The 288,358-nt window shown below is 39.2% G+C and overlaps 4 protein-coding genes, 1 long non-coding RNA gene and 1 pseudogene across 22 annotated transcripts; 5 read left to right on the plus strand and 1 right to left on the minus strand.

The window, feature by feature from the left end:
* The first annotated feature begins 11,429 nt into the window (after positions 1 to 11,429).
* TOMM20L (translocase of outer mitochondrial membrane 20 like) lies at positions 11,430 to 24,841 on the plus strand. 2 transcript variants are annotated; one of them, XR_009496223.1, is made up of 5 exons: positions 11,430 to 12,531; positions 12,703 to 12,781; positions 20,184 to 20,265; positions 23,606 to 23,748; positions 24,668 to 24,841. XR_009496223.1 is itself a non-coding variant. In XM_015473215.3 (5 exons), the coding sequence occupies exons 1-5, from the start codon at positions 12,258 to 12,260 to the stop codon at positions 24,719 to 24,721; spliced, it is 597 nt and encodes a 198-aa protein (XP_015328701.2). In that variant the 5' UTR covers positions 11,937 to 12,257; the 3' UTR covers positions 24,722 to 24,841. The 2 variants fall into 2 exon arrangements, 1 of the variants encoding a protein (XP_015328701.2); XM_015473215.3 differs by having other exon boundaries at positions 11,937 to 12,531; positions 12,703 to 12,746.
* On the minus strand, positions 24,634 to 41,044 carry TIMM9 (translocase of inner mitochondrial membrane 9). 3 transcript variants are annotated; one of them, XM_010809344.4, is made up of 6 exons: positions 39,532 to 39,661; positions 37,406 to 37,494; positions 37,203 to 37,281; positions 27,900 to 27,963; positions 27,462 to 27,557; positions 24,634 to 25,294 (listed from the first exon to the last, which is right to left on the minus strand). In XM_010809344.4, the coding sequence occupies exons 4-6, from the start codon at positions 27,936 to 27,938 to the stop codon at positions 25,160 to 25,162; spliced, it is 270 nt and encodes an 89-aa protein (XP_010807646.1). In that variant the 5' UTR covers positions 27,939 to 27,963; positions 37,203 to 37,281; positions 37,406 to 37,494; positions 39,532 to 39,661; the 3' UTR covers positions 24,634 to 25,159. The 3 variants fall into 3 exon arrangements, with proteins under 3 accessions (XP_010807646.1, XP_010807645.1, NP_001039719.1); NM_001046254.1 differs by lacking the exon at positions 37,203 to 37,281 and adding an exon at positions 40,923 to 41,044 and having other exon boundaries at positions 24,875 to 25,294; positions 39,532 to 39,727; XM_010809343.4 differs by lacking the exons at positions 37,203 to 37,281; positions 39,532 to 39,661 and adding an exon at positions 38,466 to 39,516.
* On the plus strand, positions 39,690 to 205,832 carry KIAA0586. 14 transcript variants are annotated; one of them, XM_024998070.2, is made up of 32 exons: positions 40,192 to 40,315; positions 40,791 to 41,072; positions 41,995 to 42,065; positions 44,478 to 44,544; positions 45,654 to 45,723; positions 52,139 to 52,313; positions 53,607 to 53,828; positions 56,129 to 56,282; positions 59,285 to 59,452; positions 61,048 to 61,171; positions 66,059 to 66,188; positions 66,778 to 66,992; positions 67,414 to 67,486; positions 69,182 to 69,409; positions 70,336 to 70,510; positions 72,753 to 72,947; positions 75,687 to 75,874; positions 77,638 to 77,748; positions 79,366 to 79,446; positions 85,685 to 85,878; positions 87,228 to 87,346; positions 96,719 to 96,918; positions 104,527 to 104,686; positions 105,098 to 105,317; positions 106,083 to 106,336; positions 107,484 to 107,560; positions 117,997 to 118,131; positions 125,563 to 125,737; positions 135,377 to 135,534; positions 139,262 to 139,370; positions 204,754 to 204,810; positions 205,318 to 205,832. In XM_024998070.2, coding segments are annotated over exons 2-32 (4,563 nt in total). In that variant the 5' UTR covers positions 40,192 to 40,315; positions 40,791 to 40,816; the 3' UTR covers positions 205,320 to 205,832. The 14 variants fall into 14 exon arrangements, with proteins under 14 accessions (XP_059746862.1, XP_024853838.1, XP_005211963.2 ...); XM_005211906.5 differs by lacking the exons at positions 204,754 to 204,810; positions 205,318 to 205,832 and adding exons at positions 166,131 to 166,196; positions 173,468 to 173,808; XM_005211909.5 differs by lacking the exons at positions 204,754 to 204,810; positions 205,318 to 205,832 and adding exons at positions 166,131 to 166,196; positions 173,468 to 173,808 and having other exon boundaries at positions 135,380 to 135,534.
* A 958-nt stretch (positions 205,833 to 206,790) lies between these two features.
* Positions 206,791 to 206,888, plus strand: LOC112448587 (uncharacterized; annotated as a pseudogene).
* A 40,492-nt stretch (positions 206,889 to 247,380) lies between these two features.
* DACT1 (dishevelled binding antagonist of beta catenin 1) lies at positions 247,381 to 258,294 on the plus strand. 2 transcript variants are annotated; one of them, XM_002690960.6, is made up of 4 exons: positions 247,381 to 248,078; positions 250,276 to 250,408; positions 251,497 to 251,652; positions 255,249 to 258,294. In XM_002690960.6, the coding sequence occupies exons 1-4, from the start codon at positions 247,734 to 247,736 to the stop codon at positions 257,138 to 257,140; spliced, it is 2,526 nt and encodes an 841-aa protein (XP_002691006.1). In that variant the 5' UTR covers positions 247,381 to 247,733; the 3' UTR covers positions 257,141 to 258,294. The 2 variants fall into 2 exon arrangements, with proteins under 2 accessions (XP_002691006.1, XP_002691005.1); XM_002690959.6 differs by having other exon boundaries at positions 255,360 to 258,294.
* Positions 258,295 to 265,557: 7,263 nt separating this feature from the next.
* LOC107132870 (uncharacterized) lies at positions 265,558 to 278,222 on the plus strand. The gene is made up of 2 exons (XR_003036881.2): positions 265,558 to 271,066; positions 273,165 to 278,222. It is a non-coding gene; the product is annotated as an uncharacterized lncRNA (long non-coding RNA).
* Positions 278,223 to 288,358: the final 10,136 nt, after the last annotated feature.

A 288,358-nucleotide genomic window follows, 5' to 3' on the forward strand; every position in this document is an offset into this window, starting at 1 on the left:
AAATTTTACTGTTAACAACTTTGAGTAGTCACTCCTGAATTAAGATTTTATGTGATCTTCATTTCTTGTTATTAGAGTTTATACTCTCATCCTGTATAAGTTGCTAGTTTAATAGTCAAAGAATCCTGCCTTATAGTTTTATTACACTTTCTGATTCACTGTGTCTTCAGCTTCCATCTGTTTTCTCCATTGTCTCAAGGTTTCTTCCCTCTACAATGCCAGTCACCTGCCTCACCTCTCTCTAGCCTCATCTTGGAACACACTGTCAAGCATTTAACCTAGCCTCTGGCAGTTTTGCTGAGTTACATATTATTAGTACTAAATGACGTAAGTAAGAGGTAAGGAAATGGGTAATGTCTAAAAGAGAGTAATAATATTAAAAGGGCTTAACATGCACAAATCAGTGTTTTGGTTTTTTTTTTCATTCACTGGTTCATTTAACAAACATCAATAGACTGCTTCCTGTGTACCACGTTTTCTTTGCTGGGGTATGATTTTAGCACAATAGACTCAATTTGCCAGTATTGGACTTCAAAAATGAAGAATTATCTTTAAAACTGATAAGCCTCTAGCCAGGCTGATTAGAAAGGAAATAGAGAAGACAAATCGCCAATATCAGGAGTGAAAAAGTGGCATTGCTGCAGACTGTCTACAGCTATTATAGGGATAATAGAGAAATACTATGAATATCTTTATGCTAATAAATTCAACAACTCAGATGAAATGGAAAAGTTGAAAGACATAAATTACCTAAATTCACTTAATAAATATATAACCAGATTAACACTATTACCAAATGGAATTACTGTTAAAAACCTTCCCACAAAGTAAAACTCAAGATCCAGCTTTACTGTGAATTGTACCAAATATTTAAGGAATACATAATATTAAAACTAAGGAAGACATGAATTCATCAAACTCGAAAAAACTGAAGATGAAAGAATGCTGCCGATTGACTCTATGAGCCCAGCTCTCCTCTAACATCAAAACTAGATAATAAAAGAAAGGAAAACTAAAGACCAATATCCTTGTGAATATATATGCAAAAATGCTAAACAAAATTTTAGCAAATAAAATCCAAAAACATATTAAAAGGAAAATACAATGTGAGTCAGGGTTTATCTCAGAAATGTATGGTTGGTTTATAGTCAAAAATTAATATAATTCAGCTTAGTAACAAATTAAGAAACCATCAGATGCAGAAAAGGCATTTCACAAAACCCAACATCCATTCCTTAACAGACCGAATAGAGGGCAACTTCCTCAACCTGATAAAGGACATCTATCAAAAGTCTACAGATAACATACATAATGATGAAAGAAAAAGAAGTCCTAGGTATTCAAACTGGTGAGTTTAGCAAGAATGCAGGATGCAAGAAAATCAATTGTATTTCTACATTGTTACTGTTGTTTAGCTGCTAAGTCATGACAGACTCTTGTGACCGCAGGGACTGTAGCCCTCCAAGCTCCTCTGTCTATGGTATTTCCCCCGGGGCAAGAATACTAGAGTGGGTTGCCTTTTCGTTCTATAGGGGATCTTCCTGACCCAGGGATCGAATCTGGGTCTCCTGCATCGGCAGGCAGATTCTTTACCACTAAGCCACCAGGGAAGCTCCATTAATATTAGCAGTAAATAATCACAACAGACTGGTTCCAAATAGGAAAAGGAGTACGTCAAGGCTGTATACTGTCACCCTGCTTATTTAACTTATATGCAGAGTACATCATGAGAAACGCTGGGCTGGAGGAAGCACAAGCTGGAATCAAGATTGCCAGGAGAAATATCAATAACCTCAGATATGCAGATGACACCACCCTTATAGCAGAAAGTGAAGAACTAAAGAGCCTTTTGATGAACGTGAAAGAGGAGAGTAAAAAAGTTGGCTTAAAGCTCAACATTCAGAAAACTAAGATCATGGCATCCGGTCCCATCACTTCATGGCAAATAGATGGGGAAACAGTGGCTGACTTTATTTTTTTGGGCTCCAAAATCACTGGAGATGGTGATTGCAGCCATGAAATTAAAAGATGCTTACTCCTTGGAAGGAAAGTTATGACCAACCTAGACAGCGTATTAAAAAGCAGAGACTATTTTGTCAACAAAGGTCTGTCTAGTCAAGGCTATGCTTTTTCCAGTGGTCATGTATGGATGTGAGAGATGGACTGTAAAGAAAACTGAACGCTGAAAAATTGATGCTTTTGAACTGTGGTGTTGGAGAAGACTCTTGAGAGTCCCTTGGACTGCAAGGAGATCCAACCAGTCCATCCTAAAGGAGATCAGTCCTGGATGTTCATTGGAAGGACTGATGTTGAAGCTGAAACTCCAATAATTTGGCCACCTTATGCAAAGAGCCGACTCATTAGAAAAGACCCTGATTCTGGGAAAAACTGAGGGCAGGAGGAAAAGGGGAGGACAGAGGATGAGACGGTTAGATGGCATCACCAACTCCATGGACGTGGGTTTGGATAGACTCCGGCAGTTGGTGATGGACAGGGAGGCCTGGTGTGCTGTGGTTCATGGGGTCGCAAATTGTCAGACACGACTGAGCGACTGAACTGAATCAGAAATTGAAATTGTAAAAATATCATTTACAATAGCATAAAAACATGAAACATGTTACAATAAATCTGACAAAAGATGGGAAAGACTTAAAATGACAAAGAATTGCAGAGATAAAAAGACTAAGTACAGTTTTGTTAAAGAAATGGTGCTGAACTAGGATATCCATATGCAGGAAGAATGAACATATAGAAAAACTCAGAATGGATTACAAAACCTAAAACTAACACTTTTAAAAAGAAATCAGGAGGAAATCTTTGTGACCTTGTACCTATCTGGGTTAGGTAAAGATTTCTTAAATACAACACCAAAAGCACAATCCATAAAGGAATATGTTGATGAATTGGACTTCATTAAATTTAAACTTGTTGGCTCTTTAAAAGACTGAAAGAATAATTCTTTTGTTAAAAGAAATAAAAAGACAAGAAACAAACTGGGAGAAAACATTTGCAAAGCATTTATCCGATAAAGGACTTATATCCAGACTATATAAAGAACTCTAAAAACTCAACAGTCAAAAAGGCAAATAATGCAAGTTAAAAAGAATAAATATTTGAAAACACACTTCTCTAAAGAACACACATGAATATCAAAGAAGCACATATCAATGGTGTTCATCAAGAGAATGAGAAGACAAGCCATAGACTGGAGGAAATATTATGCAAAAGAGATACCTGATAAAAGACTATGTCTTAGTTTGGACTGCTATAACAAAAATAAACTGGGTCACTTATAAACTAACACTTATTTCCTATGGTTCCAGAGGCTGGGGATTCTAAGATCAAGCTGCCAGCAAGGTTCAGTGAAAGCCTCCTGGAATAGAAAGGGATCGGTTGCTCTGTGGGCCTATTAGAAGGGCTCTAAGTCCAATCATGAGAGTACCCATCCTCATGACCTAATCACCTCCCAAAATCCCCACCTCCTAATACCATCATTACCCCTATTAAAATCCTGATCCCTAATGATGGGATCAGGATTTTAACACAAGAATTTTGGTTGGACACAAATATTCAGATCATAGCAGACATATCCAAAATATACAAAGAATTCTTATAACTGAACAATAAGAAAACAGTTTTGAAAATGTGCCAAAGCCCTTAACAGACACAATCACTGAAGAAAATATACAGATGGCAAATAAGCACATAAAAAGATGCTCCACATGACATGTCATCCTGGAAATGCAAATAATACGATAAACCACTACACATGTAATTAGAACGCAAAAATTCAAAACACCAACAATACCCAAATCTGGAACAACAGGAACTCTATTTTTTTTTAATTTATTTGTTTTAATTGGAGGCTAATTACTTTACAATATTGTAGTGGGTTTTGCCATACATTGACATGAATCAGCCATGGGTTTACATGTGTTCCCCATCCTGAACCCCCTCCTACCTCCCTCCCCATCCCATCCCTCTGGGTCATCCCAGTGCACCAGCCCTGAGCACCCTGTCTCATGCATCGAACCGGAACTGGTGATCACAACAGGAACTCTAATTCATTGCTGGTGAGAACGCAAAATGATACAGCCACTCTGGAGACAATTTCACTGTTTCTTAACAAAATTAAACATATTTCTACATATGATACAGCAATCCTACTTCTTAGTATATACTGAAATGGATTGAAAAAATGTCACACAAAAACTGGCCCAGAAAGTAATAGCAGCTTTATTCATAATTGCCAAAACTTGGAAGCAACCAAGATGTCCTTTAATTGGTGAACGAATGAACACATGCAGATGGTGAAGTATCATTCAGCACTAAAAGAAATGAGCTATCAAACCATGAAAAGACATGGCGTAACTTTAAATGCATACCACGCAGTATAAGAAGCCAATCTGAAAAGGCTATGTACTGTACAGCTCAAAGTATATAACTTCCTTTAAAAGGCAAAACTATGGAGAGAGTAAAAAAAAAATTAGTGGTTGCCAGGGGTTGAGGAGAGGGATAAATAGGTGGAGTGCAAAGGATTTCAGGGAAATGAAACTATTCTGCATGATACTATAAGGATGGATATATTTTATAGATTTGTACAATACCAAGAGTGAACTGTAATGTAAACTACAGACTTTGATGTGCATGTAGGTTTATTGATTAAAAGGTGCTATTCTAATGTGGGAGGGAGGACTTTGTGCTTGTGTGGGTTCAGGGGATGTATCAGAACCCTCTGTACTTCCTGTATAGAATCACAATCTTGTGAATCTCAATCTTCTCTAAAAAATATAATCTACTTTTAAAAAGTGATCATTAAAAAGGGGATTAGGGAAATATAAGATAAAACCACAGTGAGAATCCACTACCTGCCTTTTAGAAGATTAAAATTAAAAAATGGTGACTATATACCAAGTGTTGGCCACAAAATGGAGGAACTGGAACTCTCATAACTGGGATAGCCATTTTGGAGAAATATTTGGCAGTTTCTTAAAAAATTAAACAGCCATTTCACCTTTCAGTTCAGTTCAGTTCAGTTCAGGGGCTCAGTCATGTCCAACTCTTTGTGACCCCATGAATTGCAGCACACCAGGCCTCCCTGTCATCACCAACTCCCGGAGTTCACCCAAACTCATGTGCATCGAGTCGGTAATGCCATTCAGCCATCTCATCCTCTGTCGTCCCATTCTCCTCCTGCCCCCAATCCCTCCCAGTATCAGGGTCTTTTCCAATGAGTCAACTCTTCGCATGAGGTGGCCAAAGTATTGGAGTTTCAGCCTCAGCATCAGTCCTTCCAATGAAAACCCAGGACCGGTCTCCTTTAGGATAGACTGGTTGGATCTCCTTGCAGTCTAAGGGACTTGCAAAAGTCTTCTTCAGCGCCACAGTTCAAAAGCATCAATTCTTCGGTGCTCAGCTTTCTTCACAGTCCAACTCTCACATCCATACATGACCACTGGAAAAAACCATAGCCTTGACTAGATGGACCTTTGTTGGCAAAGTAATGTCTCTGCTTTTTAATATGCTGTCTAGGTTGGTCATAACTTTCCTTCCAAGGAGTAAGCATCTTTTAAATTTATGGCTGCAGTCACCATCTGCAGTGATTTTGGAGCCCAAAGAAATTCTGACATTGTTTCCACTATTTCCCCATCTATTTCCCATGAAGTGATGGGACCAGATGCCATGATCCTAGTTTTCTGAATGTTGAGCTTTAAGCCAACTTTTTCACTCTCCTCTTTCACTTTCATCAAGAGGCTTTTTAGTTCCTCTTTACTTTCTGCCATAAGGGTGGTGTCATCTGCATATCTGAGGTTATTGATATTTCTCCTGGAAATATTGATTCTAGCTTGTGCTTCTTCCAGCCCAGCGTTTCTCATAATGTACTCTGCATATAAGTTAAATAAGCAGGGTGACAATATACAGCCTTGACATACTCCTTTTCCTATTTGGAACCAGTCTGTTGTTCCATGTCCAGTTCTAACTGTTGCTTCCTGACCTGCATATAGGTTTCTCAAGAGGCAGGTCAGGTGTTCTGGTATTCCCATCTCTTTCAGAATTTTCCACAGTTTATTGTGATCCACACAGTCAAAGGCTTTGGCATAGTCAATAAAGCAGAAATAGATGTTTTTCTGGAACTCCCTTGCTTTTGTGATGATCCAGCAGATGTTGGCAATTTGATCTCTGATTCCTCTGCCTTTTCTAAAACCAGCTTGAACATCTGGAAGTTCACGGTTCATGTATTGCTGAAGCCTTGGAGAATTGGAGAATTTTGAGCATTACTTTACTAGTGTGTGAGATGATGCAATTGTGAGGTAGTTTTAGGTATTTACTTAAGAGAACAGGAAAGATGTGTCATTTAAAGTACTTTTATACAAATACTTAAGCAGCTTTTTTTTTTAATCCTTTAAATTTTATTTTTGTAAGTTCTAGTCTCTCTCTCTGTCTTTTTTTTTTTTCAAATGGTAATGGAAGTAAAGTCCAATGCTGTAAAGAACAGTATTGCATAGGAACCTGGAATGTCAGGTCCATGAATCAAAGTAATTTAGAAGTGGTCAAACAGGAGATGGCAAGAGTGAATATCAACATTTTGGGAATCAGGGAACTAAAATGGACAGGAATGGGGAAATTTAATTCAGATGACCATTGCATCTACTACTGTGAACAAGAATCCCTTAGAAGAAATGGAGTAGGCCTCATAATCAACAAAGGAGTCTGAAATGCAGTACTTGGGTACAATCTCAAAAACGACAGAGTGATCTCTGTTCGTTTCCAAGGCAAGCCATTCAATATCACAGTAATCCAAGTCTATGCCCCAACCAGTAATGCTGAAGAAGATGAAGTTCAACGGTTCCATGAAGACCTACAAGACCTAGAACTAACACCCCAGAAAGATATCCTTTTCATCATAGGGGACTGGGATGCAAAAATGGCAAGTAAAGAGAAACCTGGAGTAACAGGCCAATTTTCCTTGGAGTACAAAATGAAGCAGGGCAAAGGCTAATAGAGTTTTGCCAAGAGAATGCACTGGTCATAGCAAATGCTCTCTTCCAATAACACAAGAGATGACTCTACACATGGACATCACCAGATGGTCAACACTGAAATCAGATTGATTATATTCTTTTGCAGCCAAAGATGGAGAAGCTCTATACAGTCAGCAAAAAGAAGACCAGGAGCCGACTCTGGCTCAGATCATGAACTCCTTATTGCCAAGTTCAGACTTAAATTGAAGAAAGTAGGGAAAACCACTAGACCATTCAGCTATGACGTAAATCAAATCCCTTATGATTATACAGTGGAAGTGACAAACAGATTAAAGGGATTAGATCTGATAGACAGTGTGCCTGAAGAACTATGGATGGAAGTTTGTGACATTGTATAGGAGGCAGTGATCAAGACCATCCCCAAGAAAAAGAAATACAAAAAGGCAAAATGGGTGTCTGAGGGTGTTACAAATAGCTGAGAAAAGAAGAAAAGCAAAAGGCAAAAGAGAAAAGAAAAGACATACCCATTTGAATGTAGAGTTCCAAAGAATAACAAGGAGAGATAAGAAAGCCTTCCAGTGATCAATGCAAATAAAGAGGGGAAAAGAATAGAATAGGAAAGACTAGAGATCTCTTCAAGAAAATTAGAGATATCAAGGGAACATTTCATGCAAAGATGGGCACAATAAAGAACAGAAATGGTATGGACCTAACAGAAGCAGAAGATATTAAGAAGAGGTGGCAAGAACACACAGAAGTATACACAAAAAGATCTTCATGACCCAGATAACCACGATGGTGTGATCACGCACCCAGAGCAAAACATCTTGGAATGCAAAGTCAAGTGGGTCTTAGGAACCATCGCTATGAACAAAGCTAGTGGAGGTGATGGAATTCCAGTTAAGCTGTTTCAAATCCTACAAGATGATGCTGTGAAAGTGCTGCACTCAATATGCCAGCAAATTTGGAAAACTCAAAAGTGGCCACAGGACAGGAAAAGGTCAGTTTTCATTCCAATCCCAAAGAAAGGCAATGACAAAGAATACTCAAACTACTGCACAATTGCACTCATCTCACACGCTAGCAAAGTAAAGCTCAAAATTCTCCAAGCAAGGCTTCAAGAGTACGTGAACTGTGAACGTCCAGATATTCAAGCTGGATTTAGAAAAGGCAGAGGAACCAGAGATCAAATTGCCAACATCTGCTGGATCACTGAAAAAGCAAGAGAATACCGGAAAAACATCTATTTCTGCTTTATTGATTATGCCAAAGCCTTTGACTGTGTAGATCTCAACAAACTGTGGAAAATTCTTCAAGAGATGGGAATACCAGACGATCTTACCTGCCTCCTGAGAAATCTGTATGCAGGTCAAGAAGCAACAGTTAGAACTGGACATGGAACAACAGACTGGTTTCAAATTGGGAAAGGAGTACGTCAAGGCTGTATATTGTCACCCTGCTTATTTAACTTATATGCAGAGTACATCATGCAAAATGCTGGGCTGGATGAAGCACAAGCTGGAATCAAGATTGCCGGGAGAAATACCAACAACCTCAGATATGCAGATAATACCACTCTAATGGCAGAAAGCAAAGAGGAACTAAAGAGCCTCTTGATGAAGGTAAAAGAGCAAAGTGGAAAAGCTGCTTTAAAACTCACCATTCATAAAACTAAGATCCTGCCATCCGGTCCTATCATTTCATGGCAAATAGATGAGGAAAATGTGGAAACAGTGTCAGACTTTGTTTCTTTTTTTTTTTTTTCAGACTTTGTTTCTTTGGGCTCCAAAATCACTGCAGATGGTGACTGCAGCCATATAATTAAAAGACACTTCTTCGAAGAAAAGCTATGACAAACCTAGAGTGCATATTAAAAAGCAGAGACATTACTTTGCCAACAAAGGTCCATATAGTCATAGTTATGGTTTTTCCAGTAGTCACGTATGGATGTGACAGTTGGACTATCAAGAAAGCTGGGTGCCAAAGAATTGATGCTTTTGTACTGTGGTGTTGGAGAAGACTCCTGAGAGTCCCTTGGACTGCAAGGAGGTCTAACCAGGCCATCCTAAAGGAAATCAGTCCTGAATATTCATTGGAAGGACTGATGCTGAAGCTGAAACTCCCAATACTTTGGCCACCTGATGTGTAGAACTGACTCATTTGAAAAGACCCTGATCCTGGGAAAGATTGAAGGCAGGAGGAGAAAGGGACGACAGAGGATGAGATGGTTGGATGTTCATCACCAACTCAATGAATATGAGTTTGAGCAAGCTCTGGGAGTTGGTGATGGATAGGGAAGCCTGGCATGCTGCAGTCCATGGGGTCACAAAGAGTCAGACACAAGTGAGTGACTGAACTGAACTGACTGAAGTGCTAGTCTTTTTTTTTTTTTTTTAACTTTGGCCACACCGCATCGGGATCTTAGTTCCCCAATCAGCGTCTGAGCCCTGGCCACAACAGTGAAAGCACTGATTCTTAACCACTAGACTAGTAGGTAACTCTGACAGTTTTATTTGTAATAGCCCCAGACTAGACAAAAATCCAAATATCTACCAACAGTTGAATGGTTTCCACAAATCAAATATTATTTACCTATAAAAATGAAGCATTGATAAAACAACATGGGTGATCTCAAAATCATGCTGACTGAAAGAAACCAGACAATATACAAGGGGAACATATTGTATGATTCCATATAGCATTATCGCTGGAAAAACATGGATTTGAACTGCCTGGGTTCACTTACATGCATTTTTCTAAATAATAAATGCTATAGTACTACATGATCTGAGATTGGTTGAATCTGAGGATGTGGAACTATGGATACCGAGGGCCAACTCTAAGTTATACAATGTTTGACTGTGCAGAGAAATGGCACCTCTAACCCTCACACTGTTTAAGGGTCAGCTGTACATAATAATCCAGAAAGTACAAACTATAGTGACAAAGCAGAGGATGATGGACAAAGCAGGGAAGGATGAGTGGAAGAACAGATTTAAAAAAGGGAACCAAAGAAACTTTTGGGGCTGATGGATATGATTATTATTTTGATTTTGGTGATGGTTGAGTGGATGCATGCATATGTCCAAATCCATCAAATTGTACACTTCAAATATGTGCCATTTATTGTATATCAATTATAACCTCAATAAATTGTTTAAAAAAAGATCGATCATCCATTATAGAACCATACTTTGGGGACAATTATTAACACTATCTCAATTTGGAAAAAGCTATACTGGAATTCTTATTACCAAATCAGCAAGAGTGATGTCTATGTTTGAGAAGAAAAATCTACCCTTACCATAGAGACTTGCTTGAAAAATTTACTGCATGGTTTCTGTGGCAATTCAACTTCAGTGAGCTGTTTATTTCTATTTGCCTTAATAGTTCTCCTACTTTTACATGTCATTATATACCTTATCCCTGAACACCCAGCTGGGCTTCCTAGGTGGTGGTAGGGGTAAAGAACATGACTGCCAATGCAGGAGACATAAGAGACGTGCGTTTGATCCCCAGATGCAGAAGATCCTCTGGAGGAGGGCATGGCAACCCACTCCAGTATTCTTGACTAGAGAATCCCATGGATAGAGGAGCCTGGTGCACTACAGTCCATGGGGTCACAAAATCAGACATGACTGAAGTGACTTAGCACGAACACCCAGCTAGTCTCCAACAGTTTCTGTGCTGCCAGCCCTCTCCATGTACCACAAGGATTAGCTATGAGCTCAGGATGAAAAGGGGGACAGGGGAGAATGATTTTATTAGAAGACAAGCTGCTGCTGCCGCTGCTAAGTCGCTTCAGTCGTGTCCGACTCTGTGTGACCCCATAGACGGCAGCCCACCAGGCCCCACAGTCCCTGGGATTCTCCAGGCAAGAACACTGGAGTGGGTTGCCATTTCCTCCTCCAATGCTTGAAAGTGAAGTCGCCCAGTCGTGTCTGACTCTTAGCGACCCCATGGACTGCAGCCTACCAGGCTCCTCCATCCATGGGATTTTCTAGGCAAGAGTACTGGAGTGGGTTGCCATTGCCTTCTCCGTTAGAAGACAAGAACAGTCACCTAAAAAAGACTGTTTGGAGCTGGATTCGATCCATCACTAAGATTCTAAACTAAAAATCACTAGCAGATCACCAGTAACACTGGACACTGATGCTACTTTCTGTTTGTGTTTATAATCAGGTTATGACAACAGCCCAAGCTTCTAAATAGAAGACTGAGTTATAGGAAGAAACATGCAGTACGAAAGAAAACTACCTACATGTGACTAACACCTGCTAACTTTTAAATAGTGAGGGCATGGGCTGCTTCTTAGCCCCAGTGGAAGTCACAGCAGAGATGACTACCTTGCTGTGCACATACTAGCAACATCAGCAAACCGTGAGTAGCAGTTGAATAACCAACCAAACAAAAAAGATAAAGCTAGGTTTTTACCTAGATTATGCCTTCTCTCTGGTTTAGTGTAAAAATCAAAACTTGTATTTGGAATGAAGTCTTAGCTCCTTTTTGCTATGTCTTCTGAATAAGGCAAGTATTAGAAAAGCATCTAGGCTAGTTAAGTGGCATGGATTTCTCAGAGTTGATTCTGCTCTGGAACCTTTTGCTGTCAGGTCCGGCCCAGACCAGCAAATTACTAAGTTTCACACGGTAAAGAATCTGCCTGCAATGGCGGGAGACCCAGATTCCTGGGTGGGGAAGATCCCTTGGAGAAGGGAATGGCTACCCACTCCAGTATTCTTGCCTGGAGAATCCCATGGACAGAGAAGCCTGACGGGCCACAGTCCATGGGGTCACAAAGAGTTGGACATGACTGAGCAACTTTCACAAGCTTTTTCTAGGCTAAACTTATTCTTGTTGTTGCTGTTACTATTATTATTACCTCAACAGGCTTCTTTGCTCCTGCTGTTTAGCTAAGGTGGTTGGGTACTTTAGACTGCTGGGTTCCTTCGGTGACAAAGCAGACGCGGTTGGGGAGCACGGACTAGTGTCCAGGTGTTCGGTGGGCAGTACTCTGAACTAAGAGATGACCAGAGTTATGGCTCAAATTTGCAGTTTAGGGAACAGAGACCAAAGGAGGGTCAGTTCCCTCAGATAACCAGATTCCCGCATACTATGGTTTGCCTTGGATGGGTGTCTGAGCTGAGATAGTGGGGCGCGTTTGGGTAAAGGGTTCAGAATTTGGAGTGCGACCGACCTGGATTGGAACAGAGCTCCACTACTCCGTACTGTGAGAATCCCACAAGCGTCCCCTCAGACCCTCCATGTTCTTCGTCGATGCGCTGCTCCTCCCGCCCGCGGCCCAGTGCACAGGAAGCCCCGAGGCCGGCATGGGCGCCGCGCCGACGCTCCCTGCCGGCTGGCCGGCTCCCCGCGCTCGCTGGCCCGCGCCCAACGCTCGGTTCGTGGGACGCCCGCGGCCGGATGCCCTGCGTCCGCACGGTCCTCGGCCTCCTGGCGGCCTGTGGCGCCATCGCCTTCCTTGGCTACTGCATCTACTTCGACCGGAGCCGGCGTGGCGACCCCGCGTTCAAGCGCCGCCTGAGGGAAAGTGAGTGAGACGGCGGCGGAGGCGCGACGGGCCGGGCTGAGCGGGCGGCGGTGGGGCTGACCGGGCCCCCGGGGCGAGGCCGGGCCGCGGGGGCCGCCGCCTAGGGGCCCGCGGGGCGCACGCAGGCATCTGGAGGGCTCACGACCAGCACGTGCCACGTTGTGTTTGCAGAAAGAAGAGCCCAGCAGCGAAAGGCTGAGGGACGGGGCGCCCAGGTGAAGTGTTTTAGCGACGCTGAGGTGGCGTTACAGTGAGTAACTTCCCGCCGGTGCAGGTAGCGGCTCGGCCTTAGGGTCCCTGGCGGTTTCCTGAGCAGCCGTTTCCATTGCCTCGATGCCTGCCCGCACCCCGCTTCCGCTCGGGCAATATTTAGCTTTTATTGTCCGACATCGGGAGGAAGGAAGGAAGGAAGAACCATCTGGGGTCGTGAAAAGGCAGTAATAACGTGGTAGGAAAAGGCACTAATTTTAGTTTATAAAAAAGAAGAAAGAGGAGCCTTTGCCCTTCCTTAGCCGCGTGCGTGCGCAGTCGCTCGGTCCTGAGCCACACCAGACACTTAAAAAGAGACCCAGGTTTGCCTGGCCCGGTACGGTGCTGTACCGCCCATTCCTGTTCTACGGGGCCTTTCTTCTAGCTCAGAGACAGGATGTATCCTCTTTTTCTCCAAAATTGAATTTGATCAGTCGTTTTGAAGGATAATCACAATTATCTTGGTGATTGGTCCAACTTAACCAACTCACTTCATTTCTCAAACAGAGCGTTCTTGGGCTGTTCTGTGAAATTTTCATTCGGTTGATGCTCGTTTGAGCGCTTCGCATTTGAGTCGATGCCCACTGGAGGCATTGTTCTAAGTGTGGCAGAGGTTAGCAATGGCGAAAGAACATGCCCCATGTAACAGGAGCACAGGGGATTCCCTGGTGCTGCTGCTGCTGCTGCCAAGTCTCTTAAGTCGTGTCCGACTCTGTGCGACCCCATAGACGGCAGCCCACCAGGCTCCTCTGTCCCTGGCAGTCTCTAGGCAAGAATACTGGAGTGGTTGCCATTTCCTTCTCCAATGCATGCATGCATGCTAAGTCGCTTCAGTCGTGTCCGACTCTGTGCGACCCCATGGACAGCAGCCCTACAGGCTCCTCTGTCCACGGGATTTTCCAGGCAGGAATACTGGGGTGGGTTGCCATTTCCTTCTCCCATTCCCTGGTGACTCAATAGTAAAGAATCCGCCTGGCAATGCAGGAGACCCGGGTTCAATCCCTGGGTGGGGGAAGATCCTCTGGAGAAAGAAATAGCAACCCACTCCAGTATTCTTGCCTGGAGAACCCCGTGGACAGAGGAGCCTGGCAGGCTACAGTTGCAAGAGTCCGACGTGAATTAGCAGCTAAACAACAACATCAGGAGCACGGAAGAGGCAAAGGATCACTTTCAGGGCCAGGTTATCATGGAGGTGTTCTGATTACCTATTGCTACTTTCACCTTAGAGCTTAAAACTTTATCTTATTTTACTCCTGAATCTTCAGTTTGAGTCGGGCAGGGTGGGGATATCACATTTTTGCTCCACGGACTTCCCCAGTGGCTCAGACGGTAAAGCGTCTGCCTACAATGAGGGAGACCTGGGTTCCATCCCTGGGTCAAGAAGATCCCCTGGAGAAGGAAATAGCAACCCACTCCAGTATTCTTGCCCGGAAAATCCCATGGATGGAGGAACCTGGTAGGCTACAGTCCATGGGGTCGCAAAGAGTCAGACACAACTGAGTGACTTCACTTTCACTTTTCACTTTCATGCATTGGAGAAGGAAATGACAACTCACTCCAGTGTTCTTGCCTGGAGAATCCCAGGGATGGGGGAGCCTGGTGGGCACCAAGTCAGACACGACTGAAGTGACTTAGCAGACTTAGCAGCCCCAGGGCTACCTGCTGAGTCATCTGAAGGCTTACTCCCTCACATATTGGGCAGTTATGCTGGCTGGCCACTTAGTTGGGACTGTTGCACAGAACAGCTACACAAGTCTTCTCCTTGTGGCATGGTCTTCCTCACAGTATGGTGGAAGGGTCGTACTGGGTAAGCAAGTTTGTAATATATTTGTGTGTGTCTGTGTGGGTGTTGATACACACAATTGACCCTTGAACAGCAAGCAGTTGGGGCAGCAACACTTCTCTCTGTCAAAAATATGAATACAACTTTATAGTTGGCCCTCTGTATTGGTGGTTCCAAATCTGAGGATTCAACCAACAGCAGATTTTGTAGCACAGTAGCACTGTTTATTGAAAAAAAAAACACACACATATAAGTGGACCTGGCAGTTAAAACCCATGTTGTTCAAGGGTCAGTTGTATATATGTATTTATTTATACATATATTTGAGAGAAAACATGGAGCCTGCCAGGTGGTGCCAGTTCTGCCTCATTGAGACCCACTCAGTTTTGAAAGGAGAGGAAATGGACTCCAGCTCTTGTTAGAGGAGGCTAGGTTTTGGAAGTGCAAGCAGCTCTGGGAATATTGCTGTGGCTGTTTTTGGAACATGCAGTTCTTCACAGAAGACTTTGGGGGTGGCAGATCCTTCTACTCAGTAAATGTTTGACAAAGAAAGGAGTCACAGTTGGGGATGGTGGGAGGTGAGGTTGGAGAGCTAATTAAGGGCCCTGCATCTGGGAAGGCTTTGAAGACCTGAAGTTAAGAAATTCAGATTCAGTGGGGGGAATTATTGAAGATTTCTGAGCAGGAATTGTTTTTAAAATAAGGGGAGGAAAAAACCTTTTTACGTTAGATCAGGCAGGAGTGTGCTAGATGGATTGAAGAAAAGGAAAGTTATTGCAGCAGTTCAGGTAAGAGGTAATCAAAGTCTTGAACTGTAGTGGTGTCAGTGGCAATTGGTGATGAGAGATGTAAGATAAACTTTCCAGAAAGAATAGGTAGTTCATGCTCGCTGATGAAAGGGTAGTAGAGAGCAGGAGACACAGATTTCTAGGGATTCAAGATGGAGTCTCATAGAGAAAAAAGGTACAGTTGACAAAGAAAGTAGGAGAGGGGATATTCAAGGCTGGGCATGAGAGAGGAGATGCTTTCCCTGGGGCAGAGCCTGGGTCAATTCCACGTCCCTCTCCTTTCACTGCCCTTATAAATGGTTGAAGTTAGTGTTTGTTGGTGTGATTATTTGATAAATTCTTTCTGTTTATTAGAATCAACTCCACCAGGGCAGACCTTGTCTGTGTTTTTACTCTCCATTTTCTCCCCAGTGCCTAGAACAATGTCCAGTATATTGTAGGCACCCAACAAATATTTGTTGAATATTGTTGTTTATTGTTCAGTCACTCAGTCGTGTCCGACTCTTTGCGACCCCATGGACTGCAGCATGCCAGGCCTTCCTGTCCATCACCAACTCCAGGAGTTTACTCAAACTCATGTCCATCAAGTCAGTGATGCCATCCAACCATCTCATCCTCTGCCGTCCCCTTCTCTTCCCACCCTCAATCTTTCCCAGCATCAGGGTCTTTTCAAATGAGTCAGCTCTTTGCATCAGGTGGCCAAAGTATTGGAGTTTCAGCTTCAACATCAGTCCTTCCAATGAACACTCAGGACTGATCTCCTTTAGGATGGACTGGTTAGATCTCCTTGTAGTCCAAGGGACTCTCAAGAGTCTTCTCCAACACCACAGTTCAAAGGCATCAATTCTTCGGCATCAGCTTTCTTTATAGTCCAACTCTCATGTCAATATATGACTACTGGAAAAACCATAGCCTTGACTAGATGGACCTTTGTTAGCCAAGTAATGTCTCTGTTTTTTAATATGCTGCCTAGGTTGGTCATAACTTTTCTTCCAAGTAATAAGCATCTTTTAATTTCATGGCTGCAGTCACCATCTGCAGTGATTTTGGAGCCCCCAAAAATAAAGTCTGCCACTGTTTCCCATCTATTTGCCATGAAGTGATGGGACCGGATGCCATGATTATTGTAGGCAGAGAGAAACAGCTTGTGCAGAGGCACAGACCTTGAAATTGGAATATTTAAAGTATGTGGCCAAAGAGATAGCTGAGTGGTAGTTTGGTGTCTTATTGTGGAAGTCTTTGATGCCAAATTTAAAAGTTTTGAAATTTTTTTATTGTGGTGGATAACCAGTGATGGTGACTTTATTTCAGGAAGTGGATGTAATTATTTCTTTTTGAAGTATGGGGTGGAGAAGGGAAGGCAAAGACAGGAAAATCAGTGGCAGTCCAGGAGGGAAATGATAAAGATCTGTTTATGTCAAATGAGGAAGAGGCAGAAGCAGGATTTTTCAAATGTTCTTTTATATAATCCTCATAACAACTCTGTTCTTCTAGTTTTATAGATGAATAAACTAAGGCACAGAAAGATGTCTCTTCCTACTTACAGGATCTCTGTGCTTCGTCACCCCAGCCCTTTTTGTTTCCCACAGCATGGTCTGTGATTCATCTGCATTAGATTTACCTGGGGCATTTGTTAAAACAGATTATTTGACCCAAGCACCAGCCATTGTGATTTAGGAGGTCAGAGATAGCCCAGTGGTTATGCCAGCAGTAATTCTCAGGCTTCAGAATTTAAGAGTCATCTGAGGAGCTCATCAAAAATCCAGATTCCTGAGCTCTACTCAGAGAAATTGATTTGGTAGGTCTAGGTGGAGCCCAAGAAAACTGCAGTTTTAATAGCTCCTTAGGCCCATCCTTTGTGAAACACTGATCTCAGATTCTGCATAATCCCTCATCCCCCTGGAAGCTCCTTCTCTTCTCACTAAGTGAACTCAGATTTCTAGACCTGGGGCTCCAGATTTTGCCTGCCTGCCAGACTCTGTAGTCTTCAATGTTCTGTAGGCACCTCTGCTTTGTGTGTTCAGAAGTAAATTCATCATCTCATCCCTTGCCAGTGTTCCTTTTCCTGTTTCCCTGTGATACTGATTTTGCTCTCTGTTGTGACCCCGCTCAAATATCAACCTCACCTTCTACAGTCAATCCCCAGTTCTTATTTTTCTGTTTTGTGTCTCATACTCTGGGCTTCCCCAGTGGCTTAGCAGTAAAGATGGGGGTTCCATCCCTTGGTTGGGAAGATTCCCCTGGAGAAGTAAATGGCAACCCACTCCAGTATTCTTGTCTGGGAAATCCCATGGACAGAGGAGCCTGGCGGGCTACAGTCCATGGGGTTACAAGAGTTGGACATGACTCAGCCACTAAACCACCCACAACCATCTCATACTCTTTTCCCTTTCTGTTTCCCTTGCTCCTTCACTACTTCAGGCTTTTATTACCTTTTACCCAGAATATTATAATAACTTCCTAACTTGTCTTACTACCTCTTATGCTGTCAGAGTAAATCCTTCTAATCTGCAGCTCTGTAATGTAGCTCCCTACTCTGCAGATGAAAGATGAACCCACTTAGCTTCGCACCATGGACCTGGCATCTTGGGTGCCTTCTATATAGATAGCCTTCTTTTCCTAGGAATTAGACATAATATATGGAAAGCTTTCAGTCCATAGCTGGGCTTCAGTAACTGGTATTTATCATTGTTGCTTCATTCACCATATTATAATCCAGCTATGTAAGATCACTTGAGATTTTCCCTGCAATTTTGTGTCAATTGTACTCTTTTTTTTTTTTTTTTTAAATTAGACCACTCAGTCAGGATTTCTTCTTTAAAAAATTTATTTAGTTTTTTTGGCTGCACTGGGTCTTTGTTACTGCATGTGGGCTTTCTCTGGTTGCCGGGAGCAGAGAGCTACTCTTCGCTGCAGTGTGAGGGCTTCTCTTTGTGGTGGCTTCTCTCACTGCAGAGCGCAGGCTCTAGGCATGCAGGCTTCCGTAGTTGTGGCGCACAGGCCTGGTTGCCCCGCAGGATGTGGAATCTTCTTGGACCAGGGATTGAACCTGTGTCCCCTGCATTGACAGGCGAATTCTTAACCACTGGACCACCAGGGAAGCCCACTTGTACTCTTTCTTCATCAGACTTTCACTGAGCTTCTTCCACATCTCAAATGCCATCTTTTCTGAGGAACTTTCCCTGGTCTCCCAACCAAATGGAATGTGTTAATATTTTGAGGCTCAGAAGACACTGGACTTTGTTGTTGATGTGTTACTGATCTCAGGCATACTTATCTTTTCTCTTGGTTAGACTCTGGGCTCTGTGGGGATGGGCACAGGAGTCTAGATCTGCTTCCCTCTCCAGCTCTCCTAGAGTGTCCTGCTCTTGTTCACTAAATATCTCTTGAATGAAACTTGTGATTGTCACCAATCCAAGTTCGATGCATGATACTGGATGCTTGGGGCTGGTGCACTGGGACGACCCAGAGGGATGGTACGGGGAGGGAGGAGGTGGGGGGTTCAGGATGGGGAACACGTGTATACCTGTGGCGGATTCATGTTGATGTATGGCAAAACCAATACAATATTGTAAAGTAATTAACCTTCAATTAAAATAAATTTATATTAAAAAAAAACAAAAAAAAAGAAACGTGATTGTGCTGATGACATGATCATCAGCATGTCTGCTGATAAAAGCTTAAAATATGATCTCATCTGCTGGTTCATCCTATTTAAAAAAGATAATTCTTGGGGAAAACAAACACAAAAACCCTCCGGATATAAAAGACTGAAGCTGAAGTGACTGTGGAGTGGATACTTTGAGCATGGTTTGCCCACTTTAGCTTTAAAGACAGCTCTTAGCTTAGTACAGTGATGACCCTGTCCTGTGAACCTGGTCACTTTCTTGAAACAGGCTGTAGCAAACCATAGCATCCTTCTGAATATCACCAACTGCCCTGTCAACCCCCACCATGCCCTTTGCTAAATCAACAAGCAGTGTTAATACTCTAAGCAAGAAAATAGGTTTGCAACATACAAAGAAAGCTACCTTTGTTAGAGTTGGTTACAGTGGATTTCTCCTATGTGTACTTAGCAAGCTGGGTAAAATATGAAGTTGTTACAAGTATCTTAACCAAACTTGAATATGCCATGTTTTTCTTTTTTTTTTTTTAGGAGGGTGGGGTTCAACTTTTTTACAATTATAACCAGAGCTAAATTAAGAAATTACCCTAGTCTACTGACTTTATTTCTCAGAGTTGTTAGATCTAAAAGACAATATAACTCATGAAAATATATGGAAAAGTACAAAAGCTGATGTAAAATGGTAATCAGGATGTCAAAGAATTAGGGTAGCTGAAGAATAAAACTGGCTGGGCTGCAGACTGGCAGACAGTGGCTGTGCTGGTTGAACAAGGTGCCATCTAGGAAGGCCATTAAATGTACATGGTGACAAATCACAGCCACCATCTGCCATGTTTTTTTGCTTTTTTTTTTTAGTTGCCTGAAATTATAACTCCATTTTAAGAAATTGTTTTAAATATAAAGAGCAACTGCATTTGTCATATTCTGTGTTTAGAGACTAGATTCAAGATGTGCTTTTAAAATAAAAGTTAGCCTGCCAGGCTCCTCTGTTCATCAGATTTCCCAGGCAAGAATACTGGAGTGGGTTGCCATTTCCTTCTCCAGGCGATCTTCTGAACCCAGGGGTCGAACCCAAGTCTTCTGCATCAGGCAGGCATTGGCAGCTGGATTCCTCACTGCTGAGCCACGAGAGAAGCCCTCAGTTTTGGCTAGTAACCATATACCTTACATTCGTTACTTATTGTTAAATATTCTGTGACTCTTTTAGTTGTGGGATCCAGCAAAAAATGAAAAATTACAAGAATTTTTTCTGCAAGAGGTACGAATGGGAGAACTTTGGTTATCCAGAGGTAAGAATGTAAACATACTTTTGTAAGCAGTTATTTATGATAACTGATGTTTGAGAAATATTTATGGATTGGTATTTTTATGTCAAAAAACTTCACCTAGCTAGATGTGTTTCAGTTAGAGAAACTATCCCAGCATTTTCACTTCATTGCTGTCCAGCTCCACTCTGTTAGAGTTTGTATTTAAGTTCATGTTGCAGTCTTGGGAAGTAGGCAGAAAGAAGCAAAGCCAAATACAAGAACACCTTATTTACTGTCAGATAAAATGCTAAGTAAGTGAGTTTTCCAAATGATTAAATGTTGTATGAATCAAAATGTAAAAAAAAAAAAAAATTAACTTCTTTATAAAAATTTTCCTGCCTAAGCATATTCTTAATAAAATACTTACTTACTTTGATGATAAAATTATTGAGTGATCATTCAGTATAATGATACCTGTGGGGGTACCCTGCACTTGACTTGAGAAACTTCACAATGTTGTCAGGGAAAATGATGGTAGATAATATTTTATAAACATTGTATATAGTAATATCTTTATTGTGGTGTTTAACACTAGAAAGAAAAATTGTTTTGAGGCTTCTTATGTAAAGCATAAATGATATTGTATGCATGAGCACCACACCCATTTATGTCTTTTTTTCATGTGCTGCAAATTCCCATGCATATCACAGTGCCTACAGCTATTTCTGCTTCTCTTTTTTGTCATTTTTGGAGACTTTTTTTTCTCTCTGCATTTAGAGGGTAACATCCTCCAGGATTTATAAAAGCAAAAAGTAAGTCAAAATCCTGGAAAACTCATAGCAATATCCACGAATATTTTTTAATGCAGTGTTTTAAATGTTTTAATCCGATGGCTTAAATGTTTTAAGAAATGAAAAAGCCATTCAAAGGCATTGCGTATTAATCATCATAATTTGAAATTTCAGTACTTTTATTCAGTATAAATGTTAGTGACAAAATGAATAGTTAGAGCTGACTTAAACGACGTAAATAGGAGCTATTGTATACAAGATGATGAAACATAAAATTTAAGGGCTTTCATTTCCAAGGGCCTCTTTCAAGGTTCTGGGAAGATTCCTGCCAATATTGTATTCTTAATTTCATATTCTTTTTCTTAAAAGGGGCCCCAGATTACATAAACTAAGGGCCACACAAATCTGCATGAAGCCCTGCTGCTGCTGCTGCTGCTAAGTCACTTCAGTCGTGTCCGACTCCGTGTGACCCCATAGACAGCAGCCCACCAGGCTCCCCTGTCCCTGGGTATACTCCTTTGTTATAGAGGCAATTAAAATACAAAGAACCTTTCACCTTTAACATTTTTTGAATTAGGACAGTATAAATATGGGTAGGAAAATGATGAATTATAAATCAAAAGAAAAAGAATTTTATTATATTTTTATTTATCTTTAAGAGCTATCATGTAATATAGAAGTGAATATTACAAATATTGAGATGATGACAAAAATTGCAAACTTGAGTTTTTAAATTTTTCTCTCCAGGATAACATTATTTCCGTGAGCCCCTAAAATAATTAGCACTTTTAGGGTTATATACTTCTACTTTATTTCTAAAATTCTCATTGGTTGCTTATTCTTTAAATTCCCACCAAACCCAAAACCAATTAAATAAGAATCTCTGGGGTAGGACCCAGGTATCAGAATTTTTTTTTTATTGAAGTATCATTGGTTTACAATGTTGTGTTACTTTCAAGTGTACAGCACAGTGGTTCAGTTATACATATATTCTTTTTCAGATTTTTTTCTTATAGGATCTTGAGTACAGTTCCCTATAGTTCCCTTGTTGGTTACCTATTTCGTATTCAGCAGTGTGTATAAATTTGTCTCTCCCCATTGGTTACCATAACTTTTTCTGTTTGAGTCTATTTGTTGTGTAAATAAGTTCATTTGTGTCATTTTTTGGATTCCATGTTAGTGATATGACAGTGTATTTATCTTTCTGTCTGGCTTACTTCACTTAGTATGATAATCTCTGGGTCCATCCATGTCACTGAAAATGACATTATTTTGTTCTTTTTTATGGCTGAGTAGTATTCCGTTGTTTATATGTACCACATCTTATTTATCATTTACCTGTCGATGGACATTTAGGTTGCTTCCATGTCTTGGTAAATAATGCTGTAGTGAACAATGGGTGCATGTATCTTTTCAAATTATGGTCTTCTCCAGATGTAATATACAAGTTATTATTCTTTAAACTCCCCTAGGTTATTACAACACACTGGTTGAGAAACACTGTTCTAATGCAGTAATTTTTCAGCCAATTTTCTGTAATGTCTTCTCCAGTCACTTCTGCCACCACTGCCAACCCAGTTTTCACTACTTTGCTGTCAGGTAGTTCTGTAGCCGTCTCAGTTGTTTTTATGTCTATGTAACCAGAGGGACCACAGAGCCAAAAATTTTAATAGAAATCTCTGATTAGCTAATTTGATTGGATTGTTGGTTGACCTAATTAACCAAACTGACTAGTTTTGGAGCTATGTTAGCTCCATCGACTTGAGAGCAGCCTTACCGCTTTTTCTTTCTTTAAAGGGTTTGATACAAAGTCTTTGTTTCCTACTTAGTTATGTTAAATATGTCAAAATTTCAACTTTTGCTATTCCAAAACATGTGAAGGAGGGGCAGCGCACTGTAGTCTCAAGGTTCAGAAAATTAGGTGCTATTACTAATTCTGGCATTAATTAGCTTTGAAACCTTAAATTATTTCACTGATCTTTGCCTGATTTTCCTAAAACGAGGTAGTAAGATTAAGTGATTACATGTTTTAACTTAAAGTCCTATCATTAATGTCCACTCTTCACAAATTTTCATTCTTATTTTATAGCCAGTCATTCTAAAACTCATCTGTCTTCCCCTAGATACATAATTCATGGTTACACTAAATCGTGTTTCAGCTCTTTAATAATACAGTCTATTTTAGAAAAGTCTCATTTAGCTAGGATATCAAGATGTCTCATCTGTAATGTTTCATCAACCACATAGGTAAAAATAACTCATATCACTGACAGACACCAGTCTTTTTAAAATGAACTCAATATTCCCTCTTGCATACCCAAATTGCAGAACATGAACATTTTCAATTCAAGAGTGCACTTTTAAATGGTAATTTGGGTCAGAAAGTTATTCACACTGCAGCCTGATCACAGTGAATCTAATAGGCAGCTCAACATTTCCCTGTTTATATTATTTATTCTTTTTGAGATTTGTTCATAGTCTTTAGTTTGATATGCTTTTGTAGTTTTAATGCTTGGTGCTTTCTTGATAATTTGTAGAATATATGTTTGAGGAACTTTAAAATCCTGCTCTAAACTTATCAATCTATTCAGGAGAGCATCGAATGGGGGTTGAACATCTCAGCAATGCCCTTTTGGTGTGTGGGCAACCACAGGAACTTCTGAAAGTTTTCAAACACACACTTCCTCCCAAGGTATTTGAGATGCTATTGCACAAAATTCCCCTTATTTGCCAGGTAAGCACATATTTATCTTTGTTAAATGAACACTGTAAATAACCATGTTGGGCTTGATTAGACAAAAATAGCAAAGTATGTGTGTGAATGACCCTAAGTTTTAAATGAGTAACATCTCTGAATTTTTGTTTGCTTTTCTTAAGATGAAACAAATTTCTTCTTTCATGTTCCTTTGACTATGATGGATTGTATATTTTGTTGAGTATTATACACGTTTCAACATTTCAACTTTAAAGTTAACATTGTTTATTTTTGTACTTTCTGTTATTGACTGACCGCAGTGTCAACAGAGGCCTATAAGTGGTATTCTTAGATAAATGACCTAATGGCCTATAGAATGAGCATAGAAAACTGTAAATTATCGAAGCAGAATAATACTTCTACTTTTCAATATGACAAAACACAGAAATCACTTTGGTAAATTTAAACATATAGGCTAGTTAGTATTCTCTTAATTAGAAGTTTATATTCATAAGTGGACTGATGCCTATTAAAAAATTGGCTTATGAATGAATTTCATTTGATAACAAACTGCTTGCTGTGTGTACTTATACGTCAATCAGAATTTCCTGCAAATGCTTGGAATTGTTTAGCTCTAAGGTGCTACTTTAGTTTACTTTTTATTACAATTGATCACATGCAGTAGTTGAGAATATACTGTATACTGTTGGTCTGACTTGGAATCATTCATGGTGGATTCTCAGCTTTTAAACAAAATACAAAGCAACAGTCTCCACTAAAGCACAATAATCAACTCTTAAGCATTCCCAAGCTAGTGTCAAATGGAATGTTTCCTCAAGATATATGAAAATGTAGCTAGGATAAGAATGTGTAGTGCCCACTGTGACACAAGAAAGGAGAAAAGAAAAGGATCATGCATTAAAATGATTAGCAAGTAACTATTTTATGTATTTACCAGCAATTTGAGGCAGACATGAATGAACAGGAATACTTGGAGGATGATCGTGATTGAAAAACACTTCAACGTATCCACAGTCCAGTCAGAATGCTATGGAATTATATAGTTTAAACAACTGCTCGGTGACATTTCCATTTATTTTACTTATAGTAATAGAATTTCTTCTATCTCATACATGATATTTTGCTTTAAAATTAACAGTCACAATTGAAGAAACAATGGTTTATTTTTCTAATCAAGTGACCAAGCTGCTGAATCTTAAGGCCTCAACAAGTGTTGCATCTTATTATTTTCATTGAACAATAAGACCTTCTATTTTGATTATTCCTGTATATAACAATTTTGTTTCTCCAGTTGTTTCCATTTGCCAGTCATGACAGATGGTTTAACATGGTGGCTACTGCTTTCAGAGGATTCTATCAGGTGAATCCTCATTTCCAGTGCAATAGCTGTTGGCAATCTTTCATCAAAAGTCCATCTGTTAGGACTTCTCTATCGTGGCTGGCCAAGGAGTCCTGCTTTGGCAGCCAGGGCTTCATTCTGCTGAATGTGATATTCCTGAAATCTCATAGATATTCGTTGAGTCATTTTTAAATACTTCTGTAAGCAATGTTCTGAACAGGTAGTCTAGAAATAAAAAGACCCAAGAGGCAACACAAAAATATTAATTAAAAATATTGCACATATTCTAAAAGAATAAACAGTGGGTACTTTTCTTTCTTCAAATATGTTTGAGAATTAAACGGTATCAATAAGTCACAAGTGATCATAGCTTTCAACTGTTAATACCTTCATATATTTATAAAAATTAGTACATACTGAATGCTCACCAGTTTGTAGGTACTAAAAACAATGGTAATTCCCTGCCTTCTGGACTAGATTTTCTGTAGGTATGTTTCAGTAGTAAGGCAAATTCCACATTCCCATCTGTTACTCTGATTGTCAGAATGTAGGTCCAGTAGCAGGTTGTTCCTTTTTAATGAGAAAGTCCATTCTCAATGTTGCTATTATTATTATAATAATTTTGGCCATGTTGTGCGGCTTGTGGGATCTTCGTTCCCTGACCGGGATTGAACCCAGGCTGTCAGCAGTGAAAGCACAGAGCCCTAACCACTGGACTGCCAGGGAATTCCCCATTCTTAATTTTCAACTTTTTACTTTTTAATAAGACTATTTTACTTAGCATCTCTCAAACTTTGTCATTTATTTAACAAACACTTATTGGATTGCTGTTTATATTAATATGTTAAGTTCTTGGCATTAAAATTTATCAGCATCTTCCACTGGAGGAAGTTTGTGTCACTTTTAGCAAATACATAAATGTTTTGAAGAGATTATTAAAAGTTAAGATTTGGAACTGGGATTTCAGAGTCCATCTATGCAATATGAGCCACCAGATTCAAGCTCTGCTTTTTCCAAAATTAACCTGAGTTCTCAGAGTCAGATAGGAGAGCTGTGTCAAGTTTCTCTAGCCTGGGCATCTTGACTAAAATCTAATTATTAAGAATCTTTGGGGAACACATGTACACCCATGGCTGATTCATGTCAATGTATGGCAAAAACTACTACAATATTGTAAAGTAATTAGCCTCCAATTAAAAAAAAAAAAGAATCTTTGCTGTGGAACAATATTCAGGAAGTCCCAGGCATCTTCTCTTTAAAAAGTCTGCCATAGTTCAGAGTGGCTGTGATACTAAATTTGGTATCATTCAACTCAATGCCACAGAGTCCTTGGCTGTTTAAGTTCCTTTGAGTAAAGGAACATATAAAAGATAGCCTAAATTCACTAACACATGAAAAGATGCTCAACATTGCTCATTATTAGAGAAATGCAAATCAAAACTGCAAAGAGATAATTACCTCACACCGGTCAGAACGGCCATCATCAAAAAATTTACAAACAATAAATGCTGGAGAAGGTGTAGAGAAAAGGGAATGCTTTTGCACTGTTGGTGGGAATGTAAATTGATACAGCCACTATGGAAGACCATACGGAGATTCCTTAAAAAACTAGGAATAAAACCAGCATATGACCCAGCAATCCCACTCCTAGGCATATACAGTGAGGAAACCAAAACTGAAAAAGACACATGTATCCCATTGTTCGTTGCAACACTATTTACAATAGCTAGAACATGGAAGCAACCTAGGTGTCCATCGAGAGATGAATGGATAAAGAAACTGTGGTATATATACACAACGGAATATTACTCAACCATAAAAAAGAACACGTTTAAGTCAGTTCTGATGAGGTGAATGAACCAAGAACCTATTATAGAGTGAAGTGAGTCAGAAAGAAAAGATAAATACCATATTCTAATGCATATATATGGAATCTAGAAAAATGGTACTGAAGAATTTATTTACAGGGCAGCAATGGAGAAACAGACATAGAGAATAGACTTATGGACATGGGGAGAGGGGAGGAGAGGGTGAGATGTATGGAAAGAGTAACATGGAAACTTACATTACCATATGTAAAATAGACAGCCAACAGGAATTTACTGTATGGCTCAGGAAACTCAAACAGGGGCTCTGTATCAATCTAGAGAGGTGGGATGGGGTGGGAGATGGGAGGGAGGTTCAAAAGGGAGGGGATATATGTATACTTATGGCTGATTCATGTTGAGGTTTGACAGAAAACAACAAAATTCTATAAAGCAATTATCCTTCAATAAAAAAAGATAGCCTAAATTCATATAATAACTAGGAACAAGGAAAATGTTGAGGGGCATCCCATTTATATTGTTTATGATGACCTTAGAGAATTTTTAGTGAGCAACAGTTTTCATACCTCTTCAGGTTTTACTTCTCTTGTTGTGAAGTCTTTAACACAGTCCAAAAAGCAGGTTTCTGTAAGTTTATTGTAGGTTCCAAGAAATTCCTTAAACTACAAACAAATCAGAAGGTTCTTTAATAACAGGTTTTTAAAACAAATGTTTTAAATACTGATGTATCTAGGCAAAATATCCTGTAATACTTGAAAGGTTCTTTTACTACCTTCAATAGGTATAATATGATCTACAAAATATAGTCAGATTTTCTAGTTGAATAATTATCTTTTCCTGGATTATCTGAATTATTATTCAAACTATCTGAAAAATTTGCTTCATATAATTTAACATCCATCTGTGGAAATGAAATATAAATATTTTGTGCTGACTGACATGGTTGTATCCACTAATGCCTTTAAGTTTTGCAAAATCCCTTTTCCTTAATTATATTACCTTACCTGTTTTATCTGATCAGATTCTGGTATTTGTGCAGCCATATTCTTTTGGTACGTTATTAGTCACCTGATTTAAAAGTAAAAAGTTTTGTCAGTCTGTATACAAATGTTTTTAGGCTAACTGAAGGTAATAAAAACAAGAATAGATTATGAAATAGAATTGAAACAAGTCTACTTGAAATTACTGTTCAAATTTTATAGATTTCTAACTGATTATATAATTATATGCCATGCCTCCCAACTTCCCAGGTCATTAATAAGAACCTTATAGTTTAGAATTTAATTTTTTAATGTTAGCTAGCTATAAGACCCAAAATCCCTATCTATCTAAATCTCCAATTTTAAGACAGTTTGCTCTGTTACTTTGCAAAGCCATGTGTTAAAGCCCCATTCATAGTAGAGTTTTATAGGAAAGAAATCTCTGGTGTCTCTCTATAAGTACTTAAGTTAACTGTTCCACTGGTTGCTAACACAGCTTAGACCTATGCTATTAAAGATCCTTTTTACAAACACCATCTACTTAAGACCTACCAGAAACTTCTGAATATATGACACTTGTGATCTAACTTGGGGGCAACAGAGAAGTGAAGATAAGGAAGTCAAAGAGCCTTTCTGAATTACTGGAATTTTCACATATCCTAAATGGAGGACACAGGCTCAGTTAATTCTGACACAGGAATGTGTCACATTACTTATTCTATCCTGGCTAGTTCTAGAACAGATGAAATATATAAAAGATTTGTATAAAACAAAGCTGTTTAAAACAGAAACAACATGTAAAGGAAGAAAAAACAAATGCTAATTATGTATACTGCAAACAGAATTTATATGCATTTAGCTTTGAGTTTCCTGGTAACCAATACAAAAAAGATAAAACTGGATATGTATACCATTCTTAGGTGCTGCTGCTAAGTTGCTTCAGTCATGTCTGACTCTGTGCAACCCCAGAGATGGCAGCCCACCAGGCTCCCCTGTCCCTGGGATTCTCAATGCATGAAAGTGAAAAGTCAAAGTGAAGTCGCTCAGTCGTGTCCGACTCCTAGCGACCCCATGGACTGCAGCCTACCAGGCTCCTCCGTCCATGGATTTTCCAGGCAAGAGTACTGGAGTGGGTTGCCATTGCCTTCTCTGACCATTCTTAGCTAATACTGTGAAAAAATATTCTCATTTTAAATAACAAATGCAATCAATGGTAATTCGATACCAGCATTTCCAACCATGTATAAAACTTACCCTCTTTTGCATTTAGTCGTCCCTCCTCTTTTGTCCCTATCCTGTATGTTCATGAGTATTATTGCCATTTTTAAAAGTTATCTTTTCCACATGCAAGGGGAAGCACCAGTTCTCTTCTATTTACTATCCTAGTCTTATTCCAAAGTCTAACTGTACTGTATTTTAGAGAATCTTTGGTTTAGCAGTAACATAATATAAACTATCTTTTCTACAAAAACTCTTTGGTATCTGCTATAAACAATGCAGTAGCGGTTTTAGATTAGCCCAGCAGTCAGGCAACCCAGTGTTCCATAAACACCTAAAAAGTTATCAAGAATGCTCTTTATTCCTATTTTACTTCACAGCTTTATAAATGAGATATATATTTTAACTACATAAATTACCTGAAAAATACCAGGAATTAACTAAAGATCACAACTTTTCAGGTATTGCTGTGACTATCATCATTGTTATGTTCCAGGTAAGATACTTCCATTATAGTTACACTTTGCTCACTTAAGTCATGAAACACTGATTCCATACCCTCCAACTATGGGACACAATAGAAACCCAAACCTAAAGATTACATCATTTTCTAATATCAATTTCAAACTTTTTTTTACAGTTTGAGATCTTAACAGTTACAATTTTGCTAGATAGATGTGGGTAGATGTTGATAGATAATCACTCAGTAAACATTTATGTACCAAGTATTGTGCTAGTTATGAAACCAGCCATGCTTCTGAGGTAAGGTGCACTTTATGACTGCTATAAAATATCACTAACCAGTCAAAGAAACAGACGATTCTGTTAATATATCATACAATGAGGTTTAGGATTTGTGCTTCTAGGAGGATGAGGTAGATATGCTTTTTGCTATTTGTCTAAGTACAACTAAAACCCCTGGACCTTACATGCTTATCCTCTCCACCAAAGGGCTAGGAACGGGGAAGCCTATAAAACAGAAAACTTTTAAACAATAACTGCTGTACTCCAGGCCAGCACAGAAAAAACTGTGGTCTTCACCTCTACCCAAATCAGCATATGCCAGGTAGACATCTACCCTCACCAGGCTCTCTAACAAGATACTCCAACTCCCATACCAGAGTAGCATCAGAGAAGCGTTATTAGGGAACAGGGGCTTTAATTCTTACTGAGTATTAATAAGGACTGCTCCCCCTAACTGTCAGTGGAAACAGCATGGGGAGCCTTCCATCTCAGTTGTCAGTGATGAAACACCTTTCTCCCTTCCCTCTGGGGCGGTATCAAAGGAGCCCTAGCTGAGATTCAGGACCTGCCTGCTGCCCCATAGTAATGAGGCCATATCCTCCTGTGGTGTCAGTGGAGGCTCTCTGGGGAGCAGCAGTGAGGTGCTCCAGTCCCCCTCGGCCAGGGAGAGACCAATGACGGCCTAGTAGAGCCACAGCTCCCACTCTCACCAGCAGAAAGGAGGAACATTCCCCAGACCCCTGAAACGCACACACCCCTCAAGTGACAGAGTGAGGAACCTGCACATCTACCTTCACCTGGCAGTAATGAGATGCCCTCCTCTCCCCAGTGAAGCAGTGTCAGAGCAGCCAGCTATAAGAGAAAGTTTAAGCAAATCTAGTCTCAAAATACAAGATGCAAAATCTCCAGGTTATAAAGAAAAAACCTCATACCAAAAACTAAGATCTCAAAAAAAAAAAAAAAAAAGTCCAACACTGAGATGAGAGATACTAGAATTATCTGACCAAGATTTTAAAACAGCTGATATAAAAAAACTTCTTCAATGCACAATTAAGAATGTTTAAAACAATTGAAGAAAATATAAAGCTCAGCAAAAAGTGAAAAATATGAAAGGAAAAAAACCCCAAATAAGCTCAACAGACAGAATCAACAGCAGAACAAGAATGGGGGAATAGAGGAAAGAATCTGTGAAGGAAGACAGAAAACAGAATTATCCAATCTGAATAACCAAAAAATATTGCATAGAATGAAAAAAAATGAACAGAGTACTAGGGATCTATATGACTATACCAAAAGATTTAACATTTGTTTTATTAGAGTCCTGGAAGAACAGAAAGAGGAGCAGGGCTGTTAAACTACTAGAAGAAATAATGGCTGAAAACCTCCCAGATTTGGCAAAAGAGGTTTACAGATTCAAGAACTAAATTGTATTCCAAAAAGCGTGAATACAAAGAAATCCACATCAAGATACATCATGGCCAAACATTTAAAAACTAAAGACAAAAAATTTTGAAATCTGCAAGAGAAAAAGAGACATCTTACCTATAGGGGATACACTATTAGGATGACAGCAGATTTCTTATCAGTCAACCCAGAAACCTGAATCTGGCAAAAATACCCTTCAGGAATGAAGGTGAAATCAAGCCATTCTCAAACAAAGGAAAACTAAGAGAATCCATTGCCAGTAGACCTGCCTGAAAAGAATTAAAGTTCTAAGCAGAAATGAAATTATAAAAGGAGACTTGGAACATCAGGGAGGAACAACACAGGAAGAAAGAATGAGTAAGTACAGTACATTTCCCTTCTTGAGTTTCCTAAATTATATCTGACAATTGAAGCAAAAATTATAAAACTGTCTGATGTGGCTCTAAATGAAATTAAAAGACACTTGCTCCTTGTAAGGAAAGCTATGACAAACCTAGACAGTGTATTAAAAAGCAGAAAAACTACTTTTCCAACAAAGGTCTGTATAGTCAAAGCTATGATTTTTCTAGTAGTCATGTACAGGTGTGAGGGCTGGACCATAAAGAAGACTGAGCACTGAAGAACTGATGTTTTTGATCTGTAGTGATGGAGAAGACTCTTGAGAATCCCTTGGATTGCAAAGAGATCGAGCTAGTCAAGCCTAAGGGAAATCAACCCTGAAATATTCATTGGAAGCCAGCGCTAAAGCTCCAATACTTTAGCCACCTGATGTGAAGAGCTGACTTATTTGGACCCTGAGGCTGGGAAAGATTGAAGGCAAAAGGAGAAGGGGGAGGCAGAGGATGAGATGGTCAGACAGCGTCACCAACTCAATGGACATGAATTTGAGGAAACTCCAGGAGATAGTGAAGGACAGGGCACAAAAGATCAGACACGACTTAGCAACTGAAGAACAACAAAATAAATGGGAAAGTAAAGGGAAGTAAGGCTTCCACACTTCACTGAAACAAGTAATATGCTGACACCATTAGACTATGATAAGCTTTGTATATCTCATTTAATACCTAGAGCAACCATTAAAAGAGAACAACATAAGGAGATAACACTCAAAAACATTAGATTAATATAAAATGTATTCAAATAATCCACAGTAAGGCAAGAAAAACTAGAACAAACAAAACAAAAAAAGCACATTTCAGCCTTAATAAGCAATTAGATTAAATATAACTGGTGTAAATGATCAAGAGACAGATTGGCTGAGTGGATTAGCAAAATGACAAAATATATGTTGTCTACAAGAAACTGACTCCTGATTCAGAGTGAAAACAAAAGGACGGAAAAAGATTTATCATGCAAACATTCATCCAAAGCAAATAATGGATATATTAATACTAGATTAAGTAAGACTTCAGAGCAAAGGAATTTACCAGAGACAGAAAAGGACATTAAAGGTCAATCCATCAAGAAGACCCAGTACTCCTAGATATGTGTGCCTTAAGCAACACAGCTGCAAAATATGGAAAGAACTGAAAGGAGAAAAAGGCAAGTATAGCTGCAGATTTAAACCACCCTCTCCCATCAATTGATAAAATAACTCAACAAAATCCACAAGGCTATAAAAAACTTAACACCATTAACCAATAGAATACGATCTACATTTACAGAACATTTCACGTAATACCACAGAATACACGTTTTTTTATCAAGTGCCAATGGAACACATACCAAAATAAACCATATCCTGAGCCATAAAATAACCTCAATAAATTTAAAAGAACTGAAATCATACATAGTCTGTTCTTAGACCACAGTGGAATCAAACTAGAAACCACTACCAGATAACTGGAAAATTTCCAAACATTGGAAAATAAACAGTACACTTCTGAATAATCCATGAATCAAAGAGGAACTCTCAAGAATTTAATTAAACTAAAATACAGCATACTAAAATTTGTGTGACACAGGTAAATCAGTGCCAAGAGGAAAATTGTATTACTAAATGCATATATTAAAGAGGAAATGTCTCATGCAACTTCCCTGGTGGTCCAGTGGTTAAGAATTTGCCTCCCAGTGCAGGGGATGTGGGTTTTGATCCCTGGTAGGGGAACTAGGATCCTATAAGCTGCAAGGCAACTAAGCCAGTGCGCTGCGACTACTGAGTCCGCCACTGCACCCAAGACCCAACACAGCCAAATAAGTAAATTAAAAAAAGGGAACTGTCTCAAGTCAACAGTCTATGTTTTTATTTTCTTTTAACCTCAAGAACCTAAAAAAGAGCAAAATAAACCCACTTAAAGTATGTAGAAGGATGAAAATAATAAAGAACAGAAATCAGTGAAAATGAAAACAAAGCAACAAACAAAAATCAATGAAACAAAGATGGTCCTTTGAAAAGACTGTAATAGACCAACCTCCAGCAAGACTAACAAAGAAGTCACAAATTATCAGGAATAAAACAGGATATGGTAATATAAACCCTGCAGATTCAAAAGAACAGAACTATGAAGAACTTTATATACATAAATCTAACAACTTATTCATGAATTTAGTAGTATCCTAATATTAAAACTAGACAAGATGGTACATACAAGAAAACTACAGAAAAGTATCTTCATAAAATAGACATAAAAAATAGAAATAAAAATCCTTAACAAAACAATAGCAGATATAATCCACCAATATGTAAATGTGATCCACCATTTTAATAGATGGAAAAATAAAAGTCATATGATCTTATAAACTGATGCAGAAAAAACTTTTGATAAAGTCAGTACCCATTCATGATAAAAACTCTGAAAATTAGGAAAAGAGGGGAACTTCAACTTGGTAATGTACACCTACAAAAAATCCTATACCCTATACTACACAGTTAATGGTGGAAAACTGAATACTTTGCCCTAAGATAGTGAGCAAAGCCAGATGTCTGCCCTTAATACTCCTTCTCAACATACTGCTTGAAGTTCTACCCAGTGCGGTAACTCGAGAAAAGGAATAAGACATACAGACTGTAAAGGAAGAAAATAAAACTGTCCCTCTTTGTAGATGGCATGATTGTGACACAGAAAATCCCAAAGTCCCCTAAGAATCTACAAAGAAACTCCTAAAACAAAATAGTTTAGCAAGATCACAGGATTCAAGATAAACATGCAAAAATTGTATTTCTATATACTTTCAGTGAACAAATGTACACTGAAAAACAGAATACCATTTATAATCACTCAAAAAAGATTTAAGGGTAAATCTGACAAAGCATCTGCAAGACTTGTATGCTGAAAACTATAAAATGCTGATGAAAGAAATCAAAGATTTAAATGGAGAGACACATTGTGTTCATGGCCTGGAAGACTCAGCATAGTAATGATGTCAATTTTCCCAAAATTGATATACAGGCTTAATGCAATTCCTGTCATGGTCCCAGTAACATTTATTATAAATATGAACAAGATTATTTTTAAATTTATATGGAAGGCAAATGGACTTAAATTCAAAAAAATAATAAGTAGGAAGAATCAGTTTGCTTGATTTCAAGATTTAACTATATAGCTATAGTAATTAATACTGTATGGTATTGGTGGAAAAGCTGACACATAGATCAACGAAACAGGACAGAGAACCAGAAATAGTCACGCAAATAGGACCAAATGATTTTTGGTAAAGGTGCAAAAGCAGTTAAGTGAAGACAGCTTTTTCAACAAATAGTGCTGGAATAACTGTACATCTATAGGCAAAAAATTTAACTCAAAGTAAGTCTTTCACTTTATACAAAAATTACCTCAAAATAGATTTGGGACTTAAATATAGAACATAAAACTGTGAAAACTTATAAAGATAGGAGAAAATCTTTGGGCTTTAGGGCAAAGAATTCTTAGCCTTCACATGAACAGCAAACTACGTATCTGACCGATAACAATAAATAACCAGACAAGATAAAGAAGCCTGCAGACTCTAGTATAAACACAGATAATCCAATTAGAAAATATGCAACAGAAATTTCACCAAAAAGATTATTCAGATGATGAATAGGCACATGAAAAGATGTTCAACATCGTTAGCTGTTAGGGAAACAAAACCACAGTGATATATAGCATTATACACCTATCACAATGGTTGAATTAATTAATATACATCTATCATATGACCCAGCAATTGCACTGCTGGACATTTTTAGAAAGAAATATAATAATATATTAATATTATATTATTATAAGAAATAACAATAATATATTAATATTATAAGAAATATAATAATATAAAACTTATAGTCACACAAAAACCTGCACATGAATGTTTATAGAAACTTTATTCATAACAGTCAAAAATTGGAAGCAATCCAGATATTCTTCAACAGGTAGATGGTTAAGCAAACTGATACACCCATACCATAGAATACTCTTCAGCAATAAAAAGGAGTGAGGTACTGATACACCAATAGCCCGGATGAAACTGAGAGAATTACGCTAAGTGAAAACGGCCAATCCCAGAAGGTCATATATTGTGTGACTCCATGTATATAACATTCTTGAAATGACAAAATTATAGAAATAGGGAAATTATTAGTGGTTGCCAGGGGTTGAGGAGGGGCTGGAGGAGGAGGGAAGTAGGTGTTACGATAAAAAGGCAACATGTGAGACTTGTAAAATGGAAATGTTCTGCATCTCAATATCAGCATCCCGGCTGTGATATTGCACTATAGTTTTGTAAGATGTCACCACTGTGGAAGGCTGGGCAAATGGCACAAGGTATTTTTTTTCTTAGAACTGTATGTGAATCTACACTAATCTCCAAGTTTGAGGCTGCCAAGCTTTCTACTCCCTGCCCAAGAATAAGATACAGTGTGCTGTGTGGTTAGCAAATGTTCAGAACTAGAGTTCTTTTGGCTTACTACTCCAAAAGCAGCCTGAAAACCGGTAAGATGACTTTTGTGGATAGGTGTTAAATGAAACCTTTGTTTTGTGAGAACTTAAATTTATAAGTTTGCAAATTATAATGCCCAAATCAGTTTTTATTACTATCCCAGTATTTCTTCAGTTAAAATTCACATATGTGACTTTCTCAGGGAGAGGTCAGAGAGGCAGAAAGTATGAAATCTTTAAATGTTGTGTCAGTTTCAAAAATTGGTAACACTGTGTTGACTCCTCATCACTTCCCCTTTCATATATAATTCATAGTGACAAATGATTGTTATTGGGAAGTCTTTGAAGAGATACAGATAAGGAACACCCCCAAATATTATTTGTTCTTGGTACTGTCTTCTAATATACAGTCCTTAATAGTATGCTGCTGCTGCTGCTAAGTCACTTCAGTCGTGTCCGACTCTGTGTGACCCCACAGACGGCAGCCCACTAGGCTCCCCCGTCCTTGGGATTCTCCAGGCAAGAACACTGGAGTGGGTTGCCATTTCCTTCTCCAGTGGATGAAAGTGAAAAGTGAAAAGCACCCCACAGACTGCAGCCTACCAGGCTCGTCCATCCATGGGATTTTCCAGGCAGGAGTACTGGAGTGGGGTGCCATTGCCTTCTCTGCCTTAACAGAATATCTCCTCCTTAAAATGAAATAGTTTATCTTACTTCAACAGTAATAAAATCTGTTTCTTGAGAATTGGAAAATAAAAAAAATGTTTCTAGTACTCAAAGACCACTGTGTTAACATTATGATCTCCTTTTCTCTAGAATCATTCAATGATATATTTTCCAGTATCAAGATTATGGTATACCTAAGTGAAGGAACTTGTTCCTAGAAAATATTTGAGATAATTGAGTGAATAAATGATTTTCAAATTTACTTGCTAGTTTGGGTCTGACCTAAGTCTTCCAGCATTCTATTTTGCAGCTATTTAATCATTAGTTATGCTGACTGATCAAGTCCAACAGCCACACAAACCACTTGATAGTGAGAAGAGGTATAAGCAATATAGCTGCCCTTTTATTTGGTCCTAATTACCTTTTACTACAAGCAAATGTTTGTTATTGTAGAGGCAAATATCCAACCAAGGTGATACCTCTGGTTATATGCTTTAAACCTGGAGAGGGAGGGAAGGGGTCTTAAGAATGATTACAGCAATGCTAAGAAATTTTTGTGTCAAAATATATCATAAAACCAGGGAACTTAAAAGTAAAAAGAGATGTTAGTCATCAAGCTCAAACCTTTCTTGATGCATGAGTTTCCTTTCTGTTCTGGAAAAGGAGTTGTCCAATCTTCACTTGAATGTCTCCAGTAAGGCCTGATTTCTTACCTGAAAAAGGAAAGGATTACAGTATGACTGCTGAGGCCCCTTTAGGCTCTAAGTGTTTGATTAAATCTGAATTTCTTCTGGCTAAATCATATTTTTTGAAAAGCCTCTTCCTTTTCAATAAGCGAAATGAGTTTTCTCAGTCTGAGGTTATAGTTCTTTAGCATATGTGTTATTATGTATTAAAAAATACTTAATATCCTATTTTTCCAGGTAATATGTATGTTCAGGTGAACACACAAGGACCAACAATTCTCTGAAATTTCTGAGTATTAAAAAAAAGAAAGCTAGGGTGTGATGGGGAGATACCCTCTAGTCTTCAGAATTATATGCATATCTGTACCATGTCTGCAGTCAAATTTCTAATTTTGTTCAAACTTAATTTACAATAAGTGATTCTTCTGATGTCCTTAGCCACTGTCACTATAATTGATCTTGGGTTCACCATGACTGGTACTGGTAATTGGAAATTCTGTGATTTAAGCAGGATTCATGAATGGATAATAAAACTACAGGGTTGTAGGTTGTTGGCGAACAGGATATATCCATTGTAGTATCAAAGCATTTCACAGGTTACACAAAAAGAAAACTTTCCTTTAACACTGGGAGATCTATCAATCACCACCTTAACCAGTGTGGTACCACATATGTGGTATTCTTGCCAGAAATGTTTGATGTGACTCTGATCATGAGAGAATAATTAGGAACATCCACAATGTGGGACAATGTATAAGATGACTGGTCTTTTCTAAAAATTAAAGTTATAAAGGAAAAGGAGTAGAAAGAGTTTTTCTAGAATACAAGACTAAAGAGTTGTGAATTTTGGATCATGAATCAAAAAAAAAAAAAAAAAAACACTTTTGAGTTAAAAATAAAGACTTCTGGGGATAATCAGAGAAATTTGAATATGTCATTTTCTTAGGTGTGATAATCATATTGTGGCTATGTAAAAGTATGTTTAAGGAGATACATACTGAAGAAAATAGGGTTAAAGGTCATGATGACTGCAACTTTTAAGTGGCTCAGCAAAAAAAAAAAAAAGCCTGAAAGAGAAAGCAAGTAAGTAAAATGTTAACAACAAAAAGAAATGAAAGAAACCAGTCTTGTGAGCCATTTTTTTTGGTCCAGGGCTGTCTGTTCTTTATTTGATAGCTCAGATGTCTAAACCAATCTGCACTAACTTGCTATATTGATATAAAATAGGACTCTACGACATGTCCCTTTACTTCATATTATTTGCAGGAGGTGTAGGAAATTGTGCCTGATTAACCTTAGAGAGTAGAGGGCAAAGGTCACTTTTTCTTTTACATTTAAAGTTTCACCTAGAAAATAAGGGTGATAAATCATCTCCAAAGTCTCTTACAGCTCTGACACTGTCATTATATGTTTTAATTCACGTAAATTATAAAACAAATTGTGAACAGGTACTACCTAAAAGCCTAATAAAGGAAATATAACTGAAATTATAGAAACTCATCAAGATTTACAAGGTTCTCTAAAGCTGAGCCCTTACTGTCTTTTAATTCTAGGATTTCTTCTATCAAAATAGACAGCTGAGTTGTAAAAATAAAAATTTTCATTTAACTTTTACATCAGATTACATTTTAAAATTTTTTAGTAATGCGTAAAGGGAAACGTTTAAGTAATCCATCCTCGAAAATCAGCAGATCAGATAAGGTGTGTTGGCACTGGTATTCTCTCTAGAGAGAATTTTTCAGTTAAAGGAGGGTCTCCTGCTTGTCAGCTCAAGGTCAAGGCGTGGGTGCCTTTCAGTCTAACTCACTATCCCCAAACAAGACCCCGATTCCCCAGATCTGAAGATGGCTTAGAGCCTCGAATTCCGATTCTCGTCCAGTGACACGGTTCCGAGGGAAGTCCCAAACCCGCTCTCGGTACGCGCTGCCCGGATCCGCAGCCCCCAACAGTCCCAAGTACAAGAGGCGGCCTCCTTCAGAGACCCTGCCACCTTTCCCCGAGCGTTGCCGGCCGCCCCCTCGCCTGGAAACCCGGGATTCTGTGGACAGAGAAAAGAGACCATACTTAAGGACAGACTCTCGCATCCGACACCATAAAAGGCTGGGGGGCTGCGTTGCCAGTCGACTCGCTGGGGGTGGGGGGCGGAGGGTCTGGGTCAGGGCGGGCGCCTCAGTCGCTGGATGAAAGAGAACACGTGGGAATGGCGATGTCAAATGGCTCTTATACCCTTCGCCGCCGATTCGTTATAATGCCAGAAACTCTAGAGGAAAGAGTAGGTATCATAAGTGAATTTTAAAGTACCATGACAATTATTTTTTTACTCTATTCTTAGACAAAATTCTATATTTCTGACTTTCTCGCCAATATCAACACGAATCTGTCGAAACTTTTTGTAAAACTAATTTACTTAATCCCGCGTCCCTAACGGTCTCCAGGAGCATTACTGTAAACAGTCCCTAATAACAAGAATGGTGTATAACCAGCTAGGTCGGGAGTTCTTCAGGTCCTAGATGAGACTCGGGTGTTATTCAGTGTTTTAAGTCTTGTGGGGCAATGTACTACTGGCTTTAATAAAAAATTCACACCCGTTTTAAGTGTTTCACGCCGGCAGTTTGTTTCCACCCGGAGAGGGATGGAGAAGCACCCGACAGTATTTAGCTTTTTGGTTGGAGGATTTGGACGATTTCATGGCGCGCATGCGTGTTGTGTTTGAAGGGCGGGTTTAAAGGGAAGTAGGTGTTGACCAGCGGGCAACTGAACTTGTCAGATTAGACTTGTGACTCCGCAGAAACCGGGCTTTCGGGAGACATGGAAGGGTGAATTTAGGTGTCTGATTACTTCTGAAGGGGTGTGTAAGACTCTTTGGTTAAAGGAAGCTATTAAGCTTCTTATGTAGGTGATTTTGGAAAAACAGCATTTCATTTTGCCTGCTTGATTCCCTCTCATTTAACTCGCATCCGCATCTGGTTTCCTTTGTACTGCCGTCTCTCCCGGAGTACTGTAGGGCAGTGCTCTGTGTTATTGTTATTATTGCTTATGTGGCCGTTCTCCTGTCCTCCTCACTTTCAGATTTATTGGCGTGGTGCATTAATAGACTGAGTGGAATTAAAGGGTAATTATGTTCTAGTGGGATTGATGGGTAAATCAATCCTGGGTCAAATACCAAATTTAAATTTCCGGCTTTGTGGATAGTCTGTTTAGGCATTGTTTTATGTAAAAGTTGATGATTGCATGTTTCAAAATCACGTGAAATTAACCTTTTCTTTATCATACTCCTCCCTCATTTTTTCTCCCCTACGCCCGGCCCCCCTAAATCCTCATAGCGGTGAAAATTTTGTTCTGAAGTTTTATGGACCCAGAAGAAAATTCTGTTCAGAACTGTGGGACTAGGTTTGTTACCAGTAATATGAAAGGCTCAGAGTTTTGTCTGGAAAAGAAAAAAAAGGTTAAAGTACCAGCGAGGAGACTTCGTGAGATAGTTTCTCCAAATCAGGGAGATAATTTGGCTTTGCTGAAAGGTGAATTGTCCCGTGTTCCTCCAGCGTTGTCTGCAAATAAACGTCTTCCTGTTAGAACTGGGAAGAGCTTGAATGGAACGTTATGTGGTACGTGATTCCAAATAGTTTCAACCGGTTTTTGATTTTGTAAATCTTTAGTCTTTATTTTCATTTCGTTTTGTGTGTGTGTTTCAAAACCTAGAGGATTTTTAATGTTTAAATTCCTAAATACAAGATATGTCTCGCTTGTACAATCGTTAGAAGAGTGACCCCTTTTCCTGGGAAAATGGCCAGGCAGGAACAGTCTACATCGAATCATATTCAATAGATGGAATGAATAAAACATTTCGTATTTTTTCTTTGTGTGTTTTTTTTGGCACACGATTCTTGTCCATATCTGTGATGGAGACACTTAACTAGTGTGACGTGCTTTTCACCAGTAGGGCTGGCTTTTTACCTTCTGTTTGGCTAATGCTGTACAGTTTGGAATTGTAAAAAAGCACAATTTCTGCCTTTTGATGGCATCCATAATCCAATTCACTTAACTTGTCTGAGCTCCCTGGAAGTAAAGATAACATGTTGCTTTACCCACTTCACTGGTAATCAGATTAATGAATATAAGTGCGAAAAAGAATAAATAAAGTAGTTTTTATGGTGCTGCTTTTGGCAGTTTCAGCATAACCTAGGCCTGCTGTTTAACTAGGCTTTTATATCATGTGCATGTTTTCTTCCTGGCAAGTGATTGCACACATAGTTTGTCCTAATTCAGTAGTATGACTGGTTGTATAACTTTTTATACTTGTCTTATTGGATTGTCAGTTCTGAGCCCTCACTTTCCAAAATATCAGATGTGAAAACCTTCATCGGTGTATATATATATGTACATTTTAAGCTTTTTGCATGAAGATTGGCTTCCAGTTTAGGTCTTGCATTAATATGGAATTTATAGTTATTGAATTATGCTTATACAGTTTCTACAGGAAACATTCTAATTTAAAACTCACTAAAATTGATTCTTTTATTTTGTTAGGTTCATCAGACTTAACTTCTGCCAGAAATTATCAGCAGCCTCCAGTAGAAAATCCTACTGTGTCAGAAAGTGTAAGCAAAAGAATTCTTAATTACACTCATGTTAAAGTTTTACCTATTGTCAAGTAAGGCTTTTTAAAATTTTGATTAGCAATAGGCCTTGTTTTTAATTAAAGTTCACTTACCGAAGACATATTTTTACAAACTGCTAGGTAAAGGTAAAGGAGCTGTAACAACAGAATTTTAAAAAAGTGAAGTGTGAATTTATTCTAACTATTCTGAAGCCTTTTGGGTGCTTTTTTTTTTTTGAGAGGTATTTAAAAGCTAATAACATGAAATTCTCATCTTAACGTCATTTTTAATTTATAATGCTGAAAATATTTGTTTATAAATATATTTGGTCACACAATTTAATTAGACTTTGACCGCTTATCATAATATTGACTATATATTGTGAATTTAACAAGTAAACTAAAACGGGTATTGCAGCTATTTACTTATGAATTTTGTCAACAATTCATCATAAAAAGGTATAATTACGTGCTATACTTGGTCTCTGAATAAATGCCTAGCCTTTGGGTTGATGTTTTTATTTCTTTTTTGAGGAGGCTTTATTTAAAGATTAATGGTATTTTAATTCTGTTATTTAATTTCTCAAATATATGGATATGTTATTACTGTATAATTGAACATAAAAGGGTGATCTTTGGAAGATCATCAGGCAGGATTTCATTAGATTTAATATGGGCTAACAATTTGTTTTGTGTAGATTTGTCTAATATAAAATATACCTGCAGAGCAAACCTAGTTCTTTATCATTTTACCATGAACACAAACTGCAGCCTTTTTGCATTACGTTTTTATTTCATAAGTAAGGGCTAAGATTATATTCTCTATTGATTTGACCATACTATTTTAAAGAGGAAATGAAAGAAGTTTGTGTCCAATATGCTCATATTTAGATTTGCTCCTCTTCATACTTGTTTCTTTCTACTGATAAGTTACGTTTTCCTACTATAAGGAGCAAATCCTTATACATGTGCAGAAAGAAAACAAAACCTTAAAATCACTATAGAAAATTCAAAAAGAAGAAGGAAAAAAGAAATTCCACAATTACATAAAATCAAGTACTGTTAACATTTGGAGTTTTTTTCTATGTATATGTATATTTTATGAAATGGGACTATTTTATAACTAAGTAATATTAAAGTTATTGTTGCATGTCATTGATTTTTTTTCTTAGGAGCTTTTAATAAATTCACAGAATTTCAGTGTATGTATGTACCATAGTTTACATGTTCATATTCCTATTATTTGACATTGAGGTTTTCTCCCCCGAAATTTTTATAATATGTACAACCAGGTGATGAACATTCTGGTTTGTATCTGAGCTCACTTTCTTATATTAATTTCTAGGTATAAAATTATTACCTAAAAGAATATACACATTTTTTGTAATATTTCTAGATTGTCTCCAGAAAAACTGTATCAATATGTATTCTCCAGCAAGGTCATGAGTAAAATTAGTGGATTTCCCTCCATCTTCATTTATATGAAGCATTAAAATTAAACAAACAAAGTTTGCTGTTTTGATAGGTGAAAAGGGCATCACATTGTTTGATTTTGTATTTCTTTTATTATTTGTGAAGGGGAAATTTTTTTCATTTATATTGCCACCTGTATTTATTCTCTTGTGAATACATATTTATGTGCTGTGCTTTTTCTTACTGTTTTGTGGGAATTCTTTGATTTCCCAGATGCATTCCACTGTATTGTTAGTCTCACTGGCTATTTTTAGGAATTTAACACCTATTATCAGCAGATAGCTTGTATAAATTTTCTTTTATTATTTTTTATTTTCTATTTAATGATTTAGCAGGGGGGAAAATGTGTGCCTAAGGAAGGTGAAGCAATGTTAAATGAAGCAAGTACTTAAAATGTCATGGTGTCTTAGCAGTGAATAGAATCTTAGAAGTGAAGTCCTGGGGTACACATGTGAGCAGAAATCTGTTTGGCTGTAGTTGTCATGTCTATAAAGAAGTCTTCTGAGACTACATTATAGCTCAGTGACAAAGAATACTGTGGAAATTAATTTCTGGTGTAGTGCCGTGCATTGGACATCCTTATAAACTACATTTGTCTCACAGTGAATCATGTTTTTACGTTTAACTATAACCATTGAAATGTTACATGGGTTGCTCTGCTGAAAGTAGCAAATTGGGATTTGAATCTGAATTTCAGGACCACTCTTGCTTGTTCATTTTCCAATTCATTCACTTGTCTGACAGCTCATTACTCATTCAACACATCTTTGAGTAGCTCAGGGTACCTAAGCATGGTGGTGCTGGAATTAAGTGTATAAATAAACAAATAGTTGTGTCCTCCCGAGACACAGTAGTCACATAAGCTAATAAATGGTACTTAATAAATAATGAATCATAAAGTGGATTTATGCCTTTCATTTCTTCCTTTCATATCCTGAAGGATTTTTCTAAAGATGCTGCAGTGCAAGTGTTGCCTTTGAATAAAATGGAAGAGAACAGACAAAAAGGTAAAAGGATAGATTTATTAATTTTTTTGGTAACATACCCATAATGTAAAATTTGCCATTTTTATCATTTTTAAGTGGCATTAGGTATATTCATGTTGTGCAGCTATCACCACCGTCCCATCTCCAGAACTTTTCATCTTCCCCAACCAAAACTCTGTTCTCATTGTATACTAACTCTATTCCCCTTCCCACCATTCTGCTTCCTGTCTCTATATATTCTATCTCCATATGTGTGGAATCATATATAGTGTTTTGTCCTTTGGTGATTGATTTATCTCACTTAGCATGTCTTCATGGTTCATTTATGTTGTAATATGTAAGAATTTGGGCTTCCAAGGTGGTGCTGGTGGTAAAGAGACATAAGATATGTGGGTTCAATCCCTGGGTCAGGAAGATCCCCTGAAAAAGGGCATGGCAACCCACTCCGGTATTCTTGCCTGGAGAATCCCATGGCCAGAGGAGCCTGGTGGGCGACAGTCCATAGGGTCACACAGAGTCAGACACAATTGAAGCGACTTAGCACACATGTAAGAATTTTTTTGGTAAGGATAGAATTTTAGAGTTTTAGATATTCATTGATTTTTTTTTAGGTATTTATTAAACAACCTTATAGTTTTTTCTTGTTTTCATTTTTAATTCGTTTTTCCTTCCAACTTAAGCTTGGAAATCTCTGAAGTCCAGAAAATGATTTGTGATAGTAAAGGTAATTTTATTATTGCCAACCTATTGCATAGTTTGATATTTAATACCTAAGTATAAAGGCTGAATAGTCTTTGGTAAGATAATAGATTAAAAATATGCTTTGAAAAAATGGATTTAATAACATTTTAAAAGTAGTTGGTTTTGTTTTCAGCGAAGCAGTGTTCTCATTAGAGTTTGAACAAATGTCTCTAATTTGGCCCCAAGTGTTTCTACACAATTTTATTCTTACAATCTCGAGTTATGACTATTATTACTCAAGTCACTTAATTTGTTTCTTGTCTTTTTAAATTGAGAAATCATATTGCTGAATTCCCAAACATTTTTTTAATTAAAAATTTTGAGTAGCTTATCAAAATGTGATACATTTCTAGGAATCTAAAGTATATTTTTGTGTTTTTATTTTGCAGCAAATGACATCTTTATTTCTCAGTACACTGTGGGACAGAAAGATGCTCTAAGAGCAGTTTTAAAACAAAAGTAAGTTTCATTTACAGAAAATGGGTGAGGCATTTCTTGTGTTTCTTTAAAATCAGCTTTGTTTATGTTTTGCACCTAGGGAAAAAAGTTGTTTTTTCCAATATGTGAAATATATAAGTGTGATAATATGTATAAAGCATTTTTCATGATGCTGGGCATGTATAAAATACTCAGTGGCTGTTAACAGCCAATAATAACAATGGCTGTTATTATTGTTGCTGTGGTGGTTGTTGAAGAGGTATTGTTGTAAGCACTTAATATGCATTAACTCATTTAACTTTTTCAAAATCCAATAATACAGATTATATTACCATCCCAATTTACAGAATCCCCATCTTAGAGATAAGGAAACTGAGGTACAGAGGGATTGATTTTCCTGAAGTCATTGAGCAAGTATTCACTGGGTTGGAATTCAAACCCAGGTAGTCTGTCTAAAGAGTACTCTCTTAGTCACTTCACTATACTACTCGTAGCAGCGGTCACATATATGACCACATACATAATACTGCTTACTGAAAAAGGACATTTAGACTTTTTCTTAATCTCTGCTTAGATTTGAGAAAGGGACAAGCTTAGTGTCTGAGTGGAGTGAAGGAAAACTGGCTATTACTCTATCTAAATACTTCCTTCCAGCTTTATCTTTACTGCTGATGAAGTACAGAATCAGCCCTGACAACAGCACTGTGCTAAACATGAAAGAATGTATCACCAGGGATATTTTTAAAAATCACTAGTGGGGGTGGAATGAGATTTATGTTCCTGCGCTAAATATATTCTACTCCTGGACCAGAGCTCTACAACTACTAAAGTAAAGTTTATTCTTTTTTTACCTACAGTTATTCATAATATACATATTATGCTCTGGGAAACAGTAACAAAGTAAATACTACCTCTAAACCACAAGGTCCTGGAAGAGGGCATGGCAACCCAGTCTGGTATTCTTGCCTCGAGAATCCCCATGGACAGAAGAGCCTGGCAGACTTCAGTCCATGGGGTTGCAAAGAGTTGGACATGACTGAGCGACTAAGCACAGCACAGTAAACCACAAGGAGTGTGATCTGAGCCAGTCAGAGTTTCACAGCTGGTTGTTTGGCTTAATGGTGCTTTTCCTTTTGACATTTGGTCAGCCTCCAGTTCCCAGCATGTAATAGGTGATTAGGAGGAGAATTTGGATGGTAAATTGTATCCTAGAGTTTGTAAATATATAAGAAAAGGCATAAGTAAGGATATGACGGAGGGGCAGTCTCCCAAATTCTGTACATAAACTAAAAATTTCAGATTACATCTAATTCATTGGAGAAAAAGTGATTACCATTTCCACCCAACTGACCCCAGGTAGAAGTGACTACTTGCAACCACAACAGGGGCTTTATCAACTTGCCTTCAAGTCAGAACTCTCAGATCCGAGAGGGAGAAGTTGTTCATAAACAAGTGGACAGTGAGAAGTAACTGAATACTACCCCTCCTACTTGTTCACAGTAGGTCTTTCCCTATTTCAGGATGAACAAACAGAATTGAAAAAGAAAAACTAGGAAGGGCCTTTGAGAAGGTTATTGCAGTGTAGAGAATGGTATGAGTCAGAACCATAAAAATGACTCTCATGTTGGGTTAAAAGATAGTCTAATTGTGTCTCTAGAGAAACTTTGCTGTAGTTCGTGTCACTTGATTTTCTGTTTTTCTTTTGAGAATGGCAGATGGAATTTGGCAAAGTGATACTAAAATTTACTTGAAAGGGTACACAGTTGAGAATATATACACATACTGTTAAGAATACATACATGTAGAATACACACAGTGGAGAATAGCTAATTTTGGAGAAACAAAAATGGAATGATGGAGAATCTGTCCTATTTGATGTTAGAACATGCAGTAAAGCTGTTAAAAAAAAAAAAAAGGCAATTGACTGGAATGAGCCTTTGAGGAATGACGAGTCTGTCTAGAGTGTCTGGAACAAGGGTAGAATGACCTTTCCTGTGTCAGAAAGGTAAGTAGAGTTATGAACTACACCAAAGAAGTTTGGACTTAAAGAGAAATGGCAAATCATTTAACAGTTTTAAAGTTTGATATATATTTCTTACAAGGCTCACTCAGGAAAAAATGGATTAGAAGAGGGCTGGACTGAAGTCTAGGAAACCAATTGACTATGAACTTTTCAAAGATCTTTTAAAGAGATGGGTTAGATTGATCCTGAATCCATTGGTAAGTGGTAGGATATGAAGGTGGGAATCATGCTGGCCTGGAGAGGAGTGCACAGGTTTGGAAGATAATTTGGAGATAGAATTGACAGGAATTGATGCTTAGATGTGACCATGAGGAAGGAGCTAAGGATGGATCCCAGATTTTTGACTTGTATAAATGCAGTCAGTAATAGTATTCATTGAAAAGGGGAGGTGTTGGGGGAATAAATTTCACTTTAGACATTGGCAAGGGTTTGAGATACCTATGAGACATCCAGGTGAAAAGCGTCTGATAGCAAATTGAACCTCTGTGCCATGTGCTCAATCACGTCTGACCCTTTGTGACCCCATGGACTGTAGCCCGCCAGGCTCCTCTGTTCATGGAATTCTCCAGGCAAGAATACTGGAGTGGGTTGCCATACCCTTCCTCCAGGGAATCTTCCCAACCCAGGGATCAGACCCTTATCTCTGGTCTCTTCTGCATTGCAGGCGGATTCTTTACCCGCCAAGCCATATAGATGTCAAACTGGCAAAAGATTTCTAAGCTAGAAATCCATGTATATAAGTCATCTGTATGTAGATAGTAATCTGAGCTCTGAAAGTGGTTGAATTGGCCTGGTGGGAATGTGAGAGTGAAAAGAAATGGCTTAGGATAGATCTGTAAGAAAACCGAATCTTTAAGAGATGTACAGAGAAAGCAACGTGATTTCTAAGTGCCGCTCAGAAGGTTTATCCAGAGGTGAAGAGTTTGGTCTTAACAAAACCGGGGAAGTGAGGTTCTAAGTTTGATAGCTGCTCAGACATAAAGATAAGGACTGAAAAGTGTCCATTGAATTGAGCAAGAGGAGGTATTAATGGCCTTCGTAAGAGTGGTTTCAGTGTAGTATTGAGATAGATGCCACATTCAGAGGATTTAGGAATAAAAAAAGTTCTAGAGAAAGATAAAAAGGAAAGGAATAGTTTCTTCTGAGTGGGTGAATTATGTGCATTTTTTCTAGTTCTTTACACTTAGAAGTTCATTTGCTGCATTGAGCATTTCTTAATTTGATAATAGGAAAAAATAAAATTTTAAAGCTTATAAAGAAGTTGATGTCTGGCCTTATAATGTTATTTTTCTTGTTGGTCAATTTAAGATATTAATACAGAATGAGAGATCTTAAAGGATAAATCACATTCAGACTTCAGACAGAAATTCTACACGATAGGGATTATCTGAATTATATTTTCTTAGTACACCAGTCAGCTAAATGTATATTTAGAACCAACTCTGTGCTCTTTCTTTATGTGGTATAAAAGTCCCCCACTCCAGGTTGCTTAGAGCTTAGTTGGGGAGAGAATAGGTGCATAGATGGAGGAATGCATGATTAGAGCTGTGAGAGGAAACATTCGATACATTGTTAATTTTGTTAACATGTTCAGTTCAGTCTCTCAGTTGTGTCCAACTCTTTGAGACCCCATGAATTGCAGCTCGCCAGGCCTCCCTGTCCATCACCAACTCCCGGAGTTCGCTCAGACTAATGTCCATCGAGTTGGTGATGCCATCCCGCCATCTCATCCTCTGTCATCCCCTTCTCCTCCTGCCCCCAATCCCTCCCAGCATCAGAGTCTTTTCCAATGAGTCAACTCTTTGCATGAGGTGGCCAAAGTACTGGAGTTTCAGCTTTAGAATCTTTCCTTCCAAAGAACACCCAGAACTGATCTCTTTTAGAATGGACTGGTTGGCTCTCCTTGCAGTCCAAGGGACTCTCAAGAGTCTTCTCCAACACCACAGTTCAAAAGCATCAATTCTTCGGTGCTCAGCTTTAGTTTTGTTAAATGTCTATTCTGTGAAAGTGAAAGTTGCTCAGTTGTGTATGACTCTTTGTGACCTCATGGACTATTCAGTCCATGGAATTCTCCAAGCCAGAATACTGGAGTGGGTAGCCTTTCCCTTCTCCAGGAGATCTTCCCAACCCAGGCATTGAACCCCGGTGTCCCGCACTGCAGGCAGATTCTTTACCAGTTGAGCCACAAGAGAAGCCATTTAAACCCTAGGATGGCTGACTGTCAAACCTCAGTTATATGATATTGGAAGTAAGTGTTGTGTTAGTCCCTCAGTCATTTCTGACTCTGTGCGACCACATGGATTGTATCTCGCAAGGCTTCTCTGTCCATGGAATTCTCCAGACAAGAATACTGGGGTAGGTAGCCATCCCCTTTTCCAGTGATCTTCCTGACCCAGGGATCAAACCTGGATCTCCTGCCCTGTGGGCAGATTCTTTACTGTCTGACCCATCAGGGAAGCCCATCGAAAGTAAATGAAAAGAAATTAATGAATGGAGAGATCAAGAGGAAGTGTTATAAGAACAGGCATATTTATTTTTTTGGCTGTGCCATTTGGCATTCAGGATCTTAGTTCCCAAGGTTGAACCCACGTTCCCTGCATTGGGAACTTGGAGTCCTAACCACTGGACGACCAGAGAAGTCCCCAAGAACAGGCTTATTGAAAAGGTAAGACTTTTGTTGAATCTTGGGAAGAAGGTTAGAGCAAGTTGGGTGAAGAAGATTGAGAGAAGAGAGTGAAAAAAAGCCTGGAGTCACCTGTGAGAACAGTGTAGTGCAGTCAGTGAGAGCAGAGTGACTGGGGAGAGGAAACAGAAAGTACAGTATGTGTTGGAACCTAGGGCAGAATGCCAAATAGGAAATTAGCCTATTTCAGTTGTCTATAAGGAATGACTTGAGATTTTTGAATGGTGAAATCTGTGTGAAAAGTTTTTAAGCAAATAGAAACCGGAAGAATGAAATAGTTGGCAAGAGATGATGGTTTTGTACTGAGCAGAATTATGAAGGGAGAAGTGCTGTTTTGAGAGAAAAAGCCTGATGTCATGGGACGGTCTATGGGCATTGGCCTTAACTTGGCTACTTACTAGTTCTATGACGTGATCAGGTAAATCCCATTATCTCTGTGGACCTCAGTTTCTTTCTTCATCTGTAAAATGAAGAAAATTAGGGAAGCTGGGCTATTGGGTTCGCCTACTTCTATAATTCCATGGCATGATTCCTGCAATTGTGATGAAATAATTGAGAAAACCTGATGACTGAGTTGGTTATGAGAAGGTAACTGAAGGGTAGAGAACTTAAGATAACTTCAAAATTTTGAGAATGTGAGACAAATGATGCTCTTAATAGAAATGAGGCAACATCAAAGAGGAGTAAGTTTAAGACCTCCATGCCTTCTTTAAAATTCAGAAGGTGGAAATCCAGCAGCTGGAGATGAAGCACATTCCTGCTGATTTTACTTAGACTTGTCTTAGGCACTCTTCAAGTTTGTCAGTGTTTCTTTAATTTCTTTTAGGCCAAACAGCACAAAATTGACCAGTCTTTTTTTTTTTTTTTTAATAAGTGTTTAGTTAAATGCCTTATTGTGAATATGTATTTTCCGGATTCATCTTTAATCCAGACTGCTTAGCAATGTATTTTATGCCCGTTTTAATAAATTAGGTGACATTTATTAAATCTAAATGAGTTAGAAGCTTAGAAATTCTTTTCAGCAGTTTTAATAGTCCCTCTTGGGTTGTCTTCCTTTGGGAGTAAAACTTGATACCTGAATACTTAGAGCCTTTGCTGTATGTTTTAAATTTGTACTTCTTTTTAAAAACGTTTTAAATTTTATTTTTCTTTATTTTTGGTTGCACTGGGTCTTTGTTGCTGCATGTGGGTGTTCTCTGTTTGTGGTGAGTGGGTGCTACTCTTTGTTGTGGTGCCAGGACTTCTCATTGTGCTGGCTTCTCTTATGGAGGAGCATGGGCTCTATGTATGTGAGCATCAGCAGTTGTGGTGCATGGCCTTAGTTATTCCATGACAGACGGGATCCTTCCAGACCAGGGATCGAACCTGTGTCTCCCTCATTGGCGAGTAGATTCTTAACCACTGGGCCACCAGGGAAGTCCCAGATTTGCACTTCTTGACTATAAATCATTGTAATTGTGCCCATGTCTTTTTCACATGTGTAAGTCATATTTTCTGAAATTATCAGTGCCTTCTGGGAATTATCTTTTAACATTCTTAGTGTGTGGTGACCTGAACCTTAATAGATTTCATTAACCAAATGACTGATATGCTGACAGCAAAAAATAGGAATTTATCTTTTAAAAAAAAATCAAGAAAATTCACCTGCAGCAAATTGCCATTTGTAGGTATTTCTTCTAATGGTTCAGTATAGCTTATTGAATAGACTTTTTTTTCCTTTTTATTTCCAGAACTCAAAGCATGCCTGTTTTTAAAGAGGTGAAGGTACAGCTTTTAGAAGATGCAGGCACAGAAAAGGACCCTGTTACCCAGGAGAATAGAATTTCACCCAGTGGAATTGATTCAGCTACAACTGTGGCTGCAGCAACTGCCGCCGCCATTGCAGCAGCAGCTCCACTGATAAAAGTATATCTGTTTCTTCCTAGAGAGTCATAACTTCTTTGTAAAATGTACCAGACACTGATTTTGTAATTGTTGTGTCCAGCTGTGACTGGGGACATTCTCGTTGTTCTCTGTGGTTACGTATTATTTCTCAGAAGTTATGAGACTTAACTCTCATCCCTGTGTTACTGCTAGAAAATCCTGGATTCCTTTGTTTTAGCAGTGGAGTATCTCATCTTGGGAGCCACTCAGTCTTGGGTAGCTGGGATGGCTGGACATCCTAATTTTAGAGCTAGAATTGACCATACAGATCATATATGCAGAGCCCTCCATTTGTAACTGAGAAGACTGAAAAACAGGTCAGAGTCAGCATCAGGTCTTAGAGCTAATAGGTGGGAGAGCCAAGATTGCTGACCAAACTCAGTTCATTCACTCAGTCGTGTCTGACTCTGCAACCGCATGGGCTGCAGCACGCCAGGCCTCCCTGTCCATCACCAACTCCCAGAGTTTACTCAAACTCATGTCCATTGAGTCAGTGATGCCATCCAACCATCTCATCCTCTGTCTTCCCCTTTTCCTCCCGCCTTCAATCTTTCCCAGCATCAGGGTCTTTTCCAGTGAGTCAGTTCTTTGCATCGGGTGGCCAAAGTATTGGAGTTTCAGCTTTAGCATCAGTTCTTCCAATGAATATTCAGGACTGATTTCTTTTAGGATGGACTGGTTGGATCTCCTTGCAGTCCAAGGGACTCTCAAGAGTTTTCTCCATCACCACAGTTCAAAGGCATCAGTTCTTCAGCGCTTAGCTTTCTTTATAGTCCATCTCTCACATCCATTCATAACTACTGGAAAAACCATAGCTTTGACTAGACGGACCTTTGTTGGCAAAGTAATGTCTGCTTTTTAATTTACTGTCTAGGTTGGTCATAACTTTTCTTCCAAGGAGCAAGCATCTTTTAATTTCATGGCTGCAGTCACCATCTGCAGTGATTTTGGAGTCCCCCCCAAATTAAGTCTGTCACTGTTTCCACTGTTTCCCCATCTATTTCCCATGAAGTGATGGGACTGGATGCTGTGATCTTAGTTTTCTGACGAAATAAAAATTGTATGTGGCAAATTTGGTATTTTTTAAGAGAAAAAAGATCTAGTTAAGGATAGCTATTCTGCCTTATTTCTGTGATTCTAAGAATAAAGGCTTTAGAAGCATAAGAAATATAGAGGGTAAAAGTTCTGGTTTGATAATTTCTCTATACCAGTTCACTTTATATAACCTTTCTAATAATTGAGCATGTTTTTGATGTCTGGATATTTTTGTTTTAGGTGCAGAGTGAGTTGGAAGCAAAGGTTAATTCTGTTACAGAATTACTCAATAAGTTACAGGAGACTGATAAACAGTTACAGCGTGTTACAGAACAGCAGACAACCATGCAGAATAAACAGGAGACGCTACACTGTCATGATCATGAAAAACAAATGAATGTGTTCATGGAGCAACACATTCGGCATCTTGAAAAGCTGCAACAACAGCAAATCGATATTCAGGTATCTGTAATAAAGCGACCACACATCCCGTGACCTTTCATCACTTGGATCTCTAAGCTGATATTCATTGATTATTCCAGTAGTTCATCTCCTTAGATTGTAACAGTTTTAGTTATTAAATAATGGTTTGTTTGTTCATCATTCTTTTCTTCTATGTGGAAAAGAAGAACTCTGCATGTTCTGGTTCAGGTATCTAGCTTTGTGAGACCTCTCCTTAAAATTGTTTTTTTCATTCTTTTGTGATATTTCTTTTCATGGCATTTTAAAAGGGCTTATATTGTATTGCAGTTTTCTGTTTATATCAATGGTTCTTAGCCTGGCAAAGTGCTTCAGAATCACGCGGAGAGCTTTATAAAAATACACATGCTTATACCGGTCAGAAATTCTGAAATAGCAGGTCTAATATAGGGCTGGACATCCGTGAAAGCTCTCTAGTGATTCTGATACACACCCTTGGATGAGAATCACCTAGTATACAAATTTGCTTCTACATTTACCTAGTTAAAAAGAATGAACATTCTTATGCCTTTTGAATGAGGCACAGGGCTATTATAAAGAAAGTTATCCTCACAGACAGCTAATAGTATAGCGTATTTATTTTGAAATTTCCGAGTCCTTGGATAGTACCCAGCACTCAGGTACTCAGATTTTTTAAAAAAGATTTTTTAGAATGAGTGAATGACCAGCATTGTAAATGCATTGTTTTTAATTTACCCCCTCGCCTCCACCCCTTATTACTGTGCAACTTGAATTTCCCAGGTGATGTCAGTTCAGGAGATGCAAGAGACGAGGGTTTGATCCCTGGGTTTGGAAGATACCCTGAAGTAGGAAATGGCAACCCATTCGAGTATTCCTGCCTGGAAAATCCCATGGAGAGAGGAACCTGGCGGGCTACAGTCCATGGGGTCCCAAAGAGTTGGACAGAACTGAGCACACACTCCTAGTACTCCTTAAAAACTTTTAAAGATACAATTTAAATGTAGCATTCAGAAGAATATACAAAAATAAGCTTATTATAGCTCAGTATAAGATCATAGAGTGAACTCTAATATCCTATAATTTTTAAGACTTCCTAATAGGGTTTGTCTTGAAATCTTGATGTGACTGATATTAATTTAATTTGAATGATTATGGCATATAAAATAAAGTTTTAGTAAGTACTCTGTACATTGCTAAAATTGAGCGTGTAGCACGTCATCTGGAGAGGCCAGGAGTGGGCCTATCAGAGTGCTGGTCCCCAGTCTACAGAAATCTTTGCTTCTCTGAGTCTTGATTTCTTTACCTAGAAAACAATTTTATTTTTGTTGTTTAGGATAGAATGAGATTACACGTTTGAAAAGCACATTGATTTCTTTTTTTAACATAGTTCTAAGTGCCTTTCTGCCATTCATTTATCCTTCCATAAATAAACACATAATTTATTAACTTTATCATTTTTGAAGAATGAAATCTTTTGCTAATTCAGACATCTTGTTTGTGGAATTTATAACTATAGAGAAAATTGAACTTATGACATGTAAAGTATTTTCATAATTCAGTTAATGCTTAATGAAATGAAATTCTTTGAATCCATCCATCTGTTTTATGTAGAGGGATCTCAGCACACTTTTAAGAATTCTGTAAAATTCTTTTAAGAATTCTTTTTGTTTTTTTTTTTTTTTGCCTAGCATAAGACTCTTTTAAAATCAGTTTTATTAGTTATGATATGAGCACATTTCAGCTATTTTAATAAATACTGTTAAAAACTGTGTTGTCACTGTGCTTTCCATTTATATGTAAATGAATATTTTACTGCTGCTACTACACAAAGCTACAGTTTTATTTTAGTGCTTTCTACCAATGGTTTTTAAACCTTTAAATAAAATCTTATCATCAGTATTTAAAAGATGAGATGTTTTGGTTCTGAATTCTCTGGTTTAAGTAGAGGTCAAGGGCTAGGGTCCCTTTCTCCTGGTTCTCTCCTAGAGAGAGTGTCTCTAGGAGACAGTAGTGTCTTAGTGTTTCCTGAGGCATCAGGAGTGTCTGATGAGCCAGCTCTGAGGAGAAGAGGAAGAAACTGAGGTTTAGAACAAATGATCAGGGCCACACTGTAGAGCCAGACGTAACCCGAGTCTTTGTGTTACTGTGTCTTTCCAGTAGCATTGCTCCTGCAGTGAGTAGTTGCATGTAATGTTTATATTGTTATTATTTATTAAATCTAATAGATTGTCTTCAGGTCCTCCTATAAATTTCAAGATATTTTGTCATCTAACTCTTTGAGGTGATGTTTGAACTTAACAAAGTTATTTTATGTTTTCTAGGCTCATTTCATCAGTGCTGCACTGAAGACTAGTAGCTTTCAGCCTGTTACTGTACCTCCTTCTAGAGCAGTGGAAAAGTATTCTGTGAAACCAGACCGTTTGAATTTTGGTAGCAGTAATCTGTCTTCACATAATGTCTTTACTTCCAAACAAGGTAAAAATATGTAGTTCTCTATGAATAAAAGATGCCAGCTATGAATGTTCTTTGTAGTTTGTAAGCAGAAAACTTATTTACTAGGTTATAAGAGACTCTTAATTTTATAAAATTAGGGATTTTTTTCAGCCAAGTAATTTCTAGATTATTTTGAAAATTGTTCAGCCAAGTTATGGATCATGTTCTATTTAATGGTTTTAATTAATAACGTTCATAAATTGTCAGAAGCATTTCTACATAAATTTAGAAAAGTTTAACTTATCTAGCAGACCTGGGTTCGATCCCTGGGTTGGGAAGCTCCCCTGGAGAAGGAAATGGCAACCCATTCCAATATTCTTGCCTGGAGATTTTCATGGACAGAGGAGTCTGGAGGGCTACAGTCCTGGGGGTACAAAGAGTCATACACAACTGAGCAACCAACATACACACATATACACAGCATTGAAACTGCTTGTTAGCAGTTCACCAATACTCTGACAAACTGCATATTTACTGTTTTTCTTCATTCTGTCAGGGGAGAAACCACCTGAGTACAATTATAAACTATTTCTAAATATTTTCAAGGCGTAATACAAGTCTATTTTAATGAAATTTTAAAAATCTGTTTATAATAACAAAGGAATACACAACTTATTTGTGTTAAACCTTTGGAATTTAAACTCTTACCAAAAAATGTATCTCAAAGTTACTGATATTTGAATAATGAACTGATGAAAATCAAGAGCCTATCCCTTTAGTGATATATAAGATCCATGTAGTACATTATTCCTGACATTTGATTTGTTAGGACATTGTTACATTACAGACATATTAAAGGCTCCTTATACTTACACAGTTGCACTCACATGCTAGTAAAGTAATGCTCAAAATTCTCCAAGCCAGGCTTCAGCAATACGTGAGCTGTGAACTTCCAGATGTTCAAGCTGGTTTTAGAAAAGGCAGAGGAACCAGAGATCAAATTGCTAACATCTGCTGGATCATGGAAAAAGCAAGAGAGTTCCAGAAAAACATCTATTTCTGCTTTATTGACTATGCCAAAGCCTTTTACTGTGTGGATCACAATAAACTGTAGAAAATTTGAAAGAGATGGGAATACCAGACCACCTGACCTGCCTCTTGAGAAACTTATATGCAGGTCAAGAAACAACAGTTAGAACTGGACATGGAACAACAGACTGGTTCCAAATAGGAAAAGGAGTACATCAAGGCTGTATATTGTCACCCTGCTTGTTTAACTTATATGCAGAGTACTTCATGAGAAACACTGGGCTGGAAGAAGCATAAGCTAGAATCAGTATTGCCAGGAGAAATATCAATAACCTCAGATATGCAGATGACACCACCCTTATGGCAGAAAGTGAAGAGGAACTAAAAAGCCTCTTGATGAAAGTGAAAGAGGAGAGTGAAAAAGTTGGCTTAAAGCTCAACATTCAGAAAACGAAGATCATGGCATCTGTTCCCATCACTTCATGGGAAATAGATGGGGAAACAGTGGCTGACTTTATTTTTTGGGGGCTCCAAAATCACTGCAGATGGTAACTGCAGCCATGAAATTAAAAGACGCTTACTCCTTGGAAGAAAAGTTATGACCAACCTAGATAACATATTCAAAAGCAGAGACATTACTTTGCCAACAAAGGTCTGTCTAGTCAAGGCTATGGTGGTCATATATGGATGTGAGAGTTGGACTGTGAAGAAAGCTAAGCGCTGAAGAATTGATGCTTTTGAACTGTGGTGTTGGAGAAGACTCTTGAGAGTCCCTTGGACTGCAAGGAGATCCAACCAGTCCATTCTAATGGAGATCAGCCCTGGGTGTTCTTTGGAAGGAATGATGCTAAAGTTGAAACTTCAGTACTTTGGCCACCTCATGCGAAGAGTTGACTCTTTGGAAAAGACTCTGATGCTGGGAGGGATTGGGGGCAGGAGGAAGAAGGGACAACAGAGGATGAGATGGCTGGATGGCATCACCGGCTCAATGGATGTGAGTTTGTGTGAACTCTGGGAGATGGTGATGGACAGGGAGGCTTGGCGTGCTGCGATTCATGGGGTCGCAAAGAGTCGGACACGACTGAGCGATTGAACTGAACTGATACTTGCAAGTTGCTTTATGTCTCCCACAAATGTGTGGATCTTAAACTTCTGTGAAGTAATGTGAGTCATTTTTTAAGTTGTAAAGGGAGGAAAATGAAGAAAGAAAGTTTATGACTGTCTGCTCTAGGTCACCTGGCTTGAGAATTGGGAGTGTCAGAGCTGCAGCAGGAACTCAGGTTTCCCTGCTCACTGTTTATAGTTGTCAGTTTGTGGGCTTTCCTGGTGGCTCAGTGGTCAAGGATGGCTCAGTGGTAAAGAATCACCTGCCAGTGAAGAGACAAGTGTTGGACCCCTGGGTCAGCTGAACAATAGCAACAATGTGTTTTGTGCTCACTAAAGTGGGATCTCTAGATCAAAGTGTATAAAAATTTTAAGACTTGCTATACTTAGTACTGGGCTTCCCTGGTGGCTCAGCTAGTACAGAATCTGCCTGCAATGTGGGAGACCTGGGTTCAATCCCTGGGTTGGGAAGATCCCCTGGAGGAGGGCATGGCAACCCGCTCCAGTATTCTTGCCTGGAGAATCCCGTGGACAGAGGAGCCTGGCAGGCTACAGTCTATGGAGTCACAAAGAGTCAGACATGACTGAACAACTAAGCACACGTACTTAGTACCAGATGGCCTTCTCAGTTTTCATTGCCATGAGCAGTGTCTGGCTTTGCCATTTTCATCACAACTTAAATAGCACTGAATATTGTCATATTTTTTTCTTATTAGGTTTAAGTATAAAGTATTTATAGTTTATATTTTGATTTCTAGTGAGGATGAAGTTATTTCTATATATTTGTTAATAACTTGAGTATCCTATAGAATTTTGGTTTTATTTTTAAAACATGGGGAAGAGTAATGTTATAATTTAAATTTTTTTTAAAAGTAAGTTAAATTTATTATTTTCTTAATTTTCTGTTGAAGCACCTTCAAGAGAGGTTGAAGATACAAGTTTTGATAAACAGAGATCTCCGTTGGAGACACCAGCACCTCGCAGATTTGCTCCTGTTCCTGTTTCAAAGGATGATAAAATATCAAAGAAGGAAAATCCTATAGAAGAAAAAGAAAATATGGAGCTTTCATGTCATGCAGGTAATAAAGCAATTATGATTAGCACACACTACTTTTATTAGGGGCTTTCCTGGTGACTCTGTCACCGTGCTGTGCTCGGTCGTGTCCAACAGGTCGAAGCCCACCAGGCTTCTCTGTTCATGGAATTTTCCAGGCAGATTACTTGAGTAGGGTTGCCATTTCCTACTCCGGGGATCTTCCCGACCCAGGGATCGAACCTGCATCTCTGGTGTCTGCTGTGTTGGCAAGCAGATTCTTTACCAGGAAGTCAGCCTGCCAATGTAGGAGACATAGGTTTGCTATCTGGGTCAGGAAGAGCCCCTGGAGAAGGAAATGGCAACCCACTCCAGTATTCTTGTCTGGGAAATCCCATGGACAGAGGAGCCTGGTGGCCTGTAGTCCATGGGGTTGCAAAAGAATTGAACACGTCTAAGCGATTAAACAACAAAAGCAACAACTTTTGTTAGACCTATCTCAAGTTAGGAACAGATTTCCACATTTAGGATTTATAATTCCCTCATGTGGACTTCCCAGATGGCTCAGTGGTAAAGAATCTGCCTGCCAGGCTGGAGACACGAATTTAATTCCTGGGTCAGGAAGATCCACTAGAGAAGGAAAGAGTAACCCTAACCCACTCCAGTATTCTTGCCTGGGAAATCCTATGAACAGAGGAGACTGGTAGGTGACAGTCCATGGGGTCTTAGAGAGTCAGACACAACTGAGTGACTTAAAAAAAAAACAGCAAATAAACTGAAGTGGGACCTCAGTTCTTAATATTTTTCTTTAAGTGATACCAGGCAAATTAAGCTTCTTTTGATTCTCTGTAGAAGGAGTTGGAGATAAACCTTTGTAATTATTCTATCTTCTGCAAGTTATTATGTAAACCTTTAATGAAAAATATGTCATTAATAAATAAAAAATAATGCATTGTTGAAAGTAAGCTGATTATCATGTTTACTTATATTATTTTTAAGTGTGAGTTTGAATAATAAAACTAAGAAATTAACATTTATTATGTTCAGTTAGAAAAATGCTAATAACCTTTATAAGTGACAAGAAATAATAATTTGTTTTAGACCCTTATAGTATTTATAGTAAAAGTAAGCAGAAATGTTAAGTATAAGCTATCGTTTTTGGAATTATATAAATGTATTCAATCTTGTCCTGGACATATTTAAAGACTCTTAAGTAATTTAAAAAATATAATCTTTATTAAGTAAACCAACCTTAACCACCCAAAAAAATTGATAAGTAGTCTCATTAAAGATGAGGCTAAAAGAAAGAGTCAACCAATACTAGTTATGAAGAAACTGTTAAATCTCCCTTTTACTGTTTATAAAAATATTTCTGTATACAGGGCTTTCCCATGATGTTACTTCTCAATCATACTCTTTTTTCTTCTGTAATGGAAATTAATTCAGGCCTAAACTTTTACAAGTATAGTTTCTGTGAGTTATAAATACTTAGTTTTTGATGTATATGTAGTCTACCTTGTAGAGTGAAATGAGTAGATCATTACCATGTGAAACTAATTTAGTACAAATATGTGTGAGCTATTATATAAAAGAGAAATGAATTAGTACTTGAAAAATGATACTATATTTCTTGTATTGTAGGAAGTGTAGGATTCTTGGAGCAAATTCTGAATAACCATGATTCTTTGACAAGAATAAGTGAATCTTCAGACAAAACCTCACTAGCTAGGTCAAAAATGGGATGGAATCCTGAGAGGAGAAACAGGTAAAAATGAGATTGGAATACAAACTAAATTGAACAGAATTTTTTTTTTAATATTTCTAAAATTTTTTCAGGAATTTTAATGGATTTATAAGATCGCTTTTAAAAATTGTCTTAGGTTTAGTTACCATTTTTTTCTGCTAATATATCTTTCCTCTTTTCTGTAATTATACAATGTGTGTGTTTAGTTGCTCAGTTGCGTCTGACTCTTTGTGACCCCATGGACTGCAGCCTGCTAGTTTCTTCTGTCCATGGAGATTCTCCAGGCCAGAATGCTGGCTGGCGTGGGTAGCCTTTGCCTTCTTTAGGGAATCTTTCCAACCCAGGGTTTGAACCCAGGTCTCCTGCACTGTAGGCAGATTCTTTACCATCTAAGCCACCAAATGAATACATCTAATTTTCTCAAAATGTAAATTATTTACTATTCATTTCTGATTAAATGATATCTGGGATTTGCTTCAATAATAATCCATTGCAGGGTGGGGAAAACCAGGTTGGAAGTATAAATGAAATGAAGACAGCCATGAGTTAGTTATTGATGTAGGTAAATAGGGGTATATAGAGGTCATTATACTACTCTTTCTACTTTTGTGTTTGAAACTTTACATTATAAAAAGTTTTTAAAAAGTCAAGTAAGTAGTAAAAGTCAAGGTATAGTCAGCCAATATAAATTTTTCTTGAATGTCATGAAAACTACAGTAACAAAAACTAAACAAGCTACATTTTGTGTAATCTCATAAGGAGATATTGTACAATTTTAGTCTGTTACCAGTAGTGTAATTGCTGATAAAGTAAGATTTATGTCTGTCATGTTGTTATATGTTTTTATATATCTTAGGTCTTTTTTTTATTCCACTATTCCTCCATAGTGTCTTTTTTTTTTTTTTAACATTAAATAGATATTTTCTAGTATAACATTTTAATTCCCTTATTGCTTTTTTTTTTTTTTTTTTGAGTTATTTTCTCAGTAGTTGCCCTAGGAACTACAATTAACATCTTAATTTAAAACAATCTAGTTCGGATTAATACCAGTTTAATTTCTATAGGATTCAGAAACTTTACTGCAATATAGATAGACTCCCTCCTCTTTCTGCCATTATTATCATACAAATTGTGTCTTTATACATTATAAGCTTGTCTCTGCAGCTTGATAATTACTGTTTTACACAGTTGTCTTTTATATCAGATAGAAGGAGAGAGTTATAAACAAATAATTTAATACTGTCTTTTATATTTACCTATACAGTTAACTTTCACCCATACTCTTTATTTCATGTGGATTTGAGTTAGTGCATAACGTCCTTTTATTTCACCCTAAGGGACTCTTTTTAGTATTTACTATAGGGTAGGTCTGCTAGTGATGAATGCTCTCAGTTTTATTTATCTGGAAATGTCATAATTTCTATCTTTGAAGCATAGTTTTACTGGATGCAGAATCTTTGGTAGATACTCTTGTCCTTTTACTGCTTTGAATGTATCATTTTACTACCTTCTAGATTTCATGACTTCTGATGCGAAATATACTATTAATCTTACTAAGAATACTTTGTATATAATTAATCACTTTTATCTTTAAGGATTCTCTCTTTGTCTTAGGCTTTTGACAGTTTGGTATGTCTAAATGTGGATCTTTTTGAGTTCATCCTCCTAAAATTGTGTTGATCTTTGGATGAGTGAATTAACATTCATGTTGGGGAATTTTTTGGCCGTTATTTTTTTACACAGTTCAATAGTACACATAACCTTTTTTTTTCTCCTTAGGCTATGTTGTCTGTTGGTATGCTTGATGGTATCTGACAGGTCTTAAGGATTTTAGTTTTTCTCATTCTTTTTTTGCTCTGTTCTTCAAACTGTGCTCAGTCACTCAGTCACGCCCAACTCTTTGCGGCCCCATAGACTATAGCCCACCAGGCTCCTCTGTCCATGGAATTTTCCAGGCAAGAATAGTGGAGTGGGTTGCCATTTCCTACTCCAGGGCATCTTTCCGACACAGAGATCAAACCCAAGTCGCTTGCATCTCCTGCATTGTCAGGCAGATTCCTTACCACTAGCACTACCTGGGAACCCATTCCTCTCACTGGATAATCTCAATTAACCTATCTTTAAATTTGCTGATTCTTTCTCTTACCAATCTGAATATGCAGTTTAGCCTATCAGGCGAATTTTACATTTCAGTTGCTATATTTTTCAACTCCAGAATTTCTCTTTTTTTAAAAATAGCTTTTTTTTTTTTTTTTTAATTATTTATTTATTTATTTTTGGTTGCACTGGGTCTTTGTTGCTGCTCGTGGGCTTTCTCTGGTTGTGGTAAGTGGGGCCTACTCTTTGTTGCAGCGCACAGGCTTCTCATTGTGTCTTCTCTTATTGCAGAGGGTGGTCTCTAGGTGTGTGGGCTCCGTAGTTGTGGCATGTGGGCTGTATGGCACGTGGGCTCTATGGCGCATGGGCTCAGTGGTTGTAGTGCATGAGCTTTAGTTGCTTCACGGCATATGGAATTTTCCCAGACCAGGAATGGAACTCATGTCCCCCACAGTGGTAGGCAGATTCTTATCCACTGTACTGCCACAGAAGTCTAGTAGTTTTCAACTTTTTTGGTATTCTTTGTTTGATGAGACTTCATTCTTATTTATTTATTTATTTATTTTGATCTTGCTCCATGGCTTGTAGGATCTTAGTTCCCTGACCAGAGATTGAACCCAGGTCCTCAGCATGGAGTGCTAACCACTGGAAAGTATGGAGTGGTGAAAGCATGGAGTCCTAACCACTGGACCACCAGGGAATTCCCAAGACTTCATTATTATTTTTGTTGTTGTTGTTCAGTCTCTAAGTCATGTCTGACTTATTGCAACCCCATGGACTCCTGGACACCAGGCTCCGCTGTCCTTCACTATCTCCTGGAGTTGGCTCATATTTGTCCATTGAGTCAGTGTATCTAACCATCTCATCCTCTGCCACCCTCCTTTTCCTTTTGCCTTCAGTCTTTCCCAGCATGAGGGTCTTTTCCCGTGAGTTGGCTCTTTGCATCAGGTGGCTAAAGTATTGGAGCTTCAACTTCAGCATCAGTCCTTTCATTCTTTTGAAAACTGAAAGTGTTAGTTGCTCAGTTGTGTCTGACTCTTTGCAACCTCATGAACTGTAGCCTGCCAGGCTCCTCTATCCAGGGGATTTCTCAGGTAAGAGTACTGGAGTGGGTTGCCATGCTGTCCTCCAGGAGATCTTCCCAACCCAGGGACTGATACTTTTCTCTAATTATAGGTGCTGATTTATGGACTTTCTCTAGTTAAGTCCAATATTTAGGGTTCTTCAAGGATAGTTTCTACTGATATTCTTTTTCCTGTGTCTGAGCTATATTTCCTATTTCTTTGTATCTTACAACTTTTTGTTGAAAATTAGACATTTAAAATAATTTAATGGTCCAGTTCTGGAAATTAGATTCTTCCATCAACTCCCACCCTCCACCAGGGTTTGTTGTTATTGCTGGTTGTTGTTGTTCTTATTGTTGCTGTTTAATGATTTTCCTGGACTAATTCTGTTATTTTTATTCTTTCTTATGTGTAGCAAGTCTCCATTTGGTTAGTTAAGTTAGCTAATGATTGGAAGATTTCCTTAACTATTTTGAATGAGTAAGTCTCGCTATCTTTGCCGAGGGGCTGTGTGTGTGTGTGTGTGTGTGTGTATACACTGGGGAACACCTTCAGTGCTCCAGCCGTTTGTAAGCCTATCTTAATCCTAACTTCCTACTCGTAAAGAGTTCATGGTCAGCCAGATGTGAAAGATTATGCCCTTCTTAGGTCATTCTTGTGCATGCATAGAGCCCTGTACATGCATGTGACCTTCTAGAGCCCTAGTAGTGTTTCGGAGCTTTTCAGACTCCACCGTGGGGACTTGCCGGGCAGTTCAGTGGTTAAGACTCCACCTTCCAGTGCAGGGGCTGTGGCTTGGACCTCTGGTCAGGGAACTAAGGTTCCACATGCCACGGGGTGTGGCCAGAAATTAAAAAAACAAACAGCTCCATCGTGGACATCTCCTTCCCCAGTTTTTGCTTATTGTCCACCCTCCTGTTTGCCTCAACTGGTATGAGTCCCTCAGGCAGCTAAGATGTTAAGCAGTTGCCACCGTTTTAAAAAAATGACCCTGGGATGGGATTTCTCACTGAGTCAGATTTAAGGAGAAACCTTGTGAATATGACTTTTTTGAGGAGCTCCACACTTTTTCCACCCTTTTAGTGGCTGTGAGGCTGTCGGTTTTCACAGCTACAGTGATGATGAGGCTGTTGATTTTCAAAGCTACTCAGAGTTGGGGAAAGGCCTCTGGGAATTGAGCAATTTAAAGTATCTTAGAGTTTGCTGTTCTTGTCAGTCATTTTTGTTAAGTAAGTGTTCCTACAAGCTTTTGTTTAATTTCCACCATTCTGAAAAAGCTGATTTGACCATTTTTGCTGGTTTTTCCAGTGTTCTTGCCTGGAGAATCCCAGGGACAGGGGAGCCTGGTGGGCTGCCGTCTATGGGGTCGCACAGAGTCGAACACGACTGAAGCGACTTGGCGGTAGCAGCAGCAGCAGCTAGTGTTTTGTTTGCTTTTATTCAGGAGTAGATTTTTAGAGGTTATTACTCTACCATTCTAGAAGTGCTTCTGCACATTAGTTTCTTCAAAGCAAAACCATTTTCTGCTCTTTTCCTACTATTCTTAAACCAATCTGGTCAGAGTAATTTTGTTCCTTGCAATTTTTGTGTTTTGTATGTTTAACCACATAATTGACTGATTCTTTGTACAATTTTAATAGGACCCATTTAGAATTCATATAACTAAGAATGTTTCAAAGATTTATATCATCAAATGTTTACTGAATTTATGGCAATTTAGAAAACTTTACTTTGAAATCTTTTTCAGCCTTGATACTATAGCCACTCAAAGATTTCCTTCCTGTGAAGAACTAGGAACAGCTAAAGTGACTGTGCAGAAGTCTGATGATATTCATGAACTTGATCAAAAGAGGAAAGAAACGAATAGCATACTCCAGGTAAAGTGTGAACAGTCTTGAAATTAATGATGAGCAAAGGTAAAAATTATGAAGAAATAAAGTTACCAAGACAAAGCAGGAGGAGGATGAAGAGCACTGAAAGACATGTGAGCCCAACTTGTTTCCCTTACAAAACTTTTCCAAAAGCCCTCTTCAGGTGATTTCTACTTCTTACTCCTTGGCTGAGAGTGAGCCACGTGGCCAGCTGTCACTCTCAAGCTTCTGTTGGAGAGGAAGGAAGGCGGAAGGGGAATGCGAATGGCCTTTGTTTATCCAGTTCACATTGTCTGCCCTGGCTACCCAGAGCCAAGGTACTCTTAATTTGTTTAGCTTTCTTCAGCAGATAGAGCTTTTATAGGCCACTGAACTACTATGGGCTTCCCAGCTCCATGCCACTGAACATTCACAGTATACATCTAAATGGAAAGAAACTTTAGTTGCCGAGTATTCTTTTATAGCTCTTCAATTTGACAAATTCATTCCTTAGACTGGTGTGGTATATGCCCCAAACTATACTAACAGCTCTTATGTGGATTAAAATATGAATATAAGTTTTACATATTGATATTCTTGCCTTTTTTCTTTTAAGTTGAAAGAATCTCAGATGTCAGGGCTTGCAGATCTTCCACAGAATTCCGTTAAGCTTCAAATAACAAATACAAGATCTGTATTGAAAGATGCTGAGAAGATTTTAAGAGGAGTACAAAATAATAAAAAAGTACTTGAAGAAAATCTGGAAGCTATAATTCGTGCAAAGGATGGAGCTGCCATGTATTCATTTATCAATGCTCTATCTAACAACAGGTAGGACAGGATGTTGGCATCCCAAGGTTTTTTATGAAACTGCCAGTTTACAGTCTCTCTCCTTTTTTTTCTAAGCACTTCCTTTTGCTTTAATGTGTTTTGATGTTTAGAAAAGATTCTTCATTGCCTTTGATAGTGTGGGCTTATTATAAAGTTGGAATTTGGTTATACACATGCTGCTATTATTTTTCACAGGTGTTAATTTTCTCTTTAATTTTTTTTTTCTCTTTTTCATACGAATTTACTGGAATCTACATATGCTTTGCAGGCATCCTTGAAACATTTGATGAAACTAATAACGTTGGCTTTTCCTTTTCAGATGAAGGCTATTGGGCTACACAATAGATTCAAAGCTAGATAAGAGATCTGTTCTTAGGACCTTTAATGTTAATCTAAAAAAATTCTTTTTTCTCTTTTGTAGGGAGATATCAGAGAAGATTCGGATCAAAAAGACTGTAGATGACTGGATTAAAACCATTTCTGCAGAAATTCAAGTAGGTATTGAAAAGAATTAAGTGAATTCTTAAGAGATACCATTGATTCCAATTTATAAGTATCATAGCTATTCTCAAAATATTCCTTATAAGTCCACTTATAAGTCTTAATTTCACTCTATCACCCATTGTACTTATTAGTAATAAGGTCCATTTTATTCATCATGTGCTTTGTCTCATAAATTGTATTATGGCTGTTAACTGGAAAATTGTAGATAACTACTAAAATATGAGTGATTTCAAAGAAAATTTAGCAAAAGCATTTGGAAAAGAAAATAGACATAAAAAAGTATACTTAAGAAGACAGCAGATTTAGAAGCATTGGCTTACCAAAGTAAAAGCATCAAAGTTACTTAAAAGGAGAATACTCCACAAAAATCTCTAAGGTTACTGTGTTTACAGAAGTCAGTTCCAGATGGAAAAATTGCCACTTTCTCACTTCCACACATCTTATGGTGTATCTACAGACATGAGTATTGCAAAAATTCAGGAGAGTTTTTTTTATTAGGTGGTCAGTAATTTAAAGGAAGTTTCTCAATATTTTATGTATTTTTAAGCAAAACTAGACAAGTTAACTCATTTTTACCTGTAAGTGCAAAGTGTTTTTTTCCTGACTGTAAGATATGTGTATATGCTTACTCAGTTGCAGCAGGGTGAAGTGTTAGTTTGGTTTCCATAGCACACTAAAATACACTTTTTTTGAGGGGGTGGGGAGGTTGTATGTGTGTGTGTTGCATTGTTTGTTGTCTGTTTCTTTTTTTTTTTATGGCTACACCATGCAGCTTTTGGGATCTTACTTTCTTGACCAGGGTTTGAATCTGGGCCCTTGACAGTGAAAGCATAGAGTCAACCACTGGACCACCAGGGAGCTCTCTAAAATACACTTTTAAACACTGTTGTTTTAAGAATATGTATCTCTAAATACAGTTACAGAGTTTATATTAGCTGCTATGTGATGCACCAGAAAAAAAATTGACCTAAGGGTCAAAAGACTTGGAGTTCACCTCTGGTTCTTCAGATGACTAGCAATATATGTAACTCTGTAACAGTACATTTCATGCAAAATATGCTTCTTTAAACCTTCAAGTAACTTCTACTTTATAAATATCTCAGAGCTTTAGTACAAAATTTTTACTTTTTGAAAACTTTTTTTTTAATTTAATTTTTGAAGTTACTATATTCATATGGTTTAAACATCAAAAAGTATAAAAACCTCTATGATGAAAAATTGCCCTCTTATCCCTGAAGATCATCTACTGTTTCTCATTCCTCTGCTCCATAAAATAATAGTCTTTAAAATTTTTTTTTGTTTATTCTAAAAAGAATTTTTATTCATATGTGAACCAATATCATTTATTTATAAAGCTTTTAAAACTGCTAAATCATATTTCTGTAACAGTAGGAAAAAATGGGCTTCCATGGTGCCTCAGCGGTAAAGAATCCACCTGCCAGTGCTGGGGACACAGGAGTCATGGATTTGATCCCTGGGTCAGGGAGCTCCCCTGGAGAAGGAAATGACAACCTGCTCCAGTATTCTTGCCTGGGAAATACCATGACAGAGGAGCCTGGCAGGCTACAGTCCATGGGGTTGCTAAAGAGTCAGATACAACTTAGCAGCTAAACAACAACAACTTTGGATGTGAAGTGTTACTACTTGGATAGATTTTAAGTAATTTTAATTTTGGTTATGTTAAGGATGAACTGACAAGAAAAGATTATGAACAAAAGAGATTTGATCAGAAGAATGAAAGGAACAAGAGAGCTCACAACATGAATAAATATATTAAAACCAACACACAAGATAAAACTGTAAACAACTCTGTAATTCTAAGAAAACATTCTCAAAAACAAAAAGAGGATCATCTTCGAAATCCACCTATAAGGAGCATGCCTGCTTCAAGCTTACAGAAAGAGAGAAAAGAAGTAAGATCCTAATCTGATTTTGTGATGTAAATGTTGCATAATTATTAAAGATATAAATAATGAAATGACTGTGAAAATATTTTAAAAATATGAATGGCTATACAAATGAAAACCGTCTTTAACTACTGATATTTAGAGTTTTGATATCTGTAATGTAGAAATTATTGCACAAAGTACACCATTCTTTTGAGTTGACATACTTATAATATTTCAGTTATACTGGATTTATCTAGAAATCATCTAGTCCAAAAATTAGATTTTTTTAGTTCATGGTATTCAAAATTGTATTTCATCTTTGCACGTGTATATGTGTATGTGTGTATTTTTGTTTGGTTAATTTTCAGTTTAATAAATGTCTGTTTAGTGCCCATTGATTGCATGGCAAGGTACTAGATGCTATGGAGGGAATTTTTTGGCTGCTCTGAGTAGTAACTTTGTTAATGCCAAACATGGATTGTTGGGCAGATTAATAAAGCATCTAATTAATTCAGTGCTTGGTGCTTAGCAGATATTCAATAAATGCTACTTTTCTGTGGCATTTAGATTATGATTGAAGGTGGGATCAGAAATGTAGAAAATTATTTAAAGACTTGGTTTGTGTCATTTTACTGTACTTGAAAGTTACTACTTTCAGATGTAAAATGTGTTTAAACTTTCTTTTTGGTACTGAAAATATGCTTAGTAGTGTAAGAATCTTCATGTTTCTTGGGTAAATGATTTTTGTCTTTAATTTTCATGCTTTTGAAAACTTTAAAACTACAGTTTGGAAATTGTCTCCAGAATTTAAGAGCCATTTACTACAAAGGATTTTCCTGATCTGATCATTCTTAATATAGTATCCTAGCTGGCAAAAGGAGGTTTTAGAAAAATGAGATAAGTGTTTGATGACTATTTTGCTGAAGAGTTGAATACCTTTGTGTACTTAGGGATTTTTGAAAGCAACCACAGTGGTGCAAGACAAGGATTATATGTTACAAATCTATGGAAAACCAGTTTATCAGGGTCATCGCAGCACTCTTAAAAAAGGACCATATCTCAGATTTAATTCTCCATCTCCTAAGTCCAGACCACAGAGACCAAAAGTAATAGAACGAGTTAAAGGTATGAAACCTCATTTTTTGTGGTATCAGTTTAATATATAAAGTTTAATTTTTGCTATTTATTTATTAATACATTCAAATTATATCATGCTTAGGGATGGAAATATTTCCTTTCAGGAATGTAGGAGAAAATAGACCAGATTTGAAATATTGGGGGGAAAAGTAGTATTAGATGGTATCTTCAGATAAACATGATAAAATTTATGAGATGATGACTCTTAAAGCAATTTCAATTATAATATAGGGAACGTAGACTATTCTTGCAGATCTTGGTCTATCATGTTCTTTATGGACAAAAAGATGAGCCGTATGCTGTACATTATCATAAAAGTGCGTATGAGCACTTTTAAAGTTCGGTTTGTTCTCAAAGATCCTTAAGTAGCAGAAGTGAAAATTTTTTTATCATGTTTATATACAAATAAAAATATCTTTATTTATCACTATATGTTTTGATTCACACATACCATTTCACTAGTATATTTAAATATAGCTCTTAGTTAAGTATTGAGTCTGTTGACTTTGGTTACATTTTGAAGTTTCTCAGCTTGTGCTTTAGCGGTCTGTAAGCCACTTTGATAATATGCCGTAACTTGTGGAAACCCAATTCATTTTCCTTTCTGATCCTATCTTGTGAGTTGGTGGTTGCTTTATTTTTCCTTTCCTTTACAAAAGTTAATTGATCATATAGGGTGTCAGTTTATCTAGAAATCTTACAGATTTTATTTTAGTAGGCTTTGTGGATGATATTTACCCTAATGTTTCCTTGATTTATTAGAGCTTTCTATTAACTTATATTTGTGATTTGGAAACTTTTGCAAACAATGACCCAAGGTTTTAAAATACTTTCAAATCCAAAAATCACTGTATGAATTAACTCTTAATGATAAAGTGATTGAGAACCTATGACACAGCCTCCTGTTTGGGCCTTGGTACCTGTTATTTCCCCTGCCTGGAGAGCTTTTCCCATAGGCCCTTGCATGGCTCACTCTGAGTTCTTTCAATCTCTGTTCTTAGCTGTTAGCTCAGAGGTCTATGTTGACCATCTCATCCAAAATATCATCACCTAACCCTCTCTATTCCCCTCCTCTGCATATTGCTCTTCATAGCAGTTTTCACCCTCTGATGTTGTATTTTTTATCAATTTTTTTCCTTAAGAAGTTATAAGCTACATGAGTACAGTTGGTTTATTCAATACTTGTATTCCCTTTGTCTAGAATGATGGCAAACACATTTTAAATGCTGAGAGAATATATTTTAAATAAACTTGTAAGAAAAACATTCATTCAGTTGAATGAATGAATATTTGAGAAGGCGATAAAAAAATTATAGGTGTAGTACTAAAATTTTTCTTCCTGGGATCATAAAACTATATTTACAAGTCCAGATTTATAAAACTACTCATATATTAAAACTAAAAATGTAGTAATGTCAGGTATCAATTTAGAAAAGATTTTAGTTTCTTTTCTTTTACACTTTTACTTAACTTTTGCAAGGTTTTAATAAGTATAGAATTTGATTATCGTTACATTATTTCCAAGGATAAAGTCTGGTTATTCAGAATAATGAGAGGATGAAAAAAATTTTCAATTCCAAAACTGAACTTTAACTTTTTTACACCTATTGGAAAAAATGTAAATGAGTTAAGTAATACATGCTGAATATTCTTTCAAATCGTAATCAACACTTTTTTGTAGTCATTATATCATTTCTTTGCTTTTTCTTTTTTTTTAACTTTTTGTCTTTATTTTTTGGTTGCACTATGCAGCATGTGGGATCTTAGTTCCCTGACCAGGGATTGAACCAGGTTTCCTGCATTGGAAGCCCAGAGTCTTAATAGGGAATTCCTGTAGTCATTGTATCTTTTCTATCATATTATTTGCACAGGTTGTTGCATCTATTCAGAGATTGAAAAACCACAACCTGCAGGCTACATGCCTGTTTTTATACATAAACTCTGTTGGAACGTAGGGACACATTCATTTATGTATTTGTCTATGAGTGCTTTCATGCTACAATAGCAGAATTGAGATGTTGCCACTGAGACCACATGGGCCAGGAGGCTAAAATATATCCTATCTGGCCACTTAAGAAAAAGTTTGTCACTCCTTGATATATATGTTACTTGTATTTTGGGGTCTTGTAACCTTGTTACATAGAGTGAGATCTTTCTGTGAAGAAGAGTTGCTATATTTGTAGATGTTCAAACAATATTTTTAAATATCTGCCATTGATGATTATTATAGGCACTAAAGTAAAGTCTATAAGAACACAAACAGATTTTTCTGCCACGAAACCTACAAAGGTGGATTCTAAGTTGCAACATTCTATTACTACACTGTCTCCTGGTGATCAGCAGTATTTGTTCAGCCCAAGCCGGGAAATGCCTACTTTTTCAGGTACACTGGAAGGTCATCTGATTCCTATGGCAGTACTTTTAGGTAAGACCCAACAAAATATATGGCATAAATTTTAAAATTCTATTCGGCAATAACATAAGTTACAAAATGGTACTGACACAGTAGTCATGTACTTTTCCTTTATGTGTTGCTTATATTTGTGAATAGGGCTTCGGGGTATGTTTTACTTTGTCTAGTAGCAGTGTCTGAAATGATGCTATATTTTCACTCACAGGAAACATTCTTACAGTATTTTATAGTATATCGCTGTAGATGAAATTAAAATAATGTTTAGACATGTCATGAAAGTAGTGAAAGTTGCTCAGTTGTGTCCAACTCTTTGTGACCCCATGGTCTATACAGTCCATGGAATTCTCCAGGCCAGAATACTGTTGGAGTGGGTAGCCGCTCCCTTCTCCAGGGGACTCTTCCCAACCCAGGGATCAAACCCAGGTCTCCCACATTGCAGGCAGATTCTTTATCAGCTCAGCCACCAGGGAAGCCCAAGAATACTGGAGTGGGTAGCCTATCCCTTCTCCAGCAGATCTTCCTGACCCAGAAATGGAACTGGGGTCTCCTGCATTGCAGGAGAGCTACCAGGGAAGCTAGACATGTCATAAACATTCATAATAATTAAAGAATTTAAGGATTTTGATTGGTTTAATATCATCGTATCTTAGGAGAAATACATTGAATTACCTTTTATGTACTTTTGGATTAAGCTATGATAAATAAAAAGTATGTAGCTGTGTGTTTTAAGCTAAGAGTTTGTTATTAACTTATTTGAGTTCTCTCTGACCCATCATTGTAAAAGTTGAATAAATAATTTTTGATATCACCCTAGCTCTTCAAACGGAGAAGGCAATGGCAATCCACTCCAGTACTCTTGCCTGGAAAATCCCATGGATGGAGGAGCCTGGTGGGCTGCAGTCCATGGGGTCACTAAGAGTCGGACACTACTGAGTGACTTCACTTTCACTTTTCACTTTCATGCATTGGAGAAGGAAATGGCAACCCACTCCAGTGTTCTTGCCTGGAGAATCCCAGGGACGGGGGAGCCTGGTGGGCTGCCATCTATGGGGTTGCAGAGTCAGACACAACTGAAGCAACTTAGCAGCAGCAGCTCTTCAAATCTAGTTAGCTATTTTTTCTTTTAATGTCATTGAAATGCTTAATTTTGATGAATTATTGTGAATATTTATATATATAATATGAATATTTTTCACCATTAGAGAATTTTTTATTTTTGATATTATGGGTTAATGACATATCAACTTGGTAGCAGTCTGTTCAACCATGTCTTCTACTAAAATAATAAGCAATACTTATAAAGTCCTTACTGTGTACCAGGTATAGATCTAAGTACTTTATATAAATTAGCTTATTTAATCTAACCTATAAAACACATGGTAATGTACCAGTTTTTATAAATGAAGGAACTGGGGCACAGAAGAGTTTACAGATTTCTCAGAGGCCACATAGTTAGTGTGGAGTAGATAGATTAGTTAGATTCAGACCCAGGCCATGTGATTTTTAGAGTCTGTGCTTTTAGTGAGAGCACTGCTCCCTCTTTACTTTGAAATATAGGAAACAAATGGAAATTTTGAAGTGAAAGGTAACAAAAATTTTGATTGGCTATGATAGTTACCAAATAGTAGGCCTACATGATATGTACTGGTAGTCAGGCACTAGCATTTTGTTGTTGGTTTTATTTCTGTCCATTTTTGCTCTATGAAAATTTGAGAATAAAAATAATGCAACATAATGCAGTATATTTCAGTCTTGCCTTCGCCTCTTACAAACTATTATGACCTTCAGCAAATTATGTTTCTAAACATCTATTGTCCTCAACTGTAAAGTGTGGATAATATTAACACTTCATCAGATCAGATCAGATCAGTTGCTCAGTCATGTCCGACTCTTTGTGACCCCATGAATCTCAGCACGCCAGGCCCCCCTGTCCATCACCAACTCCCGGAGTTCACTCAGACTCATGTCCATTGAGTCAGTGATGCCATCCAGCCATCTCATCCTCTGTCGTCCCCTTCTCCTCCTGCCCCCAATCTCTCCCAGCATCAGAGTCTTTTCCAATGAGTCAACTCTTCGCATGAGGTGGCCAAAGTACTGGAATTTCAGCTTTAGCATCATTCCTTCCAAAGAAATCCCAGGGCTGATCTCCTTCAGAATGGACTGGTTGGATCTCTTTGCAGTCCAAGGGACTCTCAAGAGTCTTCTCCAACACCACAGTTCAAAAGCATCAATTCTTCGGTGCTCAGCCTTCTTCACAGTCCAACTCTCACATCCATACATGACCACTGGAAAAACCATAGCCTTGACTAGACGAACCTTTGTTGGCAAAGTAATGTCTCTGCTTTTGAATATGCTATCTAGGTTGGTCATAACTTTCCTTCCAAAGAGTAAGCATCTTTTAATTTCATGGCTGCAGTCACCATCTGCAGTGATTTTGGAGCCCAGAAAAATAAAGTCTGACACTGTTTCCACTGTTCCCCATCTATTTCCCATGAAGTGGTAATTTAGATGGTGAATGTGAAGTGTTTAGTACATATGAATGCCTAGTAAATGTTGGTCACTGGGGAAAGGCTGACATGGTGAGGATCATGACAATAGTGATGACAGAGGGAAAGATGATTGCAGAGGGAAAGGAAAGGTCGTGCTTTCCTTTCATATGAGAATTTAACCATAAAGATCTAGGTAATTTATTAGAATTTTCTCTTTATTTCTGAAAAATGGTTGACTCCTTTTCTCCCCTGCATTTTTTAGGACAAACCCAAAGTAATAGTGATTCCATGCCACCTGCTGGGGTAATTGTAAATAAGCCACACCCTGTAACAGTGACAACTTCAATTCCACCATCATCTCGAAAAATAGAACCTGGAGTAAAGAAACCTAACATAGCAGTTGTAGAAATGAAGTCAGAAAAAAGGGATCCTCCTCAGCTTTCTGTACAGGTATGCAGTGTGTATGACCAGAAAAGTTTAAGAAATAAAACTGTTGGCATAACTTCAATGCTTAAAATCTGTTGTATTGCTTCATGAAGACTTTGCTTTCCTGATGGATCTTTCATTCTTTAAAACTATGATATTTATGTGATATCACTATCCTTGTTCTGCATGGTTTAAGCTACCTTTTTTAAGCCAGTGACTCATATCCTGGTGACTTCATGATATTTCAAAGGGAATAATTGAACAGTATGTTATAATTAATTTTTAAAAAGGCTTAATGTGTTTATATAATTAAACTTTAACCTTTACACAAACATATATGAGGACTTGAATTAATGGGGAGAGAACTTGTATGTGAATTTTAAATATTCAGGTTGTCAATTCTTCCTAAGTTAATGTATGATTTAAGTGAAATTGTATTTTAAAAATAAAAGCCATTAATTTTTTTTTTTAACTTGAACTTTAGGATCATTTTGATATTTGAAAGAACAAAGAGTTTAGTGTTTTGATACTGGTCCCATTTAAGAAATATTCTTAGTTTTTAAAAAGAATGTAGTGTGTAATAGATACTTCATTAGTCAATGGGAAATAGGATTCTCTTAAAAGAAATGACGTATGTTATAATTGGTTAGCAGTGCGGAAATGGATCAGTTTTAGACTCTAAATTTTTACTGTATGTAGCAAATGAGTTCCAAATAGGCAATAGGCTAAAGTATAGCTACAAAATATAAGAACAAGAATTAGAAGATAAGTGCATGCGGTCCTTATCAAAACTGAAGCTAAGTCTGGATATGAGAGGAGGAAACTTAGATATGATCGAAAACAGACTTGATTCTATAAAATTTAAAACTTATATATGTAAAAAACTTCTAAATAAAAAGGGAAGTGACATACAGTGAGCACATATGAAAGGAATATGATAGGTTTATTTTTAAATATAAAAACCTCCATAAATTAGTAAGAAAACATGAAGAAATTCAAATTCAAAGAATGTAAGACTATAGAATAAAAAGAGTTTATAAGATATCAAATTGAATAATTTAAATCTTGCTAGTTACCATGGTAATGCAAATTAAGATAACAATAATATATCTCCATTTTAAAATTGTTCTTGCCGAAATACTTCTGTTATCTGATTTCAGTGAAAGTTGGGTGACTGATTATGGTTTTGATGATGGAAATAGATCTCTTTTGGATTGCATTTCAGTAGCCATTACCAAGAATCTTAAATAATTATGCTTTTTGGCTCAAGAAGTTACTCTTATGTCTGACTGTATATCATAATGAAATAATTCAAAGTCAGGTAAAACAACCCTTACATATATATGAAATTTTTTGGAGTGATATATTTCTATCTATCAAATAGTGAGTATATAAGGAATATCCTGAACATTTACCAACTGGAAATGATAAAATAATAAAGGCATATGTACAATCATTTAAAATATAATTATGAAGTCTATATGGTAGTATAGTAAGGCATTTATGACCTGATTACAATGGAAAATCTGGAATGAAACAGTTTTAGATTTTAGCTATGCATAGTGGATAATAAAAAGATAAGGGGGATAGTAAAAATGAAGTTGTCTTAAGTAGGATTCTTTGTGTTTCCCTTTTATTTTCCAGTTTTTGTAAAATATGCTTTCATAATTTAAATTTGTTATCCATTGACTTTGCAATAAAAAGTTAAATATGTTATTGATACCTAGATTCACAGATATTTGAGTCAAAGTGATGAACTGAAAGCTGGATGTTGTATTCTGTTTTAGGTACTACCCAATGTAGACATTGACAGCATCTCTGATGGTAGTGCTGAGGTCGGTCTGTCTCCTTCTAGTCCCAAAGAAGCATCTTCTCCTCCTCTGAGAACCTGGATACAGGTATTACTTAGGAATGTATCATATATCTTTGAATAATCTGATTATAGACTTTAACTGATATTCTGTGCAAAGTCTTCCATTATAATATATTTTAATTATTTAGGTTTTAAGGAAAAGATTCAAAACAAATTTGAAATTGCTTATGAACTTGGAAAAAAGAGTTTGATTAAGACCTTTACATTTATCAACATTTTGAAAGTGATCATCCTTAGTGTAACTTTTTGGCAACTTAAGCTGTAAGACTCATACGTGAGGAAATAATTTCTGTCTCTTTGGAGAAGAATCTTGATTTAAATGGGAATTATATTAGTTTTCCTGAATGTGAATTTTATAATGACAATTAGAATTCATGTTTTGGGATGTTGCTTTGTCATCAAACTATTGACATGATGCAAAAATGTGCATTTCTCTCTAGTAATATTTATTTGCTGCTTGTGATTGAATGACAGAATTAGGACTAGCACTGTAACTTTTCCTTGGGTTTCATCTGTTCTAAGCAAATTTAGTTATTAAGCATATAGGTTTTTTTTTTTTTTTTTTCTAGCGTGAAGGTCTTTATTTGTCCCATTGTTGAACATTGTTTTTGAGGAAAGAGTCGTCCGGGGTCGGGGTCGGGGTCGGGGTCATGGTCACAAATGGGGTTTCTCCTGGCACACCCAAGGAGTGGTGACAGGGATGAGGAAGATGGCGAGTTATTTCACGGGGCGGGGGGTCGCGCCGCCTGACGTTGGCCTGCGGTCCCTCTCGGATGGGAGTGCATTCCGCTGCCCCGTGGGTGGGGTTGTCAAGAATCCTTCCCTTTCCCCTCCCCCAACCCCCCCTCGCCCCCGTCGTACCTCGCCCAGGGACGTCCTCGAGAGGTGACTGAGCGGAGAAACTGCGTCCTAGGATGGGCCCCGTCTGGCAACGAGTCCCTGCTGGTCTCTCTCGGAGTTTCTAGGCTGCGGCCGGCTCTCTGGACAGCGGGTTGGTTGTCGGGCCTGAGCATATCGTTTTAAGGAGAGGAGGAACATCAATTTTTCACAATCAAAAATAGTGAAAATAGAATGACCCCGAATGCCATTTGTGCCTAATTTAATTTTTCATCAGTATTTTTTTTAACTAGAAGTTTATGAAAACATATATAATTTCAAATAATAACTTTTTAGACTATTAGTCATTGTGCTCCTAAGGAATTGTCTATTGTGGTTTTTGATAACTAGGTTATATATTGTGAGGCCTGGAGGCTAAATTTGTAAAATAATTGTTTTCTTTATTTTCTTATAAATTATTTGATTCTTTATCTTTTTGTGAGTTTGTGTATGTGTAAACTTATATATCCATGTAAACATTTTTCTTTAGGAGAAAAATCGCAATAATTAACTTGAGCAGTTGACTTAAGTTGCTTTGTTGATGGAGTCCTTGATAGAAAAACTGATACCTAATTTTTTATAGCTGTTGAAATGATAACTTAATGACTTGAAGACTAGCTTGGATTTCATTTACTAATTACATCGTTTCTGAGCAGGATATCAACATAAAAAATAGAAGCATGTAATTATAAGCTTATGCTGTGGGTGGTATTACAGTAAATTAGGTATAATTTGCAACAAAAACTTTCTGAAAATGCTTTCTTAGGCTCCAGAATTTACGAAGGCAGATGAAGAAGAGATGAAGTTTCCAGGAATGAACTTTGATGAAGTAATTGATATTGTACAGGTAACAAAGCTTAGCAATCCTGTCAATTTATTTTTCTAGTATTTTTTCATGTGACTTGATTATCTTATTTTTTTTTAAACTTAATTTTTTTTTTTTTGCTGCACCATGCAACATATGAACTGCCAGGGGATTCCCCTGAGACTTTTTTTTTTTAAGAGCAGTTTTGGATCACAGCAAAATGAGAGAGATGTACAAAAATTATCTGTATGTTCCCTACATCCACACATGCATAGCCTCCCCCATTATCAATATATCCTAACAATTTTAATTTGTTAAAGTTGGTGTATCTACACTGACACATCATATTCAAAGTATGTAGGTGACCTTATGTTGTACATTCTATGGATTTGGAAAAATGTATTCATTGTTATACTGTTATACAGAGTATTTTCTCTGCCCCCAGGTCCTCTGTGTTCTATTTATCCTTCCCCTTACCCACCCCTGTCCCTAGCATCCATTGATACTCTTACTGTCTTTATACTTTTGTTTTTTCCAGAATGTCATATCCTTGGAATCATATAGTATGCAGCTTTCTCAGATTGGCTTCTTTCTCTCAGTAATATTTACTTAAGTTTCCTCCATATCTTTTCATGGCTTGAAAACTCATTTCTTTTTAGCACTAAGTAATATTCCATTGTCTAAATGGATCACAGTTTAGCCATTCACTTACTAAAGGACATTTTGATTGTTTACAAGTTTTGTCAATTATGAATAAAGCTGCCATAAGTATCTGTGACGTAAGTTTTTAACTCCTTTGGGTAGTTATCGAGGAGCACAATTGCTGGCTTATATGGTAAAAGTATCTTTCCATTTGTGAGAAACCACTAAACTGTCTTGTCATCCTTGCTGTACCATTTTGCATTCTCATCGACAATGAATGATAGTTCCTGCTTTTTCATATCCTTGCCAGCATATGGTATTGTCTGTATTCCAGATTTTGTCTATTCTAACAGGTATGTAATGATATATTATTGTGTTTTAATTTGCATTTCCCTGATGGCATATGATGTGGAGCATCTTTTCAAATGCTTGTTTGCCATCTATACATCTTCAATGAGCTGTCCGAAGGTCTTTGGCCCAATTTAAAGTTTGGGTTGTTCTCTTATTATTGAGTTTTAAGAGTTTTTTGGTATATTTTGGTTAACAGTCTTTATCAGATGTGTCTTTTGCAAATATTTTCTCCTAGTCTGTAGCTTATTTTCTAATTTTCTTGACATTCTTTTCAACAGAGCAAAAATGTTTAATTTGAATGAAGTCCAGCTTATCAGTTAGTTTTTTCATGGGTTGTCCCTTTGGTCTTATATCTAAAAAGTCACCTGATGTAAAGAGCTGACTCATTTGAAAAGACCCTGATGCTGGGAAAGATTGAAGGCAGGAGGAGAAGGGGACGACAGAGGATGAGATGGTTGGATGGCATCACCAACTCAATGGACATGAGTTTGGGTAAACTCTGGGAGTTGGTGGTGGACAGGGAGGCCTGGCGTGCTGTGGTTCATGGGGTCGCAAAGAGTCGGACACGACTGAGCGACTGAACTGAACTGAACTAAAAAGTCATTGCCATACCCACAGTCAACTAGGTTATCTCTAGTTTTATAGTTTTGCATTTTAATTTTAGGCCTATAATCCATTCTGAGTTAATTTTTGTGAAGGGTGTAAGCTCAGTGTCTAAATTTATTTTTTTGCCTGTGAATGTCCAGTTGTTCCAGCGCCATTTGTTGAAATGACTGTCTTTGCTCCATTGTATTGACTTCACTTCTTTGCCATAAAATAGTTGACTGTATTTATGTGGATCTATTTCTGGGTCCTTTGTTCTGTTCCATTGATTTGTCTGCTCTTTTGCCAGATAAAACAACTGCCTTGATTATTGTTGCTTTATAGTAAGTCTTGAAGTTAGGTGTTGTCAGTCCTCCAACTTTATTCTTCACCTTCAATATCATATTAGCTATTCAGGGTCTTCTGCTTCTCCATATAACTCTTAGAGTAAGTTTGTTGACATCTCCAAAATAACTTGTTGAGATTTTTCTTGGAATTACATTGACTCTGTAGATCAATTTGGGAAGAACTGACATCTTAATGTTATTTAGTCTTCCTCTCTATGAACATGAAATATTTCTCCACTTAGTTTTTTATTTCATTCATTTAAATTATATAGTTTTCCTCATAGATCTTAAGGGGCTTCCCTGGTGGCTCAGAGGTTAAAGCGTCTGCCTCCAATGTGGGAGACCTGGGTTCAATCCCTGGGTTGGGAAGATCCCCTGGAGAAGGAAATGGTAACCCACTCCAGTATTCTTGCCTGGAGAATCCCATGGACAGAGAAGCCTGGCAGGCTACAGTTCACAGGGTCGTAAAGAGTTGGTCACAACTGAGCGAGTTCACTTCATAGATCTTGTACATGTTTTGTAGGTTTTATACCTAAGTATTTCATTTTAAGGGAGCATGCTAATGTAAATGGTATTGCATTTTTAATGTCAAATTCTACTTGTTCATTGTTGTTATATAGGAAAGTGATAGACTTGTATATGTTAACCTTGATTCCTACAACCTTACCATAATTGCTATTTAAAAACAGGAGTCTTTTTGTTGTTTCTTTTTAGATTTTCTACATATATAATCATGTCATCTGCAAATAAAGGTAGTTTTATTTCTTCCCAATCTGTATACCTTTACTTTACTTTTCTTGTCAGATTACATTAGCAGGGACTTCTTAGTGCAGTGTTGAAAAGGAGTGGTGAGAGGTGATGACGTTCTTGCCTTTTTTATGATGGTTGAGTATCTTTTGACCATCAGTATTATGTTATAGTGCTTTGAGAAGCTTCCTTTTACTTTGCAGTTGAATATCTTTAAAAATTATAAGGTTGTTTTTCTATAGTACAGTGTTTATGCTTTGTTGCTCAGTCGTGTCCGACTCTTTGAGACCCTCATGAACTGAAGCCCACCAGGCTCCTCTCCATGGAATTTTCCCGGCTAGAATACTGGAGTGGGTTGCCATTTCCTCTTCCAGGGAATCTTCCTGACCCAGGGATTGAAGCTGCATCTCTGTGTCTCCTGCATTGCAGGCAGATTCTCTACCCGCTGAGCCATCAGGAAAGCTTTATCACCTAGCTGCCTCCATGGAACTTGATTGTTAGTTGTTTCCCGCCTGCGTCTCATCTCTCTTGCTTCCTACTTCCTTTTTCTTTTTTATTCCCTTTGGTTTCCTTCTCTCCAGTCTGTTCCTTCTTCTGTTACATTTGTCTGTTTTAATTTCTAGATTATTGACAAAGTTACTGCTTAGTTCATATTGAGGAAAAAAGTTGGGAGGGGTCTGAGATCCAAGAGAAGAGCCCATATAGCAGGAAGAGTTATAGAAATGATAGAAATGGTTAAATACAAAGAGAGAAAAATTAGGAGGAAGTAAAATATTAGATTGGCACAAAACTAATTGTGGTTTTGCATTGTTAAACTTTGCCACTTGATATTGGAATGCATTCTTAAATGTGGTTATGTTATACATCATTTTAATGCACATTTCTTGCTTTATGTTTTTTGTTAATGAATTCTTACTTGCTCTTTATATGTATTTTAGACTATTGAAATGATGTTAGACAAAAAGCAAATTTGAGTGATTTTCTTATTCAAGTTCAAAATTGGTTATGAAGCAGTGGAGACAACTCACAACATCAGCAATGCATTTGGCCCCTGCTAATGAACTCCAGGAGTTGATGATGGACAGGGAGGCCTGGTGTGCTGCAATTCTTGGGGTTGCAAAGAGTCGGACACAACTGAGCGACTGAACTGAACTTAACTGAATGAATGGTAATGAATGTAAAGTGCAATGGAACTGCTAATGAATATAAAGGGCAGTGGTGGTTCAAGAAGTTTTGTAAAAGAGATGAGAGCCTTGAAGAGGAGGAGTGTAGTGGGCAGCCAATGGAAGTTGACAACTAATTGAGAGTAGTCATCAAAGCTGACCCTCTTACAACTACATGAGAAGTTGCCCAAGAACTCAATGTCGACCATTCTATGGTCGTTTGGCATTTGAAGCAAATTGGAAAGGTGAAAAGGCTTGATAAGTGGTTGTTTTGTGAGCTGCCTACAAAGGAAAAAAATTCATCATTTTGAAGTGTTCCCTTCTCTTATTCTATGCAACAGTGAACTGTTTATTGATCAGATTGTGATGTATGACGAAAATTGGATTTTATACCACCAGCAACAACCATCTCAGTGGTTAGACTGAGAAGAAGTTCCAAAGCACTTTGCAAAGCCAAACTTGCACCAAAAAAAGTGTCATGGTCACTGTTGGGTGATCTGCTACTGGTTTGATCCATTATAGCTCTCTGAATCCTGGCAAAACCAGTACGTCTGAGAAGTATCCTCAGCAAATTGATGAGAAGACACCAAAAACTTCAATGCCTGCAACCAGCATTAGTCAACAGAATGGGCCCAGTTCTTCTCCACAACACCTGACCACACATCATACAACCAATGCTTCAAAAATTGAATGAATTGGTCTATGAAGTTTTGCCTCATCTGCCGTATTCACCTGACCTCTCCTCAACCAACAACCACTTCTTCAAGCATCTAGACAACGTTTTGCAGGGAAAATGCTTCTACAACCAGCAGGAGGCAGAAAATGCTTTCCTAGAGTTTTTTGAATATGCTAGAGAAATAAACCAACTTATTGGCAAAAATGTATTGATTATAAGGGTTTCTATTTTGATTAGTAAAGATGTGTTTGAGCCTAATTAGAATGATGTAAAATTCAGGCCCTGAAACCACAATTACTTTTTGTACCAACCTATATAAAGGATGGGAGAAATAGAACATAGAGACTATTTGAATAATGATGTGTCAGTAGACTTTCAAGAAGACATTTGTTCGTGTTTCTTAGACTTTCAGAACTAAGACTAGCTTTGTTTATAATAAAATAAAACCTTATTTTAAATATTAAGAGATATGTAATATATTAGTTACTTGCTCACTGGTATGTTTTCTCTTGTGAGCTCCACATGAATGTCTTGAAGGCAAGAATATTATTTATCTATGTTCCTAATGTGTAGAAGTGACTTTAGACAGCTGTTCAATGTACAAATGAAAGAAACATTATAGAAATAGCAAAGAATTTGGACTTCAAAGAGGAGTGTGTCTACCCTTGCTCTGCCACTTAATAGCTGTGGAATTCATTTTTCAATAGGAGAATATTATTGAGTTACACTTTTTAAAGATCCTTAACTTTTTTTGAGGTACATACTGGATTATTTACAGATAAAATGATATGATATCTGTGATTTACTTCAAAATGATACGTGAAGGGGAAAGTGGATGGGGGAAGTATAGATGACATAGAGCTGGTCATGAGTTGGTAATTTTAAAGTGGGGGAACAGGTAGGTGGGATTCTTGTCATTTATATATAGTGCTATTTTTTTAGCTTTAAATGTGTATCAGATCAGATCAGATCAGTCGCTCAGTTGTGTCCGACTCTTTGCGACCCCATGAATCGCAGCACGCCAGGCCTCCCTGTCCATCACCAACTCCCGGAGTTCACTGAGACTCGCGTCCATCGAGTCAGTGATGCCATCCAGCCATCTCATCCTTTGTCGTCCCCTTCTCCTCCTGCCCCCAATCCCTCCCAGCATCAGTCTTTTCCAATGAGTCAACTCTTCGCGTGAGGTGGCCAAAGTACTGGAGTTTCAGCTTTAGCATCATTCCTTATATTTTTCATAACAGAAAGTTTAAAAATTCCGGAAATAACACTGGATCCTGATGTGATGGCACAATTAATGTGTAAAATAACCTAACTGCATTTTTGCTGTTCAGTTGCTAAGTCATGTACAACTCTTTGAGACCCCATGGGTCTCATAGCACACCAGGTTCCTTTGTCCTACACTATATGTTCCATAAGAGTAACAGCAATATTTGGAAGTATCAGTTTTACTATTATAATAAATTAATAAATATATAGGGGGAAATGTTGGTAATGTTTTATGCAGGAATAACCAAGTTCTCTAGTTTGTTTTTGACTATTTAAAATGAATATTGGGTTTTAAAAGACAAAATAATTGTATAATTAGAGTTTCTTCAATGTACTTTATATGACAAATGTATGTATGATAGTGATACCACCAAATTAGAAAATGATATTTATTAATTTAGAAGTGTTGGTTAATTCAACTATTTACGTTCCCCACCTATACTTGTCATTCAGTAAGTGTTGAACAGTTACTTGAATATAATAGTTCTTTTTTTAATTATTACCAGGAAGAAGAAAAATGTGATGAAATTTCAGAATACTCTGAACCAATTCTGGAGTTTAATAGAAGTGTTAAAGCTGTTTCTACAAAATATAATGGCCCTCCATTTCCGCCAGTTGCTTCTACTTCTCAGCCCACTACTGATATTTTGGATAAAGTAATTCACAGAAAAGAAACATTGGAAAATAGCTTAATTCAGTGGTGAGTTTATAGTGTTGGTGGGCTGAACAGAATTGTAGTAGCAAGTATAGATAGAATGTATTAAGTTTTGGTTGAATATCTTCCTTGTTTCTTTTTGTTTATTAATTTTTTTCTTTGCTGTACTAGTCACTGGACACTATCTGATGTGATGCCGAGGGTTTAACTAACTGTTGGAGGTATTATTTCTGTTCTTGAATATTTGTACATAGGCTGTCTATTATGGCAAAAGAGGCTATTGTTGAGTGACAAAAGAGCATTAAAAATGTTCACGTTCTTTGATCCAGTGGTTAGTTTCCAGAAATTTATCCTAAGGAAATAATTAGTTCTACCAGTAGGCCATAGAATACTTATCATTTGTATTGTAGTGCTAACTGCAAACAAGGCACTGTTTTATTATGTATATATTATGTATATAAACTCATGAACTCTATTTTTATACTTACTTTTACCTGTGAGAAGCCTTAAAGAAGTTATGGAATAAACTATACAATTGACTGTTAATACAGTTAGCAAGATTGGGTTTAAAAGAATATTTAATGATATAGAAAGATATTAATAACATACTGGTGCATAAATGAAGGAGGATACCAGGGATGCAACCATAGTTTAGAAGAGCTCACTCAAAAATGAATGTGCATGGGAAAAATATTGAAAAATAATACCAAATTGTTAATTAACTTTGTTTATTCCTGAATCTGAGATTGTGAGTGAGCTCTTTTTTTTTTTTTTTAGCTTTTATGTTTTCTCTGATTTTTCTACAATGAACATCTGTTACTTGTATAACAATAATAATAATTAAGAAGCCTGTTAGCATCTCTAAAGAAATATACAGAAACAATCTCCCATTGTGTTTCCTTTCCTTTTACTCTCCTACTTTCCCTTCCTAATAATGACCTTGAAAATAAGTTTTTTCCCTTTTTAGGGGAAAACTGCCTGTGTTGCAGTATATATATTTACTCCTTTGAAGAGAGTGTAGCTGATCTTTTCTAGCTTTGATCTTGTTGGGGTTTTATACATGCTTTCAGAGTAGGGAACCCAACATTTTAGGTGCATGATATGCCAGGTAGTCATTGACCTAACCTTATTTTGAATTTATGAGGTCTTTTAAACTTTTCATTAGACTGATCAGAAAGATTTTAATTTGATAAACTATCTTTAACACAGAGATTTGATGTGTTTTGCTAGGAGATATTTTTGAGTTTTTTCTTCTTTTCCAGGTTCAGCTTTCAGGATGACTACTTTCACATGTAAATTTTTGTGTCTGTGGGTACCAGTTATTTTTAAGGGTGATATTTCTAACCATTTATATATTTCAACTAAATTTAGGAATCCTTAACTTTTTCCCTCAGGGTAGAACAAGAAATAATGTCAAGAATGATCTCTGGGCTCCTTCCAATCCAGCAGCAGGCCACAGCTAATGTCAGTGTCTCAGTCAGTGAGGCCAGTGAGCCATTGACTTCTGACATTGGTAGGTAAAGTGGAATCTTTTAGCTTTTTCTGTTATTAAAAGACAAAACCTTCAGGTCATTGCAAATTTATGTATTCTAGAAATCATGTAGTCCTTAGTTGACAAAAGATAAAAGTCCTTTTCTTTTCAGTATGACCTCTCAGTTCTCTGCAGAGGAAGTTATTTCTCCCTTACGTTCTTATTCCATACTGTAGCATTCAGATTATTCTACCAGCCTCTGTCCCCTTCCCCTAAATCTCTCTGTTATTTCCTGTAGCACTTTGTGTATGTGTATCTTTGTTATAGTAACTATCAAATTGTATTATGATTGGTTTGTATATCTGTCTCACTCACTAGGTTTTAAATTACTTATAAATAAGGGTTTTTCTCATTTAGAGCCTAACTTTAAAAAAAAGTAATATATTTATTTTAATTGGAGGCTAATTACTTTACAGTATTATAGTGGCTTTTGCTGTACATTGACATGAATCAGCCATGGGTGTATGTGTGTTCCCCATCCTGAACCCTCCTCCCACCTCCCTCTTCATCCATTCCTAAGGGTCATCCCAGTGTTCCAGCCCTAAGCACCCTGTCTCATGCATTGAACCTGGACTGGCAATCTGTTTCACATATGATAATATACATGTTTCAATGCTATTCTCTCAAATCATCCCACCCTCGATTTCTCCCACAGAGTCCAAAACTCTGTTTTTATATCTGTGTCTCTTTTACTGTCTCGCATATAGGGTCATTGTTACCATCTTTCTAAATTCCATATATATGCATTAGTATACTGTATTGGTGGTTTTCTTTCTGACTTACTTCACTCTGTGTAATAGGCTTCAGTTTCATCCACCTCACTAGAACTGATTCAAATGCAGTCTTTTTAATAGCTGAGTAGTGAACTCTGGAAGTTGGTGATGGACAGGGAGGCCCGGCGTGCTGCGATTCATGGGGTCGCAAAGAGTCGGACATGACTGAGCGACTGAACTGAACTAAACTGAATATTCCATTGTGTAAATGTACCACAGCTTTCTTCTCCATTTGTCTGCTGATGAACATCTAGGTTGCTTCCATGTCCTGGCTATTGTAAACAGTGCTGCGATGAACATTGGGGTACACGTGTCTCTTTCAATTCTGGTTTCCTCGGTGTGTATGCCCAACAGTGGGATTGCTGGGTCATATGGCAGTTCAATTTCCAGTTTTTTAAGGAATCTCCACACCGTTCTCCATAGTGGCTGTACTAGTTTGCATTCCCACCAACAGTGTAAGAAGGTTCCCTTATCTCCACACCCTCTTCAGCATTTATTGTTTGTAGACTTTTTGATGGCAGCCACTCTGACCAGCGTGAGATGGTACCTCATTGTGGTTTTGATTTGCATTTCTCTGATAATAAGTGATGTTGAGCATCTTTTCATGTATTTGTTAGCCATCTGTATGTCTTCTTTGGAGAAATGTCTGTTTAGTTCTTTGGCCCCTTTTTTGATTGGGTTGTTTATTTTTCTGGAATAGAGCTGCAGGAGTTTCTTATATATTTTTGAGATTAATTGTTTGTCAGTTGCTTCATTTGCTATTATTTTCTCCCATTCTGAAGGCTGTCTTTTCACCTAGCTTACAGTTTCCTTTGATGTGCAAAAGCTTTTAAGTTTAATTAGCTCTGATTTGTTTGTTTTTGCTTTTATTTCCATTACTCTGGGAGGTGGTTCATAGAGGATCCTGCTGTGATTTATGTCAGAGAGTGTTTTGCCTATGTTTACCTCTAGGAATTTTATAATTTCTGGTCTTACATTTAGATCTTTCATCCATTTTGTTTATTTTTGTGTATGGTGTTAGAAAATGTTCTAGTTTTATTCTTTTACAAGTGGTTGACCAGTTTCCATAGCACCACTTGTTAAAGAGATTGTATTTTCTCCATTGTATATTCTTGCCTCCTTTGTCAAAGATAAGGTGTCCATAGGTGCATGGATTTATCTCTGGGCTTTCTGTTTTGTTCCATGGATCTATATTTCTGTCTTTGTGCCAGTACCATACTGTCTTGATGACTGTAGCTTTGTAGTATAGTCTGAAGTCAGGCAGGTTGATTCCTGCAGTTTCATTTGTCTTTCTCAAGATTGCTTTGGCTATTCAAGGTTTTTGTATTTCCATACAAATTGTGAAATTATTTGTTCTACTTCTGTGAAAAATACCATTGGTAGCTTGATAGGGATTGCATTGAATCTATAGATTGTTTTGGGTAATATACTCATTTTCACTATAAAGATTGTTCTGATCCATGAACATGGTATATTTCTCCATCTGTTTGTGTCATCTTGATTTCTTTCATCAGTGTTTTATAGTTTTCTGTATATAGGTCTTTTGTTTCTTTAGGTAGATTTATTCCTAAGTATTTTATTCTTTTCATTGCAATGGTGAATGGAATTGTTTCCTTAATTTCTCTGTTTTCTCATTGTTAGTGTATAGGAATGTAAGGGAAATTTGTGTGTTAACTTTATAGCCTACAACTTTACTATATTCATTGATTAGCTCTAGTAATTTTCTGGTGGAGTCTTTAGGGTTTTCTGTGTAGAGGATCATGTCATCTGCAAACAGTGAGAGTTTTACTTCTTTTCCAATCTGAATTCCTTTTATTTCTTTTCCTGCTTTGATTGCTGTGGCTAAAACTTCCAAAACTATGTTGAATAATAGTGGTGAGAGTGGGCATCCTTATCTTGTTCCTGACTTTAGGGGAAATGCTTTCAATATTTCATCATTGAGGATAATGTTTGCTGTGGGTTTGTCATATATGGCTTTTATTATGTTGAGGTATGTTCCTTCTCTGTCTGCTTTCTGGAGGGTTTTTATCATAAGTGGATGTTGAATTTTGTCAAAGGCCTTCTCTGCATCTATTGAGATAATTATATGGTTTTTATCTTTCAATTTGTTAATGTGGTGTATCACATTGATTGATTTGTGAATATTGAAGAATCCTTGCATCCCTGGGATAAAGCCCACTTGGTCATGATGTATGATCTTTTTAATATGTTGTTGGATTCTGTTTGCTAGAATTTTGTTAAGGATTTTTGCATCTATGTTCATCAATGATATTGGCCTGTAGTTTTCTTTTTTTGTGGCATCTTTGTCTGGTTTTGGTATTAGGGTGATGGTGGCCTCATAGAATGAGTTTGGAAGTTTATCTTCCTCTGCAATTTTCTGGAAGAGTTTGAGTAGGATAGGTGTTAGCTCTTCTCTAAATTTTTGGTACAATTCAGCTGTGTAGCCGTCTAGTCCTGGGCTTTTGTTTGCTGGAAGATTTCTGATTACAGTTTCAATTTCCATGCTTATGATGGGATATTCTAGTTCTTCCTGGTTCAGTTTTGGAAAGTTATACTTTTCTAAGAATTTGCCCATTTCTTCCAAGTTGTCCATTTTGTTGACATATAGTTGCTGATAGTAGTCTCTTATGATCCTTTGTATTTCTGTGTTTGTTGTGATTTCTCCATTTTCATTTCTAATTTTGTTGATTTGATTCTTCTTTTTTTTTTTTTATTTTGATGATACTGGCTAATGGTTTGTCTATTTTATTTACCTTCTCAAAGAACCAGCTTTTAGCTTTGTTGATTTTTGCTGTGGTCTCCTTTGTTTCTTTTTCATTTATTTCTGCCCTACTTTTTATGATTTCTTTCCTTCTACTAACCCTGGGCTTCTTCATTTCTTCTTTTTCTAGTTGCTTTAAGTATAAAGTTAGGTTATTTATTTGATTTTTCTCTTGTTTCATAGGATAAGCTTATATTGCTATGAACCTTCCCCTTAGCACTGTTTTTACTGAATCCTATAGATTTTGGGTTGTTGTGTTTTCATTTTCATTTGTTTCTGTGCATATTTTGATTTTTTAAAATTTCTTCTGTGATTTGGTAGTTATTCAGAAGCATGTTGTTTAGCCTCCATATGTTTGTATTTTTAATATAGTTTTTTTCCTGTAGTTGACATCTGATCTTTTCACATTGTGATCAGAAAAGATACTTGAAATAATTTCAATTTTTTTGAATTTACCAAGGCTAGATTTATGGCCCAGGATGTGATCTATCCTGGAGAAGGTTCTGTGTGCACTTGAGAAAAAGGTGAAATTCGTTGTTTTGGGGTGAAATGTCCTATAGATATCAATTAGGTCTAACTGGTCCATTGTATCATTTAAAGTTTGTGTTTCCTTGCTAATTTTCTGTTTAGTTGATCTATCCATAGGTGTGAGTGGGGTATTAAAGTCTACCACTATTATTGTGTTACTGTTAATTTCCCCTTTCATACTTGTTAGCATTTGCCTTACATATTGTGGTGCTCCTATGTTGGGTGCATATATATTTATAATTGTTATATCATCTTCTTGGATTGATTCTTTGATCATTATGTAGTGTCCTTCTTTGTCTCTTTTCACAGCCTTTATTTCAAAGTCTATTTTATCTGATATGAGTAATGCTACTCCTGCTTTCTTTTGGTCTCCGTTTGCGTGAAATATCTTTTTCCAGCCCTTCACTATCAGTCTGTATGTGTCCCTTCTTTTGAGGTGGGTCACTTGTAGACAGCATATAGAGGGGTCTTGTTTTTGCATCCATTCAGCCAGTCTTTGTCTTTTGGTTGGGGCATTCAACCCATTTACATTTAAGGTAGTTATTGATAAGTATGATCCCATTAGGAGAAGGCAATGGCAACCCACTCCGGTGTTCTTGCCTGGAGAATCCCAGGGACAGGGGAGCCTGGCGGGTTGCCGTCTATGGGGTCACACAGAGTTGGACATGACTAAAGTGACTTAGCAGCAGCAGCAGCAGCAGCAGCATGATCCCGTTGCCATTTACTTTTGGGGGGGGATTCTAGTTTATAAACCTTTTCTGTGTTTCCTGTATAGAGAAGATCCTTTAGCATTTGTTGAAGAACTGGTTTGGTGGTGCTGAATTCTCTGAGCCTTTGCTTGTCTGTAAAGCTTTTAATTTCTCCTTCATATTTGAATGAGATCCTTTCTGGGTACAGTAATCTGGGTTGTAGGTTTTTCTCTTTCATCACTTTAAGTATGTCCTGCCATTCCCTTCTGGCCAGAAGAGTTTCTATTGAAAGATCAGCTGTAATCCTTATGGGAATCCTCTTGTGTGTTATTTTTTGTTTTTGCTTTGCTGCTTTTAATATTTGTTCTTTGTGTTTGATCTTCATTAATTTGATTAATATGTGTCTTGGGGTGTTTCGCCTTGGGTTTATACTGTTTGGGACTCTCTGGGTTTCTTGGACTTGGGTGGCTATTTCCTTCCCCATTTTAGGGAAGTTTTCAACTATTATCTCCTCAAGTATTTTCTCATGGCCTTTCTTTTTGTCTTCTTCTGGGGCTCCTATGATTTGAATGTTGGGGTGTTTAATATTGTCCCAGAGGTCTCTGAGGTTGTCCTCATTTCTTTTAATTCGTTTTTCTTTTTTCCTCTCTGATCCATTTATTTCTACCATTCTATCTTCTGCCTCACTTATCCTATTTTGCCTCAGTTATTTTACTGTTGGTTCCCTCCAGAATATTTTTGTTCTCAGTTATTGCATTATTCATTATTGAGTGACTCTTTTTTATTTCTTCTAGGTCCTTGTTAAACCTTTCTTGCGTCTTTTCAATCCTTGTCTCCAGGCTATTTTTCTGTAACTCCATTTTGTTTTAAAGATTTTGGATCATTTTTACTATCATTATTCTGAATTCTTTTTCAGGTAGACTCCCTATCTCCTCCTCTTTGGTTTGGTTTGGTGGGCATTTATCATGTTCCTTTACCTGCTGAATATTTCTCTGCCTTTTCATCTTGATTAGATTGGCCTTTCTGTATGCTGGAAGTTTGTGGTTCCTCTTTTTTATGGAGGTTCCTCCCTGTGGGTTTGGTTGGACAAGTGGCTTGTCAAGGTTTCCTGGTTAGGGAAGCTTGCATTGGTGTTCTGGTGGGTGGAGCTGGATCTCTTCTCTGTGGAGTGCAAGGAAGTGTCCAGTAGTGAGTTTTAAGGTGTCTATGGGTTTGGTGTGACTTTTGGCCACCTATATTTCAATGCTCAGGCTTATGTTCCTGCATTGTTGGAGAATTAGCTTGGTATGTCTTGCTCTGAAACTTGTTGGCTCTTGGGTGGAGGTTGGTTTCAGTGTAGGTATGGAGGCTTTTGGATGAGCTCTTGTCAATTAATGTTCCCTAGAGTCAGGAGTTTTCTGGTGTTCTCAAGTTTTGGATTTAAGCCTCTTGCCTCTGGCTTTCAGTCTTATTCTTACAGTAGCCTCAAGGCTTCTCCAACCATACAACATGGATGATAAACCATCTAGGTTAGTGGTAAAAAGATTCTCCACAGTGAGGGACACCCAGAGAGGTTCACAGAGTTACATGGAGAAGAGAAGAGGGAGGAGGGAGATAGAGGTGACCAGAAGGAGAAGAGGGGGAATCAAAAGGGGAGAGAGGAATGTAGCTAGTAATCAATTCCCTATGTGCTCTCTACGGTCTGGAACAGTCAGAGAGGTTCACAGAGTAACATAGAGAAGGGAAGACGGAAGAAGGAGATAGAGGTGACCAAGAGGAGAAGAGGGGGAGTCGAAAGGAAAGAGACAGATCTAGCCAGTAATCAGTTCCCTTAGAGCCTAACTCTTGACTGACACCTAGTGATAAAGTCATTTTGTCGTGTTAGAAGAAACTTTTTTGAAAGAAGACATCTAGGAATACAAATCCGAAAGAAAACGAAAACCAATTCATCCAAATAATCGCTCCAAGAATATTTCAAAATCTGTTGAAAAAGCAACAGATGGAAAATGTCAGTCAAAATGAAACTGAAATAAAAAAGAACTAGAAGCTAAAGAGAAGGCAAAGCACCATGAAATATGCCTTGGAGAAACAGGCAGTTGGACTCCCATAGCTTTTTGGTCAAGATTCTAGTTGTGGAGATGGTATTCAGCAATCCCAAGACAAGGAGACCAGTCCAGGAAAGCAAACAAGTATCTCCAAAGATTCATCCAGTTTATAAGGAATATTATCCAAACTGCCAGATACTTTTTCCTCATTGCTAGGTCAGAATGTCCTGATGGCATATTTTGGAGTGTTTGCATTCTCCAGCAGTCTCTCCTGCTAGCACAAAGCAGGGCTAGTAACGGTCCTCTTCGCAGTCCATCACATGGGTCAGGTGGCGGTTTCAGTGAACTAATTCAGGCTTTGTCGCCTTAAGGAAAGATGGTCTCATATAGAGGGTGTTTAGATTCTGTTCTGTTTTCTTTAAAAGCATGTATGTTCGCTTTTGTTTTCCTATGCTTGAGTAGGGCTTTTAGGTTTTATAACAGAGATATTCTGATTTTTTATCATGTTGAAATCCATGGAATTATGGGAACTAAAAAGGAAACATATTGACATATATTTTTGAATTTGGGTTTGGGATTATGGTGGTCTTTGCTGTGGTAGCTCCAGAGTAAATTGTTATTACTTACCTCTCAACAAGTGATCCCAAGATATCTCTACCTACCTTTTAGGGAATTCTGAGTAATGCTGCCATCAGTTCAGTTCAGTTCAGTTGCTCAGTTGTGTCCGACTCTTTGCAACCCCATGGATCGCAGCACACCAGGCCTCCCTGTCCATCACCAACTCCCGGAGTTCACCCAGACTCATGTCCATAGAGTCAGTGATGCCATCCAGCCATCTCATCCTCTGTCGTCCCCTTTTCCTCCTGCCCCCAATCCCTCCCAGTATCAGAGTCTTTTCCAATGAGTCAACTCTTTGCATGAGGTAGCCAAAGTACTGGAGTTTCAGCTTTAGCATCAGTCCTTCCAAAGAAATCCCAGGGCTGATCTCCTTCAGAATGGACTGGTTGCATCTCCTTGCAGTCCAAGGGACTCTCAAGAGTCTTCTCCAACACCACAGTTCAAAAGCATCAATTCTGCGGCACTCAGCCTTCTTCACAGTCCAACTCTCACATCCATACATGAGCACAGGAAAAACCATAGCCTTGACTAGACGGACCTTTGTTGGCAAAGTAATGTCTCTGCTTTTGAATATGCTGTCTAGGTTGGTCATAACTTTCCTTCCAAGGAGTAAGCGTCTTTTAATTTCATGGCTGCAGTCACCATCTGCAGTGATTTTGGAGCCCCAAAAATAAAGTCTGACACTGTTTCCACTGTTTCCCCATCTATTTCCCATGAAGTGATGGGACCGGATGCCATAATCTTCGTTTTCTGAATGTTGAGCTTTAAGCCAACTTTTTCACTCTCCTCTTTCACTTTCATCAAGAGGCTTTTGAGTTCCTCTTCACTTTCTGCCATAAGGATGCTGTCATCTGCATATCTGAGGTTATTGATATTTCTCCTGGCAATCTTGATTCCAGCTTGTGCTTCTTCCAGCCCAGCGTTTCTCATGATGTACTCTGCATATAAGTTAAATAAGCAGGGTGACAATATACAGCCTTGACATACTCCTTTTCCTATTTGTAACCACTCTTTTGTTCCATGTCCAGTTCTAACTGTTGCTTCCTGACCTGCATACAGGTTTCTCAAGAGGCAGGTCAGGTGGTCTGGTATTCCCATCTCTTTCAGAATTTTCCACAGTTTATTGTGATCCACACAGTCAAAGGCTTTGGCATAGTCAATAAAACAGAAATGGATGTTTTTCTGGAACTCTCTTGCTTTTTCCATGATCCAGCGAAATGCTGCCATAGTTGTACTAATTAAGGAGTATTACTCTTTGAGAGGTCATATTTCCATCAAGTTGTATTGATCACTGTTTACATGTTTTCCACACAGAGCTTTAGCGATATAGTCACTTTAAGCCTAATAAAGTCTCTTTAGGACGTTTTACTGACATCCTATATTCATACAAGTGAAAATTACAACCCATTTGGAAAATTAATATACCTATAGAGCTGCTGACAAGCCCCTAAACTATGTTAAAAGTTTGAGGAGGATTATCTGTAGTGTTAGTAATGGATATATCTGAAACTAGAGAAGGAAGTAAGGTTTGTCTTCATTTTCATGAAGAAGCTGCCATTTTTCTAAATATCTCCCTATCGCCCTTGTGTTTTGTCAGGATCCATCACAGGGTTTTCCTGATCCCCTTCTCTTGGAAATGTAGATTTTTTTTCAGATGAAAACCTTTAAAGTGGCTGCAAATCCTTTTTAATCACTAAATTTTGTAGTGGTAGGGAAGAGGCCATATAAGTAAGTTTTCATTCGAATGTTTTCTTCCCCTGTTTAGTTTCTCTAGAGACAATGTTCATTATGTGAGTTTCCATCTTATTGTCTTGCATAATAAGTAGATTTTGTATTTTCATTTAATTCCTCGTTACACCATCTCATACACATATGTTCACATCTCTAAAATTATAAGAATTAAGACTTAGAATGCAAGCATGTTTTTTTCACACTTATTCTAAAGTTCTGTCATTTTTTAGTGGAAGGAACAAGCAGTGGTGCGCTCCAGCTTTTTGTCGATGCTGGGGTTCCTGTGAATTCAGACATGATCAGGCATATTGTAAATGAAGCTCTTGCTGAGACCATTGCTGTCATGCTAGGTGACAGAGAAGCAAAGAAGCCAGATCCTGTTGTTACAGGTGTTTCTGGGGATGTTTCAACAAGTGAAACACACTTGCCGGTAGGTATGACTCTTTTTCATGACTTGAAGTCCTGGGCAATTTTTAATACCTTTGTTAAAGAACAGTAAAACGGACAGATTTTAAATTGGGTCAAAAGATCATAGTTTGTGGTGGAGATTGATTTATTGTAGCTATGATTACAATAAAAATTACCCTTGTATTTTATTTTAAAAACTCTAAAATCTTAGAAAGTATAATACAGTGAACACCTGTGTATGCTTTATCTACATTTACCAATTGACAACATTCTGACACCTTTTCTTTGTCTTTGTATGTTGTGCATCGTATATTCTGTTTTTTTGGCTGCATTGGGTCTTCACTGCAACACATGCACTTCTCTTGTTGTGGAGCATGGGCTCTAGAGCCCATGGACTCAGCAGTTGCGATGTGCTGGCTCTCGAGTTGTGGTGCACAGGCTTATTTCCCCACAGCATGTGGGATCTTAGGTCCTCAACCAAGTATTGAACGTTCGTCCCCTTGGAAGGTGAATTCTTAACCACTGGACCACCAAGGATGTCCCTATATATTCTTTAAAAGTCATTTGACAGTTGTAGATATCATGATACTTTACTTCTAAAAGCATCAGCAGTATGTCCTAAGAATAAGATTCTTTATTACATATCCAAAATACCATTATTATGCCCCCCCAGTTTAACACGAATGTGTTAATACTATATAATATAGAGTCCATATTTGAATTCCTTCAGTTGTTCCAAAAGTATCCTTATAGCTTTTTTCTTTTTAAGTTCAAGATATAGCTAACAATCACATGCATTGCTTTGGTTCTTACATAAACTGATATTTTTAATCTTTAAAAAAATATATATTTTAAGCATTTCTGTTGTTGTTTAATCAAACTTTCTATGTTAAATAGAGTTTCTAATCTATTATAGTAAGATGGAATTATACAAAACCACTCCTGGTGGGCAGGGAGGAGAGGAAGTATCCAGGTAGGAAAGTGGGAGGTGCAAACTATTGGGTTTAAGATAGGCTCAAGAATGCATTGTTCATTACCATTCATTACCATGTGGTAAAATGGGTAGCCAGTGGGAATTTGCTGTATGACGAAGGCACTCAAAGCTGGTGCTTTGTGACAACCTACAAGGGGTGGGACAGGGAAGGAGAGGGGAGAGAGGTTCAAGAGGGAGGGGACATATGTATACCTATGGCCAACTCATATTAGTGTATGGCAGAAACCATCACAATATTGTAAAATAATCCTTTAATTAAAAATTTAAAAAATTAATAAAAGGATGTATTGTACAACACAGGGAATATAGTCAGTATTTTGTAGTAACTGTAAATGGACTGCAACCTTTAAGAATTGTATAAAATTTTTTTTTAAACCAAAAAAAAGAAATTATGCAAAACCAGAATGTACTCTGTATTACCAACTCTTTAAAACGTCATAGTCAATTCTGATCCTGTAGATAATATAGACATCATTTTATATTGGTGAAACATTTAAACTGACTCATTTAAAGTATAAACATAAAGTTACATATTTGAATTTTATGGAAATCCATGTCAGGTAATTGGTATAGTGTTATTAGTTTGCCAGAGATTTGATACATAGTTTTGTTCCATGCTTTATTTATTAACTCATCAGTACTGTATGTAGTACAGATGTTGCCAGGGTTATGATTCTGCCTATACTAATTAATTTGTCTTCTGTCCATATATTGCCTATATTTTTATGAGGGTAATTTAATGAAAAAACATAGAAAAATCAGTATAAATCGGAAATATATGTAATTGTTAAGAGCATGAACTTTGGAGCTGGGAAGATCTGAATTTGAACCCTCAGTTCTGTTACTTTAGTTTTGAGATCTACTTTATACTAGAGATAAAATTTTAGAGTTTAAATAATGACAGCTTTACCAAAATCTGCTTTATGAATATTAAAGTGGCCAAGTTCTCTTCTCCCATTGCCATATTGTCCCTTATCTTAAGAATTGTCATGACTTCTTTTGCCTTTTAATCTTTTATAAATATTTTAAATTCTTTTTCAAATACTATAAAATATTTTGCTGGGATTTGTGTGAGAATTAATTCAGTTTTGGTTGGTTTAATTTGGGAAGAATTGACATCTTTATGATACAGTATCTTGTTGAGCCATAATACAAGATTTTGTGGAAGATTCAATGAAATGATGTATGAAAGAACTAACCTAGTTAAATACTCAATAACTAATTGTTTATCATTATTATCATTATTACCCATTACCAAGACTAGTAGAATATCTTTAAGTTTCTCATGATGATGAGTCAGTAGCGTTATATTTGAAAACAGCACTCTTATGCTATTGGCTTATGCAGTTAAGAAGAATAAAACATATGGTGTATTTCTTTCACTTAAAAAACAAAGCTAAGAATATGCAAAATGTTAAGCAATGCTATGGATTTTTTTTCTTTTTTCTGCATCACATGGCTTACGGGATCTTAGTTCCTCAATCAGAAATCAAATCCGGGCCCCACAGTAAAAGCACCAAGTTCTAACCAATGGATAGCCAGGGAATTCCCACTGTGATAGAATTATTAATATGATTCACGATTTTTAAATTATATATCAATTTGCAACTCAAAATACACAATGAAGACCAATTACCCCGCTATAAAAGTATGTTTTAGAAAGGGAAAAGACAAATAGAAAAATACAGAAAAGACATGTCTAGACAGTTCACAAAGCAAAATGAAATACAAAGCAAAAGGTGGTTAGTCTCACTGATAGTAAAAAAAAAAAAAAAAAAATCATAAATCATTGAAATTTCATTTTTACATATCATATTGGAAAAACTCGAAGTCTGATTAATGCCATTGTTCAGCAAACCTTTGGGAAGCATAAATTCTCATACCTTCTGGTGTTAGTGTAAAATGACACTCGTTAAAAGGAAATTTGGCAATATGTATTCAAATTAAGAATTCTGTTAGCCCATTAATCAAGCAGTCCCACCTCTGAGAATTTATTCCGTATGTCAGTCAGTCAGTCAGTCAGTTCAGTTGCTCAGTCGTGTCCGACTCATATGCTTCCCCAGAATTCTCCACCCAACTCTGAAAAACACACAAGGCTTTCTGTATTCTGGTTTTTAAATCTCATGACATAGTTCAGTTCAGTTCAGCTACTCAGTTGTGTCCAACTCTTTGTGACCCCATGAATCACAGCACGCCAGGCCTCCCTGTCCATCACCAACTCCTGGAGTTCACCCAAACTATTGTGCATTGAGTCGGTGATGCCATCCAGCCATCTCATCCTCTGTCATCCCTTCCTCCTCCTGCCCCCAATGCCTCCCAGCATCAGGGTCTTTCCAGTGAGTCAACTCTTCTCATGAGGTGGCCAAAGTATTGGAGTTTCAGCCTCAGCATCAGTCCTTCCAATGAACACCCAGGACTTATTTCCGTTAGGATGGACTGGTTGGATCTCCTTGCAGTCCAAGGGACTCTCAAGAATCTTCTCCAACACCACAGTTCAAAAGCATCAATTCTTCGGTGCTCAGCCTTCTTCACAGTCCAACTCTCACATCCATACATGAGCACAGGAAAAACCATAGCCTTGACTAGACGGACCTTTGTTGGCAAAGTAATGTCTCTGCTTTTGAATATGCTGTCTAGGTTGGTCATAACTTTCCTTCCAAGGAGTAAGCGTCTTTTAATTTCATGGCTGCAGTCACCATCTGCAGTGATGTTGGAGCCCCCCCAAAAATAAAGTCTGACACTGTTTCCACTGTTTCCCCATCTATTTCCCATGAAGTGATGGGACCGAATGCCATGATCTTCGTTTTCTGAATGTTGAGCTTTAAGCCAACTTTTTCACGCTCCTCTTTCACTTTCATCAAGAGGCTTTTGAGTTCCTCTTCACTTTCTGCCATAAAGGTGGTGTCATCTGCACATCTGAGGTTATTGATAATTCTCCCAGCAATCTTGATTCCAGCTTGTGCTTCTTCCAGCCCAGCGTTACTCATGCTGTACTCTGCATATAAGTTAAATAAGCAGGGTGACAATATACAGCCTTGACATACTCCTTTTCCTATTTGGAACCAGTCTGTTGTTCCATGTCCAGTTCTAACTGTTGCTTCCTGACGTTGCATATAGGTTTCTCTAGAGGCAGGTCAGGTGGTCTGGTACTCCCATCTCTTTCAAAATTTTCCACAGTTTTTTTTTTTTTTTTGTGATCCACACAGTCAAAGGCTTTGGCATAGTCAATAAAGCAGAAATAGATGTTTATCTGGAACTCTCTTGTTTTTCTGATGATCCATCGGTTGTTGGCAATTTGATCTCTGGTTCCTCTGCCTTTTCTAAAACCAGCTTGAACATCAGGAAGTTCACGGTTCACATATTGCTGAAGCCTGGCTTGGAGAATTTTGAGCATTACTTTACTAGCATGTGAGCTGAGTGCAATTGTGTGGTAGTTTGAGCATTCTTTGGCATTGCCTTTCTTTGGGATTGGAATGAAAATAGACCTTTCCAGTCCTGTGGCCACTGCTGAGTTTTCCAAATTTGCTAGCGTATTGAGTGCAGCACTTTTACAGCATCATCTTTCAGGATTTGAAATAGCTCAACTGGAATTCCATCACCTCCACTAGCTTTGTTCGTAGTGATGCTTTCTAAGGCCCACTTGACTTCACATTCCAGAATGTCTGGCTCTAGGTGAGTGATCACACTATTGTGATTATCTTGGTTGTGAAGATCTTTTTTGTACAGTTCTCCTGTGTATTCTTGCCACCTCTTCTTAATATGTTCTGCTTCTATTAGGTCCATACCATTTCTGTCCTTTATTGAGCCCATCTTTGCATAAAATGTTCCCTTGGTATCTGTTATTTTCTTGAAGAGATCACTAGTCTTTGCCATTCTGTTGTTTTCCTCTGTTTCTTTGCATTGATCTCTGAGGAAGGCTTTCTTATCTCTCCTTGCTATCCAAAAAAAATACCCAGTTGTGGATGTGATTGGTGATAGAAGCAAGGTCCAGTGCTGTTGAGAGCAATACTGCGTAGGAATCTGGACTGTTAGGTCCATGAATCTAGGCAAATTGGAAGTGGTCAAACAGGAGATGGCAAGAGTGAACGTCAACATTCTAGGAATCAGCGAACTAAAATGGACTGGAATGGGTGAATTCAATTCAGATGATCATTATATCTACTACTGTGGGCAGGAATCCTTTAGAAGAAATGGAGTAGCCATCATGGTCAACAAAAGAGTCCGAAATGCAGTACTGTGATGCAATCTCAAAAATGGCAGTATGATCTCTGTTCGTTTCAAAGGCAAACCATTCAATATCACAGTAATCCAAGCCTATGCCCCAACCAGTAACGCTGAAGAAGCTGAAGTTGAATGGTTCTATGAAGACCTACAAGACCTTTTAGAACTAACACCCCCAAAAAGATGTCCTTTTTATTATAGAGGACTGGAATGCAAAAGTAGAAAGTCAAGAAACACCTGGAGTAACAGGCAAATGTGGCCTTGGAATATGGAATGAAGCAGGGCAAAGGCTAATAGTATTTTGCCAAGAGAATGCACTGGTCATAGCAAAAACCCTCTTCCGACAACACAAGAGAAGACTTTACACATGGACATCACCAGATGGTCAACACCGAAATCAGATTGATTATATTCTTTGCAGCCAAAGATTTAGAAGCTCTATACAGTCAGCAAAAACAAGACTGGGAGCTGACTGTGACTCAGATCATGAATTCCTTATTGCCAAAATCAGACTTAAATTGAAGAAAGTAGGGAAAACCACTAGACCATTCAGATATGACCTAAATCAAATCCCTTATGATTATACAGTGGAAGTGAATAATAGATTTAAGGGACTAGATCTTATAGACAGAGTGCCTCATGAACTGGAGGGAGGTTCATGACGTTGTACAGGAGACAGGGATCAAGACCATCCCCATGGAAAAGAAATGCAAAAAAGCAAAATGGCTGTCTGGGGAAGCCCTTACAAATAGCTGTGAAAAGAAGAGAAACAAAAAGCAAAGGAGAAAAGGAAAGATATTCCATATGTACATATATGAAATAACTTGGGCTTCCTTGGTGGCTCAATGGTAAAGCATCTGCCTGCAGTACAGGAGACATGGAGACACAGGTTTGATCCCTGGGTTGGAAAGATCCCCTGGAGAAGAAAACGGCAAGCCACTCCAGTGATCTTGCCCAGAAAATACCATGGACAGAGGACCCTGGAGGAGCCCAGTTCATGAGGTCAGAGTCAGACAGGAGTGAGCGACTAAACAACAAGAACATGAAATGACTCAAGTCTAAAATTAGACTCAAAAGCTAAAATTAGAACTACCATATGACCCAGCAGTTTCACTTTTGGGCATATATTCAAAAAAAACCAAAAACACTAATTTGAAAAGATACATGCACCCCAGTATTCACAGCAGTATTATTTATAATTGCCAAGCTATGGGAATAACCTAAGTGTCTGTCAACAGATGAATGGATAAACATGTGTTTTATATGTACAATGGAATACTGTTCAGGCATTCAGGAATAAAAAAGAACAAAGTTGCCATTTCCAGCAGCATGGATGGACCTAGAGATTATCATACTGAGTGAGGTCAGAAAGAGAAAGACAAATATCCTGTGATGTGATTTCTATGTGGAATCTAAAAAGATGATGCAAATGAACTTATAAACAGAGGACTTACAAATATAGAAAACAAACTTATGGTTACCAAAGAGGAAAGGTAGAGAAGGGCAAATTAGGAGTTTCAGATTAGCAGATACAAGCTACTGTATATAAAATAGATAAACAAGGACCTCTTGTATAGCATGAAGAGCTATATTGAGTATCTTGCAATAACCTATAATGGAAAAGAATCTGAAAAAGGTGTTTTTTATAAGGCAAAAAAATCTGAATCACTTTTCTGTATACCTTAAACTAACACAATATTGTAAATCACCTACATTTTAATTAAATTTTTTAAAGTGGGACTATAGCCAATATTTTGTAATAACTGTAAATCTAGTGTGACCTATAAAAATTATATAAAAATTTTAAAAATTCTGGATATAAAAAATGACAAGATTGTATCTGGTAATTCTGTCGATGGGAACTAGTTAGATAGGACATGGATAGGAAAGGAGACTTAATTTTCACTAACATCTTTTTGGATTTTGAATTATTTGAATTACCTAATTAACAAATTGATTTAAAAATTTTTGCTTTTTCCTTCTCTAATACTTTTCATTTCTACATTGTCTTCATTTCATTTCCCCCTACTTCTTCTTATCCTTCCATTGCTTTTCATAAGCTCTGTTCTTTTGTACTAAAAGGTTGATTTTTGATATTGTATTAATTAGTTAAAATGCTTTCTTTCTGTTATTTGGTTTACCTAGCTTGTGTGTGGGTTTGATCTTCAGCTGTTTTCCTCTCTGTATTAGATAAGGGGGCCTTAGATTTCTTGGGAGCCTAATTCTGAGGTAGAGCTGTTTGAATTGTCTGAGGCTTCCTCAGACTAGTCCTGAAACAAATAGCTAGAAATTAGAGGACTCCATTTTTCACCCTCCATCCATTTAAATTTTATGCAACTCTGAATAAGATCATTTTATTTTTCAAATTACCCTTATTTGGGAATTATAAGCACTACTTATCTTGTTTTATTTTAGGCAAGAGTGTGTACCCCTTTGGCTACCCCACAGCCAACTCCTCCTCGTTCGCCTTCATCACCTCCTAAGGAGCACGTGTTGGTAAAAACTCCAGATTCTTCTCCCAGTGTTTCAGATCACGATGTTGCTTTTCCCATGAAAGAAATATTGGCTGAAGAAGGTAGAAACTTTATTTCTATAACTCAGTTTTAATTTTTGCAACTATCATGGTTTGTTGTATTAGAGTCTTTGTAGACTAGTATACACATAGCTATTGCTGATTAAGTTTTAGAAAATAACTTTTGCTGGAAGGGAAACTAAGGATTTGGTTGCCACTTTTTAAAGTATATGATCTGGTAGACATTTAGGTTGTTTTAAGTTCACGGTAATGTTGAAACTGAAGTCTTTTCAAGGTTATTTTTTTGTACTTTACTAAACTAATTTGGGAATTTTCCCATTAAGGGCCTTAATTATTATTATTAATTATTGTTGCCATCATTTGTATGCCAAAATATTAAGGGCTATCTGAAACAACATATCTTGCCTTCCTGTAGACTTCATATTGACTCTTTCTTTTTAAAACAACCTTTAGGAGATGATGTGCCTGCCATCACACTTGTTAATACCCCAGCAGTCACCCCAGTGACTACACCTCCCCCTGCAGCAGCTCTTACCCCAACTTTGTCAGAGACTTCAATTGATAAATTGAAGATGTCAAGCCCAGAGCTTCCCAAGCCATGGAGTGATGGAGACCTGCCACTGGAAGAAGAGAATCCCAACTCTCTTCAAGAAGAGCTTCACCCAAGAGCCATGTAAATGATAATATATTCACCTTTAGCAACTATACATTTTACCTTAAGTTGACTTAGATGACCTATTGAAAACATCAGAAATGATAAATAAGGTTTATAATTCATGAGCTAATCTATAGTAGGAAGAAGTTTCACAAATTTCAAGTTTTTACCAAATTTATTCCTTCAGTTCTCTTTTTTCAAACAGAATTTTTGGGAAATAGGTTAAATTTGAAGGGAGAATCAGATTAATTTTGGGGGGAAACAGATTAAAATAAAGATATCTATAATACTGTTAATAAAATAGAATATGATTTTTCCCCAATGTGAATCTTCATTTACTGTGATAAGTTAAGTATTACCATGTATTACCATGCATTACCATGCATTACATTACCATGTATCCTCATGTAAGCTTTATTTTAGGGATGGTAGAACTTTCAAGATGGTCTTGAAAGTTCTAATCAAGAGATTAAAACATGAAGATGATTTTGGAAAAATAGATCTTGTTGGTTAATTATAGTAGTACAGATTATGTTAATATAGAAATATGTTTAAAGGAGACAGTATTTTTTCATCCATTTTTTTCGTATTATTTGGTTATACTGTGTGGCCTGAGGGATCTTAGTTCTCTGACCAGGGATCAAACATTTTCCCCCTGCAGTGGAAACATGGTGTCTTAACCACTAGATTGCCTGGGAAATCCCTATATCTATTTTCTTATATAACAATGAATATAGGCTTTCACTAACCTGATAAATTCAAACCATGTCTCTTTCTTCTTAGTGTAATGTCTGTGGCCAAGGATGAAGAACCTGAGAGCGAGGACTTCCCTGCTCAGCTTGCCCCTCCAAAGCCAGTTGCCCTTATGCCACTTCCTGCTGGCATCAAGGCTCCTTCCCCCATACAGATGCCAAGTTCAGATTCTTCCACTGTGGAGAGTACCTTGAGTGTTACTGCCACTGAATCGGAAACCTTAGATAGACCCATTTCTGAAGGAGAGATCTTATTTAACTGTGGTCTCAAAGTGGCTCCTAAGAGTAAGTTAGCTTGTATCAATTGATTTCACTGGTTAAATTATGATCCTTCCTAAGTAATACTTTTCTGTGTGAAATGTTTTTACTTAGTTTGTAAGATTTAACATAGTATAGTAGAAAGAATATGGACTCTGCAAGTTAACTTTTCTAAACCTTAACCTTAGACTCTAAAATCTCCCTCATAAATTCTACCTTCCAGAAGTATCACTCTTAAAAGTTTGGGGTATACTTTCCAGTCTTTTTTTAAATATGCATATATAGGTACCTAAATACATCTGTATGTTACCTTTAAAAATAGGGTCATATTATACATACTGTTATGAAACCTGAATTTTTTTAACCTTAAATACACTGTGGACATTTTCCTGTATTAATACATATAGTCCTACCTCTTTTTTTCAGTGACTGGCCATTTAGATTATTTAGATTGATCTAGTGGTGCCCTAATGGTGGGCGTTTTCAGATTGTTTTCAGTGTTTTTATACCATACATAGCTCTCTGCTGAGTATCCTTGAACGTGTATCATATATCTAATACATAACTGATAGCTTCCTTACAATATGTGCCTAGAAGTGAAATTGCTGAGTCAGAGTAGGCACCTTTAAAATAGCAATACATTGCCAACATGCACTCCAGAAAGTTAAATCAGTTTTTAATTGTATCAATAGTATATAGGAGTATTTTCTCTTTTTCAGTTTCATAGTTCCAGTTGATATTTATAGCTCTTTTAAATTTCTGACAAGCTGGTAAGTGAAGCAAACATCTCACTCATCTTTGTTATAAAACATACTTTTTAAAGAACTGGTGAGATTGAACGTGCATGCATGCTAAGTCTCTTCAGTCTCATCCGACTCTTTGTGACCCTATGGACTGTTAGCCCTCCAGGCTCCTCTGTCCATGGGATTCTCCAGGCAAGAATACTGGAGTGGGTTGTCATGTCCTCTTCTGGGGATCTTCCTGACCCAGGGATCAAACCTGTGTCTCTTATGTCTCCTGCATTGGCAGGCGGGTTTTAGCTTGTGAATTATGATTTATGAACTTTGTCAGTATTTTTATTGTGTAAGTTTAAGGGTAATGTTTTACAACTTTATCGTGAGATTATTTACTAAATTTGTTTCTTGTTTCTAAATTTTTGCATTTTAATTTCTAGTTTTAGGAGATGAAGGACTGTATCTGGCAAACCTAAATGATAGCTTATCCAGTACTTTGCAAGATGCCCTCGAAATGGTAAGAAATGATTCACTTCACTTTGAATTCTGACATAAAAGATATCCTGATGAACTTGCTGCAACTGATCAGGGTTTTTCCTCAAATATTTGAGTTATAGTCATAAAATTCAACAAAGAAATTTAAAGTTTCTTATACATCTTATTATCATATCTATATATTTCATTATTGTAATTATAAAAATAGAAAATTATAATAGAAGATTGTAATGAATAGAAAATTGTTGTTAACCCCTGTGGCTCCAGTAGTTGAAACATGCAATTAATGTAATTAGATAATGAAAATCTCAGTGTACATTGTCATGTGGAGATATTGTAAATGCCTTTATAATATTGCAGGCAGGACCTTCAGTGTTGAAACCAGCTCTCTTATATTTGTTATTTTTCCCTAACCATGATTATAATTCTTTATGCTAAAAAAATAACTGAATTTAGTTAGTTTTAAAAGAATTACTGAAATAGGACCCAGGGGCACTAACTCTTCTTAGTTATTATTTAGCTTTAGAGACAAAAAATAGGCATTTAAAAATGTATTTTTACATAGAATATATATATTATATAATGTAAATATATATATTATATAATGTAAATACCACACAGAAATTATAATAGGAATTTTCTTTTGAAAACTGTTAAGGAATAGAAATCTTTACTTTTTATGTTTTCAAACAACCTAAGTGAGGAAGGGTTGTTGTGCTCAATTTTCATCTACATTTATCCATGTGTGTGTGTATGTGTGTTAGTTACTCAGTGTGTCTGACTCTTTTCAACCCCGTGGACTACATGCTGGGCTCCTCTGTCCATGGAATTCTTCAGGCAAGAATCCTGGAGTGGGTAGCCAGTCTGTTCTCCCGGGGATCTTTGCTGACCCAGAGAATAAACCTGGGTCTGCTGCATTGCTGGCAGATTCTTTACTTTCTGAGCCACTGGTGAAGCCCACATTTATCCATAGTCTTTGCTAAGCATTGCTAATACTATTGCTTTTAAAACTTAGTTGATAATTTTTGACATATGTATATGTCTGTAAGCCATTATCACAGTTAATGAAATAAACATACTCATCATCCATCACTCCCAAAAGTTTCCTCAAGCCCTTTCATTATCCCTCCTTCTCATCTCTCATCATTCTTCTCATCCAATTTATCTCTCCCACCAACCACTGATTCACTTTCTGTAACTATAGATTAGTTTGCATTATCTAGATTTATATAAAAGGAATCACATGGCATGTATTCTTTTTTTGCGTGTGATTGCTTTAACTCAGCATAATTATTTTGAGATTTATCTGGGTTATAGCTTGTATCATAGTTCATTCCTTTTTATTGCTGAGTAGTGCTCTATTGTCGGAGAAGGCAATGGCACCCCACTCCAGTACTCTTGCCTGGAAAATCCCATGGACGGAGCAGCCTGGTGGGCTGCAGTCCATGGGGTCGCTAAGAGTCCGACACGACTGAGTGACTTCACTTTCTCTTTTCACTTTCATGCATTGGAGAAGGAAATGGCAACCCACTCCAGTGTTCTTGCCTGGAGAATCCCAGGGACGGGGGAGCCTGGTGGGCTGCCGTCTATGGGGTCGCACAGAGTCGGACACGACTGAGGCGACTTAGCAGCAGCAGCAGTGCTCTATTGTATGGATGTACCACTGTTTGTCTGTTCACCTATTGATGGACATTTGGATTTATTCCAGTTTGAGACTATTACAAATAAAGCTGCTGTGAACACTTGTGTGCAAGTCTTTGTATGGACATAGATGCTTTAATTTCTCTTTGACAAATAGCTAGGGGAGGAATGGATGGATAATGTGGTAGTTATATGTTAATCTTTCAGTTCAGTCACTTAGTCGTGTTCGACTCTTTGCGACCCCATGGACTGCACCCCCTGTTCATCACCAACTCCCGGAGCCTACTCAAACTCATGTACATCACATCGGTGATGCCATCCAATGATCTCAACCTCTGTTGTCCCTTTCTCCCGCCTTTGATCTTTGCCAGCATCAGGGTCTTTTCCAATGAGTCAGTTCTTGGCATCAGGTGGCCAAAGTATTAGAGCTTCCACTTCAGCATCAGTCCTTCTAATGAATATTCAGGACTGATTTCCCTTAGGATGGACTGGTTTAATCTCCCTGCAGTCCAAGGGACTCTCAAGAGTCTTCTCCAACACCACAGCATCAACTCTTCGGTGCTCAGCTTTCTTTATAGTCCAACTCTCACACCCATACATAACCACTGGAAAAACCATAGCTTTGACTATATGGACCTTTGTTGGTAAAGTAATGTCTCTGCTTTTTAATATACTTTTGGTCGTAGCTTTTCTTCTGAGGAGCAAGCATCTTTTAATTTCATGGCTGCAGTCACCATCTGCAGTGATTTGGAGCCCCAAAAAATAAAGTCTCTCACTGCTTCCATTGTTTCCCCATCTGTTTGCCATAAAGTGATGGGACTGAATGCCATGATCTGAGTTTTCTGAATGTTGAGTTTTAAGCCAACTTTTTCATCTCCTCTTTCACTTTCATCAAGAGACTCTTTAGTTCTTCTTCGCTTTCTGGCTTAAGGGTAGTGTCATCTGCATATCTGAGGCTATTGATATTTCTCCCGGCAATCTTGATTCCAGCTTGTGCCTTATCCAGCCCAGCATTTCACCTGATGTACTCTGCATATAAGTTAAATAAGCATGGTGACAATATACAGCCTTGATGTACTTCTTTCCCAACATTGAACCAGTCTGTTGGTCCATGTCCAGTTCTAACTGTTGCTTCTTGACCTGCATACAGATTTCTCAAGAGGCAGGTCAGGTGATCTGTTATTCCCATCTCTTGAAGAATTTTCCACAGTTTGTTGTGATCCACACAGTCAAAGGCTTTGGTGTAGTCAGTAAAACAGAAGTAGATGTTTATCTGGAACTTTCTCGCTTTTTTGATGATCCAGCGGATGTTGGCAATTTGAGCCCTGGTTCCTCTGCCTTTTCTAAATCTAGCCTGAACATCTGGAAGTTCACGGTTCATGTACTGTTGAAGCTTTGCTTGGAGAATTTTGAGCATTACTCTGCTAGCATGTGAGATGAGTGTAATTGTGTGGTAATTTGAACATTCTTTGGCATTGCCTTTCTTTGGGATTGAAATGAAAACTAACCTTTTCCAGTCCTATGGCCACTGCTAAGTTTTCCAAATTTGCTGGCATATTGAGTGCAGCTCTTTAACAGGATCATCTTTTAGTATTTGTAATAGCTTAACTGGAATTCTATCACCTCCAAGCTTTGTTCGTAGTAATGTTTTCTAAGGCCCACTTGATATTGCATTCCAGGATGTCTGGCTCTAGGTGAGTGATCACACCATTGTGGTTATCTGGGTCATGAAGATCTTTTATGTACAGTTCTTCTGTGTATTCTTGCCACCTCTTCTTAATATCTTCTGCTTCTGTTAGGTCCATACCATTTCTGTCCTTTACTGTGCCCATCTTTGCATGAAATATTCCCTTGGTATCTCTAATTTTCTTGAAGAGATCTCTAGTCTTTGCTATTCTGTTGTTTTCCTCTATTTCTTTGCATTGATTGCTGAGGAAGGCTTTCTTATCTCTTCTTGATATATTTTGGAACTCTGCATTCAAATGGGTATATCTTTATTTTCTCCTTTGCCTTTTGTTTCTTTTCTTTTTACAGCTATTTGTAAGGCCTCCTCAGACAACCATTTTGCCTTTTTCACTTCTTTTCCTTGGGGATGGTCTTGATCACTGCCTCCTGTACAGTGTCACAAACTTCCGTCCATAGTTCTTTAGGCACTCTGTCTATCAGATCTAATCCCTATTAGTCACTTCCACTGTATAATCATAAGGGATTTGATTTAGGTCATACCTGAATGGTCTAGTGGTTTTCCCTACTTTCTTCAGTTTCAGTCTGATTTTGGCAATAAGGAGTCATGGTCTGAGCCACAGTCAGTTGCCAGTCTTGTTTTTGCTTACTGTATAGAGCTTCTCCGTCTTTGGCTACAAAGAATATAATCAGTCTGATTTCAGTATTGATCATCTGGTGATGTCCATGTGTAGAGTCTTCTCTTATGTTGTTGGAAGAGGGTGTTTGCCATGACCAATGTGTTCTCTTGGCAAAAGTCAAAGTCTGTTAGCCTTTGACCTGCTTCGTTTTGTATTCCAAGGCCAAATTTGCCTGTTACTCCAGGTAGCTCTTGACTTCCTACTTTTTCATTCCAGTCCCCTATAATGAAGAAGACATCTTTTTTGGGTGTTAGTTCTGGAAGTTCTCATAGGTCTTCATAGAACTGTTCAATTTCAGCTTCTTTAGCATTACTGGTCAGGGCATAGACTTGGATTACTGTGATGTTGAATGGTTTGCCTTGGAAACGAACAGAGATCATTCTGTCATTTTTGAGATTGCACCCAAGTACTGCATTTTGGACTCTTGTTGAGTATGATGGCTACTCCATTTCTTCTAAGGGATTCTTGCCCATAGTAGTAGATATAATGGTTATCTGAGCTAAGGTCACTCATTCCAGTCCATTTTAGTTCACGGATTCCTAAAATGTTGATCTTCACTCTTGCCATCTCCTGTTTGACCACTTCCAATTTGCCTAGATTCATGGACCTGACATTCCAGGTTCCTATGCAGTATTGCTCTTTATAGCATCGGACTTTATTTCCATCACCTGTTACATCCACGACTGAGTGTTGTTTTTGCTTTGGCTCTGTCTCTTCATTCTTTCTGGAGTTATTTCTCCCCTTTTTTCCAGTAGCATATTGGGCACCTACCAACCTGGGGAGTCCATCTTTCAGTGTCATAACCTTTTTGCCTTTTCATACTGTTCATGGAGTTCTCAAGGCAAGAATACTGAAGTGTTAATCTTTAAGAAGAGTTTTTTTTAAGTTATCTGCCAAAATCTTGTGTAGACCTTTTCCTTCTATGTTTTATATTTTTATATTGCTATAAATATGTTTTATATTACTGAGTAATATAAAATATGCTGAGTTATGTTTTATATTGCATAATATGCTTATATTTATATTTAACTGAGTAATATGTTTTTTATATACATTCATATTTAACTGAATAATATGTTTTATATTACTGAGCTTCTCTAATACCTCAGATGATAAAGAATCGTCCTGCAATGTAGGAGACCCTGGTTTGATCCCTGGGTTGGAAAGATCTCCTGGAGAAGGGAATGGTAACCCACTCCAGTGTTCTTGGCTGGAGAATCCCATGGACAGAGAAGCTTGGTGGGTTACAGTCTGTGTGATTGCGAAGAGTCAGACACTACACTTTCTTTGACTTTTATATTACTATAAATATTTCTGAGCATTGCTCAGGAAATGGCTAAGTACTCAGAGATGGTTTTATCCTTTTGCTTCTTGCTTTTATGGTTTTTTAGGCAAAACCACAGTGGTACTCAATCTAGGGCTACTTATCCCATTGTGGAGAGAAGACTCTTCTATGTACTCCACTCAGTGCCTCAATATTGAGGTTTTCCAGCGTGGCCAGTGGAAACAACCATTGTCCTTTGTTATATATGATGTTATTTAACATCAGTTCAGTTCAGTTCAGTCGCTCAGTCGTGTCTGACTCTTTGCAACCCCGAGTCACAGCACGCCAGGCCTCGCTGTCCATCACCAACTCCCGGAGTTCACTCAAGCTCATGTCCATCGAATCAGTGATGCCATTCAGCCATCTCGTCCTCTGTCATCCCCTGCTCCATCAGGGGTCTTTTCCAATGAGTCAGCTCTTCCCATGAGGTGGCCAAAGTATTGGAGTTTCAGCTTCAGCATCAGTCCTTCCAGTGAACACCCAGGACTGATTTCCTTTAGAATGAACAGGTTGGATCTCCTTGCAGTCCAAGGGACTCTCAAGAGTCTTCTCCAACACCACCATTCAAAAGCATCAATTCTTCAGCACTCAGCTTTCTTCACAGTCCAACTCTCACATCCATACATGACCACTGGAAAAACCATGGCCTTGACTAGACGGACCTTTGTTGGCTAAGTAATGTCTCTGCTTTTCAATATGCTATCTAGGTTGGTCATAACTTTCCTTCCAAGGAGTAAGCATCTTTTAATTTCATGGCTGCAATCACCATCTGCAGTGATTTTGGAGCCCCCCCAAAAATAAAGTCTGACACTGTTTCCACTGTTTCCCCATCTATTTCCCATGAAGTGATGGGACCAGGTGCCATGATCTTCGTTTTCTGAATGTTGAGCTTTAGGCCAACTGTTTCACTCTCCTCTTTCACTTTCATCAAGAGGCTTTTTAGTTCCTCTTCACTTTCTGCCATAAAGGTGGTGTCATCTGCATATCTGAGGTTATTGATATTTCTCCCGGCAACCTTGATTCCAGCTTGTGCTTCTTCAAGCCCAGCGTTTCTCATGATGTATTCTGCATATAAGTAAATAAGCAGGGTGACAATATACAGCCTTGACGAACTCCTTTTCCTATTTGGAACCAGTCTGTTGTTCCATGTCCAGTTCTAACTGTTGCTTCCTGACCTGCATACAGGTTTCTCAAGAGACAGGTCAGGTGGTCTGGTATTCCCATCTCTTGCAGAATTTTCCACAGTTTATTGTGATCCACACAGTCAAAGGCTTTGGCATAGTCAATAAAGCAGAAATAGATGTTTTCCTGGAACTCTCTTGCTTTTCTGATGATCCAGCAGATGTTGGTAATTTGATCTCTGGTTCCTCTGCCTTTTCTAAAACCAGCTTGAACATCAGGAAGTTTGCAGTTCACGTATTGCTGAAGCCTGGCTTGGAGAATTTTGAGCATTACTTTACTAGCGTGTGAGATGAGCGCAATTGTGCGGTAGTTTGAGCATTCTTTGGCATTGCCTTTCTTTGGGATTGGAATGAAAACTGACCTTTTCCAGTCCTGTGGCCACGGCTGAGTTTTCCAAATTTGCTGGCATATTGAGTGCAGCACTTTCACAGCATCATCTTTTAGGATATTAAATAGCTCAACTGGAATTCCATCACCTCCACTAGCTTTGTTCGTGTGATGCTTTCTAAGGCTCACTTGACTTCACATTACAGGATGTCTGGCTCTAGGTGAGTGGTCACACCATCGTGATTATCTGGGTCATGAAGATCTTTTTTGTACAGTTCTTCTGTGTATTCTTGCCACCTCTTCTTAATATCTTCTGCTTCTGTTAGGTCCATACCATTTCTGTCCTTTATTGAGCCCATCTTTGCATGAAATGTTCCCTTGGTATCTCTAATTTTCTTGAAGAGATCTCTAGTCTTTGCTATTCTGTTGTTTTCCTCTATTTCTTTGCACTGATCGCTGAGGAAGGCTTTCTTATTTCTCCTAGCTAGGCTTTGGAACTCTGCATTCAGATGCTTATATCTTTCCTTTTCTCCTTTGCTTTTCACTTCTCTTCTTTTCACAGCTATTTGTAAGGCCTCCCCAGACAGCCATTTTGGTTTTTTGCATTTCTTTTCCATGGGGATGGTCTTGATCCCTGTCTGCTGTACAATATGACGAACCTCCATTCATAGTTCATCAGGCACTCTATCAGATCTAGTCCCTTAAATCTACTTCTCACTTCCACTTCATAATCATACGGGATTTGATTTAGGTCATACCTGTATTTAACATCAGGCACTGTTATATCCAATCCCTTCTCAGGTACTTGTTCCTGCAGTCTCATGTAATTGCCTCAGATGCCTCTGCTGATCAGTAATCAGCTTAATACTCAAGGGAATCATCTGCTGTTCTCCAGAGTTCTCTCTCTGCAGCTTTCACTTTTCTAGCAGCCTGTCTTCGGAGAAGGCGATGGCATCCCACTCCAGTACTCTTGCCTGGAAAATCCCATGGACGGAGGAGCCTAGTGGGGTGCAGTCCATGGGGTCGCTAAGGGTCGGACACAACTGAGCGACTTCCCTTTCACTTTTCGCTTTCATGCATTGGAGAAGGAAATGGTAACCCACTGCAGTGTTCTTGCCTGGAGAATCCCAGGGACAGGGGAGCCTGGTGGGCTACCATCTGTGGGGTCACACAGAGTCGGACACGACTGAAGCGACTTAGCAGCAGCAGTAGCAGCAGCAGCTTGTCTTAGGAACTCTAGCTGTCTTGGCCTTCCTGGAGTTTTAGCTCCATCTTTTCAGCTCAGGCTCCTGTGCCACAGTCTGGAAGCCTATAAGCTGTAAGCTAGAGCAGTCATAGGCTTCTTCTGATTTGTTTCCCATTTCTCAGGGATCATTGTTTTTTGTTAACTGATGCTCCATGTTTTGAAATGCATTTTTTCACATACTTTGTCCATGTTTTAAGCAATGTGTCTGGTCTTTATTACTCCATCTTGACTGGAAGTAGAAGGCTAGTTACATTAATCTTTTCATTTGTATCATTGTATATGATCATGATGAAACAGAAGGAGATTGGTATACTTTTGAAACATCATGTTCTTCTATCCCATTACAATCATAATGCTAGAAATTTCTTTAAAGCAACCCATTCAAGTGATGTAAAGTAGGACTGTATATTAAATTCACCAGTGGAGCTTTTAAAAATGTGTGTCTTTGGCCTCACCCTCTGATATGTGGATTCAGTAGATCATAAGGGTTATGTGGTATGCATGTATGTGTGTGGGCGGTTAGAAAACCTCTATATTTAAAAAAAGCATCTTAAAGGATGATATGCATCCTTTGTTAAAAATATGTTAGTACTTGTTTTACTTCGAGTTGAAGGAGGTTAAATCACTTATTTGTGTCACATAGCTATATAGTCACAGATTTTTATGTGGATACATAATACTTTTGCCTTTCATTTTAAGCTATCAACTTAAGCTGTGTGTGCTAAGTCGCTTTAGTCATGTCCAAATCTTTGCGACCCCGTGGACTGTAGCCAACCAGGCTCCTCCATCCATGGAATTTTCCAGGCAAGAATACTGGAGTGGGTTGCCATTTTCTTCTCCAGGGGATCTTTCCAACCCAGGGATGGAATCTTGGTCTCTTACATTGCAGGCAGACTCTTTCCCATCTGAGCCACCAGGGAAACCTGATGTTAAGTTTTGTCAAGCTAAGAACTGTAAATTTTGAGTTCTAATAGGGGCTGTATGAATTCTAAAGCTTGAGTTGCAAGGGGCTGGTGTTTGTCAAGTCCAACAAACAAAAAATGAAAGATACCATATAGCATCTTTACACTATTAAAGACACAGGAATGAAAGATGCCTAATCTGGAGATTCATATGTTCAAAATGTGTTAAAACAATTTTCTCTACTATATGTGGGAGTATGAAGTAATGAAGGAGCATTTTGATAAGATATTAATAGGGCAGTTACTTTTCCAACAGTAATTATTATGAGTAATTGGTTGAGTCTATTCTGAAGAGAGTGGAAGTCACTTTTATAAAAATAATACCAGGGGGAAGACTAAAGGAGAAGTCTTTGTTTTCAGAGAAGCATTAAACTAATATTTGACCTACTTCATATTGTCATTATGGCATTTTTATCCCTTCTTAGAACTGTATCTTGGTGCCAAAGCATGTTTAAGTTTGTTCAAAGTAAATTGCTGACCTGAACCAGGACTTAATTATAACATCTTTCTTTTTCTGCATTTAAAACTAATTAACTTCAACATTTTTACTAAGCCTAAAATCAGATATGCTACAAAGTTATGATAGAATCACATGCAGAAATACAATCTTGAAAAGCTGAGACTAATTTTGAAGTTATGAATCAGTAGGTATTTACCTATGTACACCTGGGGGATAAAGACTTGTGCTCCAGAGTTAATAAACTTTATTTCATTAAACATAAGATACTTAGGTAAAATTACTATTAATGGAATCTAAAGTCATGTTAATACTGGTATTTACAAGGAATCCAGTTTTCTGGCTCTGTGGCCTACATTTGGGGGACTGGTCTATTTTGAGGTGCCAAGAAGTCTAAGCTGGGTCTTCCTGCTCCCTCAAAAGCACTGGAGCTGAGCACAAAGGCACAGGGACGGTCAAAGGCCTGTAGGTGCCTCAGCATATTTCCGTAGGTTTTCATTTCTGCCTGTGGTCCGGGTTGCACCACTGCAGTGGTGCTTCACCCCCATTGCCACGTTGGGGCACAGCTTTGTGTGCCGCATCCACAGGAAGCAGGAAAATGTGTGAGAAGAAACTTGACGATCCTGAATAAAGTGTTTATGAATCATTGTCACTCAGTCTCATGGGACAGCAGGTTTAATTTTCATCTTTTATAGTAAATCTCCAATTCAAATGTAACCAAATTATTTTGTACTGATGATTATATTTGAGGCAAACACAAAAGATTTTTAGTATAGTTGAATAGAAATGAGATCTAAATGATAGTAAAGAGTCCATTTTCTTTGTGTAAAGTGCCAATATGATCATATTCATAATGACTTAAGTTTTATGAATCATGAATTATTAATATGAAAAATGGGATTGTTTGGGGGATTAATTTTTGTTTTTTGATTGTATTATCTTTGTATTTTATTTAGGAAGATGATCCTCCCAGCGAAGGACAAGTGATTAGGATGCCCCATAAAAAAGTTCATGCCGATGCAGTTCTTTCTCTTCTTGCTAAACAAAACCCGAAATCATTAGTTTCACAGCAAGCCATATATCATTCAGAGGTACTTTTTAACTTTAATTATTTTTTCTGTTAGATCTAAATACAAGAATAAGATAACAAAGATATTCATAATTTTAGTTAAAGCATGCTAATTGCTGCTGCTGCTAAGTCGCTTCAGTGGTGTCCGACTCTGTGCGACCCCATAGACGGCAACCCACCAGACTTTGCCGTCCCTGGGATTCTCCAGGCAAGAACACTGGGAGTGGGTTGCCATTGCCTTCTCCATTGTGTGAAAGTGAAAAGTGAAAGTGAAGTGGCTCAGTCATGTCCGACTCTTAGCAACCCCATGGACTGCAGCCTACCAGGCTCCTCTGCCCATGGGATTTTCCAAGCAAGAGTACTGGAGTGGCTTGCCATTGCCTTCTCCAAAGCATGCTAGTACTTCAGCTTATTCAGGGATCAGCCTTGTAGTAACTTTAACCTGAAACCATAGAGTTATGATTTTTTTTACAACTGAAAGGAATTTAGGCCATCAGTTCTAAACTTCATATTCTACAGATGAAACAAGCTGAAGCCCTTTTAAATGATTTGTGGGGATCAGTCGTTTGTTCGTTCTTTCTGCAGCCATTTACTGAGTATCTACAATATGCCAGACACAGCATCGGAAAAGATATAAAGATGTTGAGGCAGGATCCCTACTTTTAAGCAGCTTACAGTCCTGTAGGGAAAAAAGAGCTTAAACAATTACTCTACCATGCAGTAACTGATCAAATAACTAGAGAAGTAGATTGAACCAGATAATCGTTAAGAGCCTTGTAGGGTAAGGCCATTGGAGTCCCTTAAGATATTGTGAGCAAGGGAGTCACAAGTTAAGATATTTAAGAAGGCATCAGGAGCCATGGACAAGTGACGGAAAGATGGAGGTCTGTCATAACACCATTGGAGTAGTCCAGACTGAGAACATGAACAAAGGCAGTTAAATAGAAATGGAAAGGAGAGAGATTTAAACTTGAGTACGGAATTGGCAGTAATTGGTCACTGATTAAGAGAAGTTGTGCTTGTGTAGTTGTGGACTTTGAAATGCAGAGAGAACAGTGCCAGGTTGTGTGAGGAAGATACTGAATTTGATTTGAAACATTAAGGTGCTTAAGGAAATGCCAGGTGGAAAGGTACAGTGTGGTCACTCAGGCTGGTTAATGATAGAGGTGGGACTTGGATTCTTGATTCTGTTTAGTATTCTTTCTGTTGTGTTTGGTTGTCTGTGCTTGAACAGGTGAGAAACTATCTTTAAATGAACTGGAGATCCGAACTCTGTATATCATCCAAGGAGATGGCTAGCTTTATTGTCTATTAATTTTTATTCTTAAAGATTTAAATGCTTAGGAAAGATAGAGGAAAAAAGATATGGAACTTAGAAATAGGAAAAAAATGTAAATTTAACTTATTCCTTCTTGTTGAAAAACAACTAATTTTTCTGCAACTTATTTAGGTATTGATTAAAAATTGATTTCACTGGAAAGATATTATTTGTAATTGCTGCTACTGAGTTTGAGAAAGTACTCTTGTAACTCTAGAAACCAAGCTGCTTAGTATAGAGACCAGAAGTCTGAGAGAGAAGGAGAGAGAAAATGAGACACACAAATGGAACAAAAAATAGTAGAAAATAGCAGAAATGTCAGCGTAATTTAAAAATTCTGCTAACTTAATCCCTGTTTCCTTCTTTTTGGAAATCAGTAATATTGTTTAGCCTTCTCCAGCGGCTCAGTGGTAAAGAGTTCACCTACACTGCAGGTTGGATCCCTGGGTTGGGAAAATGCTTGAGAGAAAGGAAATGGCAACCCACTCCAGTATTCTTGCCTGGGAAATCCCATGGACAAAGAGTCTAGGAGGCTATAGTCTGTGGGGTCACAAAAGAGTTGGACACAACTGGACAGCTAAGCGCCGCCACCACCACCAATACTGGTCCATTTATTCCTTCTGTTCTCAGACTTTTGCATCTTTTTAATGCTGGGAAATTTATTTCTACTACTTTTTCAGTTTTTTTCTTCCTCTCATCTTTTTCCCTCTCTGGCTAAAACTTATTTCCAGATATTAATACTTCTGCTTCTGTTTGTGTCTTAGATTTTCTATCTCTTCATTCTTTTTTACTCTGTTCTTGGAGAATTCTTCAATCTGATCTGCCAACCACTAATTTGTTCTTTAGCCTACTGTTTATCTGACTTCTATATTATTCATACTGGATATTCTCACTTGTGTCTTTTTTTAATGATCTTTTGCTCCACATTGTTAGTATTTTCTTTATTCCTTTTGTATGTGTATATGTGTATATGGTTAATGTTTTTCACTTTTTTTTTTTTTTAACATTTACTCCTTGAATAATTTGTTTCTTTTGTTATGTGAACTCATGTTCTGGGGCCAGGGTGGGGGCAGTACGATAAGCTCTTCTGTCTGAGAATTAGTGTTGGGTATGGCAGAAAGTGAAGAGGAACTAAATAGCCTCTTGATGAAAGTGAAAGTGGAGAGTGAAAAAGTTGGCTTAAAGCTCAACATTCAGAAAACGAAAGATCATGGCATCTGGTCCCATCACTTCATGGGAAATAGATGGGGAAACAGTGGAAACAGTGTCAGACTTTATTTTGGGGGGCTCCAAAATCACTGCAGATGGTGACTGCAGCTATGAAATTAAAAGACGCTTACACACCTTGGAAGGGAAGTTATGACCCTAGATAGCATGTTCAAAAGCAAAGACATTACTTTGCCAACAAAGGTCCGTCTAGCCGAAAAAGCAAGAGAGTTCCAGAAAAGCATCTATTTCTGCTTTATTGACTATGCCAAAGCATTTGACTATGTGGATCACAATAAACTGTGGAAAATTCTGAAAGAGATGGGAATACCAGACCACCTGATCTGCCTCTTGAGAAATTTGTGTGCAGGTCAGGAAGCAACAGTTAGAACTGGACATGGAACAACAGACTGGTTTCAAATAGAAAAAGGAGTTCGTCAAGGCTGTGTATTGTCACCCTGTTTATTTAACTTATATGCAGAGTACATCATGAGAAACGCTGGACTGGAAGAAACACAAGCTGGAATCAAGATTGCTGGGAGAAATATCAATCACCTTAGATATGCAAATGACACCACCCTTATGGCAGAAAGTGAAGAGGAACTAAAAAGCCACTTGATGAAAGTGAAAGTGGAGAGTGAAAAAGTTGGCTTAAAGCTCAACATTCAGAAAACGAAGATCATGGCATCCGGTCCCATCACTTCATGGGAAATAGATGGGGAAACAGTGGAAACAGTGTCAGACTTTATTTTTTTGGGCTCCAAAATCACTGCAGATGGTGACTGCAGCCATGAAATTAAAAGACACTTACTCCTTGCAAGGAAAGTTATGACCAACCCAGATAGCATATTCAAAAGCAGAGACATTACTTTGCCAACAAAGGTTCGTCTAGTCAAGGCTATGGTTTTTCCTGTGGTCGTGTATGGATATGAGAGTTGGACTGTGAAGAAGGTTGAGCACCGAAGAATTGATGCTTTTGAACTGTGGTGTTGGAGAAGACTCTTGAGAGTCCCTTGCACTGCAAGGAGATCCAACCAGTCCATTCTGAAGGAGATCAGCCCTGGAATTTCTTTGGAAGGAATGATGCTGAAGCTGAAACTCCAGTACTTTGGCCACCTCATGCAAAGAGTTGACTCATTGGAAAAGACTCTGATGCTGGGAGGGATTGGGGGCAGGAGGAGAAGGGGACGACAGAGGATGAGATGGCTGGATGGCATCACTGACTCAATGGACGTGAGTCTGAGTGAACTCTGGGAGTTGGTGATGGACAAAGAGGCCTGGCATGCTGCGATTCATGGGGTCGCAAAGAGTCAGACGTGACTGAGTGACTGAACTGAACTGAACTGAACTGAAGGACTAAAATCAGGCCACGGTCTGTTTAAGTGAATAGAAGAGGAGACGAGGTGATGAGCCCCAGGAGGGGGCTTCTCAGGCAGCACAGAACCACTCCTGATGGTGACCACGGCTGTTTGCTGATATTCTGCCATTCAGTTCTTCTGATGGTTTTTATGTCTTTAAAACCCTTAGGAAGAAGTTTCTTTGAGAGGTTTTGTATTCCTGTCCTTGGGTTCAAAGGGGGACAGAGTGAGGAGTGAATGCCTATGGGTTCTTGGTCAGATGTAATCTGTAACTTTTCACCCCAACTGGGCCTTCATGCTCCCTGATATCGTTACTCTGGGGCACTAGTATCTACAGCCCAGATTGTTGCCAAGATCTTTATGGTTAAGGTGCAGGCACTGATGATTTCCAGTTAATGAGGCAAAGAGGAAATGACAGCAGCTCTTTACATCAGTCATTCTTCTCACTGCACCCCCTGTAGCCACCTTCCTCCACAGGATGCAGCCCTTTTCCCCCCCACACACCAGGTCAAGCTAGCAGGTGGTCTTTCCCAGTGTTTTTTCACAGTTTTTACTTAATTCTCAGAATCCGTGGCTTCTCACTTCTGTAGTTGCTCCAGCATTTTGGGGACAGGGAGCTGGCAGCCTTTGTTAGTGTGTCATCTTGGCTAGACCAGAAGCCCAGAAGTTGGAAGATTATCCTTTCCAGGTTTTTTCTAAGCATCTAAACATTTGCACGTGCATGTGTGTGTGCTCATGTGTGGGTAATTTTGAGGTATGTGTATGTGTTATTCTGCCATCTGATTCTTAAAATTTAACTAAATCCTAAAAGACGTACCATATCCTTTTTATCTACCATGTAGTATGCCCTAGTTTATTCTCCTACTGAAGAATTTTTAGACTGATTCCAATTTTTCTTTCTCCAAACTATGAAAAGAATAAAATCCTTTTTTGTACCATGAGGAATTGCCTCTCTACCAGACCACCTTACCTGCCTCCTGAGAAATCTGTATGCAGGTCAGGAAGCAACAGTTAGAACTGGACATGGACCAAAAGACTGGTTCCAAATCAGGAAAGGAGTACATCAAAGCTATATATTGTCACACTGCTTATTTAACTTATATGCAGAGTACATCAGGTGAAATGCTGAGCTGGATAAAGCACAAACTGGAATCAAGATTGCCAGGAGAAATATCAATGACCTCAGATATGCAGGTGACACCACCCTTATGCCAGAAAGCGAAGAGAAACTAAAGAGCCTCTTGATGAAAGTGAAAGAGGAGAGTGAAAAAGGTGGCTTAAAACTCAACATTCAGAAAACTCAGATCATGACATTCAGTCCCATCATTTCATGGCAAATAGATGGGGAAACAATGGAAGCGGTGAGAGACTTTATTTTGGGGAGCTCCAAAATCACTGCAGATGGTGACTGCAGCCATGAAATTAAAAGACACTTGCTCCTCAGAAGGAAAGCTATGACCAACCTAGACAGCATATTAAAAAGCAGAGACATTACGTTACCAACAAAGGTCTGTCTAGTCAAAGCTATGGTTTTTCCAGTGGTCATGTATGGATGTGAATGTTGGACTATATAGAAAGCTGAGCACTGAAGAACTGATGCTGTGGTGTTGGAGAAGACTCTTGAGAGTCCCTTGGACTGCACGGAGATTAAACCAGTCAATCCTAAAGGAAATCAGTCCTGAATATTCATTGGAAGGACTGATGCTGAAGCTGAAGTTCTAATACTTTGGCTACCTGATATGAAGAATCAACTCATTTGAAAAGACCCTGATACTGGGAAAGATTGAAGGCAGGAGGAGAAAGGGATGACAGAGGATGAGATGGTTGGATGGCATCACCAACTCAATGGACATGAGTTTGAGTAAGCTCCAGGAATTGGTGATGAACAGGGAGGCCTGGTATGCTGCAGTCCATGGGATCACAAAGAGTCGGACATGACTGGGTAACTGAACTTAACTGAACTGATAGAAGATAACGAGAAGTGGAATTTACTCAGAAGGCACAGGCATTTATAATTTAAATAGACACTAAAGCATTGCTTTTCAACTTTATGAGATTCTGACACCTCATTATGTATTTTTTTTTTTCATTATGTATTTTTAATCTTAAATTTTTGCCAGTCTGATTAACAGTGATTGACATTAAATGTGTTCTCCTATGTTTTAAACATTTGTTTGTAATAAGAACTAGTAATAATGATATATTTGTAAGTTAAAATACTGCTTTGGTAAGAAAATAGTAGCCATTCTTTGTTGCTACTCTGCCCAGAGGGAGCATCTGGTCAGTGAGAGCAGTCTGAGGACAGAACTGCATCTTGTGCATTTATGTGGATGGGCTGGGTGTGCTACTGGAGATTATAGATAAACTAACTTAGAGTTGATATGAGTCTGAGATTTGCATAGGATATAAAAATGACAAATGCTTATGTGGTATTAGAGCATTGTGTGAATAGGGAAGCTAAATCTTCCACAGAGTATTAAGGTGTTCGGCAATTATAAGTACCCTTGACAATGTTCATCAAAGAGAAGGTACTGTATATTGCACAACATTTATATAGTAGTGGTAGAGTAATATAGGTCCTGTGAAATATTTCTAAGGAAAATGTGTCTGCCGTCATCCTAAACTCTGCCCAAGAATCTTCAAGGGTTTCATAATAATTAAAAACCAATCTTTTCCTGTTTAAAGGATGTTGAGCTATTGATATTCTTTAAGAAAAGTCAGATTACAGAATAAGGGGAGCTATAAATCTGTAGAGGATAATTAGGGTAAATTGTAGAAAATTGTGAATGATGAGCTAAGCAGTTAGATTTTATTTTGTAGTCAACAGTCATCAGAGATGTTTCAGCAGTGATTTCTTCATATATTCTAGTTTAAAAAAAAACCCTTGGTTGAAATTAAACTCCTTTTAAATAAAAAATATGAGAGCCTTCATATATTGGAATTTTTATTCAGTTCTTGATTAGTAAGCTCATTAATTAGAATATCTCCAAGTCACAACATGCGCTTATGATTAGGTCATCTAGTTTTTAACACAGAAAGAATTTTAACACATCATTTTTAAAGTTTTTACTTTATATATTTGGTAAAGAATCATATTTGTACTTTTTGTATATTTTCAGCAAGTGTTTCATTATAAATTTCATTCTGACAACTTTAGCCCATTTTCATTTAGAAAGAACAAGAGGTAAATTTTCTGTTTTCTAATTTTAAACTATATAAACAGCTTAGGTTGTGTGCCAGAATTTAGTGTTTTAAATAATAAAAAATGTCTTGTGTGTTTTATTGCTGTCTAATTTGGAGGTTGAATAAACAGATAATGGGTATTTAACTTCAGAAGAAATACTTCATAAGAAAAGCAAAGCCTACACTTAGGTATCTTATTAAACTAACTTTCATGTAATGTGTATGTGGCTTGATAAGCACTTTCTAAAATACTTTTCAAGCAATCAGGTGGTCTGCATCCTGATACATTTGACAGATATTTTTTGTTTTGACTTGATTTTATTTTATTTTTTGTTTTTTGACTTGATTTTAATGTGATGTTTATAACAGTGGTTTCTACTTTTTACAGGACTTGGAAAACAGTGTGGGTGAGCTTAGTGAAGGACAGAGGCTGACAGCTGCAGCAGCAGAGAACCTCTTCAGGGAACTTTCCGCATACGTGCAGCAACCTGTGGCTGAGGCAGAGTCTTCAGATGCAAAATGTGCTCCGAAGCCATCATCTCAGCAGTGTGACACGGTTGCAGGTATTCACCAAAATACCCCTTCCTGATGTAGTGTCTGTTAGAATATTTACTTTGAATCCCATCACACTCTCTTTGTACTGTTTTCATGTCGAATGCTGTATTCTGTTTTGTATTATAATCTACAGTAGTGTTCCTACTCTGAATTAAGGAAAGCATAACTGTTTTCAGGTAGAAGCTTGCAGACCTTCTTTATTTAAAAGGGTATTCACAATTGAAAAGTTTGATAATGACTTTTTCTATATATAGCAATGTTTCCCCAAATGTGATTCATGTAACCGTGTTGGTGCATGAGTCTCTGGGTGGGGCATGAGATAGTTTTGGTAATATGTATATGTCTACTTTAGATTTTTTAGTAGTGATGTTATTTTAATGTATATTGGGAAAAAGATGACTAGCACATGAAAACTGTCACATAACATCTTGTGTAGGACAATGTTTAATTAGGTAATACTGTAGAAGTTCACTCTTTATGCTGTAGGAATTTCTGACTCAGAATTCAGTGCACTCAGTCTTATTTTGAAACTTTGTTAACTAAACTTTTTGCTGTAACAGTTTGAGAATAAGAATAGAATAGAGAATATCAGTTTCTGGTATATGTAGTTGATTCTCATTAGGTCCTATAATAGAGACACCACAAACACTGAATTAGGAAATACTGAGCTACTCTTCCTAGAGGAAATCCTGGGTTAGGTTCCTATGAGCCTGTATATTATATTATATTTATATTTATTATATTTATTGATACATACACAACATTTTTGACAATATATAACCTTGCTTTATGTATGTTTCTATTTAAAGGCAGTTATTTAATATACACTGTTGATTCATTAACACTGATTCTCATGAGCAATAGCACTATAACTCATTACTGAATGAAACTTACCTAGCACATATATTTTTTCTGTAAGGCCCATCAAAGCTTTTTGCACTTTGAAACACTGAAGAGCACTTCTGCACTATGTTTTGGGGCCATTTTAAAGAGCAAAATCACGAAAAAAACATATAAGAATGTGGAAAACCTGTCACTAAATAGACAGCAAAAAAGAATACTTGTTCATAGTGTAAGAGCTGATCAGAAAGCAGAGCACCTGTGCTCAGCCTCGTCTGCTGAGTGTGTGGCGGGTGATTCAGGCCTCACTGCTGTGTGCATGCATGCATGTCCACAAGTCGCATGTGCTGAGTGTTGATTTCAGGGTTGCAAATACATTGTATCAGGTGGATTTGTAGAAATAAAGTCTTCAGAGTAATGAGGATCAACTATATTCTCATTTATTGGTAATCTCATGTTTATTATTGCAGTCTCTTAAATGAAAAGAACTTCTGGAGTCATGCAGATTTGCCAGAAATCAGAAAGAAGTACATTGGTGTGGAGTATTTAGACTGTCAGTTTTATATTAAGCTTTCCACCTTATCGTTCAGAAATGAGAGACTCTCAGGACTGAATTTTCCATGGGAATAAATATAAATTAATACTTGAATTATTTATTTTGTGCACATAGTAGGAGTATTCATTTTTAACAGTATTTTAAATTAGGGTTCAAAGTAGTATAAAATACAACTTCTATATCTGTATCCAGCTAACTGTGCAGATTGTGATTAAATAGAATCGACACTAGATGGCTCTCACAGATCACTTGAGAGCTGCTTGGTACTTGTGAACAAAGAGGTACTTACTGAATTGTTACAGAATAAAATCCATTAGGATGTATCCTATTCAGCCCCTCCTTATGGTATCACCTAGCTGGTTACCTACAGACCAGTACATTTTTAATTGTAGGTACTCTGTAGATATTTATTTAATTGAATTGAAAACAATAATAAGTTCATGGAAAATTAGATGGGGAAACAGTGGCTGACTTTATTTTTGGGGGTTCCAAAATCACTGCAGATGATGATTGCAGCCATGAAATTAAAAGACGCTTACTCCTTGGAAGGAAAGTTATGATCCACTTAGACAGCATATTAAAAAGCAGAGACATTACTTTGTCAACAAAGGTCCATCTAGTCAAGGCTATGGTTTTTCCAGTGGTCATGTATGGATGTGAGAATTGGACTATAAAGAAAGCTGAGCGCCACAGAATTGATGCTTTTGAACTGTGGTGTTGGAGAAGACTCTTGAGAGTCCCTTGGACTGCAAGGAGATCCAACCAGTCCATTCTAAAGGAGATCAGTCCTGGGTGTTCATTGGAAGGACTGATGTTGAAGCTGAAACTCCAGTACTTTGGCCACCTGATGTAAAGAGCTGACTCAACTGAAAAGACCGTGATGCTGGGAAAGATAGGGCAGAAGGAGAAGGGGACAATAGAGGATGAGATGGTTAGATGGCATCACCGACTCATTGAACATGGGTTTGGGTAGACTCTGGGAGTTGGTGATGGACAGGGAGGCCTGGTGTGCTGCGGTTCATGGGGTCGCAAACAGTCAGACACGACTGAGTAACTGACCTGAACTGAAAGTGGCATTAGATTAAGTATGTAGATGAGTCATTATAACAGAGTGGCTAAGAGCTTGAGCTTTTGAAGTTTTGGAGATCATTTTAAATTCCAGATCTGTATTTTTGGGCAAGTAACTTAATCTTCTGAGCCCAAGTTTCTTCATCTATTAAGTAGAGATAATATTAATGTACTAGTTATCTATTTCCGTGTAATATATTACCCCAAAGTTTAGCAGATGAAGACAGGAAATATTTATTCTCTCTCACAGTTTTGAAAGCCATGAATCTAGGAGTGGCGTAGCTGCGTGGTTCCCAGGATCTCTCATGGGGTGTAGTTAATCTGTTGGCTGGAGCTGCCATCATCTAAGGACTTCAGCTGGGGCTGGAGGATCTGCTTTCCAAGCTCATTCACATGACTGTTGGCAAGATGCCTCCGTTCCTCACCACGTGAGCCTTACTGTTATGCTGCTCATGACATAGCAGTTCGCTTTTCCCAGAGTGGATGATCTGAGACACAGTGAGCACCCAAGATGGAAACCCATGGTGTTTTATAACCTAAAGTCAGAAGTGACATGTCATCACTTCTGCCACATTCAGTTAATAGCAAAGACCAATCCTGGAATAATATAGCAGGGGATTACAGAAAGGTCTGAATACCAGGCGACAATCGTTAGGGGGCCGTAGTGGAAGCTGCTTATCAGAAACAGTATCTGCCTCATAAGGTTATTAGAGGTCAGTCAGTCAGTTCAGTCGCTCAGTCGTGTCCGACTCTTTGCGACCCCATGAACCGCAGTATGCCAGGCTTCCCTGTCCGTCACCAACTCCCGGAGTCTACTCAAACCCATGTCCACTGAGTCAGTGATGCCATCCAACCATCTCATCCTCCATCGTCCCCTTCTCCCGCCCTCAATCTTTCCCAGCATCAGGATCTTTTCAAATGAGTCAGCTCTTGTATATAAAGTGTCACTATGCTTGACACATGATACTGTTTTGGAGAAGGTAAAAATACCTTCTCAAATACATTTAGTAGAACCAGAAATTACACACAGTTGCCTAAAAAAAAAGGTGCCTATAGAGGACTAGTTTGTCCCTCTTATTTTAAGTATTTTGTTACATTATGGTTATTGTAGAAGAATGAGTCCCATGTATCATTATTTCTGCTACTGTCTAATCTCATGCCCTTCATGTTGATTTCTAATAGCTTCCTCTACAGAGGCTCATCTGTTCTTACCTTGCCTGTCTCCACTTCTGCTCATTTTCAGAAAGTATCCTATTTGCAACTCATAGTCCTATACCACTGTTTCTAATTCTGAGGCTCTCAGGTTGGGTTGAATAACAAAAAGATGCTAAATAAGGTTTGAAGAATTGTTTTAAGAACCCTAAAATGTGAACTGGTATTTTGAACAAACTCTGAGGACTGAGATTTACTACCAATTATAACTCTTCATCTGATCTGATCTGATCTGATAACTCTTGATTTACTCAGAAAATGCACTAAATACCTGCATATATCCGTCACTATATTGGTACTAAATAAGGGTTTTGAGAGGCAGAAGTAATAGCTGTCTGCTCTCCAGGAAGTTTACAAACTCATGTAGGATAATGTGAGACAACAATTACAATATTGTTGATTAATGCAACAACACAGGCTGCTATGGGAGCACAGAGGAGGAATAACCCACACATGAGGGCTCAGAGGAGGTTTCCCGGAAGAGCCAATGTGAAACTGAGTATTAGAGGAATTAGCCAGACTATGAAGTGTGATAAACATGTTCCAGTTTGTTCATTTACATATTCAGAAAATATTTTTTGATTGCTTGCTCTGCTCTAAGGATATTCTAGGTGGTAGGAACATAAAACCTGGTAACACCTTATTCTTAGTGAATTTTTTCTCTAGTAGAGATAGTATATGAGAAAGCAAAAACATGCAATAGGTTATTGTGGTTATTGTATAGCAGTCCAAATAGGATTGGGGTACAGGTCAGTTGTATCTGGGGAGATCAATCAAGAAAGACATCATATGTGAGCTTACTTGAAATGAGTTCTCAATGATGAATAGGCATTTGCTGTGTAGTAAGTGTAGGAGAAACCTTCATGGCAGAATACATAATAAGACAAGGGGATAAAGTTGAAACGACAAAGATACTTAAGCAGGGAAGTGTAAGTACTTTGTCACAGCTTTAGAGCTTAGGATATAATGAAGTTGGACCAGTAAGCAGAAACCAGGTAGATATAGATGATAACATCCAGTGGTTTTGGGATTTACTCTTAAGATAGTAGAGATTTATTTATGTGCAAAATGGAAAATAATTCCAATCTTGCTTTATATTTATTCCCATGGAAAAGTCATTTGTGAATTTCTGTCAATTCTGAATGTTTTATAATATACACAGATCCATTAAGAATTGTATATAAATGAGTGAAATGATCAAATTTGCCTTTTATTTTGGCAAGAACATGTGAGGTGCAGTGTGATGGATAGATTGGAGAGAATTAAGGCTGGAGGCAAGGAGCCTCTAGCTGAGACAGTTATAGTAAACTTGGTGAGTCATTATTGAGCAGCAGGGAAGTATAAAAAGGGAGATTTGGTAGACATTTGAGGAGAGTGGACAAGACTTAGTTTGGATATGAGAAATGCAAAAGAAGAGAGTGTCTAAGAAATCTCCAGGTTTCTGGCTAGAATGATTTGATAGTTGGTATCTCCATTCACTGAGGGAGAGAGGAGATATGGAGGAAAGATAGAATTAGGAGGAAATAAGAAGGAGTGGAATTTGAGGTGCCTTTGGGTTTCATACAAATGGAGTAACTTACTAGACGTGCAAGAACCAAAGCTGCTGCTGGCACTGGCAAGTCAAGCAGACTGAGTCTACGATGGCTGCTTTTTCAAAGCAATAGTATTCTAGAAAAATAAAATTAGGGATTTCAAATTATAATTAATTAAATTAAATTTGACTTGAATGGAATAATCCTTTGAGCATCCCTCCTAAAAAGGGATAACTAACATAATTACACTCAATGAGTGTAATTTTTAGAAGTGACGTAGCAAATGCAACAGTGTGGTCATTGTTGTCATGGAATCCTTGCCTGACCCCTTATCACTGAGTTAGATACCGTCAAATATTCTCTCTGTGTAGTCCTCTAATGTCACCTGCCTAATGTTGCTCTTATCACACTGATTTGTAATCTCACTTGAGATGGGGACTTCATCCTGTCTGCTGTCATAGCTCTGGCATCTAGCAGAGAATGTAGCATAGTCAGTAAGTAAAGGTTAAGTGATAGAGTGTTTTATGAGCGGAGAGTTATTATGCACTTTTAATGCTTTGGGGAGATGTTTGTTTATATACTTTTGGGTTTCTACATATAATTTTTTTCTTTTATCACAGTCTATCTTATGTCTTTGTAATTAATTTTTTTCATTACACCCATGCGTCAGCCACATATCATTTTATAGAAAAATAAAATGTGATTATATTATATATTACTTTAAAGTATAGATTCATTTTTTAATGTTCTTCATCTACCCCTCCTCCTCACATTTTTTCCTGTCCCACTTTATGCCTTATCTCAGGTAACACATGTTAAGATTCTGATATGTAACCTTTTAGGTTTTTTTTCCTTCTGCATATAATTATATATGATAGGTACATATGGTGTGTATATATTTGTTGTCATTTTTCAAGTTGAGATTATATCATGTGTTTTGTTTTCACCCAGGAAACCCTGTGGAAATTACTCCAGGTCAACTATTATTACTTAAATTCATTCTTTTTATTGACTGCGTAAAACCTTTCAGTATGGATTTCCAGTAATTTATTCAGTTATTGCTTTGTTGATGAATGTTTACTTTATTACCATTTCCCCCCACTATAAACAATGCTAGAGTAAATATTCACTCATGTATAGCCTAACATTGGAGAAGGAAATGTCAACCCACTCCAGTACTCTTGCCTGGAGAATCCCATGGACAGAGGAGCCTGGCAGGCTACAGTCCATGGGGTCACAAAGAATCAGACGCAACTGAGCGACCAACAACAACAGCAACATAGCCTAGTATATTGCTGCATTATATATTTAGGGAGTAGTTTCCCAGAAATAACAGGTCCAAGGGAAAATATATTTTAAACTTTAAAATAGATATGCCAAGTTGCTGTCTTAAAAGTTTAAACTAATTTTTCTTTATCAGTAATATATTACAACCTTTCCCCTGTATCCCTGCCAGATATTATTTTTATTACCTTTTTTATTTTTGTCAATTAAAGTATAAACATATGACTGACTCCTGGTGAGTTTATATTTGATGATTATTTGGATTTGCTCTTCTATGAATTACCTACTTAAGTTCTTTCCCTGTCAGGTTATGTTTTTCTTATAACTTTATGTAAAACTTACTGTGGCTCAGCTGGTAAAGAATCTGCCTGTAATGTGGGAGACCTGGGTTCGATCCCTGGGTTGGGAAGATCCCAACAAAGGGAAAGGCTACTCACTCCAGTATTTTGGCCTGGAGAATTCCATGAACTGTACAGTCCATGGGGTTGCCAAGAGTCAGACACAACTGAGCAACTTTCACTTATCTAAAAATACAGATTAATGTAAAAAAAGAGAGAGTGATTATTTGCTATACCTAAGAAATTTTCAACAGACTATACCTAAGAAATTTTCAACAGACTACCTGTAAGTGGAAAATATAATATCTGTGGGGTCTTAAAATATCATTTCATTTGAAACAACTTAGTTTATGTGTAGAGTTTCAGGTCTATTTCTGTTGATTAAAATGAGATAGACCATACTGTGCTGTATTTAAAAGATGACCATTAATTAGGAAAAACAGAATTTTCTGAGAAATAATTTAGCAAGAATGTGAAATAAGGGACAGTGAGTAGGAGTTGAAAGATGAGGATTTTAGTTCCTGTACACCTCTTAACTAGAAATTCTGATTTTTGAACAATTGGTTAACTTTCCTGAGCCTTAGCTTTGTCAGTGAAAGACAGTTATAAAATTATCTGATCTTCTTACCTTACAGAATGATTGTGAGATTCAAATTAAATGAGATCATGTATGTGAAAGTGCATGGAGTTTAAAGTGCCATATAAATGTACAGTGATGTTATTAGATAAATATTTGTTTCTGTTCATATTGTCTTCTTTTTATTGATTTGATTGAGATGTCGTTTGGATGAGGAAAAGAGGAGCCTGATTGTTTGAAGAAAAATATCTAAGCAATATCAACATTTCCTAGTCAGGAAACGTCCTTTGCTTTAAGATTACATTTTATTTTTTTTTATTTTTTTTTTAAACTTTACATAATTGTATTAGTTTTGCCAAATATCAAAATGAATCTGCCAAAGGTATACATGTGTTCCTCATCCTGAACCCTCCTCCCTCCTCCCTCCCCATACCATCCCTCTGGGTCGTCCCAGTGCTCTAGCCCCAAGCATCCAGTATCGTGCATCGAACCTGGACTGGCATCTCGTTTCATACGTGATATTTTACATGTTTCAATTGAGAAAGAAGAATGGAACTGGAGGAATCAACCTACCTGACTTCAGGCTCTACTACAAAGCCACAGTTATCAAGACAGTATGGTACTGGCACAAAGACAGAAATATAGATCAATGGAACAAAATAAAAAGCCCAGAGATAAATCCATGCACATATGGACACCTTATCTTTGACAAAGGAGGCAAGAATATACAATGGATTAAAGACAATCTCTTTAACAAGTGGTGCTGGGAAATCTGGTCAACCACTTGTAAAAGAATGAAACTAGAACACTTTCTAACACCATACACAAAAATAAACTCAAAATGGATTAAAGATCTAAACATAAGACCAGAAACTATAAAACTCCTAGAGGAGAACGTAGGCAAAACACTCTCTGACATACATCACAGCAGGATCCTCTATGACCCACCTCCCAGAATATTGGAAATAAAAGCAAAAATAAACAAATGGGACCTAATTAACCTTAAAAGCTTCTGCACATCAAAGGAAACTATTAGCAAGGTGAAAAGACAGCCTTCAGAATGGGAGAAAATAATAGCAAATGAAGCACCTGACAAACAACTAATCTCAAAAATATACAAGCAACTCCTACAGCTCAACTCCAGAAAAATAAATGACCCAATCAAAAAGTAGGCCAAAGAACTAAATAGACATTTCTCCAAAGAAGACATACAGATGGCTAACAAACACATGAAAAGATGCTCAACATCACTCATTATCAGAGAAATGCAAATCAAAACCACTATGAGGTACCATTTCACACCAGTCAGAATGGCTGCGATCCAAAAGTCTACAAATAATAAATGCTGGAGAGGGTGTGGAGAAAAGGGAACCCTCTTACACTGTTGGTGGGAATGCAAACTAGTACAGCCACTATGGAGAACAGTGTGGAGATTCCTTCAAAAACTGGAAATAGAACTGCCTTATGATCCAGCAATCCCACTGCTGAGCATACACACTGAGGAAAGCAGAATTGAAAGAGACACGTGTACCCCAATGTTCATCGCAGCACTGTTTATAATAGCCAGGACAGGGAAGCAACCTAGATGTCCATCAGCAGATGAATGGATAAGAAAGCTGTGGTACATATACACAATGGAGTATTACTCAGCCATTAAAAAGAAAACATTTGAATCAGTTCTAATGAGGTGGATGAAACTGGAGCCTATTATACAGAGTGAAGTAAGCCAGAAGGAAAAACACCATTACAGTATACTAACTCATATATATGGAATTTAGAAAGATGGTAACAATAACCCTGTGTATGAGACAGCAAAAGAGACAGTGATGTATAGAACAGTCTTATGGACTCTGTGGGAGAGGGAGAGGGTGGGAAGATATGGGAGAATGGCATTGAAACATGTAAGATTACATTTTAGATAGAAAGTATTCTATTGACTTTTATTGACCGAAAAGGTATTCTGGAGGGTTCGGAGTTGGTATGTAAGAGTGGGTGTTGTGTGGGGGCTGCATAAACAACTTGCTGACTGGAACCCTACAATAATCCATAGATATGTTTGAACATAGGTACTTTTTGAATTTGCTATGACCTTTGGTTTTAATTGCAATGAAGGCTTGGTGACAGGCATTTTCTGTTAAAGTATTTCTATTTCTAATTCAGCAGATGAGAAATATTGGTAATTTTAGCCAATTTTTCTTCCTTTAAGAAATAGTTTAACTTTTTGTTTACTTACTTGATAGCAGATGCTGTTTATGAAGATTTATGTGCTAGTCATGGTCCAATGAGTTTGGGAGAATTGGAGTTGCAGCCAGATCCTCACGTTACTCTTCCCACAACACTTCTGACAGCACAAGAAAGAGATGTTAAATTATCAGAAGCCGCTGAAGGCTTTCCTCAGGTACCCGATTAAGTACTTGTACTTTACTTAAATCAGAATGGTAACAGTATTGCCTTAGCATGGCACACTATCAAGAGCACAGTCTCTGGAATCAGACAGCCTCAAATCATGCCTCCTTTTTTCTGTTTTTTGTTTTTTTTTTTAACTGACTCAAACTTGGCTATAAATCTTAGCTTATCCAGCTTCTAGCTGGGACCTTGAATACATACATAGCTTTTTTCTAAGCCTTAATTTCCTTGTCTTTAAATTAAAAATTAGAAATAATGTATATAAAAATGCCTGTTACCTAGGTAGATAGCTATGTTCTATATTCCCATGCAATAACTAGCTTAGTAGTCTGTCTATAGTAGGTATTCAGTAAATATTTACTATATTAAAATTCATGAATTCTTGTGTACTGAAAAAATAGGATACTCTCCAAGATGTAAAAAAAAGAATGCTCATGTTAAATTAAGTGCAATAGCATTTAATTACAATGCTATTACAATGTTTCTCATTGTGGATTAATTTATTCAATAAATAGTCATGGTATGGTATTGTATAGCATTGCAGGGTGTTGCAGATGAAAGCCAAAAATGTATAAGATAAAGATTGTTTATGGAATACACTATTATGTAGGGTTTAATATTAATGACCTATGACCAAATAAAGATCAGGAAAAAACTAATAATAAATAAATATCTGTTAGTCACTTCTGTAATAAAATAAAAGTTGTGACCTTGGGCTAGGCAAAAATGGCACCAAAAACTGTGTCCATGAAAGAAAAAAGTTAATAAACTGGTCTTCTCAAAAATAAGAACTTCGCTTTAAGACACACTGTTAAAAGAATGAAAAGACAAGCTACAGATTGGGAGAAGATATTTGCAAATCACTTATCTGATAAAAAGCTTGTATCTAGGATATATAGGGAACTCAGAATTCAATATTAAGAAAACAATCCAATTAAAAAATGGATGAAATCTTTGGATAGATACATTACCCAAAGAAGTAAGCACATAAAAAGATTTTCAACATCAAGTAATCATTAGGAAAATGTCAGTTAAAACCACAATGAAATGCTACTACACACCCATTAGAACATCTAAAATTAGAAAGGCTCACAAGCCAAATTTTGGCAAGTGTAAAGCACTTAAACTCATATGCTGCTGTGGGAATGTAATATGATTCAACTGCTTTGGAAAACAGTTTGGCAATTTCTTAAAAAAGTAAAATGTACGCCTACCATATGACCCAGACATTTCACTTCTAAGTATTTATTTACCCAAGAGAAACTAAAACATTTCTACACAAAGACTCACACATGAATGTTGATAGCAATTTTCCATCCCTGGATCAGAAAGATCCCTCCAAGAAGGAAATGGCAGCCCACTCCAGTGTTCTTGCCTAGGAAATTCATGGACAGAGGAGCCTGACAGCTGCCATCCATGTTGTTGCAAAAGAGTTGGACACGACTTAGTAACTAAACAACAGCAAAAACTTTACACACACAAATGTCCATAGTTGCTAAATATACACATATTGGCATATCTGTAAGATGGAATACTATTTAGTAAGAAGAAGCCATGGACTACTGATACAGATTAACATAGATGATTTTCACAAGAGTTATGTTGAGGGGAAAAAAGGCAGAACCCACACCCAAATAAGAGTGTGTACGTTATGATTCCACTTATATAAAATTCTAGATGATGCAAGCTAATCTGTAGTTATAGGAAGGAATATAGAAGGTTATGAATAAACTTTTGAGATTGATGGATTTATTCATCGTATTATCTTGATTGTGATGATCACTTCATGGGTATATACATATGTCAAAATTTAGCAAATGATACACTTGAAATCGGAGAAGGCAATGGCACCCCACTCCAGTACTTTTGCCTAGAAAATCCCATGGACAGAGGAGCCTGGTAGGCTGCAGTCCATGGGGTCACTAGAGTCGGACACGACTGAGTGACTTCACTTTCACTTTTCACTTTCATGCATTGGAGAAGGAAATGGCAACCCACTCCAGTGTTCTTGCCTGGAGAATCCCAGGGACAGGGGAGCCTGGTGGGCTGCCGTCTATGGGGTCGCACAGAGTTGGACACGACTGAAGCGACTTAGCATCAGCAGCAGCACACTTGAAATATATGCTGTTTATTGTCTATCAATTGTACCTCAATAAAGATATTTAAAAAATAAAGATTGCCTTCCTTTATTTATTGGCCTGTTTTAAAATAAAACTGCAAAGTGTTACCATTAGAATGGCTTCAAAAAAATTCATTTCTTAGATTTCCTTTATTAAAGGAAAAATAGACTGATGATAATAATAGCATAAACTTATTTCCAGTGCTTATACTCAACTGGATGCTGTTCTATGTTTGTTACATATTTAACTCATTTAATCCTTACAACAACCTACTGAGGTAATTATTATTATCATCCCCATTTTATGAATGAGGAAATCGAGGTATTTGAGCATTAGGTAACTTACCCAAAGTCAAAGCTAGGTAATGCCTTACCCAGATTTGAATACAAGCAATTTAGCTCCATAATCTGCATGCGTGCATGCTCACCTCTTTGTGATCCCCTGGACGATAGCCTGCCAGGCTCCTCTGTCCACGGGATTTTCCAGGCAAGAATACCGGAATGGGTTGTCCTTCCTTTCTCCAGGCGATCTTCCTGATCCAGGAATCAAACCTGCATCTCCTGAGTCTCCTGCATTGGTAGGCAGGTTGTTTACCACTGAGTCGCCTGGGAAGCCCCACAATATTCTGTGGTTAAGGGAGACAGTCAATAGGAAGGATCATAGGAATGTTCTAGTTGAAGTGGCCCAAGATAGTCATAGTACTCATCTTAGAAATACACATCAAAATAATATTTCCTTCAGGGCAGAAACCTACATAACAAAGGCTCTAAACTTAAAAGACCAGCGGTAAGGCTAGTTGTGACTATTACAGCTTGAAACTGCTCATTCTTACCTGTAGATAAATAGGTCCTTGCCAGAACTGGAGTGGTTCCATTTGAGTCCATGTGGATAGGTTTCAGATTCTTCTCTGCTTGTATTTTGATAAGAGTTCAGGGACATCTTAAGTTTCTGTCAAATTGTATCTGGTAGCTGTTCTTAGAGACTCATTCATAACTAGACTCATAAAACAGGAAAGAAAGAATGGCTAAATTCATCACAATTTGTAATATGTGATTGTGAAGGAATTTTACCACTGAAAATTTTAAATTTGATTAGATTGTAGTAAGGAAAAGAGATGATGAGGCCTATGGTAGAATATACATTTCTTGAGTGACAAAGGATAATAATACCTCTTCAACACTTGTGAGAATTAAATGATGTTATTATATATAAAAGCTTTTTGAAAATTGCAGTACATTATGCAGATTTTCATTTTATGCAAAAATAATTATATGGAAGTTCTTACAGCCAAATTAAGTTTTTATCCTGTCTAAATCCATCATGTATGTATCTAGAGTAGTTGATTTATAAGTAGCTCTGAATTCTTTAGTAAGAAATAGAAGCTATTTGCATATTTGAAATCTGTATATTATCCAAATCTTTTGAAAGATTTTATTTGTAACATCTTTTCTTTTGTAATATGTACTCCGTTACCCATCTGGTACTTAGAAAGCATGCATAGTATTCAAAGTTTATATAATAAACACGTAAATAATTGCTCAGATCTTTTAAAAGTAACTTAAAAAATGATATTATGACTTCATGTCTTTAATTCTTTAGTACCCACAAAAGCAAGGCCAAGATGTTAAGCAAGTTGAACACAAGCCAGTTCAAAGTCGTCTAATACGTGTAAGAAATAAACCTGATATTTCACTTTCACAGCAGCAAGGTAAGACTCGTTTTCTTGTAATAGTAGTTTGATACTTGTGATATTGAACAAATACATAATGAGAATACTTTTATGTCTTATTATCTCTAGGGTTTTGTTTTTGTTTTTTCACATCTAGTCCATTGGGATTAAGACTCTCATCCTGTATTTGAGTATATATTTGTTAGTTCTTTTTACCAGTAAATGCTATTTCTAATAGATTTTAAAAATTCTCAGGTAGTATTTTTCTTTTAATCTTATTTTTTGGTTCTTGTACAATTGAATGTCAGTATCTTTTTATCTGTGTACAAGTCTGTAACATAGTTGTCTGTTTTAAATTATGATAAAGGCAGCATTATGGATATTCAGGAGCTTTGTAAAGGCTGTTTATTATTGTGTGGCGATTTGATTAACAAGTGCAGCTTATAAAACAAAGGACTCTCATGTTAAATGCTGTCATATGAATGAACTTTTCTGTATTGTTTGATTAACAAAATGATGTGGCTGACTGATTCTATACTCAGTATCACAGCATTTTGATGTTGTCTTTATGTTTCTACAAGGTTGCTTTGTTTGCCTTCTTGCTTCTTAGTCATTTATTTTTTTTTAATTTTATTTTATTTTTAAACTTTACATAATTGTATTAGTTTTGCCAAATATCAAAATGAATCCACCACAGGTATACATGTGTTCCCCATCCTGAACCCTCCTCCCTCCTCCCTCCCCATACCATCCCTCTGGGTCGTCCCAGTGCACTAGCCCCAAGCATCCAGTATCGTGTAGTCATTTAAATTTTATATAACTTAAATTCTGAAATTTGGCAGTAGAAACTAAGATGTTTTTTGTTTAAAAATTCTTCTATCTGCAAAAGTGTTAGGAGTATTTTGAGCAGTAGAATTTTTTTTTTTTTTGCTTTTGTATTTGTGTTTTTTTTTAGCTCATGTATTGAATGCCAGTCTAATTGCAAAGGTAACTAGGCATTTGGCATTTTGGGGAAGACCTAAATGAGAAAGAGCTTAAGATTATGTTATTTATGTTTTTACTTTTCTGTTTGTTTTCTCTTCCTGTCTTGCTCCAGCTTTTTAGAACTGTGCCCTCCTGACCACTTTTTTAAATTTAACAATGGTACAATAATGTTAGTTATTATGTTGATATTGTATTTTAGAACCCTATGGAAAATTGCCTGTAAAACTTTCCTTGTATTAAATCATGACTATGTAGATATGAGCAAAGGAATATGTCTAAGATAGTATCAAAACTGCCTTGATGTACTACTGAATTCTGTTACCACTCATGGCCAATGACTGTATATTTAATTTAGTTTTCTAAAAAAATATATAATTTCTTAAATGTATAAATGAATTTTATCTCCTTGGAGAAGGGTGTATGTAATAAAACGATCATTTTTCTCAGCTGATAAGGAAAATATATTTGGGAATATTTTAAAGGTAAATCTCTTTAGGAAAGTGACATTGTTTTCAGTTTCATGTATATGAATGGCCACAAGATGGCAATATTTAAATTTTTGTTGACTTACAACAATGTCATTAAATAATGTCCAATTAACATTTAATGTCAATAAAAATAATAAAATAGAAGAAGCCAATGTGTTAGCTAGTGATGCAGTTTTATTTAGAAAGAATTTAGAATAATTGGATTTAATATGTGTAAAAATTATTTTCATTTAATTTTACATCTAATACAAAGAATCTGCCTGCAATGCAGGAGACCCAGTTTGATTCCTGGGTTGGAAAGATTCCCTGGAGAAGAGGTAGGCTACCTACCCCAGTATTCATGGGTGTCAGACGGTAAGGAATCCACCTGCAATGCAGGAGAGTTGGGTTCCATCCCTGTGTTGGGAAGATCCCCCTTGAGGAGGGCATGGCAAACCCATTCCAGTATTCTTGCCTGGAGAACCCCCATGGACAGAGCAGCCTGGTGGGCTACAGTCCATGGGCCGCAAAGAGTCGGACGCGACTGAGTGACTAAGCACAGTTACAGTATAATACAGAAGTTAGGGGAGCAGGCCTATGTCAGCTTTAACCAAGACAGATAAATACCCAGTGGGCTATAGATAGAACATTTCAAATAGGAGTCGAGCGTTTCACTCTGTAATTGATATATATCTCCCTACTAAATACTTTTTGAATGAATATGATTCCTTTGGCAATAGTCAGTTACAACATTTTTCCCCCATAAATTTTGTGGGTTTTTTTTCCTCTGATAAAACTCTGTTACGTTGCCAAATGTTTTAGAGACTAGGAAAGTCAGAGTGCCAAAATAATCCTCTAGGGCTTTCAGGACTTTGACTGACCTTGAAGGAATTCAATCCTATCTTGCATATGCAAAGGGCCTTGAAGATACTGAAGGAAATTCACCTTATCACAAGGGAATCAAAACCACATCTTTTCTGGAAAATAAATTCTTCTACGAATACTTGAACCCAAAATTATGGCTGTTTCAGGAAGAAGTATCATGTATTTCACTTTGAAATGTATAGTAGTTTTATATGTGTGTGTGTGTGTGTATCAAGAAATCAAGCCATTTACCAGCAATAGTGGTAGTTTTTCAGTGATCATCCATTAAAAATTGACTGAAGATAATGGTAGAACATAGATTCTAGCACTAAGCTTTTGGGAAATCTGTAAAGACAAGCTTTCTCCTCTCCCCTGGATTATTACTTTCAGATTTTAACACAACAGAGAAAAATTGATTTGAGTTCTGAAAGATGATATCTTTGGAATCTAAGAGTAAAACTCTTGGCTTTGAATTCATTGAATGTATTTTTGATCACATGATATCACTTATCTGATTCTAAGCCCTGATTAGTTATCTAACAGTTTTATAGTGAAAGCAGCTTTTTAATAATTTAACAACTCATTTCCCCCCCCTTTCACTGTGCAACTTAGCTTTCTTCAGTACAAATGAAGTATTTGTACTTAAATTCATGTATTTGTTATGAACCCAGGAACAATTAAATTCTATTGTGATATATTAAAATAGTTCACTTTAAAAAATATTTTTCTGTAGTTTTTCTCTTAAAATTTTAAGAACTTCAAGTAAATAATAAATTAGAAAGTCAAACATGCTTTGCTAGAGTCAAGGGGAAAAAATTAGAGTATATGTTTTGTGGTTAAATAGTTGTCAAAGGTGTTTAAAATTACAGCATTCTTCAGTTTTCTTATTTATAGATGATATATGTTGCTCAGAAAATATGTATCAAAGTGCTAAAAGTAATTAATATAATTGCAATAGTTTATCAAAATCTGGTTACTTTTTTGTGGGAAATCACAGATAGATTTTTTTTTTTTTACATTATGTATTGAATTGGGCTTCCCTCCTGGTAAAGAATCTGCCTGCAATGCAGCAGACTTGGATTCCATCCCTGGGTTGGGAAGATCCCTTGGAGAAGGGAATGGCAACCCACTCCAGTATTCTTGCGTGGAGAATTCCACCGGCAGAGGAGCCTGGCAAACTACAGACCATGGGGTCACAAAGAGTTGGCTCAGTGGATATGAGTTTGAGCAAACTCCAGGAGATAGTGAAGAACAGGGAAGCTTGGCATTCTATGGCCCATGGGGTCACTAAGAATCAGACATGACTTGGTGACTGAGCAATACCAACAAATGTCTTGAATTTAATTCCTTTACATCTTAGCACCTTTTATACCTCACTACAGTGATTATAACTTCAGATATGTGAGAATTAGGAAATTCAAATCTTATATATATTTGGAAGCTATTTCTAACCACAAGTGCAAATGAAAATTTTTGCCTTTGTATTTGAAATATAGTTAAGTTACAATAGATCTCAGAATTACAATTTATTTTAGTAATTTTAAAATCACAGTTAAAAGTTTGTTTAATGGATTTTTTTCTCATAAGGTATGACAGTAATTTAAAAACCATGTGTATAGATCTCTTATAGGGTTCCCGGGAGAAGGGGCACAGACTAACAAGTCTGCCCCAAATCCATGTAACCAAATGTTTAACAAGCATAATCTGAGTAAATGTGTTTTTTACAAATGCATGCTATTACTGATTAATAAAATGGAAATTCGCTTTAAAATGTTGCTGAATGTGGGGTTTCTGTTTCCCCCTAGGAGGAGGAAGGTGGAGAGTGTCACTTCTAACTCTAATAAAATGTCGGATAAACTATAAAGTCATAGCATTTCTTGAACCAATCAGATAGCTTATAATGTAGAGCAAGTAGCTTAAAGTCCACAGAAAGGCAGACTTCTCCAGAGAGATGGGACACAAGAACTGTGTCAACAGAGACTGGGCCACAACATAGTCACAGGCACCATACAAGCAGATAAAGATGTTGACTGAGCTTTTCTTTAATGAATTACTAAAAGCCAAGCATAGAGCCATTGGTAGCTACTGATATAAAAGTAGTTCACTGCTACTTGGAATCTCTTCTCCATAGACCTCTGGAAAAAGAAAGAATGGGAGCTAGGACAGGAGACTCGAGAGATTCTCATTCACTGATACGGTCTTAGAAGAGTAGCTCCCACTGCCAGAAAAACTTGTTAAGTTTAACAAGCTTGAACAAGGAGAACTTGTTCAAGCATAACCCTGATACCAAAACCAGCCAAAGACTTTACTGGAAAAGAAGATTATAAACCAGTATCCCTCATAATCATAGACAAAAAATTCCTCTACAGGATACTGCCAAACTGAACTGACACTTTTTATTATTCAGCATTCAGCTGCATTTTCCCAAGTCCTTTCTGAACCTGCAGTCGAAAATGGCTTCAGTTCAGTTCAGTGCAGTTGCTCAGCCATGTCTGACTCTGAGACCCCATGGACTGCAGCACGCCAGGCTTTCCTGTCCTTCACCATCTCCCGGAGCTTGCTCAAACTCATGTCCAGTGAGTTGGTGATGCCATCCAAAAATGTCTTATTCATCCTTAACTCCACCCTCCAGATCTTTGGTGCCCTGAACGTAATCTTTTTTTTGTTTGTTTTATGTAATTATGGTTGACTCTGCTGGGTCTTTGTTGCTGGTCAGGTTTTTCTGTAGTTGCGGCGAGCGGGGGCTGCTCTCTAGTTGCAGCGCGTGGGCTTCTCACTGCCGTGGCTTCTCTTGTTGTGGAGCACAGGCTCTAGGGCATGCAGGCTTCAGTAGTGGCAGCTCCCGGGCTCTAGAGCACAGGCTCAGTAATGTGGTGCATGTGCTTCGTTGCTTGGTGGCATGTGGGATTTTCCTGGATCAGGGATCAAACCCATGTCTCCTGCATTGGCAGGTGTCTTCACCACTGAAGCACTAGGGAAGCCCTGAACATAATCTTAGCAATAGTTTCCATTTACTGAAGCTTTATTAGGCACTTTATGTTGTCTCATTTATTCCTCATAATGCCACGCCACGCAGTTAGTAATTGTTCCCATTTATATGAGAAATGATAAGGTTCATGAAGGTTAACTAACTTTCCCAAAGCACACAGTTTAGAAAATGAAGGTCTAGAATTCAAGCCCATATCTACTTGAGGGCAAAATTGATGTTCTTTTCCTTGTTTTATACCATTTTATTGAGTGAACACTTCATAAATATTTATTGTACGACTTAATAGTTTATGGCAAGAGCTGCCTTTACCAACTCTGTATTCTCCAGACTGGTTAAAGTTTCAGAGAAAGTGATATATAGGATAGTTTTGTAGTTTATTTGTTAAGATAGGCTTTTCTATTTATTTAATAGACCTTGTTTCCCAGCATAGCACTGTGCTTAAATACAGTCAGTGATCAATGTGTTGATTGAATTGAATTTGATGATTCAGTCCATTTTGCTTTTGACCCCAAACAACATTTAATTCTGTCATTTAGTAGAAAGATAGAAGGAAGAAGAGAGGGAAAGAAAAGAAAGAAGAAAAAGAAGAAAATGAGAATAGTTCCTTATAATCATTTTTCAGTTGATAATTTTGAATGTAGACATGGTACAAACAGCCGTAGTACAATAGCCTTGTCATTTTTACTTTTCTAAAAGATTTTGTGATTTCTTTTATGTACTAAAATTTTTCATTCTTTGAGGATGTATTAGTTAAGCAAGGGGAACAGGCAACAAGAATATGCCCAAAGTAGAGAAAGTTAAATTGGGTTACATGTTAGTCAGTGGGCAGTATTTTTGAACTCTAAATGAAATAGAAGTAGTGTGAGCATTCCTTCACTCATTCTTGATTTTTAAAATGGAGATAATTGGAAAATTTTACCTTTCATAAGGTACAGTTCAGTCATTTTTATCCAGAAATTTTTGCACTAAAGGAAATCCCATACCCAATAGTATTCATTCTCTTCCCTCCCCTCCCCCCAGATCCTGGCAACTACTAGTTTACTTTCTATCTCTATGGGTTTACCTATTCACATTTTATATACATGGAATCATACAGTATGTGGGTTTTGTGTCTGTCTTCTTTAACATGTTTTCAAGGTTCATTCATGTAAGGAATGTCATTACTTCACTCCTCTTTATAGTTCAATAATGTTCCATTGTATAGTCATTCTTAGGTCATTATTTTTAGCATCCTTTTTGTGTAAAGGACTGTGAAGGTGCTTTGGAGTTAGAGAAAGAAATAAGACAAAGCATCTTCTCTCAAAGGATAAGAAAAAGAAAAAGGAGTTGTTTGAGAAAAATAATTTCTTTAAAACACTGCATCTCAGAAATAATTGGTTGGAATGCTATTAAATATAAAAAGACAAACATCTTTTCGTAATCACACTGTCAAATTGTCACTTTTTCTTACAGTGCTGAAAAAATAAACATATGGCAGCAAGTGTGTTAGGTCAGCTTGCTGATTGTCTTTATGTATATACATTTCTTACATTTTATGTGCGAATGTTTGGATGGAGGTGGGGACATAAGCCATATGAGAGAAGACACTCTGCTGGCATGTTAATGGATTTTTAGCATAGAGGAGTATTTCCACTGTTTCTACCAGACAAAATTTACATCTTTTATTTAAAAATAGAAATATATGTGTGTATATATGTTATATGTGTGTGTGTGTGTGTGTAATCTGAGAGAGAAATGTGCATAACTAAGGCTAAGAAGATTGATAGAAAAAATCTATTGGAAAAGACACTGAAAATTATTCAAGGATTTCTATAACATTTTCACTTGTTGTTGCTAAAGTAATTTCACGTTCTATCTCGGAGTATTTTAATTATGGAAATTATTTACTTTTCTTATTGTTAGAGAATTAATGATACATTTTGTATGAAGCACATAGATTTTTCTCAAGTCTTTGATAGTAAACCTGTCTCACCAAAAACATATACTAGGGTTGTTTTGAAGACTTGCCAGTATTCCAGAAACCTGTGCAACTCTTTCATAGTTCTTAGCCAGATTTCCTAAAACCTGACTTTAAAGTTTTTATGCTGTTGTTTATAGAAATCAAATTGATATAAAACATAATTTAAATTTATTCATTAAACTTAGTAGCCTTTTTATTTAGCAGCCATTAATTAAATAAAATTTAACCTTCCAAAATAACCACAGAGATAAGTGTAGATTTGATAACATCCTTGTATTTTAATATCAGTGAAATGCTGAACTAGGAGTAGGAAAATTGCATGCAGTCAGATGAATAACCTTTGGTTTTGTTGAACTGGGAATGATCCCTCTGCTACCAAGAACCAAAGGTTATAATTCTGATTAGTGAAGCATTTGATCTTCTTCCTCCAGATGTAGTAGTATTTCTATTATACTACATTATACAGTGGAAGTGAGAAATAGATTTAAGGGACTAGGTCTGATAGACAGAGTGCCTGATGAACTATGAATGGAGGTTCGTGACATTGTACAGGAGACAGGGATCAAGACCATCCCCATGGAAAAGAAATGCAAAAAAGCAAAATGGCTGTCTGGGGAGGCCTTAAAAATAGCTGTGAAAAGAAGAGAAGCGAAAAGCAAAGCAGAAAAGGAAAGATACAAGCATCTGAATGCAGAGTTCCAAAGAATAGCAAGGAGAGATAAGAAAGCCTTCCTCAGCAATCAATGCAAAGAAATAGAGGAAAGCAACAGAATGGCAAAGACTAGAGATCTCTTCAAGAAAATTAGAGATACCAGGGAACATTTCATGCAAAGATGGGCTCAATAAAGGACAGAAATGGTATGGATCTAACAAAAACAGAAGATATCAAGAAGAGGTGGCAAGAATACAGAGAAGAAGTGCACAAAAAAGAGTTTCACGACCCAGATAATCATGATGGTGTGATCACTCACCTAGAGCCAGACATCCTGGAATGTGAAGTCAAGTGGGCCTTAGAAAGCATCACTACGAACAAAGCTAGTGGAGGTGATGGAATTCCAGTTGAGCTATTTCAAATCCTGAAAGATGATGCTGTTAAAGTGCTGCACTCAGTATGCCAGCAAATTTGGAAAACTCAGCCGTGCCCACAGGACTGGAAAAGGTCAGTTTTCATTCCAGTCCCAAAGAAAGGCAATGCCAAAGAATGCTCAAACTACCGCACAATTGCACTCATCTCACGCACTAGAAAAGTAATGCTCAAAATTCTCCAAGCCAGGCTTCAGCAATATGTGAACCGTGAACTTCCAGACATTCAAGCTGGTTTTAGAAAAGGCGGAGGAACCAGAGATCAAATTACCAACATCTGCTGGATCATCAGAAAAGCAAGAGAGTTCCAGAAAACATCTATTTCTGCTTTATTGACTATGCCAAAGCCTTTGACTGTGTGGATCACAATAAACTGTGGAAAATTCTGAAGAGACAGGAATACCAGACCACCTGACTTGCCTCTTGAGAAGTTTGTATGCAGGTCAGGAAGCGACAGTTAGAACTGGACATGGAACAACAGACTGGTTCCAAATAGGAAAAGGAGTACGTCAAGGCTGTATGTTGTCACCCTGCTTATTTAACTTATATGCAGAGTACATCATGAGAAACATTGGGCTGGAAGAAGCACAAGCTGGAATCAAGATTACCGGGAGAAATATCAATAACCTCTGATATGCAGATGACACCACCCTTATGGCAGAAAGTGAAGAGGAACTAAAAAGCCTCTTGATGGAAGTGAAAGAGGAGAGTGAAAAAGTTGGCTTAAAGCTCAACATTCAGGGAACTAAGATCTTGGCATCTGGTCCCATCACTTCATGGCAAATAGATGGGGAAACAGTGTTAGACTTTATTTTTCTGGGCTCCAAAATCACTGCAGATGGTGATTGCAGCCATGAAATTAAAAGACACTTATGCCTTGGAAGGCAAGTTATGACCAACCTAGATAACATATTGAAAAGCATAGACATTACTTTGCAAACAAAGATCTGTCTAGTCAAGGCTATGGTTTTTCCAGTGGTCATGTATGCATGTGATAGTTAGACTGTGAAGAAAGCTGAGCACCAAAGAATTGATGCTTTTGAAATGTGATGTTGGAGAAGACTCTAGAGAGTCCCTTGGACTGCAAGGAGATCCAGCCAGTCCATCCTAAAGGAGATCATTCCTGGGTATTCATTGGAAGGATTGATGCTGAAGCTGAAACTCCAACACTTGGGCCACCTCACGCGAAGATTTGACTCATTGGAAAAGACCCTGACGCTGGGAGGGATTGGGGGCAGGAGGAGAAGGGGACGACAGAGGATGAGATGGCTGGATGGCATCACCGACTTGATGGACATGAGTTTGAGTGAACTCCAGGAGTTGGTTATGGACAGGGAGGTCTGGCGTGCTGTGACACATCTGGTCACAGAGTCGGACATTACTGAGTGACTGAACTGAACTGAACAGCTGCTGCTGCTAAGTCGCTTCAGTCGTGTCCGACTCTGTGCGACCCTATAGACAGCAGCCCACCAGGCTCCGCTGTCCCTGGGATTCTCCAGGCAAGAACACTGGAGTGGGTTGCCATTTCCTTCTCCATGAACTGAACTGAACACTGCCCTATTCCAAATAACACAAACTACATTGACAAGTTAGTGTATTACAGATGATTTTCTTCCAATCAACAGAATAATCATTCAAATTTTTTATGATTTTAGTTTTATATAATAAAATACAAATTAGACTATTTCAATCAATGGATGCAAATAGTCTAATATTCTACTAAGCCAGTGATAGTGAAAGTTGCTCAGTTGTGCCCAGGTGTTTGCAACCCCATGGACTATACAGTCTCTGGGATTCTCCAGGCCAGAATACTGGAGTGGGTACCCTTTCCCTTCTCCAGGAGATCTTCCCAACCCAAGGGATCAAATCCAGGTCTCCCGCACTGCAGGCGGATTCTTTACCAATTGAGCCACAAGGGAAGTCCTCTACTAAGCCAGCTGTACCCTAAATAAAAGAGAAACTGGATTGTTTCAATTCAGAATTAATTAGAACAGAGAAGTAATATTTTTATACTTACAGGATGTACTATCACTCGATAGTTTTAGTCTTTAATACAGTGTCTTTCAAATTTTGACTTAATCTCCTGCATTTCTAATTTAAAATGTAGATTCCCAGCTTAACCCTGAGACTGAGTCTAGGCCTGGCAATCTGAATGCTAAACTAGCACCCCTGGTCGTGCTGATGAGGAAAGAGGAGTGCCCTTTGTGAAACACTGCCTAATGACTCTAGATGTTCATGCTGATGTCTGTTCTACTGTAGAATTAGAAGCACTACAGCATAGAGCTTATACTTTGGACTCAAACTTCCTGAGTTCAAATTCTAACTCTGCTGGCTATTCACTAGCTGGTGACTTTGGGCAAGATACTTAACCTTTCTGTGCTTTTCTCATCTGTAATGTAGTATCTATTCCAGAAGGTTGACAGCTTGGTTGAAGACATGTAGTGCACATAGAACAGGACTTACACGTATTAAAAGCTATGAAAATATTAGTATCATTGGCATGACTGTCTCCAGAACGCCTCTTCTTTTTGAATACTCATGTTGTAATCCGCTCTTCTTTAACAGATAGGTATTGAATTTGCATTGGTCCTGAGCTTTAAGGACATTGGTGAGAAAATGCTAGAGATGGTAAAGTTCTATATATAGTATTAAGGAGATAAATTAACTTACAACAATTTTTTTTATTCTTCAGTGATTGTATTTAAGATAATTTCTATTTACTAAACCTAGGATTGTTTTACAAAATTTTTTTATTTATCTGCATATCGGACAACTAAATATAGTGAAGCTTATTAACCAGGATGATTTCCAATTGATAATCTTATCTATTGACAAATGAGTGTTGTAGTGAACTGGATTGCCAGCAATTCTCTTGTTTTTAAATCTAAGAGAAACTGATAATGCAAGAGCTTAGTAATCATTTATGAGCTGTGGCATCCTGATTAAAAGTAAGGGTTAAAATTAGGGGCCGTGTTGGACACACATAAAAATAATAAAATGGTTAAATTTCATGGCAAAAAACCCTGTAACTCAAATGGCAAAAGGCACTATAATTTCATCGTCCATCCTGGAAACCTTCCTCATATATTCTTGAGAAACATTTTTCTCCTTTTTATTGTACTTACATATTTATTTTATTAAATTAATACTTTAATGTTTCATATCCATAGTACTTTTGCTTTTTACCACTATTAACACTATTATTATTGATGTTATATAGAATAAGGTTTTATCTATGTAACATGCCCTCAATTTTTGCCTTTGGGCTCAGCCTTTCCACTATGCCTGTTCTAAAGAAAGATCTAACATCATCCAGGTATGCTTAATACTACTAGCTTGATTACAGAATCATGTAAAAAAAATTTTAAGTGGGAAAACTCTCCCAAGATTGTTCTTTGCTATAAAAAACAACATTGGAGAACAGTGTGGAGATTCCTTCAAAAACTGGAAATAGAACTGCCTTATGATCCAGCAATCCCACTGCTGGGCATACACACTGAGGAAAGCAGAATTGAAAGAGACACGTGTACCCCAATGTTCATCGCAGCACTGTTTATAATAGCCAGGACATGGAAGCAACCTAGATGCCCATCAGCAGATGAATGGATAAGAAAGCTGTGGTACATATACACAATGGAGTATTACTCAGCCATTAAAAAGAATACATTTGAATCAGTTCTAATGAGGTGGATGAAACTGGAGCCTATTATACAGAGTGAAGTAAGCCAGAAGGAAAAACACCATTACAGTATACTAACGCATATATATGGAATTTAGAAAGATGGTAACAATAGCCCGGTGTACGAGACAGCAAAAGAGACACTGATGTATAGAACAGTCTTATGGACTCTGTGGGAGAGGGAGAGGGTGGGAAGGTTTGGGAGAATGACATTGAAACATGTAAAATGTAAGAAACGAGCTGCCAGTCCAGGTTCGATGCACAATACTGGATGCTTGGGGCTAGTGCACTGGGACGACCCAGAGGGATGGTATGGGGAGGGAGGAGGGAGGAGGGTTCAGAATGGGGAACACATGTATACCTGTGGCAGATTCATTTTGATATTTGACAAAACTAATACAATTATGTAAAGTTTAAAAATAAAAAAAAATTAAAAAAAAAAAAAACAATGTTGGTCAAATAAAGGCCAAATTTTTAACCATGTAATTCATAAGTAAACATGTAATGCAAGCCTATGGCAGAGTTCAAAGATGTGTTCTACCAAAACAAACCTGTAGTGATTTAGAAGCACAAATGAGATCATAGATACTGTTTGGAGATGGGAGTGACAGATTAAAATTTAGGTGCTTAGGACTGTGAAGTTTTCTAGGCAAGTCTTACTGGTTTTGAACAGTGTTTATGAAGAAGAAATTTTAAGGGAATTATCTTTAGAGTTCTCATTGCTGGTCTAGGGGGAGTTCAACTTACTGCCTCTCATTTCCCTTTCTGACATAAAGTCAACTCCATTAAGGAATAGAAGGGATGACTTTTGGACTTCTGTGATGTCGTTCGGGAGCAATTGAGTACTAATCAGCTGGAACTAAGTTTTCTGAGATGGCTTTTTATTTCCTTTCATCTTCTCTAGATTTTCTTTTTTCCCTAGAAACTTCAGTTTGTGGGAGAAATTGCTGGGGAATAATAAGTGATCCTTGGAGTATAGGGATAGTTGTCTTATTCATTATAGAGCTTAATACTTTTGTCTTTCTTCCCCTAACTAACCTGGCCGGGTTGGGTAATGGGACAGGAGGGAGATGTTGTGAGGTAGTTCGTGTATTGGTTAGTAGAGCCACTTCAGTCATGTATTCTTTCTCCCACCTGTACTGCAGCCTCCATTGACTCAGTCCTGTTTCTCTTGACTGGCTGTTCCTCAGGCCCTATATTCTGCCTGATCTATATGGTTAGCTCATGTAAATACTGTCTTATAACCATCCAAGACCTCTGTGTCTCTTTGATCTGTGTTAATCCCCATTCTCTGATTTTTGTTCCTGGTCATGAAATTCTAATGGTGTTCATGCAGTTTGTAAATTATAACCTGTTAGCAAACTGTGCCATGAGGCTTGAATGGAAGTTTGGCTATTCCCCAGTAATAACTTTTATTAATTTCATATGGATTTTGGCTCCAAAATAACATCTATTCTAACCCTTCTCCCCAAACCCTTAATCCCAGTGTTATCCCCTCAGTTCTCTTTTAATATATGCTTTTGCTTTTCCAACTTCTACTCTTTCAAATGTATTTCCAAAATTCTACTTTCATTTATAGCTACTCTAGCTCCAACTTCTTACAATTCTACATTAATCTTTTCATTTTTTTTTTCCTTTTGGGTTCAAGAAAGAATAGTGCTTTTTACCTCCTTGAAGGTAACTCTTCTACCTACAACTTTGATTCCCATCTCATTTCTACTCTTGACAAAGGGAGAGGGAGAAAGATGTAATCCTGAGAGATGAAAAGGATAAGTGCAGAGAAAGGGAAGGAATAGGAAGAAGGGAAGAGGTCTCACTTTGAGAGAGTAGAGGGGAAAGGAAAAGGTAAAAGGGGAAGGAGAAGGGGGGCAAGGGAATGAATGTGGAATACGAAGGATCATTCATTGTTATGTAAAGAATGAAGGTGGGCTCAATGATTCTTCAGGTCAGTTGTAGCCACAAATACTTCATAATTCTATTTCTTCTCAGCCCTCATCCTACTGTGCTTACCAGTGTCTCCTACATTTCCCTTCACATGCCTTTCTCAGTGTCTTCACTTGGAACTGTTCCCTCCTCTGCCCTCTTTTACCACCTTTCCATCCTAGAAACAAACATTTTTGGTCTACTATCTATCCCTGAAGGGCCTATGCTATTTGGTATATATTTCGCTTTTAGTCCTTGCATCATACCTTGTAGGATTATTTCCTTATAGCCTCTCTCTTTCTCTGGAAAGTAACTGTCTAAGAGACAGTGGCCTTGTTTCATTCATCTCTGCACCACCTGCTCTCTAGCACAGCACCATAAATGGTAGTTTTCCATTAAGTGTTTATTGGATCAAATGTAAGAGGTAGTCCTATTCTCCCATCTAGTTCAGGGGCCTTGTTGACAGTTTTCTTTCTTTTTCTATTCATTCTTAAGTAGTTGCTATGGGCCAGGTATTGTTCCAAACCTTGGAGAGAGTACGGTAAACATATCAGGTGAAATCCTTGCTTTCACAGAGCTTACATCCTTGTATACATAATAGAAAAAAGTAAATTAATTTACAGCAATTTCAGATGATGTTAAGTGCTGTGAAAAACATGAAGGGCTTTTAGAAGTCCTAGGAGTCAACAGGCAAATGCGGAGTGACTAGTACTGCTGGAAAGCCAGCATGTTGCAAGCATCCTAGTAAAGATTAGATGGGGCAGAGGTCATCAATGAATGCTAAATGTACAGGAAATTTTAATGAGGGGCAGGATATTTGCATGGTCTTAAAGGGTCTCCTCACAGAAAGGGAAACGTAGGATAGTACCCTGATGGGATGATCAAAATTAGTGCAACCACGGAGGGCCAGATGAATACTGTGTGCCTCCAGTTGGGATTGCTGAGACCTAACCTGCATATGGTCATGGGGAAACAGCATACCAACCTAAACACAGGGGAAAGTTAACCACTATGGATCTGGGCAAGTGAGATACAGGTATTCTTTATATTATTCTTGTAACTTTGCCCCAAGATCGAAATTCTTTCCCAATAAAAAGCAAAACATTTTTGAAAGGTATTCTTTATTTTAAAATAATGTCTGTCAATTTGTATTTCTATTAGTTTCAATTAAGAAGACCATAAAGCAGAGTGATAGATAGTGAAGAAAGCAGGGTAAGTGGTTTTGCTTCTGTAGATCATTTGGTTAGGGGAGCCCTTTTTGAAGGAATGGCATTTCCACACAGAGTGAAGGGAAGGAGAAATGTTCAAACGTTTGGGGAAGAGTATTCCATGTAGGAATATGGGAATATGAAGGAAAAATGAAGGTGTTACGGTGGGAATGAACTTGCCCGAGGAACAACAAGAAGGCCATTGTGGTTGGAGGGGAGTGTGCAAGGGATCTGTGGTAGGAACTGAAGACAGGAGACGTAGGCTGCAGACCATGTCGAGCTCTGCAGACTCTGAGAAGGAATTTGGATTTCAGTCTGAGCATGATGAGAATAAAGATAAACTGGAGGACCATAAAGAAGGCAGAGCACTAAAGAACCGATGCTTTTGAACTGTGGTGCTAGAGAAGACTCTTGAGAGTCCCTTAGACAATGAGGAGATTAAACCAATCAATCTGAAAGGAAATCAACCCTGAATCCTCATTGGAAAGACTGATGCTGAAGCTGAAGATCCAGTGCTTTGGCCACCTGATGCAAAGAGCTGGCTCGTTGAAAAAGACCCTGATGCTGGGAAATATTGAAGGCAGAAGGAGAAGATGGTGACAGAGGATGAGATGGTTGGATGGCATCACTGATTCAATTGACACAAACTTGGGCAAACTCCAGGAGATGGTGAGGGACTGGGAGGCTTGGCATAGTGCAGTCCATGGGGTTAGTGCAGTCCATGGGGTTGCAAGAGTTGGACACAACTTGGCAACTGAACAACAACAACAAATGAGGAGAATCCTGTGGAGGATTTGAGCTAGGAAATGACAGACTTTAATTTACATTGTTAAAAGTTTCCACCAGCTTCTAGATGGAGAACAGACCTTCGGGAGACAGTGGTGGAAATAGACTAATTGGAAGTGTGTGGCTGTCCCAGTATTCTAAATGAGAGGTGATGGTGGCTTGGACCCTGGTAGAGGTGTCACGTTAAGGCTATGTATTGATGGCATATACCTAATAGAACTGAAGGATAAGTTGATTTAAAAAATTACTTACTAAGGCTAATTAGATGTAGAGTGTAATTGAAACCGGAGTCAAAGATTCAGTTCAGTTCAGTTCAGTTGCTCAGTCGTGTCCGTGACCCCATGAACCACAGCATGCCAGGCCTCCCTGTCCATCACCAACTCCTGGAATTCACTCAGACTCATGTCCATCGAGTCAGGGATGCCATCCAGCCATCTCATCCTCTGTCATCCCCTTCTCCTCCTGCCCCCAATCCCTCCCAGCATCAGAGTCTTTTCCAATGAGTCAACTCTTTGCATGAGGTAGCCAAAGTACTGGAGTTTCAGCTTCAGCATCATTCCTTCCAAAGAAATCCCAGGGCTGATCTCCTTCAGAATGGACTGGTTGGATCTCCTTGCAGTCCAAGGGACTCTCAAGAGTCCTCTCCAACACCACAGTTCAAAAGCATTAGTTACTCCTAAATTTCTGGTCTGAAAATTACTGGTTGAATGATAGTGCTACTTATTAAAGTTAGGAAGATTGAGGTGAAAATCAGCCATTCTGTGTAGGACACATAGGTTTTGAGAAGCCTAAAAAAACTTCAAGTGATAGGCAGTTTGTTATTAGAATTCAGTGAAGAGGTTGGGACTGGAGATAAAAAGCTGAGAGTTGACAGTATGGATGCTGTTTAAAGTTGTGGTATGGATGACATCACCCAAGGATTAAGTAAAGGGAATGGGAGCATCCCTGGATTAAAATCTTGGACATCTTCAAGATTTGAAGATAGAGAAAGGAGAGGGAGCCAGCAAATGAGACATTACGCCCAGTAAATGGTTATCTCCCAGTATCAGGAAGCACCCTTGTTTGTTGTACATTTTATTGATGGAAAGCACTAATTATTCTTACTGAGTTAACATTTGCCTCTCATAACTTCTCACTTATTGGTTCTAGTTCTGTCCTATTGGGTGTTAGAAACAGGTGTTTCAATGGAACAGTCTTTCAAATATTCGATAACAATTATAATCCAAAATCTACATGCTGTGTTCCTTTTGCGTTCAGTCTCTCAGTCGTCTCTGACTCTTTGTGGCCCCATGGACTGTAGCCTGCCAGGCTCCTTTGTCATTGGAACTTTCCAGACAAGAATACAGGAGTGGGTTGCCATTCCCTGCTCCAGGGGATCTTCCCACTCAGGGATCGAACCCACATCTCTTGCATTTCCTGCATTAGCAGGTGATTTTTCATTACTAGTGCTACTTGGGAAGGCCCATGTTGCTTTTACTATTTCTTATATTGTTTCCAAGCTCTTAACTAGTTTGATCACACTCTAGTCAATCTATCCTGCCTAGAGTTGCACTAGGATAGAACAGTCACTGCCAAATATGGTATATTTGTTTCTTCCTCCAAACCTACAGTGATGAAACTAAAATCTTGGACATCGTCAAGATTTAAAGGTAGAGAAAGGAGAGGTGCTTTATAGCTGACAAAAAACTCTCAAGTGTTGAAGTTTTCCTTCTCACAGTAAACTAGTGAATATGTAAAATGTTTTTATTAGTGTTGTTATACAGATGAGAAAGCTGAGGTTTCAGAGAGGTTAAATAGCCTCACTACTCTTGATTGTCTCAGTGTTCACAGAAGTTGTTAAAAACTGGTTTAATACTAAAGTTTTTGGTGTTCTAATAAAGCTAACCACAATTTTTTTCAGCAGCTTGGTGTCAAGCTGAGTTTTCTACTTTCTGTAGTTGATTTTTTAAATCATAATATTCCTCAACTTTAATATTATCCTGAGAAATTTCTCAGTTGGTCTTCCTATATTCATTTTGCTCCCCTATTTTATCTACCCAGAGCAAGAGTCACTGTTTAAAATATTAATCAGATCACTTGACTCCTTGCTCAGACCCCTCCAAAGACTTCTTTTTGCACCAGCCTAGAGTCCAGACTTCACATCATATCCTAAAAAGTTCTGCCTGATCTGGCCTTTGTTCTTGGAAATCATTTCAAGATATGTTTATCAGATAAAAATAGTTAATGCAATTGCTTATTTTTTTCATGTGTGTGTATATATATATGCCCATAAAAGTAAAAATGGGCAATGTCTGAAGAAATTTATATCAGTATAGCTAATAATAAAAATGACACCAACTCCTTTTTCTTCATGGGTTAATCCAAGTTCTAAGAAATACATTTACTAATAAATCCCAGACAAACTACCTTTGTTAATCATTTTATTAGAGTTGATTCCATGTGTTTAGAATAACTTTTAGCAGAATTGATACATTTATTCTTAATTCCTTTTGTATAAGACCAATTTTTTCATGTTTTCCTTTCCTTCTTATTACATGGGAATTCAGCTTATAAGCACAACCTGATTTTTGGATTTGATGATTAAATTTAGTCAAAACCATCATTCAGTACCGTTGCCAGTAATTTAGACTGTAAAACAATGTGTGTGAATGTGTGTGCATGAACAGCGGAGTGGAGGGGCCAGGGCAGGGGAGTGCCCATGGCTGGAAATGCTGATGACTGCATTTAGTCTGCACATCAGGCTGTTACTCCACTTCTGTTTCTCTGGTTTACTTCAGAAATGCCTTGCAAAGGATGAAAGATCTAATGCAACAGGAAAGATGTCATTAAATGTTTGGCCTCAGTTTTTAGGGGTGGGAAGCATAAAAAAAAAATAATCAGGATAGTGCATCAAATGCAAATTGGAAAACCTGGGTTGTGTCTCAAGTATCACAGTAATTTTCACAATTCCACAGATTCATGTCTTCTAAGAAACCATTTTTTATTATAAAGATACAAAATAGATTTACTGTTTTATACTCTTTTATATTTTAGTTTATATATATTTTATATTATAAAATATGTTCAAATAATTGCATGAAAAGTGCTGTTACTTTCAGTTTCTGTGATGGGCTAGTTTATCACCTAAGAATAGTGACTACACATATAAGGCTTTCTTGGATGTGTTATTAAATTAGTAGCAAATGCAGAGGCCCAAGTTGTGCTGGAATTTCTAATGGAAAATAAGCAGTTACCTATGAATTATTTTAAGCTAAAGTGCTATTTACTATCTTTCAGAATAGCAGAACAGATGACTGTTGTGGAGTATATGCCTATAAAGTCTTAAAGTGAAATGTTATTGCCGAAAGTTATCTTAAAATCGAATTGTTAATCTTTATTATATTGTCAAGATGGACAGGTACCAAAAAAAGAAAGATGAACAGGTACTTGTTAGTGTGATGACACTCACGCAGTTTAAGTCTGTAGAGAACTCTGGCACTTTTTTGCTGTGGATATAATTACAATAATACTGTCCCATCTAATAAAGTCCGAAAAAAATCATTTAGGTAGAAATGTAGTTCCAGGAGCCTGTAATTATTGCCTTCATGCTTTTCTTCCTGCATTAAAACAAATCAGACCTAAGAAGTCATGGAAATATTATGTTGGATATTTTCTAATTGCTGTGTCAGCATAATCAATCATTTTCTAAATTTACCAATTTCTTGAAATAGCTTAACCTATGTTCATAGCACTTTACAGGAAGCAGCACAAAATTAGTTTCTATGTCCTCATATATTTCTCTCAGTGTCACAAAAGTATTTATTGTATAAATGAAATATTTGTCTTTGGCAGAAAGGCCTGTACACCAAACTGCAATTAATGAATATAAGAATTAGAAAGCAAAACTTTGTTTAGTCTGAGGAAAAACAATTCTTTAAACTGTAACCACATGACTGTTTCTTGTTTGCATCAACTCTGGGTGACTGTTATTGTCTTCTCTGAATTCTCTGGGGCAGGGGCCTGACTTTGTTGAATGAACCAATTGTTTTCCTTTGTGTTGCCCATCTAGTAAGTTCCCATCTGGTTTGTATCAGACTGTTTTCACAGCCAGCAACTGCTGTCTTCTCTATATCCTGACACTTCAGGGCCCCACGCTATCAAAGCACTGCTGCCATGGCCTTGCTGGCAGGGCCCATACAGCTGCGCCTCACAGCTTGGAACTATTACCCAGAGCAATGCTAACATAGAACTTGGACTGGCCCTTATTCCCACTGGTGTCGTGTGTACAGGGAGCAGAAATCCCCCTTGCCTCCCTTCCCCCCAACCCTGAAACTTACTAGTCAACAGAAATCTTTAAAGCTCTAATTTTAGGATATGAAATGGTGGTGTTCTTATTTTCTAGTGGCTTCCTGTATTTGAAAGCTCATTTTTCATTCTTTCACTCTTTTTTTCAAGTTGCCAGGTCTGGCCTTGGGGAAGTGAACTGGTCACTGTGTCACATGTAATTTTTGTTTCCAAATTTAGTTAGGCGTGACTAGATATGGCAAAATCCACTGTAAAGGATTTTACCGTATTTTCACTGTATTTTTAGTGATAGTCACAGGCCATAGTTTGATAGGAGTTTTCATTAGAAAGAATTTCCATCTCAGAAAATGAATTTTCTGTGTGTAAATTATAAAAACACTCAGATTCAAACTGTTATGTAAATATTAGGGACCTACTTTGCTTTCAGCTTTGTTTGCTATCAAATGTTGTTTATTTATTTATTTATTTTTCAAATGTTGTTTATAATGATGCGATAATAGTGACCTTCTAAACAATCTGTGGCCTTGTGTGATTAAAGTTATAGGAGTTACTATTGATTAAGAGTTATAGTTGAGTTTAAATGTCATTATGATGTCATTGCTTTATAGATGTAAGCTGAAAGAGCAAACTTTTTTTGGTAGTCAAAATAAGTAAATAAATGGCTTTTATAAAATGTATTGATATTTTAGAAACGCTGTCAAGATTAGTTAAAATGAGATTAGTTTGAGCTTTCAATTAAATTGAATGGCTCATTGTTGTAGCATCAGGTATTCTAAGTAGTAAGTCAAACTAGATTTGTGAGAGTCAATCGAGAACAACAACAACAACCAGAACTTACCTACTTACCTTCTGCTTCTGAATAAAATGGCAGCCCACTTCAGTATTCTTGCCTGGAGAATTCCATGGACACAGGAGCCTGGTAGGCTACAGTCCATGGGGTTGCAGTCAGATACTACTAAGCAACTTTCCCTTTTTTTCACTTTCTGAGTAATTTCAGCTCACGGTTGTTTCAAAATTTTAAGAAAAGAAATAGGAATTTGTCTTTGCAGTCAGCAGTGTGGCCTGTTGCCGATGCTAACTTGATGTGAAGGGCTGGCTGGTACAGTCAGTTACGTGGCGTTTCATTCATTGGAAAACAGTCTAACACAATAAGATGAAACTAACCTTATGGCAGAAAGTGAAGAAGAACTAAAGAGCCTCTTGAGGAAAGTGAAAGTGGAGAGTGAAAAAGTTGGCTTCAAGCTCAACATTCAGAAAACGAAGATCATGGCATCTGGTCCCATCACTTCATGGCGAATAGATGGGCCAACAGTGGAAACAGTGGCTGACTTCATTTTTCTGGGGGGGCTCCAAAATCACTGCAGATGGTGACTGCAGCCATGAAATTAAAAGACACTTACTCCTTGGAAGGAAAGTTATGACCAACCTAGACAGCATATTAAAAAGCAGAGACATTACTTTGTCAACAAAGGTCCATCTAGTCAAGGCTATGGTTTTTCGTGGTCATGTATGGATGTGAGAGTTGGACTATAAAGAAAGCTGAGTGCCGAAGAATTGATGCTTTTGAAATGTGGTGTTGGAGAAGACTCTTGAGAGTCCCTTGGACTGCAAAGAGATCCAACCAGTCAATCCTAGAGGAGATCAGTCCTGGGTGTTCATTGGAAAGACTGATGTTGAAGCTGAAACTCCAATATTTTGGCCACCTGATGCGGAGAGCTGACTCATTTGAAAAGACCCTGATGATAGGATAGATTGGAGGCAGGAGGAGAAGGGGACGACAGAGGATGAGATGGTTGGATGCCATCACCGACTCAATGGACATGAGTTTGGGTAAACTCTGAAAGTTGGTGATGGACAGGGAAGCCTGGCCTGCTGTGGTTCATGGGGTCACAGAGTCGGATATGACTGAGCGACTGAACTGAACTGAACTAAACCTTTTAATTGATGAAACTAACCTGTTGAATTTTTTTTGACTTCAACCTTTTATGGAAGTATAATATACATACGGAAAAGTACACATAGCTGTACAGCTGAAGGAACTTTCAGAAACTAAGCACACTCAGGTATTCAAGAAACAATATTGCCAGCATCTCCAAAGCCCCTTCACGTTCCCTTTTAGACACAGCTTCCACCCCCAGAAAGATAACCACCATTCTGACCTTTTTGTTCTGACTTCTAGCAGCATAGATTAGTTCTCTTGGCTTTGTACTTAAAAAAAATGAAATCACACTGAATGTATGGCTTCTTTCATGGGGCAAACCTATTGTAATTTTTAAGATTCCTTTAGTTTTCAAACCATTATGGCATGCTTTTATAAAGAATTATCTGAGAGGAATTTGTTTTAGTAGCTGTGTCACAGGCTGTTCAACCAGCAGGAAGTGTCTTACAGATAAAGTTGTCTACTAAAACATCGAGTCTCTCTGTTTGCAACCAGATTTTAATGCTGGAATGTCCCTCTAGACATTCCTGCCACTAAAAGGCAGGAACTCTCTTTGTCATTACACTGCTCAGTAAGCACTTAAATAGTTTTTAATGAGCCTTAATAACTAAGTGTACATTATTCAAATAAATCATAGTCTGCATTCAGAATAGGTGGGTCATCTATTTTCTGAATTACCAATCAGCTTCCTGTCAGTTGAATATAAGCTTTTATGCTGCCAAGATACTATTTCTGAAAATGCTATTATTGGCAAGAGTTGTATACCTATTAGAGATGCAGCCAATGAGTAACATATTTGTTTGAAAAGTATTAACTTCTATATCTAATAATATTCCTAATAGCCCCCTTTTTTCCTTCAGTGAGCACGCTAGTATAAAAGTTCCAGCTATTCTGATTGTTACTAATTTTAGATTTCTGCTTGTTAGATTTGGTTTCAAATTCTGGGTGTCACTCATTTAAAAACTCTTGTTTTGTGGGTTAAAAAAATTCCTGTTTTGGACGCCGTCATCTTTATATCCTTGTTTTGCAGTTAACAGTCCTATAGTACTGCATGGTTTTCTTAAATACATAAAGAATTTGCTTAAAACAGTAATATAATGATCTACAGGTTTAAGTATTGCTATACTAGTGGTTCTTACTAAAGATAGTATTACAGAGTGGAAGATAAATTTTCAGCCAAAAATAAAATTTTTATAATACAGGAGTAAAACATAAAGCCTACGTTCCTATCCTTTTAAAAGTACCACTTTTTGAAATACGATGACTTGCTTTCATGTTGACACCATATAGCTACAAGATTTTGAAAGACCATTTAAAGTGCTGAAATACAGTGAATGTTTGGAAGAAGTATAGTGTACAGGTGGCACAATCCCCATGCCCTCAGTGTCCCCTCATTTAAAGCTTTTTCAGGAGTATCCCTACTTTTCCAGCCTTCAATTCAATTTTAGATCTAAGATCATTTGTTTTTATTCCATGGTAGTTTTAAACATTTAAATAAAGTTAACACATTTGTGTTTTGTGGTGAAGCTAAAAGGATAAATTACATTCACAGGTAATTTATGACTCAATTTTTGGTCAATACTACCCACTCGGAATTTCCATAGAAATGTTAATAGAAATCTATAGATAAAATATTTAGAAATTTTTTATTCATTCTTTTACTTGAATACCAATGAATATTATGTTTCTTCAGTTTTGAACAGCAGGGTGAGGAAGTGTAAGGACTAACAAACTTGGTAGACACCTTTCAAATCCTGTTGCCATGGTGTGGGTTGTGTTTGCTCCCTTCATTGTCACCTACAGAGCGCAGTATACCAACTCCCAGTAAACCCTGTCGCCAGCAAGTGAGAATTATGAGGCAGCTACTTAGTATAGGAAAAAGTGACAATAGTTAACTCTGGTATTGACAGAGCGGTCTTTTTTTCCCCATTAGAAATCATTGTAGAAGTATTCTCTCCTAGTTTGGGTAAAGGGGAGTTTTGTTTATGGTTATAGTAACAATGAAAACAGGTAATAGCTACATTTATGTGTACTTCCTTTATGTCATGTACTCTGCTAAGATCTTTAATCAATCCAGTTAGGTAGGTAATGTTAATAGTAGTCTTATTTCACATTTGACGAACCTGAGGCTCAAAGAAGTTACATATTTTGCCCAAGGTTACACACTTAATAAATGATAGAGCCGGGAGTCAAACCAAGTCCAATTCTGAAATCAACGGCTATGCCCTTGAACATACTATATGTTTCCTTCCTTCATAACTCTTTTTTAAAAAGTAGAGCAGATAATTTCTGATTATTCTTACAGGTCTTGATAGCTCAATATCTACCAAGATACGTCCTAGTAGAAGAATATGAAAATGTTGGGTGGTGGGGAAAGAACCTTTTCTTACGAGTTGTAGTTCCACAGCTAACTTGTGACGTTGATTTCTCTGTCAGTGAACCTTTCTGAATTGTGATTTCCTTATTAGTAAAAATGAGATAATCTCTGAGCTCCCTTACAGCTCTACTGCTCTAATATGTGATCAGTATTTTTTTTCTTTTTCTTAAACAAAAAATCTCCCTGTCAAAATATGTTTTGGAAAGATTGCTTTAATGAGAGCAATTCTTTTGTCAATTGGAAAAAGTTAGAAAAAATCATAGGCTAAATAATAATAAAACAACCATTTGCTGAGTGCCTCTGTGGGCACTGCTCTAGGTTATTTAATTTACATATATCATTCTTGTTCACGATCATGAGAAATCTGTGAGCTAGAAGAGGAGATGGAAACACAAAGTGGTGATACTTCAGTGTGGTGTTTCTCCCAGACCTCACGCAAGTCGGAACTATGATTTGCATTCAGGTAGCTTAGTCTCTGAATCTGTGCTCTTAGCCACAAGCTTTCAGCTGTCTCTCTAATAAGAGTGTCTGGTTATTATTTACTTGCCAAAATTTTTTTATCTTAAATACCAGTATAGTAGGAACAGAAAAAAAGTAGGTTCTTTTTCTTAGCTTCCACCCTGTTTTGTTTAGTCTGAAAGGGGATGGTGTTGCTTATTTCTTACTATAACACAATAGGTAAGTTTGAATTCTGGGCTTTCAGGCAACCACTTCAGAGAAAACTGCCTCTTAATTTACTTGCTACAAACAAGTGGTTCTTCAGTGGAAGGGATCTCTGAGCTAGTATTGATACCTTTGTTTCTGTGTTTGTATACCAGATTCTATAGACTCTGAATTACAGAATCTGAAAAATGCCTAGCAGTAAGTTTTGTCCCCTCGCTCAGAAACTTAAAGGCAGAGGAAAAGTGAACGTGCTGCTAAGTCGCTTCAGTCATGTCCGACTCTGTGCGACCCCATAGACGGCAGCCCACCAGGCTCCGCTGTCCCTGGGATTCTCCAGGCGAGAACACTGGAGTGGGTTGCCATTTCCTTCTCCAATGCATGAAAGTGAAAAGTGAAAGAAGTCGCTCAGTCGTGTCTGACTCTTAGCGACCCAATGGACTGCAGCCTACCAGGCTCCTCGGTCCATGGGATTTGCCAGGCAAGAGTACTGGAGTGGGCTGCCATTGCCTTCTCCAAAGTGAACATAGATAGTATCTAATAGTAACACCATAGTAAGCGCTACTCCCTCTCCCTCCTCACTGCATCCCAGAGTACCGGGTTGAGCTCCCTGTGTTAAAAAGCAACTTCCTGCTATCTATCTATTTTACATATGGTTATGTATATGTTTCAGTGCTACTCTCTAAATTTGTCCCACTCTCTCCCCACACTGTGTCCGCAACTCTGTTCTGGATGTCTGTGTTTCTATTTCTGTCCTGCAAATAGGTTCATCAGTACCATTTTTCTAGATTCCATATATATGCTTTAATATACAGTATTTGCTTTTCTTTTTCTGACTTACCTCACTCTGTATAACAGGCTCTGGGTTTATCCACCTCTCTGGGGACCCATCTTGCCCTGTTAGTGGGAGTGTAAATTAATATAGCTACTATGGAGAACAGTATGGAGATTCCTTAAAAAACTAAGAATAAAACTGCCATATAACCCAGCAATCCCACTACTGGGCATATACCTCAGAAAAATCATAATTGTAAAAGACACATGTACCCAGTGTTCACTACAATGCTATGTAAAATAGCCAGGATATGGAAGCAACATAGATGTCTGTTGACAGATGAGTGGATAAGGAAGTTATGGTACATACATACAATGGAATATTACTCAGCTGTAAAAAGGAACAGATTTGAGTCTGTTCTAGTGAGGTGGATAAACTGTCATTTATAATGATTAAATCCTTAAGTAAGCGAATCTGTGAAAACTTTTAGCTTTGGAAGAAATGGCCCATGAGCTTCTCTTATTTAATACAAATAATTATGCAAATTCTCTCATGATCCTTTTCCCTAATTTTTGATGCATAAAGATAATAATCCATTAGGTAAAGTATTATTCTATTGACAGTCATTAAAATTCAGCTGTTTAATTTCGTTTTTTACATTAAGGCCACGAGGTCAGGCTTCTGTTTGCCTGGTTTTATGAAACTAACTGTGGAAGTGCATTTAGTTTGTGGGTTTGTTTGTTTGTTTGTTTGTTTTTAAGTGGAAGAAACCATGATTATGCTTCACTGATTTTCTTATGAAAAAAAATTTTTAACTGTAGCTTCACCAGGTGATACGGATCAGACACAAATTGAGCCCAGTCTATACCTCACATCTTTATTTACAGGTAAGATTTTTTACTTTAAATGTTTCAATTTTTTTTTCATTTCCTTCTTTCTCTCATAATAATCAACACAGTAGAAACAATAATTCCAATTTTTTATTCTTCTAAATATCTCCAAATTCATCCCAAGTATAAAATTCCCTTCATACACTAAACTCAACTCTCCAAAAGTTAGGGGACCAAAAAATCTATCATTTCCTATGAAAGTTTATAAAATGTTGAATTAAAAGGCTGCAGGTGTGGTATTCAGAGCACCGAGGCTAGTACTCCAGATAATTCCATCTGGGGGAGGTTATTTGTTGGGACAGGACACTGTTTAAACTTTGAAGTCAGTTTTAAACAAAGTGAAGCAGCTGGAACCTGGCATAAGAAGAAACAAATCTTTCACATTAGCTATTGCTTTTGGAGAAAAAAAGATTTGGAGTTGTTTTTACAGGTGCCGATACATTTATTTTTTCTATAGGAACTGCTGTATTTTTATCTTAAATTATAAATTTAAAAATAAGCATTTGTCAACTCATTTAAAAAACAGAAGCAGTCATAAACTTAAAAAATGTAATAGGATTTATATGTCTAAAACACATTTTGGGATGAGACTATAAAACATTTAAATCACTTTTAAACTTGAAAGTAAGGAAAGAAATGTTTAATAGTGACTAATTGTGTGAAGCAGAGGCAAATCTAAATTTTCATACTATGTACTTAACATCAAATGACCAGACATCATCTTCATCAAAACTTGTAGTATTTGTTCTCAAGCACTCAAGCTATGATTGCAAAATCTGCAGGGCTGGGTTAAGTATGTGAGGAGAATTGAATACAGCAGGATAGTTTAGCAGCTGCTTAAGCAAGGAATTTAAGCAAGAGTAGATGAGCCCAGAGTGGACAGGAAAAATGCTTCAAGAACTCAATAAAGCACAGCTGAAATACTGTTAACATTTTCATAGACAGCTGGGAAGCAACTGTGTTGCTGGAACTCAGGGCTAATCTTAAAGACAAGATCTGGTCAGCATGAATCTAAGCAAGCTGTTAGCCATGAGGAACCACAGACTGTCTAGGCAGAAACAAATCAGCTTGGTCCAGCAATCATTTTAAGGCCCAGCATGTACTAGCATTATGCTGCAACTTTGCAGAATACAGAGGTAAACAAGACAAAGTTGGTTTGCTCATAGGGTACATTTAATAGGAGCAGTAGACCTACAAACAAATAATAAGAATATGAATCACAGTCCATGCTTTTAAAGAATCTATTGTCCAAAGGAAGTTATAGACATGTAAATAATTGCAATGCAATTTCCTAAGTGCTGCAGTGGAGTTGCCATCCTGAGACTAAGGCATCAACAGTGTACAGGAGAGGAGCCCATGTATTTCACCACCGTGGCTGGAAAAACAACCCAGAGAATGTGCTTCATCTGCACATGTTCCTAAGTGTTTAGGGTCTGCAGACCCCTGAAAAACACTGATAGCTATGACTGCCTGACTCCCTTCCAGACTGTATTTATGTGAATACATATAAATATGAAAGGATTTCCTATGAAAGTAATTTGCATATGATTTCAGGGTATTCATAGATCCATGATCACCCATCCTTGGACTTTAGGTTAAGATCTTTCATGTACTTAGGTTAAAGATTATTACAGTTTTTGTTACCTTTTTCATTTTATTTTTAAATGAGTTTATAAGAAACCCATCCTTATATGCACAAAGAAATACCCAAATCCAAACAATTTAAAGTCAATGTACTATCTATTCATCTACTCATAGAAGAATCCCATAACTTTATTTATGTGGCTTATGCCACATGCAGTTACTGAATCCAAGTAAGGAGTATCCGGTGCTGCATTCTTCTGTGAAGTTCCTGAGGAATTTTTTTCTTCTTTTCTCTACTTGTCTCATGTTGTTTTAGGAGAGAATGCTTTGTTTGGATTCCTCTCAGTTTGCAAATAACAGAGACATAATAATGGGTTACCGGCTGTTTGAAGATTAGAGTCAGAATCTAAAACTTACTGATGAAATGGATTATCTAAACTTAAAAAACTTTTAGAAAGTTATATATATATATATATGTATTTTTAAAAAACAATACATGTACAATATATAGGCAGATTCTTAAATGGACATTAAAAATCTTGCATTATTGCTTTATTAGAGTAAATTAGTTTTAGATTTTCTGTTCGTTAGTCTTATAAGAAGGTAACAGAAAACAGAGTTTCTTTATGAATTTTAAATACTTTTAAAGCAAAAAAATGAATTTCAAATGTCTAGAAAGTATATTAAAGCCTGTCTTAGGACGCTTCAAATACATGGTCCCGCTCAATGACATCTCCGGCTTAAATGCATGCTGGGTTAAATGACGTACTGCCTACCCACGGAATCAGGGAATAGTTTTCCTTTTTTTAAAACAAATCTGAAAACAGCTGTTGAAACAATTACATCATAGAGTAATGATATGACTGTGGAAATTTAAAAAGTCAAGCTTTGAAACCATCAAACTACATTAATAGAGGTAGAAATTTTATGTTTGCTTTAATGATGATTTATTAAGATATTATGTCTTTTCTTAAAAAAATTAAACTCTTTGAGGACCATAACTGGATATGAATGTTATACTTTTTGCCTGTTAACAGTGATGCTTTTTAAAAAATGTTTCCAGCCTAAAAAGTTCACTTTTAAAGTTCTAAAACTCAGATTTTGCTTGTATAAATGAGCACTTCAAAAAATCTTTCCAAAATGTACATTAACAAACCCTTTAGATAAGATGATACATTTTATTTGATTAAAAACACAATTACTAGAGTTAAAATTAGCATAATTATTTGGAGGCCCTCTGGAACTGTGGGGTTTTTTCCTTAGTGTATTTCAGTGACACATTCTTACCCCTCTCTCATAAGTTGACCTACCTTTTGCAGCCAAGCCTTAGGATAGTTTCTTTCCAGTTTCTTAAAAGCAAGTGCTAATCTGTGTTAAGTGCTTTTTGTGTGCCAGCACTATTCAAAACACTTTATATACATTATCCCATTTAATCCTCACTAAACCCTTGGAGGTATTGGAGAAGGAAATGGCAGCCCACTCCAGTGTTCTTGCCTGGAGAATCCCAGGGACGGGGAAGCCTGGTGGGCTGCCGTCTATGCGGTCACACAAAGTCAGACACGACTGATGCGACTTAGCCCCAGCAAACCCTTGGAGGTAGGTACTCTAACCTATATTATGTAGGTGAAGAAACAAGGGTTTTGAAAATTATGTGTAACTTTCTCAAAGTCCCTCAATATTTATTCTTCCTCTTGTACTAAGTTGCTTCAGTCATGTCCAACTCTGCAGTTCCATGGCCTGTAGCCCTCCGGCTCTTCCGTCCATGGGATTTCCCAGGCAAGAATGGAGTGGGTTTTCATTTCCTCCTCCAGGGGATCTTTCCCACCCAGGGATTGCACCTGGGTCTCTTATGTCTCCTGCATTGGCGAGTGGGTTCTTTACCACTATAGCACTCATCACAGCCTGACATAGTATGTTTGTTTCCTTATTTGTTTGTCATTTGCTCTTTACACCTATCTGAAATATGATATCAGTGAGATTAGAGCTTTTCTTCTCTTCAAAATCTCCAGAGTCTAGAACAGTGCCTGTTCTGGAACATAGTAGGTGCTCAGTTGATAGTTGTTGAGTGAACGAGTGGATGTGCCCAGCTCTGCCGTGTCACAGAATCCACATTCTTACTCCTCCCCTTCCCTTTTTACTCCTTTCCACATGAAAGCCTTACTGACAGTCTGGATGGGACCATTCCCAGGTGACTGAACAGTAGACTTCATTTGGGTCCCAGCCTTGACCAATCATAAAGGGATTTGTGCTTGAAACTTTATCACTGCTCCTCTCTTTAGGTGCCCCTACCATTACATACCACTTCTAAAATGGAATTTCTCTCAACCACCTTAAAAATAATGATTTTTATGTGGGTAATTAATGTATTTGGTATCAGGCAGAAAGCGATGAGTATGAATTAGTTGAATTATACTAGACTCTTTCTTGAAAACCATCTCTTACCTTGTGTGACTCTTCAGTTTTGGATCTCCTTATCTAACATTTCCCTTTTGTGTTCCTCTGTTTTCTCTTTATTCACTTTTCTTTATCCTCTTATTTCTGTTATCATTTATTTTATTTCCTTCATTGCCTTCCACATCTTTTAAGTCCTAGCTCAACTGTTGCTTTCACTTAACTTAAACCAAGTATTCCTCTATACGTTTACTTCCACTACTAGGTTTTAAGCTTCTTGAAGATGAGGACTGTTTCTTTCTCACCTGTGTATCTTCTTAACACCATCTTGGCTCCACGCATGCAATAGACTTTTATAGATATTTAGTTAGTGTGCATATGCATCTGGAAAGGCCCACTCTGATATCTCTCTGCCTCAGTTACCTTTACCTTGTCTTTCTTCCAGAATTACTATCAGGATGAGATAAGATGATGTGGAAAAGATTTTTGCAAAATTTTAATTGCTGTATAAATATAAGATAGTAATTACAAGAATTAACATAACTTTATAATAATTGAATATGTTCCTTGAGACTTGGTGAAAGTGGAGAGTGAAAGTGGAGAGTGGAAAAGTTGGCTTCAAGCTCAACATTCAGAAAACGAAGATCATGGCATCCGGTCCCATCACTTCATGGGAAATAGATGGGGAAACAGTGGAAACAGTGTCAGACTTTATTTTTCTTGGCTCCAAAATCACTGCAGATGGTGACTGCAGCCGTGAAATTAAAAGACGCTTACTCCTTGGAAGGAAAGTTATGACCTACCTAGATAACATATTCAAAAGCAGAGACATTACTTTGCCAACAAAGGTTCGTCTAGTCAAGGCTATGGTTTTTCCTGTGGTCATATATGGATGTGAGAGTTGGACTGTGAAGAAGGCTGAGCGCCGAAGAATTGATGCTTTTGAACTGTGGTGTTGGAGAAGACTCTTTGAGAGTCCCTTGGACTGCAAGGAGATCCAACCAGTCCATTCTGAAGGAGATCAGCCCTGGAATTTCTTTGGAAGGAATGATGCTAAAGCTGAAACTCCAGTACTTTGGCCACCTCATGCAAAGAGTTGACTCATTGGAAAAGACTCTGATGCTGGGAGGGATTGGGGGCAAGAGGAGAAGGGGACGACAGAGGATGAGATGGCTGGATGGCATCACTGACTCGATGGACATGAGTCTGAGTGAACTCCAGGAGTTGGTGATGGACAGAGAGGCCTGGCGTGCTGCGATTCATGGAGTCGCAAAGAGTCGGACACGACTGAGCGACTGATCTGATCTGATCTGATCTTGAGACTTGGAAACTTCTTCAAGGTCCCCCCACCAAAAACAAATAACAGCTGTTGTTACATCATTGAACAATCTAATCGGTAATCTAATGCTCAGAGTAGAAAATAAAGGTACATGTAAAGCAGTTTTGTGAAATTGGATAACAGAGAAAAGAAGAATGTCTGGTAACAGTGTAGTATTTGACAGATATGTGAGTAATGGAAGGAATGAAATTTTTTCTTAATTGAGGAAAGATAGCATTTAAATTTACAGGTTGACCAGTAATTTTGTTCTCAAGCCTTAGTTGTACCCTGTGTTGGTTTTTACTTTATTGACAAAGTAAACTCTGGTCTTGGATTACTACTCTTGGTTACTTGAGTATTCTACATCATGGTTTTGTAAAATGTCAGAATATTTAAATGCTTATGTACTATGAAGATTTTTTTTAAGTCCTTATTGTTTCTTAATTTTAATTTTTATCATATCCTGACAGAGCCAGATATCAAGAATTCTTTTCCTATTTAAAATACTTATTTAAAATGACATAAGAATTGCTTTCTTCTTAGAGGATTATGCTGGTGCATTAGTTTGTGATATTGATATAATGATACCAAATCTTATTTCCCTTTCCTCTTTTATGAAAAAAAAAAAAGAAATTGATGTAAGTAACAAACAGGAATGATAATATTAAAGTAATCATTTTTAGACATCAGAATATGAAAGGAATCTGTCTTTTACAAATATTTTGATCATCTTGGACAGCTATGATTGAGTCATCATTGAAATCTCCAAAACTGACTTCTTCTACTGTGGTCCCTATAAAAGTCTGATGGAAATTTTCACTTTATTACTATGGAAACTATTTTAAAGACTGTTATAAAGTCAATTACAATGACTGTTGACTCAGAGATATCCGTAAGATTATTTAAGATGATTTGCCTTTAAGATGCTTATTATTATGATTATATGGTAAATCCATGAAATTTGAAATGAGGGTTTTTGTGGTCTTAAACAGTACCAAGTTGGCATTCTTTATATTCTTAGGTAATGTGCTTTTTAAACTTAGAGGAATGAATTAGGCTATCGGCAGATAGATACACATATGTAGTCAACTCTTTTTTTTTTTTTTTTCTTTTTAAACATATTAATGAATTCTTCATTTCAAACTGCCTTCCCTGCTTGGTCTTACCTACCGTTTATCATCTGTAACATGACTTTGGGCACTTGTATTCTGTCTTAGTCCATTCAGGCTATTATAACAAAATACTGTAGACTGAGTGGCTTTTAGACAGCAGAAATGTATTTCTCACAGTTCTGGAGGCTGGTCGTCCCAAGATCGAGGCACCTCTTCCTCGTTCTGTGTCCTCACACGGTGGAAGGGGCTGGCAAGCTCTCTGGGGCCTCTTTCATAAAGGCACTAATCTTGTATATGAGGGCTCCACTCTCTTGACCTAAGCACCTCCCAAAGGTCACACTTTTTAATACCACCACACTAGGCATTAGGATTTTAACATATAAATTTGGGGAGACATAAACATTCAGAAACTCCAGTACTTTGGCCACCTCATGCGAAGAGTTGACTCACTGGAAAAGACTCTGATGCTGGGAGGGATTGGGGGCAGGAGGAGAAGGGGACGACAGAGGATGAGATGGCTGGATGGCATCACTGACTCGATGGACTTGAGTCTCAGTGAACTCCGAGAGTTGGTGATGGACAGGGAGGCCTGGCGTGCTGCAATTCATGGGGTCGCAAAGAGTCGGACACAACTGAGCGACTGATCTGATTTGATCTGAAACATTCAGATCATAACATATACTTGTAAAATATTGTCTCTAATTGTCTGGGAGTGGGTATGGAAAGAAGGGTGATTTTTATCTCTCTGACAAGATCTGAGCACCTTGAGAAAAGAATTTATCCCAAATGCAATTCTCTTTCTGATCCCCAGTATTAAGTACTCAGGTACACTTCTTTAGCTGAATGAGTTTCTCATTTTACAGGTGGTAAAGCGGTTCCACTCTTCACTTCTCAAACATCACCTGCCAAGATGTCTGTGACACTACCCTCAGTGAACCTGGAAGACTGCTCACAGTCTCTGAGCGTGGGCACTGTCCAGGGGGACGCGGACTCCTCAGGAGCAGATACCTTCTGAGTGCGAAGTGAGAGCCAGTACAATACTTGTCTGCTGGTTTTGAGGTCATTTTCCTTGGGCGTAAAGCCATCTCTCAGGCTCTTTTGGTCCTTCAACATATTCAGAAAAACAATTTTAAATTTTGTATTGAAGTGGAAAGCGTAATTTGGCTATTTGGGTAACATTTTTAAATAAAAGAATTTAAATGGATATCATTGTGAGTCTTGTGTTATTTCTTAGAATCCTAAGGCAGCTATGGAGTAGTGGAAAGGGCAGAACTTTTGATATCCAAAAATTTACAGATATAATGATCTGTACTTAGTTGTGAAATTAAGTTGCTCGGTGTTATTCGTCCCAAATTTTGTATAAGAGCAAATAATTGGTACCAATCTAATGCCTCTCAATAAGGAATTAATTGAAAAAGTGTTAGTACAACAGAATACTAGGTGTCACAAAAAAGAATTTTAAAATGTTTGTGTGTTGATATGGAATTATCTTTGAGATCTGTTGGGGTTTTTTCAGTTTTAAAAAAAATGAATATGATAGTTGAATAGAAAAATGAAGGTATAGTTGACTCATAATATTATGTTATTTTCAGGTGTACAGCATAGTGATCCAGTATGTGTGCGGATTATATTCCATTGTAGGTTATTACAATATATTGGGTATAATTCCCACTGCTATGCAGTGAGTCCTTGTTGCTTATTTATTTTATATACTATATAATAATACCTGTTAATTTGTCCCTCCTCCTTTCCCGTTCCCCTTTGGTTACCTCAAGTTTGTTTTCTATGTCTGCGAGTTTGTTTCTGTTTTGTATATATGTTTATTTTTATTATTTTTAAAATTCCACATGTATGCTTTTCTCTGTCGGACATATTTCATTATGTATAATATTCCCTAGGTCTGTCCACATTGCTACAAATGGCAATGTTTCCTTCTTTTTTATGGCAGAGTAATATTGCATTGTGTATATTATATATACCACATAAAGTGCGAAAAGCCACGTGAAAAATAATATGTGAGTTATGCTACCATTGTTTAAAATGAGATGGGGATCAACCCAAATATATGGATGTACATACACACACACCTACATAATGCTTATGTATGCATTAAATATCTTTGGAAGGCTAGACAAGAAACAGCTAACTTGATCTCCAAGAAGGGAAATGGAGTGGCTAGGCGATAGAGAGGCTGAGTGATTGGAATCAAGGATGAGTGTATTTACTGTGGGTTCTAAATACAGTTGTAACAGGAAAAAATGGAGCAGGCTTTTGGTCCTGGACTTCTGTTTGTTGGGATTACTGACTCAATTTCAGTACTGGTAATTGGCCTGTTCATATTTTCTATTTCTTCCTGGTTCAATTTTAGGAGATTGTACCTTTCTAAGAATTTGTCCCTTTCTTCTAGGTTGTCCATTTTATTGGGGTATAGTTGCTTATAGTAATCTCTTATGGTCCTTTGTATTTCTGTGATGTTGGTTATAATTTCTTTTTCCTTTCTAATTTTATTGATTTGGACCCCTTCCTTTCTTTTTCCTGATGGGTCTATCCAAAGATTTATCAATTTTATCTTTTCAAAGAACCAACTTTTTGTTTCATTGATCGTCTATTGGTTTTCTAGTCTATATATCGTTTATTTCTGTTCTCATCTTTATGACTTCTTTCTTTCTACTAATTTTGTGTTTTGTTTGTTGTTTTTTCTCTAGTTCCTTTGGTGTAAGGTTAGGTTGTTTGAGATTCTTTGTTTCCTAAGGTAAGCATATGTCACTATAAACTCCTCTCTTAGAACTGCTTTTTAACAAAAGCATTTTTTATTTAAAAGTGTTGGTAGCTTTTTCATCCTAACCATAGAAATCTAGCCTTTTTTGGTTTCAGAATAGAAGTATAATCTTTGATTTATTCCACTCCATATGTACTTGAGCTTTACTTTTTTTTTTTTTTTGGTGTGTCTTTGTATGTTTCTGTATCACGTGGCTTGCAGGATCTCAGCTCCCCTACCAAGAGTGGAAATTGTGCCCCTTGTGGTGGAAGTGTGGAGTCCTAATCACTGGACTGCCAGGGAATTCCCTTGAGCTTTCCTTTAAAAAGTTTGGTATCTTTTCATCAGTATTTTGTTTGTTTATAGGATTATCTCTGGCCGAGTTTGCTTCTATATATTCTTCTGCCAACCACCTTCAATTTTTTAGAATAAAATTATGTATGTAAAAGTAAATTACTTTGATGCTATGGGCTTTAATTTTTTTTTTTTAACTTTACAGTATTGTATTGGTTTTGCCATATATCAACATGAATCCGCCACAGGTATACACGTGTTCCCCATCCTGAACCCTCCTCCCTCCTCCCTCCCTGTACCATCCCTCTGGGTCGTCCCAGTGCACCAGCCCCAAACATCCAGTGTCCTGCATCGAACCTGGACTAGCGACTCGTTTCATATATGATAAATTTTTTATCTTATATTTGATTTTATAATTTCCAACTTCTGGAATGAACCACTTATAAGACATGTTGTTAATAAGTAGACTTTATCAAGATCAAGACTGTTGTTGGGCTTACATGCCAGGGTAACAGGTATTTAAAATGTTTCTTTGATTTAAATCCTAAAATACGTTTGCTTTTTGTGCATTTTAATAGAATGTTGAATAAATGTTTTTATTTTCAAAAGATGATTACATCAGTATATTTCTGATCACTTGCATATTTCTGGTCTCTTAATTTTTATTTTAAAATATTAAACATATATTTAAATCAGTTTTATAATTTTTCTATTAAAAACAAAATTTTTCTGAAAAATAAATAAAATGGCACTTCTTAGTTGGTGGTGGGTTACTGCCCTTAATCCAAGAGTAATTCTGTAGTTGAAACATTGTTTGAGACAGCTTTTAAAAATGGCCTGAGGGTATCATTTCCATATAGATGAGTAACTTGATCAGTAATAAAGAATAAAATTCTTGGTATTTCTGTGGTGTTGCTAAGAAGAAACTCACTAAAAAATTCTTTTCTACTGTACATCATCTATGTATCTGTTTAACAGAAATTAACTATAAGGCTTTTGGGCATACAGTGTGGTGTGGTTACTTATGGCCCAGGCTAGGCCACCATCTCAGGACTCATTATTCTCTCCCTTTGGTCATCTGCCTCTCCTGGAAAATAAAGGTTGATCAAAGAGTTCTGTCTCTTCCTTGTGTAGAATCACCATTTGTTCACCTACCATCAGTTGTTCAGTAGTTTTTAAAACTCTCTTAAGAATGCACTGGAGAAAAAGGAATTTTATAATTAGAAAGCTCATTGTTATAGTTCAGAAAATTTCAGGAAGTCAGTTTTTTTACTTGACCTAGCCCATGTCAGGAAAACAGATTCCAGGTCTTAAGACTGTCAAGCCTTTGAGAGTAATCAGCCCTTGTCTGTACTTTCTAAAGATATTATTTCTTCTTGTACTGAAGTGTTTACCTAGAAACAATAGGAAATATTAGCTAGAGTGCAGATGTCCCCTGGTGAGACCAATAAATATTGTAAAGCTATGTTGATGGTTCATTAATTACTAAGAAAGCAAGCAAATTTCTTTTTCTGTTTTTTTTTTGTTTGTTTTTATTTTTATTTTTTTAGTGTGAGTGGTCTTATTGAACAATTTCAGGCCTAGTAAGGGATATATTACTGATCCGTCTCTTAAATTCAGAGAGCCCTAACCTAGGTAAAAACCCTCAAGCAAATCAATAGACTCCTCCAACTTCTCCTGGGAGGTCACTTCTATGAGACCTCTGAAGAGACCCAGATGGTGAGACTGAACAGGATTTAAAATCTTGAAAGGAGCTGGTAAGAAATCCCAGAAATAGCTCTTGGTATGCATAGAGGTCACAGATAAAGAACAGGCCTGGTGCTGCACAACTGATATGATTTATGTGTAAAGAGTTGAAAGTGTATGTCTTTTTCACTGAATCATCATGACATACAATGATAACTATATCAATCAACTCTTTATAGCCTACTTTTCCTGAACAAAGATATATTTTTCTTTTCTATTTTTCACAAGGTGTTACCTTAGAAATAAGTATCAAGTGAGGAAGTATTTCTACCATTGGGATAGTTTAATGGGATTTCTTGGTAAGCCTTGTAAGTATTTTTATTTCCCTTGATTGTATTTCTTAATACTTGCATGGTTACAAAAGTACCATAGACAGGAGTATTTTAAAAGGTGATTGGGGGTGATTTTTCTCTCTGGATAAAACATTGGCTGTTTATAATTCTGTATAATTATAATAACCAGCCTGAATGTCTGGGTTGGGAGGTAATTGTCTGTATGTTCTGAAGTATAGAGATGTTCAGACCCTGTTCTCGACAGGCTGTTTGCTAGGGTTAAGGAGAGGTATTCCCATGGTTCTAGTGACCCCTGGAGTTGTAAATGGTAACAGATCCAGCAAAACGTTAGGTTGGTAGAAGAGGCCATGGTCTGACTCATTCTTTACAATACAGTGAGGACAGGGAACTGTATTCAATATCCTATGATAAGCCACAATGGAAAAGCATATGAAAAAGAATGTGTATATATACATGTATAATCAAATCACTTTGCTGTATAGCAGAAATTGACACTGTAAATCAACTATAGTTCAATTATAAAAATAGCACTAAGAAGGAAAAAACAAGGTGAGTAATATTTTGCTTCAGAAAAGGGAAGGGGAAATGAACAAAAGTAGAGTCATAGAAAACAGAGAAGGAAAGCAATAGTCCATAGTGACACATTAACCGTCTTATGAGGAGGGCAGTCGGTTTGATTTGCTATAACAAAATTCTAGTTTTGTTTCATTGTTTTGAGTGGAGTTTACACTTCTCAAGTTGTCTGCTTGATCAGAAGGTCTCCAGTAACCTGTTTGTGCCTCAAGGCCATCTGCTTCTGGAGGCTTCTTTGGTTAGCATCAACTTGCAGTCAGTCATGGGAGTGAATGTGCATTGGTCTGAGTTTGAAGTTTATTTTCATATGACATATTGCACCCTGGGTGGACTGTTTTAGCTGCTGTCAAGAGGACCTGAAATGGCTCCTTTTCATAATTTCAAACACTTTTGCATCTGTATCACTTAACATTTTCTACAAAACAAAATGCTTCCCAAACCAGGTGGCTTAACACAACCATTTATTTATTCATGATTCTGTGGATGAGCTGTTTGGCTGGGATTGGCTGGGATAGCTTTGCTTTGTTCTTTTCCTCATGGTGTTGTCTGGCCTTACAACACATGCATTTATAGTCCATTGATAGTTGATGGTCTCATTCACATGTCTGGCAGTTGCAGGACAGTGGAGGTCACGGGGCCCATCATCTAGTGTATCTTCGCGACCCAGGAATCAGACCGGGGTCTCCTGCATTGCAGGTGGGTTATTTACCAGCTGAGCTACCAGGGAAGAGAACATCTAGCAGGCTAGCCCAAGCTCATTCACATGAGATTGGTTGAGAGTTCCTAAGAGTAACAAGAGAGGGTAAGCTCCAATGTGCAAGCAGATTTCAAGCCTCTGCTTGTGTCATGTTGTTAACAATGCTTTTGTTGGCCAAAGCAAGTCATGTCCAAGGCCAGACTCAAAGAATAGAGGAGTAGACTCCCATCTCCTCATGGAAAGAAGTACAGGCATATGCTGAGGAGCAGGCAAATGGGATCGGAAGAATTTGTGGCCATTTTTGCAATTTAATACACACTGATATCTTTTCCAGTGAACCTGGTCACTGAGCTAGGAGGCATAAAAGGTAGGGATGATGTCTCCTTTAGAAAGGTGGCTTGTGCATGTTGAGGATAAGACAGTATACTAGATTGACTTCTCACAGTTCTCAGCTAGATCTGCATGCAACGAAATAGAGTGATTAGAGGCATTATTACCAATCGCATGGGACATCCTGTAATGATGTCCTAAGGGAAAAATCTGGATGAGCTCTGAGGAAGGGATCATGTGGCCATTAACAGTAGTGATGATACATGATACTAAAGCAGATTAAGAATTGCCACTTATTTAAAACTAGAGTCAGCAAGTTTTTTCAGTAAAGGGCCAGATAGTAAAACTTTATATAGGCCAAATATGATCTCTGTCATATATTTCATATTCTCTTCTTTCTCCTTTTTTTTTTTTTTTTGTTTAAAGCAGATGTTTTAAATATGTAGGAAACTTTTTTTAAGCTTGTGGACCATCTGAAAGCAGTCTGTAGGCCAGATTTGTCCCATGGGCTTTGGTTTGCTAACCCCTGATTAGGACAGTTTAGTTCCAGTGTCTCATTTATTCTTTCTACCTTTCCTGCATAGAGAGTACAGTTTTTATGTAAGGAGAGGAATCCTGCAGAGTTCTGTTACCAGGCAATGGGTTCTGCTCAACCATTGGTCGGTGCCTCGGTGGGCCCACCCACTGGCAACCAATTTAACCCTTAGTGGTCCTGCTCAGCCATTGGACAGCACAGCAGTTGGACCGCCCAGAAGCAACTAACTATCAAACAGCAAGAGTTAGATGGTCAGACAATGGTGGAATTGTAGTCGGGAGGTGGAGAGTGAGGTAAGAGTGGATCCCAGCCTTTTCCTGAAGGCCCTCCAGTTCACCCCGCACTGGGACAGTAGGTGAGCTGGGAGCCTCAGAGAGCAGACTGGGGGCTGTGTCCTGCAGGGCTTTAGAAGCCACCCGCTAGACTTGGCCCAGGCCTTGAGGCACCAGTGAGCCTCTCCCCCATCCTGGTCTCTGAGACCTGATAGCAGTGGCAGTTTGGGATGGCAGCCTGTGGACCAATCTCCACCACATGGGCAGCCTGAGGAGCCTGAGTGCCAGTTGGGTCCTGGGCGTCTGGCTCCCTCAGAGATGACAGGTGGACAGAATCTGGAGACCTGGCCCTAAAGGAGCTGCCAACTGAGCTTTGCCTCCTCTTAGCGAGGACTGGGACCTTGGAGGGTGAAAGTTGTACCTTGGGACCTTGCCCTTTCTTGCCATGACAGAGAATAACATTCCTTTGGTAGAGATTTACAGGAACATCGTTACCTGACCATGACCCAACTTCAAAAACAAAGGATCTGACACCAGGATGTTCGCAACAACTAACCACGTCCCTCCCTTACCTTTTGCTTTTAAAAGGGGTTTGATGAAAGCTTTCAGTAACTTTGGGGTCCATAGGGAATGAGCCTCCCATCTCCTTGCATGACTTTCTAATAAACCTTTCTCTGTTCCAGACTCTAATGTCTTAGTATTGTGTGGCCTTACTGTGCATTGGGCATGTGGATTTGGCAATGTTCAGTAACAGAGTTCCAAGATCACTGGGTAGGAGAGTAGGAATTCCCTGTGCTCAGAATACAAAGTCTAGCAACTGTAACATCTGCAGCTTCTCATCAAGGAATGGGTTTTTTCCATCCTGAAAACTTACAGGCTACTGATACTATATATTTAATAGCCTAGAGATCTGGGTAGTTGTATTTCCTGGTGACTCAGTAAAGAATCTGCCTGCAATGCAGGAGACCCAGGTTTGATCCCTGGGTCGGGAAGATCCTCTGGAGTAAGAAATAGCATTCTTGCCTGGAGAATTCCATGGACAGAGGAGCCTGGCAGGCTACAGTCCATGGGTCGCAAAGAGTCAGACACAGCTGAGTGACTAACACATACACACACACACACACACACACATATGCAAATGGCCTTGAGAAGGGATTTCTGTATTTTGGCTCACCCCTCTCATGTTTACCTGGGTTATGTTAGCACAGGTAAGACATAATTTTACCACCTCCTAGTCAAATTTTGAAAAAGTTTCCATTATGTATCTACTGTGCAACTTGATTTGTTCCTGATGCAAAAAATTACGGGAAATTTAATTAGCATTCACTGGATGGATTGTGGTACTCCTGAGCAGCTGTCAGGAGATTCTCAGAACCCATCTTCATGGAGAGAGTATCCCTGTAATTGACACTATTGTTTTTCTGAAGTTTGGGTTGATTGTTATGAATCAATCAATAGTGAGTCTAAAATTGAGCCAGTATCCTTCCAAATTTGGTTGGGGAGGCTTGTCAATTTGGTGGAACTCATGGTTGTGGCAATAAAAGCTTTTTGTTTAGAATGTGAGTTAGAAAGGGCATTCATTGGTTTCTGGGAACATGTATGGTCTATGAATGTCTATCTTAACTGACAGGTATTTTTCAATATTGAATAGCTTTTCAGTTCAGTTCACTCACTCAGTTGTGTCCCACTCTCTGCGACCCCATGAATTGCAGCACGCCAGGCCTCCATGTCCATCACCAACTCCTGGAGTTCACTCAAACTCACGTCCATTGAGTCGGTGATGCCATCCAGCCACTCATCCTCTGTCGTCCCCTTCTCCTCCTGCCCCCAATTCCTCCTGGCATCAGAGTCTTTTCCAATGAGTCAACTCTACACATGATGTGGCCAAAGTACTGGAGTTTCAGCTTTAGCATCAGTCCTTCCAATGAACACCCAGGAGTGATCTCTGCTAGGATTGACTGGTTGGATCTCCTTGCAGTCCAAGGGACTCTCAAACAGTCTTCTCCAACACCACAGTTCAAAAGCATCAATTCTTCAGCACTCAGCTTTCTTCATGGTCCAACTCTCACATCCATAACATGACCACGGGAAAAACCATAGCCTTGACTAGATGGACCTTTGTTGGCAAAGTAATGTCTCTGCTTTTCAATATGCTATCTAGGTTGGTCATAACTTTCCTTCCAAGGAGTAAGCATCTTTTAATTTCATGGCAGCAATCACCATCTGCAGTGATTTTGGAGCCCCCAAAATAAAGTCTGACACTGTTTGCACTGATTCCCCATTTATTTCCCATGAAGTGCTGGGACCAGATGCTATGATCTTCATTTCCTGAATTTTGAGCTTTAAGCCAATTTTTTCACTCTTCTCCTTCACTTTCATCAAGAGGCTTTTTAGTTCCTCTTCACTTTCTGCCATAAGGCTAGTGTTGTCTGCATATCTGAGGTTATTGATATTTTTCCCAGCAATCTTGATTCCAGCTTGTGCTTCTTCCAGCCCAGCATTTCTCATGATATACTCTGCATATAAGTTAAATAAGCAGGGTGACAATATACAGCCTTGACATACTCTTTTCCTATTTGGAACCAGTCTGTTGTTCCATGTCCAGTTCTAACTGTTGCTTCCTGACCTGCATACAGGTTTCTCAAGAGACAGGTCAGGTGTTCTGGTATTCCCATCTCTTTCAGAATTTTCCACAGTTTATTGTGATCCACACAATAGTCAAAGGCTTTGGCATAGTCAATAAAGCAGAAATAGATGTTTTTCTGGAACTCTCTTGCTTTTTCCATGATCCAGCAGATGTTGGCAATTTGATTTCTGGTTCCTCTGCCTTTTCTAAAACCAGCTTGAACATCTGGAAGTTCATGGTTCACGTATTGCTGAAGCCTGGCTTAGAGAATTTTGAGCATTACTTTACTAGCGTGTGAGATGAGTGCAATTGTGTGGTAGTTCAAGCATTCTTTGGCATTGCCTTTCTTTGGGATTGGAATGAAAACTGACCTTTTCCCGTCCTGTGGCCACTGCTGAGTTTTCCAAATTTGCTGGCATATTGAGTGCAGCACTTTCACAGCATCGTCTTTCAGGATTTGAAATAGCTCAACTGGAATTCCATCACCTCCACTAGCTTTGTTCATAGTGATGCTTTCTAAGGCCCACTTGACTTCACATTCCAGGATGTCTGGCTCTAGGTGAATGATCATACCATCATGATTATCTGGGTTGTGAAGATGTTTTTTGTATAGTTCTTCTGTGTATTCTTGCCACCTCTTCTTAATATCTTCTGCTTCTGTTAGGTCCATACCATTTCTGTCCTTTATCGAGCCCATCGTTGCATGAAATGTTCCCTTGGTATCTCTAATTTTCTTGAAGAGATCTCTAGTCTTTCCCGTTCTGTTGTTTCCTCTATTTCTTTGCATTGATCGCTGAGGAAGACTTTCTTATTTAACTTATATGCAGAGTACATCATGAGAAAAGCTGGGCTGGAAGAAGCACAAGCTGGAATCAAGATTGCCGGGAGAAATGTCAGCAACCTCAGATACGCAGATGACACCACCCTTATGGCAGAAAGTGAAGAGGAACTAAAAAAGCCTCTCGATGAAAGTGAAAGAGGAGAGTGAAAAAGTTGGCTTAAAGCTCAACATTCAGAAAACTAAGATCATGGCATCTGGTCCCATCACTTCATGGGAAATAGATGGGGAAACAGTGGAAACAGTGTCAGACTATTTTTGAGGGGCTCCAAAATCACTGCAGATGGTGATTGCTGCCATGAAATTAAAAGACAATTACTCCTTGGAAGGAAAGTTATGACCAACCTAGATAGCATATTGAAAAGCAGAGACATTACTTTGCCAACAAAGGTCCATCTAGTCAAGGCTATGGTTTTCCCAGTGGTCATGTTATGGATGTGAGAGTTGGACTGTGAAGAAAGCTGAGTGCCGAAGAATTGATGCTTTTGAATGGTGGTGTTGGAGAAGATTCTTGAGAGTCCCTTGGACTGCAAGGAGATCCATCCTGGAGGAGATAAGTCCTGGGTTTTCTTTGTAAGGACGGATACTGAAGCTGAAACTCCAGTACTTTGGCCACCTCATGCGAAGAATTGACTTGTTGGGAAAGACCCTGATGCTGGAAGCGATTGGGGGCAGGAGGAGAAGGGGACGATGGAGGATGAGATGGCTGGATGGCATCATCGACTCAATGAACATGAGTTTGGGTAAACTCCAGGAGTTGGTGATGGACAGGGAGGCCTGGAGTGCTGTGAGTCATGGGGTAACAAAGAGTCAGACACGACTGAGCGACTGAACTGAACTGATGATGAATTTAAGAATCATAATTCTTTTTATTGTTTCTTCTGAGGTCTTAAATCAATAGCCTTTTCCATTAGTTTTATTAATTAGCAATGTGAACCTTGCAAGGACTGGTGCAAGTAGAATTAGCCCATTCTACTAATAAAAAAATGGCATTGAATATGAGATCATTCAGGTTTGAGTAGTCTTGGGTAATTGAGGCAGGAGTTTATAAGAATAGATTTGAATCTTTGTAGGGTCAGCATTAATAAGCATAGTTCTTAGCCTTTGAATATGGTTCTTATTCCTAAGCTATGGCCCTTCTAGGATTTCAGTGGAATGTTCAAATTGTTTACTGGGCTCCTCTCAATTGGAGGGACTCTGTCTTTCCAGTATCAGGCAACTGTTGACATCTCAACTCAGCTCTTTCAACTTCCAGCTGTTGTTGCTTTCCACTAGTTCCTGTGTAGTGCAGGAGTCAGCTAAGGATTTGAGAGTTTTTATGAATATATTGCCCCCCTCCCCATCTGTGGCTCTCTTCTTTATGGACTTCCCATGTACAATAAGTCCACCTTTCTGAGAGCCCTGAACGCTGATCCTGACTGCCGAAGACCAGCAAAACTGCCCCTTTACTTGAGTGCATCCTTCATGCCCATAGGCATTGGAAAATACCTCGGATAAATGTGGATCTCAACAAGTGTGTTTTCCTTTTTTCAAGGTAGTAATATTTCTTGTCCCTGCCTGCTTTTGGTTCCTCCCCATTGCCTTCAAATGAAGGCAGAGTTTTTGTCCAGACTTTTGTCCAGAGTTTGTAATTGTTACTGTTAGGAGGGTTAGTCTGTTATAAATACCTTTTCATTACTAGAAGCTGGAATAGGAGCAGCAGTAAAATGGTGAGAGAGAGGTAGACAGACCTTCATTTTTTAAAATCTTTCCTTCCTTCTCTCTCCCCTTTGTACTATCAATCTTTCCACCATTGGCCCTCACCTAGAATGACCTCAGTAAGAAGGAAGGAACAAAATAGGCTATTGCTGTGAAGGGGTGGCTCAAGAATCTGGAGAAGAAAGATGGTCTCCCTCTGCATGTAAGTCTCCTCTCATCAGTGATATCCTGAAAACACTGGAGTGATTCCAAATCTGGCTCTGGACAGTTTAAAAACCAAGACACATAGGTACCACTCCATACACACACACACAGAAGTCGCTCAGTCGTGTCCGACTCTTTGCGATCCCATGGATTGTAGCCCACCAGGCTCCTCAGTCCATGGGATTTTCCAGGTATGAATACTGGAGTGGGTTGCCGTTTCCTTCTCCAACACCCACCTACAAATCAACAGCTGGTGGAAGGGCCCAGTGGGTTCTGATGGTTAGTTGGGCCCAGTGAAGAGGCAGGCCTCAGATGTTTCTTGAATGGAACAGTGGATGAATGCACATGCACGACTGGCAGTGGTGAGATCATTCCCACAAGTGAAAACTGCCTTCTCTTCCACAGCCCGTCTCCACTATGCTGAGTTGTTGAGGGCTTGTCTGAGTGCTGTGGAAAGTATCAGCTAGCGTGTGTTTTGACAGTGATCTATGATGCCTTGCTTCATGGGAAATAGTTCAGGAACAGCCAGGAAGTCTGAGGTCCGTTGAGAATGTGTTAAATGTGAGGGGTCCTGTTAGGTTTCTCAATCTCTCAACAGTCTTGAAATTTGTTTGTCCTTGTTCCAGTTTATATGCTCCTGAAAAAGGCCTTTTATTGTCCTGAGCCTGTCACTTAAAGATATCCTTTAACTCAGGAAACAAACCTCACTGATCTTTAGAAGTGTTTTACTTGGATCAAAAAACAGCTGCATACAAATGCTTTATGATGCTTGAAAAATAACACCCAGAGGTACAGTTCTAAAGCAGTTTTGAAGTCCTCCCCTTTTCATAAGAATCTTTCTCCTTTGGGAGGATAATTTTTTGAGAGGTAATAATCTGGCTCTTGGCATCAACCTAAGACCCTTTGCCATTAATTGTGAACAAAGCTCTTGGTTGTAAGATGAACTTATATCAGGTTTCAGGGACTTCAAGCTTCCCAATAAAAAGAGGGACAATTCACAATGAACTGATAGCCTTATTCTGTAACTGCATGGGAAGATTTGGTTTAGACAGGAAAACTGTCTGCAGAAGGGCTTACTTGATGAAAGGATGTGCTCCCCATCCTCTGAGTGCTAAACGTGGTGTGAATTGTCCCTAATAGATTTCTAGGATATACATTGTTATATCTTCACTTTTACTGCAAGTTTACTGCAGTAGCACTAATCAGTGATGAGAAAGTGTGTGTATGTGTGTTGTGACTTTTCTCTTCTGAAGGACAGTCAATAAACTACTTTTATTTTTAGCTGCTTCTCTTTTTTTCTTGGTATGCATTCACATCTGGATTTTCTCTTTTGGAATGTAACTTCCTGTGAAGCAGTGATGCTGATTTTAAAGAAAAATGAATATAACACCTAGCATAAGGTCATATATAGTTTAATATATAAAAGTTTTTTTTTTTTATATTTTATTAATGATAATCATACGTACCAATTTGGGGCCTTGTGAAATTATACAAGCAGAACTTGAATTGTAATTTTTTGCCACCTATTTTTGCAGTAGAAGAGCAGCTGGATAAAAGAGTATTTAGAAACTTTATCAACTTTTTTTTTTCTTTCACTTTTTGGTCATGTAGCATGTGGGATCTTCCCAAAACAGGGATCAAACCCATGTCCCTTGCTTTAAGAGCATGGAATCTTAACCACTGGGCTGCCAGGAAAATCCTATATATTTTCTTCTTTTTTAAACTGAAGTATAGTTGACTTACAGTGTTTCAGGTGTACACCAAAGTGACTGAGCTATATATATATATATCCTTTTTACGATTCTTTTCCATTGTAAGTTATTACAGTTAGTCCTTATTGTTTATCTATTTTATATAACATTTTCTTTTTCATGTTAGATTTTTTTCAAAGTTTTTGCCCAACATTATTGTTTTATTCGGAGAAGGCCATGGCACCCCACGCTAGTACTCTTGCCAGGAAAATCCCATGGACCAAGGAGCCTGGTAGGCTACAGTCCATGGGGTCGCTAAGAGTCGGACACGACTGAGCGACTTCACTTTCTCTTTTCACTTTCATGCATTGGAGAAGGAAATGGCAACCCACTCCAGTGTTCTCGCCTGGAGAATCCCAGGGACGGGGAAGCCTGGTGGGCTGCCGTCTATGGGGTCGCACAGAGTTGGACATGACTGAAGTGACTTAGCATAGCATAGCATAGCATTGTTTTATTAGATTTAATCATCTACGTGGACTAGAGAATTAATTAGAAGGAAGAGAAATGGAGAAGAATTAAAATGTTTTGACAAAGAATTTTAAATGTATATTTTAAACTCAGATTGCATTGATCCTTTTCACTTCTATATGGACATAAAGCTTCATGAGGGGGTGGCTAAATTCCTTGTTTTTATGGGATTCTTCTTTAGTCTTTCCCCCCTTTCCCCTTTCTCCCTTAGAATGCTAAATATTCTCCTTCTATGTAGACTAAATTAAGTACATCTTGAATTCATTTCTTAGAACATAAGAAATCTTTCTCTTACCCATAAGCTGTCAGTACCATTTATATTTTAAATGAAAGGCAACCCTTTTCCTGAAGGAGGAACTCCAACTTTCTTTGGGGATTATCTAAACAATGTCACGTGTCCTCTTTTCTCTACTCCATCTTCACATGAGAAAGCATAAATCATGTAGCCCAACAAATAAACACAATTGACATGTTATTTCTCTTTCTGTAGCGACATCAGTTCTTTAATCTCCTACTTCTTGCAAACAGGCCTCCTTTGGAGGACTGAAATCCTAATGTATACACAATGGTATTCTGTAAGTAAGAAAGGAAACTCTAATGGAACTGTATGTTAGAGAAATTTAATGTAACATGACTACATGAATACCTCTTGCTGTTTTGCTTCTCTCATCCCACTTGGTCATAAAAACCAGAAAGCATTCCTGCTGAAAGGAAAAGAGCAGCTAGCTAAGAGTAAAATCTAACCGTGAAGGGCTGGCAATGCTCAATGCCAAGAACCTGAGACTTTCTTTCAGACATGATGTTTCATTGTTAGGGTTTTATAAGAAGTTAGCTTTAACCTATTAAGAAAAGGGTGATTTAGAAATAGGGAGAAAGGAACAATTTTCCCCCATTCATTCTTCTCTGGTATAAACAAGGTATGAGGCTAATGCTTTCTTGGCATAACATGAAGCTCTGAACTAACAAAAGAGGTGCAATTAAAGCTCACCTGGCCACAGAGTTCTTCTTTACATAAAAGTTAAATTCTAATGATTGGTACTCAGTGGCCAAGATTGGCTCAGAATATTGGCGGCATATTTAATTGATACAGAGCAGTTCTACCAAAATAAAAGTCATTAAACTGACTGGAGAAAGTCTAAGAGAGGAGCAGCAAGGGGATCCTTTTTACGTGTTTTTCTTTAGGGGAAAGCACTGTGGATAGGGGTCTGCTGGTGTGAATGTTTGGTTTGTAAGCCTCTCAAGGCAATCCAGGGGTATCTTTAAGAGTCTGCTTCAGAAAGGCCAACAACATGAATCTTGTTCCCAAAGAATATGAGTTGTGCTATGATTTTATTGAAGTATATTTGCTTTATAATGTATTAGTTTCTGGTATACAGCAAAATGATTCAATCATACATATGTATTCTTGTTCGTGTTGCTTTCCATTTGGGTTTATTGCGGGATGCTGACCATAGTTCTCTGTTATACGGCAGCACCTGTTGCTTATCCATTCTGTATCTAATACTGTGCTTCTGCTAATCCCAAACTCCAACCTGTCCCTCTCCTGCCCCCTCCCCTCTGGCAACTGCAAGTCTGTCCTCTCTGTCTGTGAGTCTGTTTCTTCTTCATAGATAAGTTCGCTTGTGTCCTATTTTCGATTCCACATATATATGAAATCATATGGTATTTGTCTTCCTCTTTCTGACTGCAGTGTGATACTCTCTTGGTCTATCCATGTTGCTGCAAATGGCATTATTTTTCTGGTTGAGTTGTATTCATATATATACATATATATATGTCACATCCTCTTTATCCAGTCATCTGTCGATGGAACATTTAGGTTGTCCCCATGTCTTGGCTGTAGTAAATGGTGCTGCTATGAGCATAGTGGTGCATGTATCTTTTGGAATTGTAGTTTTGTCTGGATATATGCCCAGGAATAAGATTGCTGGATCATATGGTAATGCTTTTTGTAGTTTTTTGAGGAACTCTCATACCGTTTTCCTTAGTGACTGCATCACTTTGCATTCCCACTAACAGTGCAGAAGCTTCCCTTTTCTCCACACTCTCTCCAGCATTTATTGTTTGTAGACTTTTAATGATAACCATTCTGACTGGTATGAAGTGGTACCTCATTGCAGTTTTGATTTGCATTTCTCTAATAATTAGTGATGTTGAGCATCTTTTCATGTGCCTATTGGCCATGTGTATGTCTTCTTTGGAGAAATGTCTGTTTAGGCCTTCTGCCCATTTTTTGATTGGGTTTTTTGTTGTTGTTGTTCTTGTTGTTAAGTTGTATGATCTGTTTGTGTATTTTGGAAATGAAGCCCTTGTCAGTCACATCATTTGTAAATATTTTCTCCCATTCTGTGGGTTGTCTACTCATTTTGTTTATGGTTTCTTTTGCTGTGCAAAAGCTTTTAAGTTTGATTAGACCCCATTTGTTTATTTTTCCTTTCATTTCTATTGCCTTGGTAGATTGACCTAAGGTCAATAGGTATGATTTACATCAGAGAATATTTCACCTTTTCTCTTCTCAGAGTTTTATAGTGTCATGTCTTACATTTAAGTCTTTAATCCATTTTGAGTTTATTTTTGTGTATGGTGAAAGCTATATTCTGACTTCTGTTGTAGGCAGCTGTTCAGCTTTCCCAATATCACCTGCTGAAGAGATTGTCTTTCTCCATTGTATATTCATGCTGCCTTTGTCAAATATTAATTGACCTTAGATGTGTGGGGGTTTTGATAGGCTCTGTATTCTGTTCCATGTCTGTTTTTGTACCAGTACCATGCTGTTTTGATTACTGTAACTTTGTAGTATTATCTGAAGTCTGAGAGGGTTATTATGCATTTTATCTGGTATGCTTTGGTCTAAATGATTCCCAGTCTTCAACCAACAGAGAGCAGGCAGTGGAGCAGGCATTCTGACTCAGGTTTGGTTTGGTAGCTGCACTGATAGCATCTAGGAGAGCCAAGTTGCTTCCTGTGTAGAATAAACGAATCCTCTGTAACAAGCGGATGAAGTGAACTCTTTTTCCCAATCCAAGGCTAGATAATGAGCGGTAAGTATGCCTTTACTGTTGTGAGGTCTGTGCGTGTGTATGCTCAGTCATGTCCAAGTCTTTGTGACCCCATGGACTATAACCTGCCAGGCTCCTCTGTCCTTGGAATTTTCCAGGCAAGAATACTGGAGTGGGCTGCCATTTCCTACTCCAGAGAATCCTCCCACCCAGGGATTAAACACACATCTCTTGCTTCCCCTGTATTGGCAGATGGATTCTTTACCACTAGCACCACTCGGGAAGCCCCAATTGTTGTGATGCACTAGACCCTTATGGAGGAATTGCAAAGGGAGTGGTGATAACTTGACCCTAATACCCACTTCAAAGATAAGAAACAGGCTGATGCTTGATGTTAGAGAGAACTTCTTGGTAGAGAAGTTTGGTTTGGGAGTGATGCTGAGTTTGATGGCACCCAGTTCAAGAAGCTTCAAGCAGGCCACTTAAAGACCTTGTTTTTAGCAACTCCCTGGACTGCTGTCTCAGGAACATAATGGTGAGACTCTGTGGCTATTACCCTGATACAGCAGGGGATAGAGAAAGAGAGCAACTGTGATGTATTAGAACTAGCCGCACTTATCACTAAAGGGGATGGGAAAGTGCAGGGATGTGTGAGTGGTTTTTTTCTTGGACCAGAAGTGGACAATGTGGGAGAGAGCCCTGCTGGAGACATTTTATATCTTCCTAGAAGGATTACCTAGAGGGGTGATGTAACCCCAACCAGGGTTGAATCATGAAATTCCCTGGGGCTAAGGGGAAAAGTAAAAAGAATCAGCCATCGGGAAATGCAATGTACATGTGAAGAGCATTATAGTCTAATGTTCCCACTGGGATCACTGAGGAATTCAGAAATGCACAAGAAAGGTGGTCAACCTGAACTATCCACCCAGTTTAGGAAGCATCAGCTTAAAATAACTCTACAGCCAGAGGAGATCCACCCCCAACTGATACTGGTGTCAGTCAAGTAAGATCTTTTGTGCCGATGTCCACTCACCCTCCCTCATTCTAGAGCCTTTCAGCATACTGAGTTGGGGAGAGCAAAATTGGGAAAGACAGACAGAGAAATCTGTCTTTGGAAAAGGAATCTTCCCCACTGCAAGTCTTCCTGCTGCAGGGCCCTGGTCTGTGGGAGGGGAGGAGGTTTGACGTTAGATGCGATTCAGAATTTTCACAATAGCACTGGGGATTTTGATTTTTGTGAATTTTAAAATATTTATTTGTTTATTTGGCTGCCCTGGGTGTTAGTTGCAACACGCGGGACTTTTAGTTACAGCATGTAAACTCTTAGTCGTGGCGCATGGGATCTAGCTTCCCAACCAGGGATCAAACCCAGGCCCAGTCCATTGGAAGTACAGAGTCTTACCCACTTGACCTCCAGGGAAGCCCCATTCTTTAAAAAATATTCATCTGGGATTTTTGTGATTTTTTTTTTCTTCCTCAGTGATCAGGGAATTTTTTGTTAATAGGGATGAATGGATAGCTCCTGCTTTTATTGTGATTTTACTTATAATCTAAGAATTAGTAATATAATAATCAATCATGTTATCATATTGGAGAAGGAAATGGCAACCCACTCCAGTGTTCTTGCCTGGAGAATCCCAGGGATGGGGACCCTGGTGGGCTGCCGTCTATGGGGTCCCACAGAGTCGGACACGACTGAAGTGACTTAGCAGCAGCAGCATGTTATCATACTATTGTTTATCATCAAAGAGTGAATGGATAAGCTGTGCGTTCACTTGATTTGTCATCTGGGGATCAAGGAACAATGAACCTCAGACAGTGGACTTGAAGTAGAGTTCTGTTCTGTAGACCAGCTCATGAATCAGTTCTGCTCAATCAACATGCCAGGCAGAATTAGGAAATTACTTTATAAAAGAAGATGTTTCACATCCCTCTGCCTCACCCTGACATAGATATTTTCTGCTCCTGAAGTGCATTTGGGCGAATAAAGAATCAAATAAATGATTTCTTGAGCAGGTGAAAAGGTCATTAAAGAATTTAGTGTCCATGAAATCCATCAGCAGATGAATGGATAAGAAAGCTATGGTACATATACACAATGGAGTATTACTCAGCCATTAAAAAGAATACATTTGAATCAGTTCTAATGAGGTGGATGAAACTGGAGCCTATTATACAGAGTGAAGTAAGCCAGAAGGAAAAACACCAATACAGTATACTAACGCATATATATGGAATTTAGAAAGATGGTAACAATAACCCTGTGTACGAGACAGCAAAAGAGACACTGATGTATAGAACAGTCTTATAGACTCTGTGGGAGAGGGAGAGGGTGGGAAGATTTGGGAGAATGGCATTGAAACATGTAAAATATCATGTATGAAACGAGATGCCAGTCCAGGTTCGACGCACGATACTGGATGCTTGGGGCTAGTGCACTGGGATGACCCAGAGGGATGGTATGGGGAGGGAGGAGGGAGGAGGGTTCAGGATGGGGAACACATGTATACCTGTGGCGGATTCATTTTGATATTTGGCAAAACTAATACAATTATGTAAAGTTTAAAAATAAAATAAAAAAAATAAAAAATAAATAAAAAAAGAATTTAGTGTCCATGAAAATGAAGGGGAATACATAGCCTCTTCTTCAAGGTTCACAGACTATATGTTAAATGTTACTTTGTCTAGGATGCAGGCATGTTTCATAGTGATCATCCTCCCATTGAGTAAGAATCTGGAAATAAAAATTAATAGGACAATTTTTATGTTATAGAAGAGACATTATGTGTAGAGCTATCGATAGCAGGCACACAGCCACTTTTAATGAAGTCTCACTTCAAACATCCACCAACGCTTGATGAGCTCACTTGTAGTTTTTCTTTTTTAATGATGTGTTAAGTTCTAAAATATCTAGTTAGTAACCTGTTTTTGAAGTAGGGCTCTTTAGAACACGACAAGGTAATTGGTTCAGAATAGTGACACTCGGCTGGCGAGTGCAGCTCTCTGGGGTCAGGTGGAACATCTGCTCTTAAAGAATGTAAACTGGTGAAATAAATTCTAAATAAAGATAAGGTTGTTCCTGCAGGAGGAAGAAGGAGACTAAGAAAACTGCTAAACTCTTGAAAAGTGTCATTTCCCAATGCTGTCTAGGGAGTCTTTTGAAGGAAACAGTGATTAGTACAAAGGCTGCAGAGTGTCTGATAATTAACGTTTTATTTGTGTTTTTATTTGATTCATGTCATCCCCTTAGCTTCATGAGAGCAAGAACTCCTTGTCTCTCAAATTTAAAATGCCGCCCAGCCCTACAATCATTTGGCCTCTTTTCTTTTTCTTTCACCATCAGAGAGATTTCCCTGGAAAGGACCTTGTCTACTGTCTCTCTCATCAACAATTCCCTCTGCTAAGCCACACTCACTCCCTACCTTGGCATGTCTCTCTCAGGGTGTGAGGGTGACCCGAAGTTGCAGGGGGGGCGGGGTGCAGATGAGTGGCTCCTGCACACACAGGCCTGTGGCAGCTTGGACAGACTCTGGAGACACTGGCCCTTTGGAGCAAATCCAGAAGCAGTAATGGAACTCTAATGAATATCCCTTTTATTTTGGTTGGTCAGTTTTTCAAGAACATACTTCAAATTACAGAGAAATGTAAGCCGCCTTACACTGTATCAGGGCTGCTTGGTACAGTGAGAAAATAAAATGTAGAAAAGCACCAGGGTTTACTCTTTATCCTGGGAACCGCTTCTTCTTCTTGTCAGCACTGACAGCCCTGCCAGGCTACTCTCCATTTCAAGAAGAGTAAATGGACTGTGGTGTGTGTGTGTGTGTGTGCGCGCACATGTGCGTGTTTTCAGCAGGGTTTAGTCCATGAGGAGAAAGTATTCACAGAGAAGAAACAGAGCTTGTACTCTTGACCCTGCTGTTCATCTAGTGTCCATAGGTCCCCATTCCACATCTTCCTTCATCAGACTTTGCTTTTTAGGATCTTTGTATTTATAAACTATCCCTCCAACAAGTAGTGTTAAACTGTTTTTAAAAAAGTGAATGACTCTGGGTTTTATATTTTGGTTGTTGTGGTTGGCAACTAAACTAGAAATCCAGGGCAGGTCTCCCTCCTTAGAACACATGACTAGGGGATTGGCCTTTCTTCCTTTAGAGAGACTCTTGGTGAAGAGAACTTTTAACAATTGTTCATCTTAAAATGCACCTTAAAAATTTCAAGAAACACATTAATTTTACTAATGGGAAGGCAGATTTAAAGCAAAAGCAGTGAAATCTTTTCATTCCTTCCAGAATGTGGCCCAAGGTGAATACATTAAGTGTAGAGCTTGGGATTTACCTAATGGTTTTCAGAAGCCAACTCCATAGCTTTGATTAATGCTGCCTCATAATACCAATGATGTGTACCCCAGTAAATCACTGGAACATTTTTCCCTGGTAATATATTAAAGTCATACATTAAGGCTACTGTGGTTTGGGTGATATATTGCTGGGGGGGGAAAACACACCCAACTGCCTAAAGGCCGTGTTGTACACACTTGGGTTGACTTAAGCCTAGCTCCTTTTTCATGAATATTTCATTGAGTATATTCGGAGAACTTTTTGAGTACCTGCCCACCCCCTACCCACACCACCGCCAACATTAAAGACATGGTCCTCAAATTTGCATGGGTACTTTGTTTCAAAGAACTCTGTTCAAATACAAGTACATGTGAAAAACGTTGAGTAAGTTAAAAGTATGGGCTTCGTAGTCCTCAAAATTGTTGGGTTAGAGTTCTAGCTCTTTCATTTGATGGGCTATGTGGTCTTGAGTAAGTAAGTCATTTAGACTTTCGGTACAATGGGGTGTGTGTGTGTCTATCTCGCAGTGTCACAAAGAGGATGAGCTGAAATCCTAAATGTAAGTGGATAGCCCAGTTCTTGGCACCAAGTCAGTGAGTGAGGGCTCCTTTTGAATGTTCTAGCAGGGACCTCCTGACCAGCATTTTTGTACCCTACTTGGAGTCTTCCGTAACAACTGCTTTATTTTGAGCTGCTTTGGGTGACTAGGTTTATATAGGAGTCAAGGTTAATGATCCAGGTAATGGCCTTCCATTTGGAAATGGTATGGCAGAGTTGCAGGGCGGTGCTAAGTACCTCGTCTGGCAGACTCCATTCTCCCTAGGCCACCTTCCTTGCTGGGCAGTAATGGGCTGCATGGCTCTGTGGTCTAAGCACAGAACATCCTGTGCCACAGTGTGGACAGGATCTCAGTGAGGGAGAAAGTAGTGACCATTCTAGTTCTTGTCCTGAGTTTTGGCTGTTGATGCTGGAGATTAAAGAGAAAAATGAAACTGGAGAGACAGCTTTTTTCACCAAGTTCAAGTGAAATGATTTGGTTTCAAGCATCCCAGATAATCTCTGTTAAACTTCAGTCCCAGCTGAGGCTGTACTGGTCTGATCTCACAGTCAGCAAAATCACAGTTACCTTTTAAAAATGCCCAACTTGGGTTGTTACAGAAATCCACCTATGCCTTGTGTGTACAACTTGTGGGTATAAATCATACTAACTGCATTTGTAAAATAGCAATAATAGTACAAATAAGGAAGTTTTCTCTAATTTCACCAGTCTGACTCAGCTACCATTTTCATATTTCTAGAATCCTCTCCAAACTTTACCCTATGCATACACAATTTTATGTTTCCACTATTGCATAGTTACAATCATTAATTTTATTAGATAATACATGAATATACACATGTACAAATATGTACAAATTAAAAGTATAGACTTCCATAGAGCTAACAATGAAAGTCTATTACCTTACTCCAACCAGTTTTTGTTTCATTATGTTTTTTTTCAAAAATGTCATCATCTGCTTGTGTTTGTGATTTCCTTTTTTTTTTATTCAGTAGAAAGACTGAGCTTGTTCTCATTTTATAGATGAGGCAACTGAAGCCCTTCCCCACTTCTTCCTGGAAGAAACAGCAAATCTGAGAATGAGGGCCATGTGCTCAGAAAGGGCCTGGGTCCCTGATGACTTCCTTGAGCGGTTCTCTCAGCTCTGGGTTGCCTACATCTGGTTTTGTATTACATGAGAGAAATAACCAGCTACTTGGTTTAGTCACTCTAGCAGGGTTTCTATCACATGCAGCCAAACACATTCCCAACTGATACAGCTGTGTTCTCTCATAGACTTATCCACTTACCATTTGCTGATTTCCGGTCATGTGCCCACAGTGTACAGATTATGCACATAAGGCTAATAGTTAACATTTCTAGAACAGTTACTGCAGGCAATACTTGTATCATGACCTTTACATGTCTTCTCATTTAGTGCTCCACAATAACCCTAAAGTAGGTATTTTTCTGTATTTACAAATGAAGAAACTCAGAGAGATGAAGTATCCCACTCAATAGCACTCATCCAGTAAGCTCCACGCCTCTCGGACACTCAGCTGCAAGAAACTGCATCCCATTTATCCTTTAGGGACATAGGGACCGAATAGATTTTTTTGAGATGCCAAACAATATGGTTAAAGAAATCCTTACACTGTGAAGTATGTATGGTTATTCCCATCTTCAAATGAGATTCAGAGAGATCAAATGCCTTCAATGCAATTAATTCAGCCTGACAAATATCCACGGAGCACTGCATTCTGGAAACTTTCTCAGGTGCTTGAGGCTACCCGGCCGGATGAAGCAAGGCCTGGCTCAAGTGAATGCTGCAAGGCAGGCAAGACTTTTTCTGGAATTAAAGCAGTTGCAGAAGTTGTGCTTTCTCCGGCTGGCATCAATTACTGACTTTCTGTCAGCAGAATATTCCAGATGGGCTGGTTTCTGTAAAATCCCTAGGGGGAATCCCAGGGCTTAGGAAGGGGGAAGGGGAGGGAGGAAGCTGGCAAAAGAGACTGTTTGCAAGGGCTGCTTTTCAGTCTCCCCAAATCAGGTACAAAATCATGAACTGTCCCAGAACACACTCTATTTGTTAATTGTTCAGTTCTCCCAAGCACAGAGAGGAGAGAGAAAGGGAACCTTTGCCATGTGATTGGACTCAGATTTGTTTACCAGATCAAAGCCCTTGGGTAATGGAAACTTCAGAGGGGGAGAGGGCGGGCGGGGAGCAGCGCCGACAGCGTCTACTTAGCTGAATGCATCATTCTGTACACTCTGGAGCTTGAGCTGCATGGTTTGGAAATGCCAGCTCTCTTCAGGCTTGTCACAAGAGGGTTCTGGGGCGCTGGAACAGCTCAGGGACGCTGGATGCTAAGCATGTTTATAGAGGGAAGCTGCTGGGCCACGTTCGTCTCCCATTCTGTAGACATCTCTTGTTTCTTAAGGGAAAAGTAACAAGTTCTTGGTTCCCCTAACATGTGTGTAGCTAATTTTGAAATTGTTAACATTTCCTGATGATAAACTTTTTTTTTTCCATTAATAAACAGCAGGAATTTATTTCTTCTAGGTCTGGTTCTTCTAGTTCTTCTAGTTCCAAGATCAGGGTGCCAAATTGTCGGGTGAGGGCACTCTCCTAGTTGCAGAATTCTCGTATCCTCACATGGTGGAAAGAGGACGATAAACTTTCTGAAGGGTTCTCTGTATATCTCATGTCCTCTGGGGAAATACGGACCCTCCAAAAATTCCTACACTGAACCCTATCCCCATGGGGATATATTAGGAAACTGTCAGGTTTGGGGGAGGTGATTAAGGTTAGATTAGGTCATGCGAGTGGGGCCCTGGTGATGGGACTAGATCGTCACTGTTGCTCGGGTTTTTCTTTAGTTGCGATGTGTGGGCTTTTCACACACACAGTACTGGCTTCTCTTGTTGCAGAGCCTGAGCTCTAGGGTGCGGGCTCAGTAGTTGTGGTACGCTGGCTTAGTTGCCCTGTGGCACGTGGAATCTTCCCAGACCAAGGTTTGAACCCTTGTCCCCTGCATTGGCAGGCGAATTCTTAACCACTGGACCACCAGGGAAGTCCTCCTAGAGCCTTTATAGAAAGAGGAGGAGACAAGGAGTCTCTGACTAAACCATACACTCTAATAGTTGTACTGAGAATCATTTATAGTTCAAAACATTAATTATAAATGAAGAGTAAAAGGGAAGGAAGGATATACCAAATTAATATCCTGGTCACCTCCAAGGAGGGAAGTTCAGTGGGAAGAGGGCCAGGAAGACTTTTGCTTTAAATGTGTTGTTTGGATTTTTCTTATAATGAGTCTGTACTAATGTATTACTTCTATAATTAAAAATTTTTTCTAAAAAAAAATTCTTACACAGTACATATTAAAAGTGGCTCTTGCCTTTAGTTATTTTAAACTACGAGGATTCTCATCAATCTTTTAAAAGAACAACTCAGCATAATGCCAGGTCTTGAAAAGTAATGTTTTTAAAATGACAAGATAGTTTGGGATTAGAATTCTCTTATAAAGTGGAGGTTGTTTGCACTGGGAATGGACCGATAATACTTTGCAAACAGCCGTTGAATGATTTGTGATTGCTAAGTGCCCAGAGGATGAGCAGCCCCCAGTGCATGCCTGGTGCTGTTATTAATGTATCTTTCATCTTTTGCCTGCTCTGCAAATGTTAACTGGTTCACTCTCAAGAATGATATGATAAATTCTTACTGCAGTTGGAACCTGAGGTATATAGGGACAGGTCAAGGGGATTTTTTCACTGTAATTTTTGTGGGAGCTGATTTAACAGTCAATAGAATAGGAGGGTCTGGGAGAGAAGACTGCTGTTTTTTTTTTAATTTATTCCTTTCTAGCTGTACTGGGTCCTCATTGCTGTGTGTGGGCTTTCTCTAGTTGCGGCGAGCAGGGGCTCCTCTGTAGTTGTGTTTGGGCTTCTCTTCATGGTGGATTCTCTTGTTGCAGAGCACAGGCTCTCGGACTTCTGTAGTTTTGGCTCCCATGCTCTAGCGAGCAAGCTCAGCAGTTGTGGTGCATGGGCTTAGTTGACCTGCGGCACGTGGGATCTTCCCAGACCAGGGATCTAAACCATGTCCCCTGCACTGGCAGTAGGATTCTCGACCACTGGACCCCCAGGGACGTCCAAGACTTCTGTTCAGCCACCAGCAGGATGACCTTTATGTTTTACGCCCAGTGTCGCTGCCTCTGGGCCACACTTGCGACAAGGGTGTCTCTGGTGAGGCTGGGAGTCCCTGTGCCTGCCTGCTTGGGCCGACCATGAATAAAGTGTTTTAAAAGACCCTCTCCCTTTCAACTTGAGATTTTACTTTCTGTTAACTTTCTCTGTTTCCTCTGAAGACCTAAGAAAATTACTGTGTCAGATGTGTTATTACTAGGCAGAGTGACTTATGGCAAAAATTAGCCTTCATGGTGAACTGTATCTACACAGGGAAAACCTAGAACCTGAGGGAAGCCATAGCTCTGGGCTTCCTGAGAGCTGTGACTCAAAACTGTGCAAGTTCTTTGAGGGCGCCAGGCACAGCAGCTATTCCTGTGGAGTTGTTACAGGAAATGCTACCTCCTGTGGGGCATGAGGGTCTAGACCGGGGCAGGGATCCCACACGGACCTCATGTGGTCTCATATCGTTGCACTGGAAGCCTGGAAAACCAAACAGGAGAACCCACGGTGCCATATGGATTGCTGCATGGACCACTTCCCAGGGGAAAGGGAGCACTGTTGCTGCCCTGCTGACAGGATTTCCTGTCCTAGATTCTGAATCTAAATATGCTTGACTGTGGTCTTGTGCATCTGGATACTGAGTTGAGTCTGAGAAGCTGCCTACCCAGGAAGGTTTTACAGATCCACTCTGTAGCCATTTCCTGAGGTCTTGTGCCTCTCAGGGAGTTGTTAGGCATCCAGACTTGGTTCCCTTCTGCTTCCTATAAAACCTCTGCCCTTCTCAGGCCACTGGGAATCTCTCCTTGAAGCCTTTTCGATATTCCCATTTTTCTTCCTGTTCTCAGTACTGTATCTTTGGTATGTATAGTCCTTTAATAAGATTGGAAGAGCCATTGCCTTCAAGCATCTTTGCCTTCGGCCCTGCAAAAATTGCTAAGGCAAGGAAATACGAAAGGCTATATGTTAAGAATGGTGGGCAGGGGACAGAAAAGAAAATTCTAATCAATAGGTGAAAAATTCATGCCGCCACACTTGTCAATATTAATAATAAAAGCTCTTCACATTATATAGAGCTTGGTTCTTTGCAAAGTGTTTTCACAAACAGTCTCTCGTTTCGGCCTGACAATATTATTAATATAAGGGAAGCAGGCAATGCAAGCCCTTGGGAAGGCTTGCTTTCTAACATTTGCTTGTCACCGTGGTGTAAATGCTCACACCATGGCCAGTTCCAAACTACCAATGACTTAACAATCTGAATTTCTAGATATTTAACTTGGGAGTCACTTTGGGAGTCAGGACATAGATAATCATCTTAATTTAAAGGTGAGCAAAGCAAAGCTCAGAAAATCTGTCCAAGTCACAGAGATAATAAGGAACAAAGCTAGGAACTTGAACTCATTTCTGCTATTCTGTGCCCTTTTCTTGAATCAAGTCCATCCTTCTGGTATAGTAATAGTAAAAAAAAATCCTGAATATATTTGCCACCAATGAAAAATACCTAAAAAAAATTCCCTTCACATGTCTACTTGATAATCAGTCTTATTTCTCTCCTCCATCTGCTTTAAGGAAAGATTCTCTCAGTGTGCAGAATCCTTACCCTCCCCATTCATCTGGGACCACACTCCACCAGTTAATTCCTCTGTCTTACATCTCTGAATCATGACTCTTCCTCCCTCATCTGTATCTCCATTCACAATGTCTCTAATCCAAGACTGATTCCCTTCCTTTGACTTGTTCACCATCTATTTCTGATGATCATGCTTCTTGACAAAGTCAGGTTTATTCCAACATTTCCACCCGTACGTTAGGTCACTGTTTTTTGACGTGTCCTCCCAAACACCCCAGATCTCCCCTCTCAAAGGTCATCTGTGCCCTTCTCATGTCCAAGTTCGGGCTTTATATCAGTCCTCCTCTGGTTTATTCTTCCTTTGGCACTTGATGTGCTAATGATATCCTTCTCAAACGCGTTTCTCATTTGGTTTTCCTTCTCGGTCAGGCTCCACAATTTTTCATCACGTCTTTGTGCATGGTCTTCCTCTTAGAAAAGGGAGCCTCATGAGTATCTAGACAGAGCCTGGGGTTCATGCTTCATTATTCAGTCATTGACTCCAGCACCCTGTCTCTTCTGTTTCTCTCTACCTTTTACATCCAACCTGACACTTGGCAGAGGAGCCTGGCTGCTTTTGGAACACCATCATATTCATTTCACTTTATCTGCCCCATGACTCTGTGAAGATGCAACACCCACTAGGCAGGTGTACCCATATATTACATGAAAGGAAAACATCAAACTAGCCTGTGTTTCCAGGAGAAGTCCAGAACAAGTAGACCTGATGGAACTGGCACGTCAGCTCACCGCCTAAGTCTCATGGTTCCTGACTTTACTATTCTCACAAAATTCTCTTGGACCCTTTAGATCACCAGAGTTTGGTCTGTTGGAAAGAATATAGGCTTTGAGAAAGGTCTGGGCTTGAATTCGGGTTCTGTCACTCACTAGCATCATGGCTTTGGGCACGCCCTGTAACCCTTCTAAGTCTGTGTTGTCATCTGAAGAAGCTAAGACCCTGTTTGTGAGGAGGCTGCGGGCTGTGAGATAAAGTATGAAAAGTGACAGCATGGCGGTCACTGAACAAATGGCAGGTCATTATCACTAACTAGGTTTGTGTTTGATGGCTCCCCACAGGCTCTAGTTCTCAATCCTAACCGATTTGGATAACCCCGCTCCTGGCTTTATCTGGAGCACCCGTCCACAGATGGTATTCCTGTCCAGACCCTGACCTTTGGCTCTTTGAACTCTACTTTATTCCCAAATTGAAGACATATAGGAAAGGAGTTTCACTCTATTTTAGCCCAGCTAGCTTTGCCAATCTCCCAGGTCCTCTTTTGCCTGATTTATGACCTAGTAGGGCCACAGTTTGGTTTGGAATTTCTAAGTAATTTAATGTAAACTGGAATGCTTTTTAGGTAAAGTTTACTATACATGCAGGTCTAAGTTGGTTTGCTATTTCTTTTATTGTCTTTTGAGATCTGTGAGCAATGGTCACTTCTTGGTTTGCAAAGAAATGCCTATCTCTTTTGAGCTCCAAACCAGTGAGTTTCTGGAAGTCAATTATGTTTAGCCCAGAGGATACTTTTGTATTGTTTTGTTTAAGAACACTTTTCCCTATGCTGAGTACTAAAAAGATACTATCTCAGTAATTTCTGTTGGGAGGTGAATCAGCAAATATAGAATTCCTTTCCTTAATATGATACCATCTGTAGTTTTGTTCGCAGGTGGCCCAGTGGTAACAAATTCGCCTGCAGTGCAGGAGACACAAGAGACTCAGGTTCGATCTCGGGCTTGGGAAGATCCCCTGGAGAAGGAAATGGCAACCCACTCCAGTAGTTTTGTTTGTTCATTTGTTTATTCCTGTACCTTACTTAGGATTACAAAAGTTGTGAAGATGCTTAAATCAGATAATTATGTGTTTCTGAAAGGACTGAAGAGATTAAAAATCTTTTATTAACAAATTATTAAAGAATGATATATTTTCAAATTCAAGCAGTATAGAATCCATAAGATATAACACTATTAACATCACCTTTAGAGGATTTTTTGCATGTGTACTAACAAACACATGTCTGAAAAATATATATGTTTATATGCATTCTTGTGTGTGTATTCACATAAGGCTCTGCAATTTGCTTTTCTCAATTACAGTGGACTCTTAGAATTTCTGTGTCAGTAAATAAAATTTTGGCTTCTTTATTTTTAATCATATGCATAATACTGTCACTAAACAGAGGTGCAATTTCAAATCAACTCATTCATTCTCATTCCTTACAACCACAGAACTTTTGGTTCTAATAGGATTTCACTGAATAGTACCTAATTATTTAAATAGACAGCTCTTCCTGTCTGATAATTCATGAATAAATAATTCATTAGTAACTGAGGACGACCACAAACTTATATTTCTACGAAAGAAGAGGCTTATTGAATTAGGAGGATTTGTATACCTAAGCAGAAATGGCAAGGCATATAGGAGAAGACATTGCTCTAGAGGCCGAAGATCTGGATTCTAGTTGCGATTCTTTTGTGTTGAACAAGGCACCAATATCACTGGGCCTCAGCAGTGTCAGTAAGTGAGGATATTAATGTCTACCTGCTTAACTCATAAGGTTCTTGTGAGGGTGTCATAAAATATATGCAAGCACTTTGAAAACTATCATTTTTTGCTATTTTGTTATTTAATGATTTCAGTGAGTTTGAGCAATTGAGAGTAAGTTGATAGTTGACACTAATGTTGAGATCTCTAATTATAACATGTCTCAGAGATTGGCCACAAATTCTGTGTGATATCTTCTATTGAGAGGAGATGTCTAATTCTTCCCAGCTTGGGTTCCAAACTCATGAATGAAGGAGCCATCTTGGGTATTCCAGCATTAGCAGACATGACGTGGTGAAGAGCCATCTTAGATACTGTAGTACATATACAGACAAAGTACTTATGCTCAATATATACAAAGAATTCTTATAACTCACTGGTAATAAAACAAAGGGCCAAATTTCTCTCTGCCAGCCCCCTTGAGACGAGGGTGCAGACATTTTGTCGCTTGGCAATCAGATGCACTTTCTCAAGTCCTTCAGTCCTGAGCTGGTGATGTGAACATACAGAACCATTTAAGGTCACGCCGGTGGCACTGAGTCTAGCGGCTGGTGACAGAGGCTGCAGGGACAGCGGGGTGTCCTCAGAATCTGTCCCGTTGATGACGTGGCTTTGACTTTGTGTCCTGCTGGCCAGCTGGAGTTCTGGCCATTTTCCCAGACTGATTCTCCAGCCTTCTAGTCCTGTGAGTCACCTGCTATGTTTCCAATAAGTTCCTTTTTCTAAGCCCAGTTGCTATGGTTTCCAACAAAGAGCTCTCACTAATTTGACAGAAAAACCTTCTTGGGATATCAATGAGAGAAGGCCATGTGTGCAACTTCCTTCCCAACTCAGCAATCTGTTTTTTTTATAGGACGTTTATCATTCTTTTCGTGTTATCTAACCAAAGGACTAGAAGCCAAAAGTGTCTGTAAGTATAAGCCTGTCTATAGGGATGTTTGCCATTTAGTATTGTTGAGTTTTTCTCACCTTGGAAAATTAAAAGAGAAGTCATTCTAACATTTTTGGTATTCAAGTAGAAAGTATATTATGTCTTGCTGCTGCTGCTGATGCTAAATCACTTCAGTTGTGTCCAACTCTGTGCGACCCCAGAGACGACAGCCCACCAGGTTCCCCCGTCCCTGGGATTCTCCAGGCAAGAACACTGGAGTGGGTTGCCATTTCCTTCTCCAATGCATGAAAGTGAAAAGTGAAAGTGAAGTCACTCAGTCGTGTCGGACTCCTAGTGACGCCACGGACTGCAGCCTACCAGGCTCCTCTGTCCATGGGATTTTCCAGGCAAGAGACCTGGAGTGGGTTGCCATTGCCTTCTCTGATATTATGTCTTAGAATGTTTTAAAAAAAAAATACATTGTTTTGGTCAAATCCATCTTGTCAGAAGAGTGTCTTGCTTTATTAATTTTTCCCATGTTCCCAGAATAAGAGACAGCAATCGAACATCAGTTCAAGGCCCCTTACAACTCTGAATGAATTTTAAGAAGAAAAAATTTCAATGAGGGAAAGCTTCCTGCTCTAAAGGTGAAGTCTCAGAGAAGAGGAAGGAGTAAGAAGTCAGAAGAGAGGGCCACAACAGGAGTGGAGAGAAGATGGAGACACTAAAAAGACATGAACTCTGAGCACAGACCCAGGATGCCTCTGTTACCATTGTGTTCATACTCTTTAGATGGTGCCCTGAGACTCAGCTCTACTGCTCCAAACTGCCCAGGAACAGGTGAGAGGCAGGTGGTCAACTCAGTCATGGTCCAAGAGCCCTCACTGAGATGCTGTCTCCAAGAAGAAGGAGTACTGAGGCCACAGAGGCTCCAGTCTCAGCCCAGAGGTGAGGGTGCAGTGAATGGGCACAGGCTACCACTCCCCTTGCATATAACACCCAAACCAAGTTGGCCACTTACCTTCTCACTAATAAAGACCATTATGTCATGTTTTCACACATGCATGCTCAGTTGTGTCTCTTTTGCGACCCCATGGACTGGAACCAGCTGCCATTTTCTCCTCCAGGGGATCTTCCTGACCCAGGGTTTGAATCTGGGTCTCATGCATCTCTTGCATTGGCAGGCAGATTCTTTACCACTAAGCCACTTAGAATGTCGTGTTTGGTTTAGTTGCTAAGTTGTGTCCAAATCATTGCAACTCCATGGACTATAGCCCACCAAGCATGTCATGTTTAATATATATTAAAAGACATTGGAACATATACATAAGTGATGAAACACAGTAATAAAATGGAGACCCCCCATCCCACTACCCAAATTAAGAACTAGAATGTGTGTGTATGTGTGTTAGTTGCTCAGTCATGTCCGACTCTTTGCAACCCCATGGACTTTGGCCCCCCAGGTTTCTCTGTCCTTGGAATTCTCCAGGCAAGAATACTGGAGTGAATTGCTATTCCCTTCCCGACCCAGGGGTCGAACCCTGATCTCCTGCATCACAGGCAGATTCTTTACCATTTGAACTACAGGGAAGTCAAGAACTAGAACTAAAACTACAAGGAAGTCAAGAACTAGAATAGCCAGTATTAATATTAAATTTGCCCTTTCCTTTCTTTTTAAAATTCCTAGTATGGAGTGCTTAATTCTGTCAGAACACATATGTAGACTTGGGTGAACTGAAATAGACTAATACTGGATAATATTGGAGTAGGTTGCCACTTCCTACTCCAGGGAATCTTCCTGACTCAGGGATCGAACCTGCGTCCCTTGCATCAGGAGATGTGGATTGTTTACCACTAGTGCCACCTGGAAAGCCCTAAGAGTGGTTATTCAGTCTTTAATTACATATTCCTAGTTATGCTGTTATTGAACAGCCCCCTTTTAGAAGAGTCTTCCTTATATTGAACGGGAGTCTGTGTCCCATGACTTCCACCCATTATTCTTAGCTTTACCATTGGGAGGCACTGTGGTTAAGAGTGCAGATTCCAAGATACAGAGAGGATTAGCATGGCCCCTGTGTAAGGATGACACGCAAATTCATGAAGCATTCCATATTTTATTAAGAAAAAAAAAAGAGTGCAAATTTCAGAATTGACTAGATCTAAGTTCAAAGCTCAGTCACTTGCTGATTATGTGATCTTGGCAAGTTACTTAGCTTCTTTGTAACTTAGTTTCATCTTCTGTAAAGTGGGACTAATAATACTATCCATTTTATAAGACAGGCTGGACCAGACCATAAATGATGGCCTGGGTTTGAGGACTGTTGAGGTTTGCTTTGAATTACTGTAGCTTCTGTGTATTATCTGATCATTTCGGAATTACAGTACACTGTTGTTCACAAACCGGAATTATAGTGGTTTTTAAAGGTTAGTGGTTTAGTTTTTCTTCAAGTATAAGGGAGTAGCCAGTCCAGAGCTGGTATTTTTCTGCTCTGCCATTTTTAGTGGGTGGTTTCATGATTCAAGAAGGTCACTGAGTTCAAAACACCATCAGAGTTCCAGAGAGAAAACTCAAAAAGGGAGACAGGGTACATGCCAATAGCCTTTCTTCTTTTTAAAGAAGCTTTCCTGTAAATCCTACTCAACAATGCTCACCTGTCATTGGACAGAGGTAAATCATGGGGCCATCCTTGGCTGTAAGGCAAACTGGGAAACGTAGTCTTTTAGCTAGAACGTTACCATCCTAAATAAAATTAGGATTCTGACACCAAGAAAGAAGAGAAAAATGGGTATTGGCAGCTTGCAGTCCCTACTAAGTAAATTAATCAAGCACACACACACTGATAGAGAGTACTCTGCTTTACTTAAAGTCTACTGAGTTAAATGTTAATCACATCTAAAAAATGCCTTGACAGAAGTCTCTAGACTGGTGCTTGACTGAGTCCTGTGACCCAGCCAGACTGATCCACAAAATCAGCCATTACACATACATTAAAGTTACAAACAGCTTTGGCAGCTCTGTGCCTCTGTTTCTAATGGATTGAAGTGGACATGAAGTTCAGTGAATCTACCAGCCCTGGAGGAACTTCCCAGATTACAAGAGCCCTGAGCCTTGGCTTGCCTTTTGCATCGTTTCTGGCTGGTGGGGTGGGGAGGTGCAGGTGGCAGGAGGGATGTCTGATGCTCTGGGGTCACCTTGTTACCATGGAACGCAGCCTTTGTGTTAGTCACAAAATATTTACTTCCATGTTTTATTTCTTACTGAGTCCAAGGGCACTACAGGCCTAGTCGGAGCCGGCTGTGAGTCACGCATGGGTTCTGTCAGCTCACTCACCTAGACCTTTCCAAGGCTCACCCAACTCCACACAGAGTTCATTCTCATTCCTAACAAACATTTGATAGTCACTCTCACATCCTCTCATAAGTATTTCTTCTCCTATACATACCTGGTTTCCATCTTAGCACTTTATAATCTTGGATGTACATTGTCATATTGGCGGGGGGTGGGGGGCGGGTAGTGGTGATGGGAGGGTGGGAAATGGAACATGTTAGTGCATTTTTCATTGTCACAGATGTTAGTGTGCAATGTAGTTAAATGCAGACTTTAAACAGCGGAGTTTTATAAGTTGAATAATAAAAGCAGTTTGTTTATAAGCACATGAATAGCACTCGAAAGAGGAAATAAATCCTGTGTTCACAGGGGCATTTCATTTGCGGGTGTACAGCTCCCTCCCACTTCTGACCTGAAGAAGTCTGATCTGGTGACAGCTCGTTTTGCAGACATCACAACTGGAGCAAAGCCAGATCAGAGGAAAGGGGCGGGGGAAGGGTGGACTTGGTATTTATTATTTGGTGATACGCTGTAACTAAGCAGGAGCTTTACTGCACTTTTCCTCAAAGCCTCCAGATATGAAATCCAGGTAGAATTGATAGGGTAGAGGCCGAAAGAGAGCACTATGATGTGCTTGCAGTTATGTCTGGTGGTTTCTTACATTCTTACTTATATTAATAATGGAGAGAAATAGTGGCAAGGGGTGGGTTGGACAGAATGCATTTCACAACTGTCTCTCTCTATATATATAATATATAATCTTCAATTTGAAACTTCCCTTGGTTTCCACAGCCCAGCTGCAGAAGGCCACCCAATTAGTTAAAAAAGGTTTGAAATCAGGGCTGGGTTTCTTTGTGTGAACTAAAATAGAGGAAATGGCTACAATTGCCTTGCCAGGGGTGTTCAACCCTAAATTAGACTAAAAAAGCCATCATATAGCATCAGACAACTTAAAAAGATGTAAAACGGGAACTGCCTACTTTGCACATCTGTTAAGAACATCTGGCTTTGGCCTGAGCCCTGATAACTCTGACAGTTAGCTGGTGGCCCACAGATTAGAAAAAGAGACAAACCCTCAACGTGTCAGGCTCATGGCATAACCACTAAGCCCAAGGGCGAAAAGAAGCTGGGGCATTTGAAGCTGCCATCATGGCCTATGCTCAGCTCACATTCTGACTGCAAACTTGAAAGAGAGAGGCTTTTGGGGGCTCAGGTGCTGGCCTCAGGATGCTGTCACTCTGTACCTGGCCCCAGAGGGCCCTTTGGCACCAGCATCATTGTTGTTGGGGGAGGGGCGCAGTTAAGGGGCTGCATCCCTCAATCACAGCTCCATTTCTTTGGTGGTATGTGTGTGCTTGGTCGCTCAGTCCTGTCTGACTCTTTGTGACCTCATGGACTGTAGCCTGCCAGGCTCCTCTGTCCATGGGATTTTCGAGGCAAGAATGCTGGAGTGGGTTGCATGCCCTCCTCCGAGGGATCTTCCCAACCCAGGTGGTATTGGGTTGTTGAAGAGATGTGCCCTGTGGCAGGCTGCATTTTCCAAAGATGGCCACGACGACATCTCTCATCCCACATGCTAGTCCTCATCAAGAGGCAGAGTCTCACTTCCCTGCCCTCGAGTGTAAGCTGGCCACAGTTACATGCTTGCAGCCAGTAATGTGTCTTGGAGATGGTGACTTCCGAGGTTGGGCTTGGAAGGCCATGCAGCTACCCCCAGGCTTTCTCAGAAGGCTTGCTTTTTGGACATCCCTCCTTTGGTGCTCTGTGTCAGAGCCAGCCGCCACGCTGTGGGAAACCCCAGTCACAGGAGAAGGCCACATGCCCATGCTCCTATTGACAGTCCCAGTGGAGGCTGGCTTTGAGTCCTTTCAGCTTGATCCCAGACATATAAGGAAGGAAGCCTGCAGATCATTCCAGCTCCCAAATGAGTTTTGCAGCTGAGGCCCCAGACATCATGAAACAGAGACAATATACCCCTACTCTGCCCTATCCGAATTCCTGACCCCAAGCATCCGTGAGCACAATAAAGTGGCTATTAAATTGATGAGGGTCTTCCCAGGTGGCACTAACAGTAAAGGATCCACCTGCCAATGCAGGAGACAAAAGAGACAGGTTTGATCCCTGGGTCAGGAAGATGCCCTGGAGGAGGAAATGGCAACCCATTCGAGTATTCTTGCCTGGAAAATCCCATGGACAGAGGAGCCTGGCTGGCTGCAGTCCATAGGGTCACACAGGGTCGGAACCAAAGGAAGTTTTCAGTTGAAGATCTATATCGTCTACTAGGTTTGGGGTGGTTCATTATACAGCAATAGATAATCATAGCGTGTCCATAAGACAAACTTCCAGAGGAATCTGAATGCTATTAATCAGTACAACCTGTTCACTCTACCCACCTCCCCAGGATCCTTCTAGGCATGCCCATCACTATGTTACACGAAGTGCACTTTTGTAAGAGAAGTACAGGGCTACTACCTGCTGCTTTTTCATAGGAACAGAAAAAGATACCCATCCCTCTGAGATGGCGTGGTCCTGCCCCACATCACAAGCCTGGCAGGCCAAGTGCATACTCTTAACCTGGTAATATCTTGCGTAGTGTACCTGGTGATATCTTGCATAGTGTACTGTACACAGCAGCCCTGGAGAAGTGTAAAAGTAAGTCTCTCTTAAGGAATGTACATTCTTATCTATATGAAATATGTGTATTTTATAAAAGGAAAGTGTCAAATGCTGAGTCATGTGCTAACACTGATTAGAAAAAGTTTTGTGCCCTGTGGACTGTAGTCCACCAGGCTCCTCTGTCCATGGAATTCTCCAGGCAAGAATACCGGAATGGATTGCCATTCCCTCCTCCAGGGGATCTTCCTGACCCAGGGATCAAACCTGGGTCTCCTGTATTGTAGGCAGATTCTTTACCATCTGAGCCATAGTGGAAGCCCATAGAAGAAGCACTGAGCTTTTAAATAGAAGATCTGGGTAGAAGAACTGGGCTCAGGTTACATTCTGCTACTGACCAGTATTCAAGGCCTTGCTTGGTGTCTGGGAACAGGTGCCTGGGTTCTTTGAACTTTGGTGTCTTTCACCTGGGTAGTAAGACTTGGCTTTTAAGTGGTCACTGTCAGATATTCCCCACTTACGGTAGAGCGGGGTCTAAGGACTTAGAATTACTGCCAAAACCTGGACTCAATAACTCATATGCACATTTTATTTGTTCATATGGCTTGGTTCTTAGGAGAAAAAAAAAATCACCTCAGTAGAAAAGTCTTCCCCAACCACCATCTTTAAAATATCAGAGCTCCGTGACCACTACTGTTCCCTCTCTGTGGTGGATTGGGGATGGCCGCACGTTCTTTGATCCCCTTCCTGTGGAGAGACAGCGTCTCTGTCACTTACATGTAGGCAGGTCCTGTGGTTTCTTTGAGCAACAGAATATGGCAGATGTGGGGCTGGGACAGTTTCCAGGCCCAGGCCTTAGGAGGCTGACAGTTTCCACTTCCTGCCTCTTAGAACAGTTTCTCTGGGAGTCCTGGATTTGATTACCTGAAGCTGCCATGCTCAAGTAAAGTGGAGGCACTCCACTCAAGAATTCCAGCTTAGCCCAGGCTTCTGGTCACCTCCACTGAGGCTGCAGACGCTCTGGACCTTCAAGACTAGTCCATCTGCCAGTTGACATCACTGACTAGAAGGACTCCCCCATCTGGGCCCTGTCTGGTCCGCAGAAGTATGAGATGTAGTAGAACAGTTCTTATTCCAAGCCACTAAGTCTTGGGTGGTTAGTTACACAGCAGTTCCAGTATCTGGAACACCACCCCTCCGTCTGCTTTGTTTTCCTTACCTCCAGTGGTGTCCTGGATCTGGCTCATACTGGCCTGTGATAACAGAGGATAAAATTTTCAGGAATTCTGTGAGCTAGTTATTAAACAAAGCCATCACTAAAAATTAAATAGTTCAAATTACAATGAAATTGATAATGTTAAAAACAAAAGTAATAGATCCTAAAAACTCATAACGTCCTAGTTCTTTTACTATGTTTTACCCTCATCTGTGCTTTGAGGTTATATCCCTTGTGTCTGTCTATGGTGGGGCTACTCTGCAATAGTGCATTACAGCTCATCTCCTCCCAAGTCCATGGTCAGGGATATCACACTGAGAGCTTGAAAGTCACCGTGTGTGTCGGCTAAGTCACTTCAGTCATGTCTGACTCTTTGTAACCCCATGGACTGTCACTGTTGCTGCTGCTGCTGCTGCTAAGTCGCTTCAGTCGTGTCCGACTCTGTGCGACCCCATAGACAGCAGCCCACCAGGCTCCCCCATCCCTGGAATTCTCCAGGCAAGAACAATGGAGTGGGTTGTCATTTCCTTCTCCAATGCATGAAAGTGAAAAGTGAAAGTGAAGTCGCTCAGTCGTGTCCTACTCTTAGAGACCTCATGGACCGCAGCCTACCAGGCTCCTCCATCCATGGGATTTTCCAGGCAAGAGTACTGGAGTGGGGTGCCATTGCCTTCTCCGATAAATACCACAGAAATTATCAAATGCCTTCCAGAGAGCTGGTTGTTAACTATGTCTGAGCTCGCCGTTACTGCTGTTCACTGTATTTACAACCAACAGATATCTTAGGTATTTTACTGAGTATTTCTTTATTGTTTCCTTCCTCAGTGGACTCTAAGCTTCCTGGGAGGAGAAACTTTATCTTTTTTTTTTCACTGTTGTGCCCCCAGAACCTCAGAAAACATCAGGCACAGAGGAGGCATTCTATAAGTATTTTGCATGAAGGCATTCTGCTCTGTAGCATATGTGTAGTGAAATTCATAGGTCATTTGCCACATCCTCTTCTCTGGAGACCTACTGGGATCACTCTCAGCAGCTGTGTGGTCTAAAGTGCTGGCCACAGACTCGTAGTTCAAGCTAGACCAGTGAACATCCCTTAACCACACATTGGAGTTAAGTGAGGGAATCCAAGATGAAGTGGGTGTGTGAGGATGAGGGAGTGTGAGCACAGGCCAGCAGTTGTGGAATGACAGGTACTTTAAAACTTTCGGGCTTGCAAGCTATAGATGTCCTCTTCCTGTTCATCATGGGGACTGAGTAGCAAAGAAAGCTCTTCTTCCAAGAAGACAAAGCCGTTTCTCAGAGAGACACAGTGATGAGTGATGGCTGCTTCCGAGGTCTCATGTATTCTCAACCTTGGGTCGCCCTGTATCTTATAAAATATTCTCTTGGTGTGTATTCACTAACTTAAATTGATTTCTGCAACCCAAAACACCCTAACAAACACAATCTCTGTGTTTGTTTCAATATAATTTTTAAAATTATAAAAAAAAAATAGCCATGTGTCTCTCTGGGTCCTTTTAGTAGTTTTGGAAGGATAAGTCATGTTTAATCTCTATGGTCTGAAAACACGTACATGAGGTTTGTTGTTCAGTCACTAAGTCTTGTCCGACTCTTTGTGACCCCTATGGACTGCAGCACAGGCTTCCCAGGTGATTCTAGTGGTAAAGAATCCAGCTGCCAATGCAAGGTTAAGATAAGAGATAATAAGAGAAATAAGAGATGCGGGTTTGATCCCTGAGGTGGGAAGATCCCCTGGAGGAGGGCATGGCAAACTACTCCAGTATTATTGCTTGGAGAATCCCATGGTCAGAGGAGCCTGGAAGGCTCTGGTCCATGGAGTTACAAAAGAGTTGGACACGACTGATGCGACCTAGCATGCACACATGGACTACAGCACCCTAGGCTTCCCTGTCCTTCAATGTCTCCCGGAGTGTGCTTAAATTCATATCCATTGAGTTGGTGAGGCCACTCAACCATCTCATCCTTTGGCCTCCAGAAATTTGTCTCCTCAGTCACAATATGTTGGAAATTACGTAAAAGCTATGACAAACCTAGACAGTGTATTGAAAAACAGAGACATCTCTTTGCTGACAAAGGTCTGTATAGTCAAAGCTATGGTTTTTCCAGTAATTGTGTAGAAATGTGAGAGTTGGACCACAAAGAAGGCTGAGCACCAAAGAACAGATGCTTTCGAGCTGTGGTGCTGGAGTACTCTTGAGAGTCCCTTGGACAGCAAGGATATCAAACCAGTCAGTCCTAAAGGAAATCAACAGTGAATTCACTGGAAGGACTGATGCTGAAGCTGAAGTTCCAACACTTGGGCCACGTGATGTGAAGAGCCAACTCACTGGAGAAGACCCTGATGCTGGGAAAGATTGAAGGCAGGAGGAGAAGGAGCAAACAGAGGATGAAATGGTTGGATGGCATCACTGACTCAATGGACATGGGTTTTAGCAAACTTTGGAAGATAGTGAAGGACAGGGAAGCCTGGCATGCTGCAGTCCATGGAGACGCAAAGAGTCGGACATGATTGACTGACTGAACAGCAGCAAAGGTTAAAATATACTTGTGGGTTGAAACAGAAACGGCTTCCTTTTGCATCAGTTTACAGTTTATATTAGGACCATGACTATGGAAAAGACACTAGAAACTGACGTGTGCAGGTCCACATCGGAGAGAGTTTCATGTAATTATTTCTTATTATATGGTCAGTTTTAGGCAGAAGGAAAGTCTGATTTGAGACAGTCATTTTTACTGTGTCAGAGAAATCCTTGTCTAAGGACTTTTTCATGAATAAAGATGATTCATGGTGTTATTCTTTATCTTGCCACTTAACCTGAAATTTTTATCACAGGTAAATGACATGAAGGTCTTCTATGACTTGTATTCCCCACAATCAACACTTTATGGCTTTTCAGATTTCATTTTCCTCACAACAGCCTACTTCTGTGCAGGGAGCACATTTGTTCTTTACTCTTCCGCTTGACCACGGAGAGTGTTTAGTCTCCATGTTTGCTAAGTGAGCCCATTTTGGGAGGCAGTTTCATGATTAGTTGAACAATTGAATTCATTCACCCTACTTGGGTTTTTCCTCTTTGTTTTGATGTGGGTTTTTTTTTTACCCCTTCATGAAGAAACAAAACAATTCAATTCTGAATTTGTATTCTGGTGGCAACTTTTCTTGGTTTTGCCAGCCTGCATTTTCAAAATGAGGGTTTTCAAAGCTACTGCCCATTTCAGCACCATTTTGTCTAAACTGACTAGTATCCAAACAATTTTGTTGTTGTTGTTACCTACTTGTTAAACCATTTAAATTTATGTTTCATACCTCAATGAAGTCAGAGAAAAAAGGAGAGCACTTTGAATTGAGCCCCTGCTGGTGAGTTAAAGAGCAGTTGCCCTTCACCCAAGCTACCTGCCAAGTCCTTTTTACTCCTTTAACTTAAAGGCAGGAGGAGAAGGGGACGACAGAGGATGAAATGGTTGGATGGCATCACCGACTCAATCGACGTGAGTCTGAGCAAGCTCCAGGAGATAGTGAAATACTGGGAAGCCTGGCTGTCTGTGGGGTCGCAAAGAGTCGGACACAACTGAGCAATTGAACAACTTAAAACAGATTGGCCACTTTCTTCACACAAGCTGCACCCTCCAGCATCATTCTGAAACCCACCTTGATGAAAGCTTTGAGCAACTCCTCACTTACTCTATTTGCTTTTCCTTGGCTGTTCTGAGTTGAGACACCTCTCTTTTTAGGTGCCAAAAACTGTACTGCTCTTTCTTCAAAATATACACAATTATTAAAAATACTTGAAAATACACACAGCCAAGTGATATAAATGCTTGTGCTCAACACATAGATTTAACAATACTTACTTTTTGCCATAATTGCTCTAGGTCCTTTTTCTTACAGAAATTGAATATTACAAATGAAAAGAAAGCCCCTTTTGCAGCCCTGTCTTTCCATTGTCTCTCTCCTCACGACTGGTTTTAAAATGTCACTATAAGAGTGATGGCTTCATGTGTTATATTCCTCAGGGCTTTCCCAACTGAGAGGCACTGTGATTTAGGCCCATTTACGTCTCGACAATAACAAAGCCCATATTTGAAATGAGTATCCAGGTGCATATCCTGTGCTTTGTAGAGTGACAACTGCATCTATGCTTTGGAGTGACTCACTGTGATGTCGCCAAAAATCTTGGCTTTCTCTGTCCACCAAAGGCAAATAAAAATACAGAGACACAGTCTGGAGGAAATAGAAAGGTGGCTTTTAATCATCAGCTAACGGAGGGGAGACTGTGCCGCATGAGGAATCAGGGGATATATAGATATGGGCTTGCAGTCGGGTTGGTGATGAGGAACGAACGTGTAAGGATCTTATATTCTTCTTCCTCTAACATTGTTTTAGAAAGAGTCATAGACTTGCGTCAGGCGGCTTGGTAGTTAGGTCCACTGTCTTTCTTGAACTGTACTATGGCCTGCTTTCTGTAGCATGAAAGGAGAAGCATTACAAGGTATGTGTGTGTGCTGAGTCGCTCTAGTCATGTCTGATTCTTTGTGACCCCATGGACTGTAGCCTGCCAGGCTCCTCTGTCCATGGGTTTCCCAGGCAAGAATACTGGAATAGGTTGTCATTTCCTCCTCCAAGGGATCTTCCCAACCCACGGAATGTCTCCTGCATTGGCCGCTGGGTTCTTTACCACTAGCGCCACCTGGGAAGCACCAAGTGGTCTGCGAAGAGAGTGCTGGAAAGGTGAGCACCCAACACAGGATATGATTATCATATCCGGTTAATCTTTCTTAGTCTCTAGACTACAGATTAGGAAGAGTTAAAGTACAACACGTTCAGAAAAGGCCAAGAGAAAAAAGAAAACATTTTCCTCTTTTTTACTGCAACAACTGCAGTGGGGACTGTGCTACTTTCGTTTTCCAACTGAAAATTACCACCCTTTTAATAAGGTCAATGAAGAATGGCATTGAAAGTTACAAAACCAAGAATATCTGGGACCTCTGCGCTAAAGGAAATTCCAGAGGCACTTTGGTGATTCAGCAAGGGGGAAAGAGCCAAAAGCTAAATCCCCTGATTCCCATAGATGTGTCCTCCCACATAGACGAATAGGTGGTTCTATTTCACTCTCAGATCTGAGCTGCACGAGGCAGCCTGAGTACTCACTTTCAAGAAGGTGGCTCCCATGTAAGACAAATGGAGATTCTGGAGAAAAATTGCAGACAGCCTGCCAGAGGGGATAATCTGTCTCCAAGTTGGCATCTCCCAAGTGTCTGATTCTAAAGCTATAAAACATGAAAAGTGTGTGGGAAACAGGCAAGCTAATTCCAATGGTGCATGTCTGAGCTGTCCAATACTTGCTGACTTTAAGAGGCCTTTGTACCAGGAGACAACTTGCCCTTCACCACATAGCACTGCCTCAAGGGCAGGCCCTTCCAGGGTCCCAGTCACTTGTTATCTGAGTGATTCCAGCCTTTGCCAGCTTTTGTGTGGGGCTGAGTCAGAGGAACTCATAACAATAATAGCAAACATCATAGAAAGCTTAGCATGTGCCTGGCACAGCCAGAGAGGGTTTATATGCTTTATTTTGTTTAATCCTCATAGCAGCCCTTTAGGGCAGATCCTGTGGCCCTGAGGTCACACAGGAATGAGTTGGAAAGGAAGCAGTGTGACCTGGAACGTGGGGCCCTGTGGCAGTGCTGCTGTGTTCCTCTCCACCCAGCTCTCATCCAATTACCATAAAACCACCTCGGCAGCCAGATACTTCTAATAGCTAAGTGTCTAGCAAAGGCTGCATTGTCTTTGGAGCCTTAAACACAGCCCTTTTAATTGGAATTGCTTCCTCATTCAGCTTCATATTATCTTCTCTCCTCCCACACAAAATAATCCATTGTATTGGTCTCAGGAACAAACTGGATGCTCCTTTGATATACTTTGCATGTAAATGTAAGGAACAAGACTCATCTGATTTCATTATATCCTTTATTGATGTGCCTGCAGCATTTTATTGTAGGTTTTTGTGACTAGAATTTCTAACAAAGGAGGGAGTGGGCTTCCAGGCTGGCAGCTCTGAAGAGAGAGGATTTACCACATCTGGCTCTAAAGGGACTCTCACTCGTGGCTGTTGTCATTCCTAAGCTTTTAAAAGGGCTGGATGTTTCAGGAGCTGCTGCTATTCTCTGACTGTAAAAGTGTTATCAAGCGCGAGACGAATGCTCCTTGCCACTGTAGGGGGGGTGGGGGACTTTTTGAACCTGCCTGAAAAGAGAGGCAGGGTGACATGGTATCACTCGGGGAAATAAATGCACTCGCATGCCAGGACTGACAGAGCTGGTACCTAATCCTTCCTACCTGCAATGACAGGCTCCTGGGACTACAGAATGGGGTTAATTATTCCCAACATTCTTCATTATAATTCTAAATGAGATGATGATTAGAAATAGTACCTAGTCATTGAACTGTAAATGCCGGAGGCATTCTCTTGCTGGAGAAAACTAGCATTTTTTTTTCCTATGGTGTGTTAATTCCTTCAGCACTATCTTTTTTTTTTTTTTTTTGAGGTTTGGTTGGTCTTTTAAATAACTGGAGCCTCTGCAACTCTGTTGTGCCAAGTAGAAACAGTTAACAGTGACTAAAAGCTGACTAAGCACCAGGTTCTTTATTATGTTACTGCATTTAATCCTCACAGTCATCTTCTGAAATTGGGATTTTATTATTTCCATTGTATAGGTAAGAGATGGCAGGGAGTGACTAAGTGCCTTCATTGGTGGCACAGCTAGTAGGCTGAGGTTTTAGGACTTGAATCCACAGAGTCACACTGCAAAATGTAGGACGCTTGTCTCCGAAGACCTAGAGTTTTTTTCCCTTAACACCTGGCTTAGAGGTCTATCCTTATCTCATCTAGAAGCATCCGGGGTCTAAAGCCTTCCTGATGACACCACTTCAGCTTTCTCTTTGTCAATGTTCCAGTTTAATCTGTTCATTCTATCTTTTAGCAAGGCACATCTAAGACTACCCCCCATCAGCCAAAGTTTTGTTCACTGAAGAAAAAGACAACCATTCAATATGAAAGCTGTGAGTTCAATCTTATTTGGAGTTACTGAGGAATATAGCCCAGGAAACCACCTCGTATATAATTCTGAGGAACTGCTTCAAATAGGTAGGAGGTGAGGTCAGCAAATATATGATTTTGGCGAAGGGGGTAAGTATAATCAAGCACACATCTCAGTAGAAGCCTGCTGCTAGTCACGAGGAGCAAATGTCTCTGTTAATTAGTTTAGTGCTCTTCTAGACATAAGAAGATGAGACAAGGAAATGGCAACCCACTCCAGTATCCTTGCCTGGGAAATCCCATGGACAGAGGAACCTGGCGGGCTATCGTTCCTGGAGTCGCGAAGAGTCTGGCATGGCATGACTGAGCGACTAAACAGCAGCAAACAAGGGATAAGAAGATACAAGAAATTGGGTGCATAATATTTTTCCTGACAGTATTTATTTGAAGGCCTGTTCTGTCAGTTTTTCCCAAAGACAGAGTGCCTCATCCTGATTTCCACCTAACTCTTTTCAAGATGTGTTAAGTAAAGATCAGCAACAGGACTTCTGCAGCTAGTGACTTCATTTTGTAGAACCAGATGGAGAACCACATTCTTTAGTCTATAGTTTCTATGAGCACTGCACTTCACGAAAACTAATTGAATGTAGTTTTTTAAAATCAGGTCTTCACTATAAAAAGTGTTGGTATACAAAAGTACTTATCAATGCAACAGAAGTCTTAGCTTGCCTAATTATATATACTACTAAAAGCTAAATTTGCTTTACTTAGACTTACTGTAGTATTCCTTCAAATACTGAGCTCCCTCATGCATTTAAAGTGAGATTCAATTGATGACAAAATTGATTCACAGCTTTTTAAGAATGAATGCATAAAGAAAGCAACCTGCTTCAAATAAATTCTTTCATATATATTCATATTATTTCCTTTAACCTAGAAGCTCCACTGCTAAACAAGACTAAAGGTTTTTCAGGGCTTCCACACATCAGTGGGGCGCAATTCTCTTCCTATTTTCTTTCATTCCATTTCTAAATTGAGTATCAGAGTGATAGAAAGTCAATCATCAGATAATACCTTTCTATAATTCCAGAACTCACACACTGCTTTCTTTTACCATTCTTTGAAAAAATATCTTAAGATTTTCTAACTGATTGGAGAGTTAGTGAGAGCACAGTAGGGTCTAAATACTGTTATCTTTCAAAGACACAGCCAAAGAGTCAGAATCACTGACTAGTTCACACAAGCACTTTGGAAGATAATCAATAACCTTGAGATTATGTTTCTGGTTTGTTTGTTTGTTTTTTTTAGCTCTGCAAAAAGAAGTTTGACTCAAATAGCAAACCAGTGATGATTATGGATGAGATTCAGATGATAATCAAGTGAGTGGTGGCTTTTATTTCAAATCCAAAAAGCAGTTTATTACTGCTTTTCTTGCTCATGTTTCCCTGTCAAGTAGGCAGTCCCATGCTGGGGTTCCTAGCAGCTGAGCACTTGCAGTTAACTTTAATTATCATGTAGTTCGTGACTTCCTTGGTAGGTTGGGCTCCCCATTTGGTCCCCACCCCTAATTTTCTACCCCTCTCTATTAAGTTATCTATCACTGTATGGCAAATTACCAGAAACTAAGTGCCTTAAAACAGCATACATTTAGGATCTTACAGGAACTGCCTAGCTGACTTCTCTGCTCAGTTTCACAAAGCTGAAATTAAGGTGCCCTCTGAGGTTAAGGTCTCATCTGAAGCTTGGGGTCCTCTTCCAGATACATATAATTATTGGAAGTTCATTTTCTTGCAGCTATAGAATTCATGACCACTTGCTTCTGCAAAGCCAGCATCCCTAAACTCTAGGCTCTCTTTTAAGGAGCTCACCTGGTTTGGGCAGGCCCACGTAGGATAATCTCTTTTTGACTAGTTTGAAGTCCACTGATTACATCTGAAAAAAATGGCTTCATTTTTGCCATATAACAATAACCATAGGAGTGCTGCCGCATTGCCTTTGCCGTATTACACTGGTTAGAAGCACGTTACAAGTCCCACTGACACTCAAGGGTGTGGTTCAGTGGGGGGTCATTTTAAATTCTTCCTACCACATTCACTTTCTGGATAAGAACAGAAACGAGGCTCATGAGCACCCAGTAGCCACTCTTTCCTGCATTCAGGGTACTTTAATGTAGGTTAATACTAAAGAAAATGTCTTATGTCACCTATTTACATCATTGAATCATGTCCCAAAGTCAAAGATCCCTATTTTAAGAGTTTAAGGGTTTTCCCTCATTGGGCAACTTTGACATTAACGTGACTTTAGATCCAGTGGAGGTGAAAGGTGGGTGTGGTCATTTTGGATGTTTAGTTGTTCCTTTCTAGGGGCTATCTGAAGAAGGAAATGGCAACCCACTCCAGTATTCTTGCCTGGAGAATCCCATGGACCGAGGCGCCTGGCAGGCTATAGTCTATGGGGTCACAAGAGTCGGACATGAGTTAGTGACTAAAGAGAGAGAGAGGGTGGGGTGGGGGGCGGTGGGATATCAGGGAGCAAAGAAAGCTGAGTTTATTAGCAGGACTTTTCTTCAACCTCAAATGGAAAAGCAAAGGTGTTTTGGGATAAAAATCAATCCTTAGTCAAGTAGACTAAAGAGTGTCATTCAAAGCGTAAGTGACATGTGTGTGTCAGTAGATTTTGTAGAACTCACGATTCTAAAATTTGTTGATTTGGAGATGTGCTATTTGGAAGAGAGGATTAGAGGAGTACTCACATGTCTGTGTGCACATGTATGCATATATATTTACACTTTCACACTTTCTCATTGCTATTCAAATATGACCCTAAAATAACAATAATACCAATCAGTTATTGCGAATAATCATGTTCTAGCCATCTTACATGCAATATTGCTTATCTAATATTATTAATGTAATACGGATAATGTTGGGCTTCCCCTACCTTTGAAATTTACATAAAATTGATTTGCATGTCCTAATTATCTGTGGAAATCCAATTTTCTCACCAAGATTAGGATCGATTCTTATGGTCACTGCCAGCTCTAATTTCATGTTCCTACTGAATTCTCAGTCTCATTGATATCTGGCCTTTGGAGCTTTCCCCTTGTCTGTCCCACAGACCCAGGGACCCCAAAAGGTAACATAGGTCCAACAGGACTGGATACATAATTTGTAGGATCCAGTGTAAGAGGAAAATAAGGAGGTACTTAGTCAAAAAGGTTTAAGAATTTCAAGATGGTGACAGAACCTTAAACCAAGCATGTGGCCCTTCTAAGCTTGGGGGTATGACTGTACACAACGTGTGTCCATGAAGGTAATACTGTCTTAGAATTTCCGCAAGTACCACCCCTACAAAGCAGTCAGGTGAACTACACATTTCTTAGAGTGCCTAGGATAATAATAGAAGAGCATTGCGTTTAGGGATCACAGCAGCTCACAGTGAGAGAACCTCAGAATAAATATTTCCTTCAAATTTCTGTCCATATCTACTAAAATTTAGTTTATAATTTCCTCTTTTTCCCCCTGATATCTTTCTAAACCATGGCCCATACCCACGGTGCTCATCAAGGCATGCTACTGGGCAAAATTTGACCTATTCCTAAGAGTAACTGTCTCCTTCCCTAGGAATGGAAGTAGGAATAGTTGTATTTTAAATAGCAAATTATCCTCTTTTGTGCATGTTACTATTATTATCATTCTCATTTTACAGTTAAGGAGTTCTGATGTTCAAGAGAACAAAGCGGGTGAAATATCTGGCTTCAATGCTTGCATTCCTTCCACTATGCTTGCTGCTCTAAATCTGGAAGGGTTTATGAGAAGTTACAAATTAGTCCCAGAATGTGCCAAGACTATCTCTATGGGGTGCAGCCTGGTATAAATCTTTCAGTGGCTCCACTAGAACCAAACAGTTTGGACTGTTAGAGTCAGATTATCACGTGAAGCAAGGTCAGCCAGAGGGCTACCATGGAGGAAGGTTAGACTATGTCTCTCTTCCTTTCCTGGGTAGTGTGGGATTTAAGGACTGTTCAAGATCCCTTTCTTCATCTCTTTGTAGAACTGGAGACCACCATTATTATTCTTATGGTCTATGTACAGTGAAAAACAGAGCTATCCTCTTGGGACTGTCAGAGCCACTCTTGTTACTGAATTTCCCTCTCTCTACACAAGGGAGGAAGAGTCTCCGGTGTGTGGCAGACATCCCTGGGGACATTCTGTCCATTGTTGCTGTGGTCCACGTGCTGTGGTCAGTCCATTGCTCAGTCTTAGGATGACCAAATTCAAAGCCACTTGAGCCATCAAACCAGCTGTGTGTTTAAGCTGGGTATGTATGAATGTGCTACAGTCTACTTTTTGGGCTAAATTTCAGTATGAAATGCTGCCTTATGAATAGACTGCTTACATAATTTGTCACCCAAATGTACATTCATTAACCAACCAATTAGTTTTATTATGGTAAACCTATAAAGTCTGTTCAGAAAATATTTTCAAAAAAGAAATTATTTCTATAGAATAAAAATAATATATCAATGTATATTAAGAAAAATATTGTTACTTATATTTATTTCTGAACTTTAAAAGTGATACAATCTAAGTAATTAGTCTTAGAATATGTTAATGTGCTTTCTTTAGTTTCATAGTATTCTGTCTAATAACCATGTTGATTGTATGTTTCTGATGAATATTTTTTCAAAATGGTCTTGTTAAATTAAATATTCACAGACAAATGCTCAAAGTCATCTTAAAGATTACATTTTAAGGTTAATAAATTTTAAAATTGTTAACACCTTTAATTAGCTTCTGTTTGAGAAAATACTCTCTACAAATGCTAAGGCGCTTGTTAAGCTCAGAGCAAGCAAATTCTGCTAAGTAAAATAAGTTTGCAATTTAAATTTTTAATTCAAATTTTCAAATGTAATATTTCAGCCCATGTATTTTCACAAAGACCATCTTTTTGTCACTATTTAGTTTATTTCAACAAATAATTTTATAAGTAAAAACTCATTAACGTTTTCTTGATTTACAAATAGATTGCCAAATTTAAATGCCACTAAACTGTAGACCTTCTCAAGTTTCTTTCCATTCTGTAACTATAAATTTATCCTGTTAAAAAACAGGAATTTTTATCAAAATATACCTCCTACAAGATGAGATATTTCCAAGTACAATTACAGAATTTCAAATCATACCTGGGCATTATTTGAACTCTCCTTTCTGGGTTGTTGACTTTCTCACTTGGCTGTATAGGGATACACTTCAATATCTTTATATTTGTCAGCTTTGTTTTTAGTAATTGCAATTTCATTAAACTTCAGAATCTGAACTATTTGGCATTCCATTCAATAAATACGTCAATATTTCCAACTAATTTTCAATGAACTGGAGACCAAATGTAAAAAACTTGTTTACAAAAATGTAGATGGGAAGGCGAGAAAGCATGTAGTGCCATGCTGGTATAATTTAGAGTCTTCAATGTCAGATTTGTAGTTCAGTACTGCTGCTGCTACTGCTGCTGCCGCCAAGTCGCTTCAGTCGTGTCCGACTCTGTGCGACCCCAAAGACGGCAACCCACCAGGCTCTGCCCTCCCTGGGATTCTCCAGGCAAGAACACTGGAGTGGGTTGCCATTCCCTTCTTCAATGCAGGAAAGTGAAAAGTGAAAGTGAAGTCGCTCAGTCGTGTCCGACTCTTCGCGACCTCATGGACTGCAGCCTCCCAGGCTCCTCTGTCCATGGGATTTTCCAGGCAAGAGTACTGGAGTGGGGTGCCATTGCCTTCTCCATCAGTACTGCTACATGCTGTTATTGAGTCATTAAGTCATGTCCGACTCTTTTGCAACCCTGTGGAGTGTATAACTCACCAGGCTCTTCTGTCCATGGGATTTTCCAGGCAGGAACACTGGAGTGGGTTGTCATTTCCTTCTCCAGGGAATCGTCCTGACCCAACGATCAAACCCGTGTTTCCTCCATTGGCAGGCGAATTCTTTACCACCGAGCCACCATGAAAACCTAATGCTATGTATAGGTAATTTTATTTGTCTATTTTGTGAATTGAATCTTCTTTTATTTGGATATAACTATAAATTATATGAGGCTTCCCTGGTGGCTCAGATGATAAAGAATCTACGTGCCAATGCAGGAGATGCAGGTTTGATCCCTGGGTTGGGAAGATCTCCTGGAGGTGGGCATGGCAACTCTCTCCAGTATTCTTGCCTGGAGAATCCCCATGGACAGAGGAGCCTTCTCTATCAGAAACTAGATTTCTGATACAGCCATTCTGGAAAACAGTGTGGTAGTTTCTTATCAAACTAAAAATGCATTTACCATACAACCCAGCAATTGTCATTTATGCCAGAGAAATAAAAACTTATGGTCAAATCAAGACATATACATGGATGTTTATATAGAAGTTTTCTTTGTAAAAAATAAAAGTCAGAAACAACCTCAATGTCCTTCAATGATTGAACAAGCTGTGGTACATCCTTACCATGGAATAGTACTCACAAAAGAGAAGAACGAAGTATTGATCCATGCAACAACTTGGATGGACCTCAAGGGTATTATGCTGAATTTAAAAAGTGAATCTAAATAGGTCACATACTGCATGATTCTATTTCTATCATATTCTCAAAAAGACAAAATTACAGGTATGTAAGCTTACTCCTTGGAAGAAAAGTTATGACCAACCTAGATAGCATATTGAAAAGCAGAGACATTACTTTGCCAACAAAGGTCCATCTTGTCAAGGCTATGGTTTTTCCAGTGGTCATGTATGGATGTGAGAGTTGGACTGTGAAGAAAGTTGAGTGCCGAATAATTGATGCTTTTGAATGGTGGTGTTGGAGAAGACTCTTGAGAGTCCCTTGGACTGCAAGGAGATCCAACCAGTCCATTCTGAAGGAGATAAGCCCTGGGATTTCTTTGGGAGGAATGATGCTAAAGCTGAAACTCCAATACTTTGGCCACCTGATGTGAAGAGTTGACTCATTGGAAAAGACTTGATGGAGGGATTGGGGGCAGGAGGAGAAGGGGACGACAGAGGATGGGATGGCTGGATGGCGTCACTGACTCAATGGACATGAGTCTGAGTGAACTCCGGGAGTTGGTGATGGACAGGGAGGCCTGGTGTGCTGCGATTCATGGGGTCGCAAAGAGTCGGACACGACTCAGCGACTGAACTGAACTGGTCTGAACTGTAAACATATTGATATTAACCAAGGGTTAGAGACAGGGGTGAGTGCAACTATCAAGAAGTAGCATGAGGAAGCTCCTTATGGTGATGAAGCAGTGGTATATCTTGTGTATTGTGGTAGTGATTATATGAATCTACACAGGTGATAAGTTTGCATAGAACACACACACACATGAGTGCAATTTCCTGGTTTTGATATCACACTGTAGTTGCCAATGTTTTGAACACTTTGGTAAATTGTTTATTTTTGTTTTATTGCACTATAGTTATTTAGGATGATGACTGGAGAAAAACAGGTGAAGGGTACTATTTTTGCCCCTTTCTGTGAGTTTAGAATTACTTTCAAACAAAAAAGTTACATGAAGAAACAAAAATACATTTGCCCCCCCTTTTATGTTGTATTTGGTATTATGATATGATATCTGCTTGCCTGGAAAGGAAAAGTAATAATCAAATGATTTCAAATTTCAGTTCTTTTTTTCCTTTCTTTTTTTCTGTATTTCTTATTTGTTTTGTGGTGAGTATGTATTATTAACGTAATATATATGATGAGGAGGTAAAGTAAATGTTGGACTACTAATGTCAAGGAGGATTGAGATGAAGGAGCAGCTGCTGAGATAGTGGCCACAGACATCAGTGGCTGTGTTTTTCAGTGTCATGTATAATGCATACGTAATGTATGACTCTCAATAGGTGCCCCGTGATGGTTCACTGAATGAAAGAATGAATATTCAAAGGGTGCCAAACAGAATTCAGAGCAGATGGAAAGAGGTTCAGAAAGAGGCTGGAAAGCCAACAGGTAGCAAATAGAATAACTTCCTCTTAAACCAGAGCTCATAACTGAAATCTGTTTTTAAGCAAAGGACTGATAATCTCAAATGTGGAAGAAATCCAGATCAGAACTGACTCTGTGCATGCTTAGCCATAACTGACTCTTTGTGACCTCATGGACTGTAGCCCCCCCAGGATCTTCTGTCCATTGGATTTTCCTGGCAAGAATACTGGAATGGGTTGCCATGCCCTCCCCCAGGGAATCTTCCTGCCAGGAATCAAACCTGCATCTCCTGCACCTTCTGTATTGCAGATGAATTCTTTACCACTGAGCCAACATGGAAGCTCAGGACTGTTTAGACCAGGCTTAAATGCTAAACAAGATCTCACTGGGTTCAGAGAATAAACCACTTGAACTGCTAATACTTCCTTGGATCTGGAGAGCCAACATTGTGTCAGGTAGGAAGGAAGCTTTGTTTTATGAAGAGCTGAGTGGGTGCCTGCTGAAGTCCTGCGAGGCATAAGCATCATACCTTAGAGGAAAGACCAACAGCTCTAGACTCAAGGAAAATTCCCTGTCTTTCAGAGCAGAGCTGTGTAAATTTCAAAAATGATTTGAGGCTTTCTTGGAGTAAGTCATTACCTTAATCCCACAGGTCAAGTTTAGCTTGTGACAAGGGAAGAGTGGAGATTGGATGCTTTACTGGGCCTAAGTAACATGAGGTTGTCCAGCAAGGAGTTCTGTTAGCTCCGTGTTCACTAACGCTTGCCACACCACCAGTGATAGCTCAGGTCTTGCCTCAGTTTCTTTGTGATGCCAGGTGAGAGGCTCACCCTGTGCTCCAGGTGTGGTGTGAGCTCTTCACTGGTCATATGTGTCAACCGCAAAGGCACCTTTCAATGCTGTCTTCCCTCTTGTAGTAATTATCATTATGTAAACAATCTAATCTGAGTGTTGATACGTGTAGTTTCACTGAGCTGACAATAATGAATGTTGAGTGTGCTGTTCCACAGACCTGCTTCTTTCCCAGGTGAGGGGCAGCAGTGATGAGCATCCCTTCTGTGGCCACACACAGTTCACAGGTTTTCAAGGTCTTCAGGTTTTCAAGGTCTTCAGAGGAGCATAGCAATTTTCAGGTCAGTAATAGGAAAAGGAGTACGTCAGGCTATATATTGTCACCCTGCTTATTTAACTTATAGGCAGAGTACAACATGAGAAACACTGGGCTGGAAGAAGCACAAGCTGGAATCAAGATTGCCGGGAGAAATATCAATAACCTCAGATATGCAGATGACACCACCCTTATGGCAGAAAGTGAAGAGGAACTAAAGAACCTTTTGATGAAAGTGAAAGGAGAGTGAAAAAGTTGGGTTAAAGCTCAACATTCAGAAAACTAAGATCATGGCATCTGGTCCCATCACTTCATGGCAAATAGATGGGGAAACAGTGGAAACAGTGGCTGACTTTATTTTGGAGGGCTCCAAAATCACTGCAGATGGTGACTGCAGCCCTGAAATTAAGACACTTACTCTTTGGAAGGAAAGTTATGATCAACCTAGACAGCATATTAAAAATCAGAGACATTACTTTGTCAACAAAGGTCCATCTAGTCAAGGCTATGATTTTTCCAGTAGTCATGTATGGGTGTGAGAGTTGGACTATAAAGAAAGCTGAGCACCAAAGAATTGGTGCTTTTGAACTGTGGTGTTGGAGAAGACTCTTGAGAGTCCCTTGGACTGCAAGGAGATTAAACCAGTCCATCCTAAAAGAAATCAGTCCTGGGTGTTCATTGGAACGACTAATGTTGAAGCTGAAACTCCAGTACTTTGGCCACCTGATGCGAAGAGCTGACTCATTTGAAAGACCCTGATGCTGGGAAAGATTGAGGGCAGGAGGAGAAGGGGACGACAGAGGATGAGATGGTTGGATGGCATCGCTAACTCAATGGACATGAGTTTGGGTAAACTCCAGGAGTTGGTGATAGATAGGGAAGCCTGGCATGCTGCGGTTCATGGGGTCGCAAAGGGTTGGCCACAACTGAGCGACTGAACTGACTGACTGACTGACCCCTTTTTTTCACCCATTTAGAGTGAAAATCATAATAAGATATACAAGCATTTGTGATGGATAAGCAGCATACTATAATTTGAGAGAAGAATTACATATTTTTAGAATAATATTTGATGGTCCTTTGGAACATTTTTATGGTTGAACATTCATTTCCTGGGAGCAGGACTCTGTAAGCCTACCTAGTTTTACCAGCTAAGCCACCCAGTTTTGTTCCTAATCTGTGGTCAATTGTCTTTCATGGTCAGTCTCCTGTCTGAGACATTTTGCAGATCTTCTGGTTCCAACTCTCACATTTATATTTCAGAGATGCATAGACCACAGATACAGGAGGGACAGAGCTGGTCTCAGGACTTGCCTCATCCTTTTCATTGCAGCGCTGCTTCTCCCAGGCTGCACACCACCTTTACAGGCTGCAGGACGCCAGAGGACCTGAGTAAGGCCAGGGGACAGTTAAACGTGATATTACTTTGTGACATTCAAAGCTGCAAGGAATAATGGCAGCCAGATATATTCATTCGATCCATTCAACGATTACTCACAGAGTACTTTCTATGTGCCAGGGACTGGTTTAGGTGCTTGGGATGCAGAAATGAACAAAATAGCAAAAATTCTCATCCTCGCGGACCCCACGTTCTAGTCATAGTACAAGGAAATACATAGCACTTACTGTGTCCCAGCTCTGTCCTCAACACTGCACGTACATTAACTCATTGAATCCTCGCAAATGACTCTTCGAGGTCAGTATGATCATTCAGTTCAGTTCAGTCGCTCAGTCGTGTCTGACTCTTTGCGACCCCATGAATCGCAGCACGCCAGGCCTCCCTGTCCATCACCAACTCCCGGAGTTCACTCAGACTCACGTCCATCGAGTCAGTGATGCCATCCAGACATCTCATCCTCTGTCTTTCCCTTCTCCTCCTGCCCCTAATCCCTCCCAGCATCAGAGTCTTTTCCAATGAGTCAACTCTTCACATGAGGTGGCCAAAGTACTGGAGTTTCAGCTTTAGCATCATTCCTTCCAAAGAAATCCCAGGGCTGATCTTCTTCAGAATGGACTGGTTGGATCTCCTTGCAGTCCAAGGGACTCTCAAGAGTCTTCTCCAACACCACAGTTTAAAGGCATCAATTCTTCGGCGCTCAGCCTTCTTCCTATGATCGTTAATCACGTGTTAAAAGTAAAGAGACCAAGGAACCAGGAACAAAATTAAGAAGCTTGCTCAAGGTCGTGTTTTAGTCGCTCAGTCATCTCTGACTGTTTGTGACCTAATGGACTGGAGCCCCCCAGGCTTCTCTGTCCATGGTATTCTACAGGCAAGAACACTAGAGTGGGTGGGCATGCCCTTCTCCGGGGGATCTTCCTGACCCAGGAATTGAACCCAGGTCTCCTGCATTGCAGGCAGATTCTTAACCATTTGAGCTAGCTGGGAATTTTTATTCACTTGCTCAAGATTGTGCAGCAAGTAAATAAGCAACCCAGGATTCAGCCCTGGTTATTTGGTTCTTAATCCCTGCTCTAAGCCACTAAACTTGACTGCTTGACTCACGACTGAGGTTAGAGCCAATCTTCTTTTATTTATTTATTTTCCTTTGTAAACAATAGAAGCCTCCCTCTTTTTAAAAATGAACTTCGGGACATCCCTGGCAGTGCAGGGGTTAAGACTTTGTGCTTCCAGTGCAGGGGGCGCCGGTTCAATTCCCGGTCATGGAACTAAGATCCCACATGCTGTGCAGCACAGCCAAAAACAAGAACAAACCAAAACAAAAAAATGCGCTTTCTTGTGGAGTGCCAAAAATATCTTGTCCTGGAGTTTGCTCTTACTGGACAGCAGGAGCTGATCAATAACTGCCTGCTTTTAGAGAGCCTCTGCTCCTCCTGGGTCCCTAGCCCATTAGACCCAGCATCCTGCACAAAGGCTTTAGAAAGAGGAAGAGTAGAGGTACGGAAAATAGGAAGATTGACTTGTCTACGTCAGTTCTGGGAGGTTAGAGGTATTGTCCTATTAGTGTCAACAGAATAACTCAGGATTTTCCAATCTGTACCTCCGCGGTGTGTGTTTTGGGGACCCTCTCCCATCCTTTGAGAATAGCTGATGCTGTGGTGCTCTTCTGTGACTGATGAGAGAGGGTCTTATTAGGGGAACAGTGGGAGGTTGAAGGCACATTGAAAACCCAGGGATGCGTGACTTCTCATAAGACCTTCTTTTGCCTCCTGCCTTGACTGTCTGTGGCCTTCATGATGTCCGTCTGGAGCCACAGACAATGCCAAAAAGAGGCCTCACAGTCCTCAGGCTGTGGATCCCTTTGAGCATCCACCGAGGTCAAGTTTTATAGACCTCTAAGGGCTACTGTGACAGTGTTGAGGAAGTTGCCTTCCAGCAGCACCATTATTACACCATCTCTTAAAAGAGTAGAATAAATATTACTACTTCTCTTCCCAAAGAACCTGCCTGAAGTTGCCAGATTCAAAGGGCAGTACCTGGGGTATTTTGTTTCAGAAAGTCCTGGAACGGAGCAGTTTATAAAGTCATTTTGCCAAACCTTTCTTTTGCAGCCTCTCCCATTCCCAGCCCTCAGTAATAAGCTGGAGGTTTGGAGATCATTTGCTCAGGCCAGCCTGGAGGTAGCTTTTCCCCAGTGACTCCTCCAGGTTCCTTCTCACTGGGGTCTGCTTTGAATTGTTAATTTCCTCTCTGAGGGCACTTTCTGACTTTGTTAGCAGGTCTGACACTGTCTGGCTGCTTGCAAAGAGCAACCAGTGCCAATTAGGTGCCAGCACTGTTCTGGAAGTGGGAGACATAAAGGGGAAAAGATCCTGTTTCTAACCTCAAGGTGTCCGCAGTTCAGTGGGTAGACAGCCAGGCAAACATGAGATTACACTATGGTGTGATATCATATTATAATTGTCAAAGGAAGGCTATAGTGGAAATGAGGCAGAAGGATGCCTCATTTACTTGGGAGAAGCAGGGCTTTTTGAGAGAGGAAACCTACAGCTAAGACTTGGAAAGAAAGAACTTCAGGGATATATGTGTTAAGTTGGAAGAAAACCATTGCCAAGGATTTTGTGGCATCATGCCATACGTGGTATCTAAGGCGCTGAGCTGTGGTACCTAAAGAGAGAAACACTGGGTTCCTATACCTGCTTCTCCACTATCAGGGCAATCACATATTAGTTTAGAAATTGATCATTACTTCCTTTGAACTCTCACCAGAACCTCCTTGAGAACTGGTGCTTTTTAAAAAATTTCTCTCTTTCCTGTCCCACCTCACCCCCAGGAACAAGTATAATAATTTTGTCAATTAGCACTAAATAATGGGAGCCGAGTTAAACAATGCAAGAATAAAATGGGAAATAAAAGATGGAAATTAGCTGGCCAGGTTGTGGGACGCCTTCCATATCAGTAAAGCTAAGGAATGTGGGTTTTACTTGGAAGCAGACAGAAGACTGATGAGGACTAGAATGAAGGAGGGACAGGTTAGCGCTAGAGATCAGGTTTAGGCCATCATCAGTATGCAGTGAAGAATCCGTTGAAAGCAGCCAAATGGTAAAAATTCTCAGAGTAGAGAGAACCAGAAAAAAAAAAGAAATGAGAACTGCAAATATAATCTTGAGGACACCACAATTAGAGAGCAGACTCAGGAAAACCTGTCTTAAAGTATTGGCTTCCACGTATGTAGATATTAATAGCACCACCCAGTCTGTCTGCTCCAAGGATTTATTGAAATAATACAAGAAAAGTGCTTAGCATAGTGCCTGGTGTAGAGCACTTAATAAATATTACTCTTCATTTTTATTATAAAAGAGTGATTTCTTTTTTACATTGAGATTAGTTCGACTGATGTACAAATACTAATTGTTAATATATGCATTGATGATTTGTTGCCCGGTAACTATGATTTTTGAAGTGACAAACTCATTTCAATATTTGCCTTTTAATTAAAATGGGTATTTTGGCATTTTAAAATTCATTTTTGAAGGAACCCCCTACTGAGCTGCAGCATCTCAGGCACAGCAGGCGTATACTACCATTTTTAAAAAGCCAGCTAACGATTAGTGTCATAATTTTGTATTTATCCTGCTAATTACGGCAGAGACAAACCCCAGTTTGTCCACGACTGTGCAAACAAACAAAGAAGTCTCAGCACCAAGAGGCAAGTTACTTGTAAATTTGCATATTAATTACTGTTTACCGCCTCTGCCCCTGTGGCTGATTACTTCTAACAAAGAGCAGACTATACAGTGACTTGGATTGTCTGAGACCACCTGAAATGCAGCCACTCTAAGCAGGACTGGAGAAGGACACCATGTTTACTAATGGTGACATGAACAGAAGGGAACAGGTCCACACCCCTGTCTTAAGGGATCTTTATGTGAAGAGTCATCAATTTCTAAGACTCTTTTTCTTTTTTTTAAAATGTATTTGGTTGTGCCAGGTCTTAGCTGAAGCATTCAGGACCTAGTTCCCTGGCCAGGGATCGAACTGGGCCCCCCCTGGATTGGGAGCACAGAGTGTTAACCACTGGACCACCAAGGTAGTGCCCCTGAGATTCATTTTAATAAAGACAATAGACAATAAAAGTGGTTCTACAGATTCTCACTCAAGTAAGACCATCTTTGCTAAGGACTTCAGAGCAGTATTATTCTTGATGCATGCCATACAATGTGAAATATAATATCTACTAATTTTTGTGCTTTGAAATATTACTCATACATTATAATTAAACTCTGGTCACAGGACCTTGGAATAAAAGATTTCCTAAGGCTCTGGCACCAACTGTCAGGAGGACAGGGTGCTCTGGGGGGAGCCACCCAAAATCCAGTCCTGTTTTCCCCTAACGGTGTTGAATGGATCGGGACACGTTCATGTCTAACATGGGAATGGGAGTTTAGTGTGTACTGTAGAATTTAAACTTGGTTGTAATTGGAAACAAAAGCCACATTAGTTGATTTAAAGACACTAAAAGCCTGAAAGAAATTCTTTGTGCTCACAATTCGGAAAAAGCGAAAGTATCCTCCTCTTGAGACGAAGGCCCGTCCAACAAAGCCCTTGATGGAGGCAGGAGAAAAATCAATGGAAAAATTTTAATCCTTACATAAGCATAATACATTATGCATGATAATCTTCAGAATTTGAAATCCACTTATAGGCAATCATCTGAAAAAGCAGGGGCTGGTTTACAAGGTGACTTCATTTTTCCTGTAGTTGCGTGAAAAGTGTTCAAAGTGTAAGAACAGAAAAACTCCTTTCTGTTTTTAATCTCTGAAAGAAGAAAACAGATGCTTTTATGTGTAATGTCTCAATAGCCACCCCTTAGGAAAGTCAAAATAATATAACAGTAATAATAACGATAATGATAGCTAACAGTTATTAAGTGCTTACTCTGTTCCAGGCACTTAATATGCATGATCTCCCTTAATCCTCACAATGAGGAGGGTTTTGATTTTTCATCCCCGTGAAAACAGCTGAAGAGACTGAAGCTCAGAGAGATTAAGAAACTTGCCAGAGATCACAAAAGTAGAACTTGGAAGAGCTGGGATTTGAACCCAGGCAGACTGACTCCACGGCTGCCATGCTATGTGGTTCTCATTTTATGTATTAGGAGACTGCTGTTTATTTTCCTAAGGCCTCAAGTTTTGTTGTAAAGTTGGAATTCCATTCTAGTTTTCTGAACTCCAAAACCCATTGTCTGATACTTTCTCTAATTAAAACCATTAGATTTGAAATATCCCAATATCTTACAGTAGAGATCAGTGACTAACTGACAATCTGCCTACTATCTGATTTTGTAGATAAAGTTTTTCTTGGAACACAGCCATGCCCAGTTGTCTAAGTGTTGTCTGTGGCTGCTTTTGTGTTACAGTTGAGTTGTTGTAATAGCGTAAGGTCCACAGGTTAAAATGTTTCCTATCTGGCTGTTCACAGAAAAAGTTTGTTGACTCATATAAGAAACGTTTCTTTTCTTTTTCCTAACTAACCTATGGTCCACGTCTTCAGCAGTAGCAGCTTTGAGTAAGAGAGTAGGTATAGTGATGACTAGCCTGGCTAACTGTGCTTATTTAAAATCTGAGATTGTCTGTTGTTCAGTAGCTAAGTTGTGTCCGACTCTTTGAGACCCCGTGGATTGCAGCACACCAACCTTTCCTGTCCTTCACTACCGCCTGCAGTTTGCCCAAACATGTCCACTGAGTCAGTGATGCCATCAAGCCATCTCATCCTCTGTTGCCCCCTTCTCCTCTTGCCCTCAATCTTTCCCAGCATTAGGATCTGGGGCCAAGTAAATGCAAGGACAGAGGCTTTGTTATAACAAAGTGTATCTGGTCTTTGGTGCTTTCTCTCAACCTGCCATAGAATTGAAGAAAAACAATTCCCTTTTGTATACCCAGCACCTTCAACACTGCCAGAGCTATCATAGACAATTGGTCTGATTGATAGTCAGAAATATCTTGCAATAGACCACAAATTCTGTCTCCAGTCAGTCTCCAGGATGGAGTTCAAGTTCAGTAGCCTGACAGTTGTGATCCTCTCCCCTCCCCCTACATATCCTAGCTCATTTGCCTATGCAACAATTTCTATTTCTTCAAGACTTAACTCCTGACCATTTGACCACTCAGAAAGGCCAGATTTGCTAGGCTGGCCAGATCACAGCTGGCTTTGGAAGAGGACTGATGTGATCAAAATGATGCTTATGATGTGCAAAAGAACCTGTAGGGGGGAGAGACTGGAGGCTAAGGGGTCAATTAGGAACCTATTTGAGGTGATAATTGTGTAGACAGGGGCAATGAGAGTAGAGAGGAAGGGACAAATTGGAGAGAGATTTGAAAGGAAGCATCTTCAGGAATCTGATGACTTAGTGATCTGAGGGATGAAGAAGATAGAAGTGTAACAGTAAGAATTTTAGTGTTAGTGACTAGTAGATGGTGTTGTCATTGACAAAAAATAGATATTCTCAGAAGAAAAGCAGGGTAAAGGGGGTGAAACAAAGTGTATCTGGAATTAAGATTGGGATTATCCTCCTGATAGTTGTGTGGAATAGGAAATTAGTGACACTTTTGAATTGAGGCCTAGAGATTTTAACCTAATAAGAACTGCCAAACAACACTGTAAATCAATTATACTCCAATAAACCTACAATTTTTTTTTTTAAATTGACAGAGGGACTCATGCATTCATTCACTCAGCAAATATTTATTTGAGCCACCACAGTGTGCCAGACATAGTTCTAAGCCCTTGGGATGTATCAGAGAACAAAACAAAGATTCTTGCTTTTATGGAGCATCAATTCAGTTCAGTCGTTCAGTCGTGTCCGACTCTTTGCAACCCCATGAATCGCAGCACGCCAGGCCTCCCTGTCCATCACCAACTCCCGGAGTTCACTCAAACTCATGTCCATCGAGTCAGTGATGCCATCCAGCCATCTCATCCTCTGTCGTCCCCTTCTCCTCCTGCATACATTCTAGCAAAAGAGACAAGCAATAAATAATGAATATCATAAATAAGTATATAGTATAATAATGTGTTAAGTGTATGATTAGGCCGGGTAAAGATTAGGCAGGGTAAAGTGTCTGGAGGCTCCTGGAGCAGGTGAGGGCCTTTGCAACTTTTAAAGTGTTCCCAGACAACACCTAGAGCTCTTTTTCTATGATCTGTGGTTTGTTATTTGTCTTCTGACTGAAGGAACAGAAGAAAAAATGGTAGGGAATTGGCTACTGTGTGATGTTTTAATAAAGATTCTTTGTGTGCCACATCTGGAGGCAATTTTAAAAAAGGGAAACTTCTTATGGTTCCCATTTCCTGAATGAGTAGCACTGCGATGAAATTTAGGTGAGTTGAGGCTGATAATTTTCAGCAATTTAAATGTCGTTGCCTTTCCTAGAAGGAAGACCTTTGTTTATAAACAGCTGGGTCAATAGAAGTTGTAGCTTCGTTATTCACATTCTTCTGATAGGCTCCCAGTCGGGACACAGAGTGCAGAAGGGACATACAGGGGTTTGAAGCATCATTATTTAGCTTCGGGGTTTTGTTCTTTGTGATGAGGGGGGAAAGGTACAGAACTAATTTCTCTCTTTCTTAGTAGACAAATTAGATGGGATGACAAACTTTTCATAAAGACTGAGAATTTAAGCAATTACCTAGTGATGCGTAGGAACATTATCTGCATTCTTCCCTTCTTGGATTATTAACAAAGTCCCCACTTGGGTCACATGCTAAACAGCTCTCAGTTTTCTGTGTTTCTTCAATAGGATATGATGTGCCAAAGAGCCACTTTGATTTCTACTGCTTTCCATTGCCAAGATGCTTATTTAGGGTCCGCAGAGGAGAGGGGATATTTAAAAAGGAAGGAGAGAGAAAAGAGAGGGTGACATGGTTTTTGGACAGTGTCTGAAGACACCATTGGTACAGATTAAGAGAGAGGTATGCACTGTAATTCTAAAATGGCCTCAGTTCTATTGAAAATAGAGAAACTTGATTCTTTGATGTGGAAATGAACTAAAATGGGAAAGGAAAAGGTCTAATTGTAAACTCTGGGTCTTTTTTTATGTGTTGCTTTTCCTGAGCCAGTGAAATTCCCCAGGTGCAGGGGGCAGCCTGATGCTTGAAGGGACACCCATCGAGCAGACCCAGGTTTCCCTCCCTTTGTGTTGACAGAAGCAGCTGCAGCCACAGCAGTTGGCAAGGTAAGATCCTGTCTGCCTTGGAAGAATCCTGGGAAGAGCCCAGCATCAGTTTGCATCTTTTCAGCTGCAGGTTGAGTAGGACAGAAGGGGTGGGTACTGGAATAGTTTTTAATGTAAAACCTTCTGCACTCAGAGAACTGGGCTCACATACAGCCATCCTTGGAAAGGAGTCATTTTTTAAAAAATTTTTACTGAAATATAGTTTACTTACAATGTTGTGTTAGTTTTAGGTGTATAGCAAATGACTCAGTTATATGTATATATGTGTATATATATATATATACACATATATATACACACACACGTACATAATAACATTCTCTTCCAAATTAGGTTACAAAACATTGAGTAGAGTTTTCTGTGCTATATAGTAGGTCCTTGTTGGTTAACTATTTTATGTGTAGTAGTGTATAGATTTTAATCCCAAACTCCTAATTTATCCCTCCCCTGCTCCCTTTGGTAACCATAGTTCATTTTCTATGTCTGTGAGTCTATTTCTGTTTTTTAAATAAATTCATTTGTGTCATTTTTTTTTTAGATTCCACACATAAGCTATATCATAGGAAAGGAACTATTTTCAGTTAGAAGAGCCCTCACCAAAGAATGTCTTCAGTGGAAATGCATTTGTTTAATATTGCATTAGCGATTTCTACCCCTTGCACCTATCCAATTCAACGTTTATTAAACTCCTCATGGGTGCTTAGGACTTTGTGTGGTGCTGCAGACTAAAAGGAAAGAGTAAACTTGAATTAATGACAAAGTAAAGTGAAACGATTTTTTTTTTAGCAATCTTCGTAGGAATTCCATTACAAGGAAGCAATGAGAAAGCATGGACCCCACACTAGTGATAGCCCCTGGCATTCCTTATCCTTTCACACACACATACAAACACCCAGAGATGTGCTCAGGTAGGAATGCTCTTTGGGTAAGAATACCCAGGGCTTTTTACACAGTGCCACTTGTCCTAGCTGGGCTACCCCATGGTGTCATCTCATTGATGAAATGCTGATTAAGTTGCTTTGTGCTCCATCATGGACCAATGGGTCATTCTCTGCTTCTTGTCAACTTCAAACAGGCTGGGCAGTCTGAGTTTGTTTTAACTCTACTGACCCCAAATGCCTTTTGTCTTTATCAGACTTTATTCTTATCTTTTCAGAAATGGAATAGTTTCTCTTTTTCCTGTTTCCTCAACATTTGCCTAAAAGATGCAAACTTACAAAAGATGTTTCTGAAAGTGAAGCCGACTGAAAAAGTACCCAATTTTGTTTCTAAATAACTATAGAATTTTCCAAAGACAGTCTGTCACAGATGGGGGATTCCATCTCAGTCTACCTTGAAAAGCAATCAAATTAAACAAACATTTGGTGAGTATCTGCTTTGTATCTGACTTTGTTCTAGGGGAGTTAGAAAGGAAAAAGGATTTATCCCTGCCCTTGAGGAGTTTAAAGTCAAATTGAATTAAGAGGCAACATTAATTAAGCCAAGAATTTACTTCTGAGTTCTTGAATTTGCATTCTTGGCTTCAGTGTTTCTGAATGGCCAAAAGGGTCCATTAAGTTTAATCTATGCAACATAGTAGATTTAGTTGTTCATGAAAAAGAGCTCTCTAACCCAAATAAAGGAAACTCAGTCTAGACACTGGGGATGCTTTAACTAATTTTCAAGCTAATTTGGCTTAACTAGTTCTTTTCCTAATAGTACTTCCTTCCAGACTCTATGAGCATTAAGCACTCACGCAGTCCGGCCACTTTCCCTGGAGAGGTAAAGCTGAATCAGGCATGAATCCAGCTCTCAAGAAGCTCACTGCCAAGCTCAGCAGGTGAGACAGAGCACGAGGGAAAAAGTCGCTGGTGCACAAGGACAAGAACCACGGGACCAGTAACTGGGGTTGAGAGGTTGAGAGAATCACTCCTCTGCTTTTTCTTCAGAGTAACTTCATCTCCCCATGTCAAAGTGTAGTGTAAGGACTGTGGGGAATTCTTTGTGCTTTTGGATGCAAGGTGTATTATATAAGGTCTGTAAAAAGTTTTGGGGTACATTTAGAAAAAAGTGATAACAGTGATAATAATATCTAATATGTATTGAGTGCTTATTATATGCCTGGCATTAACCTAAAGATGGGAATATAGCTCTAATCTGTAACTCTATTTTATATCTGTTGACCCCTGAATTATCTAAATATTAATTTCTAAAAGTGCGTTTTTCATAATCTTTTTATAATTGTTAACCTGGGTGACATTTTCATGAGAATTCATTAATTCTCTCTACTTTTGTGTCTTTAAATTTTTCATAATCAGAGGCCACGCTAAAAAAGGAAGGGGCCAAATAAACTTCATTACCTAAATAATACCTCTGACAAATGATGAAGGCTAAGAAGTCAACAGTTTTCAGTATTTACTATGAGCCAATCCTTCACATACTATCTGTGAACTAACTGTGATTGCATTTTACAGTTGAGGCAATTGAGGCTCAGAGAGGTTAAAGGACTTCTTAAGGAGTTGAAGGAAAAGGCAATGGCTCCCCACTCCAGTACTCTTGCCTGGAAAATCCCATGGATGGAGGAGCCTGGTGGGCTGCAGTCCATTGGGTCGCTAAGAGTCGGACACGACTGAGCGACTTCACTTTCACTTTTCACTTTGCATGCATTGGAGAAGGAAATGGCAACCCACTCCAGTGTTCTTGCCTGGAGAATCCCAGGGATGGTGGAGCCTGGTGGGCTGCCGTCTATGGGGTCGCACAGAGTCGGACATGACTGAAGCGACTTAGCAGCAGCAGCAGCAAGGAGTTGAATGCTGGTCAAAACTTATGTATGCTCTTTCCAGCATACCATCTTGCTCTCCTGGTCCATATGGTTTCTAAGGACAGGATCCCTGTGTTTAATCTTGGCAGCCCCAAGTGCCAGTGGGTAAAATCATACTGCTACACTTCAAAAGTCTCTCTCTGACCTAGTTCAAAACCAGATAAAATGTTCTAAAAACAATATGACATGTATGCTTTAGGAAACATTTCAAAGAAAGATAGAGAAAACTGGCAAAGCAATGGTTAATGATAATTTGTCTCTGAGCGGAATGTCCTTAAATGTCCCTTCACTGTGTGGGTGTGAATATGGAAGCATAACATTTGGGACTTTGGGGTAACCAACATTTATTTCCAGACATTTCACAACCTCTCTTTAAGGTTATATATAAGGCCCATTTTACAGATGAGAGAAAGGAGGTTGAGAGGTCCAAGTTGGCAACACCAAGTGTCCGCTGAGCATTACCATGCCATGGAGTGTGGTGCAGCTGGAGTTCAAATCTGGCCGTCCTGTCCCTCGGTGAACATCCTCTCACCACAACAGTTAAGTGCTATGGTAGAATCAGATGCTTTCTTCTGTGCAAACACCATCTATTAAAGGCTACAGAGGGTCAACCAAATTCCTCTATGTGGCCTGGGAGCGGGGAAGCATTGGGTGTAACAAAATGGCAGCATTTCTTTGTCATGAGGCAAAACTTCCCCCACTCTGTTTGGATTTATTTGGTCTGCATGGACCAAACTGAACAGAAGTGAATTATCCCATCTGTTGTCAAAACCATCCTCCCTGACTTCAAAGAGTCCCAGCCCCCGGAGGGAGAGCCCCCCAGGGTGCAGAGAGAGATGGAAGCCCCTAGGCCTCCTGTCGCCGCTTCAGTCTCTGGGGGCTGGAGCTACTGCCTGTCATCCCAGCTGACTTCACTTTGAATCTGCAGCTCCTCACCACCCCCAGCCTTCCCCTCAGCTCAAACAGACGAGGCCCGATTTCTGTTTGAAGTAGATGTGCTACTCTTCACACGGTGGGCTCTCCACGGAGGTGCAGCGGGATTAGAGGAAACGGCTCCCCGTGGGGCGAGGCCACCTAAGCCTCCAGCGGCAGTGGCGACAGTCAGAGCTTTCAGCCGCTCAGGGGGCAATAATGGCATTCCGGGCTTTTCCACAGGGGTCCCCAGGCCACCGAGGGATCTTAATTAAAGTGGCTTTGTGGGCCTTGGAGGCAAACACAGGCCCAGAACTCAGAGGGGGTTCTTGTTGTGAGTTCTGGTCTCAGAGGGACCTAGTTCATAGGAGCAAAGGAAATGAAACAACTTGGGCCTACTGTCTAAATTCTAAAGCAAAAGTCTTGTTCACCTGAATAACCCAGAGCGGTCCCCGCAGAGCATCACCTGGTATTTCCTTTGCTGGTGTAGAAATGGTTGGGAAACCAAACTGGAAATTGCTCAAAGTAGAGCTTTCCTGGTGGCTCACTGGTAAAGAACCTGCCTGCCAATGCAGGAGATGCAGGTTTGATTCCCTGGGTTAGGAAGATCCTCTGGAGGAAGGCATGGCAACCCATTTCAACATTTTTGCCTGGAGAATCCTGTGGACAGAGGAGCCTGGTGGGCTATAGTCCATGGGGTCGCAAAGAGTTGAACGCAACTGAAGCAACTTAGCAGGCACACACCATGCATTGGAATGATGCTTTCTCCTCCCTCAGATTATTCTGAGGAAAAGGTAATAAATAGATCTGTAAGGAAATTAGTTATCTTAAAGTTTAATTACATGCGTTAGTTATTACCTTTTCATGATGATAGATGAAAATTTTGAGTTATTTTGCTATAGGGCAAGTATCTCCCCATAGATATTTTAAATGTAGCTCTAAGCAAATATTTTTTAAAAAGATAATACAAAGTTAAATATAAAATTATCTTCTCTGTAAAAATATTTTTTATGAAGATCAATTTTGTGTGTGTGTGTTTGATTTAATTTGAGTATTACTCTCTGGATAGAATCATAGAATATATTTGTTTTGAAAATGTTATTTAAAAAGGAAAAATGAAGTCTGGGTGCCATTTTTAAATAGAATATCAATAATTATATTTTCTCATTAAGATGATACAATTAGATAGGATTAAAAGAAATATTAGTATCCAAGGATAATTTATATTGATGCCTTCCCCTCTGTTCTTAAAGTATGAAATTATTTACACATCCCTCTAATTGGCAGTTGTTTCACAATTTGGAGATATATATACATATATGTGTGGATATATATACATATATATATCACAAATGTGTGCAATTGTTTAATTAGTGCCAATTTTCCTCCTAGACCTTAAGCTCCAAGAAGGTAGGGACTATATCTGATTTGTTTACCATTGTATGCCCAGTGCCAGACATGTCTTAGCTGCTCAAATATCTGTTGAAATACATAAGTAATCACTCAAAGAGATGTAATGTAATAATGATGGTATTTATTTGTTTTTATAAGAGTGCCTGCTTTGAATTTTTTCTCTTAATCAAGAGAATCAGGTAATAAATTTGGACTTTATGATTTTAAGAAAGCACTAATGTTTATCTACAAAAAATTATGACTGAAAATAGTCTATGGATTGTCACATCAGGTATGCAATGGTTTACCAGTTCATACAATTGAGACTTTCAAAAATTGGTGACTGGTCCCAACAAATCAGAGTAAGGGTAAAATTTACTCAATATAATTGTTTAAAGAGTCTACTTGTAGCTGAAACACGTTTAAATTTTGCCTGGAGATGAAGTAGTCTTATTTCATGGTGTTAGTACCAGAGCAGGTAGTTCTAGGGAATTTGCACAATTGCTGTGCTACGCATTTCATCTATAAAGATGACTAGCTGACATGGCAGAGCTAAGGGACTGAAGTTCAAAGTTGGTGTAGACATCTGTGATTGACTGTAGGGAATGCCAGGCACTGCCAGACAGATGTGTTGGGAATTCACCCCCAACCTTCATGGAATCACCTTGTGCTCACTCCTTCAAGAGAAATCTGGTGAAGGGGAACTTTAACAATGCTGAAAAAGAGCTAAACGATAACCTTTTCTTCCAGGAATAAGGATGCCTCTGGTTGTGCACGAGTCAGTGAGAGTAGGAGCTGTCTCATAGCCTTGCAGACAAGACCTGCATTGTCCAAGGTTGCTGTTTCCGCTGCCATTCCCTGGTTCCCCTCTGCCCTCAAAAGATTTGTAAAGTGGTCAGGGCCATGATGTTGCCCAGTTTTGCTACCAACTTTCTTTTCTCTTGATCTTTTGTTTCAATGTCTGCTTTCTTTCGTCTATGTGCTCACTGAAGCCTAATGGTGGGGGTCAAGCTATAATTAGTTTATATATGAAGTTTAATTCACTGTGGCTCTTCTGGCATTAGACTCAAATGGGCTTTGATGTCTGGCTGGAGCTTTGATCCCTGTCCCTCGAATGGTGGTCATCACCCCAACTCAAAAGACTGCCTTTTATTTTTTTCCCTCCTATTAGGAGACAGCTTTTCCCAATTACATCATTTGTGTTTGTTTGGCCATAAAAGCTGGAAGGCATCATTTTGTTGCATTGCTCTATAGCTAAACGTGCAATTGATGCTCCTTACTTTGCTGGGCTGCAAAAAAATGTTCACTGCTGGATAAGGCATTTGTACAATGATGCTCAGACTTTGTGGGGGGTGCTGTTGGGAGTCGTTCTGCCCAAGGGCAAAGCGTCAGACTGTGTCATCTGAGGGACCTTTCCTGGCTTTGCCCAGGAAATGTCTTTAAGTGTAAGCCACATGACTGTGATATATTCAGTCAAGATTCTTTTTCATGCTGGCAACTTTATCTTACTCTCTAGATCCTCCGGGTGGCAGATCCACCCCGTCTTTAATGTCACACATTCTGAGTGTCGATTAGCAGCCTTTCTGAGAAGACAGAAGCCTCCAGGGAAAGCAAAAGAACTAAAGAGAGCTGAGCAATACTAGAAAAGAGATAACAAAGTAGCATTGGTGGAGGAAGAAGCACCAGTACTTGCTTTAAAAAGAAAAGGAAAGAAAAATCAAAACAGTAGGGCAAAGTGAGATCCTGTAGCTGACAGGAAGGAGCAGCAAACAGTGGGTGATTACCTTCAACTGCTTCCCAAATACCTGCAACCAAAACAAAGACTCAAAGAGGAAAGAAAGCCTAAGAAAGAAAGACTAAATTGGAGAGGAGAAATAGGCTGTTGGGTTAAAAAGAGAATAGGGGCAACCCAACCAGGCACACTTAATCTGACAACATTAGTTTTCCTGGAAAAACAATTACAGCGTTGAGCTCCTTGGTTCTAACTTCACTTGACAGCCTGAGTTTGTTTTAATTGGTGCATGAATGAACAGCATTATTTATTAATGTGTAATGGATACTTTGGAAAGCATAACCTCTTTTCCTATTTGTGACCATTTTATTGGTGGAGCCGTTTGAATAGATTAGTTTTAATATTTAAACTTGCTGGGAACACTTTTTCATGGACATGTACAAGCTGTTATGGCAAATGGTTTGCTTTGGGCTAATGAGCCAGCTCGAAGCTGCATTTGGTGAGGAGGGGGCTGGGGAGGTATAGAGGTTTGGAGACACAGTGACTTGTCTGTCTACTTTAACAAGATTTATTAGTAGTGTGTAAAAACATGTTTCGGCTTTTTTCCCCCCTCTCGACTATATAAATATAGTTGTCAATGTGTGACATAACACAGGCCCCAATAATAGACTCCACCCAGCCAGAAGGAATCTAATTCAGAACTAGAAAGCAAGAAACTTGCCTATAAATGAATGGCACAAGACAATGACAGAGGACAAAGGGGTGTGGCATTTGGCAAAGAGGACCAGTCATTATTCTTTAGTGCTTTACTAAAATAGGAAGGAAAATTTGGTTCCTTTATTATCAAGTACTGTGTTTGGCACACAGTAGGCATAAAGCTTAGATGAGCTGAAGAGAATTAATTTTGTATGCTGATGAGCACCCAAGCATAATTCCATTTTTACATTTTTAGATTTAATATACAATCTAGTTAATGGTGAATCATGGTTGTAGTTATAGTTCCAATTATGACTGTGAGGGCAGCAATGGGGAGGTCAATGGAGAGTGGCTAGAGAATTCTTATTTTTGCTTTTTGGTAAATGTGAAATTGTTTTTTGCAGAAATTAAGTTAGTTAGACACTGTGTTAATGAAAAAACAATTTACAACCAACCTGAAGTTTCTTGAATGATTGCAAAGGCATTGTCCTGACTATAGTAATACTTATTGTTAGGTCACTCAATCGTGTCTGACTCTTTGCGACCCCATGGACTGCAGCAGGGCAGGCTTCCCTGTCCTTCACCATCTCCCAGAGTTTGCTCAAACTTATGTCCATTGAGTCGGTGATGCCATCCAACCATCGCGTCCTCTGTCGTCCCCTTCTCCTCCTGCCTTCTGTCTTTCCCAGCATCAAGGTGTCTTCTAATGAGTCTTTTCCAATAGTAACATTAAGAGAAAAATAATCACTGCCTTCGAGGAATCCTAATAATGTAATTGGAGAGAACAGATACACATAAATACCTATGTACATAGTTATGTGTGTGCATAACCGGATAAATAACCATGCAAAGAGCATTTGGTAAGAATCAAATATTCATGCAGTTGACTGGAATTCAGAGGAGAGAAGTGAACTGATCTTGGAGGGAAGAAGGTTGGCCCACACAGAGGGGAGAAAGGAAGAATTCTTAACAGGGGTAAGAAGCTTAAGAAAGGTCTAAGAGTCTTAAATAATGATATAGAATGCATACAACATTGTGCCTGAACTTCAGCAAACTGCAACTGGCTGAATTCAATTTCTGAGTACATCTCTTGGACGTACTGCTTTTAAAACAGATATGGTACTTTTCCATGGACAAGCCGACGAGAGGCATTTCCAGACCCCATCTCACTGAAATGCCCTGAGACCTGTGTCCCAAGCATAGATGACAATATTACAAATGCAACCGCAGGGGGAAAGTTTATTAAGTCCTTCTGGAGGAAGAAAAGAAAGATACAACTTAACTCACATAACCTTTACTCTCTCTGTGCCTGTGCCACTGTAAACACACTATATATATATATTATATACTGTATATTATTATAATTCTTACAACAGGCACCTTGTTAGTAGTTCCATTTTACCCTTGGGGAAACGGAGGCACAGAGAGGTGAAGTTACTTGCCTGCGCAGCTAGTCTTGGCAGGAAAGGGGATTCAAATTCAGGCAATCCGGTTTCAGAGCTCTTGTGCTTGCAGACTAAATAACAACAATAAAAAACTCTTAACAAAAAACCCCAAAGCGCGCAAGCGCACGCGCACCCCCTAAGCCCGGAGCTTGTAGAAGAATTGATGCAACCGCTGGCTGTACAGCGACATCCTCCTGCCTAATTTTAAATGCCTTCCATGAAAAGATTAAAACAACAGCAGCAAAACCAAGAGCTCAACAGTTTTCGGACAACGCTGCACTGTGCCTTGTAGGGCTTGCCTTTACAACTTGGAATCACAAAAGCCAACTCCAAGAAAAAGTCTTTGAATACACTCGCAGTACCTTACTTGGTAAGGTGGAAGAAACCTAAACCAGCCTGAGTGGATACGAACAGTGGACGTGTGGGGAAAGGGTTAACATGGTGGGCTGCAACTCGGTCGAGTTTCAGAAAGTTCTCTGGGGAGCCCAACTGCTGCGTCCCTTGGCGGACCCTGCCAGCGAAGCCGGCTGTAACAGGATGCTGGGGCTCGGGGTGCTCGCCCCTGGCTTTGTGCGATTGTAAAGAACCAATAAGAAGCGAGGCAAAAACTGGGTGCCGTAAACCCGAAAAGGGGGCGAGGAGGCCCGCGGGGAAGAGCGGGGGAGGAGAGAGGGAGGAGCGTGGAGGGCCAGGCGAGCAGGAGGCCGGCGCCGAGCGCGAGCGGCGCCCCTGACACTAGAGGGGGAAGCCGAGGGGGAGCGGGCCTCGCAGCCGAGGGGCCGGCGCGGGGAGGGGGTTCGCCTGGCCGCCGCGCGTGACGTAGCGCCGGGCAGGGCGTTATCAGCTGCGGGGCCGCGGAGAGGGACGCGCGGCGACAGCGGACGGCGCCGCCCGGGGCCCGGACGGCTGCAGCCCGGGGCCGCGCGCGGGTCCTGAGCGCTCCGGGTCCCCGCCCCCGCCGCCGCGCCCTGCCGCCGGGAGGCATGAGCCCGAGGCCGCAGCCCTAGCGCCCGCTCCTCCGCCCGGGCGGCCCGGCTGCGGGGACGGGTGCGCGCGGCCGGGTTGGGGGCCATGAAGCCGAGTCCGACTGGGACGGCTAAGGAGCAGGAGCCGCCGGCGCCGGCCCGGGGAGAGCAGCGCACGGCGGAGCCTGAGGGACGCTGGCGGGAGAAGGGCGAGGCGGACACGGAGCGGCAGCGCACCCGCGAGCGGCAGGAGGCCACGCTGGCCGGGCTGGCGGAGCTGGAGTACCTGCGCCAGCGCCAGGAGCTGCTGGTCCGGGGCGCCCTGCGCGGCACGGGGGGTGCGGGGGCCGCTGCAGCCCGCGCTGGGGAGCTGCCGGGGGAGGCGGCGCAGCGCAACCGCCTGGAGGAGAAGTTCTTGGAGGAGAACATCTTGCTGCTGCGGAAGCAATTGGTAGGTCGTGTCCGGAGGTGGGGGCACGGCTGTCCCTGCAGACGGGCCGGGGGTCGGGCAGGTGGTCCGTGGTGGGTGCCTCTAGCTAGGAGCAACCCTCTGGCTTCCCGGGACCCCCGCCCGGCTCTTCCCTGACCTGGGTTCCTGCGGGTCCCCGGGGGCGCGTGAGTTGTCGACGCCCACGCGATCCCGGCGTGTGCCCGCTTTGTGTCAGGTGAGGGGCCGGAGACCCCGCGCGGACTGCCCGGGAGAGGGTGGCCGCTCTCTCCTCCGGCTCTGCCTTCGGGATTCTTGGAGTAGTCTGGTCGGAACCTGCAATCGCTCTAGTTAGACGAATGCCTGCCCTCTCCCCGAAGGTTTGCAAACCCTCATTTAAAACAGCATTTCTTTGGAGGGCTTCTTGGCTTCAGGTCCTCCCGCCGAGAGGGGACAAAAGCCGAGGAGGGGACTTTGGGGCGCGATTGACTGTCCAGTGCCGAATTTTACTATTACACGGAAGCGGCCGCGGGGAGCCCTGCCTGCCCCTCCCTGGGCTCCCCACCTCCAGCCTGCCAGCTTTTGCCTACTCTGCTGCTTAATTTCAGATAGAAGCCCTTTGTATAAGACGGCTAAAACAGATGCACATGATGGAAATTTGGCTGGAGAAAGTGCCCCCTCCTCTCATAGGTACTGCTCGTTGTGACTTGAGGTGGAGGTGGGCGGAAGGGAAAACCTCCTCTCAGGGAGCATTTATCTTATTGGATTTGTGTCAGCATCTCAGACATTCTCTACCGTCTTCATTAACGGGGAAGAAAAAGAACTTTGACGCTTAATGTATTGATGAACAGCTTTGACCCAGCCTCAGAGAAATGGCGGCAGCTTTGTTTCCATGACCTCAAAAATGTAGTTTTGAAAACAGAAAAAAAAAAAAAAAAAAATCCTTATCTGACCATGTGATACTATCTGAAACTAGACATATACTAGATAATGTCTCTCCTGCTAACAGAGTGATGCCTTGTGGTTGTTGAGTGTTTTCTTGGATTATCTTTTTTCAGATAATTTGTCTCTTTTTTTGAGCATCAAAGTGATTTTACTTGTTTGGTTCATTTTTTTTCCTGAAGAAACTCGTTCTAACAAACAAGCATGTTATGTGTCCAAGCTTTTTAAGTTCAAGGACAGACAAGAGGAACAGATACTCATATGCATCTGTTTTGTAAGGCTGTGTGGAAGTAGTAGTTTGTGCAATACCTCAGGTTTGGCATTTTGCTGTGGTTTTTGGTAGCAGACTGATTTGAGTCAATTGTTGCTGGTTGTGCCTGGTCATTGACATTCTGTGCATTGTGTTATACAATAGCACCTTCTTGTCTTCATGAATCTCACAATTGTGCGTGGCACATTCCTGTTGTTCCCTGGAGAGGGGCAAGACAGCATGTCAGGAGAATTCCTGTCCAGTCAGTGTTTGTGGTACTATTTTCATTTGTAGACTTGGCATTTGTGATTTGAACCAGATGCCTTTGAGTTTTCTTTTCTTTTTTTTTTTTTTGCTTTCCCAGCAATAGGAAGCACTAGGTGGCGGTGTGACTTAGCACTACAATCTGTCACCTTTGGAAACCCGAGTTGAGTTCAAATCTTGATGGACCTTCCCTTGAGGGTTTTGGATTCTGCCAGCTCACATTATACTTGGCACTGGCTATTAGTATTAGTTTCTCACTTTCAAAGGCCCTAAGACTGATTAAACCCCACAAAGTGACTAATAGAAATCAAAACTCTGCAGGACATTTGGCCAGAAAATCTCACCTAAGAAAGATTATAGTGTATTGTAGGAAATCTGTTACACTCTGACTTCAAATTAAAGAGTTTACTGTGAAGTACTGTTTTGTAATAAATTGGCTGTACACAGAGGTGTTTTTTTTTTTTTAATCTCAGTGGGTTTTTCATATCCCTACCTATAAAAAGTAAGTCTATATATATATTAGCTGAAACTAAAACCAAGTTTTGTTTTTATGAAGAAAATTTATATCACTGCAAAATGTGAGAAAGTGGAATTAAACAGGACATATTCTTGAAGTTTTTCTTCGCTTCAGATCATCCAGTAAAATTTTGGTTTTGAAAAATTTAGGGAACTCTTCAGATGGTAATTTGAATACTTAGAGCCAACTTTGTAGTTCTTTGTCACCAGAATTTTTTTTTTTTCCTTTCTCTGTTTCTTCCTCATCAGAATTGTTTGAGGAGAAGAGATGCTGGTTTGTTGAACCAGTTGCAGGAACTCGACAAGCAGATAAGTGACCTCAGACTGGATGTGGAAAAGACATCTGAAGAGCGCCTGGAGACAGACAGCCGCCCCAGCTCAGGTGAGTGTGGGGGCACGAGGAGAAACTCTGCTGTCATGAGTTCTGTCTCGGCTCCCCGTGCTTAGCATTCTCAGACCTGCAAAGGACAATGGAGTTTGTTTCCAGTACAGAGAGACTACAGCAAAACAAGACAAGAAAAGTCTGTTATTCAGTTGCATGACAGGGAAACAAAATCAGGCAATAAATTTATTGAAATATAGTTGATTTACAGTGTTGTGTTAATTTCTGCTGTACAACAAGTGATTCAGTTACTTGTATATATATTCTTATCTATCATGGTTTATCACAGGATGTAGTTTCCTGTGCTGCACAGTAAGATCTTGTTGTTTATCCATTTTCTTTTTTTTTTTAATTGATTTTTAATTGGGAGAAAATTGCCATCCATTTTCTACGTAATGATTTGTATCAGCCGATGCCAGATTCCCAATCTATCCCTGCCCACCATTCCCCAGCAACCACAAGTCTGTTCTTTTATATCTGTGAGTCTATTTCTGTTTCATAGATGAGTTCATTAGATAACAAAATTTTTAATAATGAGACTCATCTGACTGAAGTCCCCTGAGTTTAAAAATAAAAGCTTCTATGCAAATTTCTGGAAGCGTGATCCTCCTTTGAAACTTGAGAAAGTCAGAACAGGGCTAGAAAATTAGTCACACTTCAACTTCCTGAGACCACTTCAAAAGTTTTCTTTTTTCCTTTTAAACCATTTGGCTTCTTACATAGATTTGTTTTTCTCTTCAGGTTATTTTTTTCTGAAATGTTTGTGAAAAAGTTGACACTCTCACAGATCTGAGTCTCTTTCCTTGCCCATCTTTAAAGGTGGGGTCAAGGAGGAAGGTCAGTTTGAGAGTGAGAGTACTCTCAACTTTGAAACATACTTGTAGTTATGGGCTTTTTGCCTTTTTCTGAGGATTGCTGGAAACGAAACCCTAAAGTCAAGACACTATATCTCATGAACCAAAATTGCCATCCCTCCCTCCATATTCTCTTTTCTGTCTTTTGTACATGATTACCCCTTTTCCTTTTAAGCACAAATGTGTGTTTTTGCTTGACATGATCTTAATTTCAAATGATGTTTTGATTTGTAGGGTTTTATGAACTGAGTGATGGGGCTTCGGGATCCCTGTCCAATTCCTCGAACTCGGTCTTCAGTGAGTGTTTATCCAGTTGTCATTCCAGCACCTGCTTCTGCAGCCCCTTGGAGGCAACCTTGACTATCTCAGATGGTTGCCCCAAATCTGCAGGTAAGACTTTTTAGAATTGACATTTAAAAAATTTATTTTCAGTTGGAGGATAATTGCTTTACAGCATTGTCTTGGCTTCTGTCATATAACAGTTTGAATCAGGCATAAACATACATATGTCCCCTCTCTCTTGAACCTACCCCCACTGCAGACCATCCCACCCTTCTAAGTTGTCACAGAGCACTGCATTGAGCTCCCTGTGTTATATAGAAATTTCCCATTAGCTATCTCTTTTACATATGGTAATATATATATTTCAATGCTACTCTCTCAATTGGTTCCACCCTCTCCTTCCCTCTGTATCCAAAGTCTGTTCTCTATATCTGCTTCACTATTCCTGTCCTGCAAATAGGTTCATCGGTACCATTTTTCTAGATTCCATATATATACATTAATATATGATATTTGTTTTTCTCTTTCTGACTTACTTCACTATATAACAGGCTCTAGGTTCATCTACCTTCCTAGAACTGACTCAAATGAGTTCCTTTTTATGGCTGAGTAGTTTTCCATTGTGTATATGTACCACAACTTCTTCATCTACAGAATTGATAGACATTTTTAATTGGAAGGGGTCAAAGGTCCTTAAAAGTTGTCTAGCTTCAGCCCCTTCTACTGATGAAAAACAAAGACAGAGAACTTCATCTGCTTTTTGCCTTTAGTGCCATAGCTACCTCTAGGATCAAGATCACCACTATTCCCAGTCCTTTTTGGGTGTTACCTGGCTTTATATCCTGATGGTAGCAAGATAGCTTATCTTTAGAAATCCTGTCCCAATATTATAGATCTTGAGCTCTGTTTCTGAATCTTTGCTGTTAACTTGTTTCCGTTTTCAAGATTACTTTAGATCTGCTTTCTTCTTCCTTTAATCATTTAAAGTTAAGGCTTCTCTGGTAACTCAGTCAGTGAAGAATCCTCCTGCAATACAGGAGACCCAGGTTTGATTCCTGGGTCAGGAAGATCCCCTGGAGAAGGATATGGCAATCCACTCCAGTATTCTTGCCTGGGAGATCCCATGGACAGAGGAGCCTGGCAGGCTACAGTCCATGGGATCATAGGAGTTGGACATGACTAAACCACCACCACCAAAGCTTACATCAAATTAAATATATCTGTCAGCTTGCTTAAGAGCTGCTTGGCTCTTCTGGTGGCAGTGGCGCTGCGTGTTCTCCAGAATGCCTTGTGTGATGGCAGCTCTCTCTTCTTTTAGAAGGTGGATGGGGTTAGATCCCCTCGACCATTTCCCCCTTTGGGGCTATTATTGCAGTGATCTCTAGAGAGAATCATGCCATTGTTGGTTCTGGAAGAGTTTCTCCATTTCCACTATGTGTCTCACACACTGCTGTATGCTCCGCGTACATTTCTCTGCTTTGAATCCTCCATACAGTTCTGCAAGGTGCAAGTGTTGTCAGCAACTATTTTATGTATCAGAAAATGGAGGCCCAGTGAGGTTAAGTTTGGTAAGTTGCTTAAGACTATATATAGTGAGTAAGTGGCAGAAGCAGGGTTCAAGCTTAGGACTAACTGCTAGATCCTTGTTTTTCCACCACACTAAGGGAATTCAGAAAGTGTTGTGTTCAACCTTCTCATCAAACAGGAGGAATTTGGTTTTACATGCCTTTTTTCAGAGACTCCTGGTTTGCTGAATGGCAGAGTTGTTGCTGAAATTTGGGACATCTTCCTTAGTTCAGATTTAGTGTGATTCCTCAGAAGAGCAGAGAAAATACAGAGATTAAAGGAGGCGATAGGTTCTGGCACAAGTCACTATACCCTTGGTTTTATGTATTGTCCACTTAGGTATAAGGCTGAATTTCTGAGGTCTAGGCAGTGCAAACATAACACCAAACAACTGAGGCTGCTAATCAGCTGGTGTCTCTGTAGTGTGTGTTGTTAGCAGCAATCATTTGGGGAAGCACAGATCTGTGTTATCTAGAGTGTCTGGGTCTCAAGTTCATTGGTAATTGCTGCCTTTCATTCTGCAGATTTGGTTTCAGAGGGAAATTTTATAAACCCATTAAAGGTACTTTGGTATAGGTTTTCCTTAAGGACAGACTCCTCTATCCCAAATGTCACATCTTCTCATAATTGAGACAGTTGGGTTGGCCTTTGGGGGCTGGGATGTCTGTCTTGTTCCTTAACTCTAGAAAAGAGGGAACAGGGACGAGAGGTGTCATGTAGGTAAATGTGGCTTTGAGTAAGATAAGGATAGGCCTTGGGGTAGTGAGGAAGAATGAGCACAGATATTACCTAGAGAGATTTCCCCTTCTTACAACGAACTGTTTATTGGGAGTGGAAGTGGAAATGGGGACATGACACATTTATTTTATAATAAACTTTTGTTTACAAATGAGTATCATTTCTGGGTCTAGACTGGCCCTGCCACCCAGACTGCTAATAATCATAGAAATTCACAGGGTTTTTCTTTAAACAATTAACATATAATCTAGCACATAGTAGGTTTTCAATATTTGAGTGAATAAATATAATTATAATGGAAAGCAGATTAAATAGGGACAAAAACTTTGATCTTCTGTAACTAAATGTCACACAGAGGACTTGATATTTATAATATATACCAGGATAAGAGAGCAGAATAATCTAATTAAGCAAGAAAGCTTAATTTCATTGTATTTTGGCATCTATGTTTTTAAGATGTGGAAATTTTATTCATTAGTACTACTCCTCAATCTTTTAAAGCCTTATCAAAAGTTCCTTCATAAAATATTGTGCTTTATTTTTTAGTATAACTATTAAAAACATAAGGTGATTATTATTTAAATTTAGTTTTGATTGAAATTAGTTTCCCTGACCTTTCAATTGACAGTTATATTCAAACACATGTCATTAAGAATTAGGTCTAAAAAAAAATTCAAAATCAGGAGAAAGCCCATGAAAGTATAGTTTATCTCAAGTACTTAAAGGGAAACCAGGAATAGAACACAGAAGGGAAAGTGGCCCAGAGAAAGAATGGCTCAAAAAACGTTTATTTTTCCAGTTATAAATGCAGTACATATGTGAAAGTGAAGTGGCTCAGTCGTGTCTGACTCTTTGTGACCCCATGGACTGTAGCCTACCAGACTCCTCAGTCCATGGAATTTTCCAGGCAAGAGTACTGGAGTGGGTTGCCATTTCCTTCTCCAGCATACTTTTATTGAAAAGTTAGAAAATAGAAAAAGAAGAACGTACCATTACTTGCTTTCCCAGCACTTTGAGATGCTACTATTAGCATGTTCACATGCTTCATTTCAGACGTTTTTCTTTGACTATATCCAGTCTTAGTAAAATTATAAAATTATGATTTTCACTCCACTTTAAAGTGTTTTCCATATATTATTCAATAGTTTGAAAGCATTTTTAATGGCTGAATATTTTTCATTCAGAGTTATATCTTGTTAAAAATTCCTTTGTTGATTATTTTTTTCCTCATCTAGTAGTATGAACTGTATATGAAATACTACTAGAGTAGTATTGTCTTATATTTGTTGATTCTTTGTTATTCTCTCACTACCTCTGAAATTGTCTTCATAGAAACTGGCCTGATCAAGCTGGTGCTGACCAGTTCATTTCTTCAGAGTGTACCTTTAAATGTTTTTCAGATCTCATAGGATGGCTGGAATATAAAGAAGGCCATTGTGAAGACCAGGCCTCAAGGGCAGTTGACTGTTCCCCCTCCACACCACAATCTAATTCCCTTGCTGTCATTGCAGATGTGAATCCCAAGTACCAGTGCGATCTGGTGTCTAAAAATGGGAATGATGTGTATCGCTACCCCAGTCCACTTCATGCCGTGGCCGTGCAGAGCCCAATGTTCCTCCTTTGCCTGACTGGCAACCCACTGAGGGAAGAGGAGCGGCTTGGTAACCATGCCAATGACGTTTGTGCGGTATCTGAGCTGGACGCCGTCAAGACAGACACTAACTCACCATCTCCAAGCAGTTTGTGGTCTGCTCCCCATCCTTCATCCAGCAAGAAGATGGATGGTTACATTCTGAGCCTGGTCCAGAAAAAAACCCACCCAGTAAGGACCAACAAACCGAGGACCAGTGTGAACGCTGACCCCACGAAGGGGCTTCTGAGGAATGGGAGCGTTTGTGTCAGAGTGACTGGTGGTGTCTCACAGGGCAACAATGGGAACCTTAAGAATTCGAAACAGGTGCCTTTGCCCTCCGGAGGCATCCCTTCTTTGGACAGTGGGGGCTTCTCCCCACCAAAACAGTGGTCAAAAGAATCAAAGCCAGAACCTCTGGAAAGCAAGAGGTTGCCCGCGCCTGAAGGCTGTTCTCCAGGCACTGCTACCGAACTTCAAGGTAAGCATTTGCCCAAAAATGCCAAGCCCGTCTCCCAGGAACATGCGAGGTGTCCCCCCGCTGGGACAGGGGAGTCCTCTAAGGAAAGCGGGCAGATCCCAGCTGCCTCTCCGAAAGAGAGCCCTGGGAGGGTCCTCGCACCGCTGCAAGAGAACAAAGTGGTCCAGCCACTGAAAAAGGTGCCACAGAAAAACAGCCCGCAGGCAGGCACTCTGGCGCCCCCTCCCGCCGCCTCAGCCCTGCTGCCCCCCACTTTCCCGGCGGAAGAGCGGCCGGCCCTGGATTTCAGAAGCGAGGGCTCTTCTTCTCAGAGCCTGGAGGAAGGGCCGCCGGGGAAGGCGCCGCCCGTCCTGGCGCCGCCTCCGGGGGTCAGGCCACCCCGGGGTGCGCGCCCCGCGGCCGCCCCGAGGGGCTCCGGCGTGAAGCACCGGGCGCTGGCCGTCCACGGGCCGGAAAGTGCTCTGCCCCCCGTGAGGGAGAAGGCCCGGGTGGCCGGCAAGAAGTGTCGGTTCCCCGACGACACGGATACAAATAAGAAACTGCGGCGAGCCCCGGCTAAGGCGCGGCGGGGCGGGGGCGGCCAGCCGGACGCGGGGCTCCCCAGCCGGCCTCTGGGGGCGGGCCACCGCGCAGGGAGCCGGGCGCACGGCCACGGCCACGGCCGGGAGGCGGTGGTGGCCAAGCCCAAGCACAAGCGCACCGACTCGCGGCGGTGGAGGTCGGCCGCCGAGGTGTCGTACGAGGAGGCGCTGCGGCGCGCGCGGCGGGGCCGACGGGAGCCCGCGGGGCTGTTTGCGGCCGGGCCTTACGCCAGCCCCTACGCGTACGCGGCCAGCGACTCCGAGTACTCGGCCGAGTGCGAGTCCCTGTTCCACTCCACTGTGCTGGACACCAGCGAGGACGAGCGCAGCAACTACACCACCAACTGCTTCGGCGACAGCGAGTCCAGCGTGAGCGAGGGCGACTTCGTGGGCGACAGCACGAGCACCAGCGACTCGGAGGAGAGCGGGGGCTTGATATGGTCCCAGTTCGTGCAGACGCTCCCCCTGCAGCCGGTCCCGGCCTCCGACCTTCGCCACAACCCCACCAAAACCTTCGTCAAGATTAAGGCCTCGCACAACCTCAAGAAGAAGATCCTCCGCTTTCGATCGGGCTCTTTGAAACTGATGACGACGGTCTGAGGCACATCCTCCGTGTAGAGTGGGGCTTTCTAGTTCCCCGCCAGTCGGTGGTGTCTTCCTTTTTTGTGTGTAATAATTTCACGGAGTGCTTTCCTTTGGTTAAAAGAAAACCGAGGTGAATTTTTGTCTCATCTTCGTCACGTATGGACACTAGTGCCTTTAATGGAAGGTAAAGAATGTTTTTTTTTGCTGGTTAGAAGTGAATATTGAGTTTCTTATGGTGGTGACAGTGAGTGGATTTTGTGGTATCAGATGATTTTTCTTTGAAACGGTCTGAGCATCTGTGAAGGCACAGGTTTTGATGTTCAGGTGTTAAGTGGCTGAGACCTTTTGATCTGGAGGTCAGGTGGATGGCATTTGAGGACATGCATTTGCTACTTTTGGTTCTTCAGGGCAGCGTCGCCATGAGGGTTTTCCTGTTGGGGGTATCACATACAGTTGTGTGAAGCAGATACAAGGGGCAGTCATGGTTTTCTGTCATTTTTTATATATTCTGCTTTTCTCAGATGTAGCCCCATTCTGTTTTCTTCTCAGAACTGTTTGGTTTACTGGACTCAGAACTTGAAGACCACACCCTACATCCAGAAAGGTGATCTGGGTAGGGAGGCTGGTAATACCTTAAAAGGATTCGCTAAAACCTTTGCCACCCTTGGTGCCTAGGCCCTGGTTACAGTAACCCCTTCTAGGGCCATTTACCCAACATTGATGCCTTTTTCCCCCCTCTCTAATTTACAGCAGATCCAACCATTTCTCCCTTGGAGACTTGCCTTTGGTATAACTTTTCGTCATTGGGTGCAGAGAAATTCACTCCTAATGAAATAACTCTTGGGTGCGACTCCAAGCTCAGAACTGCTCACAGAGCACTGTGCCATCTAAACATTAGCCCAAACATATTAGTGCAATCCAGTCCAGATTGGACCACTGACCCTGTCTTGGAAGGGCTTTTTTTTAAAAAAATTTTTTTGGTAAACAGTATTGTGTAAAATTGCTTTTTTATACCAATATATGCATGTTTTGTGCATGAGTAGTATTTGTTTTGATATTCCTGTTGATGTTAAATGACTGTATGATATAAACAGTATGTGTTTTTATATATCTTTGTGTAAATTTAATATAACACATTATATGCTGTAATAAACGATTTGTTTTCCTGCTGTTAAGTTTGTTATTTGGGTATAAAACCAGATGTTTACACCTATAAATCTTGTGCTGATTATTGTGGGATTTATATTAGGCCTATTCTAGCATTTGAAATATTATTTACAATAATTAAGGCAGATTTTAAGAGTATTTGAATGGATGGTACATAAACAAATGAGGACAAGCAATTCACTTGTTGAGAATGGTTAAGGTGCTTCTTTAAAATTGAAGGTATGTTTAATAGAGCTCTTCTAAGGAAAATATTTCTGTGAAAACCTCCTCTCTCCCCCAACTTCTAAGTATGCACAATTTTCAACATGCAAAAGTTGAAAGGATAGTACAATAAACACCTGTGTAGCCACCACCTAGATTCAACAATTGTTAAGATTTTGCCATGCATGGTTTAACACTCTATATAAATAGATTAGATTAAACCATATTGCTGGTTTTGTGGGTTGAAAATAGATTTTGGTAATCTTCCCTCTCCCTACTACACTACTACATTATTTTAGAGTAAATTTCAGGCATCATGATGTTTCATTTATAAAAACCAGGTATTTCCTAAGAACAAGGCGATTCTCCTATGTAACCACAACACCATGATCACACCTAATGAAAATTGACAATAATTCTTAATATCAAATGTTTAATCTCTGTTCAATAGCTTTCCAATTTGTTTCAGGATTTTTAAATAGCAGCTTCACTTCTCCGTCCAACCAGGATTCAGTCAGTTATACTCTGCATTTGGTTATAGATCCCTAGTCTTAGAATTTGTTGTTGTTCAGTTGCTCAGTCATGTCCGACTCTTTGCAGCTCCACGGACTGCAGAACACCAGGCTTCCTGGTCCTTCACCATCTCCTGGAGTTTCCTCAAACTCACGTCGATTGAGTTGGTGATGCCATCCAACCATCTCGTCCTCTGTTGCCCCTTCTCCTGCCTTCAGTCTTTCCCAGCGTCAGTATCTTAATCTTAGAATAGCCTCTCCATGTTTTTTTACAATGACATTTAGTTGTTAAAGTCAGCACAGTTGTCTTGTAGAAGAGCCCCATTCTGGATTTGGTTGTTTCTTTGTGTGTGTATGTGTTTTTTTTTTTTTTTTTTTTTAACATCTTCTAGTCCCTCTATTTCCTGTAAACTGTGAGGGCTTGATTGGGTTTAAGTTAAACATTCTTGGAAAGAAAATTTCACTAGTGACCTTGCTGCTTTTATTGCTTCACATCAAGAAACAGAATATCAGGTTACCTACTATTACTGAATTTAAGAGTGATCCCTTGGTCAAGTTAGTGAGCAGAGCTTTCTCCACTGTAAAGGTTTTGTTTTTCCTCTTTGCAGATGGTTAATATTTGTGAGTGATTCTTTGGTACAGTGTGTATGTATATCCTATTCTTCATAACTTTGGACTTAATGGCTTGAGTTTACTTTGCTGATACTTGCCTGAATCAGTTATTGCCTTGGGGATGCAACATGGTGGTTTTCTAAATATCTTTCCTTCTACTTTTATTGGGTGACATGATACAAAAAGGAACTTTCCTTATTTTTTTCCCTTTCTCTCTTTAAACGAGCATGGTGAATTCGTGGATTTTTACTCATTTAATACTTTATAATCACTTATGTGTATTGTTCTTTTTGATGCTCAACATGTCCCAAATTTGGCCAGTGAGAGGATAAATTTCATTAAAAGACTGTGGAGTCAGCTCAGTCTCATATATTTGAAATATGAGAAATTGTACTCTATTAAAATGATTTTTCAGATGCTAAATTTCAATGTAACAAAGATCTGGTAACTATCCATTTTTTATTCTGTCTTGGAAATGGTCTCTTTTTCTGTATTTCTCTCTTATCTCTAAGAAGGCTTTTAACTTTGAAACTATAGCAAATTATTTCTCTGAGGCTTATAAAGATAAGGCTTTTTTTTTTTTTTTTCCCAACAAGACTTCTTTTTTTAACAAGACACCTCAGACAATTTTTGAAAATGTAGAGTTGCTAGTCTTTTCATATTTGTATGTTTTTACATGTAGTCATTCTTCTTTGACTAGAATTTCTTTGGTTGCCTGATTAAATCTAAGCCAAGGACAAACAAGCAGATGATCTGATCATCTTTTCTAATGCTATGTGTGATCCAATCTTTTGGGGGGCAAGTTATAAAGTTTATTGTGTAAGGCAGCTGTGACCTACAGTCAGTTCTTGAATCATGTCCAGGTTGTTCTCAATAAGCACAGAAGGGGGACTCTTTCTAAAAACCAGCTTCTGAATCATTAAATTTTAGGTGACAGAACACCAAAGAAAGAGAAGTGAGAAAAACAGGATTTTCAAAGAACCTTGGGTTTGTCCACTTCTGTCTGTTGCTTGACTTGTCTGTAGCTAACAGTTGTACTACTCAGTTCAGTTCAGTTCAGTCGCTCAGTCATGTCCGACTCTTTGCGACCCCATGAATCTCAGCACGCCAGGCCTCCTTGTCCATCACCAACTCCCGGTTGTAGTACTAGAAAATTGGAAAATTGGATTTTAGAAAATTGGATTTTGTCCATTATTTTCAATGACAAGTATACCTTGTTATACTTGTTATTTCAGACAAAAGAACTCTTTAAAATACTTTTCTTTATTTAAATAAATTACAAATTCTCATTGTCAGAAGGAAAAACTGTCAGTTTATGTACATATGTTTGCACTCTTAATCTTCCTCAAATCCTACCCTTTAATAATGTTGGTGTGTATATTTCCATACTGTGTTATGTGTACAAACAAATATATTATCGTTATATTTTTTCTTCAAAACCAGGTCCCGGTCTATATTTATCATTCTGTAACTTATTCTTTCATGAATATAATTCTCTGCTTCTAATGGGGTTCCAAGTACTTCCTCACTGAAGAAAAAGGCACCAGATTTTATGGGGCTACTTATTTGCCCTACTTAGAAAAATTCTAATATTTAGCAATAAAAGTGTTACCCAAGTGCTGTACACTTGCAGACCTACTGCCTTTTTAGTTTTCTCATGTGTTATTGTTCAGTGTCCTACTCTTTGCAGCCCCATGGACTGCAGCACGCCAGGCTTCTCCATCCTTCACTATCTCTCAGAGTTTGCTCAGATTCTTGTCCATTGAGTCCATGATGCCATCCAACCATCTCATCCTCTGTCACCCCCTTCTCATGTCCTCAATCTTTCCCATCATCGAGATCTTTTCCAATGAGTTGGCTCTTCGCATAAGGTGGCCAAAGTATTGCAGCTTCAGCTTCAGCATCAGTCCTTCCTATGAATATTCAGGGTTGATTTCCTTTAGGATTGACCGGTTTGATCTCTTTGCTGTCGAAGGGACTCTCAGGAGTCTTCTCCAGCACCACAGTTTGAAAACATGAATTCTTTGTCATTCAGCCTTCTTTACAGTCCAACTCTCACATCCATACCTGACTGTTAGAGGAACCATGGCTTTGACCATATGGACCTTTGTTGGCAAAGTGATATCTCTGCTTTTTAATATGCTGTCTAGGTTTGTCATAGCTTTTCTTCCAAGGAGCAAGCATCTTTTAATTTCATGGCTGCAGTCACCTTCCTCAGTGATTCTGGAGCCCAAGAAAATAAAGTCTGTTACTGTTTCCATTGTTTTCCCCATTTATTTGCAATGAAATGAAGGGACTGGATGCCATGCTCTTTGTTTTTTGAACGTTGTGTTTTAAGCCAGCCTTTTCACTCTCCTCTTTCACTTTCATCAAGAGGCTCTTTAGTTCCTCTTTGCTTTCTGCCATAAGGGTGGTGTCATCTGCATGTCTGAGGTTATCGATATTTCTCCTGGCAGTCTTGATTCCAGCTTGTGCTTCATCCAGCCTGGCATTTTGTTCACTGTATTTTATTATTTTTTACTGTGAGGTCACTTCAGTGGGCTATTATTGGGGGAAATCTTGTGAGGCTTGACTAAGGATTTTGCCATACCGAGGAGCTTTGTCTTTTTTTCTCCTAGGTGCCTTAGGGACATATCCACGCTGGACCACTTTTAAGTTCATTTCTCTGTGTTGGGGTTACCTGCCCACAGAGGTAGTACAAGTGCAAATCCTAAACCCACATGGAAGTACGCTGGTTACGTGTTCTCAGAGGAGACATTTCCCATGGCAGAAGAGCTTCTTTATTTTCATCCTGGGCCAGGAAGTGAAATTTTTTTCTTGGACCAACCCTTCGCTGAGGGTGTATCCCTTCTGTGCCTGTAGAAAATATGAAGAGGGCTCAGTCCCAAATGCTACAAGTCCTTGTCCTCATGTGCCTTGCTTCAGGGACCAGAAACTTCTCCCTCTACTCTCCAGAGGTAGACCGAACTTGGGTGCATTTGTAGTGAAGTCAATACACACGTATGAGGATGTTTGTTAATAGTTTACCCATCATTTCTAAGTGTTTTACAGTGAAATGATTAGGTTATCTAGCCCATCAAAGGGCTGGAAATAAAATCCATACAGGCACCCATTCATTGCCTTTGCCAATAAGTTGCATTCTCATTTCCTTCTCTCATTTTGGTACAGTATTATCAAGGTACAACTGAAGTATGGTAAAATGCACATACTTGAACTTTACAATTTGATCAGTTTTGACATACTTATATAATTATGTAATCATCACAATCAAAACAATGAAACTTCCATCATTCTCAAAAGTTTCCTTGAGATCTTTGTGTCCTGTCTCTCTCTCTTGCCCTCCACCCCTTTCCCCAGAAAATCACTGATCTGCTTTCTGTCACTATAGAATACTTTGTGTTGTCTAGCATTCTGTATAAATGAAATTAAACAGTGTGTACCCTCTTTTGCCTGAATTTTTCATTCTTCATAATGAGTTTTAGGTTTATGTATATTGCTTCATGTCTAAATAGTTCTTTTCTGCTTTATTGCTGAGTTGTATTCTTCTATACAGATAAATAATGATTTGTTTATCCCGTTTACTTGTTGATGGACATTTGGGTTATTTCCAGTTTGGGGATATTATAAATAAATCTGTGAAGAACATTCATGTACAGGTCTTTGTGTGGACAGATGTCTTTGTTTCCTTTGGGTAAATGAAATGTGTTGGTCTTATGGTAGGTGAATGTTGTAGAAATTGCAAAAATGTATTCCAAACGAGTTGTACTATTTTACATTCTTATAAGTGACATAATGAGAGTTTCAGTTGCTTCATATCCCTACTATCATTTGGTGTGCTCCATCTTTTTAGTTTTAGCCAATTTAATGGATGTGTAGTGGTATCCTATTGTGGTCTTAATTTGAACTTCCTTGATGACTAAGAATGTTGAACACCTTTTAATGTGTTTATTGGCCATCTACCTATCTTCTTTGACAAAGTGTCTGTTCACATAGTTTGTCTATGGGTTGTTGGGCTTCTCATAATGCATTGTGAGAGTTTTTCTTTTTTAAAAATTTAATATAAAAGTCCTCTGATGAGTATTGTGAGTATTTTCTCCTAGTCCATGGCTTGCCTTTTCACTTTAATGGTGTCTTATGAGGAACAGACATCTGTAATATTAATCAAGTCCAGCTTTTTATTTTTTCTTTTATGGTTTGTGATTTTAGCATCCCATCTAAGAAATGTTTTCCTAATCCAAGGTTGTGAAGATCTTCTCCTATGCTTTCTTCTAGAAATATTATGGTTTTAGGTTTCCATGTAGATCAAATGACATATTCTGAGTTAATTTTTGGGATATAATGGGAGGTAAGGACAGATGTTCAATTTTCCAAACACATACTTTCAGTCTAGTACTATTCATTGAAATGATTTTCACTTCTGACTTGGCACCTTTGTAAAAAAATTGAAATATATATACATATATATATACACACACACACACACACACACACACACATATATGTTTGGATTCTATTCTAGTTCATTTATCTGTATGCCTATTTTTTCACCAGTATCAACTGCCTTGATTTTTGTAGCTTTACAGTAATTGCTGAAATCAGGTAGGGCAAGTCCTCTCAACTTTGCTTTGTCATTTTCATTCTTTTAAAATCCTTTGATTATTCTTAATCCTTTTCATTATTATTTAAATTTTATAATCAGCTTATCAATTTCTACCAAACAACAAAACCCTGCCAAAATTTTTATTGGTATCACATGGAATGTAGTTCACCATAGATGTATTACCATCTTAAAAATAGCCTTTCCATCCATAAATTTGCAGTATTTATCCATTTATTTAGGTCTTTTAAATTTTCTGAAGCAATGTTTTATAGTTTTTAGTATAAAGGTCTTAGTCATCTGTTGTTAGATTAATTCTATGCATTCTATGATTTTTGGTGATACTGTAAATAGAAGTGTGAAAATTTTATTTTCTAATTGTCTGCTGGTGATATATATATATAAGAATACAATTGGTATTCTATATTGACTGTAAGGGCTTCCCAGCTGGCGCAGTGGAAAAAGTGCCTAACAACGCAGGAGATGCAAGAGATGCTGGTTCAATCCCTGGGTCGGGAAGATCCCCTGGAGAAGGAAATGGCATCCCACTTCAGTATTCTTGCCTGGAAAATTCCATGGACAGAGGAGCCTGGCAGGCTGCAGTCCGTGGGGTTGCAAAGAGTCAGAATGATTGAGCACAACAATAACATTATTGACCTTAAACCCTGCTAAATTCATTTATTAGGTTTAGTAATTGCTTTGTAGAATTCCAATCTTAGACTTTTTGATATTGTCCTAAAGATCTGGAGTGTTGGAGAAGACTCTTGAGAGTCCCTTGGACTGCAAGGAGATCCAACCAGTCCATTCTAAAGGAGATCAGTCCTGGGTGTTCTTTGGAAGGAATGATGCTAAAGCTGAAACTCCAGTACTTTGGCCACCTCATGCGAAGAGTTACTCATTGGAAAAGACTGATGCTGGGAGGGACTGGGGGCAGGAGGAGAAGGGAAGACAGAGGATGAGATGTCTGGATGGCATCACCGACTCGATGGATGTGAGTCTGAGTGACCTCCGGGAGTTGGTGATGGACAGGAAGGCCTGGCGTGCTGCAATTCATTGGGTCGCAAAGAGTCAGACACGACTGAGCCACTGAACTGAAAGATCTGGAAACCTTGTTCATTTTTCCAATACTTTCTGTTTTTCAGTTTAGATGATTTCTATTGATCTATTTTCATTTTCCCTTGTTACCTATCTATTTTCTGCTATTTGGCCCATCTAGTGAATTCTAAAAAAAATTGGATATTGTATTTTTCAGTTTTAAAGTTTCCAGTTGGATTTTTTGTTTGTTTGCTTTTTTTTTTTTTTTCTTTTTTTGTACTTTCTGTTTCTTTACTGAGAATCTCTATCCATTCATTTCAAATGTATTTTCCTCATGGAGCATAGTTACAGTAGTTACTTGAAAGTCTCTGATCGTTTCAACATTTAACTGATCTTGAGGTTGGCATCTGTTGATTGTTTTCCCCTTGAGATCCGGTCATATTTTCCCGTTTCTTTGGTTGTCAAGTAATTTCAGATTGTATCCTGAACTTGTCAGAGTAATATTGCATAGGTTCGGAGTCTGTTTATAATCCTCAGGGGAATGTTGATGTTTTTGCTTTACCAGGCAGTTAATCTTGTTAGGCTCTGACCCTAAGTTCTTCTCACCTTTGTGGGCAGTGGTTTAACTCTCACTCATTTATATAAACCTTTGCTGTGGTGCTTTGGGTCTGTTGGGTACCTGCACAGTTCAAGGGTTAGTCTGACACTTAGGTTGGTGGTTCCTATCTCATTTAAATTCTCAGAGCCTTTGCTGATGTTGGTTTGAGTCGGTACCTTGCATACTTGACTCAAATGTTAGATTGAGCCAAGGGTTTCATACACAGAAGTGGGGGACCCCCTTTCTCTAGCTTTTTTCTCCTCTGAGGTTTCTCCTACTCACTTCACACCACAGGGTGATCATTTCCTGGTTTCTCTGGCTAGAAAGACGTTTTCTATTGGAATTTTAGCTGCCTATTCCACACATTGCTTTGAAACTGGGACCAATTCTTAGGATGAAGCTGCATGAGAAAAGGAAAAAATGGAAAGCACACCCATCCCCCCATCCAGCTGCTTTTGTTTACTTTCACAGTCCTCAGGTAGTTTTTTCTCCCCGTATTTTTGTCAGAGTTTTTAGTTGTAATTAGTAGGTGGACTCGGAGAAGGCAATGGCAACCCACTCCAGTGTTCTTGCCTGGAGAATCCCAGGGACAGAGGAGCCTGGTGGGCTGCCGTCTATGGGGTCGCACAGAGTCGGACTGAAGTGACAGCAGCAGCAGCAGCAGCAGTAGGTGGACTAGCTGCCATGGTAGAACCAGAATCCACTGACCTATTTATTTTTAATATGGATAGATTTCAAAGATGCAGCAGAATCCTGAAGGAAAGCCAATCATATGCTTCCCCCAAATTCCCCACCCGACTCTGAAAAACACACAAGGCTTTCTGTGTTCTGGTTTTTAAATCTCATGACATAGTAAAAGTCATTAAAAGCAAGGAAATACTTTACCTGGAAGAAGGTGTATTTAGGATTGGTATGGTCAGTTTTATTTTACTTTTTTCTAGGTGCAGACCTTTAATTTGTAGGATAGAAGGGAGCTATATAATTGTTTATTTCTTTGATTCTTTCCTTTGGGGCTGAGTGAAAAATAATTTTCTCTACACATGTGTATATTGCTTCAAAGGTAGCATAAAAGTGCCTTTTGTTTCCTTGAGTCATTTTGTTTAGTTTCAGACCTGTCACTTTTATTTATTTACCTGATCATCATATCTCTGACTATAATATAAATATAGTATATAATTACATTTTTGAAAATGGTTATTTACTTGTTGGCCCACAGTGGTTTTTTTGGAGCTGTTACAACCTATCTGTTAAACATAAGGAGTAGCAGCATGAAGCCCAGAGCTGATTCAGGTAATTATTTTAAGTTGAGGACCATTGCCCAGGTAAATAACAGCTGCTTTGGAATCATTACTGCTCAAGTGGTCAATGAATAATTTACCTTTCCTTTTAACTATAACAGATGAATATTTCGAGGTTACCAAAATATGAAAAAAGTCTTAAATATCACTAGTTCATCTAGCTGTTATATTTTAAGGGAATGTTATGCACAGATACTCGGAGAAGGCGATGGCACCCCACTCCAGTACTCTTGCCTGGAAAATCCCATGGATGGAGGAGCCTGGTGGGCTGCAATCCATGGGGTCGAGAAGAGTCAGACATGACTGAGCAACTCCACTTTCACTTTTCACTTTCATGCATTGGAGAAGGACATGGCAACCCACTCCAGTGTTCTTGCCTGGAGAATCCCAGGGACGGGGGAGCCTGGTGGGCTGCCGTCTATGGGGTCGCACAGAGTTGGACACGACTGAAGCGACTTAGCAGCAGCAGTAGCAACATCAAAATGATCAGAGTGTGAACTTGGTTTTGGTAAACAACCCTAAAATCTATTTATGTATCAAAAAACTATGCAAAATGTGTTAAGGCTTTACACTGGCAACTTGGGCAGGGAATCTTGCAAAAGCAACTTTTCCCCATGGGATTTTCTTTCTGAATGTATGTTCTTTACTTAAAAGAATGCTTCCCACATTTCTGGCTTTCTATAGGTTCTGACATTTAGTTCTGAGTATTGTATGTAGCCAGGACCAGGATAATGCAGAGGTCTATTTTTAAAACTGAAGGGGGCTTTTTTTCCATTGAAAATATTCTTTTATTATTACAAACACAGTGTATGTGTATTATAGAAAGTCTAAAAAATACAAATAAGCAAAAAGATAAGGCTATAAAAACATGATTTTTGTTATCCAGAGATGATTCCTGCCAACTCTTCATTGCATATCCGTCCAAATCCCCTTCCAATTACGCTTCTATGTATTTTTGTCCCTCTGTTGTTCAGTTACTAAGTTGTGTCTGATTCTTCAGAATGAGATTATACCTTTCATACTGTTTTGCCACTTGATTTTTAAAGACAAGGATCTCTACCTTCCCACGTGCAATAAATGCACTTTAATTTTGTCTAATATCCAGTTCACATTCATATTTCCCCAATTGTTTAAGGGAACTTTAAAAATTTTTAAAAATTCAAAAATCAATCTTTTATTTCTAGGGGTGTTATTCTAAATATTTGCCTCAATTTGTTGGATTCAGATGATTCATGGGAGGTCTATGGCAGGCCTGATAGTTGGCATTGATAATCATGTGGTCAATTTGGCTATAGATTAATTGATTCTGCTCACAGCTCTAGAGTTACCAAAACCAAAGATCAACCTGTGCTCTGGTGAATTGAGGGACTAAAATGACTCCCATTCTGTCAAGAAGTTCTTAATAAAATTGAGAAAATATACAATGTGAAAAATATAATAGTACTTAATATTTGTAGCATTTCACTTTCTTTTGTATTACTTTATATGATGCCTGATTAGGGTTTACCATGGGAGCAAGTTAGAACCTTTGGAAAGGACCCAGGTAATTTACTGACCATTAGAATGTATCCCATAAACAAGTTTTTTTTTTTTTTTTGAGTTTTGTCCCCTAAATGATATCACATGTCAGGAAAGAGTTACAGTTATTCCCAAAGAGCCAAAAGTAGTCCAAGGGAGGAACATTCTTTCACTGGAATCTCATCAGTTGATATTTAGAGGAAAGGATTTAGGAGGCTGAAAATATGGCTTGTTGCCTAAGATACACATATTTTACTCTTCAGAAACAAATTTCTGGAAGAGTATCACTGTAACATTTAGATAAATGTGCCTAATTTTCTTTTTGTCCTTACATCCAAGTTTTTAAATATAAAAGTTGAAAATCTACAAATTAAATGAAATTGAGAAAATAGAGAAAAAAGGAAAATTATCATTACTTTATCTTCCTACTCAATTATTAGTGTTTTGATGTTTCCTCCAAATATTTTTCCTATGCATATACCATAGCTACTAGCATATACATGTATACATATGTATACATATACACATATTTATATGAAAGTGCATACCATGCATATATTTATGTAAGTACTTGCATGTTCATTTTATATACATATAGTGTGTACTTATATTTTTATATACAAATAGATATATAAGTGGAGAAGGCAATGGCACCCCACTCCAGTACTCTTGCCTGGAAAACCCCATGGACAGAGGAGCCTGGTGGGCTGCAGTCCATGGGGTTGCTAAGAGTCGGACATGACTGAGTGACTTCCCTTTCACTTTTCACTGTCATGCGTTGGAGAAGGAAATGGCAACCCACTCCAGTGTTCTTGCCTGGAGAATCCCAGGGACAGGGGAGCCTAGTGGGCTGCCGTCTGTGGGGTCACACAGAGTTGGACACGACTGAAGTGACTTAGCAGCAGGAGCAGCAGCAGATATATAAGTATACATTATATGTGGGCTTCCCTGGTGACTCAGTGGTAAAGAACCCACCTACCAACGCAGAAGCCACTGGTTCAGTCCCTGGGTGGGGAAGATCTCCTGGAGAAGAAAATGGCAACTCAGTCTAGTATTCTTATCTGGGAGATCCCATGGACAGACAGAAGGGGCATGCAGTCTATGGGGGTGCAAAAGTCCGACATGACTTAGTGACTAAACAAGAACAAATACATTTTATGTACTAAGTACATAAACATATGTACTCAGCAATAGTGGAGCACTGTTCTCTGATTACTACAGCCTTTCTAATCAGCATTTGGTAACGGTTACATAGTGTCTTCTTCCAGTGTTCAATAATTTATTTAGCCCTTCCACTCATGATGGAAATATATTTTGTTCCTATTCAGAACCCAGTGTCTCCTAGCCCACCCACCAAGTGTGCCCGAGATGCTCCGTGGAGGGTTCTTCCTCCCCTTTCCCTCCGGATCTCAGGGCATGGCTCCAATATCCACATTCTAGAATGTTCCCTCAAGGAGCCTGATCTCGGGTCAAGCCTCATTTCCGCTCTTTCACTCTGCTCTACTCTGATGGACTTGACATTTTGAACTCTTCTTTCTCGTTCAGTCTGCCTTGCCAGGAAGTCGGACTCAAGTTCTGCGCTCTTCTCTGCCTCTTCCCAAATCTGTCTGCGTCTTCCCATCTAGTCCCGGGTTTATAACTCTCGCCTGGGCCAGAGTGCTCGGCCTCAGCTCACCATTGGATGGGAATGAAGGTGGCAGGGGAAGGTCACTGGATCTTTAGTTTGTGCCTATTATAAATGACTCTGGGATGAACATTTTTTCATAAAATTTCCCCTCATACTTAGGATTATTTTCTTAGGATAGAATCCCAGAAATGGAATTACTGAATTTAAAATTATGACTGTTTTTAAAGCTGCTAATATTTGTTATCAGCTGTTATAGCTAATATTTAATAACCATTTCTGAGACAATATCTCATCTAATTTTTATACCAGTTTTGTGCACCTCCCTATTGAGAAGACATATATGGTATGGGTAACACTACAGTGCATTGTTTTGGGCTGTCATCGTGGCATCATCTTTGTTTATTCTAATTTAAAAGGCAACAATAGGCTTTGTTAATGTGGTTGCTTAATTCAGGGCGTGGGGAGTAGGTATAGTAGCAGAATAGGTTCATCAAGTAATTTTATTTCTTTTAAAAAAGAACTGTGTTTTGGGTTTGTTTTTTTTTTTTTTTTGAGCATTATTCGTACAAAAGATCCTCAGACATGAAGACAAAATCTGTTTTAAACCACAAGAAAAGCAGGAGAGGGATCTTGGTTGATCAGGTATTTCAGCACCTAGTAGATGCCTAACTGTGTAGATATTGAGCTGTAATGTAGGCTTCACAAATGGAGGACAAGAGAAGGACCCTGTCTGCTTTGGTGTTTCCAGAGCCAGGATGCTCAGTGCTGGACACTTGGTAGGTGCTCAGAAAATGTTTGTAGAATGAATGAAAATTTTATCAGTTCGAATTTGGGTCATCAGTGAGTGACAGAAACCCCAAAATAATAGTGGCTTAAACTGGATAAGGGGTTCCCAGGAGAAGCTAGTGGTAAAGAACCCATCTGCAAATGCAGGAGACATAAGAGACTTGGGTTCAATCCCTGGGTCAGGAAGATCCCCTGGAGGAGGGCATGGCAACCTGCTCCAGTATTCTTGCCTGGGGAATCCATGGACAGAAGACCCTGGTGGGCTATAGTCCATAGGGTTGCAGAGTCGGACATGACTGAAGTGATTTGGCATGCACGCGAACTGGAAAAGTTTCTTTCTTACGTAAAATAAATCTAGAGAAAAGCAGTCCAGGCTGTTTAAGGAAGGTTCATAATATCAGGGCCCAGTTGCTTGTGTCTTATAACTTTGTATTCCTTGGCATGTTAACTTACTTTAGGGTCCCAACTCACTGTTTGAGCTCCGGCCATTGTATCAACATTTCTAAGAAAAAAGAAAAGAAGAGCATGCTCCCTCTCTTTAAATTGCGTACAGCCCTTTTACTTATGTCATATTGGCCAGAACTTAGTCACATTGTCAATTCTAGGGTGAGGAGGCGACGAAATGTGGGCTTTGTTTTGGGGGCTATATGCCTTAGGTAAAATCAGGAGCTCTGTTACTCTGGAAGAGGGAAAGAATGTATTTGGGGGACCACTAGCAGGATCTCTCATAGTGAACTTAAATCTTAGGAGGTGAAACTATGCATACATTAAATTTTAAATAATCACATAAAGCTTTTATATTATTGAAACCAAACAAATGGATTGATGGATGATATGAAGCACAGGGAGACCAACTGAAAGGATATAGTTGAGAACGGCATCATAGCTGAGGGGTGGGACTGGGTACACAGAGAGTGGTAGGCAGAACTGGAAGCTAGTCCAAGGGCAGCAGATGTTTTATATTAGGTAAAGGTGGTAAAAATACAAAAATAAAATCATGTTGCTGATGAATAAAATCTATCTACTTTTGATTGTGAAAAAAAGGTCATAGTAATACAGTTTCAAAATAAATATATTTTATTTAACGGGTACTTTTACTTCCTTGAAACAAATCTTTAAAGTCATGTTACTTGGACTTCCCCCTTCAAGCCTCCTGTGGTTCTTCTGTATTTAATCAGTGGTTCTCCAGGGCCTCAATTTTCTTTATAAGGCTCTTCTGTTCTTTTACGGGGCACAGAGCACTCAAGGAATCCTTGTGGCCAATGGAAATTTCTTCCAGAGTTAGGGCACCATAGTTCTCCCCCCTCCCTCCTCTGCCCCACTTCCCACACCAGTTCAACAACTGTTGTCTCCTAAGTTTCCAGTACAAAAAAAAGGGGAATGAAAAACTCTTCCACGTATTTACAGAGAGTTTCTTTCTCTTATTATTATTTTTTAAAAGCACACAGATAATACACATTCACCAAACAATGAGAAAACAGGGGTGAGCAAAAAGAAAAAAGTAATCTGTAATTCCAGTCTCCAGTGTTCGCCACAGTTCTTCTTTTTTTTAATTGAAATATAGTTGATTTACAATATTGTTTGTTTTTGGTGTACAACAAAGTGATTCAGTTATATATACACATATATATTCAGTTATATATATATTCAGATTCTTTTCCATTATAGGCTATTATAAGATATTGAATATAGTTCTCTGGGCTATACAGTCGGTGCTTGTTGTTTATCTATTTTATATACAGTAGTTTGTGTCTGCTAATCCCAAATTCCTAATTTGTCCCTCCCTACCCCTTCTCCCTTTGGTAGTCAAGTTTGTTTCCTTTGTCTGTGGATCTATCATGTTTTGTAGATAAATTCATTTGAATTATGTTTTAGATCCCATAAATGATATCTTTTAATATTTGTCTTTCTTTGAATAGTTCATATTTTGTTATTAAGCCCTAAGAGAAATTTTAACTCCTTAAAAATATATTTACATAACCATTTATTTTAAAAAAACACTAGCAAATTAATGTTTTATAATTTGCATTTCAATTTAATAATCTAGTGTGAACTTTGGTCAAGATATAACTGATCATTATTTTACAGCTGCCTAATATTTTATTGGGAAATTGTGGAAGGACCAATTTTCAGTGATTCGAAAAGCCTGTGTGCTGTGCTTTTCATCAGGAAGTTAGAACTGAGTGGGAGCAGAAGGCTTGAAAGAAGGTCATCAGCAAAGGTTAGTCATACCCTTGCCCGAGGCTGAAAGACTGAATCTGATACCTGGACAACTGGTGCCTCCCAGAGGAGGCTGTCTGGAGAGGTGGCTGTCAGTGGGGATTGGTATCGCTCAGAGCCTGGGGCTCCCCAAGGAAGCGGCCTGGAGCCCAGGTGAGAGCCTCTTTGAAGGCAGATGGCTCTCAAGCCAGCTGGTGTTTGCAGAAAACCCTCATCTGCCGGATGAGGACCTGTCGTTTCTCCAGTTGGTGTTGGAGAAAAAGAGCTCTGTGTAACTGCTGTAGTTTTAGAACTTCTTTAGCTGCTACCTCATTCCCGTTACCTCACCCCTCATTCCACAGTTGCTTGCATTCCGCTACCACTATCTGATGGCCACGGAGAGCAATGACTTCATGAGCTAGGTATGTGTGGCGCTTAAGCTTTCCCACTCAGGAGCCTTTTGAAATAAAACTCAGATTAGCTAACTGCTAGGACTGGATAATCGAGTACATTTTTTAATGGTGACATAATGACTTTTCTCAGTTATTTCCTATTGTTTGAAGGGGGTCATTATCTCTCTGTGAAGCCACATCTGATATGGAGGCTGAAGTGAATTGCTGAAATACAGGCCCTTACCTCTGAATGGTAAGAGCCCACCTGCCTCCATGTAATGGGCTTTGCACCATCAGGACACTGAATGGATGCTGGGCGCTTGCAGGCTGCCCTGATGTTGTGCATTAAGGTTATATTTCTTATAATATGAGAGCTACATCTGACATAGATTCTGTTCCACAAGAATAAATTTGTTCTTTCTTGAGAATAAATGACCTCGGGGATCGTTGGCTTTTAAGTGTTATAAATTTTTATGACATTATGAAAGGAATGGGGGCTATAGTAAGCCACTTAGTATTATATTTCCATTTTCTGGATAATGGATTAGATATAATGGCCCAGCAAATGTGAGTAGACTACAGAGAGACTAGAAATAGAATAGGACACAAAATATGCACAACAAAATCGCCTAAGAAAGTCAGGTTAGCTCTCCTCTGATATGACCAGTTGTTAAAATACAAAATACAAGGTAAATGCTGAGGAACAATGTTAATGATTGATGGGAAATTAAGTGAAAATAAAACCTGACTAAGTTCTTAGAGGACCCTAAAACTGGAATTTGGAAAAGGTAAAGGTAGCCAGAATAGCAGAGACTCAGGCTAGATATCAAACAGGAAACTGGGGAAGTGGATTGAGATAAAACCAGAAGATTCAGATGAGATGAATGCAGAGATGTGACCCTGAGGAAGAAAAAGGAGGAGAGAAATGCAGGAGGGAAGGAAAGAAAAAAGCAAGAAAGGAAGGAAGAGAAATAATTGCAAATATAATTTCTATGTGGAAATATAAATATTTCATAATGCTAAAGTGTTTTTCATCTAGGAGAGCAGGGGTTTGAAATGAATTCACATATTAAATAGGATTCTGCATGTTAAGAAGGATCATTTTTATTCTTTTTGATAGGAGAAATGGAAAGATAGTGAGAAAGATGCTTCATATTGCTAGGGGCTAATCTTTTTGCCTGGAAGCTGCTCTTACTCTTAGTAGTTACAGAGTTAAAATAAGTGGGCTTTTTTTGTTGTTTGTTTTGTTTTGTTTTTAGGGAAACTGAAGTCGAAGACAAAAGGAACCTTGTGATTTGGTAGTCAAGGCCATTGGCATAGGGCTACGTGTCCATGGGAGCTGGCATTCAGAGAAACAAAATACCTTGAGAAACAGATGGGGAAACAGCCAGAGAACCATAAAGCACTTTGCCGGACATCATATTGCTGAAAGTTGGCATAGCAAATTCTCTCACCATTTAAGCATTATGAAGGAGTTCAGTGACTCAGGGGCAAGTCATAGACTGACTGGCAGGAATTGACTGAAAGGATGTTCCAATGTTATATATTTGGATGTTGTCACTTTATGTCTGTCTCAGCCTCTGTTTCCACATCTGTAAAATGATGGCATTGAAATAGATGATTGTGGCCCTAGTGAGGGCTGGAAAGAGGGCTAGGGCTTTCACAGTTGGGAAAGTTGAGTGTTTTATCTAAGATAATAGTGAATCAGTCTTCTAGGCAAAGCTAACTAGGAGTACCAAATCTATAGGAGTCATGAGGCTTAAGTGGTGGTGGGTCAAAGATAGAAGAGTGAGTTTCTAGGACACAGTCTCCACACAGGGTCAAATGGCCAACTTTGGCATTTTGTTGTTAAGACCTTCTTTCTTGCCATGCTCTGTACCTGAGCCATGTCAGTCCTAAAGCAGCTATATATGGGAGCAGCTGTTAAATCCAGATACTGTATTTGTGAGAAAAGTTTGTAAGTATCAGAAAATATGGGAGCCAACCTAAACAATAAAAGAGAAGTGATTATTAGCAGGGGTGCTTGGCACCTTGGTAACAGACTCAAAGACTGGAAGGCTGTTGGGACTTTCCATCTCTGGTCTTTGTTCCTCTTGTGTCTCTACTTGGTCTGTTAGGCATAACCGCATTCTCATCAGCACTGTTAGTGCATAGCTGGGATATGGTGTCCAGTCCTGGACTTTACATCCCGAGGGTGCACATGAAGACTGTTCAAATAGGAATGATTAAAGAGCTAAAAAAAATTTAGCCCTGAGAGGAGATGCTAGAGAACCAGGGATAATTCATCAAGAAAAAGTCTGCTATTGGGCATAATGCAGTTATAAGGATATGATGGATTATTAGTGGAAGATGGTTGTGACTGATATTATTTGCCTTTACTAAGGATAAACTAAGAGGGGATAGACTCCAGTCACAACAAAGGGGATTCAGGCTGGATGAAAAATGGGGGGGTAAAAGCAATGGAGACTAGAGGCATTTTGATGACTTTCAAGGGAAGGCTGAGACCTCACCTCTAGCAGTTCTGACAAATAGGTGATTCTTATCTCTGTGGAATATTTGCTCTGTCTTCAGGCAATGAGATGACCTGGAAGGGCCTCCAGCCCTTCTTCATTTGCGGGGACAGATATTTGGTTGGGTCAGAGACGTTCTGATTTTTTTTTTTTTTTTCCTGCCATATCAGTGTCTGAGGGACTTCTTATGCACATTGGTATTGGCTCAGGCTTACAAGTTAAAACTGGACATGGAACAACAAACTGGTTCCAAATAGGAAAAGGAGTACATCAAGGCTGTATGTTGTCACCCTGCTTATTTAACTTATATGCAGAGTACATCATGAGAAACGCTGGGCTGGAGGAAGTACAAGCTGGAAACAAGATTGCCAAGAGAAATATCAATAACCTCAGATATGCAGAAGACATGACCCTTATGGCAGAAAGTGAAGAGGAACTAAAAAGCCTCTTGATGAAAGTGAAAGAGGAGAGTGAAAAAGTTGGCTTAAAGCTCACATTCAGAAAACTAAGATCATGGCATCTGGTCCCATCACTTCATGGCAAATAGATGGGGAAACAGTGGAAATAGTGGCTGACTTTATTTTTCTGGGCTCCAAAATCACTGTAGATGGTGATTGCAGCCATGAAATTAAAAGACGCTTACTCCTTGGAAGGGAAGTTATGACCAACCTAGACGGCATGTTCAAAAGCAGAGACATTACTTTGCCAACAAAGGTCTTTCTAGTCAAGGCTATGGTTTTTCCAGTGGTCATGTATGGAAGTGAGAGTTGGACAGTGAAGAAAGCTGAGCATGGAAGAATTGACGCTTTTGAACTGTGGTGTTGGAGAAGACTCTTGAGAGTCCCTTGGACTGCAAGGAGATCCAACCAGTCCATTGTAAAGGAGATCGGTCCTGGGTGTTCATTGGAAGGACTGATGTTGAAGCTGAAACTCCAGTACTTTGGCCACCTGATACAGAAAGCTGACTCATTTGAAAAGACCCTGATGCTGGGAAAGATTGAGGGCTGGAGGAGAAGGAGACGACAGAGGATGAGATGGTTGGATGGCATCATCAACTCAACAGACATGGGTTTGGGTGGACTCCGGGAGTTGGTGATGGACAGGGAGGCCTGGTGTGCTGCGGTTCATGGGGTTGCAAAGAGTGGGACATGACTAAGCGACTGAACTGTACCATTACATCGTCTTCTGTGTTCATTAGTCTCAAGTTGACAAAGTGTATTTACATTAGATTTGCAAATTTGAGATATATTTTTTGTTGGTTATTTAGAAAAATGAATTTATGTTAGGTTTGCAGCTTTGTCTAGCTGACACAGTGCATTTATGTTAGATTTGCAGTTTGGGGACATATTTATTGCTGTTTTTAGAAAATATTTAAATAATATGATGTCTAAGCTGCTTCTTGCCTTCGAAGCATCCAGTGGCTATTTCACAGATGTGAGTCTGAACTGATTATTTAGTTTTCAATCACATGATTTGGTTTTTCAAATAAAAATAATTAATATATGCCCTTCAACTGTAAAAGAAAAATAATTACAATTTTTTCCACTTAACTGCTTTAAACTCAACCGTTACCTCATTCAGGTACACGTGACTCAAGTAATTGAAAGCTGCTCAGCTCACAGTGTGAGAGCAGAGGCGGGGAGTCACATTTTGTAATGAGGTCCTTAAAACCAACTCTACGAGTTGGCTGTTTTACATGTTAAATGAAAATCTTCCGATGAAGCAAAAAGTCAGTTGAAACTTTCATTTAGTTTTTATCAGGAAAATGCACATTTCCCAGCTAAATGCACAGAAAAATTATAAGGACCGGGGAAGTGTTTTGGGTTGTTTCATGGCTAGAAAATCAATGGAATAAAACTCGCCCTCTTATTTTGATTCCTTTCCCTGGTGCATTCAGCCCTCAATTGCAAGTCCCTCTCTAGGTTGGTGGTATCTTTGACCAGCTGGAAGTGGTTTTAGTGCTGAACAGGACTCTTCTAATAATACGAAGCTGTCACAAAAAATAAGGCCTTGGAATAACAATAAACTACGTCTGCATCTGATAATTACACACAGAATTTGTATGCACCACACATTCTGACACTAATTGAGTGTCTTGCTTCCAGATGGATGTCAGTTTCAGTCATGCTATGATGCCTTCTCCCATAGACTACCAACTTCACCACTATTATAGTCCCTAATGATAGGAATTTCATATTGATCTCCAGTTATTACAGCCCCAAATGTTATATTTGGAATAATTTTGCATTGTTTCTCTGTAAGGTTTGGGTGAAATTACAAAGAACTGGGCTCAGGGGTCTGCTACCCAGCCTCCGTCACTCAGGTGCAGGGTACAAAGAACTGGGTTCAGGGGTCTGCTAGCCTTCCCCAGCCCCCATCATTCAGGTGCAGGGTGTCTTTGACGAGAACGCAGCCTGAGCCACAGCTGCTAACAAGGTCAGATGACAGTGGGCTAGGGAGGCTTACAGGCAACCCAGGCTACTGTAAACAGATTGTGGTGGATGCAGTGGGAATCCAGGGTGTGGAAAGCTGGCTTCTCTTTGAGTGGGGCAGGCAGTAGAAGGTCAGAGGAAAAGCCAAGGGCACAGTGAGGCCAGCAGAGTGGAATTCAGACACTTTTTGATAAACGGACTGATATGGGTTGGGGCCCCAACTGTTGCAGGAGCAATGTTCACCCAAATCCTTCACCCCAGGTTTCCTTGAAGTCCTTTATAAATGTTGCTGTTCTCATTAAGCAGGGCATTTCATCCTGATTTCAGATTATATCCCCAAGCACTAGTCTTGGAACCATTAGGTTTCTGAAAGATGAGATGTTATTTCAACAATAGCTCAAGGCAAAGACTGAGCTCCTGTCCTTCAGTGTTGATCCAGCCATGGAGCCCTTGGGTGCAAGGCCAGCCTAGATATTCTTCGTTCCCCTAATGGTGCTTAGGCTCTGCTTGCAGCTAGGTGGGCATCCCAAATCTAAGAGTAAGCAACTCAATTGGGTTGAGTGCACCTTCAGTGAGGGAAACACATACAGGTTCACTTAGACACAGCAAGCTCACCACATTACACTGAGGATGGCATTTATTCCCCTAACTGGTTAAAAGGAGAACTGCCTAAGATGATTGATCTACTCTGTAGACATTTTTGCAACAGATAGAAATAACTAGCACTTTCCACTGAGAGTAGGCAGTGTCCGAGTCCTATTACTGTACTGTGTTGGGCTATTCCTGTCCCTTGTCAGCTCTGGGGGCTTGGAGCACCCCCAGGCACAGAGTGGGATGGGAATGAGGGTGGGTGAGTATAAGATGACTGACAAAATTCTGAAGTACATATACTTAACTTTCATCTCTTCCTGACGTCCGTTTTTAGATTGGCTGAAGATAGATGGCTGAGCTTTGAGAGCGAGGACAATGGCAAAGAGAGCAGTCTTATTCTTTAAGTTTTTCTTTTCCTGTTGTTTGTTTGTTTGTTTTCATTACTTTGGCTGCCATGCGTGGCATGGAGGATCTTAGTTCCCTGAGCAGGGATTGAACCTGTCCCTGCTGCGTCAGGAGCTTAGAGCCTTAACCACTGGAACACTAGGGATGCCCCAGCAGTCTTGTTAAAAGGTGTTGGGGGGATGGTATTAGATGGCTTCAAGAAAGTTAAGTATTTGCTCCTAAATGTGGACTTGGAGCAGTGGACGTGGAGCCGTGTGTGGATGAGTGAGGGGTAAGTCAGCCCAGGACAAAGCACAGTCAATTACCGAGGCGGGTGAGGATTCACCCCTGCTGCCTGACTGATTCCTAGCGCCATGTGGTCTCTCCTTCTAAGTAGCTGACTGCATGTGCTCCCGTTTTGGAGCTGGCGAGAAGGTGTTTGCCGGAAGAAGATCCTGGGGAAGTCTCTACCCCAGGTTCTGGAATAAGCAGAAGACAGCCCTGCTCCCCAGCATAGTGACAGCTGAAAGTCACGAGGGAGCCTTCTGTTTGGGTGTCATGACCTTTCCTGTCACATCTCTGCATTGTGGCAGGCTGCTGGGGAGGAGATTGGTGTGACAGGCTCACCTTTCAGCATGCCTCAATCACACCACTTAGATTGCAGGCAGGAAGAGGCAGGAGAGAGAGGCGAGCTGGTCATGTTTCCTAAACACCCTCTTCTCTCCATCAGGACCAGGTCACAGAGGTCACCTGTCATGTGCGAACATCCTGACAATAAGGGGAGGCCTGTCCCTAATCCCTCGAGTGTGGCGTTTGCATGGGTTATTAAAGAAGGGGTGTTTATCTCACCTGGGCCATTGTCCACACACACACATCCCAAGCCCCCCTAACAAGCCCCTCAGCTAAGATGCCCGCCTCAGTGAGAATCCAGCCTTCACAGTGGGGAACTCTTGATTTTTAATTATGCCGGAAACCACTTTCTCTTCTCCTTCCTTTTAAAAATGATAAATGACTTAAGGAGAAGCAGACACAATTGTGTGTTTTCAGTATCGTGTAGGAGATTTGGAGGAAGAATTATGATGGGTTGAATTTGAATTTGCTTAGCTTTGACTAAGATAAATTGTCACTAAAATCATAAGTTTGCATATTTTCACAATCAAGCCCATTTCACTTTTGAAACTAGCTATTCTTTATAGGGTTTTTGTCAGCAACAGGGAAGAAATGGGACGATAATGATCAGATTAGAAAAATACCATTAAAAGCACTGAGACAGTTGATTTGCTGGGTTGAAATATTTGGTTAGGATGCTGTTCTCCTTGCTTTCCCTATAGCAGGAAGTGTGAGGAAACTGTTTCTGTGGCCACTGCTGTTGAAACTGAAATTATTCCTTGTCATAGCAAGCGCTATGATGTTCTACAAATAATGGAAATTGACCTTTGTTCACATCATTATACAAAATACATTTCTAAGTCATCTTCATAATGCCCAGATAAAGACAATGGACTTACTCTGGACAAAATTTTCCTAAAGATGATATATTTGTAATTAATTGTATGCATAGACCACCTCTGAAATAATATAGTAGAAACTGGTAACTTTGCCTCCCTCTGTGAAGAACAACTGGATGATTGGAAGGGTGGGCTATTATTTAATCATTTTAAAACTAGCCATTAGAATATTACCTATTAAAATGAAAACTTAAAAATTCTTTTAAATATTTTTCTTTACTGAAAAGTGGATACCATGCTGTGACTATGTGTGGTTGACCCATTGTATATATTCAGTCCCTCTGGCTTGAGTTGAAGACAGGCACAGAGATGTAGGCTCAGGCATGAAAGGAGTAACAGAAGCAAAATCTATCAGAATGATTGTCCCAGCACATCTCCCCGGAACATCTATGATTGTACTTGGCTGCATGCCGATGTTAATTTAAACGTGAATTTAAGATCAACCACCACTTATTATTTATCTTATAAATGTGTTCCTAGTAGGACAACATTTAGAAGTGTTGATAAAGGAAGTCACCCATAATCTAACTGCTCAGAAATCATTGTTGTTAACCTTTTAAAATATATCTGTATAGGCCCTTCTCTATGTTTATCTCTTTACATATGTGACTGTGTCTCTGTGTATGGCCACGTGTGACCATATCAACTAAATTCCCTCTAAGGACCAGGCAGATAACATAAATGTGTAAACTTAGAGAATGATGAGGATTATGCTAAACTGGAGAATTTACACCTAGCCTAAAAGTACTCAAAGTTGTAAAAATAGGCTGCCAAATGTAACAATCTGTAGGTGGGGTTTAGCTTGTAGGGCACTGGTTTGTTTCACAAGAGGTCACCAAGATGATTGTTTTCTTCTATATCCTTTCAGAGATATTCTCTGTGTGTGTGTGTGCATTTTATATGTGCACAGACACATGAACCCATTCCTTCCCGCTTTTTTTTGTTAAGCAAGTGGTAGCATGTCAGTTGCAGTTTTAACTCTAGACTCAGCTGAACCTTTTGGCTGCACTATCATCCTGTCTGTATTATCACTTGTTACCTCTCTTCTGATCTCCTCCTTCATTCTTTTTGATCTTCTTCTGGGGTGTAGGGGTTCAACCCTACTATAGTATATTTGCATTTCTTTTATGGTAAAAAATATCTTCACTTTATACCTTATATAATTTCATACCCTCTTCTCTTCACTTTAAATCTTAAATTGTACCAAGTTCCGTTTTATTTTCTTCCCCCTGCCTTGTTAGTATCACCATCACTCATCAGTTATGATTATCTTCAGATTCTATTAGCATGTTGTTATGCCTGCTGCAAAAATCCTATGACATGTTAAATAGCACTAAGCCTGAGGTTGACCCTTGGGTCACCCTATTAGACTCAACCACCTTCCCTAAATTGAATACTATGTCATCCATCATTGTATATTCTAAATGCTCTTGCCAACAGCTTTTAGCTATCAGGAGCTCCTTTCAGTATCTACCACCTGCTACCAACCCCCATCTAACCGTGTAACAAATTTAATGAAGAATCTTGTTCCACTAATAAGATTATTAGGCATGCTTCTGTTGACAGTGCACACATTGGCAGCTTTTCTTAAGAGCTTTTTAAAAAATTGCTTGGCTGCAGATAATTTGTATAAAAGAGCCATTTCTTCCAAAGCGCTTAGAGTGAACAAAGTGAATAGAACTGAGTTCTTATCTTGATTTGATTGATGTATCATCTTGATTTAACTACTGAGCCTTGATTTCCTTGTTGATAAAACAGGGTTAATAATATCCACTCCAGTTATGTCACGGGGTTATTGGAATAAACTTACAAAACAAATGCAAAAACGACCTTGTTAATTGCTATATGCGTTGATCCTTTTCCACTCTAGGGCTGCTCCACAGTAAGCTGAGAAAATCAGTAGCATTGGATTTACACTTAAGCTATTTTAAAATTGCAATTTCCCCTTGAAACTTCTTACTTTCCTTTAGCCTCTTCCCTAATACTCTTTATACAGCAGGTGACTTTGACCTGAGACTCTAGGCAAAAGCTTTCTCCATGTCAGTGTCAAACTCCAAAATCCTAACTTTCAGTCTTTCTTTCATGACTTCATTGAAGACGACAGACTCAGTCGTTCCTGCTGGTGCACCTTATCGTCTATTACCTGCCTTCTCTCACCTCGCTGACTTTGCTCTATCTTTCTTTTTAAAAAATATTTATTTATTTGTTTGACTCTGCTGGGTCTCAGTTGCAGCATGAGGGATCTTTAGTTGTGGCATTCAAACTCTCAGTTGTGGCAAGAGGGATCTAGTTCCCCAACTAGGGATCAAAACTCGGCCCACTGCATTGGGAGTGCAGAGTCTTAGCCACTGGATTGTCAGAAAAGTCCCTGATCTGTCTCTCTAAGGTATAATTTCCCTCCTCCTCTATTGGCTCCTTCTCTCCCTCAAGTGTACTCGTGTTTCTTTTTCTAAAATCCTTTCCTTAATGCAGCTCTTCCCTCAAGACTAGCACTCATTTTCTCTTTCTTATCTCACCACTATATATCTGTTCCTCACAGTCCCTTCCCACTCACTCTGGCCTTAGCTTCTTGCAGTCCATCCCTCCATAATGTCCTGTGGCATCTTGATGCCTTGAAAGCCACATTCTAATATTCAAACTTGCTAGTTTTAACTTAGTTCTCATCTTACTTGAATATTTTTAAACTTCATTTAACATTATTGGCAATAAAGCTTATTTGTTGTTCAGTTGCTCTGTGTCCAACTCTTTGTGACCCCATGGACTGTAGCATAGGACTGCCAGGCTTCCCTGTCCTTCACTATCTGCCAGAGTTTGCTCAAACTCAAGTCCATCGAGTCAGTGATGCCATCCAACCATCTCATCCTCTGTCACCCGTTCCCCTCCTGCCTTCAATCTTTCCCAGCACCAGGGTCTTATCCAATAAGTTGGCTCTTTGCATCAGGTGGCCAAAGTATTGGAACTTCAGTTTCACCATCAGTCCTTCCAATGAATATTCAGGGTTGATTGCCTTTAGGATTGACTGGTTTGATCTCCTTGCTGTCCAAGGGACTCTCAAGAGTCTTCTCTAGCACCAGTTTGAAAGCATCAACTCTTTGGCACTCTGCCTTCTTTATGGTCCAACTCTCACATCTCTACATGAATACTGGAAAAATCATAGCTTTGACTGTATGAACCTTTGTTGGCAAAGTGATGTCTCTGCTTTTTAATATGCTGTCTAGGTTTGTTATAGCTTTTATTCCAAGGGGTAAGCATCTTTTAATTTCTTGGCTCTAGTCACCATCTCCAGTGATTTTGGAGCCCAAGAAAATAAAGTCTGTCACTGTTTTCATTTTTTCCCCCCATCTATTTGTCATAAAGTGATGGGACTGGATGCCATGATCTTTGTTTTTTGAATGTTGAATTTTAAGCCAGCTTTTTCACTTTCCTCTTTCACCTTCATCAAGAGGTTCTTTAGTTCCTGTTTGCTTTCTGCCATTAGGACTGTATCATCTGCAAATCTGAAGTTATTGATATTCCTTCAAGCAATCTTGATTCCAGTTTGTGCTTCATCCAGCCTGGCACTTTACGTGATGTATTCTGCGTATTATTACATTCTCAATTAAGGCTGGTTTCTCTTTTTTCTGCTTCTAGGTTCTGTTCCCAAACCTTGATGGTCTTATCAAATTACATGTCTTCTATGGATAATCCCCTAATACTAGGTTATATCCTAATTGCAGCCCGCATTTCCAGCAATCGACAAGACAGCTCCATATGCAGGTCATGATGAAGCCATTCAAACTCAACATTTCAAAGTCAAACTCCTCATCTCCTCAATGCTAATCTGTACACTTGTTCTCCCTATTTCCATTCAGATGGTTTTTACTATAAATTGACAATTACTACTAAAGCTGCAAAATGAGGAATTAGGTGGAGAGAAAATCAGGAAGAATATTAGAGTAGTAGTAGGCCAAGTGAAATTAGCATGAACCACAAGAGAAAACTAGGCAGGGGGCAAGAAACTGACATCATGCATTTTGCTTAAAACAGAGTCAGAAGATCCACTAAGGACTTCTTAGTATGCCAGTGTTTGTATTTTGAGTCTTCAGTCAAGGCTCCTGATTGGTAGATACAAAGCTTAGGCCTGCATCCCCAGTAATTTGTTGTTTTAAAACTGCTGTGTGATAAATATATCTCTTTTAGACTATCTAATTCCTTATACTCACATTTAAAATTTATACATTCTTCATTATCCCCTCTTACTATGAAATATTTTAAACATACAGAGAAGTATAGATAACAGATACTTCATTACCATTAATCACCTTGCCACTTTGTCATATTTTTGCAGCCATTTATAAAGCATTTTATCTTGAAATAATTTTAGACTTAAAGATTGCAAAAATAATATATCCTTCATCTTACATTCTCAATTGTTAACCCTGTGGTTTACAAAACTATAGCACAATGATTGAAACCAGAAAATTAACACTGATACAATACTCTTAACTAACATACAGACCTTATTTATATGTTACCAGTTTTACCTGCTAATGTCCTATATTGCCTCTAGGATAGCTCCTCATCTTCTTTTTTGTAATGATTTGATTTGACCCTTTAAAAAATACTGGCCAGTTATTTTGTGGAATGTCTCTTAATTTAGATTTGTCAGGGGAAACAGTGGAAACAGTGGCTGACTTTATTTTTGGGGGCTCCAAAATCACTGCAGATGGTGACTCCGGCCATGAAATTCAAAGACACTTACTCCTTGGAAGGAAAGTTATGACCTAGACAGCATATTAAAAAGCAGAGACATTACTTTGTCAACAAAGCTCCATCTAGTCAAGGCTATGGTTTTTCCAATAGTTATGTATGGATGTGAGAGTTGGACCATAAAGAAAGCTGAGCACCGAAGAATTGATGCTTTTGAACTGTGGTGTTGGAGAAAACTCTTGAGAGTCCCTTGGAGTGCAAAGAGATCCAACCAGTCCATCCTAAAGGAGATCAGTCCTGGGTGTTCATTGGAAGGACTGATGTTGAAGTTGAAACTCCAATACTTTGGCCACCTGATGCGAAGAGCTGACTCATTTGAAAGACCCTGATGCTGGGAAAGATTGAGGGCAGGAGGAGAAGGGGATGACAGAGGATGAGATGGTTGGATGGCATCACTGACTCAATAGACATGGGTTTGGGTAGACTCTGGCAGTTGCTGATGGACAGGGAGGCCTGGCGTGCTGTGGTTCATGAGGTCGCAGAGTCGGACACAACTGAGCGACTGAACTGAACTAAACTGAACTGATGTTGAAATTCATGGTATGCATTTTTAGCAAGAACAGCACAGAAGTGACCTCGTGCCCTTTTTGGTCCATCACATCAGGATGTTCTCAATGTTGATGTGTTCCACTACTGGTGATGTTCATTTTGATCACTTGGCTGAAGAGGTGCTTTCCAGGTTTCTCCACTGAGAAATCACTCTTTTTCCCTTTGCAATTGCTAAGTATGTTTAAGTATCTTTTGTAGAAATATACTGACTATGCAAATAGCCTATTTTTCACTATATCTTAAGCATCCATTAAGGACTCTTGTGGCTACAATGATTATGTTGGTTTTTGCCCAATGGTGTTTTCATTCTCTTGATGTCAGACCATATCAACCCTGTATATGTTCTCATTCATGACTTTTATCTTGACTACATGTATATGGATCCATAAATAATCCATAATAATAATAAAATAATCCATAATCCATAAATAATGTAGTTTGGGCATATTTTATAGCACTAAGTGAAGTGAGTGAAGTCGCTCAGTCGTGTCCGACTCTTTGCGACCCCATGGACTGTAGCCTATCAGGCTCCTGCATCCATGGGATTTTCAGGCAAGAGTGCTGGAGTGGATTGCCATTTCCTTCTCCAGGGGATCTAATGTTTGTATATATATATATATACACATATATATATATAAGTATACTTTTACCAATTCACATAGGTACATATGGCTCGACATCTCATTATTTTAACTGCTGTATAATATCCCATTGTAGGATTATATTAAATTTATTTATTTTTCATTGCTTAATAGATGTTTGACTGTACCCAATTTTTGTTGTTATGAGCATGTTCTTTTTTTAAATTGGAGAATTGCTTTACAATGTTGTGTTGATTTCTGTCATATAGCAATGTGAATCAGCCATAAATATACTCTTGAACCTCTCTCCCACCTCCTCCCCCCCATCCCACCTCTAGGTTGTCACAGAGTAAATATATTCTTGTAAGCTATCTGCATGAATTGTTATGTTCCACTGGATTACATACTTGAGGTATAATTACTAGGCCTTAATATATGCATGTTCTTAACCTCACTAGCTTTCGTCTCTAAGACGTTTGTTTTTATTTATGCTACTACCAGTCTTGTGTATCCCTATGTCTATACATCTTCACCAAATCTTGGTTTTATTAGACATTTAAGTTTTTGCTTATAGGAGTGAAGTGGTTTTTGTTGTTTTTATCTGCGTTTCCCTGTGTATTAGTGAGGCTGAACATCTTTTAATGTTTATTAGCCATTTTCTCCTGTAAATTGCTTGTAATTTTCTGCCCATTATTCTATTGGATTGTTGTTCTCTTATTAATTTGAAGATTTTTACAAGTTTCACCTACTGGCACTTTGCTAGTTATCTGTGATGCAAGTATCTTCTCTCAGTTGATGACTGGTTTTCTTGTCTTCTTTATTTATTTATTTATTTTTTTATGGATTGTTTTCTAACCTTGCTCAAAGTATCTTTTCATCCTTCTCATTTTAATTCAGTCTTCCAAGTGGGTTTCCTAATTGGGCATATTAATGAAGTAGCCTTTGACATACTACTCATAAATCAATTTCTTTCAACTAAATTTTTTTCACCTAGAGTTTGAAAAAACTGGATGAGTTTAAAATGAATTTTTGGACTCAAGGATCAGAAATGCACTCAGAGATGTTTGAAACAAAAACAAAAAAAGAAAGAAAGAAATCAAAAAGCAACTTTGATCCTGTCACAAGTGAAGTATAGCCTTCATCTATTTCTTTGTAATAGAATCTGAAGCTGGGAAGCAGGGCTCTTTGAAATATGTAATATCCAATTTAAAATTCACTGAATTTTAGAAATAAAGAACTAGAAGGAATCACAGGGACCATCTGGTTCAACCCTCTCATTTTACAGGAAATAGAGGCTCAGAGAGATGAAATGAAATATTTAGGGTTGAGATCTAGTTTCTTTGCCCCCAAAGATTCTGATTTTTGAAGGGATGGATTTAGCCCTTCA

Source organism: Bos taurus, chromosome 10 (assembly GCF_002263795.3).
Source record: "Bos taurus isolate L1 Dominette 01449 registration number 42190680 breed Hereford chromosome 10, ARS-UCD2.0, whole genome shotgun sequence".
Classification (NCBI taxonomy): Eukaryota; Metazoa; Chordata; class Mammalia; order Artiodactyla; family Bovidae; genus Bos; species Bos taurus.

What these genes read in the sequence shown, in the direction of transcription:
- DACT1 (XM_002690960.6), top strand. Translation starts at nt 247,734, where the DNA reads ATGAAGCCGAGTCCGACTGGGACGGCTAAGGAGCAGGAGCCGCCGGCG. An exon ending in AGACAGCCGCCCCAGCTCAG is followed by an intron (nt 250,409 to 251,496) that starts GTGAGTGTGGGG and finishes TTTGATTTGTAG; the next exon opens with GGTTTTATGAACTGAGTGAT. An exon ending in TGGTTGCCCCAAATCTGCAG is followed by an intron (nt 251,653 to 255,248) that starts GTAAGACTTTTT and finishes AATGTTTTTCAG; the next exon opens with ATCTCATAGGATGGCTGGAA.
- KIAA0586 (XM_005211906.5), top strand. Translation starts at nt 40,817, where the DNA reads ATGGACCCAGAAGAAAATTCTGTTCAGAACTGTGGGACTAGGTTTGTT. An exon ending in TACAGAAAGAGAGAAAAGAA is followed by an intron (nt 69,410 to 70,335) that starts GTAAGATCCTAA and finishes TTGTGTACTTAG; the next exon opens with GGATTTTTGAAAGCAACCAC. An exon ending in AAGTAATTGATATTGTACAG is followed by an intron (nt 79,447 to 85,684) that starts GTAACAAAGCTT and finishes AATTATTACCAG; the next exon opens with GAAGAAGAAAAATGTGATGA.
- TOMM20L (XM_015473215.3), top strand. Translation starts at nt 12,258, where the DNA reads ATGCGCTGCTCCTCCCGCCCGCGGCCCAGTGCACAGGAAGCCCCGAGG. An exon ending in CAAGCGCCGCCTGAGGGAAA is followed by an intron (nt 12,532 to 12,702) that starts GTGAGTGAGACG and finishes TTGTGTTTGCAG; the next exon opens with AAAGAAGAGCCCAGCAGCGA. An exon ending in CTGAGGGACGGGGCGCCCAG is followed by an intron (nt 12,747 to 20,183) that starts GTGAAGTGTTTT and finishes TGACTCTTTTAG; the next exon opens with TTGTGGGATCCAGCAAAAAA.
- TIMM9 (XM_010809344.4), bottom strand. Translation starts at nt 27,938, where the DNA reads ATGGCTGCACAAATACCAGAATCTGATCAGATAAAACAG. An exon ending in AATCTGATCAGATAAAACAG is followed by an intron (nt 27,558 to 27,899) that starts GTAAGGTAATAT and finishes ATTTGTTTGTAG; the next exon opens with TTTAAGGAATTTCTTGGAAC. An exon ending in GAGAAGTAAAACCTGAAGAG is followed by an intron (nt 25,295 to 27,461) that starts GTATGAAAACTG and finishes TTTTATTTCTAG; the next exon opens with ACTACCTGTTCAGAACATTG.